Source organism: Mercenaria mercenaria, chromosome 2, assembly GCF_021730395.1.
Source record: "Mercenaria mercenaria strain notata chromosome 2, MADL_Memer_1, whole genome shotgun sequence".
Lineage (NCBI taxonomy): Eukaryota > Metazoa > Mollusca > Bivalvia > Venerida > Veneridae > Mercenaria > Mercenaria mercenaria.
Genome location: NC_069362.1, coordinates 74,776,304 through 75,056,359, shown reverse-complemented (window position 1 = coordinate 75,056,359; position 280,056 = coordinate 74,776,304). Strand labels below are relative to the sequence as shown.

At 36.0% G+C, this 280,056-nt stretch overlaps 8 protein-coding genes across 16 annotated transcripts; 3 read left to right on the top strand and 5 right to left on the bottom strand.

The window, feature by feature from the left end:
- Nucleotides 1-15,977: 15,977 nt before the first annotated feature.
- On the bottom strand, nucleotides 15,978-82,285 carry LOC123564337 (uncharacterized). Of its 3 annotated transcripts, XM_045357844.2 has the most exons (7): nucleotides 82,219-82,285; nucleotides 70,557-70,625; nucleotides 32,924-35,868; nucleotides 27,259-31,362; nucleotides 19,215-19,280; nucleotides 18,090-18,191; nucleotides 15,978-17,079 (listed from the first exon to the last, which is right to left on the bottom strand). In XM_045357844.2, the coding sequence occupies exons 3-7, from the start codon at nucleotides 35,772-35,774 to the stop codon at nucleotides 17,036-17,038; spliced, it is 7,167 nt and encodes a 2,388-aa protein (XP_045213779.2). In that variant the 5' UTR covers nucleotides 35,775-35,868; nucleotides 70,557-70,625; nucleotides 82,219-82,285; the 3' UTR covers nucleotides 15,978-17,035. The 3 variants fall into 3 exon arrangements, with proteins under 3 accessions (XP_045213779.2, XP_045213780.2, XP_045213778.2); XM_045357845.2 differs by lacking the exons at nucleotides 70,557-70,625; nucleotides 82,219-82,285 and adding an exon at nucleotides 63,052-63,179; XM_045357843.2 differs by lacking the exons at nucleotides 70,557-70,625; nucleotides 82,219-82,285 and adding an exon at nucleotides 62,683-62,995.
- LOC128555225 (uncharacterized) lies at nucleotides 73,671-77,043 on the top strand. Its single transcript, XM_053536959.1, has 2 exons — nucleotides 73,671-74,555; nucleotides 75,042-77,043. The coding sequence occupies exons 1-2, from the start codon at nucleotides 74,156-74,158 to the stop codon at nucleotides 76,685-76,687; spliced, it is 2,046 nt and encodes a 681-aa protein (XP_053392934.1). The 5' UTR covers nucleotides 73,671-74,155; the 3' UTR covers nucleotides 76,688-77,043.
- A 16,932-nt stretch (nucleotides 82,286-99,217) lies between the features above and the next one.
- LOC123564335 (CCR4-NOT transcription complex subunit 3-like) lies at nucleotides 99,218-169,053 on the bottom strand. Of its 5 annotated transcripts, none has more exons than XM_045357837.2 (18): nucleotides 168,866-169,053; nucleotides 153,308-153,375; nucleotides 148,737-148,901; nucleotides 145,391-145,519; nucleotides 144,762-144,857; nucleotides 138,105-138,218; nucleotides 137,096-137,201; nucleotides 136,677-136,807; nucleotides 134,644-134,682; nucleotides 133,135-133,229; nucleotides 131,652-131,776; nucleotides 116,316-116,441; nucleotides 113,811-114,220; nucleotides 111,182-111,299; nucleotides 108,552-108,783; nucleotides 106,288-106,420; nucleotides 105,271-105,396; nucleotides 99,218-103,965 (listed from the first exon to the last, which is right to left on the bottom strand). In XM_045357837.2, exons 1-18 carry the CDS (start codon nucleotides 168,888-168,890, stop codon nucleotides 103,867-103,869), a joined length of 2,337 nt encoding a protein of 778 aa, XP_045213772.1. In that variant the 5' UTR covers nucleotides 168,891-169,053; the 3' UTR covers nucleotides 99,218-103,866. The 5 variants fall into 5 exon arrangements, with proteins under 5 accessions (XP_045213772.1, XP_045213774.1, XP_045213773.1 ...); XM_045357839.2 differs by having other exon boundaries at nucleotides 131,652-131,752; XM_045357838.2 differs by having other exon boundaries at nucleotides 138,105-138,215.
- Nucleotides 140,683-142,084, top strand: LOC123564336 (uncharacterized). The gene is made up of 2 exons (XM_045357842.2): nucleotides 140,683-141,299; nucleotides 141,481-142,084. Exons 1-2 carry the CDS (start codon nucleotides 141,194-141,196, stop codon nucleotides 141,960-141,962), a joined length of 588 nt encoding a protein of 195 aa, XP_045213777.1. The 5' UTR covers nucleotides 140,683-141,193; the 3' UTR covers nucleotides 141,963-142,084.
- A 197-nt stretch (nucleotides 169,054-169,250) lies between the features above and the next one.
- Nucleotides 169,251-226,895, top strand: LOC123564333 (centrosomal protein of 131 kDa-like). Its single transcript, XM_053536957.1, has 21 exons — nucleotides 169,251-169,329; nucleotides 174,868-175,018; nucleotides 175,762-175,798; nucleotides 178,169-178,268; nucleotides 180,500-180,620; nucleotides 181,266-181,970; nucleotides 182,269-182,374; nucleotides 186,717-186,871; nucleotides 189,745-189,925; nucleotides 192,666-192,856; nucleotides 193,630-193,809; nucleotides 194,570-194,695; nucleotides 195,809-195,915; nucleotides 200,364-200,460; nucleotides 200,663-200,880; nucleotides 218,749-218,974; nucleotides 219,417-219,640; nucleotides 220,271-220,355; nucleotides 220,573-220,659; nucleotides 221,793-222,010; nucleotides 223,308-226,895. Exons 2-21 carry the CDS (start codon nucleotides 174,869-174,871, stop codon nucleotides 223,441-223,443), a joined length of 3,450 nt encoding a protein of 1,149 aa, XP_053392932.1. The 5' UTR covers nucleotides 169,251-169,329; nucleotide 174,868; the 3' UTR covers nucleotides 223,444-226,895.
- On the bottom strand, nucleotides 200,915-201,809 carry LOC123564332 (uncharacterized). Its single transcript, XM_045357835.2, has 2 exons — nucleotides 201,593-201,809; nucleotides 200,915-201,255 (listed from the first exon to the last, which is right to left on the bottom strand). The coding sequence occupies exons 1-2, from the start codon at nucleotides 201,785-201,787 to the stop codon at nucleotides 201,121-201,123; spliced, it is 330 nt and encodes a 109-aa protein (XP_045213770.2). The 5' UTR covers nucleotides 201,788-201,809; the 3' UTR covers nucleotides 200,915-201,120.
- On the bottom strand, nucleotides 210,693-212,761 carry LOC123564334 (uncharacterized). Its single transcript, XM_053536958.1, has 3 exons — nucleotides 212,153-212,761; nucleotides 211,779-211,918; nucleotides 210,693-210,978 (listed from the first exon to the last, which is right to left on the bottom strand). The coding sequence occupies exons 1-3, from the start codon at nucleotides 212,217-212,219 to the stop codon at nucleotides 210,829-210,831; spliced, it is 357 nt and encodes a 118-aa protein (XP_053392933.1). The 5' UTR covers nucleotides 212,220-212,761; the 3' UTR covers nucleotides 210,693-210,828.
- Nucleotides 226,896-232,186: 5,291 nt separating the features above from the next.
- LOC123564331 (mucin-5AC-like) lies at nucleotides 232,187-264,005 on the bottom strand. Of its 3 annotated transcripts, none has more exons than XM_045357832.2 (7): nucleotides 263,872-264,005; nucleotides 260,408-260,461; nucleotides 253,403-255,190; nucleotides 245,540-245,584; nucleotides 241,160-241,252; nucleotides 240,460-240,569; nucleotides 232,187-239,560 (listed from the first exon to the last, which is right to left on the bottom strand). In XM_045357832.2, the coding sequence occupies exons 1-7, from the start codon at nucleotides 263,942-263,944 to the stop codon at nucleotides 239,453-239,455; spliced, it is 2,271 nt and encodes a 756-aa protein (XP_045213767.2). In that variant the 5' UTR covers nucleotides 263,945-264,005; the 3' UTR covers nucleotides 232,187-239,452. The 3 variants fall into 3 exon arrangements, with proteins under 3 accessions (XP_045213767.2, XP_045213768.2, XP_045213769.2); XM_045357833.2 differs by having other exon boundaries at nucleotides 241,160-241,249; XM_045357834.2 differs by lacking the exon at nucleotides 260,408-260,461 and having other exon boundaries at nucleotides 263,872-264,003.
- Between the last annotated feature and the right edge of the window lie 16,051 nt (nucleotides 264,006-280,056).

Below are 280,056 nucleotides of genomic sequence, written 5' to 3'. Positions count from 1 at the left end.
AAGATAAAATGTGCGCTTAACATCGCACCGACACAGTTATAGGTCATATGGCGACTTTCCAGCTTTGATAGTGCTCCTCCGTGCATTATTTCATCACGAGCAGGCAACTGGGTAAAACCATCGACCTTCTGTAAGCCAGCTGGATGGCTTCCTCACATGATGAATACAACGCCCCGTGTAAGGCTCGAATGAGGGTCAAGTGACTGGAAGTCAGCGACCTTAACCACTCGGCCACGGAGGCCCTTATGAGTACAGGTACAGTTGGGGTTTAGGGTGTACTCACCATGAATGACACTATAAACATAAGGCCGAGAGTTTATGAAGTGTTGCAAGTCCAAACCACACAAAACAGGAAAACATTTGGCATACAGGTAATACTCTGCACCTACGTGATATAGCTTGTTCGCATCTGATCTCCAAACAACGCTTTTATTCAACAACAAATCACTGTTCGAGATATAATCAATATTTTCTTAATTATTGTCAAATGAAGTACTGAAGGACGTCAGGGAAAGAAAAAAATAGGCAAACACAATAAAATCTCAAATGTTTACTATTAGAGCACACTATTTCCTAACTGTGAAACAATTCTCACTGAATCAAACAAATACCATGAAAGACTGCCTACAGCATACATATAAAATGCATATGGTGCTTTATACTTGATAATAAACAGACAATCAGTTGGATATTTAGGTAACTATAATATAGTTATCCTCCTACAACATCACTGTTACATTGTAACATTGACTTTTAACACCATATTCTGACAATCTGATATTGCCAAGTTGCAGGTTTTGTCATGCACTTGCTCTTTATAGTAACATACGTGACAACAGCGTTAACACACAGTATTTATACCATTCAATGCTCGTTGTTTAACAATGAAACTTAACTGCAACACAAACAAGTTATTTACAATAAACAATCTTAACCTTGCAACAATAACAACTAACTTTAAAAAAAGCACCGTTTTTTGTTAAAAGTTGAACTACTACAACAATAAAAAGCAGCATCTTATTCATATTTAAAGCAAATTTCACAAAAGATGTAGAAGTTGAACACATCATGTGGCAATATCAGCAGTATGGACACCAAACACTTTCTACATGGAATTCACTTCTTTGGTTGACAAAAAAGTTTGTGATGGAACATATTGATCTTAATAACAAGACTGTAATAGTTTCCATTAACCCTTCGAAACACTAAAAATGTAAAATGACTGCATACTAAGGACTTTCAATATAAAAAGTACAAAAGTTAAACATCAAATAAGCCAGCTGGATGGCTTCCTCATACGAAAAATTCAACGTGTCATGGGATTTGACATTTGACAACATAAAGCCCACTGTAGAGCACAAGATTATGGAAGCATTTATATGTCGATCAATAGCGACACATCGCTAATATTTATTGATATGTAGATATACCGACTCTAAATGTATGTTTTATTCTGTATACATAAAAAACCTTCGTCAAAGTTCGCTTTAACATTTGGTTTACATTGAACTATTGTAGTTTTATGTTTGAATTGCAGATGGAAAACACTTCTACGAATGCCCAAGTAGAGCCTATCTCTACAAAGATATTGATACCGGTTCCTGGAAGTCTGTGAGTTCTTCTGAAAGTGTCGCAGACCGATGCAAATGTTTTAGAATGGATCAAAGACCTTTATGATAATGGAATCTCAATTGTATAGCATTAAGACTTTTGTAACTCAAGTCTTAAAAATAAAATAAACACGTAATTTCTAATTTCTACATTTTCATTATTTTTCAAGTACTTCGCATTGTTTTAAAATAACCATATAGGTTCGATCAAAAGTTAATTAACGTATCTGTCTCCAAAAACGAGAAAATCAAAGACTTAAATTAAATTCTAAAACTTGTGCATTTACATAAAACTGGAGAGTTCATTACAGATAAAAAATTAGGTAAAGATTAATTTATATATAAACTGTAGGTATTTTTTCAGGCTTAGTTAATTTCTGAATATTCTGCTCCCAAAAATTTGTGAAATTGTTGACTTTTATGCTGGTAATTCAAGAACTAAATATTTACACATGTTTATTTTAAAGATGACCCCTAAAATAAGTATACGACACCCCTACTACATGTTATAATTATTAACCTTTAGCCTGCTAAATTTTTAAAATGAACTGGTCCATCATTCAAATTGGGCAGTACTATTTATCATTTGAAGGGGTGTTCCCTGAAAATTTACTGACTGAATAGCGAACAGTGCAGAACATGATCAGCCTGCAGGAATGTGCAGGCTGATCTTGGTCTGCACTGTTCGCAAGGGCAGAAACATTTGCCGACAGCAGGCTAAAGGTTAATAGGCACCGGTTCCTTGTAGTCTGCGGGCTTCCTGAAATTGTCGCAGACAGGTGCATATGTGAGTCAGGGACCATTGAGAAGGTGTTTTCTCCCTTGGCACCGGTTACTGGGGAAAATTTAAAATCCTTCTGAAAGTGTCTCAGACCGATCTAAAAGTTCTAATGCCATTCAGACGCGGTTAATTACATTCTTGATGTCGTAAAATTCTCTCATTTGTCCCTTTGACAAGCAGGAAATGATACATTTTAGCTGTAATTTTCATCAGAAAATATGTGGTTAATGAGGCTAATTATAACGACACACCTGCGTGTTTAGGCTGAACACCACTAAATCCAGCTGTTCTTTATTTCATATAAAATCTACTCACTTTATAACGGTTTTTCGACATTTTCTAGCATATCAGATTTTCAGAGACTTATATTCCCATAAAGAACTAGATCGCCACTTTAGAAAAACAAAAAGAAAAGGGGGTGTTAACTTTTATATAAGAAAACTACAGTTCGTTAAATACAACCCACTGAATTTACTACTTTTCGCTTCTTTCAATTTCTCTTTTCGTGACATTAAATTCTTACGCCGCCATTTTTATTTAGCATGCGATAGAACATGCCGATTTCAGTAGAATGCAAAGTGATACATACTGAAACGCGGTAGGGTAAAAGTAAGCACGTTGCTGCCGAGAAAATGCACTAGAAAAGGAAAAAAGATTAGTACTATTTATATTTGGACTACTTGTGATAGACCTGCGGAGGCTTACATTCCATTTGGTAGTGATCAGCCTTTAATGACTAACGCATTATTGCGGTATTCAAAGCGGCATAAAGATTCCTGTGAAAGGCAGGAAATAGGGTATTTAAACTTGTCATTTCAATCAGATAAAAGTTGATGGGTGAGGCTAATTATCGACACACCTGCGTACGTGTTAACGCATTATTGTGGTTTTCAAAGCGGCATAATGTCCGAGAGATGCCTTTGAAATGCAGGAAATAGGGTATTTAAACTTGTCATTTCAATCAGATAAAAGTTGATGGGTGAGGCTAATTATCGACACACCTGCGTACGTGTTAACGCATTATTGTGGTTTTCAAAGCGGTATAATGTCCGAGAGATGCCTTTGAAATGCAGGAAATAGGGTATTTAAACTTGTCATTTTAATCAGATAAAAGTTGATGGCTGAGGCTTATTATCGACACACCTGCGTGTTAACGCATTATTGCGGTTTTCAAGGCGTCAAGATGTCCGAAAGATTTCTTTGAAAGGCAGGAAACAGAGTATTTAAACTCGTGATTTCAATCAGATAAAAGTTGATGCGTGAGGCTAGTTATCGACACACTTGCGTGTTAAGGCATTACTGTGGTTTTCAAAGCGGCATGATGTCCGAGAGATTCCTTTGAAAGGCAGGAAATAAGGTATTTAAACTTGTCATTTCCATCCGATAAAAGTTGATGGATGAGGTTAATTATCGACACACCTGCGTGTTAACGCATTATTACGGTTTTCAAGGCGTCAAGATGTCCGAAAGATTTCTTTGAAAGGCAGGAAATAGGGTATTTATGGTGGCATTAAACTGCCACCACTTAATTATCAGGTTTCATGAAAACTTTCACGAAAATAATTTAGGTTTTCACGAAAAGTAAAAAAAAAAATCACGAAAACAGATAAACATTAAATGAATGCAAGATAAATATTTTTATTGTGGCTTTCAAAGCGGCATAATGTCCGAGAGATTCCTTTGAAAGGCAGGAAACAGGGTATTTAAACTTGTCATTTCAATCAGATAAAAGTTGATGGATGAAGCTAATTATCGACACACCTGCGTGTTAACGCATTTTTGTGGTTTTTCTAATGAATAGCTTTGCGGTTCTTACGGCGACATTCGTTCCTACTCTTTTATGTCCGGGTGTCGACCATTAAACTGTCAACCGATATCATATAAAGAATGATTGATGACTCCGACACTGACACTTCGAAGGGACTCCGAACACGTGTTCGGGTCAAGGTCAAGAACAGTAATTTACTTAAAAGTCACGGAAAATGACACATCGACAGTTATAGTAAATAAGACTCAAGTCCTTGGCCAAAAGAACAATAACAACTAGACAGGAATTGAGGTTTTAAAGTTACAGTGCCTTTTAGAAAAAATCACACTTTAACAGTGAAAAGATCACACTTTAACCGCGTGTAAGCGTTTTATATAATGTTGGAAACTTGAAAAGATCATGTTACGACCTCATTTAACAATGAAACTTTACTGCAATACAAACAAGTTATTTTTTTACAATAAACAATCTTAACCTTGCAACAATAATAACTAACTTTGAAAAACGCGAAACTCCAGGTGCACAACTGCACATGCTGACCAACATTCCTTTTAACTTTGATGACTCTAGGTCAAATACTTTTGGAGCTACGCGCGACACAACAATAAAATGACCAATTATTAACTAAGTCAGGGGCATAACTCCTACACGACTGAATGAATCCGGACGCGAAACCTCAGGTGCGCAACTACACATGCTGACCAACAGTCCTGTTAAGTTTTGTGACTCTACATCAAATACTTTTGGAGCTAGGCGAGGTTTTTCCTAGGTCAGGGGCCATAACTCCTGCAATACTGAATAAATCCGGACGCAAACTCCATGGTGGTGCACAACTGCACATGCTGACCAACATTCCTGTAAGCTTTGGTGACTCTAGGTCAAATACTTTTGGAGCTACGCGCGACACAACAATAAAATGACCAATTTTTAACTAAGTCAGGGGCCATAACTCCTACACGACTGAATGAATCCGGACGCGAAACCCCAGGTGCACAACTGCACATGCTGACCAACATTTCTGTAAACTTTGGTGACTCTAGGTCAAATACTTTGGGAGCTACGCGCGACACAACATTAAAATGACCAATTTTTTACTAAGTCTGGGGCCATAACTCTTACACGACTGAATGAATCCGGACGCAATACTTGTGAAATTGTTGCCTTTTATGCTGGTAAGTCAAGAATTAAATATTTACACATGTTTATTTTAAAGATGACCCCTAAAATAAGTATACGACACCCCTACTATATGTTATAATTATTTACCTTTAGCCTGCTAAATTTTTAAAATGAACTGGTCCATCATTCAAATTGGGCAGTACTATTTATCATTTGAAGGGGTATTCACTGAACATTTACTGACTGAATAGCGAACAGTGCAGAACATGATCAGCCTGCATGAATGTGCAGGCTGATCTTTGTCAGCACAGTTCGCAAAGGCAGAAACATTTGCCGACAGCAGGCTAAAGGTTAATAGGCACCGGTTCCTTGAAGTCTGCAGGCTTCCTGAAATTGTCGCAGACAGGTGCATATGTGAGTCAGGGACCATTGAGAAGGTGTTTTCTCCCTTGGCACTGGTTCCTGGGGAAAATTTAAAATCCTTCTGAAAGTGTCGCAGACCGATCTAAAAGTTCTAAAATGGCACAAGGACCTTTGGGATAAAAAAATCTCAATAACTGGCACCAGTTCCTGTAAGTCTGCTATAATACCGGTAATAACACAGTAAAGAAGTCCAATCACTTTCCTTAGAGAAATAATTAACACTGTTACAAAAAATACGTTCAATGTATCCAGAGGTTGAAATCAAACTGAAAGCTTATTCGTATATGCCATTCAGACGCGGTTAATTTCATTCTTGATGTTGTAAAATTGTCTCAATTGTCCCTTTGACAAGCAGGAAATGATATATTTTAGCTGTAATTTCCATCAGAAAATATGTGGTTAATGAGGCTAATTAACGACACACCTGCGTGTTAAATGACTAACGCATTATTGCGGTATTCAAAGCGGCATAATGTCCGAAAGATTCCCTTGAAAGGCAGGAAATATGGTATTTAAACTTGTCATTTCAATCAGATAAAAGTTGATGGGTGAGGTTAATTATCGACACACCTGCGTACGTGTTAACGCATTATTGGGGTTTTCAAAGCGTCATAATGCCCGATAGATGCCTTTGAAAGGCAGGAAATAGGGTATTTAAACTTGTCATTTCAATCAGATAAAAGTCGATGGATGAGGCGTTTTTACCGACACACCTGCGTGTTAACGCATTATTGCGGTTATCAAGGCGTCAAGATGTCCGAAAGATTTCTTTGAAAGGCAGGAAACAGAGTATTTAAACTGGTCATTTCAATCAGATAAAAGTTGATGGGTTAGGCTAATTATCGACACACTTGCGTGTTAAGGCATTACTGTGGTTTTCAAAGCGGCATGATGTCCGACAGATTCCTTTGAAAGGCAGGAAATAGGGTATTTAAACTTGTCATTTCAATCAGATAAAAGTTGATGGGTGAGGCTAATTATCGACACTATTGCGTACGTGTTAACGCATTATTGTGGTTTTCAAAGCGGCATAATGTCCGATAGATGCCTTTGAAAGGCAGGAAATAGGGTATTTAAACTTGTCATTTCAATCAGATAAAAGTTGATGGATGAGTCTTATTACCGACATACCTGCGTGTTAACGCATTATTGCGGTTTTCAAGGCGTCAAGATGTCCGAAAGATTTCTTTGAAAGGCAGGAAATAGGGTATTTAAACTTGTCATTTCCATCCGATAAAAGTTGATGGATGAGGTTAATTATCGACACACCTGCGAGTTAACGCATTATTACGGTTTTCAAGGCGTCAAGATGTCCGAAAGATTTCTTTGAAAGGCAGGAAATAGGGTATTTATGGTGGCATAAAACTGCCACCACTTAATTATCAGGTTTCATGAAAACTTTCACGAAAATAATTTAGGTTTTTACGAAAAGTAAAAAAAAATCACGAAAACAGATAAACATTTCATGAATGCAAGATGAATATCTTAACATGAAAATTTGCTCATCACTGCTTCAAACTGCCAAAGCATAACAGTTGAAGTTAAACATTTTTTCCCCATAAATTCTGTATTTTTAGATATCTGGTTTTGTGAAAATTATCTGGTTTCGTGAAAAATTATCTGGTTTCATGAAAAATTATCTGGTTTCGTGAAAATTTATCTGGTTTCATGAACAGTTATCTGGTTTCGCGAAAAATTATCTGGTTTTGTGAAAAATTATCTGGTTTCGCAAAACTTTTCATGAAAACTTCTTTTGAAATGTTTTGTGGTTTCGTGAAAAATTATCTGGTTTCATGAAAAATTATCTGCTTTCGTGAAAAATTATCTGCTTTCGCGAAACTTTTTATGAAAGTGGTGTCAGTACAAAGCACTAACTAGCATAATTTCGTGTTAAGATATTTAAGTGGCCTTTGTGATAATTTACTGTTTTCATGAAATCATCCATTATTAACGTGAAAACCTAAATTATTTTCGTGAAAGTTTCCATGGAACCTGATAATTAGGTGGTGGCAGTTTTATGACACCATAGGTATTTAAACTTGTCATTTCAATCAGATAAAAGTTGATGGGTGAGGCAAATTATCGACACACCTGCGTGTTAACGCATTATTGTGGTTTTCAAAGCGGCATAATGTCCGAGGGCAGGAAACAGGGTATTTAAACTTGTCATTTCAATCAAATAAAAGTTGATGGATGAGGCTTATCATCGACACACCTGCGTGTTAACGCATTTTTGTGGTTTTTCTAATGAATAGCTTTGCGGTTCTTACGACGACATTAAGTCCGTTCCTACTCTTTGATGTCCGGGTGTCGACCATTAAACTGTCAACCGATATCATATAAAGAATGATTGATGACTCCGACACTGCAACTTCAAAGAGACTCCGAACACGTGTTCGGGTCAAGGTCAAGAACAGTAATTTACTTAAAAGTCACGGAAAATGACATATACCGACAGTTATAAGTAAACAAGACTCTAAAGTCCTTGGCCAAAAGAACAATTATATACAACTAGACAGGAATTGATCGATGTTTTAAAGTTACAGTGCATTTTTGAAAATATCACACTTTAACAGTGAAAAGATCACACTTTAACCTCGTGTAAGCGTTTTATATAATGTTGGAAACTTGAAAAGATCATGTTACGACCTCGTGTAAAAGTTTAATATAACTTTCTTGATACACAAATTTAACTATGACGTAATTTTTAAGCTAGACTGACAGCCTTTTTTATATGATCACGTCAAAATCTCATATACACAATATTTATATCATGTTAAGGAATAGTCAACGATCACGCTATGACCTCGTGTGTATGTTTTGTGTAACTTTCCATAAATGCTATGACCTCGTGACCTGGTCGTAAGTAAATGATATGGAAACCCAAACAGAAAATGTCATGTCATTTTCACCATATGACCTCTTGTTCACTTATAGTATCACGCCATGACCTTGAATATAATATCTGATGCGTTCAATATAAAAATTAAATGCCGAAAAGATCACGTTATAGCGTCGTGTACAAGTATTTAATATGCTGAAGTTTCAATAAAATCGAGTTATGTAAATATATCATTTTGTTCACTTTTTAAACCTATGTTAAACTTGCCGTTAAACTTAACCTTTAGTCAGTAGGTATGTACACTCAATTCATGCTTACATCCAATCATGGCGAACGAGTTATTGAAAATTATGATTGAAAATTAACTTAGGAAGTTATATATAGATCTCGTATGGGATACCACATAGGTAGGCCTATAGTGCCGTAACCAGACCCATCGAGAAAGGGTGGCTTATGTACAAACGTAAATTAAGAAGTCGACATTAATGCTGAACAATTTTCCGTAGATACCGTCAAGCTTTGATAGAGAATTATGGCAAATGTTAAAATATGTGATCAGGGTCTTCTACGAGACATATGGAAATTATACAGGGGAAAGCCATTTCAAATGAAGCAATCTGAACAATTCAAGTTAACATTAAACATACCCCATTAGTCATTGGAGTACAGGCAGAAGTCTGGAATTCTCCATAACTGAATGGTGCAATTTTAAACAATTAAGCATATACAATGTAGTTCTGAAATTTCTCAAGACAAAATGGTGCATTTTAAAGCCATTTCGGAAAAAAACAATTCTGATAAAAAAGGTTGACTTCTACACCCTTATATGTAGCCTGACTTATTAAAGTACATGTACGGATATGGGTTCAGGTTTCCGAGTTTTTTTTTATTCTACAAAACAAATGATGCATTTTGTGACACATTTCAAGCAAAATCCCCTGAACAAATTAGAATGTTAAGTACTCCCTACCACAAAGCGATTAATTTGAGTACAGGTAATGGTGGGAGTGCATGCGTCCTCTGGAGAAATTTTGAGCATCTACAAGACAATTGGTGTATTCTAAAATGAAATTTCAGACAATCTGAGCAAATCGGATTGACGATAATTGAACCAAAAGACCTCTCACACCTAAGGCAGACACTACCAAGTCGCTATAAAAGCCAGGTAGATAGTAAGGAAGTGTACCATTATACTCTGTCCTACTACACCTGGAAAATTGAAGTGCATGTATATAGGGATTCAGGTTTAGGGATACTCGCGAAGAACTTTTTGAAATTCTGCGAGACAAATGATACATACTAGTATTTAAGATAGAGTAATTCAAGTTTCTAACCTGAACAATGAAAAGTAGCTGTAGAAATAGAGTTCAGGGGTAATCCTGTAGACATTTCGAAATTTTACAAGATATAATGTGCGCTTAACATCGCACCGACACAATTATAGGTCATGTGGCGACTTTTCAGGTTTGATGGTGCTCCTCCGTGCATTATTTCATCAAGAGCGGGCACCTCGGTAAAACCATCGACCTTCTGTAAGCCAGCTGGATAGCTTCCTCACATGAAGAATTCAACGTCCCGTGTGAGGCTCGTACCAACATCGATGACGGGCAAGTGACTGAAAGTCAGCGACCTTAACCACTCGGCCACGGAGGTCACTTGAGTACAGGTACATTTGGGGTTTAGGGCGTTTTTTTGTTTGCTTTGGGTTTAACGCCGTTTTTTTCAACAGTATTTCAGTCATGTAACGGCGGGGAGTTAACCTAAGCAGTGTTCCTAGATTCTGTACCAGTACAAACCTGTTCTCCGCAAGTAACTGCCAACTTCCCCACATGAATCACAGGTGGAAGACTAATGATTTCAGACACAAAGTCGTTTATCAAAGAGTCACGGAGAACATATGCCCCGCCCGAGGATCGAACTCACGACCTCGCGATCCGTAGACCAACGCTCTACCCCAGCTAAGCGGGCGGGCTTGGGTTTAGGGTGTACTCACCATGAATGACACTATGAGCATATGACCGGGACTTTATGAAGGGTTGCAAGTCCAAACCACACAAAACAGGAAAACATTTGGCAGATAGGTAATACTCTGCACCTACGTGATATAGCTTATTCGCATCTGATCTCCAAACAATGCTTTTATTCAACAACAAATCACTGTTCGAGATATAATCAATATATTTCTTAATTATTGTCAAATGAAGTATTGAAGGACGCCAGGGAAAGAAAAAAGGCAAACACAATAAAATCTCAAATGTTTACTATTAGAGCACACAATTTCCTGTGAAACAATTCTCACTGAATCAAACAAATACCATGAAAGACTGCCTACAGCATACATATAAAATGCATATGGTACTTTATACTTGATAATAAACAGACAATCAGCTGGTTATTTAGGTAACTGTACTATAGTTATCTTCATACAACATCACTGTTACATCGTAACACTGATTTTCAACACCATATTCCGACAATCTGATATTGCCAAGTTGCAGGTTTTGTAATGCACTTGCTCTATAGTAACATACGTGACAACAGCGTTAACACACAGTATTTATACCATTCAATGCTCGTTGTTTAACAATGAAACTTTACTGCAATACAAACAAGTTATTTACAATAAACAATCTTAACCTTGCAACAATAACAACTAACTTTAAAAAAGCACCGTTTTTTGTTAAAAGTTGAACTATTACAACAATAAAAAGCAGCATTTTATTCATATTTAAAGCACATTTCACAAGAGATGTAGAAGTTGAACACATCAGGGTGGCAATATCAGCGGTATGGACACCAAACACTTTCTACATGGAATTCACTTCTTTGGTTGACAAAAAAGTTTGTGATGGAACATACTGATCTTAATAACAAGACTACAATAGTTTCCATTAACCCTTGCAATGGAAACACTAAAAATGTAAAATGATTGCATACTATGGACTTTCAATATAAAAAATACAAAAGTGAAACATCAAAACCTGTTTCATAGAACTGAGGTATATGCATTGTTTTTGTGATGATTGGAATGAGGGTATCTGGCATGTGTTTATATAATGATTGAACTTAAGGGACAGCAGCTCAGTTTTTGTACGACGCTCACCACTTTTACCGAAGACAAAAATTTTGATGATAAAGCTCAGCTCACTTTAAACAGCATTATAACTAACTCCTCTATGTGAAACAATTATGTATCAAAACTACTATTAAACTGTTCAAGGAAATCTATTTACAAAAGCAGCAGCTTAAAGACTGTTCAGAAACTATATCTAAAGTTACTTTGTATTCTTTCATTGTGTAACTTATAAAAGCTCTATGCCATTATAAACTGCAAAGGAGTATTTTACAAAGGCTGTAAAACTCCTAAAACTAAACTGATCGGTCTTTTCTACAAAGTTTTTTCTTAATATTTCTTTAAATGTAAGACAACACCATTGAGATCATTTTAAAGAATTCCAAGGAAGATAATAGAACATTTTTTAATTCTCAAAATATCTTGGTAATTCTGAATTTATAATTTTAAAACAGGTTTTGGTGGGACATTTTTCACTGGACACCAAAAATAAATGAATAATAATTTTGGCTTATTTGTAGATGGATTTTTATAAAACTTTCAGGGAATAAAAAAATTTTTTCATGCAATTTTTTCTCTCCGAAATTTTAAATTTGCCCAATTTTTGCACTGGGGAAAATACATTTGGCAAAAAAACGATATTTCAAAAACTGAAAAAGATTCTACTACCACCCTCAAAGACCTATATACCTGGATATTGCGGAATAAGACAGATAGTTTCTGAAAAAAAACTGATATGGATAAGGTTTATCAAACAGTAACAGAAAAACGCAGTATTATATATACAGAGAACACATGGAATTTGAACTTTGAAGAACACACGAAAAACATTGGATGCAATATATCCTATCTTAAACTGAAATGTATAACTGGTACCTCAAGATTGACTTACGTGTTCCTAAAAACTTGACATCTATGGGCATCCAAGTTTTCTGCTGCTGTACAAAACTACAATTATCATCTCACTTGACTGCAGGGATATAAATTAGCAGGGGCCCAGTAGCCCATGACCCCTAGATTTTGGGCTGGGCCCCTTAATTGTTAGAGAAAATGCCCATATACCTGATGTTAAACAAGAGGACCATGATGGTCCTGAATCGCTCACCTCTTCCCACATGATCCGGTTTTGAGTATGACGTCGTTTTTTCTATTATTTGACATAGTGACCTAGTTTTTGAGCTCATGTGACCCAGTTTTGAACTTGACCTAGATATTATCAAGATAAAAATTCTGACCAATTTTCATGAAGATCCATTGAAAAATATGGTCTCTAGAGAGGTCACAAGGTTTTTCTATTATTTGACCTATTGACCTAGTTTTTTAAGGCACGTGACCCAGTTTCAAACTTGACCTAGATATCATCAAGGTGAACATTCTGACCAATTTTCATGAAGATCAATTCAAGGGTATGGCCTCTAGAGAGGTCACAAGGTTTTTCTATTTCAAGACCTACTGACCTAGTTTTTGATCGCAGTTGACCCAGTTTCAAACTTGACCTAGATATCATCAAGGTGAACATTCAGACCAACTTTCATACAGATCCCATGAAAAATATGGCCTCTAGAGAGGTCACAATGTTTTTTCATTATTTGACCTACTGACCTACTTTTTGACGGCACTTGACCCACTTTCGAACTTGACCTAAATATCATCAAGATGAACATTCTGACCAATTTTTATGGAGATCCATTCACAAGTATGGCCTCTAGAGAGGTGACAAGGTTTTTCTATTTTTAGACCTACTGACCTAGTTTTTGACCGCACATGACCCTGTTTCGAACTTGACCTAGATATCATCAAGATGAACATTCAGACCAAACTTCATGAAGATCCATTGAAAAATATGGCCTCTAGAGAGGTCACAAGGTTTTTCTATTATTTGACCTACTGACCTAGTTTTTGATGGCACGTGACCCACTTTCGAACTTGACCTAGATATCATCAAGATGAACATTCAGACCAACTTTCATACAGATCCCATGGAAAATATGGCCTCTAGAGAGGTCACAAGGTTTTTCTATATTTTGACCTACTGACCTAGCTTTTGATGGCACGTGACCTACTTTCAAACTTGATTTAGATATCATCAAGGTGAACATTCTGACCAATTTTCATGAAGATTTCATGAAATATATGGCCTCTAGAGAGGTCACAAGGTTTTCCTATTTTTAGACCTACTGACCTAGCTTTTGACCGAACGTGACCCAGTTTCGAACTTGACCTAGATATCATCAAGATGAACATTCAGACCAACTTTCATACAGATCCCATGAAAAATATGGCCTTTAGAGAGGTCACAAGGTTTTTCTATTATTTGACCTACTGACCTAGTTTTTGATGGCACGTGACCCAGTTTCGAACTTGACCTAGATATCATCAAGGTGAACGTTCTGATTAATTTTCATGAAGATCTTGTGAAATATATGGCCTCTAGAAAGGTCACAAGGTTTTTCTATTTTTAGACCTACTGACCTAGTTTTTAAAGGCACGTGACCCACTTTCGAACCTGACCTAGATATCATCAAAGTGAACATTCTGACCCATTTTCATGAAGATCTCTTGAAATATATGGCCTCTAGAGAGGTCACAAGGTTTTTCTATTTTTAGACCTACTGACCTAGTTTTTGACCGCACGTGACCCAGTTTCGAACTTGACCTAGATATCATCAAGGTGAACATTCTGACCAATTTTCATGAAGCTCTTGTGAAATATATGGCCTCTAGAGAGGTCACAAGGTTTTTCTATTTTTAGACCTACTGACCTAGTTTTTGACGGCACGTGACCCAGTTTCGAACTTGACCTAGATATCATCAAGGTGAACATTCTGACCAACTTTCATAAAGATCCCATGAAAAATGTGACCTCTAGAGTGGTCACAAGCAAAAGTTTACGGACGCACGGACGACGGACGCCGCGCGATCACAAAAGCTCACCTTGTCACTTTGTGACAGGTGAGCTAAAAAAACATTTTTGACAGTCTGGGCCCCTAAATAAAAATAGCTAGTTTATATCTCTGCTTGGCTGTAAACACATCTGTTTTATCAAAGCAACTTTAACTTTAATATGATGTTTTAACAAGGTTATACTACATGTATCGGCTGAAATACTTGATGTTGAAAACAGTTTGTATACAAACTAAAAGCTGGGTACTCCTGCACATAAAATAACAGCTGGATACAATTGTGCATGAAATAACAGCTGGATACTCTTGCTCGTAAAATAACAGCTGGATACAATTGTGCATGAAATAACAGCTGGATACACCTGTGCATGAAAAAGCAGCTGGATACACTTGTACATGAAATAGCAGCTGGATACACCTGTGCATGAAAAAGCAGCTGGATACACTTATACATGAAATAACAGCTGGATACACCTGTGCATGAAAAAAGCAGCTGGATACACTTGTACATGAAATAGCAGCTGGATACACCTGTGCATGAAATAACAGCAGAAACCACTTGTACATGAAAAAACAGCTGGATACATTTATACATAAAAAGCAGCAGAATACACTTGTACATGAATAACATCTGTGCAAATGAAATAGCAGGTGGGCAACAACTTGTTCATGAAATAACAATTTGATACATTAACAGTTGGATACACTTGTACATGAAATAACAGCTGGACACACTTGTAGTTAAATAATATCTATTCATAAATTTATTTTGTTGAAATTTCAGTGCATTATTTATGATATGTTTTTAGTAGGTGTGTGAAAAATTTCATAAATGTACTACCTGTAATATGAAAGATATTGCAAAAAAAATAGAGCAAAGGTTTTAGAAGTTTTGGTAAGTTTACAGGAAGTAATAACTGGATACACGTGTACATGGAGAAATAGCAAAATACAGCAAGACTTTCTAATGCACTGAACAAAAGCAAATCCTATAGCTCTATATAAAACACAGCTAGAACACATGGGAAAAGAATAGAAAGATACACTTGTACATAAAGTATATATGATTGAACATGAAGAAGCAAAGAAATAAGAAGATAATCTTGTATATAAAACATAAGTAAGATACACTTGTAATACTGCTGAATATCAATTCTCTTCCTGAGATAAGACAATTTATACATCCAAACAGTCCATACAGTCTAAGCATCAGTACATACTCATTACCTCCTTTTCCCCTGGTACTGTGTACAGTAAACTAACTCCTTTTCCTTTATATGCTCATTGTGTCATAAGTACATATATATATATATATATATATATATATATATATATATATATATATATATATATATATATATATATATATATATATATATATATGCTCATTGTGTCATAAGTATATATATATATATATATATATACACAAAAGTTCCTTTGATTATGTGTATACTGATTATTTTTTCTTTCAATGTCATGAAACACTTCTGTAGTCAGTGTAGTTGTTTGTTTCCTGTCTAATTCAAGCAATACTAGGGCTGTCATTGATTGGGTCTTAGGCGTATCGACGATACCGATATATCAGAAGACAAATATCGACGATACATCGATATATTGATTATTAAGTTAGATTAACGACCTATTTGTTCATATAATACTATATACCTTCCTGTAAATGCTATTTTAAGTTTTATTGCCTACTTTCCATATTTCTGTTTGATTGTGTTGTATTTGTATTTATGAAATAAAAGAAATACATAAAAATTAATAACATCTTTCATTTTTATTTTGCCTTCACTCCTTTTTGCATTCATCCAAATTTACAACTTTGTGAACTTCAGTTGTTTTTTAGGGTCTGAGTGTTTATTTGGGTAGTTTTTTCTCCCTGTAAAATATCGATTTTTGAAAATGGGAATCGATAATCGATCGACAAAAAAAAATCGTTGATACATCGATATCGTTTCTATTGATGACAGCCCTAAGCAATACCCAGATTGATTCCTGATTATATTTTTGCAAACAGATCCATCCAGGATTTCCACTGCTGATGTTATACTTTTGTACCATATCTTTCTGATGTATGTACTTATTTTTTTGTTTATCTGTCCTATAAAGACTGATATTCACATTTTTGTTCAATGTGACATAAATACAGTCTATGTGGTCGCTTGTTTGCTGTCTAATTTCAGTAACACACAGCCTGATAACCCACACTATAGTTCTAGGACTTTTTTGTACTCATTTTTTTTTGCATTATATAGACCATGCTACCTTTTTTTCCTCAGTGTGTTCATCAATATATACACCTATATAGTCCATGTCGTTATTCTCTTAATAAGCATTCCTGAATTCCCCTGTAAACAGAAAAGTTCCACTGACAAAGTATCTACTCGTCTCTTCTGTTCTCAAAAACTGACATTTTTGAATACTAGTGTTCTTTTCTTGCTCTACACATACACCTTTCACTTTCTTCCACCTTCAAAGAAACTACTTGTACTGTATTTTCTTTATCATATTTACTGTTGGTACCTTTTCAACTGTCCCAAGTAATTGGCTCTCTCTGAAATGTAAATTTCATAACACTGATTTTTTTCTTCAAAAGAATGTATTACACATTTTGCATGTGCTTCTGGTACCCTAAAAGAAGTTGAGCCCAATGTCTACAATCAATTTACAGCTGACCTCCAATGTTTTTTTGTTTTTTGTTTTGCTGGATTTAATTAATGTCACATAGACACAATTACTGGTCATATGGCAACTTTCCAGGTTTGATGGTGGAGGAAGACCCCAGGTGCTCCTCCGTGCATTATTTCATCACGGTCGGGTACCTGGGTAGAACCACCAGCCTTCTTAAGCTGGATGGCTTCCTCACATGAAGAATTCAACGCCGCTAGTGAGGCTCCAACCCATATCAGTGAGGGGCAAGTTAATCCAAGTCAGCGACCTTAACCGCTCGGCCATGGAGGCGTCTCATAAAAGAAGATGAGCATAATGTCTACAGTCAATATATAGCAGAGCATTTAAGGTTAATAAACATACTGTCATCTAATTTGTTTGTTTTGGGTTTAACGCCATTTTTCAACAGTATTTCAGTCATGTAACAGCGGGCAGTTAACCTAACCAGTGTTCCTGGATTCTGTACCAGTACAAACCTGTTCTCCGCAAGTAACTGCCAACTTCCCCACATGAATTATCAGAGGTGGAAGACTAATGATTTCAGACACAATGTTGTTTATCAATTAGTCACGGAGAACATACGCCCCGCCCGAGGATCGAACTCGCGACCCTGCGATCCGTAGACCAACACTCTTACCTACTGAGCTAAGCGGGCGGGCTGACATCTAAACTTTTATTTTAATTTGTCATAAACAATACTGATATTATGATCAATCCTTATTATTTATTTACAAGAATTGTAAATTTACAACAAAATGACAAACAAAAGCCATGAAAATTTAGCATATTGGTATAAACAGTATGGTGTTTCACTGACAAAATGAGCAAAAAACTCCCAAGCGACAACCAATTTGCAACTCCAGCTATGAGAAATAAGAATTGAGATTAACCAACCTTCTATGCTGTGCTTTTTCCCATCTGGCTTCAATGTCGGTAGTTGTTGATGACCTTGCTGCAGGATAGTATCACATCTTTTCTCTGTTAAACTCAAAATATCTGAAATGCAGTATTAGATTGTAAAGTATGATCTTCAGGTAAAAAACAAGAAGCTGCGTTCAATAAACGCTTGATGCCCCCGGTGGCATCCTTGTTGATACAAAGCAACCAAAGTCCAAAACAAGGTCAAGTTCAAGGTCAAGGTCAAACTGAGGTAAGGTGATGTCTGAAGATGAGGAATGGTCACAGGTTACATCTGCATTAGTATCAAGTCATTCTAGTAAGGGGTATTGATGCTAGATGAAACGGTCCCATTTGGTTAACCTCATACGGACGGACGGACAAACGAACAAACGGACGGACAGGACAATCACTATATGCCTCCCGCATCAGTAGATGCCGGGGGCATAAAAAGCTCTAAGAGCAAGATTACAGTGAAATGTTCACCAGAGAAACCAATGTGATATACACCGAGGACATAAATTTTAAAGGATTAGCTTCCCCTTGGAGTCTTTGTCATAACAACAAACAGCAAAAACTTTAAAATGATTGATATCAGAGGGCTTGTAGTGATAATGAAATGAAGAACAATATTTGTCAAAACAATTTAGTTAATAAACAAAAATTCAGTATAATTCAGTTCCCATGATATTGCATTTCATTTGGCGGACAATGTCAACCAAATTGTCAACAAGTTCAAAAGGTTCAAATGTTTTACTTTGAGACACTTTAAATTCGACTTAAAACATGAAACTGTATTGTCATAGTCTTAGATATATATGAACATAATTATGAACATGTATATACAACACATTTTATGAACATTTGAGTATACCAGGCTAAATGGCACCCATTTTGTCATGGTTATAATTTTCTACTTTCATTTGTATAGGGTACCATTTTATTGAGACATAAAAACATATGACTACAACAGAACTTCAATTCCCTTCGCCACAACCAAAGTTGAATTTGACTTGAGAAAAGTAATAATTTTGATGGGACTTGAAAATTTCTTATGTATAACCAAAATTTTGAGATGCAATGAATTTCAACTGAATAAGTTATTTCAAAGAAGAACTGTACCTTTATCAATCAGTGTAATCCCTCTAAGGTAGCTTTTCTCAGCTAGCAGCATAATATCAAGCCCATCTGTAAAAGAAACATGAATAATAACTTAAACAGGATAAAATAAAAAATACAGAGCCTGCGCAACATGTTTAAATTTACTATTAGTGACATGCATGAAAGTTCAACAATATTAACTCATGAAATTGATTTTGCTTATTATTATGAAAGGCTTGAAATGCCTTTGTTAATAATGTGGCTGTCATGTTTTTTTTTATTATGAAAATAGAATATATTATTTTTTTGTTAAATCTGATTTTTTTTGTAAGTTTTTTTTCTGTTATAGTAATATCTGTCAAACTAATGCAGTAGAAAGTTTTATTGAATCCATTATTTCTGAATACCTCCCTTAATGGCTCTAAAAAAATTATAACTTCATGGACAGTATTAACTAGAGTTGTCACAGGAGTGAGGAATTATACCCCCACAATATGGCCTTGTCACAGAACTAAGCCAATGGCAAAGCCGAACTTGCTTGACCTTTGACATACAGACCTCAAAATCAATAGGGGTCATCTGCTGGTCATGATCAACCTCCCCATGAAATTTCATGATCCTCGGCCCAAGCATTCTGAAGTTATTGTCCAGAAAAGGTTTATATGTTCAAAGTCACTCTGACCTTTGACCTTTTGAACTCTAAATCAACAGGGGTCATCTGGTCATGAGCAACCTTCCTATTAAGTTTCGTGATCCTAGGCCCAAGCATTCTGAAGTTACTGTCCGAAAACTGTTTAAATGTTCCTGGTCACTGTGACCTTGACCTGTAACCTACTGACATCAAAATCATTAGGGGTCATCTGCTGGTCATGACCAACCTACATATCAATTTTCATGACCCTAGGCCCAAGTGTTCTCAACTTAACATTCAGAAACTGTTTAACTGTTTCCTGTCATTGTGACCTTGACCTTTAACCTATTTAACTCAAAGTCAAAGTTGACCTGTGTTTTATCATGTTTAACCTTTGTACAAAAATTTATGATCCTAGGCCCAAGTGTTCTCAAGTTATCATCCGGAAACCATTTAAATGTTCTGGGTCACTGTGACCTTAACCTTTGACCTACTGACCTCAGTCGAACTTGACCTGTATTCCATTATATTACATCTGTGTACCAAAATTTATGATCCTAGGCCCAAGCGTTCTCAAGTTATCATCCAGAAACCATTTAACTGTTCAGGGTCACTGTGATTTGAACTTTGACCTACTGACCTCAAAGTCAAACTTAACCTGTATTTCATGATGTTACACCTGTGTACCAAAATTTATGATCCTAGGCCCAAGCATTCTCAAGTTATCATCCGGAAACCATTTAACTGTTCAGGGTCAGTGACCTTGACCTACTGACCACAAAAGTCGAACTTGACCTGTATTTTCTGATGTTACACCTGTGTACCAAGAATTATTTAAATAATTATATTTTTTTCTTGATTTGGAACTATTAAAATATTTTAGAAACAAAAATTCATATTCTAATGTTCATAATATGACCAAACTTCAACTTGAAAGAAAGATTATTTTTTAGCCAAATCTGGAGGCATGCTGCTTTAAGCTGCATTCATAAGTCTACCTCATACAGTAACAGTTATGTACTGAAAAAACTTCCAGCTTTTTTAGTGGCAGTATGCATTTATACTGTGTTTAGCTATACAAGTATTATGACTAATCTAAACCTAATGCAAAGTATTGTAAATGTCAAATAAACGTGTTAAATTTTGTTAACATGAACTATATACAGTAAATGTTCACATTCTAAAACATAAAATTTGGGTCTAGTATACCTTTAAGCTGTTCATACTACTGGAAAGTTTGAGTGTTGTATAAAGTGCAAAGCTTACATATTACATTGTATTTTAACAAGAGGGCCAAGATGGCCCTAGGTCGCTCACCTAAGAAACACTCCATAACAGTGTAAAACATGTTTGACCTAGTGATTTCATGGAAACAAATATTCTGACCAATTTTCATTAAGATTGGACCAAAAAATTGGTCTCTTGCGATAAAACAAGCATTTTCTTAGATATGACCTAGTTTTTGACCCTAGATGACCCATGTTCAAACTCGACCTAGATTTTATCAAGGCAATCCTTCTGACCAAAATTCATGAAGATCAACTGAAAAATACAGACTCTATCACATACAGAAGTTTTTTCTTTGATTTGACCAAGTGACCTAGTTTTTGACCTCAGATGACCCATATTCAAATTCGACCTAGATTTCATTAAGGCAATCAACCTGACCAAATTTCATAAATATCAACTGAAAAAAACAGTCTCTATCGCATACACAAGATTTTTCTTTAATTTGACCTAGTGACCTAGTTTTTGACCTCAGATAACCCATATTCAAAACTGACCTAGTTTTCATCAAGGCAATCACTCTGACCAAATTTCATGAAGATCAATTGAAAAATACATCCTCTATTGCATACACAATGTTTTTCTTCCATTTGACCTAGTGACCTAGTTTTTGACCCCAGATGACCCATTTTCGAAATCAGCCTAGATTTTATCAAGGTAATCATTCTGGCTAAATTTCATGAAGATCAGTTGAAAAATACAGCCTCTATTGCATACACAAGGTTTTTCTTTGATTTGACCTAGTGACCTAGTTTTTGACCGCAGATGACCCATTTTCGAACTTGGTCTAAATTTCATCAAGGCAATCATTCTGACCAAAATTCATGAAGATCAATTGAAAAATACAGCCTCTATCGCATACAAAAGGTTTTTACGTGATATGACCTAGTGACCTAGTTTTTGACCTCAGATGACCCATATTCAAATTCGACCTAGATTTCATTAAGGCAATCAACCTGACCAAATTTCATAAATATCAACTGAAAAAAACAGTCTCTATCGCATACACAAGATTTTTCTTTAATTTGACCTAGTGACCTAGTTTTTGACCTCAGATAACCCATATTCAAAACTGACCTAGTTTTCATCAAGGCAATCACTCTGACCAAATTTCATGAAGATCAATTGAAAAATACATCCTCTATTGCATACACAATGTTTTTCTTCCATTTGACCTAGTGACCTAGTTTTTGACCCCAGATGACCCATTTTCGAAATCAGCCTAGATTTTATCAAGGTAATCATTCTGGCTAAATTTCATGAAGATCAGTTGAAAAATACAGCCTCTATTGCATACACAAGGTTTTTCTTTGATTTGACCTAGTGACCTAGTTTTTGACCCCAGATGACCCATTTTCGAACTTGGTCTAAATTTCATCAAAGCAATCATTCTGACCAAAATTCATGAAGATCAATTGAAAAATACAGCCTCTATCGCATACACAAGGTTTTACGTGATATGACCTAGTGACCTAGTTTTTGACCCCAGATGACCCATTTTCGAACTCTGCCTAGATTTCATCAAGGTAATCATTCTGACCAAAATTCATGAAGATCAATTGAAAAATACCGCCTCTATCGCATACACAAGGTTTTTCTTTGATTTGACCTAGTGACCTAGTTTTTGACCCGAGATGACCCATTTTCGAACTCGGCCTAGATTTCATCAAGGCAATCATTCTGACCAAAATTCATGAAGATCAATTGAAAAATACAGCCTCTATCGCATACACAAGGTTTTTCTTTGATTTGACCTAGTGACCTAGTTTTTGACCCGAGATGACCCATTTTCGAACTCGGCCTAGATTTCATCAAGGTTATCATTCATATATTCATGAAGAAGAATTGAAAAATACAGCCTCTATCGCATACACAAGGTTTTCCTTTGATTTGACCTAGTGACCTAGTTTTTGACCCCAGATGACCCATTTTCGAACTCGGCCTAGATTTCATCAAGGTTATCATTCTGACCAATATTCATGAAGAAGAATTGAAAAATACAGCCTCTATCGCATACACAAGGTTTTCCTTTGATTTGACCTAGTGACCTAGTTTTTGACCCGAGATGACCCATTTTCGAACTCGGCTTAGATTTTATCAAGGTTATCATTCTGACCAATATTCATGAAGATTAATTGAAAAATACAGCCTCTATCGCATACACAAGGTTTTTCTTTGATTTGACCTAGTGACCTAGTTTTTGATCCGAGATGACCCATTTTCGAACTCGGCTTAGATTTTATCAAGGTTATCATTCTGACCAATATTCATGAAGATTAATTGAACAAGAGATCACAGAGTGATCTTGGCGCCCACCAATGTGCCATTTTTGAGTGTTCCAAATTTCAAGACTTACTGACTAGCTCAAGGTCAAATTTCATTTCTGTACACAACACAAATCTATGCAAGTGGTCCAAATTTGAAGGCTGTAGCTTGAGAAATGTAAAAGTAGGTCACTAGGTCAAAATCCAGGTCAAATTTTACTTCGGAATACAAAACTATGCATGTGGTCCAAATTTGAAGCCTGTACCTTCAAAAATGTGAAAGTAGGTCACTAGGTCAATGTAAAGGTCAAAGTTTGTTTCGGTACACAAAACTATGCATGTGGTCCAAATCTGAAGGCTGTAGCTTGAGAAATGTAAAAGTAGGTCACTAGGTCAAAATCAAGGTCAAATTTTATTTCGGAATACAAAACTATGCATGTGGTCCAAATTTGAAGCCTGTACCTTAAAAATGTGAAAGTAGGTCACTAGGTCAATGTAAAGGTCAAAGGTCATTTCAGTACACAAAACTATGCAAGTGGTCCAAATTTGAAGGCTGTAGCTTGAGAAATGTAAAAGTAGGTCACTAGGTCAAAATCAAGGTCAAATTTTATTTCAGAATACAAAACTATGCATGTGGTCCAAATTTGAAGCCTGTACCTTCAAAAATGTGAAAGTAGGTCACTAAGTCAATGTCAAGGTCAAAGGTTTTTTCGGAATACAAAACTATGCATGTAGTCCAAATTTGAAGGCTGTAGCTTGAGAAATGTGAAAGTAGGTCACTAGGTCAAAATCAATGTCAAATTTCATTTTGAAACATGAAACTATGCATATGGTCCAAATTTGATGCCTGTACTTTCTAAAATGTGAAAGTAGGTCACTAGGTCAAAATAAAGGTCAAATTTTATTTCGGAATACAAAACTATGCATGTGGTCCAAATTTGAAGCCTGTACCTTAAAAATGTGAAAGTAGGTCACTAGGTCAATGTAAAGGTCAAAGGTCATTTCAGTACACAAAACTATGCAAGTGGTCCAAATTTGAAGGCTGTAGCTTGAGAAATGTAAAATAGGTCACTAGGTCAAAATCAAGGTCAAATTTTATTTCAGAATACAAAACTATGCATGTGGTCCAAATTTGAAGCCTGTACCTTCAAAAATTTGAAAGTAGGTCACTAAGTCAATGTCAAGGTCAAAGTTTTTTCGGTACACAAAACTATGCATGTAGTCAAAATTTGAAGGCTGTAGCTTGAGAAATGTGAAAGTAGGTCACTAGGTCAAAATCAATGTCAAATTTCATTTTGAAACACGAAACTATGCATATGGTCCAAATATGATGCCTGTACCTTCAAAAAATGTGAAAGTAGGTCACTAGGTCAAAATAAAGGTCAAAGTTTTTTCCAGTGCACAAATTATGCATGTGGTCCAAATTTGAAGGCTGTAGCTACAGAAATGTGAAAGTAGGTCACTAGGTCAAAATCAAGGTCAACATGTCAAGGTTCATCTTGCCACTCAAAAATATACATGTGGTCCAAGTTTGAATGTTGTAGTTACTGACAAGAACATTTAAAAGCTTTTCCCTATATAAGTCTATATGAACCATGTGACCCCCGGGCGGAGCCATATTTAACCCTAGGAGGATAATTTGAACAAACTTGGTAGAGAACCACTAGATGAGCTACATTACAAGTATCAAAGCCCTAGGCTTTGTGGTTTGGACAAGAAGATTTTTAAAGTTTTTCCCTATATAAGTCTATGTAAACCATATGACCCCCAGGGCGGGGCCATATTTGACCCTAGGGGTATAATTTGAACAATCTTAGTTGAAGACCACTAGATGATGTCACATACAAAATATCAAAGCCCTAGGCCATGTGGTTTTGGACAAGAGGTTATTCAAAATTTTTCCCTATATAAGTCTATATAAACCATGTGACCCCCAGGGCGGGGCCATATTTGACCCCAGAGAAATAATTTGAATCATCTTGGTAGAGAACCACTAGATGATGCTTCATACCAAATATCAAAGCCCTAGGCTCTGTGGTTTTGGACAAGAAGGTTTTCAAAGTTTTTCCCTATATAAATCTATATAAATTATAGAAATAAACAAAGGGCCATAACTCACTCAAAAATTGTTGAACCAGTCTGATTTTCAGGGGGACACAACTAGGGTACCAATACATCATTCTGACAAAGTTTGGTCAAAATCCCCCCAGTAGTTTCTGAGGAGATGCGATAACGAGAAATTGTTAACGGACGGACGGACGGAATGACGGACGGACGGACCACGGACGCAGAGTGATTTTAATAGCCCACCATCATCATGATGGTGGGCTAAAAATACAGCCTCTATCGCATACACAAGGTTTTTCTTTGATTTGACCTAGTGACCTAGTTTTTGACCCGAGATGACCCATTTTCGAACTCGGCCTAGATTTCATCAAAGTTATCATTCTGACCAATATTCATGAAGATTAAATGAAAAATACAGTCTCTATCGCATACACAAGGTTTTTCTTTGATTTGACCTAGTGACCTAGTTTTTGACCCGAGATGACCCATTTTCGAACTCGGCCTAGATTTCATCAAGGTTATCATTCTGACCAATATTCATGAAGATTAATTGAAAAATACAGCCTCTATCGCATACACAAGCTAAATGTTGACAGACGACGGACGACAGACGACAGACGCCAGACGACGGACGCCGGACATCGAGCGATCAGAAAAATCCACCTGAGCATTGCTCAGGTGAGCTAAAAAGGGCACAACATTCTCCAGATTTTGTGTAAATTCATTTTTTATGATTTAGAATGTACTTTCTGTAATTTCAAATGAAAAGTAAACATAGTGTAATTTAATGGGTTCTATGTCGTATGGAGCGATATAACCACTTGTGTTATAATGTGTAAATAATAAAAAAGCCACTTTCAAGTCAGGCAAGCAAAAACAAATATGCAAACAAGTGACCAAGTATTGCAGTTGCAATACAGAAGTCTCCTACCAGTGAAAAAACAATTTTACTTGACCTTCAATAATAACCTTGACCTGACAACCATGAATCATGTGCACAACACATAGTCTAATCATGGGGAACATTTCTGTCTAGTACTGAAAAATATCCATCAATGCAATTAAAAGTAATGGAGCAGAGACAAATTTTTACTTGACCTTGAATATTGACCTTGACCTTTAACTGACAAGCATAGGTCCTGCAAAGCAGCATTGACAAGTTGTCTCATCATGGGGAACATTTGTGTGCAGCACTAAGAAAAGCAATCAATGCATATAAACGTAATGGAGCAGAAAACATTTTCACTTGACCTTCAATAGCTACCTTGACCTTTGACCTACAAACATGTCATGTAAGGCATAATCTACATATTGCCCTCTATACACACACCAAGTTTTATGAACCTAGCTTTAATACTTTTTGAGTTATCGCAAGATCCAAATTTGCGGACAGACAGACGGACAGAGGGCATTTCTATAGCCCCTTAGTACGGAGCTTCATCTATATCAGTATTATATCAACTTTAGCACTGGTCTAAAATTTTTGAAATTTTATTAACCTTGCTCTTTTTTTTTCAAAATTTTGATACTGTGTTCATTATGTTCATTTTTGTTGGGTTTAATATCACATAAACACAATCATAGATCACACGGCAACATTCCAGATTTTCATGGTGAAGAAAGACCACAGGTGCCCCTTAGTGCATTATTTCATGCACCTCAGTAGAACCACAAACCTGCAAGCTAGCTGGATGACTTCAACACATAAAAGAAGCCAGGTTTCAAAACTGACAGAAGAGAGGGTCAAAATCAGCAACCTTTACCTATCAGCTTTGAAGCTCCCTTTTATTAGGCACTATAATATGGGATGACTTACCATCTCCAGAGTTAATGTTGTCCAGATCACATAGTTCTCTATACAGCTTTTTTCTCTTTTCTTCTACTGCTGCTTCTGTCATTAACTGTCCGGCTGTATCTGGTAAATGTTTAAAGAAGATTGCCCTAGGTGGACTGGTCTTCTGTCTTGAAGCTGGTTCCCTAGAATGTGTACTCTGATTTGGTCTTACTGGTTCCTGCACTCCTGGCATTTCAATGGGTGGCAGAGCCACAGTGTAGTTCAAATTTTGTGTTATCACATTACTGGTACTTGCTGATTGCCAAGAAGTCCCCACACAGTCAGCTAAAACAACAGGTATACCTTGTGACTGTGTCACAGAAAGGGGCACACCTGCATAATCACTTGTATTGACAAGTGATTTGGTTTGATACCTTGCATCAACTTGTCCCTGGTTCATTGATGCCGGAGTATTCTGGTTCATCAAGGGTGCCGTCAGTGGATTGAACATTGGTATATTTGCTACATTTTGGGAAGAAAATGGAACCTCCTGCATAACATTTTCAGTATTCAGGTGAGGGTTTTGGTGAACACTGGCAGAACTACAATCTAACTGGTTCATCACATAGTTGTAATTGACAGATTGTTGATAAGCCAGACTTTGCTCTGATGATTTGGCTTGCATAGCATAGTCTATCCCTAGCTGTCCTTGCCATAATGACTGTCTGTTGGGTCTCTCAGGAACTCTAGGCTGGAACTGCTGAGTGTGGTGCACCCCTTGGTTTATCAATGACTGCCTTCCTTGTTTGTTTTTGGTCTGAACACCTTGTGGTAGGAAATGCTCCATTGAATTTTGTAGTTGTGCAACTGGAGAAGTGTTTGTTTGCTTCTGATTAATAGGTTGGAAGTACTGAGCTGAAGTCTCATGTACTTCTTGAATTTTCTGCTGATGCTGGTTAAAATTGGTCGAAGTCGTTTGTGTCTGAGACTGTTGCACTGAATTAAGTTGTGTAACTTGGGCATTACTGATCTCAGTCTGATTCACTAGGGGAAACTGCTGTGCAGAAGTATGATGTAACTCCTTTTTTGATTTCGTTAAACTTGCAGGAACCTTCAAAGTACTTTTGGCCCTCTGTAACCATTCAGTAGTTTTTGTTGCAGACTTTTTTATTGTTTTTGTTGGTGTTAACTCAACTCCACTGGAAATCAATTCTGCATCATCATCATCATCATCATCACCACCATTATCACAACTGCATTTTGTTTCTATCTTTTTCTCATTTTTGTCTTGGTTAATTGGCATCTTTGCTTTTGTCCCTTCGCTATCTTTTAATCCTTCAATATCAACTTCCATCTTCTTTCCCAAGTTTTCTAACTGAGTAGTAAACCTTTTACGGGGTGTACTTTTTTTTGGTTTATCAGGTGACTTAAATGTGCTTTCTGTGTTCTTATTACTTTCTAAAATGTTTTCATTTAATTCAGCACATTCTCTACCAGTTTCTCTTCTAATGTCAACTTTGTTTTTACAGTTACTTGCAATCACAATGTCACTCATTTGACATTTAGAAACATCATATCTTTCCAAATTATTTTTAGTATCCTTTTCACTCAAAAGGTCTTCATTTGCAGCACCATTACAAACCCTTTTGTCAACTTCATTATCATGTTCAAAAACATCTTCAGTGTCTATGTTTCTGAATAATACATTGTCATCACAATAGTTGATTTTAAGGTCAGTTTCAATGTGTTCAACATCAACATGTGAGATCAAACTCTTTTCAGCAGGCTCTTCAATGTCAACATCATTCATAAAACAACAGCCAATCATTTCTATTGGTTCAATATCATCCATGTCAGATTCAGAGCCATCGTGTGTAATTTCCTCTCCTATACCTTTAATTTTATGACTGTCTGTCTCTTTAGCATTAACCGTCTCACTATGTGTAGTTTGGTCAAACTCATTTTCTATATCATTACCATTTTCAGATTTCTCAGCAAATGCACAACTGTAAGTTTTATCATCTTTTAACGTGTGTTGATTTACTTTTTCTTTAGTATCCTGGTCATCATTTTCTGCACCATCTGACATTTTCTCTGCTTTATTACTTGTAGCACAATTTATACCAACAAATTTTGTTATCTTATCAACTTTTCTTTTCTCAACTTTAGCTGTGTGCTTTTCAACTTTCATTTCTTTAACATCTTTTTTTTCATATTCTGTACTATCCAATTTTTCTGGAGATGAATAAATCATTGGAGATTTAATACCACATGACTTTGCATTCTTTTTATTGTTGTTTAGAATACTATCGTTGTTTATGCCTTTACCCACATGCACATTTTCAACAAAATAACTTTTTTCATTTTCACTTACACTATCTATATCACCTAATAATTTCTGAGTTGCGTCACTTGAAAAATCTTTCACCTTACCACCAACAGTTTTTTTCTCATTGTCAGACACTTTTTTACCAACTCTTATTTCTTTATTTGCATGTTTTTCATTCTGCAATATTGGCTTCTTTTTATCAACATGTTTCTGAACCTCATTCTTAAAAACTTCAAGTTTGACTCTGTCTTTCCTAACACTAGTCAACTCATTAATGCATGTGGTATCTTCTGTCCCACTCTTTATACAACCTTTTGGACATTTCACTTCTTCACTTTTCGCTTGATCAAATTCTGAAACATTTGATATATGATCTTTTAAATTTTGTGGTTCCTGTACATTATCAAACTTTTTAAATCCTTCTTCTTGTGTTTCTACACCTGCTAAGACTTTTTGGGTGTTGTCCCCACACAATTTCGTTACCTCAGTATGAATGGTTCTTTTTTCAACTTTTGACACTTTCTTATCAACACTTACTTCTTTATCTGCTTGTATACCTGTTTGTAGACAAGCCAATTTAGGTTTACTTCTTTCACTGTATTTCTTGATTTTTTTCTTAGTAACTTCAAAATGGTCTTTGTCTTTAACATCATATACAGAATTATCTGTTTCAGACCTTGTATGAGCCTCCAAACAACTCATATCTTGGCCATGTTTTGGCTTCTCAGATTTGGAAACATGTGATGCAGAATCTTTCAAAGTTTGCTGCTTGTCTAACTTGTCATCAGTCTTTGACTCAGGATTAGTTTTTTTAGAATTTGATCTATGTCTGTTCGATGTTGTTAATATATTTTTGTCATCTTCTTTAACACTGTTTCTTTCTATGCACTCTTTTAATTCCGACTTATTGTTCTTTGATTTCTTTTCTAAAGTATCTCTTCTAATCTGCTGTTCTTCTTTAACATTTTTGTACTCCTCTGTCCCTTCTGAGCTAACTACATTTTTGTGTTTTTTTATAGTACTTTCTGTTACATTTTCCTCATGTTTTCTCCTTTTTTCATTTGTATTCTTTAGCTTATCATCATGTGTTCTTTTCACAGCAGTTTTAGATTTGTCATCATAGGTTCTTTTTTCATCAGTTCTTTCAGTAGTTTCTTTCATTTTCTCAAAGATGTTATCAACTGGAGACAGCGTAACTTGTGCCTCAGCAAGTTTGGTCTCAGTATTTGGGCTATTATGTGAAATAACCCCTCCAGTATCCTTAGATGCAGCAGTTCTTTTCTCTGTGTTCACTTCCTTCTGCACCACAGGACTAACTTTAGAATATTTTCGCACTGGGGATTGTTTGAATAGGTGTTTAAGACGTTTTGGTGCAGGATTTTTCTGTGGTGAACGTTTTGATGCAGGACTTTTCTGAGGTGATGAATTAATTTTTGGCACTTTAAGTACTTGGCTTTTAACATCATTTTTATCCAGATTACAGAAATGTGAAATTCTTTTTTGGTTTTTGCCAAATAAGCTTCTCTTGGGTCCTGAAGAAGTGTTTTCTTCTGGTGGTACTTTCTCTGTAAGATCTTTGGTATCAATGTTTTCAAATTTATTTTTTGTTTCTGCAAATGAATTTATTTCTTTTTCTTTTACCGGCTCAGTTTCCACTTTGTCTATTTTGGGCATATCTCCTGTGTTAGAGCCAGGTGAAACATGAACTATGTGGCCTGCTGGGTTCCGGGATGGATTGGGTTGGGACAGTCTGCGCTTCTTTTCGGATGGTTTTCCAAGAGGGATAAACACATCACCGCTTGGCCTGTTCATTGTTCCTAAAATCAAGGAAGCCTTCAATATTTAGAAATAATACCATAATAATTTTCAAAGTAAGATGAACTTGACAAAAAATGACTTCTAAGTCGTTCAAATTATCAAGTGTTATACTGAGTGTACTTTTTGTTTACAGTAGGACAACATCTGCAAGGAATAAACACCTCTCAGCATTTTTTTCAACAATAAATGATTACTTTTTTGTAACTGACCAGCTGTCTAATGTCTGACCACTCTGCCTCATAGATAATGTGCTCTAGATGCGAAGGTTTTCAACAAACAAGCTTCAAAATGATAAACACAATAATGCTGAATAATTTCCCTTAAGATGTTGATGAAAATATCTTTCAAAATATCACTGTGACTAACAAGTTTTCTAATCTTTTTGATATTTCAGGGTGAAAATAACACTACTGAGGAATTCAACTTTTAAAGTTGGTGGCTCGAACGTCATAATGTTTCGCGATCTTCATTCTTGTATATTTCTCTAATCCTTACTGCATTTCAAAAACATTTTCTAATGTAACCTGTAATATTTCACAGATATGTACATATTGAACACATTTATCATGTTTATGTTCAGATTAAAATATTTTTCCATCACTTTATTTACATTTCATTAATGCATCTAAATTCTTGATATCATTTAATTCTTCCTGTTGAATTTTCTTATGTTAATTCATTCTGTATACAAACAGGTCCCTTTTTGTGGCTTTTAAACTGCAAGCTACAATGCGAGCTTTAATTCCAACATCATGACTACTTAATTTTAATGAACTTCCTAAATTTCAAATTCAAGGGGTAGATATTGGCATCTGACCAGTCATTGGTATTCAAGCAAGGTAAACATGGGTTTCATGCCCAGTTTGGGGATTCTGTGCAATTTCATTATCACACCACTTCTTTTTTAAATTATTGAGCATTAAGGTAGGCATTGATTACTGCTTGTCAGATATCAATGGTGCAGTTTACAATTATAAAAGGGAGATGAGATGACATAACTAGGCCATGAAGGTACCCTATCACTCATCTGACCTACTTCCTTACCCTAATGACCCCTATCAAATATCACACTGATTTTTTATTAAAAGATTTTTCTCTGTAAACTTTGAAGAAAAATGTAGAAAATGTGGCCTTAAACAGGTTAACCAGATTTCTATGATTTGACCTAGTGACCTAGTTTTTGATCTTGGATGCCCAAGTATCAAACTCACACAAAATTTTACAAATAAAATCTGTCAAAAGATCCTTTTAAAGCATAGAAATTCTGAATGCAACCAAGCAACATAGTAGCAGACTCAGGTTGGCAGAGTGAATTTCTAATGGAATGTGCAAGACCTGTAATGCCCCATAGCACCTGCTTAAGCAGAATTCTATTATAGCTAAAATGAATGTACTTCATAGCCACCATATGGCACTTAAAGACTGCTGTTAAAATAGTTAATAAAATCTGTGAAAGGCAACCATTACACATTCTCAGCTTTACCACGTCTAGGATGTTATAAAAGGAGACACTGCAGTTATAAATACGAAGAGATTATAGAGTGATTCATATTAACTTACCTTTTACAACAGCTGGTGAAGATGATTCACTACCATGGCGCTTTCTTGTGTTTGATTTACTACTTTCCACAACTCCAGAAAGTCTTCTTTCCCTCTGATTAATTGACAGGGGCTCTGTGGGGCTATTTTTCTGTGGAAAACTGCTTTTATCAAATCTTTCTAGCGAAACTAGTAATTTTTTATGTTCCTTATCTCTGAAAGGATCAACATTTTTAGAATTGTTTTTTGCAAACTGTTCATTGCTATCAAACTGTCGCATATCTTCACTTTTATTTTTTTCCTTTGATTTTATTCGTGCTTCAAAACATTTCTTTTTCTCATTTATACTTAAAGTATGGGACCTGGACTGATCTAAATCTGTAGGTGCAGGGCGAGAGCTTTCTTTTCCCTTTTTATCAGAAGACCTGCCTTGTGAACTACTAGATCCATCCAATTTTTTGTTATTTTTGTTTCCATATCTAGTATTTACTAGATCAAATTTTGGCACTTCATTCTGCTGTTCTTTAGCAGACAGACCACCACTGAAATAATAGCTTTTATTTTGTACACTTGATTGTGAGGTATATGGAGGAGGTGACTTTTTCAATTCAGGGCTGAATGCTTGATCCAATGTTTTTTCAATAACAGACTGTAATGTAAACTGTCCTTCATTATGTCTATGTTTTGGTATGTTTTGTTTAACTTCATCAGAACAAGCCTTTGATTGTGAATGATTTCTTTTGTCATGTAGTTTGCTAACACCTGGATTACTTTCTTTCAATGATTCCCTCTTTAAAACTTCTTTACTATTTTGGTCAATAGATTTTTCTACACTCTTACTTCCCGACATTGACTTTTCCTTCTGTTTTTGTTCCTTCATATTTTTGTCAAAAAATGTATCATCTATGAAAGTGTCATGATCAGTACTTTCATTGCTGGAGACTTGTCTTTTGTTTTCTGTCTTCTTCATCACTTCCTTGCCCATATTTGCAGTGTTTCTTTCTTGAAATAATTTAGTGCTTTCTCTATTCATCTGTTTACCTTCACGTGCAGATTTTGTATTTTGATTTTTCAATGCTGATTTTTCCACTTCTTTTTTGCCTTTTGGAATTTTTATTTTTCCATCAAACTTTGACTTTATTCCACTAACTTCATCTTTTGAGCACTTGTCATGTTTACCCTTCTTGCTTTCTGCTAAATTTTCATCCTTATTACTTTCTGTTGATTTTTCACTGGTTTTCCTTTCTTTTCTTCCTTTACACGGAGTTTTATTTATGTTAAGATCTGATTCATTGTGTTTAGATTTGCTTGCTACAAGTGATACAATCTTATCTATCATTTCATTGCCAATACTTTTTGTTTGGAGAAGTGTTTCTTTCAGCTCTTCAACTGTTCCTTTTTTCTTAAGTTCAACTTTTTCTGCCTTTTCATCCTCTGTTGTATTTTTATCATTATCAGTAACTTGAGCATTTAGAAGAGAATCTCTTACAGCTGATTTGTTGTTGCTAGGCATACATTTGGGCTGCTCTTCTTTCAACATTTTAATGGGTTTATTGCATATGTCATTGTTTTTTACATCTTTCATGATATTTGCACTTATAGATCCTTCATCCTTTCTTACTGAATTCATTTCATCTATAATACAACCAGTCTTAATCTGCTCTTCAGTATTTTTCCTAAGATTTGAATGTTCTTTAGTGTAATCTATGCAGCTATCTTTCCTATACGGCCTTCTTTCGCTTGTTGCATGTTTCAATTCTCCACTGGAAGACTTTCTCTTTACATTCCTTTTGGCCTCCTGTTTAGTTGCATCTTTTTGAGTTACATCTTTCACTTCTTGAGATTTATTTGTCATCTCGTCACCTAATGCATTCTTCTCGTGTTCATTTTTAGCTTCACATTCTGTTGTGGCAACAGTGTTTTCATTTGTAGCAATTTGATCACTTATTTCTTTTACTGGTTTTACTTCCTTTGTCTTTTTGCTTTCCATATTGTTGCCAGTTTTATTTTCACCCTCTACCTTGACATTACTGTTTGGTATGCTGATACCAGTTTCTTCCTTGTCCCCTTCACTCTCTGCCTCCTCACTTCGTTGACTGAAGTCATCACTTGATATTGGAGACATCGTCAGATCTCCAATTGTCATTTCAACCTTTGTTTCTGGTTTCTTCCATGTGTAACGACTTCTATCAAAATAACTGCGAGAAGTAGACTGAAAGAAATTTCTCCTGTAAACTGTTCTTTTACTTTTGTGTTCAGATACCCTTTCTGTAATTCTGTTTCTATGTTTTACTTTCCTGTTTTCAGGAGATATTTTCCGTCTGACTGAACCATCTGATGTTGCTGAGGTTACTGAGGTTGATCTTGATGAAGATGATGACTTTGACCTGCTTCTATCTTCCTTTTTCCTGCCTCTTGAAGGAGATCTAGAAGAATGAATTCTTGGACTTCTAGATCGGTAATGTCTTGAACTTCTAGTGTTTGTATAATCTCTTGGACTGTTAGAATGCTTTCTTTGAGAGGAACTCCTTCTGCGATACTCTTCTCTCCTTCTACTATCATGCCTTGACCTGCGCGGTGAACGAGAATGTCTTTGCTCATCTGAACTCCAAGAATCACGACGATCTGTTCCATCTTTTGATATCATGTAATAATCCAAATTATGAGGATCATTATTATTTTCTTTATTACTGTGGTAAGATCTTTGCCTTTGATTATGAGGCATAAAATTTCTATTCTGTCGAACTTGTTCATGCTGGTACTCAGCATATCGATTTCCCTGGTTTTGCTGATAATAGTAATTGTGACGGTGCTGATAACCTGATGGAGAATGATGTCCATTTGTTTGCTGCCTGTAGCTTTGATGATACATCTCATCTTTTTCTAACAGCTCAGTCTCTGCCAGGCCATCAATCCTTTCAACATCCTCCGGCCTTCCACTGAAACTTTTTCTTGCTGTTCTTGTCCTATAAAAATAAAAAATTTCAAATAATATAAACTATTTAAGGCATTGACTTTATACTTGGTAAAAAGGTAGCTGGTGATGATACCTTGTACAAAACACAATAATCGGGTTGGTAGGATTAAAGGTCATAGTCACAAATGGAGCTCAAAGGTCAAATTTGTCCTTCATATTTCGTGTCTGCAGCATAACTGAATACTATGAAATAATTTTAAAACCAGGCCAGCACTTTCTTACAAGAAGTTTTTAAAGTTTTCCTCTCTGCTGCTATGGCAACAAGTAAAGATGATATAGACTTGAAAAGACAGGAAAGAGGACCACCTAAGAAACATTCTTCAGGAGGTGAGGTTTTTTCCCAAAGAAACTGTGGGGGATGGATTACAAATTGACAGAAATGAGTACAACAGAAAAAGAGCTGTCTAATGACAGCATGCTCAACCATTTGAAGCCATTCCGCCTGATACTAGTTTTATACAAAAGCTTTAGCAAACTTTGAAAATGTTGAAAAAAGGGCCATAATTTTGACAAGATAAAAGCATTAGTTATGTGACTTGCCCCGTGATTTCATCTCAATATGCCAAAGAAGTGTGAAATTTGATTTACCATTTGGCCTAATAGTTTTTGAGAAACCTGCATAAAATGCAAAGCTTTAACAAAAATTTCTAATTCTAAAAGGTGCATAATTCTGACAAAATAAAAGTTAAGAGTTTTGTAACTTCCCCAATGAGGTAATCTCAATATGCTGAAGAGGTGTGAAATTTGAAAGCATTTGGTGTAAGGCGTAAAAAAAAATTGTATGTTTCCGGTATCCCAACCTACCCTGAATTTTTGGCCCAACCCTAAATGTTTTTATGGCCTTGGAGAATATTTTTTTCAACTTTTAAACAAAAAGATGCAAAACTGCACTTTTTATGCTTTAAACATAGCCAGTGATGTTAGTAATCAACTTACTGATGCTCTAAAAGCATAACCCCCTTATTTGTAATCATTTTTTGAAAGAAAAAAAAATTTCCGAAAAGTCTCCCTTAATAAAAAAAATTTCCAAAACAAGAGGACCATGATGGTTCTGAATCGCTCACCTATCCCCACAAGACCCAGTGTTGAACTGAGTATGACGTCGTTATTTCTATTATTTGACATAGTGACCTAGTTTTTGAGCACATGTGACCTAGATATCATCAAGATAAAAAATTTTGACCAATTTTCATGAAGATCCATTGAAAAATATGGCCTCTAGAGAGGTCACAAGCTTTTTCTATTATTTGACCTAATGACCTAGTTTTTGAAGGCACGTGACCCACTTTTAAACTTGACCTAGATATCATCAAGATGAACATTCTCACCAATTTTCAAGAAGATCTCGTGAAAAATATGGCCTCTAGAGAGGTCACAAGGTTTTTCTATTTTTCGACCTACTGACCTAGTTTTTGACCGCACATGACCCAGTTACGAACCTGACCTAGATATCATCAAGCTGAATATTCTCACCAGTTTTCATGAAGATCCATTGAGAAATATGGCCTCTAGAGAGGTCACAAGGTTTTTCTATTTTTAGACCTACTGACCTAGTTTTTGACCCCACGTGACCCAGTTTCGAACCTGACCTAGATATCATCAAGGTGAACATTCTGACCAATATTCATGAAGATCTCATGAAAAATATGGCCTCTAGAGAGGTCACAAGGTTTTTCTATTTTTAGATCTACTGACCTAGTTTTTAACCCCACGTGACCCAGTTTCGAACTTGATCTAGATATCATCAAGGTAAACATTCTGACCAATTTTCCTGAAGATCCATTGAAAAATATGGCCTCTAGAGAGGTCACAAGGTTTTTCTATTTTTAGACCTACTGACCTAGTTTTTGACCGCATGTGACCCAGTTTCGAACTTGACCTAGATATCATCAAGGTGAACATTCTGACCAATTTTCATGAAGATCCATTGAGAAATATGGCCTCTAGAGAGGTCACAAGGTTTTTCTATTTTTAGACCTACTGACCTAGTTTTTGATCCAACATGACCCAGTATTGAACTTGACCTAGATATCATTAAGGTGAACATTCTGACCAATATTCATGAAGATCTCATGAAAAATATGGCCTCTAGAGAGGTCACAAGGTTTTTCTATTTTTAGATCTACTGACCTAGTTTTTACCCCCACGTGACCCAGTTTCGAACTTGACCTAGATATCATCAAGGTGAACATTCTGACCAATTTTCATTAAGATCCATTGAGAAATATGGCCTCTAGAGAGGTCAAAAGGTTTTTCTATTTTTAGACCTAATGACCTAGTTTTTGACCCCACCTGACCCAGTTTCGAACTTGACCTAGATATCATCAAGGTGAACATTCTAAACAATATTCATGAAGATCTCATGAAAAATATGGCCTCTAGAGAGGTCACAAGGTTTTTTCTATTTTTAGACCTACTGACCTAGTTTTTGACCCCACGTGACCCAGTTTCGAACTTGACCTAGATATCATCAAGGTGAACATTCTGACCAATTTTCATGAAGATCTTGTGAAATATATGGCCTCTAGAGAGGTCACAAGGTTTTTCTATTTTTAGACCTACTGACCTAGTTTTTGACGGCACGTGACCCAGTTTCGAACTTGACCTAGATATCATCAAGGTGAACATTCTGACCAACTTTCATAAAGATCCCATGAAAAATGTGACCTCTAGAGTGGTCACAAGCAAAAGTTTACGGACGCACGGACGGACGACGGACGACGGACGCCGCGCGATCACAAAAGCTCACCTTGTCACTTTGTGACAGGTGAGCTAAAAACAATTTTCCGACCTACCTACCCTAATTTTTTTGAGCATGTTACCGGAAACAAAGAATTTTCTTTTTTAGGCCTAACAGTTTTTGACAAACCTGATTAAATGCAAAACTTTGACCAAAATTAGTTACACGTGTAAGGTGCACAATTTTGACTAAATAAAAGCAAGATTTTGTAACTTTCCCTGTAACGTCATCTGATGTTGAAGTTTGAAAGCATTTGACCTGGTTGTTAAAAAACCTGCTTATATGCACACCTTTTGTGATGTAGACACAACATCTATGAATAGGTGACAACAAAACACTACTCTTTGAAAAATTTTAAACAGTAGAGCTAAAAATGTTCAATTCTTTTTTAACCTTTTTTGTGAGTGTAATGGGTCGGGGAATGGTGTAAAATGGGCAATAACTCCAGTGTCACAAAGACAGCTGATTATCAAACCTAGCTGAAATAGTATGCCCACTAACATTTTTTACTAAGTTTTGTGATCTTTAGATAAGAACTACTCAAGTTAGAGAGTGGACATTATCATTAATATCACAGGGTTTGATCCCTGGCCGCGTCATACCAAAGACGTGAAAAATTGGTACTAGTAGCTTCCTCGCTTGGCACACAACAATAAGAGGGTAGTGCTAGGACTGGTCAGCCCAGAGTCAGTATATGTCAGTATAATGTGACTTGAAGGGATGTCATGTCATGTGTCTACGGCATAATATTCCAGTGAGGCATAAATCTGGCACGATTTCTTGTTTCTTGTTTCAATACGGGATTTGTTTCAGCTCAGAGATCCGTAACAACATATAAACTTCTCTGAGGCAGAAACTTTTTAGCTAAAATCTGACCAGCTGTTTAGGAGGAGATGTTGTATGATTTTTCTGTTATTATCTCTGGTGACCCGTATATGCAACAAAGCTGAACCATTTGAATAATTTCTGAAGAGGGCCTCCTTAGGAGCATCCAGGCCAAGTTTCATCAACTTCCACCAATTGGTTTCAGAGAAGATGTTGTGCACAGACGGACCGATGCCAGGTGAAGCCAGACAATGAGCAATTACAATAGCTCACCCAGAGCACTGTCAAATATATTTAGTAATAACACTGATAGATGTAAAATTTATCAACTAAAAATAGAAGCGACAAAATCCATGGAAAATTTCTGCAAGTGCATCACATGGCTAATAGTGCGGAACAACTAATAAGTTTGAAATAAACCTATTTAGTAATAATTAAGACAGAGTAAAGAGACACAACTTGAACCTGAAATTCCAAATAAAGTGTGTGTGTGTGTGTGTGCAGGGAGCATAATTCATAACAAATTGGTGTCAGAGCTATGGACTTCTAGTAATATGATGCTGGAGATGATGTGGAACAACCATTTCAAGTTTAAATCAAATCCATTTGGTATTAACAGAGATATGGTGAAATATCATCAAACTTTAACTAAAACTAGGGGTGCTTTTGAAAACAGCCATCTCCCACAACTGCCTAATCATCTGAATAGTAAGTCTGTCTTTATATACTGTTTACATGTTGGAGTAAGCAGCCTATTGGTAATTCACATATTGGAGTAACCGGCCTATCGGTAATTATGTTTAAGGGCCATAATTCCGAAGTGCCTGGGCCAATTTGGCTAGTTATCAAACTTGGCCGAGGACTTAAATTATTGGCAAACACATTCTGTTCAAGTTTGATGAAGATCGGATGAGAAATGTTAGAGTGCGGACAAGGTTTGGGACAAACAGACTGATAGACTGACACACACACACAGAGGAGTAAATCAATATGTCTCTCACACCACTGTGTGGTGGGAGACATAATTTTAAGTAAAAAGGGGACACAATTCATTAAATATTTGTACCTGAGTTATGGACCTTGTGCCATATGATGAGGACAGTGATGTGGAAGAACTATATTAAAACTGAATCAAATTCATTTCGTAAAACAAAGATATAGTGAAAATGCATCAAAATTAACCTGAAATTCTAAGTAAACAAGAGCTGTCTCCATAGGATGACACATGCCCCCGATGGCACTTTGAATGAATAGTTATGGCCAATGTTAGAGTTTAGGACCTTTGACCTACGGACCTGGGTCTTGCGCGTGACATGTCGTCTTACTGTGGTACACATCCATGCCCAATATTTTTAAAATCCAAGCATGAATGACAAAGATATGGACCGGACACGTCCATCAATGCACTATGCTGAAATATGACCTTTAACGTCTAAGTGTGACCTTGACCTTTGAGCTACGGACCTGGGTCTTGCGCACGACACGTCGTCTTACTGTGGTACACATTTATGCCAAGTTATTTAAAAATCCATCCATGGATGTGTAACCAGGCTATAAAATCAGCCAAATTCTTTCATAAAATTTTAATGATAAATTAAAATTTTATTATTTTAATTTCAAATCTTGTGAATTTAAGTAAAAATTATTCAAAATTGATTTTTCTATTTTGTAACATTATTTGCTTGGACATGTGTTACTTAACTTATTATTTTCCTGCTTAAACATGTCAGAAATTTTTACTTTATCACTTTCTAAACACTTTTGATTATAAAACAGATTTTGCTTTTAGCACTTTGCATTAGGTGCTTTTGTTAACAAACACCTTGGCTTCCTTGGCTGATTAAGTGTGAAGCCCAGGCATGTTCTTAAGTAAACTTCTAAATTCTTAAGTAAATGATTTCACCTTTTTGTTACAATAATTTTCATTGGTTTAAATATAAAATTACTTTTAAATTTTTTATTGGCTAATATGGTTACCCTGGAGATTGTCCTTGGAAACATAAAATTTGTTTTCCAACTAAAATCAGTCTTCTTTGTAATTTCGAACAAGCAACATCGCTAAACTAAATTGACAGTATAGAATACAATTTCGGTGCTTGTCTTGGATGTGTTTATCTTTAACTGTATTTTGAACATAGAACTTTGATAACATTTGGAATACTGGACTATACTAAAATATTGAAATAACATTACATAAACTACACATTGGTGTCCATCATAAAATAAAAGAATTAATTACTGAACTGAAACATGGAGTTTATCATTTGTGCAACCATACAGGGCAATGACCCCACTCCAAAATATCTGTTGACTGATCGGTCTTCGGTGGTCAGTTACCACTTGAGCATAATTTCCCCCCACAACTATTTGGAGCTGCCGAACCGACGGTCACAGATTTGTGGTGAGAGAATCCGAAGTACGATCATTACATATGAGAAATGGACTAACTTTGAAGAAGAATTACAACAACTTGTGAAAGTGCTATTGTGGACTTGAATGTCAAAATCAGAAGAAAACAAAAAGTGCTGAAAGTAAACTCGGGATCAAAATGCTAATAAAATAAACTGCAACAGACAACCCTAGAATTGTTAATGTAATTGAGGGATCAGAGCTAATTAAAGCAGATATTTCATAAACACTAAAAACAAACCACCATAACCTAAAATTAGGAACCTACTGAAGTCAGGGACTGACCGCATTTGAGCTGTTACTTGAAGAGAAGAGCCGTCATCCAGAAGAAGACCAGAAGAAGCCAGAAAACAACAGATATGATTGATAAACATCAAGACAATTGAAAATTCTTAAAGTGCTATATTTTGGTAAGTGAAATTTCAACATTTAGTGCTATATTGTTTCTCGTGTATTTGAAACAGTTGTTGTTAACCAATTGATTTGTTACTTTATTCTATTCAGAACAGCTTTTGCACAATTTCATCTACTTTTGTTGTATTTTCATGGTAGATAGTAGAAAATTTGAACACATTTAATCAAAGTTTTTCATTAAATTGTTGTTTCCAAGCTATATTCACAAATTTTCAGTAAATTTATTTAATAATCTCAACTTTGAGTACACATTTTTGCAAGTGCTGGAAAAATTCTATTATTTTGTACAGTTTCGAACTTGATTACAAGTTTTACAATTAAACTTAAATGTTTAAAGCAAACTTAACCTAAAGTTGAGTATTTTCACTTACCATTATTTCAACTAGTTTAACAATTATAACTTATTTCACTAGACTAAGTAAATTTTTGTAAAGATATATATTTTTTCCATTGTATTAGTATTTAGACTTTTAAGTGCTCTAGATAAAATGGCTTCTTATAAGGCTCCTTGGCAGTGCTCTAAACAACCTGTGCTAACATTACCAATGATTGTGAGGTCAAACCCACTATTTCTTTAGTTTCTTCTCTAGACCAAAACTGTAGGGCTTTTATTCAAATCCATTCAAAACGGTACCAAACACTCTTTGATTCCGTGCTGGTATTTCTTGTATTAGTGAACATATTGTCAAGAAATTTTCTAAAGACCCTCAGTATGACCCTGCCCAAATTGCTCATATTTATGGTGTATGTGGTGAGATCCATTCAGTGCTAGGAACTATCAATCTTTCTTTTCTTATTGATGGTTTCCCCCCTTTCAACACACTTTCCATGTCTTCTCGACACTTCATGAACCAGTCATTCTTGGAAGAGATTTTATGAAGAAAGAAGGATTCCAGCTGAATTTCCAATCTAACAGTATAACAATTAACAAGGAAAACACTAACCAAATCACTATCTCTTAATTTCACCAGATCTTGCTAAAACTGATTTTGGTAAAACCCTAACATCGCATGTTATACCTCCACACTCAGAATTTAAATCCTTCCCTTAAAGACTAACAAATTTAAGGATGGTGAGATTGTGCTGTGTGAGCCGCCACAGAATCTAGTAAAAGATGAACTGGCAGGAGGCAAATGTCTTTCTACAGTTGTGGATGGGAAAATACAGTACCGTCTCATGAATCCAACTGCTCTTCCCGTCTTTCTAAAATCTAATGCTAGAGTTTCTGTTCTTTCTGAAATTAACTGTGCTAATGTAACACAAGTTACTGATCTTCCTACTTCTGAAAATTCTGAAGCTCCCGCATCTGTCAATTCTATTCACACCGACACACTAACTGATGAGCACTATATTGAAATTGCAGAAGATCTTGGAATCAACCTTAATGACTCTGATCTCACCTCTGACCAGAAGAGAAGACTCTTAATATTCACTGGTAAAAACAGAAAGTCTTTTGCAAAGGACTTCTCTGAATTAGGTCTCACAAATCTATTCTCCCACAGAATTGAAACCGGAAATGCTAAGCCCATTAAGAAAGCTCCCTACAGACAAAGTCCTGATATGCGCCGTGAAACTGAGCGGCAGGTTTCAAAGAAATGCTTGACCATGGTTTCATTGAAGAGTCTGATTCGCCATGGAATAGCCCTGTGGTGCTTGTTAAGAAAAAGAATGGCGAATATCGCTTTACTATAGATTACCGCGATTTGAATAAGACCACGGAACCATTGTCTTTTCCAATTCCCCATATATCTGACGTCTTTGATACCATTGCTGATGCTAAGGCTGAAATTTTCTCTGTTCTTGACCTTAAGAGTGGTTTTTGGCAAGTACCACTTGATCCAGAAACTGCTCACAAGGCCGCTTTTGTCACTCATCAATCTGTTTACACTTGGACTCGTTTACCTTTTGGCTTAATGAACTCTCCTATCACCTTTCAAAATCTAAGTGCAAAGTTCTGAAACATCTTAACTGGAAAATTGCTCTTGTTTACATCGACGACATTCTTGTCTTTTCTCACAACTTTGAAGAACACCTCGATCACTTATCTCAAGTCTTTTCTAATCTAAGCTCAGCAAATCTTACTCTTCAGCCGGCAAAATGCAAATTTGCAACCGTGAGATTGAATATCTCGGGCATGTCATCTCAAAACATGGTATCAAAGTCAACCCAGATAAAACAAAAGCCATTGACGAGTACCCACCCCCCAAAAATGTGAAACAAGTCAAATCTTTTCTTGGTATGACTTCGTACTACAGGAAATTTATTAAATCATATGCCAAAATTGCAAATCCCCTATCAGCACTTCTTAAAAAGGACTCTAAATTCAAATGGACACCTGAATGTGAAAATGCATTTAAGACTTTAAAGAAAGCTCTTTCTTCTCCGCCTATTCTAGCCTTCCCTAGATTTGATAGACCATTTATTCTAGCAACAGACAGTTCTGATCATTCCATTGGTTACGTATTGTCACAATTGGATGATAATGGTCTTGAACATCCTATTTCATACGGCGGAAGAACACTACATGGCCATGAGTTAAGATGGCACATCACAGATAAGGAGGGGTTGGCACTGGTAGAAGCTGTGAAACATTTCAGACCCTACCTTGCCAACAACTTCTTTACAGTGTACACAGATAACGTTTCTGTGAAGTGGTTGAAGCACATTAAGAACTGCCAAGGACGTCTCGGTAGATGGGCTCTGACACTTCAGGGCTACAACTTCGAGATTGTTCACAAGGCTTCTAGTGCTAACGGAAATGCAGATGGACTCTCGCGTCGCCTCTACCATGAAGCAAATGAAAAAAGTGGCAAGGAACAAAGTGACCCAAGTGAACTGGTCTGTACGGTCTCCGACACCAAGTCTAGAGAACTAGCAGCTGTGACACTTGTTTACAGTCACGACAATGTTCCCACTCCATCTGTAGCTCCAGCCACTGCCTGCACTGAGACAGCACCAAACAAAGAAGACTCCCAAAAAGAACAGTACATGGAAGACCCTATTACACAAAACATGGACCTGATATTTCTACAAAGGGATGATGAATTTTACAGAAACATTTTCAATTATAAATTAAAACAGGAACTCCCAGACGAACCTAAGAAAGCAAAACAGGTAGTAGCTGAGGCAGAACAGTATGAACTTTCTGAACATGGTGTTTTACTACATTTATAACACCTAGGACCAAAGGCATCCCAAAGGACCAGAAACTTATGACACAGGTGTGTGTCCCATTTATTCTGCGTGATGATGTTTTGAAATCATATCACGACAGCCCTAGCCGGTGGCATGCACCAGGGATTTGAGCGCACATATGCTGCACTCAGACAAAAATATTATTGGCCCACCATGTTCAGTGACTGCCAAAAATATATACAGTCATGTAACCAATGTCAGCAGGTGAAGAGGGACATACATGGCAAACCACCACCCCTTCAACCTATGCCTGTTGTTGACCTTTTTCATAGATGGCACATTGACATTTTAGGAGGCCTTCCAACAACAAAGGACAAATACAAATATGTACTTCTTGTAGTGGATAGCTACTCTAAATGGTGCGAAGCTTTTCCACTTCGCACACAAGAGGCTACTGAAGTGGCAGCCATTCTCTTCAAAGAGGTCATATGCCGCTATGGAGCCCCTAATGTCCTTGTGTCTGACAGAGGTCAGCAGTTCCTTTCGCAGCTTGTCAAGGCACTCTGTGAACTTTTCCAAATTACACGGTTCTACACAAGTTCTTACAGACCATTACTTAATGGATCTGTGGAGCGAATGAACAGTGTAATCCTTCAGTCTCTTCGCCTTTACTGTAAGGGACAGCAGGATGATTGGCCAGAACTTCTCCTTCAATTATGATGGCATATCGCATGACTCCTGCTACCCAATCAACTCAACACTCTCCTTTCTTCTTACTTTTCGGCCGTGAGATGCGTCTGCCTATAGACACAGCCCTCACTCCCAAAACTACTCTTTCTGCTTCTTTCAAGACTCATCTTTCCCAGATTCTGCATAACCTTGACATTGCCAGGAAAATAGCTGCAGAAAACATTAAACTTGCACAGGACAAGTATAAGGAACAATATGACAAAAGGTCTCAAGAACCCAAATACAGGCCAGCTGACAGAGTATGGTTATTTTGCACAAAGGTTCCTCCAGGTATGGCCCCTAAATTGCATAAGAAATGGGTTGGACCATATTACATTGTGTTTAATGGTCCACACAATACATACAAGCTGAGGCGCTGTAGTGATAACAAGGAAGTCAAAGTGCTTGTTAACGCCACTCGCCTCAAGTCCTACCATGACCCTGAGTCCAGGCCAACAAATCCACCTGAAGGGTATGAACATCTGGAAGAACCTTTGAATGCTGAAGAACTACCTACGGATGATCACACACACACAGACACTAACACATCTAATGCACAGGACAAAGGTAAACGACCAGCAATCCTAAATCAAAAGCAAAGGTCAAACGGTCAAAATCATCAAACAGTCAAGTCACAAACGACACTAATCACAATCAGCAACAACTTGCACAAACACAGCAACAGTCACAACAACAGGAAACACTATCACAACCTCATGATTCCAGTCATACACAAGAAGATCCTCAGCAAACAACATCAAACATGCAAACTACTACAACACCACAAACAGCACAAACATCCACAACAGCACAAACACCAACACACAAATTTTCAGCAGAGGACATAGAAAAAATCATTACATCAAAACGCAGCAAGGATACTCTCTACTACAGAATCAAATGGAAGGCTCCAAACAAACCCAGCACCTGGGAATATGCATCTTCCATCCCTGATGTCTACATTAGAGAGTACCACATCAACAAAACTATGAGTGGAAAGAAACGAAAACGTCCTCTGTTGAAGCAACACAGATTCTTTGACAGACTGCCCACTCCAATACACCTTATTAAACCTGTAAAGAACACTGTTGTAGGATACTGTGAAACCTATGACTTATCCAACCAAGAAATCTATTCTATCTATGGCAACAATCAGCTTGCTCGTAGAGGTGTACCTTTCAGAATATCAGAACGAAAAGAATTACTTCAGCCATATCTAAACTCACTGTTTGACGGCCTACAAGAAACAGACCATGAATTGTGGCAGAGCAAAACAGCTTTGTTGGATGATGGAAAAACAGCCGAAGCCAAAATGATCAGAGCTGTCATGACGAATGATGAATCAGATCCCCTTGATTCAACATACTTCAAGGTCTATCTCTCTGACTCTCGTGAGCCAGTATGGCTTCCATTTTCTCAAGCCCCCATCAAGTGTGTTAGACAGTTTTTGTTTAGAATGGCAGCCAAGATCAAGCAGCCTGGTAAAATTTTTAAATCAAACAAAGGTTCTAAATAATAATTCAGGTTTTATGCATAGTAAATAATGTATATTTTTGTAAGTTGAACTGTACTCTACTGTCAAGGTATAGTTTTGATAGTTGTTTCCAACACAAAGTAAACTACGTCTAATTTTTGACAATAACAGTACTATTTTATGATAAGGGCAGATGTTTTTAGAAAAGTTAATGATATTTTCTCCAAGATATGTAAACATCTTAATAAATTAAAATTTTTACAATGTCTAATTTTACCATCTACCAAAAGGTAAATGAGCAATGCTGTTCTGATAGAACAAATAGGTTTCTCTGCAGTTAAAATTAAGTGCAACTGCTTCAATGTGCATGAGGCAATGTCCCACTAAATGTTCTAATTTCACTTTACCAAGATAGATATTATTAATATGGACAAAGAACACTATACCATGGGCTTCCAAATATTAAAGTGTCAATGAACACAAGTGAAAATATATAAAGCTGAAGGACAGTGAACAATACTTGAATCTTCATCTTCAGTTAGTGCAGGAGGACCAAAATTATGTTACAAATGGATACTGGAAGTCACTCACTGCCAATACACTACAAATATTTCAAACTATTATAATTATGTTATTTGAAGTAAAAATAACAAAATGTAATTACACTATACTTATTGTGAAGACAACTTTAAGTTTTATGTCATACTTGCTGTCTCTCACAAATCAAAATGTTCAATACTGAAATTGTATAATTATGCAGTCATGAATTTATAAGATATTACATAGTGAACTAAAAGATTCACTCATCTATACTAACTGTGGCTGAACAATTACTGTTCCATGACATACTTGCATCAGTCCACAACATGAAGTTACAAAACCAACATTATAATGCCATGTGCATACTACACAAAATTGAAACATTATATATGACTGCCAATGAGCAGATAACCATACTTCAGTGGTAGATTATTATTAATGTTTTATATTATACTTAGAATCTATCCACAACTAGACAAGTTGCAAAAGCAATCATACAACGTAACTGAATTAATGTTACAATGTTACTTTAGTGATTCCAAAATCACATGGCTATTCAGTGTCAAGTTTTATGCCATATTTGCGATAAGCCACTATCTATAGACAATTCTGTGTATATGGAGGCTACAATAAACATTATTGTTGTTTTACTTTTTAACTTCAATATTTTTGCATTTTACTGTTGTCCTTTCGACAATTGCAACATTTTCTATAATATATCACTAGTTATCACCATGATACAAGTCATTTTATAGAAAATTTGAAGTTAACTTGTTTTCCTTCATGTGCATACCATACTTACCTTCAATTAAAGAGCTCTATTTTATGATATTAATGCATGTAATCTAAAAAACAAAAAAAAACCAAAGAAAAACAAACACTTTATTTAAAAATAATATACATACAGATGAATGAATGTGCAAATTAAGACTGGCCAGTCGCTTGGTAAATCCTGAAGATACGTGTGTGTGTTGCCACTGTATAAATGAATTGTATGTTTATTATTGTCTTTATTCATATTTGTATGCAAATTTGTTACAGCATATAACATGCTATTTGTTATTGTTACATTTGTTATGTTGTAAGTTTTATGATTGAGGACAATCATTTTTTTCAAGAAGGGGTAATGTGTAACCAGGCTATAAATCAGCCAAATTCTTTCATAAAATTTAATGATAAATTAAATTTTATTATTTAATTTCAAATCTTGTGAATTTAAGTAAAAATTATTCAAAATTGATTTTTCTATTTTGTAACATTATTTGCTTGGACATGTGTTACTTAACTTATTATTTCCTGCTTAAACATGTCAGAAATTTTTACTTTATCACTTTCTAAACACTTTTGATTATAAAACAGATTTTGCTTTTAGCACTTGCATTAGGTGCTTTTGTTAACAAACACCTTGGCTTCCTTGGCTGATTAAGTGTGAAGCCCAGGCATGTTCTTAAGTAAACTTCTAAATTCTTAAGTAAATGATTTCCACCTTTTTGTTACAATAATTTTCATTGGTTAAATATAAAATTACTTTTAAATTTTTATTGGCTAATATGGTTACCCTGGAGATTGTCCTTGGAAACATATAATTGTTTTTCCAACTAAAAATCAGTCTTCTTTGTAATTTCGAACAAGCAACATCGCTAAACTAAATTGACAGTATAGAATACAATTTCGGTGCTTGTCTTGGATGTGTTTATCTTTAACTGTATTTTGAACATAGAACTTTGATAACATTTGGAATACTGGACTATACTAAAATATTGAAATAACATTACATAAACTACACATTGGTGTCCATCATAAAATAAAAGAATATATTACTGAACTGAAACATGGAGTTTATCATTTGTGCAACCATACAGGGCAATGACCCCACTCCAAAATATCTGTTGACTGATCGGTCTTCGGTGGTCAGTTACCACTTGAGCATAATTTCCCCCCACAACTATTTGGAGCTGCCGAACCGACGGTCACAGATGACAAAGATATGGACCGGACACGAATGCACTATCATGAAAAATGACCTTTAACGTCCGTAAGTGTGACCTTGACCTTTGAGCTACGGACCTGGGTCTTGCACGCGACACGTCGTCTTACTGTGGTACACATTCATGCCAAGTTATTTGAAAATCCATCCATGGATGACAAAGATATGGACCGGACACGCCCAACTATCATGAAAAATGACCTTTAACGTCTAAGTGTGACCTTGACCTTTGAGCTACGGACCTGGGTCTTTCGCGCGACACGTCGTCTTACTGTGGTACACATTCATGCCAAGTTATTTGAAAATCCATCCATCGATGACAAAGATATGGACCGGACACGAAAATTGCGGACAGACCGACAGACCGACAGACTGACAGACGGTTCAAAAACTATATGCCTCCCTTCGGGGGCATAAAAAATTCATAAAAGAGCAGTCCGTAAGACAGCAAATGCTTGACTACTCGAATTGTTGTACCAGAAGCAGGAATGTTACCCTAAATGGTAGAATATCGACAGAGTTTCAATCCAGTATCTGCATTAATTAAACTGGAGATAGTAACTTGCATGCAAAACTTTAACCAGAAGTTTTAAGTTAACAAGGGACATAATTTGGCCAAAATGCATGTCAGAGTTATGGGACTTGATGCTATAACCCCAGAGACACATGTAAAGTTACAATTAAATATCTGCATTTGAACTTTAACCAGGATTTTCTAAGACCAAAAGGAGGCATAATTTGCCCAAAATACATGTCAGAGTTATGGGACTTGACCCAGTGAGGTTGGTAATTGACCTAGAAAAGAAAGAGCTATATGCCTTAAAGTAATAGCAAAACCTTAACTATTATTTTCTAAGTCAAAAAGGGGGCATAATTTGGCCAAAATGCATGTGCGAGTTATGGCTCTTGATGCTATCACCAGGGTTTCAGAAATCCGCAAATTTATTGGTAGCCCATTGGGCTACCAAAATTTTAATCTGGTAGCCCGAACATTTAAGTTTATTTGGCAATGGCCATTTCGGTTTATTTTCTATACTACAGTGGATGGAATGATTAAATCATTAGAGGTTTCATAATTTTAGCCATGTGCACATTGTTATAAATTTTGTTGTCTTAAATAGCAATTATCATTACCCCCTTTTTCTCATTTTAAAAAATAAAACTACATGTATTTAAACTGAGAAATATATCAGGAGTACTCCAGATAGTTATTGCAACAAGGCAATACAAAATCAATTCTTATAAACTTGCAAATTCCTTACAGCTGTATGAATTGTAATTTATCTCAAAATTACTTAAAGTTGACTTAATAATTCTGTCTGAATCTATACATCTGTTAGTTTAATAAACGGACTAGAACCGCGTATATAACGTCTCTCAGTTTCTTGGCACTGTGTATTCACTTATCCGAATTTATGTTTGTCCAAAATTATGTATACTTTCTGATATTTTGCTAAATCATGGTCGATTTTTTTTTGCATGTTAGGCAAGTACTTAAATTGAAAAGCATAAACAATCAGTGTAAGCCCTAAACTGCCTCAAAATCAAATATCTGTTCTTTCTGATCACTCGATAAATATTGAGGTCAGCGAGTCCGAAAGTACACTTTGGCAGGTGGCGCTAAAATGACGTAATTTTAAGACTGGTTTGCATATTGTTTTAAACAAAACCGATCACCGACTTCAATGTTATTGGACCAGTCTAAAATGCACATGTTTTTGTAACATTTGCCTGCGAGTAACTGTTAATTGTTTGCCGATTGTGACAGTAGGTGGTAAGTAGGTGGTAAGATAATTAAAGCCTCGGGCGTGTATCTCTTGATAAACAAGGGGATTATAGACAACTATCAAAATTATATTTGAAATTATTGATTTCCGGGCTACTCGATACGTAGTTTCAAGGAAGCCCGGCGGGCACGCTCTGAAAAAATTTAGTAGCCCGACAGAATTTTCTGGTAGCCCCCGGGCTCCGGACATGGGATTTCTGAAACCCTGCTATCACCTAGTTTTATGACCCCAAGGACACATATTAAGTTTCAATTCAATATCTGCATTAGTTTTGGAGATAGTAACTTGCATGTAAAACTTTAACCAGGACTTTCTAAGTCCAAAAGGGGGAATAATTTGGCCAAAATACATGCCACAGTTATGGGACTTGATCCTGTGAGGTTGGTAACTGACCTAAAAAAGAAAAAATAAGTTTCAAAGCTATATGCCTTTAAATGATGGCCATATCTACTTTCATGCAAAACTGGTATGACGCCGACGCCGACACTGACACCAGGGTGAGAAGAATAGCATAATAACAGAGATACAGTGCAAGTGCACCAACACTTTAACCAGAAAAATTAAGTAAAATGGGGGGATGGGGGGATAAATAATTATTAATGCATAGGATAGCTCTCCATATACTTTGTATAACTGCACTAAAAAAAGTACCTCACCTGACATCTATCAATTATATAGTCTGCAGGCAATTAAAAGCTGAGGTGCTGATTGACTCTATTATATACAAAGAAGGATTTTTTATTTCCAATGGGCTTATGAAATATGCATAATCAGCAAGAATGCAAAACTGTCACAATACACACCTGTCACACCAAATTACTTTTGACTTTTAAAACACCTTAGATACCTATTGAGCAGACTGGTTGTCAATTTTCTCAATTACGACTAACTCAAGGGCAATAACTCTAGACAGAATGAGGATCCAACTGATTATCAAAACAAGAGGACCATGATGGTCCTGAATCGCTCACCTATCCCCACATGACCCAGTGCTGAACTGAGTATGACGTCGTTATTTCTATTATTTGACATTGTGACCTAGTTTTTGAGCACATGTGACCTAGATATCATCAAGATAAAAAATTCTGACCAATTTTCATGAAGATCCATTGAAAAATATGACCTCTAGAGAGGTCACAAGGTTTTTCTATTATTTGACCTAATGACCTAGTTTTTGAAGGCACATGACCCACTTTTGAACTTGACTTAGATATCATCAAGGTGAACATTCTCACCAATTTTCATGAAGATCTCATGAAAAATATGGCCTCTAGAGAGGTCACAAGGTTTTTCTATTTTTCGACCTACTGACCTAGTTTTTGACCGCACATGACCCAGTTAGGAATCTGACCTAGGTATCATCAAGCTGAACATTCTCACCAATTTTCATGAAGATCCATTGAGAAATATGGCCTCTAGAGACGTCACAAGGTTTTTCTATTTTTAGAACTACTGACCTAGTTTTTGACAGCACGTGACCCAGTTTCGAACTTGGCCTAGATATCATCAAGATGAACATTCTGACCAATTTTCATGAAGATCTCTTGAAAAATATGGCCTCTAGAGAGGTCACAAGGTTTTTCTATTTTTAGACTTAATGACCTAGTTTTTGAAGGCACGTGACCCACTTTTGAACTTGACTTAGATATCATCAAGGTGAACATTCTCACCAATTATCATGAAGATCTCATGAAAAATATGGCCTCTAGAGAGGTCACAAGGTTTTTCTATTTTTCAACCTACTGACCTAGTTTTTGACCGCACATGACCCAGTTACAAACTTGACCTAGGTATCATCAAGCTGAACATTCTCACCAATTTTCATGAAGATCCATTGAGAAATATGGCCTCTAGAGACGTCACAAGGTTTTTCTATTTTTAGACCTACTGACCTAGTTTTTGACCGCACTTGACCCAGTTTCGACCTTGACCTAGATATCATCAAGATGAACATTCTGACCAATTTTCATGAAGATCTCTTGAAAAATATGGCCTCTAGAGAGGTCACAAGGTTTTTCTATTTTTAGATCTACTGACCTAGTTATTGACCGCACGTGACCCAGTTTTGAACCTGACCTAGATATCATCAAGGTTAACATTCTGACCAATTTTCATAAAGATCCCATGAAAAATATGGCCTCTAGAGAGGTCACAAGGTTTTTCTATTTTCAAACCTACTGACCTAGTTTTTGACCGCACGTGACCCAGTTTCAAACTTGACCTATATATCATCAAGGTGAACATTCTGACTAATTTTCATGAAGATCTCTTGAGAAATATGGCCTCTAGAGAGGTCACAAGGTTTTTCTATTTTTAGATCTACTGACTTAGTTTTTGACCCCACGTGACCCAGTTTCGAACTTGACCTAGATATCATCAAGGTGAATATTCTGACCAATTTTCATGAAGATCCATTGAGAAATATGGCCTCTAGAGAGGTCACAAGGTTTTTCTATTTTTAGACCTACTGACCTAGTTTTTGACCCCACGTGACCCAGTTTTGAAGTTGACCTAGATATCATCAAGGTGAACATTCTGACCAATTTTCATGAAGATCTCATGAAAAATATGGCCTCTAGAGAGGTCACAAGGTTTTTCTATTTTTAGACCTACTGACCTAGTTTTTGACCGCACGTGACCCAGTTTCGAACTTGACCTAGATATCATCAAGATGAACATTCTGACCAACTTTCATAAAGATCCCATGAAAAATGTGACCTCTAGAGTGGTCACAAGCAAAAGTTTACGCACGGACGGACGGACGGACGGACGACGGACGCCACGCGATCACAAAAGCTCACCTTGTCACTTTGTGACAGGTGAGCTAACAAAAGAGATATGTCTATGAAATAATTTGGATTAGAAATGGCTAGTTTGTGGAAATTTAACTATTCATGATTAAATGACCAGCAATTTTGTTTGTTTATTGGGATATAATTTTGTGGTCTGATACAACCACATGATTTTACAGCATACCCATAAACATTTGGACCCACTGGCAGTCTGGTGAACACTGGATAAGTGCACCCGTAAGAGAGCAGACACCACTCACCATCACAGATGTTCCCATGAAAGAGCATTAAGGTGGTAACTTTTCTGTGCTACATGTCCCGTGACAACCTAATATTTGGATTAGTTTTATTTGGATATACAGCAATTAAGGTTTACAAGTATATCATTAAATCACAGAAATATCTGATAAACAAACAACATATTTACCAACATTCTACCACCTGACCATTACATTCCTGTACAATGGATACTTAAAATATTCTGAAAAAGTTGTCCCCCTTTGAAATTGAAAGCCATTTGTAAAGAAATGAAAATAAACAATTGCTGAAAACTATGTTCCACCTAGTTATGTGAAATTTCAACACCGGCACATTATTGCAAATGCATCAAAACGAACATGAAACAGTTTTTAGCTCGACTATTCATAGAATAGTAGAGCTATTGGACTCGCCCATGCGTCGGCGTCCGCGTCGGCGTCGGTGTCGGCGTCCGCGTCCCGATTTGGTTAAGTTTTGTATGTAAGCTGGTATCTCAGCAACCACATGTGGGAATGGATTGAAACTTCACACACTTATTCACTGTGATAAACTGACTTACATTGCACAGGTCCCATAATTCTATTCTGCTTTTTTACAAAATTATGCCCCTTTTTCGACTTAGAAATTTTTGGTTAAGGTTTTGTATGTAAGCTGGTATCTCAGTAACCACTTGTGGGAATGGATTGAAACTTCACACACTTATTCACTGTGATAAACTGACTTACACTGCACAGGTCCCATAACTCTATTTTGCTTTTTTACAAAATTATGCCCCTTTTTCGACTTAGAAATTTTTGGTTAAGGTTTTGTATGTAAGCTGGTATCTCAGTAACCACTTGTGGGAATGGATTGAAACTTTACACACTTATTCACTGTGATAAACTGACTTACATTGCACAGGTCCATAACTCTATTTTGCTTTTTTACAAAATTATGCCCCTTTTTCGACTTAGAATTTTTTTGGTTAAGGTTTTGTATGTAAGCTGGTATCTCAGTACTCACTAATTGGAATGGATTGAAACTTCACACACTTGTTCACTGTCATGATCTGACATGCACAAAGCAGGTTCCATAACTCTATTTTGCTTTTTTACAAAATTATGCCCCTTTTTCGACTTAGAATTTTTTGGTTAAGGTTTTGTATGTAAGCTGGTATCTCAGTATCCACTAATGGGAAAGGATTGAAACTTCACACACTTGTTCACTGTCATGATATGACATGCAGTGCAAAGGGGTCAATAACTCAACTTTGCATTTTACAAAATTATGCACCTTTTTAAACTTAGGAGTTTTGGGTTAAATTCTTATATGTAGGCTGGTATCTCAGTACCCTCTAATGGGAATGGATTGAAACTTCACACACTTGTCCACTGTCATGAGCTGATAAGCACTATGCAGGTTCCATAACCCTATTTTGCTTTTTTTAAATTATGCCCCTTTTTCGACTTTCGTATTCATTCAGTCGACAAGGCTGTTGAATAGTCGAGCGTTGCTGTCCTCCGACAGCTCTTGTTTGAAAATGGTGTCTTTAAAGGAGTTAAACTATCCGAAAGTGTGGCCCCTTTACAGGCCAATGTATATATCAGTATACTCAGTATACTGTGATATACATGTTTTACATGCTGTTAAATTTTCATGTGAAACAACTCTTTCTTTCTATGATTTGGTGTTGTTTGAATTTTTTTTCAAAACATAAGGCTAAGCGTTTAATCTTTTTTGTCTTTGGAAAAGCATTTTGAATAGCTTTTACACCTTTAAAAGATACTTTTTTCATTTTACAAAGGATAAACAGCATTATACTTGATTTTAACATTGCGAAAAAGTCAATGTGGCCAACCCAAATATATTTTTGGATTTTGGGTCTAAGACAGCAAACTGGGTGCTTTCCTCCACACAAAGTGTCTGCCATCAGTTCTTGGAATTTTTTTCAAACACTTCGCCCAACTGCATTTTCTTAGTTAATATAGTTATTGGAAAACAATGATCTCAGATTGGTTGGGAGGGCAAAGCAGCCACGGCAAAGTCTGCCTTTTGTCGCGTGTTGATTAAATCTATTATGTAAACAGTACTACCTTAATCGACCATGCAGTTATTGGAGAACAATGATCTCTGATTGGTTGAGAGCGCAAAGCAGCCACGGCAAACTCTGCCTTTTGACGCATGTTGATTAAATCTATTATGTAAACAGTACTACCTTAACTGACCATGCAGTTATTGGAGAACAGTGATCTCTAATTGGTTGAGAGCGCAAAGCAGCCACGGCAAACTCTGCCTTTGATTAACAAGTAATTACTTTGTGTACTCTGTAAGCTATGCGTCCGACAATTTTGTATGCATCCCATGGACTATTTGGAATATTTTGGCATCCTTTTCCAAAAAGTTTATGTGTACAAATATGCAGAATTAAGCGTTCCCAAGAACCCTGTCATATCACACATGCATACATTAAAACGTGACCAGTACCAGTAGTCATGTCTATCATAACTGAGTCCACTTGCTTATCAGTTTCTGATATCAATTAACACTTACTAATTCAATTACCATATCAAATTCTGCCTGGAATATCTTTTGAAGTAGTAGACAAAATCAAATGAACATTATGTTAAGCTATAATTATTTCTAGATAAGTAATAAACTGTATTAGAAAGGTATGGGCGCTTAGAGGAAATAATGACTTAATGTTATTTTAATGACTTTCATGATAAAATGATCTCAAATCTAGAACTGTGTCAAATTTGACCAGTTCCAGATTCTAGATATATATTTTTATTATGAAAATCTAAAACTGGTCACAATAACATTACACACTTTCGTGGTTGTGCCAACTGTTTGTACTGAGAACTGATGGCATATGCTTTGTCACAAAGTTTGTGCACTCACACATTTTGCTGTCTTTCACGCTCTTTCATTATCTTATGAAATTCCAAGTAACAAGTCATGTGAGTGGCCCACCCTGAATGTTGAAACAATTGAAGTATCCAACCAGAATAATTTGATTCTTCTGTGTTTCCAGTCCATGTCGGTGATTCCCACAAGTGACATATTTTCAATGAATGCTGTTATTGTCCTTCATCTTATAAACCACTGGGATGTTGCATTAAAAAAAATTTGATTTTAAGATATTTTGCATAATTGTTAATGGTTTTATAGTTAGTTCTATCTACATATAGCTATGGTTAGCTTTTTATAGCTGTATAGCTAATTTGTGGTTTTGCTTGGACCCATTAATGTATCTTTGTGGTCAGTCAAAATTGTTTGTTTTTAATTACCTAATTTAAGTTTACACCAGTTCTGTATTGAAGATAAATTTAACTGTTCTAGCTTTTTATAGCTGTATAGCTAATTTGTGGTTTTGCTGGGACCCGTTAATGTATCTTTGTGGTCAGTCAAAATTGTTTGTTTTTAATTACCTAATTTAAGTTTACACCAGTTCTGTACTGAAGACAAATTTAACTGTTCTAGCAAGCTAAAACTGCAACTGGTTATCAAGACTAAGAAGAAGTACAATTAAAAAAGATAATTTGTATATCTACAGATTTAACTATAATTTTTTTATTTTTTCAAGCTATAAATTTAATGGCTGAGTGTATGTGAACTGTTGTAATTACTTCCAGGTTTAAATGTATTGTTATACTTCTAGTATGCATTATGGCTAAAGGTTGGAGTGTAGGTCAGAGTTTGATCCCTGGCTACATCATTCCAAAGGCCTAATAAATGGTACTGGCATCTCCCTTGCTCGGCAAAAGTATGTAAATCAACTAACCAAATATTGCAGTGGCAATACAGAAGTACCCTACCTGTGGAAAACTTTCAAAAGTGACCTTGACCTTTAACTGACAAGCATAGGTCATGTGTTGACACATTGTCTCATCATGGGGAACATTTCTGTATAGCACTCAGATAATCCATCAATGCATATATAAGTTATGGATTAGAATCAATTTTTACTTGACCTTCATCAGTGACCTTTACCTTTGACCTACAAGCACAAGTCATGTGTGTGCATAATCTACATCTTGTTGTCTATTCACATACCAAGTTTTATGAACATAGCTGGAATACTTTTTGAGAAAATGCAGAATCCAGATTTGCGGACGGACAGACAGACAGATGTACAGATGGACGTTCCTACATATGGGTATTTTCTTCCTATTGTTCTTTAAGCCATGTAAAAGAAAAATAGCCACATAAAAATTTACAGAATGAATGACATCAAAGAACAAGAGAACCGCAATGTGGAGCAATATACGCCCAAAGGTATGAACTTTGACCCCTGTGTGACCTTGACCTTGAAGCGAGCTATCCGAAACATGAGCTCTGTACGTCATCTTGATGTGGTGAACATTTGTGCCAAGTTTCTTCTAAATCCTTCAAGGGGTTCAAGAGTTACAGAGCGGATACGAAATTGCTTTGACCCGTAAGTGTGACCTTGACCTTGAAGCGAGTCATCCGAATCATGCCCTCTGCATGTCATCTCGATGTGGTGAACATTTGTGCCAAGTTTCTTTAAAATCCTTCAAGCAGTTCAAGAGTTACAGAGCAGACACATAACAAAGTCAGATGACCTTTGACCCCTAAGTGTAAACTTGACCCTGAAGAGAGCCATCCAAAACATGTGCTCTGTATGTCATCTCGATGTGGTGAACAGTTGTGTCAAGTTTCTTTGAAATCCTTCAAGGGGTTCCATTGGTGGATCTTGCTAGTGGGGTCAGGGGCTCTGGACCCCCCTTAGAATTTTCAAAGTTATTGGTGAAAACACTTTTAAAGCTGCACTATCACAGTACAAGTCTTATTATAACGTACTGCGAACATCAGGAAACCTTTTACAACATACAGGAAAGCGCTCAGAAAAGATTCCTACCTTTTGTAACAAACTTTTTGAGATCAAATGGCAAACATCCATATGATAATAGCAATACATGATTTATATTATATTTTTAATACCCCTTAAGAAGTCGGCGAGTGTTTGGCAGGGGGCTTAAACTTAGTCAAGGCCAATAATGAATTTTTCATCCTTGTTCATCCGTACCCCCACTATTTCTGTTTTCACATCATGGGAAAATTTGTAAAATAATATTGCATTACTAATTTTCGAAGTGATGATTACATTTTTGATGGGATTCAGATTCTTGTTTTTCTTGCTCTAAAACACTTGAAATTCGCTCTCTGTTGACCCGGAGAAACAAAAATATGGAATGGCACTGTTGTTCAACAGTATATAAAGACTGTTGTCACTTAAGCTAAATATACATACATATATAAGTAGCAAAAGTATCATAAAACTGCAATGTTAACAATTATTCAGAACCTACTTCTTTGCGTTGGCTTTTACAAGTTTAATTAAGAGGCTGCTAGCCCTGTGAAACTCAAACTTTATTTTTGTACATGATTACATAAAACGATTTAATTCGTCCTGTGATCTATAGATGTGTGATAGCTGAAATTTCTGGTCCAGGTTTTTTTGAAGTATGTAATTGTAAAGGCCAGACTGTTAATTTAATATTTTAGACATTTGTATTTTCAATATTGTTGAATAATAATGTATTGTGGGTATTTTTACAAGATTTTCATTAAGACAGGAAATCCTTATTAAACAGTGATGTTTTCCTAACGGTCTAGACTTATATATAAATTATATCAATACAATATTTTTCTGATCAATGGAAATGTTATAAAACAACAGGGCCGTTGCCGGCTTCGAAAAAGTGGTCCGGCCATGGGACGTCGAAGGCGTCCCGCGAGTGCCGAAGGCAGGAGAGGGGGGAGAGCAGGAGAGGGTGGTTTCCCCCCTCTAGTAAGGGGGGTTTGGGGGGTCTCCCACGAGAAAAATTTAAGATTTGGAATGCCCATAAGTGCGTTTTCCTTGCATCTTGAAAGCATTTTCCATTAAGATTTTCAGTCAATTTTATAACAGTTTTCAAGGATAATTATCCGACATTTGTCAAATGAATGTTGATGTATTTCACTTCTGAGTGTCAGCCATTTCAAAAGAAAACAACTATTTCGACCCCTCTGTGAGTCTCATCATGCGGTGGCATTAAAGGCTTTATCAAGATTCGAACTTGACAACTTGCCGTCTATGTGAGCAACCATACACACATGACAATAAGCGAAGTCATTAGTTTCATTGTATGCAACCACGATCTATTGGCGAACCACGAAGGCTGAAAACTTCTATTCACTGGATTTTTCGGACCAAAGGTGCGTTTCAGAAATCTAAATGTCTTAGATTGATTTGGAATTTCAGGTATGTCCATTTTGCAGCAATACGTTAAGCGACAAGTTAGGCATACGGTTTCAGAATTTAGAGCAGATAGAAACAAAGTTTATATTATTTTATAGTTGAGATGTACGTCGGCATTTTATTTGATTTAAAGCAATCATTTAAGATTATTCAAAATAATTAGAAGAAATTAGCTTTCGGTTAGTTTTGTTTCATTATACCACGAAAAACACAATTGTTTCCATTTTTTTTAAACATACGACTATTTTTTTTTTCCATCAAAGCAATTATTATAGATTATTAAAAAATTCGCTCTTTAGATCATACTGGATTAAACATATATCAGATAAGCGTTTAATTATGATTAATCCAATCAAGCAGGGTCGTTACTTTTGACACGAAGTGTGCCAAAGTTTTTTAACACCCCGCGGGCAATCATGACAGATACCGCTCGTTGCCGATAATTAGCAAGGCAATATTTCGGCACTATTAATCTAAGCAAAAGCTGAAATTTTATGCAAAAAAAAAAAAAAAAAAGCTGGTACGGCTGATATCATGCTCGGGCCCGCAACCTTGAACAAGCAATTTATTTATTACTTTTAATTATTATTTTGAAATAAAATGGATTAATTATGAACGCTTAACTTACAGTGTTAATTTTTTCTAAAAGTTTTGAACACCACTACACCATTATTAAAATCATATGTCATTTAAAATGGTTATTTATTTTAAAAAGATATTTGAATAAGAAAATATGAACATCGTAAGCATTTCAAAACTTTTTGAATTTTTAAAATCCATAAATGAGTTATTAAAGATTAAAAATTCCAATCCCATACACAAATGATGTAAAAACATTTGTTTTGCCCACCACCAGGTAAACAGGTGTTAATGCGTGAGGTCACTGGATCTCTCCTATTATGTCATTGTCATGTGTAACCTTTTTGCATTCAACTTTCCCTAAATTATATAACGAACACTGAAACTTCCACAAAAAAAGCATGCCCAGATTTACCAGGTCTAAGAAAGTTGTATATTTACAGATTATCTGTAAATGTACAGAATAATGATATACAGATAATCTATAAATTTACAGATTTTTCAATCTATAAATTTAAAGATAGAGTGTTTGAAAACCACTGAAAATATATTTAGCCTCAAAACTGAAGCTTGAAATTAATTGTTTTACTTATTATGGTATGCAATAATAAAGGTCACTGATAAATTTCAGTCAATTCTGTTAACTTTGATTTTTCTGAAAATGCCAAAAATTCTAAGTCAACAAAAATGTCTGAAACTCACAAATGACCTTAATTCATGCATACTGTAAATAAAAAAAATATTTTCAAGTTGTGGTTTTGAAAACAAATGTTATTCCTGCAGTTTTCATACATAAAAAAAATATCTGTAAAATTTTATTTATAGATCAAAAGATCTGAGATGTAGATGTAAAAAGTAAGTATATTTTCTTAGACCTGTTTACTACTTACTTTTTAACAAATGATCTCATTGTCACAATACACATGTATATCTCCAAATATTATTTAATTGTCTCTATCAAACACCAGACATCCTAACACCAGCACTATGTTGATATAGAACCTCTGACCTCTACAAGCACCACATTAATTCTGTCTCTATCTCTCCCCCTTGGAATTTTATATCCCACACTGACAGACATATTTCTAATGCTTGTTCTGAAAGGTCAAACTGATACCTCTTGAGTAAATCTCAGAACCCACTTATAATCTAACAAATACATCATATATTATACTGATTCCTTTCAAGTCAATATTATATATAAGGTGAGAATTGTGTAACAAAAACTGTATAGTAAGTGACAATTAGTCCAAGCCTACCAGTACACAGATCCAACAATGTATGTTAGTCACACCTGCTGAGCTGTGGATTCCAGATAATAAATCTTCAATTCACATTCAATTAGCACAGAAATCTCTCCCCTCAGTGTAATCCAACACTACTGTGAGAAACTATTTCAGTCATGTACACAAATATTATCATGGCAAAATCACAAGAAACACATGTAAATCATGCAAGCATGAATTTTGAAGACAGAACAGGTTTTGTGTGTCCTAAAGGATAGGTAGAGGGCTTTCCAAATGTTATCAAACATAAAATTACTGCTGGCATAACATACTAATAAACTTTGATAATGTGGCAGTTGAGTCCAATAAGTCCAGGGGTGTTCAAAGATAATCTGTCATAGATCTATTGTAAAGCAAATATTGGATTTACCTGTATTGGAAAATAAACAGTGTCAATTGGATTTAGGTCAACTGCCACATTATCAAAGTTTGTTAGTAAATGGTGCTTGCTGGCAAAAACAGGTATTCAGTTCATGGACATTTAAAATTTTAAGGATGTACTATAATTATAATGATAATAAATATTTTATTGTTTTTGTTAGGGTACAAACTTCAGCTAAAGCACAGGCAATTAATTTTTTTTTTGTACAAGAAACCACTTTTGAACAAGAGCTCCGCAATAGTTATAACCAACAGGGTTATGGGACAGACTAATGGACAGGAAGATGGACAATGCAGAAACTATATCACTCTGCCTTTGGCAGAGTATAACAAACAACTCTGATCAATCATTTGAAATGCAACAGTAATCTGTATCTTCTTTTAGGGATAAAACAATTTCTTAATATACATGCCAGGAAACTTTTCTACAATGCTTACATCTTACCCCATATAGACTATTGCTGTTCAATATAGGGAAATCGCTCAAATGAACTTCTTGAGAGAAAGAAAATTTTTTAAAAAAGTGCAGCTCGCATTATTCTTGATAAAGAGGCAGATGCACCATCTGAACCTCTTTTCAAAGAATTAAAATGAATAAAACTTAACAACAGAGTTGAGTACAAAAAAGCTATTTTAATTCACAAATCATTAAATGAAGAAAACTCGCCATGCTACATGAAAGAAAAATTTCAATTTGCTTCAACTTTACATAACCAAAATCTCAGATCAACAAATAATCTTAATCTAATCTTCCTAAGCCTAATCTTGAGTTTTATCGAAAATCACTTTCTTATTCTGGAACTAAAATTTGGAATAATATACCTCTCTTTGTACATTGATGTATATACAGTAAATGGTAGATAAGCTTAATGTCGCTGAGTGGCTGCTTTTTAATTTCTGACTTTTGCAGTTTGACCGTCACAATATAAAACAAACTGTATACGTCGGATTAGTTCGACAAAGTAAATGGGTGCTGGATTTATTTTTGGGTCCTGGACTCTCTATAAAGGTTTTTATCCTATATTATCAAACAAATGCGCCAAATGCCTATGCTCTAACCATATAAGACTTTTAGACTTATTGCAATAAAATTAAAGTAAAGCATACCAATGAAACTGTCGGTCACAAATTATCAACGAAAAAAATACATACTGAAAGGCTTCATATTTTTATTTAGATATTAAAACAGTCTGTTTGTAAATTTGTAATGCTTTCTCAATACCTTATTGAAGTAATTTTTCTTGTAACACATATTTAATCTGTATATTTGGTAAAAAATATATTGACTCTTGTACTGTTCTTTCTTTTCTGTCTTGATATAGAAATTTAGGCACCATGAATGCTTTTCTTTTAATACTTGACTGAAACCTAATTATAATTTGAGAGCAAATGCAGATTTAAACAAAAAAAAATGTTTTACAAATTTCAAATTCTGACTTACCAATAATTATTTAACACCATAAATCCCATTTTTGCCAACACACAACCAATTAAGTTATAAATGCAACACTGGCAGGGAGTCTCACCTAATGGCAAATTAGGCTTAAAATAAAGTATTGTTTGTTTCCCTTCCTGCTAACTGCCAAAAAAATTGCCCCATCCAAAATATATTATCATAAATATGAAAGCATTATCATTTTAGGACATGTGGTTCTTTTGTAAATAAAACTTAAAAGAGAATAATTATTACTAAATTCCAAAATAACTTTAATAAATGACATCTTTAATTTTTTTTAATAGTTTGGAAACAGAATTATCATTAAACAATTAAAAATATATGATAAGTTCTGACTGATATGATGGTATGTTTAGGACATGCATTTATTATTTTTGAGATTAAATAATCTTGTGCGCACGACATCTTATATCTCGTGTGTATGACATATTATCTTGTGCACATGACATCTTATCTTGAGCGCACATCATCTGACCTTGAATGCATGACATCTTATCTCGAGCGCACAGCATCTTTTCTTGATCGCACCACATCCTATATCATGTGTACCACATATTATCTCATGCGCATGACATCATATCCCTAGCGCACAACATCCTATCTATATATGTATTAGGGCCCTTCGTGTGTATTGTGGTCATCAGTAAAATCATATGGATGAGTAGATAATTAGGGTTCCTAAATCACCCCCCCCCCCTCCCCGCCCCCCACCTATCCAGATGTTATTTTTATGAAATTCCTACAAGTACAAGTTTATCACATCATTGGGGAGAGCAGTGCACATAACTTCAAAATTAAACAAACATAATGATGCTTAGGCCTCCAAAAAAAAGTCTTTGTTTCCGGTAACATGCACAAAAAAATAAGGGTAGGTAGGTCGGAAAGTTTTTTTTGGGGGGGGGGGGGATTTTTTTTATTAGTGAGACTTTTCGGAAATTATTTTTATGTCAAACAAGAGCTGTCGGAGGACAGCAACGCTTGACTATTCAACAGCCTTGTCGACTGAATGAATACGAAAGTCGAAAAAGGGGCATAATTTAAAAAAAGCAAAATAGGGTTATGGAACCTGCATAGTGCTTATCAGCTCATGACAGTGGACAAGTGTGTGAAGTTTCAATCCATTCCCATTAGAGGGTACTGAGATACCAGCTTACATATAAGAATTTAACCCAAAACTCCTAAGTTTAACAAGAGCACCGCCTTGCGGGTGCTGACGCTCATCTGATTTTTTTTGTATAATAGAAATATTGTCCTACCCATGATTTTCTAAGTCTAAAAAGGGCCATCATTCTTGCAAAAAGCAGGATAGAGTTATGTTTCTTGATGTACAGTGTCCACTTATGATTGTGAAAAACTGTTGCAAGTTTTAAAGCAATAGCTTTGATAGTTTATGAGAAAAGTTGCCTTAAACATAATACTCAACCAAGAAAATGATTTTCTAAGTCCAAAAGGGGCAATAATTATTGCAAAAAGCAGGATGGAGTTATGTTGCTTGCTGTACAGGGTCAGCTTATGATGGTGAACAAGTGTTACAAGTTTCAAAGCAATAGCTTTGATAGTTTAAGAGAAAAAGTTGACCTAAACATAAAACTTAACCAAGAATTCTGATATTTTCTAAGTCCAAAAGGGGCCATAAATCTTGCAAAAAGCAGGATGGAGTTGTTTCTTGCTGTACAGGGTCAGCTTATGATGGTGAACAAGTGTTGCAAGTTTTAAAGCAATAGCTTTGATAGTTTAGGATAAAAGCTGACCTAAACATAAAACTTAACCAAGAAAACTGATTTTCTAAGTCCAAAAGGGGCAATAATTCTTGCAAAAAGCAAGATGGAGTTATGTTTCTTGATGTACAGGGTCTGCTAATGATGATGAACAAGTATTCCAAGTTTCAAAGCAATAGCTTTGATAGTTTAGGAGAAAAGTTAACCTAAACATAAAACTTAACCAAGAAATCTGATATTTTCTAAGTACAAAAGGGGCCATAAATCTTGCAAAAAGCAAGATGGAGTTATGTTTCTTGCTATACAGGGTCAGCTTATGATGGTGAACAAGTCTTCCAAGTTTCAAAGCAATAGCTTTGATAGTTTAGGAGAAAAGCTGACCTAAACATAAAACTTAACCAGGCAACGCAGACGCCGACGCCGACAACCGCTCAAGTGATGACAATAACTCATCATTTTTTTTCAAAAAATCAGATGAGCTAAAAAGGTGCATAATTTTGTAAAATGCAAAGTTTAGTTATTGACCCTTTGCACTGCATGTCATATCATGACAGTGAACAAGTGTGTGAAGTTTCAATCCTTTCCCATTAGTGGATACTGAGATACCAGCTTACATACAAAACCTTAACCAAAAAATTCTAAGTCGAAAAAGGGGCATAATTTTGTAAAAAAGCAAAATAGAGTTATGGAACCTGCTTTGTGCATGTCAGATCATGACAGTGAACAAGTGTGTGAAGTTTCAATCCATTCCAATTAGTGAGTACTGAGATACCAGCTTACATACAAAACCTTAACCAAAAAATTCTAAGTCGAAAAAGGGGCATAATTTTGTAAAAAAGCAAAATAGAGTTATGGAACCTGCTTTGTGCATGTCAGATCATGACAGTGAACAAGTGTGTGAAGTTTCAATCCATTCCAATTAGTGAGTACTGAGATACCAGCTTACATACAAAACCTTAACCAAAAAATTCTAAGTCGAAAAAGGGGCATAATTTTGTAAAAAAGCAAAATAGAGTTATGGGACCTGTGCAATGTAAGTCAGTTTATCACAGTGAATAAGTGTGTGAAGTTTCAATCCATTCCCACACGTGGTTGCTGAGATACCAGCTTACATACAAAACTTAACCAAATCGGGACGCAGACGCCGACGCATGGGCGAATGCAATAGCTCTACTATTCTATGAATAGTCGAGCTAAAAATGAATACAAATAAGAGGGTTATGCCTTTAAAGCAGCATGCCTCCGGATCGTTCGACAACAAAAAAATTTTTTTTTAAGATATCTTGAAATAAATGCTATATTTCTTAAGAAGGCTTTAAAACTTAATTACTGATGACAAACTTTATGTTACGGAAACACATGAGAATTTGCTGTTTTTACTACTTTTTGCGCGTTTGTCACGCTTTTACTCCAGGTAAACTGTCTCGATTATAAATATCTATATTTTGAAGACTTACTGGTTATGACGACGGGAAAATGTCTTTATTGCCGTGGTTGTCCGGGGTTCAATTCCCAGCGCGGTCATATTTTTTTTTTGATTTGGAACTTTTAAAATATTTTAGAAACAAAAATTCATATTCTAATGTTCATAATATGACCAAACTTCAATTTGAAAGAAAGATTATTTTTTTAGCCAAATCTGGAGGCATGCTGCTTTAAAGCATCAGTAAGTTGATTTTTAACATCACTGAGCATGTTTAAAGCATAAAAAGTGAAGTTATGCATCTTTTTGTTAAAAAGTTGAAAAAAATATTCTCCAAGGCCATAAAAACATCTAGGGTCGCGCCAAAAATTTAGGGTAGGTCGGGATACTGGAAACAAACAATTTTTTTTTACACCTTACTGCATGTTAGAATAGCAAAAAATCACAGTTCGACTGGTATTATCAATTCGCACATTGTCAGAAAAGTTTCCACAAAAAAAAAAAAAATAGGAAGAGGTGGAGGTAGAAGTGAAGGAGATGATGGATACTAAAACAACATATCAATATAATTATGAGATATAATTAAGTGTAAAACTAACATAAAGGTCTGGGGAGTGGGGGCAGAACAGAAATTAGAGGGTGGGTGGAGAAGGGGTCTATAAAACAATATAAAATATAAGTATATACAAGAGCTTGTAGAACACAAAATGCCCCCCTTGGTGCATTCAGTAATTACATAAGGAATAAAAATTATTTGGTCACTGTGCACAAAAGTTCTACTGGTTTTGGTCAAAGTGACCTTGACCTTTGACCTAATGACCTCAAAATCAATAGGAGTCATCTGCTGGTCATGATAAACCTCCATATTAAATTTCGTGATCCTAGGCCCAAGCATTCTCAAGATATCGTCCGGACATATTTTAACTGTTCCAGGTCACTGTGACCTTGACCTTTGACCTTATGATCTCAAAATCAATAGGAGTCATCTGCTGGTCATAAGCAACCTCCTTATCAAGTTTTGTGATCCTAGGCCAAAGCTTTCTCAAGTTATTGTCTGGGAACGGTTTTACTGTTCTGGGTCACTGTGTCCTTGACCTTTGGCCTACTGACCTCAAAATCAATAAGGGTCGTCTGCTGATCATGACCAACCTCCCTATTAACTTTCGTGATCCTAGGCCCAAGTGTTCTTCAGTTATCACCCATAAACCGTTTAACTGTTCATGGTCACTGTGACCTTGACCTTTGACCTTCTAACCTCAAAATCAATAGGGGTCATCTGCTGTCATGACCAATCTCCCTATCAACTTTCATGACCCTAGGCCCAAGTGTTCTTAAGTTATCATCCGGAAACTGTTTAACTGTTCTGGGTCACTGTGACCTTGACCATTGACCTACTGATCTCAAAACCAACAGGGGTCATCTGCTGGTCATGACCAACCACCCTACCACATTTTATGATCCTAGGCCCAAGCGTTCTTAAGTTATCATCCGGAAACTGTTTAACTGTTCTGGGTCACTGTGACCTTGACCTTTGACCTATTACTCTCAAAATCAATAGGGGTCATCTGCTGGTTATGACCAACCATCCTATCACTTTTCATGATCCTAGGCCCAAGCGTTCTTGAGTTATCATCTGGAAACGGATTGGTCTACATACCGACCGACAGACCAACCAACATCTGCAAAACAATATACCCCTCCTTCCTCGAAGGGGGGCATAATAAGTTATATAAGTTAAGTGTGAGAAGTTTTAAAAAAAACATGGGTCGGGACAGGGAGTGTAAAGGTGGGTGGTATAAGTGGCAGAATGGATTAGAACCGGTGGTATGAGGGATACCATGACTAAGAAACATTGTAAGTCATATGTCAAAATTGACAAATATGCCATAAAACTTTAACTAGAACTAATACAAAATCTGACCACAGTGACCCTGACCTTTGAGGTACCTGACCCTTTACCTTCAGTTTGATGACTGCAGGGACAGCAGTTAAGAATAAACAATGAAACTGAGGAGGTTGCAATATAACTTTATTGTACAAACGCTGCTTTTAATAATCCAGCACTATTGCAATATCTAACCCCAGTGACCTTGACCTTTAGGATAATTATTTACCTACCACTTTTCATTATCAGCCTTCAAGTGAAGTTTAACCATAAGAGTGGAAGTATTAGAAGATTTAGTGAGATTGAGAAGCTTGTCATAAAACATTAACCTAAATGCAATGGCAACACCTGGGCGAGTACAAGAGCCCTCCTCATTCTGCTTAAATGTCCAGAAAAAAGTGCTACTAAAGAGGATAAGAAGGCAATTTTGTCTAAGATTCAGATTTTCAACATTAATGAATATCATCCATGTAATGGATTAGGTTGATTGATCAGTAGTACTGCAAAGAATTCTAGAGCAAAAACAACACTACAAACTCCTAGCTTGAAAGTTTAGCAGTGTTTTAGTCTTGATATTTATTGAAACTTTTGCTGAAACAAAACATGTAAACGAACTTTCATGGCAGTCTGTCAGAAAATATCTTCAGTGCTCTGATCAGTTACTCTGCAGTGGACTGTTATGATCTGCAAAAGAAAATAATAAACACTGTAAAATTAACATTTCTCAAATAAATGCACCAGGAAATATACACACTCTGTTACATGAAATAGTCAAATTTCATGTAATAATGTTCTGACAGCTGATTAAAGTTTTGTTATTCATTTATTGGCATAATAAAGTGATTACTTACAATATTATTAAAATCATAAATGTTTAACCTTAGCAATCATTTTAGTGAAAGAAGTTAAGATATATTTCAGGAATTCCAGTCATTAAATCAAAATTTGTTTTCCTTTCCTAAATTACATTCAATGAAACAAAGGAAAATAGACTGTTAATGAGCTTTTGATGTGTGTTAGTTAGATAAAAATAGGTATATGGGTGGTTTTCAAAATAATGAAGCTTTTTCTTCTCTCTCACCTTACTTTAATTCAGTTTAGTTTTAGAATGTATTTTGGGGCAAATAATATCCAAATCAATGTAGTCAATAAATGTGTGCAATTTCAGCTTAATGACTCAAACAGTTTTAAAGTTATATTAAATTATATAGCTAATTTTGTCCCCTGTGCACCCAAAAAAGTGTGACATTTTACATGAACTATAGTTTTCAACTGCGGCTTACTTTTTAGAACCATGCTTTATTGGTACAGCTTTGGCTTTTTTGTGTAACTTAATCTCTGCACATTTAAATAAAATACTTCTTTTCATTACCTACATCTTATTGTTACCAATATTTCACATCTTGTGATGGAACCCCCTTCACAAAAAATAGTGAAAAAAATACTAAATTTAAATGTTGAACACTACAATTTCATAACCCTATTACTTTTCTAAAGTCTTAATGTTTTTCTAAGATCTTTATCCTTTCAGCTGTGAAGACATAGTATGATTTTTTTCTTTAATAAATCAACTTTTTCAGAAACTTGATGGATGTCTATACACCTAAAAATGTCCCCTGTGCACCTTTTCAGTTGTTAAGTGTCAGATTTCTTTTATTCTTTAAATAAAATGGGATTTTACTTTATTTTCCTTGAAAGGGAGTTACAACAGATACATAAGCAATGTTCTACTTCACATATTACTGACTGTTAAACATTCATAGGGCCAAAAGTGATGTCCCCTGTGCACCCTTTTTTTGACATATATCAATTATCATAGCATTACTGTAATTTGTGGTGGCAGTTCTATATTCTTAGCAATGTGAGTGCAAAATTTAGGCATTACTTGATAATTTAGCATTATATAAGAAGCCCTGGACAATTTAAAATTCATTGTTTGCATTTTTTTCTGAATGTGCCAATTTTCTAGTTTAAAAGTGGAAACATCAATTTTGTTGCTTCTTAAGCTCTTAAGTTTACCTAAATATGTAAATGTTCACTAGTAAATATTGTGTAGTTAAAAGAATTTTACTTACCATGAACATATTCTATGAATAAATATTTTGATACAATTTGTCCCCTGTGCACCCTTTTTAGTAACATTATAAAGTATGTATGAATATTACTATTCCATTTTATCATGCATGGTATTTTGTCATTTTTCTACCATGAATAAGCATTGCATGTAAACTAAAAGATTTCAATGTGTTAGTTATGTATAAAGTCACTTATTTTTTCATTTAAAGCATTACATTGTTGAATTTTGAATGTTTTTGTAGTGAAAATTTTCAATTTTGTATTTATTTTGTGGAATAAACTAATTTTTTAATAGTATTTGTCTAAAGTTGATTACCATTAGTCTTTTTATGAATAGAAAACTAATAATGGATGAATATTACACTGATCTTCAGTATGTGTCCCCTGTGCATCTGTAAAATAACTCAATTTTGAGTTGACAATTCTATAAATTAGAATTACTGGACATTCTTGAAATTTGGCTTGGGGTTATAAACATGCAAAGTGAGAGAAAAAAATAGGTTTTAAAATTACATGTTAGTTATTTTGCATTCAGCAACAACTTTTCTAGGTAAAGTTTTATTTTCATGTCAGATTTGTGCAGAAAGGGTGATTTTAAAAACCAATGTCCACAAACATATGATTAAAAAAGTTTCAAACCATACACATACACCCATTACTTATCATTTATGTTGAAAAAATTACTGTTATACATATTTCCTTGTCATAAAACGCTGCAACATTTATCACGCATCTTACGAAAAATTCACTGAACTTTCGAATTAAAGGCTGAAATATTTTCTTTTTGGCATTTCTCAACACTTTCCCAAAGTTATTTCCTTCAAATTTGAAGTATTTGCTATCATAAAAAATAGATGACCACCCTAAGAAATAAGTTTGAATTTTTAACCCCTATGTCACACTTTTGCTTCATTATTTTGAAAACCACCCATATATCACTGGGACACTGGTAATGTAGGTCACTGTAGGTAATTGCTATCTAATACCTTCAGCGTCATTTCTGATAATACTGCTTTTGTGGTATGTCTGTACAGTGTACAAGTCAAGTACCAATTATTAGCTCAACATTGTAAATAATATGGAAAGGTTTGGACATAATTTATCCAGGACAGGAAATCTCTGAGAAAAATTATTTGCTTCAAAAATTGGCTGCCTATGTCCCTGGTGACAAAGTCATGTTTTAGGTATAAATTATATAATTTATATATTTACATTAAAGGCACTCGCCCCCCAGATCGTTCGATAACAAAAAAATATTGTTTTTTAGATATCTGGCAATTAATTATATATATATATATATATAATTACTGAAAGACTATAAGTTATGGAAACTTATGAGAATTAGTGTTTTGCATTGAACACAAATCCTACATAGCACTACTGGTAACACCAGCGGAAACTTTTTTATTGCTGCGGCTGTCCGGGCTTGATTCCTGATGCGGTCATTTTTTTTCTTGATTTGGCTTTTTAAAACTACTTTAGAAACAAAAACTCATATTCTAATGTTCATAATATGACAAAACTTCAATTTGAAAGAGAGATCATTTTTAGCCAAAATCTGGAGGTCAGGCCCCGTGTTCACAAAACATTTTCAGTCTCAGCTGAGTTTGATAACGAAACTTTATTGGTCATTTATATCTAAGTAGAGCGCTTTCGTGTTTTACCGACCGTCGGCAGTTATCCGACCACATAATTACACGCCTTATTAATTGCAGTAACATCGTGTCAATCAAACTTTTTGACGTCATAAATGACATCATCCATTTTTCCCGGAACTGTTCGGTGCCATTTTGTCTTTTACGCAGTGTTTTTGAACGACAAGCCGGCTTCCTGTACAAACAAGGTACTATTTCTTTTCTTTAAAAATACGCTGATAACTAAGAGTATAAGGAGGGTAGGAAGTTTTTGCAACCATTTTGTCTTTGTATATCTTATTTGTTGAATATTTGTAGAAGCTGACACCACTTCATGATGTCACATCGCGAATTTATATGTCTACTTCACTCCACGTCTTATTTGACCTTGAAGAGGAGGGAGGTCGGTGACTACCGACACAATATGGTATGGTCGGTAGTTATCGACCGCCATTTTCTTTAAGGATTATTTTTAGTTAATTTCACTTTCTTTTCCAGAAAACGATGGCTTTGCGGCTCAAATACTCACCTTCGAAGATGAAACAAGCTATTGCAAGCGTCAAATCAGGCACACTATCAAGACGGAAAGCTGCTGAATTGTACGGCATTCCCAAAACAACCTTACTAGATAAGTTGTCAGGGCGAAGTCCTGAGGAAAGAGTCCGCCCGGGTCCAGCTACAGTACTTACAGAGGCAGAGGAGAATGTTCTCTGTGACTATATAAAATTAATGGCTTCGATAGGGTATCCTGTGACACGAGATGAACTCCTTACAGAGGTGAAGAAAGTCATTGATCTGGATGGTCGTAACACACCATTCAGAAACAACAAGCCTGGAAAGGATTGGTTTTATGCGTTCAGAAGACGCCATCCAGACCTATCTGAGCGTTCAGCAATGTGTCTAGGTAACACAGCTGCTACAGTAACCTTTTTTTATATAAACTTTTAACATAGCTTTCCATCATAATACAGTTACATGTACACACGTTTACGTTAACTTGAATATATACTCTGCTGTGCATCGGTATTTACAATAAGATTTAAAGCAAAATATCAAAAAATCTTATCTAAATTCAAACTGTTCATACTGATCTGACTTTAACTTTTTAGTTTTGAATATCTATTAGATCTACATAGCTATGTATACATTGTATATATAAACAGATTATTTTTAACAAAGAAACTGAATTTGACAGACCGCACTTGACGAATGACCATTAGTTAATGATTTTGCACAGAGGTATACAAGCTTACTACTGGTTTTAAAGTTATGTTATGCTAATTCTAAAATTTTCCTGTATTTTTTATCATAGGCTAGTGTTATAAATGTAAACATAATAGTAGATGTCTACAATGGAATTCTAATATACTATTTATTTTGTTTTACACAGGTCATCATCGCGCAGTTGTAAATATGGCGATGATCCAGGGATGGTTCGATGGTCTTGTAGAACACCTGCAATCTGAAGTACAAGATTATCAAAGTCTTCTAAAGGACCCTCGTAGACTATTCAATTGTGACGAGAGTGGCTTTCCATTGTGTCTTAAGACTGGGAAAGTTTTGGCTGAGAGAGGAGCTCGTCATGTGTACCATGTGTCGTCAAGCAACAAGCAGCAGATCACCGTCATGGTTTGTTTCAGCGCATTTGGCAACTACGTTCCACCACTTATTGTCTATCCCGGGGAACGGTTTAGAGACACTGGTATAGAAGCATTCCCTACAGCAATCTATGGGCATACCCATAACGGCTGGATGGACAGCGAACTATTTGTTGCCTTCCTTGAGCATTTTTCTTCGTATGTTGACCATGAAAACATCCCCAAGCCAGTGCTACTATTCGTAGATGGTCACAGCACTCACATGTCACGAGATGCTGCTACTTACTGTGCCAATAATGGAATCATTCTCTATTGCTTGCTTCCCAACGCAACACACATCCTCCAGCCCTGCGATGTTGGCTTTTTTTCACCCATGAAATCCGCCTGGAAAAAAAATCTCAAACATTGGCAGCTTGAGAATATTGGGGAAACATTAACAAAGCGTCAGTTTCCAGCTGTCTTCAAAAGTGCGTGGGAAACTGTTAGCACGCTGGAAAACGCGGCACATGGCTTCAGGCGTTCTGGTCTGTACCCATTAGATCCAAACGGTATAGATAAGACAAAGTTAGAACCATCTAAAATTGCCAATCCACCACGAATGTTATCAACATGTCAAGATACATCTTCTGTCTTAAAAGAGCAAGACACTAAAACCGCTGATGCAAACGATTTACCAGGGCCATCCGGAGATAGTTTGCCCATTAAAGATAGCCCATCTGATAGCGGGAATTCATTTGGCGGGTTAAAGCAAGTCTCAGACAGCACATGTGACATTAACAATACAAATTTTTCACAATGCACAGAGTCCATGACTGCATCAATCTCACCTTCACTGACGTCATCAAAAGGTCGCCAGTCATTAGTGTCTGAATCATTTAGGTCTCTCTCTGTTCCAGTACCAAAACAGAGACGCCAGTCTAGCACATTTTTTACCAAACTTCCAAAAGCACTCTCCGGCTCTGCAGCACTCAGAATGTTTGAAGAGAGAGAAGAAAAGAAGAAAGCAGATGTGTTAGCGAAACAAAAGAGACAAGAAGAGAGAGAACTGAAGAAAAAGATGAAACAAGAAATGCAAGAACAAAAGAGAAAGGAAAAAGCAGATAAAAAACAAAAACGAGAAGAAGAGAAAAAGCTTAAACTAGCACAAAAGGGTACATCAAAGCAGAAGAGGCGTAGAAACGATAGTTCTTCGTCTGAAAGCAATGATGAAAATAAAAACATAAAACTTCAGTATCAAGATTCTGACGACAGTTACAACGAAAAAGATCTTTGTCCCGGCTGCCTTACTGATGATGTGTATGAGGATGATGAAGAGTGGGTAAAGTGTGCCAAGTGCCCTCGTAGATGGCATGTCTCATGCACTGGAGACGCTGTTCTCTTGGATATTCCTGTCGGCCAGCTAAGCGACTACCCGTTTCATTGCGAGTACTGTGTTTAATTGTATAGACTTTGAGCTTGCATGACAAGAGTGTATATTGAAACAGTAGATTTAGTTGTCAGATGAAAATTGGAAGAAAATTTGGTTGTATTTCCTGATTTTTAAACTATGATTTATGTATTTTTTAAAAAGTCAAAAGGTGGTCGGTAATTGCCTCCTGCGGTCGCTTACTGACGACTTTACCAACCTTCATTTTTTTCGAAGCAATATATGACAAATATGCTTTTACATGCTGAAATATATCCTTATCATGTTAGGTAAGGTTCATATTACTGCTTGCTTGTATTTACAAAGCTTAAGGTGGTTTTAGCCATCGACGACAGTAAAGCGTACCTTAAGTGGTCGATAATACCCGAAATTGCTCTAGCATGTTTAAAATTAGATTTTAAGTTAATAACTATTTTCAAGAGACTAATTAGTACTGATGGTCAGTCTCATTTGGAATTTAAGGTTTCGATGGAGGCCTTGAGAAACAAAAATCAAACAACACCAAATCATAGAAAGAAAGAGTTGTTTGACATGAAAATTGAACAGCATGTAAAACATGTATATTACTTTACGAAACAAGTGTCAGTATACTGATATAAACATTGAATTCCGGAAAAGGGCTGCCAAAAGGGGCTCCACTTCCGGACAGTTAAACGCCTTTAAAAACTCACCATTTTCAAAGAACTGTTACACATGTTTGTTTTGATGCATTTGCAATAGCGTGCGAGTGGTGAAATTTCGCATAACAAGGTGGAACACAGTTTTCAGCAATTGTTTATCTTTATTTCTTTACAAATGGCATTCATTTTCAAAGGGAGGCAACTGTTTTCGATTATTTTAAGTACAAATGGCATTCATTTTCAAAGGGAAACAACTTTTTCCGATTATTTTAAGTAATCTTTGAGAAAAGTTGTCTCCCTTTGAAAATGAATGCCATTTGTAAAGAAAAAAAGATAAACAATTGCTGAAAACTGTGTTCCACCTTGTTACGTGAAATTTCACCACTCGCACGCTATTGCAAATGCATCAAAACAAACATGTGTAACAGTTCTTTGAAAATGGTGAGTTTTTAAAGGCGTTTAACTGTCCGGAAGTGGAGCCCCTTTTGGCAGCCCTTTTCCGGAATTCAATGTTTATATCAGTATACTGACACTTGTTTCGTAAAGTAATATACATGTTTTACATGCTGTTCAATTTTCATGTCAAACAACTCTTTCTTTCTATGATTTGGTGTTGTTTGATTTTTGTTTCTCAAGGCCTCCATCGAAACCTTAACCATGAAGTTTTAGTAAAACTGATACTAAAATTTCAAACTCAAACTCAGCTGAGACCGAAAAATGTTTTGTGAACACGGGGCCAGTGCATCAAAGTTTACAATCTGAAAAAGTAACAGAAGTATCTGTTTCTGATAAAGAGTTACAATGATCCTTGGTAAAATGGAGACAACTCTGCTAAGACTTTATTGTATGCTTACCTGGCTATATACTTTCCATACCTTCCAAAATATACCCCTCTAGGCATGAAAAAAACATGCATAATTACTGCAGACACTTATTTGTCAATGATCAGCAATTTCACAAGATACATATGTAAAGATCAAATCAAACAAGTGACCAAATATTGCAGTGGAAATACAGCAGTCCCCTACCGGTATAAAATTTTGTTAGTGTTTTCCCTTGTGGTTGTTGGCAACAGTGTTATGACTAAAAATGCTTCAAGGCATTTAGGAGCTAAGAAAAAAAAAACTATTTTTATTTAAATTTTATAATAGTGACCTTGACCTACAAGCATAGATCATAAGGGTGTAATGATACGCTAGTCTCACAATACAATATATATCGGGATACAAATGCAACGATATGGTATGCGATACAAATTGAGTAACATAAGGAAGCATTCATGTGACAAAATGAAACAAGAGGACCATGATGGTCCTGAATCGCTCACCTGTCCCCACATGCCCAGTTTTGAACCGAGTATGACGTCGTTTTTTTCTATTATTTGACACAGTGACCAAGTTTTTGAGCTCAAGTGACCCAGTTTTGAACTTGACCTAGATATCATCAAGGTGAACATTCTCACCAATTTTCCTGAAGATCTCATGAAAAATATGGCCTCCAGAGAGGTCACAAGGTTTTTCTATTTTTATACCTACTGACCTAGTTTTTGACCGCATGTGACCTAGTTTCGAAATTAAACTAGATATCATCAAGGTGAACATTCAGACCAATTTTCATGAAGATCAATTGAAAAATATGGCCTCTAGAGAGGTAAAAAGGTTTTTCTATTTTTAGACCTACTGACCTAGTTTTTGACTGCAGTTGTCCCAGTTTCGAACTTGATCTTGATATCATCAAGATGAACATTCAGACCAACTTTTATACAGATCCCATGAAAAATATGGCCTCTAGACAGGTCACAAGGTTCTTTTATTATTTGACCTACTGACCTAGTTTTTGATGGCACGTGACCCAGTTTCAAAACTGACCTAGATATCATCAAGGTGAACATTCTGATTAGTTTTCATGAAGATCCATTGAAAAGTATGGCCTCTAGAGAGGTCACAAGGTTTTTCTATTTTTAGACCTACTGACCTAGTTTTTGACCGCACATGACCTAGTTTCGATCTTGACCTAGATATCATCAAGATAAATATACAGACCAACTTTCATACAGATCCCATGAAAAATATGGCCTCTAGAGAGGTCACAAGGTTTTTTTTTATTATTTGACCTACTGACCTAGTTTTTTAAGGCACGTGACCCAGTTTCAAATTTGACCTAGATATCATGGTAAACATTCTGACCAACTTTCATGAAGATCCATTGAAAAGTATGGCCTCTAGAGAGGTCACAAGGTTTTTCTATTTTTAGACCTACTGACCTAGTTTTGGAAGCACGTGACCCAGTTTCGAACCTGACCTAGATATCTACAAGATGAACATTCTGACCAATTTTCATAAAGATCCCATGAAAAATGTGACCTCTAGAGTGGTCACAAGCAAAAGTTTACGCACGGATGGACGACGGACGCTGCGCGATCACAAAAGCTCACCTTGTCACTTTGTGACATGTGAGCTAAAAATAAATCGAATCCATGTTCCTACACTTGGAAAGTACTTGAAATTTGCAAAAGAACTGTTATAAATGATACATTTGTTTAGTTACTATCTTTAACACTGATTGTATGAAAGTTTTCATTCAATGTTTCTACTTTTCACTGTATCGTTTCTGTATCGTGAAACTGGCCTTTGATATGATAAACGTATTGCAGGACTAATGTATCATGATACAGTGAATTTCGATCTGTCGGAAACTAAACAAACGAATACGTTTAAACAAAAATGAAACGTATGGTACAAGAAAATATTATTTGTCTATAGTGTGTTATTTTTGCAATTTGTTTGGAGTTCATAATACTTCTTTCATAAAAGTGTCAGTATACATAAAAAGAAATCATTAAGATAGTTGTTTGAGTGACTGTTAAGTAAGGTCAAGCAGATTTTACTGGCTACTAGTCCTGCAGGGCAAGTGGTGGAAAAAGGTTTTATATCCCTGACTAACACCAATTTCTGTGAATTCTTTATTTGACCATGTTTAAATCTCCACAATACAAGAAACTGTGTGCATTGTTGTTTATATTTGATTTCTAATTTGACTAAAATATAGCACCTTGTTAATATTTCCTGTATTAAGGAACTGACCAGCCCTTTGAAGTTTAATTGTCTTTGTATTCCTCTCAGTTAGAAAAAGTATTTTGGCTAAACAGCATCTTAAATTATTACCAAAGGAATATATAGAAACAGATATAATATATAATCGTGTTATTTCATATTGCCATTGAAGCGAGACTCTAACACCATGCAACTTTCAAATGCTGGACAGGGTTCAAATTTAGACAAGCATACAAGCTAAATGCTAGTGGAATTTTAAAATAGCTAGTGGGTTTGAAATGTACTAGCTAATTTCAGCTAGTCAATAATATAACAAGCAAATGTCTTCAGAGCTTTAATAAACTTTAATTGTTTTGAATGTACATTTTTCTTCATGAAAGGAATATTATCACTTATGTTTATGATATTTTATTGTTCAACAAAAATGGCACAAGTTATTTTAAGCTAATAGAAAACATCAATTTTGTTTGTGACTGGCTACTGACAGAGATCAATCAGAAAGTTTTGGCCAGTAAAATATTAATAGAGTAATTAAATATTATTAACTTTAGCTGGTAGCTTTTCATTTTAGCTAGTGATCAAAAAGGGCACTTGCTAATTTCAGCTAGTACAAATTATTGTTAAATTTGACCCCTGGCTGGATAAGATAAGATCATATGAACAAGGCAGTCTGAAAGACAGCTATACCACCCCAACCCACTCTTATGGATAGTGAAAGGGTTGATGGTATTGTGCGGAAGCACTGACCTTGTTAAGTATAACTTATAGTCCATGTATGACAACATCAAAGGATCTGAAAATCCTTTAAGGTTTAGGAGATACGGAGCGGACCTTGAGTTGTGACCTTGACCTTGAACCAACATGGCTGACTAATGAGTTCTGCACATGGTCTTGATGAGGTGATCATTTGACTTAAGTTGGATGAAAATCCTTCAAGGGGTTTAGGAGATACAGAGTGGACACAAAATGGAAGGCTCAAACCTTTGATGACCCTAAGTGGTGACCTTGACCTTGAGCCAACATGGCTGACTCACGACTTCTGCACATTCTCTTGATGAGATGATCATTTGACCAAAGTTTCATGAAAATCCTTCAAGGGGTTTAGGAGATACAGAGCAGACACAAAATGGAAGGTTCAAACCTTTGCCATTGAGTTGTGACCTTGACCTTGAACCAATATGACCAACAAATCTGAGCCCTGCACACTGACTTGATGAGGTGATCATTTGACCCAAGTTTCTTGAAAATCCTTCAAGGGGTTTAAGAGATACAGAGCGGACACGATATAGAAGGTTCAAATCTTTGACAAGACGAGTTCAGCATATCATCTTGATGAGGTGATCATTTGACCAAAGTTTCATGAAAATCCTTCAAGGGGTTTAGGAGATACAGAGTGGACACACTCTCGTGGCAGGGGATTAAAAATTAATGAACGAAAACAGTAAAATATATTGAATATCTACATATTCAGGGTTAACCTATTTACTTTCAAATTTAAGAGTATAAAAACTAGAATTTCATCAGTCCAACAACTTTGATGTGATCCTAGGAAATATTGAGAGAAGTTGCTCATATTGGCAATATATCCCCTCTAATCAAACACTCCAGAGGAGGAAATTTCCGATGAAATTTTCATCACTGCCGGCGCTTTACATCCTACATGTTTAAATTATCAAATAATTTCCTTAATTACGAATTTTCTGGTGATTTAAAACTTGATATGAATTTGTTTTGCAGACAGCTTTTTCGCGAAAACAGATTACCTTACAAGACTGACTCAGTAAACGGATGCTTTGCATATTTAAATTCAAACATACATAATTTTATTGCAATTACAATCTATGTTCTTGGAAAAAATGCAGTATTTTACTTTTTGTTTTGTAGTTAGTTTGCTGTTCCACCTGTTGTGATTGTTGTTGTTGTAGTTGTTTTGCTGTGGTTGATTTATGGTATATAAATTTGTACAGTCAACGATTAATCGAATGAAGAAGTCATTAAGAATCCCCTTTTCTACCTCCTACCTGTCCCTCCCACTTTTTCTATATTTTGCATAAATTAATATGTACTAATTGTTGGATTTTTGAAGCAACCCATCTATAATGTTCTTCCGTAACAGATTCTTTTTGTTGTAAATGTGGGCCTACTTTGCAAATGCGTGGCGCTGAGGTCGAACTAATCCGACGCATACAGTTTGACGGTCTGCAAATGTCAGAAATTAAAAAGCAGCCACTTTGTCTAGTGTTTGTTCCGAGAAATCTACCCTTACCTATTATCTCTTTTACTCTTCCCTACAAGAAACTTTTGAATAAACTAGAAGATGCTTTTGTAAAAAAGCGCATGTCTCCCCCAATGCAAAATCGTATAGGCAAGAAGTCAAAAGGGGTCAGGAGCGAAAGTCAAAGAGACACTGATGGTTGGCTGCAATAGGGATCATCTACTTGGCATGTCCAGTCATCCCGCTAAGTTTCAACACTCTTGGCCTAGGGGTTCTCAAGTCACTGTTCAGGCTCTTGTGACCTTGACCTTTGATCAAGTGACCCCAAAATAAATAGAAGTCATCTACTCTGCATGTCCAATCATCCTGTTAAGTTTCAACATTGTAGGTCAAGTGGTTCTCAAGTTATTTTCCGGAAATGATTTTACATGACCAGGCCCCTGTGACCTTGACCTTTAATAGACTGACCCAAAAATCAATAGGGATCATCTACTCTGCATGTTCAATCATCCTATGAAGTTTCAACATTCTGGGTCAAGTGGTTCTCAAGTTATTGATCGGAAATTGTTTTCCATGTTTAGGCTCTTGTGACCTTGACCTTTAATAGAGTGACCCCAAAATCGATAGGGGTAATCTACTCTGCATGTTCAATCATCCTATGAAGTTTCAACATTCTGGATCAAGAAGTTCTCAAGTTATTGATCGGAAATGGTTATCAATGTTCAGGCCCCTGTGACCTTGACCTTTAACGCAGTGACCCCAAAAACAATAGGGGTCATTTACTCTGCATGACCAATCATCCTATGAAGTTTCAACTTTCTGGGTCGAGTGGTTCTCAAGTTACTGACAGGAAACGGTTTTCCATGTTCAGGCCCCTGTGACCTTGACCTTTAATAGAGTGACCCTAAAATTAATTGGGGTCATTTACTCTGCATGTCCAATTATCCTTTGAAGTTTTAACATTCTGGGTCAAGAGGTTCTCAAGTTATTGATCGAAACGGTTTTCCATGTTCAGGCCCCTGTGACCTTGACCTTTAACAGAGTGACCCCAAAATCGATAGGGGTCATCTACTCTGCATGACCAATCATCTTATTAAGTTTCAACATTCTGGGTCAAGTGGTTCTCAAGTTACTGACCGGAAATGGTTTTCAATGTTCAGGCCCCTGTGACCTTGACCTTTAGGGTAGAGACCACCAATTGTTTTCCTATAGACTTACATTATAACATTATGGCGTGTACGGCCTTCCATACATCGAAACATGTATATCTAACTACATATTTTTTCAAGAACTATCTTAGTTCTACCAAAATATCGGACGAAAAACATATGAATAGTGATACTTTATTTAAATAATTTTCGTGTGAATGAGATGACCCCCTGTTTACATTGTTGGCATGGCGGGAGAAATTCGTTTGATAAAATTTTTTTTCAATACACATAAAATGTAGCAAATTTTGTCAAAATGTATAATAAAATACTGTAAATGTAGTGAAAAAATATCAATTTTGAAAAAAAAATCACTTCCTGGGTTTGTTTACATGACTGACCAATCAGAACGCACAGACGTAACCTTATTCCCAGGTATACACTTACCTCATTCCCAGTAAGTTCCCTGTACTTTTTTGAATTGGTAGTCTCTGACCTATAACAGAGTGACCCCAAAATCAATAGGGGTCATCTACTTTGCATGTACAATCATCCTATGAAGTTTCAACATTCTGGGTCTAGTGGTACTCAAGTTATTAATCGGAAATGGTTTTCAATGTTCAGGCCCCTGTGACCTTGACCTTTAACGGAGTGAACCCAAAAACAATAGGGGTTATCTACTCTACATGACTAATCATCCTATGAAGTTTCAACATTCTGGGTCAAGTGGTTCTCTAGTTATTGATCGGAAATGGTTTTCAATGTTCAGGCCCCTGTGACCTTGACCTTTAACGGAGTGAACCCAAAAACAATAGGGGTTATCTACTCTACATGACTAATCATCCTATGAAGTTTCAACATTCTGGGTCAAGTGGTTCTCTAGTTATTGATCGGAAATGGTTTTCAATGTTCAGGCCCCTGTGACCTTGACCTTTGATGGAGTGACCCCAAAAACAATAGGGATCGTCTACTCTAGCAGCCCTACAACCCTGTGAAGTTTGAAGATTCTGGATCAAATGGTTCTCCAGTTATTGATCGGAAATGAAGTGTGATGGACGGACGGACGGACAAAAACAATATAACAATATGTCTCCCCCAGAAGTGGGGGGGGGGGGGGGGGGGGGGGAAGAGACATAATTACACGCTTATGGTATTAGAGGATTTTTTTTTTATTATGATGTTTTACTGTGGGACAGAGAGCTCTTTGGACAAACAGCAAGTTCATGTTGATAGTTATACACTAGCACCACACTAGTAAGAAAATGTCGTTATACTTGTTATACCCTCCTACTTTTCCCAGACATATTATATGTACAACAAAGCGGCGCGACAAATTCTATACTAAACTGAAAAGCAACACATCTGATCCAAAGTCTCTTTCCCATCTAAAAGCCCTTAAAGCGCCCATACGGGGGAAAACGCAACTCGTAGGCCTAATGGATATATTTAGACTCGGTTATCTTTGAAGGGGACTCTGAACCAGGCAGGCACAAAAAGTTTTACAAGTTTTATCAAACATTTCAAAACTGAAAGTTGTAGTGTGTCGCCACTAAAGAACAAATGGATTACACATATTAATTCTGAAAAAAAAAACTGATATCCCCATTAAGCAATTTGAATCGGTCTTCTCACGTCCCAAACCCTTTTAAAGCCTCAGCCATTTGGTGAATTCAACTGTTTCCATGCCTCCTTAGTGATCCCTGCCAAAACAAAAAAGCTTGAGGCTCAGACCAAATATCACCTCGTGTCTTGAAAGAACTTCACACTGAGGAGTGAAACCTTCACTTATCAATTCACACAGATATTTTTCTCTTAATTTGAAATGAGTAAAGTTCTAATGCCCCTGTCTTCAAGAAAGGTCCCAAGCTACCAATATCAACCAATATCTCTGATCTGCATTTCGTGAAAATTTATGAAGCACATATTAGGCTCATACTCGATGACTTTCTTTCATAGAAATGAAGTACTTACCCTCTTTAGCATAGATCCAAGTCAAAATCAAAGCACTGAAGTACTGAAGGAGCGATTTTCTTGTCGGTCTGAGGGAAATTTTAGGTTCGAACCCCGCTACCAACCGGACTTTTAATGTTTATGGTCTAGTCCTGTGCCGTCCCCAATACGATGGTTAGGAAAATTGACGGACCCGTAATAGTGTACCTCCTTTTTTGAAGAGTATTCAATTCCTACCATGAACCTACTTTAACCATTTTTCAGGAGGACGTAGGTTCAAGCTCCAATAGGACCAAACATGTTTTTTTTTTCATTATATTTCTTTTATATAGTAAGATAAACTGTTTTTTAAAGACTTATTGATTTGTTTTACAAAAGCGGAAATTTTTAATTTGATTAGCCATTTCTTGCTTTTTAAAGTGAATTTAACCTCTGATACAGAATGGTGAAGGTTTAGACATCTTTGAAAATACTGAGTTACATGTGGTGAAAGTTCTTTGTTTTGCATTTATTCTTTAATTTACATATTGTGGAAGAAATGTAGGTAGGTTTTACATCTGCCCTATGGTTATTTTTGAATGCAGAGAGCAATGCCATATTTTTTCAATGTTGGAGCTTAATTTCTGTCCGATTATATCCTTTTACTTGAGGCTCCCAAGTAGTTTTATTTTGCGTTTTATAATTGTTACGCAATACTTTGGGGTTTCTTTTATCAAATTTTTTGGTATAATGAATTCTCTGCGATTGTTTTGCGCAGTGGTTATCACTTTGAAATTTGTCTCTGTTTGAGCTTGAGGAAATAACATAAATTATACAAAATTAAAAAAAAACAACAACACTTCCCCCCCCCCCCCCCCCCTCCCCTCGAAAAAAACACAAAAGAAACGACACGGTAAAAGTTGTTTAAAAATGCATCACAGTGCAAAAACAATGTTAACTTCAAGACTTATCAAGTTAATGCAATTATTAAGCATTACCATTACGGTTCCACTATCTTAATATAACCTGAAATACAGTTGAAAACGGGTGTTTAAACAAAAATCACTTATATCTCCCCCCCCCCCCCCCCCCCCCCCCCCCCCCCCCCCCCCCCCCCCCCCTACCACCACCCCCTTTCAGCATTCGTCAGAATGTTTCTAAAACGAACTTGTTTAGTATAAAAACTGCCAAATAAACCCTTTAATCCCCGGTTAAAATGAGTGAATGTGGGATTCCTCCTCCTTGGGAGGAGATAAAACGACTGAATTAGGGATTCCTCCTCCCTAGAAAATGAGTAAAAATGAGTGATTGAGGGGTTCCTCCTCCATGGAAAGAGATAAAACGAGTGAATCAGGAATTCCTCCTCCTTGGAAATGAGTTAAAAGTATTCATCCACCATAGAAATGAGTTAATGATTTCCCTTCTTATGAAACAAAATAGAATTGACAGTGAATATTCTATTATGACTACCTCATACTGATACTAACTAGTATTTCGGATTCTTTTTTCAACTCGTAGTTGTTATTGAGCAGGAGGAAGAGGTGGAGGAGGAGGTGCAAGAGATTAAAATTGGCTAAAACCTACTTTCTTTGTCATTTAAAACTTGACAGGATGCTTTACACATGCACTTACTGCAATAGAGGCTTTGGGAGAAAAGATAATATAAAAGACACTTACAACATACTCATAACGACAATATATCTGAATGGAAACTCTTCAGATGGTTTACGTTCTAGTGTAACAATTACTGAATGCATAAAGGGAAGTTATTCCATTAATATGCAAATTTGTAAACCTGTCAGTTGTCATTTGAGTAAAATGACAGTATATAGGCGCAATAAATCACCTTTGGTGATGAGCCAGCTTTTCACCGACGGGATTTGTGTGTGTCTGTCCGTGTGGATGCCAGTACATGGCACTGAAACGTTACAAATGGTGGCAGCGGTGGGATGAAGTCAACTGCCGGACTGGAGTTGCCTTACCCATGCATTTCATAGGCCAAATATTTCTCGGAGGGGAAAGTAATGTAACAATTACTGAATGCATAAAGGGAAGTAATTCCATTAATATGCAAATTTGTATAAACCTGTCAATTGTCATTTGAGTAAAATGACAGTATATAGGCGCAATAAATCACCTTTGGTGATGAGCTAGCTTTTCACCGACGGGATTTGTGTGTGTCTGTCCGTGTGGATGCCAGTACATGGCTCTAAAACGTTACACTAGTGTAACTGTGATTAAGGAACGTAGTATTCCCTTTGTATATTCATCCTTGTTCTACTTTCCGCTTCAACCTCCTCCCCGCCCCCCTTCTATCCCTTACCCCTTCCTCCCCATCTATCTATATTTGGCATAAAAATGTGGGCCTACTTTGCAAATGCGTGGCTCTAAGGCTGTGTTTTTAGTGCTCTGTGCTTCCGAGAAATCTACCCTTACCTATTATCTTATGTACCTTCAAAAAATGCCTTGGATTATGAAATATAATATGGAATAAATTCATTTTTAAATCTTATTCCAAATCTTTATGTACCACATTCCATTAAAACATTATACAATATTCAGTCGTCATACAAACAATTTGACTTTGTTGATATATACAATGTAATCATTTTTGTACAATATGTATCTTTCTATAGACATTTACAACTTTTTGACTACAGTTTGAGCAAGGATTAGTGTAATGAACTTGAAATAAAAACTGTGAATTAGCCTTCCGCATTCCTATCGTTACAGTTATCATACACTAAAACTAATTACAGTTTTTCAATAGCCCATGAGTGCTAGAAGCTAGCTTGGTCATAGACAGTGTTTATCTATTGCATAAAGGATAAATTTGAAGGCTTTAAATTTATATGAAATCAAAAAGGAATTAAAGCTTTACAAATATTATAAAGAATGAAATCGTTTACCCGATATAGATGCAGCTAAATGTTTAATAAAGAAACAAACATGAAAAGGTAAACTTAATAGACTTAGATACTATTAAATTGTTTATTTCTTTCGAAATCTAGGTTCGTCAGTCTAGGCTGTAATACTGAGTAATTTACTGAGTATCTCCAGACACTGTTGCAGCATTGTTATCCAGAAACTTAGCTTAATTGGAAATAAAATCTTTCAACAACCAAGGTGTGGAGAAGATTTTTCCCACAAGGTATCTCCCATAGCTAAGTCATAAACTGTTTGCTATCAATTGAAATATTAAACAATAGAGAGTTTGAGATTTCAAACTTCGCCTTCCCCTTCGACGTCTCTCATATATATTTTGGGTAAAACGTCACCGATGTGCGTGTATTTTATTTATATCACACGTTGCTACTAAAGTTTTCCATGTAATATCACGTAAGCCTAAAACTTCTCTTTATTACTATGCGAAATAAAAAGCTTAGTTTCCAGGATTTCTGCTTATTAATTTATTTGATTATCCATATATATAATTAGACTAAATTTGATGCGAAACACTATCAATAGGTATAATAATAATGACGTTTTGTATGGCTAATGATTTTAACTAAATACATTGAATTGAACCTGGAAGTATGAAGTTATCAACTGATTTTGAGAAACTTTGAGATTTTGTTCAAACTTTAACTTCTACGGCATATTTGTGTTCCCAGGCGGTATCAATTATACCATATGGGCCTTTTTGTCGTATGAAGTGAAGTTTTGAACGTCCGAAGATGTGATATCACGAAAGTCGAAACTTCATTCTTTTTACATCTACTCTGTCCACATACTCGGGATCAAAGACTGAAATCTGGATGGAGGCACATGGCATGACAGTCATTTTACTTGAAAAATAAATAATTACGCGCGATTATCATTTGGTGGAACATTATATTTTCACATCAAAATAAAATCAATCTGTTTCTGTCGGACACTTAATACGACAATTGCGTTTTAATTATAAACATAAAATGGTACTAGTAAGACGGAAAATTCTTCTGAAGTATCAGACAATTTCAGATCTATGATATCATGATGAGAGACGTTTCCTGTTAGCCGTATGGGATAACTCCATTCTTTAAATGCACGGAACCAGAGCCTGGCAGAGGGACATTGTGGGTTAATTAGCCCTTTGATTCTTACATTTTACAAAGAAAGTCGGTCTTGAAACTCGGCGTGACCCTACCCTACCCCTCCCCCCCCCCCCCCCCCACTGAAATGGGTGACCCCCTCTTTAATGTTGGGTGTCCCTCTAACAAAAATTCCTGGATCCGCAGATGCTTTACTTATAAAATAGTATATTAAAATCATAGTGTGCTGTCTGAGAGTTTGGCATTAAACAGAGTCAGACAGAGTGTCATTATCACGTTGATATGATCATTATAGGTTATTAACTTTGTATGTGGATATATGCACGAGTTCTGCAGCGGTAATATTGCGCGACTTTAGTATATAAAATCATAGTGTGCTGTCTGAGAGTTTGGCATTAAACAGAGTCATACAGAGTGTCATTATCACGTTGATATGATCATTATAGGTTATTAACTTTGTATGTGGATATGTACACGAGTTCTGCAGCGTTAATATTGCGCGACTTTAGGAGCGCAATATTGTCCGCGAAAGAACGAGTGCATATATCCACATACAAAGTTGATAACCTTTTTATTACATATCCACTATCAAATGATTAATTTATATCTAAATTATCGTTCTGTCACGAAAGAGAGGAAAAAATACGGAACAAGAGCTGTCTCCATAGGATGACACATGCCCCCGATGGCACTTTGAATGAATAGTTATGGCCGATGTTAGAGTTTAGGACCTTTGACCTACGGACCTGGGTCTTGTGCGCGACACGTCGTCTTACTGTGCCACACATTCATGCGTAGTTATTTTAAAATCCATGCATGAATGACAAAGATATGGACCGGACATGCCCATCATTGCACTTTCATGAAATGTGACCTTGACTTTTGAGCTACGGACCTGGTTCTTGCGCGCGACACGTCGTCTTACTGTGGTACACATACATGCCCAATAATTTTAAAATCCATGCATGAATGACAAAGATATGGACCGGACACACCCATCAATGTACTATCATGAAATATGACCTTTAACGTCTAAGTGTGACCTTGACCTTTGAGCTACAGACCTGGGTCTTACGCGCGACATGTCATCTTACTGTGCCACACATTTTTGCGTAGTTACTTGAAAATCCATCCATGGATGACAAAGATATGGACCGGACACGCCCATCAATGCACTATCATGAAAAATTACCTTTAACGTCTAAGTGTGACCTTGACCTTTGAGCTACGGACCTTTGTCTTGCGCGCGACACGTCGTCTTACTGTGGTACACATTCTTGCCAAGTTATTTGAAAATCCATTCATGGATGACAAAGATATGGACCGGACACGAAAATTGCGGACAGACCGACAGACGGTTCAAAAACTACATGCCTCCCTTCGGGGGCATAGAAAAATTTTCCGAAAACGCAATAAACAAATCAAACTGACGCGCATTAATATCTTCCGCGAAAATGACGTCAACTTGTTGTCGCAACGTGCGCATGGACGCCATGGACGTCACGTGATTCTTTCCATTACAACGTTAAGAAAACATTCCACGTCCTATATTAGTCCAACTCTTGACGTAATTATAACTTTCATTTCATTTCAGTCTGATAAATTACTACGTGCCAGTATCTAATAGGTCAGATTAAGTGTAAAAGTAAACAAAATGTTGCATAAATTACAAATTAAACAAACACACAATAGCAACAAAATCTAAAGAAACGAGATCCGCAATGGACAGACCGTCAGGGGAGGTAACTAGTGTCACGGATTGGGACTAGTCCGATATGTAAGCGTTCAACGTCATGATATGGAAAAATATTGCACGATCGCGGTCCATTGAAACCCAATGGAAAATAATTTTAGGTATGTAATAATCATTTTTATTTCCTCTCATGTATGATTTACAATCGTGCATTGTATACTGACTATACTGACATAATTTTATATAAAACCTAAATGTTTGGAGCAACACTAACGAGTTTTTACATTGTTCACATTGTTTTATCGTTTTATTTTATTTTATTTTTTTTGGTAATCGCTCTAATATCCATGCGATGATTATATTAATTGAAATGTTTTTTTTATTTAATTTTCATTTTTTTTTCATTTTTAAAACATCTTGTAAAGTTCCTGCCCTTTCGGACAATTGGTATCAAAATGCACGAAAAAAAAAACGATCATAATTACGGATAAATTGAATGGGCGGATTAAAAGAAGTAAGGTTCATTCTAATGCTTGAAATCTCAAGGAATTTTAATCGAACTTCAACTTCATACGTTAACTTCGCAAGAGAAGTTGAAGGGGAAGGCGAAGGTTGAAATCTCAAACTCTCTATTATCACTGTACTGTCTTTATCTCGGAAATAGAAATAATGTCATATTTATTTATAATTAGATTCTGATAAATCTTTGAGACTGGCCATTTGTAATTATATTGTAAATGTATTTTACCTGTATGTACAAATGGATGAAACTTGGATACACTTTGAAACCTAACTGAAACACGTCTGGTATAATTGAACATGTTAGTTTTGTAAAATGAGCCGTGCCACGAAAAAACCAACATAGTGGGTTTGCGACCAGCATGGATCCAGACCAGCCTGCGCATCCGCACAGTCTGGTCAAGATCCATGCTGTTCGCTTTCAAAGCCTATAGTAATTAGAGAACCTGTTAGCGAACAGCATGGATCCTGACCAGACTGCGCGGATGCGCAGGCTGGTCTGGATCCATGCTGGTCGCAAAGCCACTATGTTGGTTTTCCCATGGCACGGCTCAAATGTACTTATGTAATGTGTAAAATAGTGTGCGATTCACGGGTCCTGGGAGCTACTTGTACTCTCTTCGTCTTCACTACTTTCATCCAGTTCCTTAGGTTCAGGCAATGGGTATTGATCCATCACATTCCATTCTCCATGAGATATTTCCTTTTTTTACAGCATACTGTATCGTTTCATCTCTTGAGAATTCGTCTTCTTCTCTTAACTGCTTTGCAATTCCCATAATTTTTTGATGTATCGGATTTGTACGAAGTGCATTCACTTTTCGGATCGGATGAAATCAGTATAGTTTTGTCGGAACTGTTTTTTATAAAATGAATGTATCGTCTCGAATTTCTTCAGGTGTGCTCTAAGAGTATTTTTACGATACTCCTTAGCCTTTTCATTTAGCATTTCATCCCCTGTATCGTATGCAAGATATACAAGTATTTCCATATGTCTTTCCTGTGCTTATAATTGCTAGATAAGAGTCTTTCTGGTTTTTCGTATTGATCAGTATCTGTATCATAACCAGAATCGTCTTCATCATCATCATCATCATCATCATCATCAGTATCATCATCAGCACCATCATTTCAGCTATTCCTATATCGGTCGAAAATAGTTTCGGAACTACTGTAGTTTGTTTCCACATGAAGAGTTTCAATTCTTTGAATCTTTTTCAGCTATATTGCCGTTATGAGTATGTTGTAAGTGTCTTTTTAAATTTACTTTTCTCCCAAGTCCATGTGTAAACCATGGGGTCAAGTTTTAAAATGACAAAGAAAATAGGTTTTAGCAAATTTTAAAAGACTATAGAAGTTCTTCCCGTACTAAGACTCAGTTCATTTTCACTTAAGCCTGTTCTAGGGAGCGCGTGGGTGGTTGCACATTTCATTACCCCTCGAGCACAAGCTCAATCAAACCGAGTCTACTATTTTTCGCTTAGTTGCGATCTAAGCTTCCAAAGGATATTATACCACATTCATAAAGCATAAAAGAGCATAAAGGTAGAGATATACCTGTACGAGCTAAGTACATTATTTAAGAAATATTAAAATTGGGAGACACTTATAATACAAATTGTAATTAGTGTAGAATGTGCTAATCTTTTCTGAAAAAAAACAAAACAAACAAAACAAAACATCAACACACACACAGGCACGCACGCACGCACACACATACAAACAAGTGAATAAAGAGATATATTCTAAAACTAATCGAAGAAGAGTTTACATTTATTTATTAAAAATTGCGCCCCGTTTAGGCGGGTTTGGCAAATTAGGACTTTCCCGAGGCTATACTTGAAGAATAAAACATTAAGAAACAAAGAAGAAACTGCTTTACAGTAACTTGATCTTACTTTCGTTTGCATATCAGTCTACCCGTCTTCAAATTTGCAAATACATAATTACAAAAAAATACGAACATGACGGAGTATAAAGCTTTGAGCTTGTTTATAACTCTTCCCTGAAGAGACAAGGGCATTATTTTTCAACTTTCATCATTTTGCAATGCATCTACGAGTCGGCAATCCGCAATACTGTGAAGTTTTACTGCCTCGAAGGCCAGGTTTTATTGCTAAAACTCACAAATTACCTAAAGGTACGTAATACAGACCGAATAACCTGAGCCCGTGCAATGCGTGAATACCTCGCCGCGAAGCGGCGAGGTGTTTACGTTTTGCACGGGCTCAGGTTAGTATCTTATAGCGATGCACACAGTACATATGCATAATATATAAGAGCAGTGGGAGGTTGTGGCATGTATGAGGTATGAAAATTATTATTCACAGTAATCAGTTTGATAAATTACAATATAATTTTGATGTGCATGCTGAATCTTTACCAAATGTAACTGCTCCTATTTCATATTTTTTCTAAAAATACAAACCTACACAGACATGTAATCAAAACTACATGTATATGAATGGTCGCTCACTTAGCTCAGTATGCTGACTACAAGAATTCGAAAAATAAGTCACAAGTTCGTTATCCCGGGCGTGACGTGTGTTCTCCTTGATTATTTGACATAAAACTATTGTTCTTGAAAATATTCGTCCTCCTTCTATCTATCATCTGGAGAAAATGTCAGCTGCATGCGAAGAACAAGTCAATACTGGTACAGAATCCATAAACATGTGTAAGGGTAACCGACCGCCGTATCATGACCATTACAAAGCCAGACCGCTTAGCTCAGTATGGAGAACACAGCTGTATGGATCGCAGGGTCGTAAGTTCGATCCTCGGGCGTATGTTCTCCGTGATGATTGTGACATTGTGTCTGTAATAATTCGTCCTTCACCCGTGAATTATGCTAGGAGGAAGTTGGCATTTATTTGCAAAGAACAGGTTACTATTGGTACATAATCCCGGAACACTGGTTAGATAAGCTGTCCGCCGTAACATAACTGAAATACTGTTGAATAACGACGCATAACTATGGCATGTCAGACGTTCCTAAATTATATAATATATTTTATTATTATTGTATGTTCAATGTCGTGCCATTCATATTCCAAGTCTTATCATTGTTACTGTATATGTCGTTATTCTTATTGTGTGTTCGATATTCTTACGGTAAAAGTCATTATTGTTATTCTATATTTCGTTATTGTTATTGTATATCTGATATTGTTGTTCAGTGTCGTGTCATATAATTATCTATTCAAACAAGAAGAAAAAGAAAACAGAGACAAATCTAATTTAACTCGTTTGGTTTAGAGTGACACCGACACAATTTGTCATATGAGCCATGCTACGACAAAACCAACATAGTGGGTTTGCGACCAGCATGGATCCAGACCAGCCTGCGCATCCGCGCAGTCTGGTCAGTATCCATGCTGTTCGCTTTCAAAGACTATTGCAATTAAAGAAACTGTTAGCGAACAGCATGGATCCTGACCAGACTGCGCAGATGCGCAGGCTGGTCTGGATCCATGCTGGTCGCAAAGCCACTATGTTGGTTTTCTCATGGCGCGGCTCATATGGCGATTTTTCCAGCTTTTGTCGGTGGAAGGAAACCCTAGGTGCCCTTGCAGGCATTGTTTCAGACGTAGGCGGGATTTACTTGGCAGAACCACCGACCCTTCCTAAGCTAGCTGGATGGCTTCCTACCATAGAGAATTCAAATTTCGACCCCATATCAGTGGGGACGAACGCTTGAAGTCAGAGACATTGACTATTGGACTACGGAAGCCCCTGCAGAAAACATAGCTGAAATATTCACAGTCCAAATTTTCAGAACTGTCGGTAGTCAGCATTAAGGAACGAGTTTATATCATGAAACCGTTTAAAGATAAAAAATCAAGGGGAAACTTTACTTTGATTCTGAAGAAGTAAAAAATGAAACATATGCAAACTTAAATTAGAGATCTAGTACAATCTGGTTACTGAATTTCGTAGATGTATCATGTTACAAGTAACAGATATCCAGGAAAGCAACAAGCATCTGACACATGAAGTTCGGTAGTCTCAATGTCATTGGTATTGGTATATCCAGGTTGTTGTTCGATCGAACACAGGAAGTCTTCTAAGTCAATAACCTTCAGAAGGTCGTCATTAGTCGGATGACTAGTCTTGTAGGTATCAAATTATGAACTAGAAAATGCTTTTGTAGAAAAGCGCATGCCTCGCCCACTGCATGGTCGTATAGGCAAGAAGTCAATAGGGGACACCTGTGACCTTGACCTTTAATAGAGTGGCCTCAAAATCAATAGGGGTCATCTACTCTGCATGACCAATTATCCTATTAAGTTTCAACATTCTGAGTCAAGTAGTTCTAAAGTTATTAATTGGAAAGAGTTTTCTATGACCTTGACCTTTGATGGAGTGACCCCAAAAGAATAGGGGTCATCTACTCCATAAGCCATGCCGTCCTTTGAAGGTTCTAGGTCAAATGGTTCTCAAGTTATTGACCAGAAATGAATTTCCATGTTCTGTCCACTGTGACCTTGACCTTTAACAGTGACCCCAAGATCAATAGGGGTAATTCACTCTGCATGTCCAATCATCCTATGAAGTTTTAACATTCTGAGTCAAGTGGTTCTCAAGTTTATGATCGGAAATGGTTTTCCATGTTCAGGCCCCAGAGACCTTGACCTTTAACAGAGTGACCCCAAAATCAATAGGGCTCATCTACTCTGCGTGTCCAATCATCCTAAGTAGTTTCAACACTCTGGGTCAAGTGGTTCTCAAGTTATTGATCAGAAATGGTTTTCCATGTTCAGGCCCAAAATCAATAGCGGTCATTTACGCCCGAAGTTATGACCTTTGACCCCAAGTATGACTTTGAAGCGCCATCCAGAACATGCGCTCTGCACGTCGTCTTGATGTGGTGAACATTTTTCAGTTTCTTCGAAAGCGGACACGAATTTGCTTACGGGCGGATTGGACACCGGCATCATAACATAATACGTCCCTATGGAGGTATAAAGAGTTATCTACCCTTGATAATGACATTTCCCCCCGAAAAAAAATGCTGTTTTCAAGGGCAGATAACTCTTTTTCAATACTGGTGACCTATGACTTTTATTGCATATCTTTGTTTCTTCCTTCAATATCATAAGTTTGGAGAAATGCTATTAGCCCATCTCATAATACAGAGACTAGCGTATGCCTTTAAAGCTGGAGACTTCTTCAGCTTCTTGATGAATGGCAAGTAGACTGTGAAAAGACAGGAGCCAAAACTATACTATAGAGATAGTACCAAACTTTTTCAAACCATAGGTTTGAAGTTAAAAAGCTTTGAAACGAAGACAAATGTCCATATGTTTCTCAAAAACAGAAATATAGACAATATTTTAACCAGAAGTTCGGAGTTATGAGCATTTAATATTTTCATGATAACGAAAATTTTGTGATCAAGAAAATGTAACTCTTCTTGAACATGGAGAGCATAAACATCAAAGGGACATAATATAGTCAATATTTTCTAATTAGGTGAATTTGATTTAACATTCAATTTTGATCTGGGTTGCTAAATAATGATCCATGATACTGTGTGCTGAAAATTTAGAACATCTGGAACAGTCTATTAACAGCAAAACTATGCTTTAGCAGAATCTAAATAGTTAAGCTCTAACTGGGACTCGAACCCAGGACCTCTCACACCTAAGGCAGACACTCTACCACTTCCCTATAACAGCAGTAGCTAATAGCAATGCAGTTTAATTGCTGTATTACATTGTGTGAACTGGAACAATAATCGGTGAACTCCGGATTATCGGCGTATTCGCTTTGTTACATAACGGCAATTTTTGTGTAAAGAAAAAATATAATCTAATGCTGCCAACGTCATAATCGGTCAAATCTGCCCAAATTTCTCTGACGTGTTGTTCAGAGTATGAACTTACTAACTGGTAGTACCAGTGAAATATTACTTACACTGAATCTTTTATATTTGCCCTTTTTGAAGCTGTCGAACGGCAAAGCCGGCGAGTTTCGTCCAAATATAAGTAATTATTTTACCAGTTTTGAGAGGATTTCAATTGATGGGAAATTACAGTTACAAACTAAATACCTTTCTGCAACACATGGAGTCATTAGCATTCACTGTCAATCAGTATTATGACTAAGATCGACTGTCATTCATTCATTTCAAAGTTTCATAGACAGAGTCCGTTGTTTACATTTTTATCGTAACCGGTGCACTTGTAAAAATCACTTAAGTTTGAAAAATCAAAGTATGCGAAGAGCTATGGTACGGTCTCTATATACTAGTACTAAAGGAAAACAACAAACTTTTCTCCAGTCTCATCAGGTAAACTTGTGCGTTGCTTTTGGTAAACGCTCGACTGTTGATAGATTTTCTAAACTTATTAATAACCAAACACTGGTTGTTATGCATTCAAGTCATTATGCGTTCCAGCTCATTTTCAAGTTATCCATCATCCATCCTACTACCTCTCGGAAATCCCTCGGTTTATTGCCTTTCATTTGTTATTTGTTGTCAATATACCAAGGTAGTCTCCTCATGGAATTTGGACGATTGCTTGTCAGTCCACCCTACACCTTGCCTCCAGGATTCCAACATTCTCACTGGTAGGTGGTCATAAGGCGTTCCATATATTACTGTGTAGGGTAAGTAGTTTTTCAAGTTGTGTGTTTGGACTGAAAATGTGGTCGATAAAACAAATCAATTACTCGATTTGTTAGCGACCCTCCGTGGAAATGTGCGCGGTACGTATGATAAATGGGAGATGTATCATACTGACCACATATTTCCACAAAGGGTCACTAACCTAACCCAATAATTAATATTGTCTTTTCTAGAGGTATGTCAGCTATGCTTCAAAAGTTGCCAAACTCTTGGTTATCATCCAGACTTCACTGAAAGATAAACAAGCCCAGAAGGAACAACATGGTTGCTCTTTAAAACAGATATCGTCAACCAGATGTCAATTATCCTGAAATACTTAGGATGATGGAGCAGTATGATAATCAGGTGGTTGCCATTCTGGTTTATTTCAACATAAAATCCGTGGCTTTACCTACAGCCTGGACCCTATATCTTTGGACTAGGGCTGCATCTGACAAAATCCCATCTGACTGGATTGGAAACCCTCTGAAGCCTTCTTCTACAGGGAAGCCTTAAGTTTGCCATCCCAATTTTGTGACCATTCTGCTAGGTGCAAGTACTTGCCCTTCCTTCTTTCATAAGCTATATCAAAGAAGTCACCTTGGCATCAATGGACAATTTTCAGGATAAAACTATACCGAAAACAGATTAGGCATGCCACTGCCTATATGTATCAAATAGAATGTTTGAAGTCATTAGAGAAAAGAGAACTACAGTATTGACAAATCATTTTTTTTATTTTTGTCTTTGTTTGCAGCATTGTCTGATCACCCTTGTGCTTTGGCCCCCAGTCATATATGTACAAGGTAATCAGCGTAATGGCAGAGCAGTCTACCTCAGCTCTCCCCCCATGCCAGAGGCGAACACCCGGGTATCACAAGTTATGCTGTACAAAAATAGGACAGTCACAATCGCATACACAATCATCTAATACAATCTGTATAGACTAAAAACCAACAGTTTCAGTTGAGCTAGCAGAACAAGGAAACACAACTCTTTCCATGACCAGCAAATTTGTGATCATGCAAGTGTTGCCCCCCTTAGTTCCATACATAAGCTCCAAAATGTCTTACAAAGTATTATCACAACTATAACAATGACAAGAGAGAACAAGATTGATTTCCCCTGAAATGTGATCTACTTCACACATGTCCAACGTTATGGCTGAATGCTCCATTATTATGTTGTAAGCTTAATACAAAAGAAAACTTTCTGTGAAAAAGACATTTTGTTTAAAAATGTTCAGATAATGTGAAGTTTGAAAAATATAATGAAGTCTGACAGAGTATTATAAAAAAATCCAGGGACCGTTTTGTTTGTCTGAAAATTGAATTAAAAAAAATCTATATTGTCATTTTTTGTGTATTTTACAAAAAGGATAAAAATTAAATTGGTGTGATAAAACGTTTAAGGAATAATTAAAAACCTAGTGAGTTTACAAAAACATTTCATATGATGTTAATATTTCGTATCTTTACAGGACAGCACTTTCTAACTGATAAAAATAAGTATTTGACAGTATCTCAAGCCGTGACATAAATACTCCAAACCATTCAGGAAGCATTGAATAAAAGCAACCAATTGTAAACATAGAAGCTCTTGTGTAACTGGTTGTCACATCTTGGAATGTTTCAACTATAATATGGAAGCCTTGAAATGCTCATTTAAATATCAGTACCATTTTTAACAGTAAAGCACTCATTGTTTTTACAATTCAAATAGTTTGCAATTATATCATTATACAAATACTCTACATCTGTACAAAATCTATCAAAACATTGATAATTTGCATTATTGCACATTGTATCAAATCACATGTTCATAAAGGCCATATTTGTTATACAGTGTTGATTATCCCTCATATACAGCTAATTGTTGATATAATGTTAACAGCAAAAGTACCTTAAAACTTCTAATCTTCCATCAACAGTAACTAAACAATCTTTCACAGAAAGATGTGTATAATTCTAGAATGGGAAATTGAAAACAAAAATTATATTTTTACTGTTCTTGGTGATAATTCTTTTCAGTACTAACAATGCACTGATATTTCAATTCATTAAGTGGAATTTATACAGGTCTTTTGCTCCAGTATCAATTATATTTGAACAACAGGGGCAAGATAAAAACAGAAAATCAGATCTTCACCAATCATTCGTTAATCTCTAACCAAAGAACCTTGGTTTATACAATAATACAGGTAGGTGTTATATATATAAAATCTAAAAATGTACAAAGTACACCCTTCCATATTATCATATAACACTTCTAGTTCTAAATGTTGAGCACCAATAATACCCACTCACACAATTACCTCCAAGAACCATGTTTTTCTATGCCTTCTCTTAAACCAGTTGAAGAAATATCAATTCAATACTTATTTCAATGAACTAGCAGCATATGTGTAACAGTATATAATGTTAAAAAAGAAGCTTGACCAATTCTCCCATCCAAAGCAATTTACATACCAAACAGCAAAATTGAGTCATTGGTGCAGTAAATCATTCAAAAATAAATTACACATGCCAAACATTTTTTTTTTATTTTTGAAGTCATAATGCTCCCCCCCACCAAATTTTGACCTCAGTAACATATATCAACTACTATTTTTGATCTTCTTTTTTTGTATTTTCAGCATTAACCAAATCTAATTTCATTACTAATCTCAGGAAGTAATCCTAGTAATATAAATAAAATTGTATTGTTTTGGTATGGGTATATTCTTTATGAAATACTTCCCTAATTATGGGTATATTCTTTATGAAATACTTCCCTAATTCAAGTCTTTTAACACATATTCTGTTCTTTCATTTCTGAAAGGGTTTCCAAATACAAACTAAGGGTTTTTGGCGTTAAAAAAAGCTTATGAAGAGGTTACTATACCTAGATAGAAACAAAATAAAACTTGTTTCCACAATACTAGGTCATGTATTAAATAAAAAAAGATTACATATGTCATGAAAGTTTTGACTTGGACTGCAAGCTGCAGCATACCCTGGAAAATCTTGTTTTAGGACAATACCTATGCATTGTAATGAATGTGATAGAGCTTGTATTCAAGGAGATAGTTTGCCTTTACTTACTACAATACCATCACAGCACAAATTGCATAGCCGAGTCCTTCACTGACACAATACGTCAACATTTGAGAAACAAAAACTAGCACACTGTAACAAGTTGATATAATTTTTCAGCACTGTTAACATATTAACATATAATGCCATCCCAAAGCTATAAACATTTGAAATTTCAACTCCTGTGATTCAGTTTTATGTAGCACTTACAAATGAATAGTTGTATTACTTTTTCTAGGAACACAACATCCAGATATTTCCCAGTTATTCTTGTGATTAAGATGTGTTGATGGGCGTTTATAGCAATGCTTATTGCACTTGGAATAAAAATGCATTTTCAAATGAAAAATAACTGGAAATATCTGAATATCAGGTTTTATAGAAAAGCAATTTTTCCATCACTTTTTTGTTGTTCAATATTCTACAAATTTTACTTTCATATCTTCAATATTACAAAATTTTGGTAAATCTATGTTTCACTGAATAAGCAGCACCATACTTGATAACATTTTTTGTTCTCTTAAACACAATACAAAATAAATGTTCCCAATCCCATTCCGACATCCTGATGTTCTTCAATCTCACATATAAATCTTTACAGTCTGTGATGTTCTCCTAGATCTTTTTTTCTCTAGCCTTTTCTAGCTAATAGGCACATAACTAAAAGGAATAATATTTTGAGAGAACCAAACAATTTGAATTAAATAAACAAAATATTAAAAGAATGACTGTTTTGACCAAAGTTAAGGTAGATGTAACAAGTCATCACCTTAGCACAAAAAGTGAGTAACTGCATTGATATTAAGCTCTTATCAAGTTCTTGCTCCGAGGTGATGGTCAGTATAAAAGCTGTGAATGACTAAAAACCATGATCAAAATGTAATTGTGAAATACAAGCACTACAGATGTGTTGTAGAAACTATTCTTTGGTCCTGCCTGATTACATTTAAACACATGTGCTGCATAACCTTAATCAGCAACAAAAATATTGCTGAAAAACTTAACAAGTTACTTTACAAGAGCAAGTTTTACCCTATCACAATCTCTAACCAGACATTACATGTGAACAGAACAAATGAACAGGTGGGTAGGGATAAAAAAAAAAAGAGAGTAGAGAATAGACAGCAGGACTAGATTTTGTAGCTAAGTACTGCTAAAATATGTATCAGATATATATATGAAGACAGTTTATGTTGTGGCAGCACTATAAAGTGACTTCACGTCCTAGAAGTTCCTCCTTGGTCACGGAAGCTGTCTCTATATATGTCATGTCAAGCATAAACCTTCATATATCAGCACACAATTATCCGTCACACTTCAACACTGTATAAAATACTGTTAGTAGATGAGTTGTCTTTGACCAGAGTTTCCTTTACTGAGATCATGCCAATCAAGGCACTACATCGTATGAATAAATGCTTTCCAGTTTAGCACAAATAAATCATAACCTACTTGTTTATAAAAACTGAGTTAACAGGGTATTTACTGTCAGTAGTTTATAGCTCTTTCCCGAAAACACAAATTCACACAATTTAATCCTTTATGGCAAAAGTAGCTCTGGTGTATATAAGACTAGCCACAATGTACAATGTGACCAACACAATGGGCATTTATGAAATAACAAGTGCATTGACAGCTTTTGAATAATGATAAAAATGTTTCTCGTGAACTTTTTGGCAATCTTTTGTGTTGAGAAACAGAGTGTCAAATAAAATAAGATCTAGAGTATTTCTGATTTGTTGTTACCAGTTTATCTAACGGAGCAACAGATTCTTGCTCAGTTTTTCCAACAGTGTAAATATGAGCAAGGCACTTGAGATTCAATGTTCATTACAAACTGCACAAACTGTGCATTCACAAAATGGAGCATCAAGTCAACGTTGATGACATGATTGTAACCAGTGCCCAATTACCATGATTTACTTGTGCTGGAAGTTCCCTGTTGCCAAATTGTTCCTAATATTTAAAATCCACAGAAGTTAAAATAAACCTTACACAGAACACCATGGTTTTGTAAAGGCTTCAATTCTAGCCATAATTAATTAAAAAGGTCAAGAATTCAAGCTTTTTCACAACTCAGATCACAGTATTATGTCAAGCACACTGATTGGTTGGGATGGATATTTCCCATGACAACAGAACAAATGTGAGCACGATCAGAATGCAGGTGTGTGTAGATCACTATGGTAACCATGTCTCCCTGCCGTCAATCACACCAAGTGTCACCCAGCAGTGATAACACTATTTATTTTTGTAGGTCAGCACTTATAGTGCTGGCTAGATCTTTTTTTAGTCAGTTCAAGTCCCGATCTTCCAAATACCGGTATTCAAATGTAAATCCTTCCTTTTTCCTTTGGCCCCATTTCTCGTAGTCAAAATAAATATATGTGCCCTGAAAAAGAATAAAAACATTTCAATCAATTCAAGTAAGTATGCACCTCAAAATTTTAATAAAACTAGAGCTGCTTTTGAGAAAAGCACATGTCTCCTACAACTGCCTAATCATCTGAATAGTAGTATATGAGTCAACCATGCCCCAAGACCTCAACTGCCTAATCATCTGACATAATTAGGTTTTGGGGCATAAATGACCTCCTATACTACTAATGATTAGTTGAGTCATTTATGTGCCCCAAGACCCGAGCATTTTTCGGTAATTTAAGGGCCATTATTCTGAAGTGCCTGGGCCGATTTGGCTAGTTATCAAACCTGGCCGGGGACTTATTGGCAAACACATTTTGTTCAAGTTTGGTGAAGATCGGATGAGAAATGTTCGACTTAGAGTGTGGACAAGATTTGTGACAGACGGACGGATGGACACACACAGGCAGACAGACAGAAGTAAATCAATATGTATCCCACCAGAGACACAACTTGTTGGGAGGACAGCAAGGCTCAACTCTCCAAAGTCTTGTCATTATAAAATTAAAATAATGAAGAAGTAGACATAAAACAAGTACAATCCATTCAATTCATTCCACTAGTGGAAACTGAGACATCAGCTTACATACTAAAGGCAAGTGCAACAGCTCTACAATTAAAAAAACTTGACAATTTCAAAAATGAAATTTATATACATATGATACTTCATTGTGTTGTTTATTCTCATAATTTAACAAACTAAGGTGCTTCACAATTCTAAACATTTGAAATATCTGTGGATTCTTGCATAAACCGCTTTTAAAAATATCAGGTATAATTCTTCACAATTTCAACAAGCAATTGTAGTAGGGTAGAGCATAAGGCTGCACTTGTATATCCTTGCTATCGAGCTAGCTTTTATAGCGACGTGGTAGAGTGTCCGCCTTAGGTGTGCGAGGTTCCAGGGTCGATTCCTGGTCAGGCCTGAAGTATTTTCAGTCTGGAACATTTGGTGCTCAACGTAAATAACTCATGGGAATGGACACCTTGGAACGTCCCACATAGGTTCAAACTCCTGGAATTCCAGGACAAATTCTAAAATGGAGAGGGTGTATGTAGTAGGGTAGAGTATAAGGGTGCACTTCTACTTCCTTGCTATTGAGCTAGCCTTTATAGCGTCACGGTAGAGTGTCCACCTTAGGTGTAAGAGGTCCCAGGTTCGATTCCCAGTCAGGCCTGAACTATTTTCAGTCTGTTACTCAATTAAATGTTACAAACATTGTGATATAGTTCCGTAAGTGAAACAGAAGGATGAATTGCTTGAAACCCAGCATACCTGTTCATAATCTTCATTTATTGTCTTTGGTTCTTCGTGTCGTTGAAACCACATCATATATTTAGTATGAAAACGCCATGACTGTTTTTTCAATGCTTTTGCTGCCAAATATTGAGCCTTGGTACCCTAAAAATGCATCAGACAAAAGTTACCAACTTTTTCCAAAAATGGTATTAGAAATTTCACGTGTTAACTGCTGTAAAATGAGGTCATATATTACTAGTTTAACTGCTAAATACCAGGATCGTTAAGAGAAGAAATTACATGTTTTCTTCAACTTACATTTGTTTTTTTTTCTGTATCCAAGTCCCTTTTCATGTTTTTTAGGGGTTTAGTCATTTGCAAGGAGTTTTTAAGGACAAGCATCAAATGCAGACATCTTTTAAATTGCCAAGTTTCAGCACAGACCATCTCCACATGAATGATGTTTTGACTAAAGGTTTGAAGTGATACGGACAACTATTTTAAGTTTTAGTACAAACAGAGGTAGAGTGAAAGAGCACCAAAACTTTAACCTGAAATTGCAATAAATGGGGAATAATTCATAAAATATTAGTGCAAGAGTTATGGCCCTTGTGTCAAATGATGGTGGTGTTGAAGACGAATAACTATTTTAAGTTTAGAGGAAATCATTCAAGTAATAACAGAGATAAAGTTTATTTATAAAATGAAAGTACATCAAAACTTTAACCAAGGTGTTGATGTGGAACGGACCCCTGACTCTGGGCCGAGTAGAATAACTCCATATACTTCTTAGTCTAGCTAACAATTAATTTACTAAATAATCTTTTGTCTGGATGTGTAAGGAAGTCATAAGATTTATACTAGGCGACTCTTTCCTGGCATATAGTTATTCCCAACATAAAGAACTATTTTCAGCAATCCTTTTGAGCAATCCTTTTGAATACCTCTTTCAATTTGCAAGAGATTTATAGTTACATTAAGGTTATGATGACACTATTATTTCTTTAATCAGTAACAAAACTTGGATATTACAACAATAACTGAAAGACTTACCTCCATATAATAAAAGATAAAAAACAGAGTTTCAGTGGATAATCTTTGAAAGAATTCTACTGAATCTGCATGTGGTGGAGGTAACTGAGGATAATACGGTGGTGTGGGACACGGGTTCCGAGGCAAGTAGTGCCTGAAATATAAACATCACACATAATTCAACAGTACATGTTTCTGTACAAACTAATTTGGTCTCTTACTCAAGATCTGCAACATTTGTTTGTTCTTCTATAAAAGCAGTGCCAAAGGTTAAATGCATAACATTTTGCATCTGAACACTGGTATATTCTTAACCTAATGAGGACTACTACTGACTAATAATAATATACTGTGTATTCTAATATGGCTAGCAATGCTTAAATCGTCACAACCGTATCATGCTGACATCATGCTGACATGATATTTAGCACCATGTACTCATCAAGAAAGAGTCCATTCAAATCTGATCAAATATTTTCCTTAAAAACATGTTTAAAATAAAACAAAATGTCACAAAGCACAACTGTCTTGATTAATTTACACTCACACACACACTGAGTGGGTTATTTGCTGTGCAGAATAGTTCGCCATCATATGCACCCTAATAGAACTACTCAGCAAGAAATATTACCATTTCCGGTACTGGCGTGTATTAACAATGGAGTGTGACAACCTGCCATTTGGCACCATACATGAGCTAAGAAACAGTTCTATCATATTTGATCTAAGTTTTACAATAAAAGAAATAATAGAATCAAAATAATTTATGGCAAAACCGTGTCCGAACACTTATTTATACACTCTGGCTGTTATATGTTGTACGAAATAATTGCACTCTGGCTTCTCTCTCATGAAATTATTACGCACGACGTATAATCGCCCATCGTGTATAAATAATGTTAAAACAAGGTTTTGCTGTAAATCATTTCTTTAACAAGAGGACCATGATGGTCCTGAATCGCTCACCTCTTCCCACATGATCCAGTTTTGAGTATGACGTCGTTTTTTCTATTATTTGACATAATGACCTAGTTTTTGAGCTCATGTGACCCAGTTTTGAACTTGACCTAGATATTATCAAGATAAAAATTTGACCAATTTTCATGAAGATCCATTGAAAAATATGGTCTTTAGAGAGGTCACAAGGTTTTTCTATTATTTGACCTATTGACCTAGTTTTTTCAGGCACATGACCCAGTTTCAAACTTGACCTAGATATCATCAAGGTGAACATTCTGACCAATTTTCATGAAGATCCATTCAAGGGTATGGCCTCTAGAGAGGTCACAAGGTTTTTCTATTTCAAGACCTACTGACCTAGTTTTTGATCGCAGTTGACCCAGTTTCAAACTTGACCTAGATATCATCAAGATGAACATTCAGACCAACATTCATGAAGATCCATTGAAAAATATGGCCTTTAGAGAGGTCACAAGGTTTTTCTATTATTTGACCTACTGACCTAGTTTTTGAAGGCACGTGACCCACTTTCGAACTTGACTTAGATATCATAAAAGTGAACATTCTGACAAATTTTCATGAAGATTTCATGAAATATATGGCCTCTAGAGAGGTCACAAGGTTTTTCTATTTTTAGACCTACTGACCTAGTTTTTGACCGCACGTGACCCATTTTTGAACTTGACCTAGATATCATCAAGATGAACATTCAGACCAACTTTCATACAGATCTCATGAAAAATATGGCCTTTAGAGAGGTCACAAGGCTTTTCTATTATTTGACCTATTGACCTAGTTTTTGACGGCACGTGACCCACTTTCGAACTTGACCTAGATATCATCAAGGTGAACGTTCTGGCCAACTTTCATGAAGATCTTGTGAATTATATGGCCTCTAGAGAGGTCACAAGGTTTTTCTATTTTTAGACCTACTGACCTAGTTTTTGACCGCACGTGACCCAGTTTCGAACTTGACCTAGATATCATCAAGATGAACATTCTGACCAATTTTCATGAAGATCCATTGAAAATTATGGCCTCTAGAGAGGTCACAAGGTTTTTCTATTTTTAGACCTACTGACCTAGTTTTTGATGGCACATGACCCAGTTTCGAACTTGACCTAGATATCATCAAGGTGAACATTCTGACCAACTTTCATAAAGATCCCATGAAAAATGTGACCTCTAGAGTGGTCACAAGCAAAAGTTTACGGACGCACGCACGCACGGACGGACGACGGACACCGCGCGATCACAAAAGCTCACCTTGTCACTTTGTGACAGGTGAGCTAATAAAAACACTTCAATCAAGTATACAAAATTACCGTAATCTTTCAGAATCTGACGGATGAGGCAGATGATGGAATGCTGCCTCTCCCATGGTAAGCTGGTATAAATGTTCTTTTACTAGAGGAACGGGCCCCAGTGGTGCCACTCCTAATAACCGATTGAGGTGTATTGTCGTGGTTTGTGGAACCTGTTGATTTGTTATACTTCCGTCCTGAGAACCGGGACTCGGTTGAGGTGACAACTGTGACACTGTACTGTTGAATGGCACTACAAGAAAAAAACATTTCTCTAACAAGCAATTCATAACATACTTTATGCATTGTTTCTTCCAACTGTTAAAGGCTCATAATGTCTTTGTTTAAAATGTGGCTGCTCTGTTATGAACATAAAATACATTAATTTCTTGTTAAATCCTATTTCTGATAATTATTTTCTTTAACATTTGTCACAGGTTTGAATATTGCTCCGTGTACTAGAATGTTTCATTGTTTTTTTATTATCTCCCTTTGGGGATCTAACTGTAACAGTTAATGTGCAATATTAAAAGTAGTGCTTGTCTAACCATGAAATTACGCATAACATCTATTTGGAAAACTGTTTCATCTGTTTTTCAGATAAAAACTAGAGGTGCTTTTGAGAAAAGAGCTTGTCTCCCACAACTGCCTAATCATCTAAATAGTAAGTCAGACTTTATATACTGTTTACTTAGAGCACATGTGCGTGCGCTTTTTTGACACAAAAAGGACTCCTATACTACTAAGTAGTATAGGTGCCGTTTTGTGGTCAAAAATGCGCAAGAAATCTGAGCGTTTTTTGGTTATTCAAGGGCCATAATTCCTAAGTGCCTGGGCCAATTTGGCTAGTTATCGAATCTGGCCGAGCACTTATTGGCAAACACATTTTGTTCAAGTCTGGTGAATATGGGATGAGAAATGTTTGACTTAAGAGTGCGGACAAGCTTTGTGACAGACACAGACTGGAGTAAACACACCACTGTGTGGTGGGAGACATAATTTAAAGCATTATGGACCTTTAATTATGAATAAAATAAAAAAATGCTTGATGCAACTAAGTTATGAAGTCCATTACTTTTTTTAGGACAGGTGAATTTTTATCTTTATAATGGTACTGGTCTTGGCAATTTTGCTAAGAAATTAAAAGCCTGAATGTAATGTCAGAGTTTAGTAAAAAGAAACTAAACAACATAATGGTAATTAGAAAATTCTACCCTGATGTTTGCTTGATTTTTTTGCTGGACTCATCTTGACAGCTTTAAACACTACATGCTTTTTTATAGATATTTGCCCATAATTAAATAGATCCCAAAATATCACGGCCATACAAGGAAAACTTGCCCCGCCCCTGGTGGCCACATTCTTTAACGAAACAGAATGATTTGAAGGAATTTGTTAGTGGTTCACCAAAGGAAAATTGCTGTCAATTTATACTGAAATCAGAATTATTCAGAAATTATTTTGAAATCAGACCAACAGTTTCAGGAGATTTTTGATGTTTTCCATATAGTCATGTAGGAACCCCCCCCCCCCACCCCCCTCACCGGCAGCGATGTTTTTAAGCAAAAAAAAAAATGATCTGAAAGAAACTGATAGTGATTGCTGTCAAATTCTTCTGAAATCAAGCCAGCCTTTTTGGACGAGGTGATTTTCAAAGCTTTCTTTATAGTCATACAGGGAAAACTATTTTGAAGTAATTTGGTGGAAGGTCACCCAAGGAACATTGCTGTTAAATCATTTTGAAATCAGACATGCCATTTCAGAGGAGATTTTCAAAGTTTTCCACTGTGTCTTATAAGGTTAACTAGCCCTGCCCCCAAGCAATGTTTTTTTAATGAAACTTTATGATTTGAATGAATTTGGAAGAGGGTCGCCCAAGGAACATTGCTGTGAAACTATTTCAACACTGGACCATCAATTACTGAGAAGACATGTTTTTCCCCTCTTTTCATTGCCATGGCAACCAGAATTCTGCATGGATGACCTAGATTTGAAGGCATTTGAAAGGGGACCACCCAAGGAACATTCCTGTGAAGTTTTGTTAAAATTGGGTTTGTGTTTTAGAAGGCGATATTCTTTAAAATTGTGGACGACTCACTGACAACGAACATTCAACGATCTTAAAAGCTAAACAAGAGCTGAAGTAGGGCAATATACACCTAAATTGTAGACAGAGAAGTAAAATTGAGAGAAATTTGTTTTCTAGGTGTGTGTATCGCAGGGGCAATGAAATGCTGCAGTCGGTTGGTGGGGGACTTGTGAGTAGGAATACTAAGGCACAAGAAACTTAAGTGATTTTTAATGGTGCATTTTATAACAATGTACGTTGTGTACCAAGATTACCCCTTCCTAATCTTCTTCTGTGGGGGTTTAATAATTGAACATGAATGTCTCAATATTATGCACATGTCCACTTTATGTTGATGAGGTGCACCAAGTTTCATTTCATTTGAATGAAAACTGTGAGAGGTGTCATGTAAACAAGAAAGTGTTAAGGAAAGATTGATGGACAAACAGGTCAAACACCGTCTGCCTCCAAGGTCTTCAACAGGGGGTGGGGCAGGGGGGCATAAAAATGACATTATGCGATGACCTCCAGTTTACTAAACATACAGACCATGTTTAAACATAGTCAAAATGGTGTATTTTACCTTTTGTGTCAGATGACGTTGTGTCTGTCGATGATGGTATCTGGTTTTCTAGACCTGCATTCATCACAGCCTGCTGTGCAATAGATTTTAAGGATGACATCTCTTCTGACAACACATCCTGAATATAAAATATACACACTCATCTCCTTGCATCTTGTGCTTTAATCAACCATACTAGAGCTTTTGTTTTGGGTTTAACGCCGTTTTTCAACATTATTTCAGTCATGTAACGGCGGGCAGTTAACCTAACCAGTGTTCCTGGATTCTGTACCAGTACAAACCTGTTCTCCGCAAGTAAATGCCAAATTCCCCACATGAATTATCAGAGGTGGAGGACGAATGATGTCAGACACAATGTCTTTTATTAAATCGTCACGGAGAACATACGCCCCGCCCGAGGATCGAACTCGTGACCCCGCGATCCCTACTGAGCTAAGCGGAGGGCTGCAATACTAGAGCTAAGATGGTTAATACCCCAAGATGCCGCTTTGATAAAGGAACAGTTAAATATTGTGATAGAGGTCTCTGACCTTCAAGAGTGACCTTGACCTTGAACCTAGTTGTACGCTATTCGTCATCTTGATGAGCTTAACAAATGACTTTGGTTTTATGAAAATACTGGCAGTGATTAAGAACACTGGCATCAGACCAGAAATGAAATGCCTTTGTACCCTACCCATAGGTATACTAAGAGAACCATGGTACACAATGGAAAAATATACTAGCCCATTTCAATTGTGCATTTATCACCTAAAACACACAGTTCTCCATTTGGGTACTATGCATATTGAACAACTGGTAACTTATCTTCTATCTTGCGCTAGTCACATGTTCTCAATATTTCTTATAGCAGACACTGTGTAGTTGATGTTTTCGTCAATGTTACAAAAAAAGTTAGATAACCTTCCCGATTGACCTTCCTGTCCAGATGACATCAGATATTCTGACTGGCTGATATGAATATGTATGTCAAGCATTGTTTTAACAACATGTGTAAGCTAAAATGTGTACAGAAAACATGAATGTGCAATGTGAACTTTTAAGGTCAAATAAACAAAATAAATGTGCATGATTTCACATTCAGAATCATTTCTAAAATATCCTTCATTTATCATTCTGAGTTCTATTGTATAACTGTGAATACTGCACATTCTGTTTTAGTCTCTTCATGTTTTGCCTACATTTGCACATGGCCGTGTCATCTGAACCAAAGGTCAAAATGGAAGGTTATCCAAGTTTTTTATATATCAACTATGCAGTGTCTCTGCAATAAGAAACATTCAGAAGATGTGACTCGTGCAAGATGGAAGGTTAATTATCAATTATTAAATACGTATAGTACACGTTTGATGAATTTCTTACTGTAGGTAAAAATACATGACTGACATGGACAAGCATATTTTCCAGTTGTTTACCATAGTTCTCATAGAATACTTAACTGTAGGGAAAACTTTCTGGTCTGGTGCCAATGGTAAGGGTGATATGGACCAGTTGTTTGATCTTTGTCCTGAAATTGTGACCTTGACCTAGGACCTAATGACCTGGGTGGTCCATTCTGCATGTTGTGTTGATGAGGTTAATAACTGCTAATTTTACCAAATTAATACTAAGAGTTAAGAAAGCATGGAGTGGCCATAATTTAAGCTATTTGATATTTAACCTCTGTGACCTTTACCTTGAACTAACCTGTCATGTGCTCTGCATGTCGTCTTCTTTAGAAAAACAACTGACCAAAGTTTTACAGAAATTTTTCAAGCAGTTTAGACAATGCAGATACAGAAGTTAAGCTATTTGACCTTGAAGTATGACCATGATTACTGGACCTAGTGACCCTGGTTGTGCACTCTGCATGTTGTTTTGATGAGGTAAACAACTGATGTTAGTTTTTTGACAACTTTCCAAGCAGTTTAGAAAATATGAACACTATTTGACTTTAAACCTCAACGTGTGACCTTGACCTTGCACCTAGTGATCTGGGTTGTAAACAACTGATGCCCGTTTTATGAAAATCTTTCAAGCTGTAAAGACAATATGATTAAGCATTTGACCTCTGACGTCAATTTAGAGCTTAATCTTAGACTGTACACTCTGCACATTGTCTTGATGAGGTTAACAACTGACGCTAGTTTCATCAAAATCTTGCCAGCGGTTAAGCAGATACGGAGTTGGCACGATGAGCAGACAGATCAACAGATGGACATGTATGACTCAAATACAGCCCCCACATACTTTGTATCTGGGGGTACAACTAGTAGTGCTTTAAACATCAAGTACAATTCATATACATTGCAATGTCCGTATTTTCTATAGGAAGATTTCTATAAAATGGAGCCAACAGGTTAGTCAGTGCATATCAGATTCCTGTTAAACAATTAGCCAATCACAGAGCAAAGTTGTCGTAAAGAGAGACTTCATATACCAACAATGAAAGGCTACTGTAAGCACTGAAGCAGCATAACAACATCTACAGAAAGCAACACTTACCTTTTTTCAAAACACATCCTACAAACACACTTATACATTAACTGCTGGCTAATTACCTGTCCTTTAATCCAAATCCAATCAAAAATGCAGGCCATTAGTATTGAACCTAATAAACACACTGTGCTGACTATAGAGAGAAGCCTACCTTATGTAATGCTCCTCCAGCATTTAAAGGTCCATTCATAACACCTGGCAATATCTCTGTTTTACTCGTACTCAAACTGTTCATTGCGTTTGCCTGAGATGAAGTTAGTGTCGATGATAACGATGATGATAATGAAGTGATTAAACTATTGTTGTTGCTGTTTACTGCACTAGACGATACTGGAGATGACAACATCGGAGGCGAAACCGATTCCTTGCCAAGCCCGTTGTTGAGCAATGGCAGCGCCCCATGAGGCGGGATGGAGGGATTTCCTACACTGTTAGGTGAGACAGAGTTCACTGAACTGTTTATAGATGATGTTATACTGTTCACTAACACACTGCTAGACACACTGCTTGAAAGTCCTGATACATGATTTGTTAATGAATTTGATTGGCTCTTTGTAGTATCTGAAATGCAAAATATAGTTACCAGTAACACAGGTCTATAAAATTATTTAAAAGACCTACAAAATACTAATAAACAATCATTCATATCTTCATAATGGCATCTATAACTAACATTTAATTAAACATTTGTTCACAAGAGGACTATTTATGCCCTACATAAACATACAACATAATAAGCATATAAGACATGCCTTCAGATGTACATCACAAAATGTTCAGAACAGATATCAAGATCTGTAAAACATCTAAAGTATAAATCAATATCATTCAAGTCAATACTTCAGTTCTGCTAATGCCAACTATTACAAAGTGCTTGAAATACAGGAGACACTTCTGTTTCACACTGACCCTCAATTTACATCTTTCAGCTGTGAAGCTCATGCTTTAGTTTTTCTAGACTGTTCAGACTAAATTAGTATAGTTTTAAATGATTTTTTTTTTCAGACTTCAGCAAGTATCTTTGCGCCAACTGTTTATTTATCACAGAGTATTATCAATAATCTATATTTTAAGGAACTTTATTATTCATGAGGGATGAAATAATTCCTTTGCATGCTCTCTTTCCACCTGATACAGTTTGTGTATTTTATATTATGTAGGTGGCATAGGGATGATTGAACCATCTGAAAAAACATGTGCCCTACTAACCAGGAAGTAAGAAATACATACAATACTATGAATACTTGTTATAAACAATTGTACTTTTACAGAGCTCTGATAGAGAGTATTTATATGTTATAAACATGTTGGGAAATAGAATAATGACATGTCATTAATTTGTATATGTATTATGTCTTCTCATAAAATGAAGTATTTGATTTAAACCTTCCGGAACTATACATGTATTATTGTAAGACTGTTAAAATGCTGAACTACATGCAAATTAATCCAGTGCACAGAAAGCCAGGTAATTATACAGAGAGAGAGGGTTATTAACTATGTACCTAACATCTGAAATTGAGACTATAAAAGACTATAAAGGTATCTTAATGGTAATAACAATGCTTAAATGTCAGTTGCTCTATATGTAAGTAATTGACTGGAGTTTTACCTAGCATCCACCTCTACTACACACTGGCAATCTTATCTACTGAATAGGTCAAAGGATAATATTATCTACTAATTGTGCATTTACGGCAGTTATAAGAATTTTTGGAAAAAAAAAAAAAAAAAAAAAAAAAAAAAAAAAAATGAAATTACATATATATTATACAACTATTAGTGCATACTTTTAACAGTTATATGATAAGTAGAACATGGGGGCCATGAAAGCCCTGAATTGCTTATTGACCTTCCTTCTTCAAACCTGATCTAGCTTTCAGAAAGACAATCTGACAAACTTTCAAAAAGACTAGGCAGAAAATGTTGCCTCTGGAGAGTTAACAACATTTATTTGACTGTCGTCTTTTTTTAACACAGATAACCAAGTTTCATTCTTGACCTAGACTTTATAAATACAAGTATCTGGAAAAGTTCCATGAAGATCAGTTAGAATTTGTGGCCTCTGGACTATTAAAGGCCTTTTTTATGATTTGGCATAGTGACCTAGTTCCCACCCCCCCTCAAGATGAACCAGTTTTTAACTTGTGAGATTTTGTCAAGGCAAACATTCTGACAAAGTTTTACGAAGATTGGGCCACAATGTGACCTGTTGTGTTAGCTGTGAAATTTTGACGAAAGACATACTTGTATGGTATCACAATAGCTCACTTCCTGCTCAGGGGAGCTAAAAACTTAATAGCATTATATCTGACAAATGCAAATGTATATACAAATGAGTAATTACCTATCAGTTGGTATACGTTAAACTACCATTTCATTTGATTTTGACATCAGTGAGTTAGCATCAATTTAGAATCAAGCTTTCTTTGTAATTCATTTCTTTATGCTAGCTTTTGCTGTGACAACAATGCACCATTTTACTTAAATGCAACAGAAAGTACCTGTGTATTTCCAAGGCATGCAATGTTTCAGAAAACAGAAAAAAATTTGAAATATTTTTCCAGTGTAGCATAGGCAGATGACAACAATAAACTACTGTATACATGATGTATGAGGATGGTGTAGGGAGTAAGTCATGCACTAGGTGTCTTACCGCTAGTCGGAGAGGATAATTCGCTAAAGTTAAGTTGCCTCATTGTCATAGCAGCTGTAGAAGAGGGGGTTCGCTGCCATACAGAGGGCGGCACATTATTTTGTATTCGTGAAGATATAGGGGAACCTAAAATATAACAGTAGATACATAGGTTGTACACCAGTTTCAAAGAGATGTTCCAAGCTGTAACAAGTACTACTTCATCTTCTTTATCCTTTCCAAATTACCATTTAGTATTTTATACATACATTTTTTATTTTCATTTTGCTTTTAAAATCTGTTCATTCCAAAGTGTAATTCAATCAAATCCTGCAGTAACATAATCTCTTTAAGACCACTTTAATCAATGTTTCCATTATCTAAATTATGAAACTCAAAGAAAAACAAATTTAAATTTGAAGGAAAGTACATCAACTTGGAATTACTCTTAAAAACATATATAGAAGTAGACAATATTCTGATTAAGTAACTAAGCATGCAAGTGAGTATGAACAGTTTCTCAGTAAAACATGTTAAATAATATCTGTGACAAAATCAAACTTCATATTAATTTATTTTAAACAGTCATTTATATTAATTCACTTGAACTTGTATCATTAAATAATAAAATTTTCAATAAAAACAAGAGGACCATGATGGTCCTGAATCGCTCACCTATCCCCACATGACCCAGTGTTGAACTGAGTATGACGTCGTTATTTCTATTATTTGACATAGTGACCTAGTTTTTGAGCACATGTGACCTAGATATCATCAAGATAAAAAATTCTGACCAATTTTCATGAAGATCCATTGAAAAATATGACCTCTAGAGAGGTCACAAGGTTTTTCTATTATTTGACCTAATGACCTAGTTTTTGAAGGCACGTGACGCACTTTTGACACTTGACTAGATATCATCAAGTGAACTTCTCACCAATTTTCATGAAATCTCATGAAAAATATGGCCTCTAGAGAGGTCACAAGGTTTTTTATTTTTCGACCTACTGACTAGTTTTTGATTGCACACGACCCAGTTATGAACTTGACCTAGATATCATCAAGCTGAACACTCTCACCAATTTTCATGAAGATCCATTGAGAAATATGGCCTCTAGAGACATCACAAGGTTTTTCTATTTTTAGACCTACTGACCTAGTTTTTGACCGCATGTGACCCAGTTTCGAACTTGACCTAGATATCATCAAGATGAACATTCTGATCAATTTTCACGAAGATCTCTTGAAAAATATGGCCTCTAGAGAGGTCACAAGGTTTTTCTATTTTTAGATCTACCGACCTAGTTATTGACCGCACGTGACCCAGTTTTGAACTTGACTTAGATATCATCAAGGTGAACATTCTGACTAATTTTCATAAAGATCACGTGAAAAATATGGCCTCTAGAGAGGTCACAAAGTTTTTCTATTTTCAGACCTACTGACCTAGTTTTTGATCCACGTGACCCAGTTTCAAATTTGACCTAGATATCATCAAGGTGAACATTCTGACCAATTTTCATGAAGATCCATTGAGAAATATGGCCTCTAGAGAGGTCACAGGTTTTTCTATTTTTAGACCTACTGACCTAGTTTTTGACCCCACGTAACCCAGTTTCAAACTTGACCTAGATATCATCAAGGTGAACATTCTGACCAATTTTCATGAAGATCCATTGAGAAATATGGCCTCTAGAGAGGTCACAAGGTTTTTCTATTTTTAGACCTACTGACCTAGTTTTTGACCCCACGTGACCCAGTTTCGAACTTGACCTAGATATCATCAAGGTGAACATTCTGACCAATTTTCATGAAGATCTCAAGAAAAATATGGCCTCTAGAGAGGTCACAAGGTTTTTCTATTTTTAGACCTACTGACCTAGTTTTTGACCGCACGTGACCCAGTTTCGAACTTGACCTAGATATCATCAAGATGAACATTCTGACCAACTTTCATAAAGATCCCATGAAAAATGTGACCTCTAGAGTGGTCACAAGCAAAAGTTTACGCACGCACGCACGGACGCACGCACGGACGACGGACGACGGACGCCACGCGATCACAAAAGCTCACCTTGTCACTTTGTGACAGGTGAGCTAATAAACCAATCAAGCCGTTAAATGATCATAAATCCCATGCCTTTTGTATCTACAAAACGAGAGCGTCTATAAATTAACATTCTAAAAAAGAAACTGAACAACACTTGAAACAGGCAGGTAAATAACACATCATGTGCATCTGTCATCTGTCAAAATTTTCGAGAAAGTTCTATTTCACTGATCACAGTTAAATCCATTTTAAACATTGTTGGTGACTCACTGTATCATGTGGTAATAATGATGAATTGATAAACAACTGAACAAATATTACTTCCTCAATCAGCAATCCAAGTAAAACGAGCAAATTCGATGAATTGGTATCCCCCGCTGAAAGGGCTTGAGGTGAGGAATGGTAAAAAAATATTTCTGGCAAAAAGTTAAGGATGTTATTGAGAAGCAAATAATTTCAACAGAAAATGAATGCTTTTTTTGTGTGTGTGTGTGTGTGGGGGGGGGGGGGGGGGGGGGGGGGGGGGGGGGGGGGGGGGGGAGGGGGGGAGAGTGTGTGACCAAGGCAAGGTGGTGCCCAGGTGTGGGTACAAAACTTCATATGTTTATACTAAATGTTCATGGAAAAGAATGAAAGAAGTTTAATGAAATTCTACCAATGGGTTGGTTTGTTATGTACAAATCTGTAGATTTTTAAACAATTAAAGGGCAATAACTCTAAGGAAAATAGACCAATTGAAAAAAAAAAAATGACCGGCATCATCAAAGTATGTTGGTTCATCAGGGGTCACACTGGGAATTTTTTTCTCTGAGCCACTGCTTTTTCCGAAGATAAAATTATGAGGCCAACAACGGCGAAGCGCATAGCATTGACGTTCTTGTAGGACTACATTATATGTACCAAAGTACTACTCAAGAAATTAATGTAGTTAATTATAACATATTTCTTAGTAACCCTTTAAAAAGCTATTTCGAAGTCAATTTGTGTTAATTTCTAAAATAATCATTTTTATAAACATCTGCAATGTAATAAAAAAATTCTGAAAATCACATTTAAAATAAAGATGTCAAAAAAAGAAAAAAAAAGTTGTTTAAAAAAACAGTGTCTTATTTTGCACATTGCCTATAAGTGGGTGGGGTTCGATGCCTTCGCATGTTTTATTCTCGAAAAATACTTCAAAATAAGAGCTCCTTTTGCAAACGTTGTCATATTTTCTTAAATGTAGACTTTTTATTGGCTTTTTATTAAGATTGCACTAAAATATTCGTCAGAAATGACAGTAATATCCGAAAATCACGGTCGCGAAAACAGGTGACAAATTCGGAAAACGTAAGTTGGAATTAAACATTTGATAAAATACCTATGTTTTATTGCTTTTCTATCATCATAACTATTCAATATTTACAATTTCTGCTTGTCTAAAGCATTTTTATTTGTTTTTGCCCAAACTAACCCTCGGCAATCATAGAAAATTTGTCTAACGGCCCCGACCTGCTCATAAAATCGTATCAAGTGCACAAAATGATGATTATAATTATCCAGTTTGTTATTCAATAATCTAATTATCGCCAATCAACTGCCTGATCAAATAAAAAAATTCAAATTGGCTCTCTCCCTTTCAATAACGGATGTTGTGTCTACACAGATTATCGATTTTTCACACCTTTTGGTTCGTAAAACTGGCAATATTCGTAGTTTTGCAGACAGATATAGCTTCGGGCCATTTTCGCTAATCAGAAAATTTCGGAGCCACATTTAATTTTTTGTCGCAAATGGCTCAAGTGGCGATCGACAGCGTGACCCCTGGTTCATATTTATTTCAAGTTTCATGAAGTTCTACCAGCTTGTTACTGAGAAATGGCTGTAGATGTAGATTTTTCATTAAATCAAGGGCAATAACTCTTTAAAGAAATTGACCAATTCGATGAAAAATTTGATGGGCATCATCGCAGTATGCTGGTGCATGTTTATGTCAAGTTTTATGAAATTCTACCTGACAGTTACTGAGAAATGGCTGCGGACGGACATTTTTCATTAAATCAAGGGCAATAAAGGAAATTGACCAATCCAAAAAAAAACTTGACAGGCATCATCGCAGTATGCTGGTTCATGTTTATTTCAAGTTTAATGAAATTCTACCTGCTAGTTACTGAGAAATGGCTGCGGACGGACTGACAACGCCATTTCAATACCCCCCTCCCGATTTCATCGGCGGGGGATAATTATTAAATCGCAAGCCATAAGTATCTCTGGAGATAACCAAATGGACTAGGAAAACATGAAAAGTTAATCGTTTTTAGCAAAAATGCATCACTGAATAACTTGGAAATCTCCTAAGCTCATTTCTGTCCAAGCTGTTTTTAAACAAGGCCCCAAAAGTCTCTCACGTGAGGACCTTGACCATTTGACCTTGCTTCTAGCCAAGTCTGGGGAACATTATTTAAGCAGACCATTAAAACCTGTAAAGAGCCTTTTCTGTTTTTGCTATTCTGGTCCTACCATTAGAGGTGCAAAAGCTTGGTCCATTAAGTTCATGAGAATAAGCTATTTTCAGTTCTGGCAGTAAACAGAAACATTTTAATAAAATTAAGAAAGGTACATCCAATAATGCTACAGACCAAGTTCAATAAAGATATTCCAAAGGTTTTATAAGGAGTTGTTTAAGATTTGTATAACTGAGTTCTAATAAATAGAACTATCTGAACGAAATAATGAGAGGTACATGCAAGGATGCTACAGAACAAGTCTGGAGAAGATCCATCAAGTAGTTCAGGAGAGCATGTCATTAATAATGGTTTTTTCCCAATTTTTAGCTTTGGTGGCCCCTAAAAGGCGTCAAACTGAACCACCTGAACAAATTTTTGAGAAGACCCTTCAAGAACACTACAGACCATGTTTGGAGATCTATCAAGTGCTTCACAGAAGTTCTTTAAGTGTTTCTCTATTTTTAGCTCTGGCGATACCTAACATTTGAACGAACTTAAAAGACTTCCATGCCAGGATATTTCTGTCCAAGTTTGGTGCAATTCTGAAAAGTTTCAGCTGTTTTTAGGTAAAAATGTTGATGCAGGATGATGAAAGAAAGACTACAGATGTGGAAACATGACCATTCATCTACTCTAAAGGCTCACCCTGAACAAACTAGAACTGTCACAAAAGTGACTCATACCCCCACCATACAGTCTTGTCACAGAAGAATGGCAACCATAAGTAACCTTAAAAATACTTAGAATAATATAACAAGAGGACCATGATGGTCCTGAATCGCTCACCTCTTCCCACATGATCCAGTTTTGAGTATGACGTCATTTTTTCTATTATTTGACATAGTGACCTAGTTTTTGAACTCATGTGACCCAGTTTTGAACTTGACCTAGATATTATCAAGATAAAAATTCTGACCAATTTTCATGAAGATCCATTGAAAAATATGGTCTCTAGAGAGGTCGCAAGGTTTTTCTATTGTTTGACCTATTGACCTAGTTTTTTAAGGCACGTGACCCAGTTTCAAACTTGACCTAGATATCATCAAGGTGAACATTCTGACAAATTTTCATGAAGATCCATTCAAGGGTATGGCCTCTAGAGAGGTCACAAGGTTTTTCTATTTCAAGACCTACTGACCTAGTTTTTGATCGCAGTTAACCCAGTTTCAAACTTGACCTAGATATCATCAAGATAAACATTCAGACCAACTTTCATACAGATCCCATGAAAAATATGGCCTCTAGAGAGGTCACAACGTTATTTGACCTACTGACCTAATTTTTGATGGCATGCGACCCAATTTCGAACTTGACCTAGATATAATCAAGGTGAACATTCTGACCAATTTTTATGGAGATCCATTCACAAGTATGGCCTCTAGAGAGGTCACAAGGTTTTTCTATTTTTAGACCTACTGACCTAGTTTTAGACCGCACATGACCCTGTTTCGAACTTGACCTAGATATCATCAAGATGAACATTCAGACCAACTTTCATACAGATCCCATGAAAAATATGGCTTTTAGAGAGGTCACAAGGTTTTTCTATTATTTGACCTACTGACCTAGTTTTTGATGGCACGTGACCCACTTTCAAACTTGACCTAGATATCATCAAGATGAACATTCAGACCAACTTTCATACAGATCCCATGGAAAATATGGCCTCTAGAGAGGTCACAAGGTTTTTCTATTATTTGACCTATTGACATAGTTTTTGACGGCACGTGACCCACTTTCGAACTTGACTTAGATATCATCAAGGTGAACATTCTGACAAATTTTCATGAAGATTTCATGAAATATATGGCCTCAAAAGAGGTCACAAGGTTTTTCTATTTTTAGACCTACTGACCTAGTTTTTGACCGCACGTGACCCAGTTTCGAACTTGACCTAGATATCATCAAGATGAACATTCAGACCAACTTTCATACAGATCCCATGAAAAATATGGCCTTTAAAGACGTCACAAGGTTTTTCTATTATTTGACCTACTGACCTACTTTTTGATGGCACGTGACCCAGTTTCGAATTTGACATAGATATCATCAAGGTGAACGTTCTGACCAATTTTCATGAAGATCTTGTGAAATATATGGCCTCTAGAAAGGTCACAAGGTTTTTCTATTTTAAGACCTACTGACCTAGTTTTTGACCGCACGTGACCCAGTTTCGAACTTGACCTAGATATCATCAAGATGAACATTCAGACCAACGTTCATGCAGATCCCATGAAAAATATTGCCTTTAGAGAGGTCACAAAGTTTTTCTATCAGATGACCTACTGACCTAGTTTTTGACAGCACGTGACCAAGTTTCGAAATTGACTAGATATCATCAGTGAACGTTCTGACCAATTTCATGAAGATCTTGTGAAATATATGGATTAGAGAGGTCACAAGTTTTTCTATTATTTGTCTACTGACCTAGTTTTTGATGGCACGTGCCAGTTTCGAACTTGACTAGATATATCAGGTGAACGTTCTGACCAATTTTCATGAAGATCTTGTGAAATATATGGCTCTAGAAAGGTCACAAGGTTTTTCTATTTTTAGTACCTACTGACCTAGTTTTTGATGGCACGTGACCCAGTTTCGAACTTGACCTAGATATCATCAAGTGTGAACATTCTGACCAATTTTCATAAGATCTTGTGAAATATATGGCCTCTAGAAATGGTCACAAGCTAAGACTATGATAGTTATTGAGCACGTGACGACAGTTGAACTTGCCTAGATACAAAGGGACATTCTACCTTTTTCAATTCTGAAAATGGTGACCTCTAGAGTGGTCAAAGAAAAGTTTACTGACGTACGAGATTACTCGCTTTAGAAGTCACTTTCTTTAATGCTCTGTGGTCTTTGGGTCTCATCCTGGGCTTCCATGTAAGTAATACTAGTATAATTATGTGCCCTGGATGAGGGCAGGGATCATCCTAGGTCAAAATTTTAGGGAGAAGTTACTTCTCTCTCTACAGAATTTAGGGAGAAGTTGAGGAATCTAAGGAGAAGAATCGGCATAGCATTCAGTTTCCTGCCTTTATATATCCACTTTCTATGGGTCTAGCTGTAACTTATAAACAGTAATTATTTAAGGAAACTGATTCTTGCATTACCATTTTCATGAATTTCTAAATAAAGTATAAACTTAGCTATGAAAAAGTCGCCTTTAAATTTTTATCGGAAATTTACATGTCCGAAACTCGTAAATTTAACAGGTGCACGATCAAAATGCCGTGAAAGTTTGCATTCATGTTTCGATTCTCGTGCTTTTATAATGCCTGATTTTTGCATCAACTTGTTCAGATTTATACATTTAATTTATTTATTTATTGATTTTTTCGAAAATAATACCAAACTCGTAGATAATGGCGATCTTTTTACAATATTTTGTACGGCAGTTCTGACGTCCGCGAAATAATTTTTTATCCACAGTACCCGAGCAATTCATTTACAGAAATTGACCGTAATCATGGTAATTGAAATAATTTTTGAAGTAATCTTTAATAAAATGAAAGAATAATACACAATTGTTGCATAAGATCATGCTCTCGTTAAGTTTATCGGCTTTTTACACGCCTATTGAAAATTTTCAAAATGGCGGCGGCTTACAATATTATTGACACTGTGGGATATTAACACTACGATTGGCTGAAGTTTGACAGGCGAGTAGGCGGGGTTGACTATGGATTTATCGATAATTTAATCTAGAATATGCATCAAGTTTTACAACTTTAAATAAACAGATAATAACTCGCTGAAAAACTATGCGATTCAGATTTCACCCGGAGGCGATAATTAGGCGAAGTGGCCGAGTTTAAAGCGACGATATCGCTCAAATCGCCTTGTAGGATGATCCCCGTGAGGGAAGAGGTAAATATAAACAAGAGATCACAGAGTGATCTTGGCGCCCACCAATGTGCCATTTTTGAGTGTTCCAAATTTCAAGACTTACTGACTAGCTCAAGGTCAAATTTCATTTCCGTACACAACACTGTGCATGTGGTCCAAATTCAAAAGCTGTAGCTTGAGAAATGTGAAAGTAGGTCACTAGATCAATTTCAAGGACAAAGTTCTTTGTACACAAAACTATGCATGTGCATCAAGTTTGAAGGCTGTAGTTTGAGAAATCTGAAAGTAGGTCACTAGGTCAATCTTAAGGTCACAGTTTATTTTGGTACAAAAAACTATGCAAGTGGTCCAAATTTGAAGGCTGTAGCTTGAGAAATGTGAAAGTAGGTCACTAGGTCAATGTCAAAGTTTGTTTCGGTACACAATCCTATGCATGTGGTCTAAATTTGAAGCCTGTAGCTACAGAAATGTGAAAGTAGGTCACTAGGTCAATCTTAAGATCAAAGTTCATTTTGGTACACAAAACTAAGCAAGTGGTCCAAATTTGAAGGCTGTAGCTCGAGAAATGTGAAAGTAGGTCACTAGGTCAAAATCAAGGTCAAATTTTATTTCAGAACACAGAACTATGCATGTGGTCCAAATTTGAAGCCTGTACCTTCAAAAATGTAAAAGTAGGTCACTAGGTCAATGTAAAGGTCAAAGTTTGTTCGGTACACAAAACTATGCAAGTGGTCCAAATTTGAAGGCTGTAGCTCGATAAATGTGAAAGTAGGTCACTAGGTCAAAATCAATGTCAAATTTTTTTCGGAACACAGAACTATGCATGTGGTCCAAATTTGAAGCCTGTACCTTCAAACATGTGAAAGTAGGTCACTAGGTCAATGTAAAGGTCATAGTTTGTTTCGGTACACAAAACTAAGCATGTGGTCCAAATTTGAAGGCTGTAGCTTGAGAAATGTTAAAGTAGGTCACTAGGTCAAAATCAAGGTCAAATTTCATTTCGGAACACAAAGGTCAACTCATGTCAAGGTTCATCTTGCCACTCAAAACCATACATGTGGTCCAAATTTGAATATTGTAGGTTACTGACAAGAAGATTTTAAAAGCTTTTCCCTATATAAGTCTATATGAACCATGTGACCCCCAGGGCGGGGCCATATTTGACCCTAGGGGGATAATTTGACCAAACTTGGTAGAGAACCACTAGATGATGCTACATAACAAATATCAAAGCCCTAGGTTTTGTGGTTTGGGCAAGAAGATATTCAAAGTTTTTCCCTATATAAGTCTATGTAAACCATGTGACCCCCGGGGCGGGGCCATATTTGACCCTAGGGGGATAATTTGAAAAATCTTAGTAGAGGACCACTAGATGATGTCACATACAAAATATCAAAGCCCTAGGCCCTATGGTTTTGAACAAGAGGTTTTTCAAAGTTTTTCCCTATATAAGTCTATATAAACCATGTGACCCCCTGGGCGGGGCCATATTAGACCCCGGGGAAATAATTTGAATCATCTTGGTAGAGGACCACTAGATGATGCTTCATACCAAATATCAAAGCCCACGGCTCTGTGGTTTTGGACAAGAAGATTTTCAAAGTTTTTCCCTATATAAATCTATGTAAATTATAGAAATAAACAAAGGGCCATAACTCACTAAAAAATTGTTGAACCAGTCTGATTTTCAGGGGGACAAAACTAGAGTACCAATACATCATTCTGACAAAGTTTGGTCAAAATGTCCCTGGTAGTTTCTGAGGAGATGCGATAACGAGAAATTGTTAATGGAAGGACGGACGGACGGACGGAAGGACGTCGGACCACGGACGCAGAGTGATTTGAATAGCCCACCATCTGATGATGGTGGGCTAAAAATCTCTATTAGAGATACACTAAAAGTGAATACAAAGAAGTGTCTTACTGACCCATGTTACCACAGAAAAATGTATTTACTTTTTACATAGGACTGATAATAAAAATGTTAGAAAAATACCAAAACTATTGAAAATCAAAAAACAGGGCCAAGATGGCCCTAGGTCGCTCACCTAAGAAACACTCCATAACAGTGTAAAACATGTTTGACCTAGTGATTTCATGGAAACAAATATTCTGACCAATTTTCATTAAGATTGGACCAAAAAATTGGTCTCTTGCGATAAAACAAGCATTTTCTTAGATATGACCTAGTTTTTGACCCTAGATGACCCATGTTCAAACTCGACCTAGATTTTATCAAGGCAATCATTCTGACCAAAATTCATGAAGATCAACTGAAAAATACAGCCTCTATCACATACAGAAGTTTTTTCTTTGATTTGACCAAGTGACCTAGTTTTTGACCTCAGATGACCCATATTCAAATTCGACCTAGATTTCATTAAGGCAATCAACCTGACCAAATTTCATAAATATCAACTGAAAAAAACAGTCTCTATCGCATACACAAGATTTTTCTTTAATTTGACCTAGTGACCTAGCTTTTGACCTCAGATAATCCATATTCAAAACCGACCTAGTTTTCATCAAGGCAATCACTCTGACCAAATTTCATGAAGATCAATTGAAAAATACATCCTCTATTGCATACACAATGTTTTTCTTCGATTTGACCTAGTGACCTAGTTTTTGACCCCAGATGACCCATTTTCGAAATCAGCCTAGATTTTATCAAGGTAATCATTCTGGCTAAATTTCATGAAGATCAGTTGACAAGAGATCACAGAGTGATCTTGGCGCCCACCAATGTGCCATTTTTGAGTGTTCCAAATTTCAAGACTTACTGACTAGCTCAAGGTCAAATTTCATTTCCGTACACAACACTGTGCATGTGGTCCAAATTCGAAAGCTGTAGCTTGAGAAATGTGAAAGTAGGTCACTAGATCAATCTTAAGGTCAAAGTTTAATTCGGTACACAAAACTATGCAAGTGGTCCAAATTTGAAGGCTGTAGCTTGAGAAATGTGAAAGTAGGTCACTAAGTCAAAATCAAGGTCAAATTTCACTTCAGAAACAAATCAATGCATGTAGTCAAAAATTGAAGCCTGTACCTTCAAAAATGTGAAAGTAGGTCACTAGGTCAATGTCAAGGTCAAAGTTTGTTTCGGTACACAATCCTATTCATGTGGTCTAAATTTGAAGCCTGTAGCTACAGAAATGTGAAAGTAGGTCACTAGGTCAATCTTAAGGTCAAAGTTCATTTCGGTACACAAAACTACGCAAGTGGTCCAAATTTGAAGGCTGTAGCTTGAGAAATGTGAAAGTAGGTCACTAGGTCAATGTAAAGGTCAAAGTTTGTTTCGGTACACAAAACCATGCATGTGGTCTAAATTTGAAGCCTGTAGCTACAGAAATGTGAAAGTAGGTCACTAGGTCAATCTTAAGGTCAAAGTTCATTTCGGTACACAAAACTACGCAAGTGGTCAAAATTTGAAGGCTGTAGCTTGAGAAATGTGAAAGTAGGTCACTAGGTCAAAATCAAGGTCAAATTTTATTTTGGAATACAGAACTATGCATGTGGTCCAAATCTGAAGCCTGTACCTTCAAAAATGTGAAAGTAGGTCACTAGGTCAATGTAACGGTTAAAGTTTGTTTCGGTACATAAAACCATGCATGTGGTCCAAATTTGAAGGCTGTAGCTTGAGAAATGTGGAAGTAGGTCACTGGGTCAAAATCAAGGTCAAATTTCATTTCGGAACACGAAATTATGCATGTGGTCCAAATTTGAAGCCTGTACCTTCAAAAATGTGAAAGTAGGTCCCTAGGTCAATGTCAAGGTCAAAGTTTATTTCAGTGCACAAAACTATGCATGTGGTCCAAATTTGAAGGTTGTAGCTACAGAAATATGAAAGTAGGTCACTAGGTCAAAATCAAGGTCAACTCATGTCAAGGTTCATCTTGCCACTCAAAACCATACATGTGGTCCAAATTTGAATGTTGTAGGTTATTGACAAGAAGTTTTTAAAAGCTTTTCCCTATATAAGTCTATATGAACCATGTGACCCCAGGGCGGGGCCATATTTGACCCTAGGGGGATAATTTTAACAAACTTGGTAGAGAACCACCAGGCGATGCTACATTACAATATCAAAGCCCTAGGCTTTGTGGTTTGGACAAGAAGATTTTCAAAGTTTTTCACTATATAAGTCTATGTAAACCATGTGACCCCCGGGGCGGGGCCATATTTGACATTAGGGGGATAATTTGAACAATCTTAGTAGAAGACCACTAGATGATGTCACATACAAAATATCAAAGCCCTAGGCCCTATGGTTTTGGACAAGAGGTTTTTCAAAGTTTTTCCCTATATAAGTCTATATAAACCATGTGACCCCCGGGGCGGGGCCATATTAGACCCCAGGGAAATAATTTGAATCATCTTGGTAGAGGACCACTAGATGATGCTTCATACCAAATATCAAAGCCCTAGGCTCTGTGGTTTTGGGCAAGAAGATTTTCAAAGTTTTTCCCTATATAAATCTATGTAAATTATAGAAATAAACAAAGGGCCATAACTTACTAAAAATTTGTTGAACCAGTCTGATTTTCAGGGGGACACAACTAGGGTACCAAGACATCATTCTGACAAAGTTTGGTCAAAATCCCCCTGGTAGTTTCTGAGGAGATGCGATAACGAGAAATTGTTAACGGAAGGACGGACGGACGGAAGGACGTCGGACCACGGACGCAGAGTGATTTGAATAGCCCACCATCTGATGATGGTGGGCTAAAAAATACAGCCTCTATTGCATACACAAGGTTTTTCTTTGATTTGACCTAGTGACCTAGTTTTTGAACCCAGATGACCCATTTTCGAACTTGGTCTAAATTTCATCAAGGCAATCATTCTGACCAAAATTCATGAAGATCAATTGAAAAATACCGCATCTATCGCATACACAAGGTTTTTCTTTGATTTGACCTAGTGACCTAGTTTTTGACCCAAGATGACCCATTTTCGAACTCGGCCTAGATTTCATCAAGGCAATCATTCTGACCAAAATTCATGAAGATCAATTAAAAAATACCGCCTCTATCGCATACACAAGGTTTTTCTTTGATTTGACCTAGTGACCTAGTTTTTGACCCGAGATGACCCTTTTTCGAACTCGGCCTAGATTTCATCAAGGCTATCATTCTGACCAATATTCATGAAGAAGAATTGAAAAATACAGCCTCTACTGCATACACAAGGTTTTTCTTTGATTTGACCTAGTGACCTAGTTTTTGACCCGAGATGACCCATTTTCGAACTCGGCTTAGATTTCATCAAGGTTATCATTCTGACCAAAATTCATGAAGTTTAATTGAAAAATACCACCTCTATCGCATACACAAGGTTTTTCTTTGATTTGACCTAGTGACCTAGATTTTGACCCGAGATGACCCATTTTCGAACTCGGCCTAGATTTCATCAAGGTTATCATTCTGATCAATATTCATGAAGAAGAATTGAAAAATACAGCCTCTATTGCATACACAAGGTTTTTCTTTGATTTGACCTAGTTACCTAGTTTTTGACCCGAGATGACCCATTTTCGAACTCGGCTTAGATTTCATCAAGGTTATCATTCTGACCAATATTCATGAAGATTAATTGAAAAATACCACCTCTATCGCATACACAAGGTTTTTCTTTGATTTGACCTAGTGACCTAGTTTTTGACCCGAGATGACCCATTTTCGAACTCGGCCTAGATTTCATCAAAGTTATCATTCTGACCAATATTCATGAAGATTAAATGAAAAATACAGCCTCTATCGCATACACAAGGTTTTTCTTTGATTTGACCTAGTGACCTAGTTTTTGACCCGAGATGACCCATTTTCGAACTCGGCCTAGATTTCATCAAGGTTATCATTCTGACCAATATTCATGAAGATTAAATGAAAAATACAGCCTCTATCGCATACACAAGCTAAATGTTGACAGACGACAGACGACAGACGCCGGACATCGAGCGATCAGAAAAACTCACCTGAGCATTGCTCAGGTGAGCTAAAAACAGGATTTCTAAAAATAGACTAATTCCTGGAATTTAAGGGGAAGAAACTCAGTACAAAAGTTAAAAAAAAAGGTTACTTCCCTTTGGCTCTAAGCCAATCAGAATGAGATATATTGAAAATACATCAAAATTAACCTTAAATTCTAAGTAAAAGGGGACATAATTAAAAAAAAATTGGTGTCAGAGTTATGCACCTTGTGTCACATGATGTGGGTGATGAGGTGGAACATCTATTTTAAGTTTAAATCAAATCCATTTAGCAGTAACTGAGATACAGTGAAAATACATCAAAATCAACCTTAAATTCTAAGTAAAAAGGGGCATAATTCATGAAAAATTGGTGCCAGAGTTAAGCACCTTATGTCACATGATGTGGGTGATGAGGTGGAACAACTGTTTTAAGTATGAATCAAATCCATTTAGTAATAACCGAGATATAGTGAAAATACAACAAAATTAACCTTAAATTCTAAGTAAAAAGGGGACATAATTCATGAAAACTTGGTGTCAGAGTTATGCACCTTGTGTCACATGATGTGGGTGATAAGGTGGAACATCTATTTTAAGTTTGAATCAAATCCATTTAGTAATAACTGAGATAATAGATTTCGGGACGGGACGGGACGCGACAAAACTGACTCCTATATACCCCCTCCAAACATGTTTGGTGGGGGTATAAAAATCAGGTGAGCTAAAAATGTAAACCTTCATGTTTCTAATTATTATGATGTAACAAACCAAGAGGTGCAACTGGAGAAAGTTCAGTGAAATTGCAACTCGTTGCTAACTGGCAAACTGTGGGTCAAGTTTTACATGCAGACTCTGTGTTCATTACCTGCCAAAGATCTAACAGTAAAGCAATAGCAGTCAGATACATGTCCATATATACTAGCGAGAGGACACCCAACACCAAGTTGTTACAAGTGTCTGTGCCGTGCTAACTGCAAACTTATTGCATCAAATACCTGAATTACTATTTTGTCCATCTAACCATCCATGTGTGGGCGGAGTTGTATTTGGCAAGTGATTACTATTGGTTTCTATACAGTTGATAGACTGCTGATTGCTGAAAATATAGTCATAGCTGTTGCTATGAAAATAGTGAAAAATAAAATTATTAGCAATATATACCTGCCACACAAAATATATCCGTGTTTGTTATAAAGAAAAACAGTTCTGAAAGACAAGCTGGATTTAATGTCATTCCGTTATCATCTGTAACATTTACATACTGTCTCAGAAAGGGAAACATTTCATTTAGTGTGTGCAATTCATAAATATTGATTACAGCCAGATAACTGTTGGCAAGAATACTAGCCACTGACTGTGATCTTACTTTATATAAATGCACTATTTGGAATGTCAAATCATGACTGCGGTCTTACTTTATAAATGCACTATGTGGAATGTCAAATCATGACTGCAATCTTTACTTTTTATAATTGCACTATGTGGAATGTCAAATCATGACTGCGATCTTACTTCATATAAATGCACTATGTGGAATGTCAAATCATGACTGCGATCTTACTTCTCATAAATGCTCTATGTGGAATGTCAAATCATGACTGCGATCTTACTTCATATAAATGCACTATGTGGAATGTCAAATCATGACTGCGATCTTACTTCTCATAAATGCTCTATGTGGAATGTCAAATCATGACTGCGATCTTACTTCATATAAATGCACTATGTGGAATGTCAAATCCAGATATACAACAACTTTTCATTAGCCTAGAGTTACTTTCAAATGTTCAGCAGCTTATAGCTTATATTACAATATTACATTATAACAGATTCATATGATAAACATGTTCAAAGGTGCTATACATTCAAGGGCAGTCACTCAGGATGCCAAATTCATCGACTACTAGTACAGACACAGAGCGATCTGACCAGAGTGACAGAGGGAGAGAAAGCCCTCAGAAGAGAAAGAAATACTTTAAAGGCCTGTGCTACTAACTTAGCATAGCTCTTTGCAATTAGTTTGGTTCTTCAATGTGCACAGTGATTATTCACACATGCAGAGGGGTCTTTCCTTGGAAAAACCAGTACTGACCTCTTACGTTTGGTGGGAGACAATCAAAAGCACCTAAGAAATTTCCAGTACTTGGACCGGGATTCGAACCCATGAACTGTAGATTAAAAGTCAAGCTAGACCATCCGTACACCCCTAGTAAAATGTTTAGTGTAAAACAGAATTACTATTACCAGTGCTCGCAACTACCTTTTTTTTTTTATTCTCAAAACTTTTCAAGTACAAGAAATTTGAATGGCAACAAGTGGAAAGCAGCAACTGGAAAACACTGTCCTGCATTTTTCATTTCCAATAGTGCAAATGCTATGGTTCCAGGAGTAATTATTCCAGAACAGACAAACCATGATTTTTTTTAACAAAATACTTCTACATTTTCAGCTTATATGAGCTATGCATCTTGTACTTACATTTTTGTAGGTGTATTTGGTAGTTTACTTGACGAACCGGCTGATGATGATGATGACGATGATGATGATGGTGTTGCACTGTTGTTTTTGTTTCTCTGTAAATAATATATTCATGAAAAACAATTTCAGAAGTTTCTAAAAATAGCTGGAGTAAAAATATTAATGCAGATAAGATTTATCAGACCATTTATGTAAAAAAAAAAAAGAGTTATATAGTAAAATTTAACAATGAATAAATTTGGCTTAAATTTTTTTTCTAAATTTCCCTACTTTTGTTTTTACAAAAACTATTAAAGACAATTTCTATATCACAGCTTCCTTTTGCATACTGATTAGCCACATATTTTCTTCATAGGATTATTTGGTAAAACTCACTTAGCCGAATAACTGGTTAGTAGACCGAAGATTTTCACAAATAAGAACAGAGACATTAGCGAATGATTTAGAAACTGTTTGGTCAAATTGCCGAGGACAACCTTTGCCACACTAGGGACTTAAATTGGAAGTACAAAGCTCTCCATTTAGAATAAGGAAGGAAGGACTTAACTGTTTGTGAAAAACATATCCTCCTCCCCCCCCCCCCCACCCCATGATGGCTGTCAGAGGAATGTGCGTAGTGGATCATCTAATGCATACAGAAAACAGTTTATTATTTCACAGAACAGTTTCAGTCTAAGTCACTGTGACCTAGACCTTTGAGCTACTGACCCCAAGAACAATTGCGGTCATCTACTAACCACAGGCAATCATCCTTTGAAGTATGAAGATTGTAGGCTGAAGCTTCCTTATTTATTCAGCAGAAACTATTTTCGGAATCAAGATAAATGTGACCTTGACCTTTGACTAACCTACCTTCAAAATAATACTTGTCATCTACTGACCACAGGAAATCAACCAATTAAGTTTAAACATTGATCTACAAAGTGTTTTTCAGTTACTGAGCAGAAACCATTTTCAGTTCCAAGATCACCTTGACCTTTGACCTACTGACCCCAAAAAACACCAATGGTCATTTATTGACCACAGGCGATCATCCAACGAAGGTTGTCTATTGTGAGACAAGGCATTCTCTAGTTAATAATTGGAAAGCAAATGGATTTACCGACAGATAAACCAACCAGCAATGAGCAAAACAATATTCCCATTTTTCTTCAAGGGTGTGGCAGCATAAATATATTTTTGTTTTTGTTGGGTTTAACGTCATATTGACACAACTATAGGCCATACAGCACCTTTACAGCTTTTGATGATAGAGAAGACCCCAGGTGCCCCTCGTGCATTATTCGTCATAAACGGGCACCTGGGTAGAACCATCAACACTCTGTAAGCCAGCTAGAAGGCTTCCTCCCCACATGAAAAATCCTATGCCAAAAGCGAGGCTCAAACACATCGGTGAGGGGCAAGTGATTCAAAGTTTGAGACCTTCCCCACTCTGCCATGGAGGACCGCATAAATATATTACAGATATATAAATCAACCTTGTATTCACGCACAAAATATCAAACTTACTATGTCTTCATTAGATTTATGCTTTTTTCTTTCATCATCCTACAATTAAAACAAAACTGCAGTTAGATACTGTAATGAAATACAATTATTACAAAAGCTGTCGCGAAGGTGAGCCGGTGGTAACACGCTTGATTGTCAATCCAGAGGTCTAGGGTTCAAATCCCGGTCCAGGCACTGGAAATTTCTGAGATGCTAGAGTGTCTCCCACCTAACTAAGAGGCCTATACTGGTTCTTCCCAGGAAAGACGGCTTCGCATGTATCGGTGCTATACACCGGGCATGTTAAAGTACCAGACTGTCTATTCGCAAAGAGATAGGCTAAGTTAGCCAGACAGGCCTGTATCTAAAAAGGATTTCTCTCTATCTGTTCTGGGGGCTTTATCTCACTCTGTCCCTCTGGTCAGATCGCTCTGTGTCTGTACTAGTAGAGGATGAATTTTGTGCCCTGTGTGGCTGCGTTGGCTATATGTAAAGCGCCTTTGAACATGTTTATCATGAAAAAAGGGCTATATAAATTGGGTATAATAATAATAATAAAATTAATAATAATTGAAGAGACAGCATGCTTGACTATTTTTATATTCGATATTGAAAAACGGCAAATATGAGGAAACTTGAGCAGATATAAAGTGCGTCAATTTCTAAGCGTAAAAGGAATATAATTCCTGGAATATTTAAGTTTAATTTATATGAATTTATTTTAGGCTGATTGTGAAGCAAGTTCTACCACTTATATTAATCACTCTTGACACCTCATTCCTGATTGAATCCATCACGAGGGTACAAGAGAAGAGAAGCCAGTTTCCCTTTTATTGCTGAGCGCAAAGCAAGGGAGCTAATGGTACAATTTTTCACGTCTTGGTATAACACAGTCGGAGATGATGTGGAACAACTATTCCAAGTTTGAATCAACTCAAATACAGGGCTCATACAGCCAGACTGACAAAAAATTCAAGGGGTTTTCAAGGAGTTTTCAAGGACTTTTATTACGTTTTCAAGGATAAGCAAAAAATTGAACAAGCACTTTTTACACACGAAATGACTGGCTTACAATTGGTGAACACTTCTTACATCCAAAATCACGTGATATAAGTTTTTCTATAAAGTTCCAATTTGCAATTGATCAACACTTTATCACACACAAAATGACTGGCAAACAATTGATCAACACTTCTTACATCAACAGCGACTTATCATGTCATATAAGATCAAGTTTTAGGTGCCTCTGGCTGCTGGGGGCGAAGGTGGAATAGTAAACACATCAAGAGTGGTCGTGGGTGACCTTCGATCAGGTACATTTTTCTTGTGCTTCTCAGACTTGACGTGCGATTTCAGCGCTGATTCACCCATTGAACTAATGTCAAGAACTTTGTTACAATATTTGCACATGGCTTTCTGTTTGTTTTCGTGCTCGAAAAGCCATGGATAGGATACAAGCCACTTTTTGTTGAAAATACACGACATTTTCTTCAATATCGGTAACGGAAATGGTGTCCGTAATTTTTACACGTTGTAATTTTCCTAGCCCCAGTTTGTTTAAAACTCATATCGTATGGTACACATAGGTTATGTAGACATAAAACATGGCGATGCGTACATATAACAAAGCGTCTTTTACCATCTATTTTTATTAAGCTGACCAAAATTTCTGAAGAAGGAAATTCAAGGACTTTTATCATAAAATCAAGCACTTTTCATACAGTTTTCAAGGCAAGAAACAAATTCAAGAAGTTTTAAGGAGGTTTTTGCAAATTCAAGCACTTTTCATCTAGCAGCTTGAAATTCAAGAGTTTTCAAGTCTGTGCGAACCCTGAATTAGTAATAACCGAGGCAGATTGAAAGTGCATCAAAACTTTTAACTAAAATTCTAAGTAAAAAGCAGGGTAATTCATGAAATTGATTTTCACACTAAAGTTGACACACTGACATACAGGAAACCATCGTACGAAGTTTAGCAGTCACATGCATAAACATTTTGCTGTTATTGACCAGAAACCTTATGACCAATCGGTATCTACAACTACATTACCAACCTTGGAATGATTTGTAATTCCTGGACTAGGTGATGGGGAACTCGAGTTTGTGGAAGTTGGCGTTGTTGACAATTTGTCTGAAAATCGATCTTCGTCATGAGGTGGTGACGTTGCTGAATGTAATGATGGATCTGCAAAAAAAACCAAAAGTATTCCTTACAAGGCAATGGTGAAGCTTTGCCCTGATCACATTTTACCCAATTACAATGATTTTTGAATTGTTAATCACTGGAAGTATATTTTCCAATTCAATACTGTCACACGACTACTAAAATATGTAAACTTTAGCTGTTTTAGTAATTCCCATTTTAAAGTACATTCAGTCTTAATATTACAAACATCATACTGTACATTATCCTTTGCTCTTACATGACAGTCATTAAAACTAACAAAGGTATCTTTAAATGACATTTACGTACCTAAATCATCTAGCTCTAATTCATCATAAACAAACTCATTTTCCTCGAAATCTGGGTCTTGATTAGAGTCAACATAGTATTCTATGTCTTCTCGGATTCCTTTGATCTGTAATTTACAAATTATCCAAAATTAATGCATGGTGACTTCATAATATATGGTTGTTTTGATGTTTGTTCTTTTTTCACTAAAATTTATGAGTGCAAATCATGAAACAAGAGGACCATGGTGACCATATATTGCTCACCTTACTCAAATGGGTACATTTTTTTTTTTAAAAGTCCATCGGGAAACTTATTTTATGCATCCCGAGTGTGCAATACTATGCAACATATGACCAGAATTGCATCATCTGTAACTCTTTCTCAATTTTTAGTAATTGTGACTTTATCATAGTAACACTGACCCTGACCCCCTCACACACACCAAATACATGAAATTATTTTAAAACTGGGGCAGAGGTATATGACTTTTTTTTTTAGCTTTTCTATGTATGTTTAAATAAAACAAATGGCCCACAGGATTTGCAAGTTTCGACTAAAAGGGTGTAAGAGCATTGCTAGACAACGCTAAATAACAAATATCTAAGGTCAGGGCAATACAGTTTTACATAGGACTAGAGGCTGTTTTTCACGTCTCCCTCTACTTACCATGCAGAAATTGTAAAATGCCACAAGTTAAGGGCCAAAGCTCAATGCCAGGATGTGTCTGGTCAAATTCGAAGAAACTGCATCAAGAGGTTCAAAACAAAAGTTGTTTGAAGCAATCTATGGAATATTGACTGGCATCCAGAACCATGCGTGACAGTTTGCCTTTAGCAACATGTATGAATTTTCTCATCTACTGTATTTAATATTTAGTGGACAACTGCATTCAACTGTTTACCAAAGATGTCGGAAAACCAGACAAGCTTAACAAAACTTGAAAATTACTTTTTTCTTCATCTTATTTTACTGGAATTCTTGATACATTCTTCTCTGAATAGAAATCCTGCAAAAGGAGCTTGCATACCTGTTCAAGAGGCAGAGCATCATTATCCACCATTCTCATTATTGTTTCCAGTTTCTGTATGTGATATGTGTGCTTGTCTTGGGCAGCTTTTAAATGTTCATATCGGTCACCCTTCTGAAACATCACATACTTTGTACATATTTATATTTCTTTCTACATTAACATTTCTTAAAGTGCATTGACATAAATTTGCAGAAAATGATTACATGTAATTAACTAGAATGTGTCTGTAGGACACAGGGTGTACCCCACTGGTACATTTGTCACAAATAAGGCGCAATAATACAAATGTTTGCAGTCTTAAAGGCCGACTTTGGTTGTCCAGGGAAACTTTTCGATGATTGGCACATATCATTAACACCTTGTGGGTTGAGGCAATAAAGTTAACAAATTTTCTTGGTATAAATTACAGGGATTGATAACATCTGTAGGAATTTCTGTGGTTAGCTCAGGTCATCTCAGGACATTAAAGCACTCTGGATTTTGCAATTAAAGATGAGAGATAGGAGGAAAGAATTTAGATAAAAAAATTATATCAGTACTGTAATTTTAATATAACAGATTATAATTGTACGATTCTTACAATCATCAGTTCCATTTTATTCAATTTCTTCAAATATTCACATATAGATATATTAATACTAGATATTTACATATTGATATATTAATACTAGATATTTACATTATTGATATATTAATACTAGATATTTACATATAGATATATTAATACTGATTACATATAACATTGTAATGCAACATTCAAATAAAAGATCAATATAGATCTTAGATATTAACAAAAATCAGTATCACTAAATCATAGCCTTTATTTTGCAAGTGACAAACCCCAATATAAAACTCAGTGAATATAATTCTAGTTCTGTAATCTGCTTGAAAAGAAAATGCTAACTTTCACTGAATACCATAACATATTCATTATGTCTAATTCAGAAATAAGATATACTTCATGCTTATAAATTATAATTGTTAGTCTTTCAGATAATAGATTGATTAATTTATGTAACTAAATTCACAAAGTTATTTTCTGACATCACGGTGGACACCAAACATTTATTTTATTTTATAATCATTTATATAAAGATAAGACGTATTCCTTTATTCATTGTCACTTTCTTCATCATAATGGTCTATCCCATTGAAATTCCTGTCGGCTGCACCAATACCATGGACATCTTGACCATCCCGTTTTATGTTTATAAGAAGTTGCCATATTTCAGAGACAAAACTGTATGTTTTCTTTTTATATTTCTTTTTACCAAGTGATCTCCTGTTATGTTCTATTTGTTCTCTATTGTATCTAGACGTAAACGGTCTGTCAACATGTTCATTCCAGCTAAGAACAGCAAGATTTATTCTCGTTTTGTACGATGTTTCTTTGTAGTGTATACGTTTATCGAGATAAACTAAACAACTATTGTTAAAACTTTCAACATAAAAGGTATCTTTAGAGAGGACATAATCTTGTGCGTATTTGTACAGTGTTAGTGAATGCAGGAATTCCATCAAAAGTCTGACTGCAACTGGGCTTCTGAGAATGATAAAATCTGGTATATAGCCATTCGTTTTACACTCAGACTCTCCTGGACAGTTGTCATGATTATTTTGAAAGTGCATCACACAGTTGTCTATAGAAGCACGAAGAGAATCTGGATTCCCTCCACACGTGTCAAGTGCATAATATAAATGATTTCGCACACGCGCGGCCTTGTCTGCCAATTCAGGATGCCCTGTAACACCAGCATTTTTCTGTGCACCTGAACAGATTTTTTTCATTCCTTGTGACACTGGTTTGGTCGCATGCCACCTTTCGTTGCAGTTTTGAACATTATTCTTATTGCGTATTGTTTTATTTACAGATAAGTTTCTATCATGTGTGTGAATATGTACATTTACATCATTTCTTTCAAAATCTCTATACATTTGTTCGCATCCAAGTGTTTCATGTTTCTGAGTTGAACGCTCTTGTTGTTTGGTAATATGTTGAATGTTTATCACTTTATGTGTATACAATCCAAGTGCAACATGATCAGTGTGATAACTGTTCTTTCTACAATGATGTCGAGCATCTGTCATGATAGTAATACCTTTTTCATTTTTGTCCTTTGCAATTTGCACTTCATCTAATAAAGCATACTGCACGGATTCTCGAGCTAACACACTTATGATAGCAGAAAATGTCAATGATGACTGTATCCTAAAATGGTCAGTCAAAACACCAATATCCCCAAATTCACAAAATCGTTCGTACTGAACAGTGGTCATTCCTGAACATAAATAAGCCATCATCACACGGTAATTAATCAGATAATTTTTTTCAAGTACAGAAGAAGAGTTCCAAATCAAAATGTGGCCGTCTGCACATTCCCATTTTAATTCAGCTACATGTCCTGTTTGAGCTAATCCTACTGGCAGTAAAGAATGTTCACATGTTATGTGATGAGTTGAAACTTCATCAACTAAGTCTAATAAGCACTTGTATTCACAAATAAACATCCCATGTTTTGAATTTCCTAATAAATTTGTTTCATGCTCTGTACGTGAAGCGGCAACTTTGCTTGATTTCATACTCTCGTTTGTTTTATTGTTTAATAAATATTGAAAAACATCTTTTGTCGTTTTCAAATTATTCTGTTGTTTCAAAGTGTTCAGTTTTTCTTCAAATTCAAGTTTTTCAGATTCATTTGTAAACACAATCTCAAATTGTTTCCTTGGTTTAGAATAGTGGTACTGTTTGATAGATCCATCACTTAGTCGTTTGCGTCTTGTTACGCCTTTGAAATCATTTTCATTTATACATACATTTGTAATATCCTTCAAACTCATACTTGCAGTATTTAATATTATCCAGTATAGGTAAAACTTCCAGAGAGCGATTGTCTAAGAATTAATACTTGTATTCATTTATTTATTTAGGAAAGAACTCAGTGCTAGACTTCTGTCAAACTAGAATTTCAAATTTCCTTCCAAATATTTTATCTGCAAGCCGATTGGTCAAAGTGTTATACATGTAGTTACATGTAACCACATTGACCAGGCTGAAAAGTTCATTTCGAAAAAGATCTTACTGCATAATGGCCACAAGATTTGTAACACTTGAACTGACCTCAGAACAAACTGATGCCATAAAAACATTATTTCTGCAAAATAACTGGAGTTACTGTGAAGTAAAATCTGAAGGTAAGAACCTATTTTATTGACATTTGATAATGATATATTACTGTTTATATTGATATTTCATAAAGTATAAAATGAAAGAAATAAAATAATGATTATATAATATAATATGTGTTTTGGAAGGTTGTAAATTTTATATAAAAAGTCATGCTTACTAAATGTATGCTTTATTTTTGTCCTGAAGGTAAAAACATAACCCGCAAAAGGAAAAAGACAATGTGTGCATCTACTGCAGAAGCATCAATTTCTTCCTATGGACAAGCTACAGATGACAAAGATCAAGGAGAACCGAATCATGACCCAGATCCAGAAGACCCAAATAATGACTCAGATCCTAGTGATGGCAATGATGATTCGAAATGCATTCACTGCTACATGAGCCCATGTGTCACAGTTTCACAGATTCATTTAGGCGGAGAAGGACAAGAACCCTCTGAATACAACCCTCCAATTCGGAAAAGTATTTACAAACGGTTTTGGAGAGTTATCGATAATTTAGGTGGATGGAAATTACTGCCTTATCAAAACAAAAAACGAGAACTTGCGCAGCGTCAGAATGTTGTTTACTGTAAACGTGAAGTAATGCCTGAATGTGTGTTATTATTTACAAGAGGATTATATCCGAACCCTGATGGACAACCATATATGGGCCATAAATGGGAGTGATGTGTGTCTGTCTGTATGTCTGTCATGAAACGATTGAGACTGCAATAATGTTGATATGTATTTTATAAAAATTGAATGCTTGGCAAACTTCTTTTTCAATATTGCTGGAATACATCGCAATACATCAGGAAGCACAAATGTGTAAAAAAACTGTCATTTGAACTGATCAATTAAACTACTAATATTCTTGTTTTTTTAATAAAGAATTCAAAACATAATTATTGCTTTTGCTTTGATGTATTTATTTCTGCAATTAAAAAAATAAATAAAAGACACAACGTATTTGTGCAAAAATAATCAGGTGCAAAGTGTATTTCTTGTTTTGATTAAAAGATTTTCAAAGAAATAGCCAGGCTATGTTTATCATACATTCAGTACATTCAGAGGAATCTAATTCCTTGAAACTTGGACATTTCACACCCTACTGGAGATAATACTTGTGGTCAGACTGCAGGGTCAGTGAGCTATTAGTTAGCAATAAACGTCAATCATCCAAAAGTTTCCCTGGACAACCAAAGTCGGCCTTTAAGGGGGTATAACCTCAACAAACATTTTATATAAAGGATTCATTATTCTAGGCGATATACTTTTTGAGCTTTGAGCATCACAAACAAAAAATCCACTATTTTGGCTATTTCAAGGGTAGTAACACTGTAATTAGCTCTAAAATCTCAAAAAGAGTGCCAATGTGCAAGGTCACATCATGATAAAGTCTCGTGCAAGGTTTCATGAATTTACATCAAGTTCTTTTTGAGCTAGGCATGTCATCAGGTGAAAATGTGCAAAATAGATGGTGCACAAGTTTATAACATGATAAAGACTCATGCAAGGTTTTATCAATATATATGAAATACTTTTTGCGCTAGGTGTGTCACAAGGAGAAAATGTGCAATTTTGACTATTTCAGGGGCCATAACTCTGTAAATAGGGGGTAGAGCCAGACAAAAATAGGTGCGCAAGTTCATATCATGATAAAAACTCATGCAAGGTTTCATCAATTTATATGAAATACTTTCTGAGCTGGGCACACCACAAGGTGAAAGAGTGCATTTTTGACTATTTCAGGGCCATAACTCTGGAAATAGGGGGCAAAGCCAGATGGAAACAAGAGCACCGCCTTGCGGGTGCTGACGCTCATCTGATTTTTTTTTGTGTAATAGAAATATTGTCCTACCCATGATTTTCTAAGTCTAAAAAGGGCCATCATTCTTGCAAAAAGCAGGGTAGAGTTATATTTCTTGATGTACAGTGTCCACTTATGATGGTGAAAAACTGTTGCAAGTTTTAAAGCAATAGCTTTGATAGTTTATGAGAAAAGTTGACTTAAACATAATACTCAACCAAGAAAATGATTTTCTAAGTCCAAAAGGGGCTATAATTATTGCAAAAAGCAGGATGGAGTTATGTTGCTTGCTGTACAGGGTCAGCTTATGATGGTAAACAAGTGTTGCAAGTTTCAAAGCAATAGCTTTGATAGTTTAAGAGAAAAAGTTGACCTAAACATAAAACTTAACCAAGAAATCTGATATTTTCTAAGTCCAAAAGGGGCCATAAATCTTGCAAAAAGCAGGACGGAGTTATGTTTCTTGCTATACAGGGTCAACTTATGATGGTGAACAAGTGTTGCAAGTTTTAAAGCAATAGCTTTGATAGTTTAGGATAAAAGCTGACCTAAACATAAAACTTAACCAAGAAAACTGATTTTCTAAGTCCAAAAGGGGCAATAAATCTTGCAAAAAGCAAGATGGAGTTATGTTTCTTGAAGTACAGGGTCTGCTTATGATGGTGAACAAGTATTCCAAGTTTCAAAGCAATAGCTTTGATAGTTGAGGAGAAAAGTTGACCTAAACATAAAACTTAACCAAGAAATCTGATATTTTTTAAGTACAAAAGGGGCCATAAATCTTGCAAAAAGCAAGATGGAGTTATGTTTCTTGCTATACAGGGTCAGCTTATGATGGTGAACAAGTATTCCAAGTTTCAAAGCAATAGCTTTGATAGTTTAGGAGAAAAGCTGACCTAAACATAAAACTTAACCAGGCAACGCCGACGCCGACAACCGCTCAAGTGATGACAATAACTCATCATTTTTTTTCAAAAAAATCAGATGAGCTAAAAATCAATTACAATCAAATTAGGATAAGAAAATAAATTGGCTTTACCTTTTTCTAAAAGTTTTTGAAATCGAAAGTAGGTTGCCAGAACGTCTGCTAGTCGTGTGAATTGCCGATATTTTATGATCATTTCTCTTATTTTATTATAATAAGAGGTAATGTCATGGTAAATTTTAATATCAGATACTGTCAAATGCTGTTAAATTGTCTTTGCATCACCACAATATGTCAAACATTTTCTTTAAACTCAAGAATTATGCAATGCTTATGAAAGTGTACCAGTATCCGGACATAAAATTTTGGATATCCAAATTTTGACCAATAAAAAATTTCGAGGCGGGGGTTTCAGTTAGGGGTGGGCAGGGATGAGAATCTAAAAACTAATTTTCTATTGCCTAAGCATGTCATAAACTTTTTTCGGACGCACAGATGTGCAGACAAGACCAAATCTATATGCCCCCACCACTCATGGGGGCACAATAAGTCCCTTGTCCATCATTTGTAATAAATACTGATCATTCTTGTGTACATTTCTACACACGTATATTCAGGATACATCAATTCAGATTTTAAGATGCAAATTGCGAAACAAGTCATTCATTGCTGTGTAACAAAAATCAAACAGAATGTTAAGTGTGAATTAAAACTGTGTGAAGTACGTCACCTGAAAATGTATAATTCTTACCTCCTTGTCCATTTTTTTCTTTTTATTGCCTGTAGAAAGTTGTTCGATTTCGCTCTCAAATTTGTCTGTCTGGATGTTAAGGCTGTCTATTTGTACCTAGAAATACAAAGACTAAGGCTCATCACAACTTTTCATTGTACACCTTTAACTACTAACCACAGCAGTCTTGTTTAAAGAACATTTTCATCAGATTCCTATATTTAATATAAAACTTGTCCTGTATCTACATTTAGTTAACTGTAATAGTCTCCAGTTTGTGTCTACTCAATGACAGATATAAAATGTACTACAACTTTAACTCCCAAACACAATGTCTCTTATCAAATGTGAAGTGTATGAAACAATTTTATTTGAAATTAATCTTTCATTATTAATCAGCCTGTTAAGTGTGTTTAACTAAGTTTGTGCATATGTGTGCACTATGATGTATGCAAAATGATATGAGCAGGAGAAACTTTTAAATCGTATTACACAAGAAGAGTGAGCTTTTTGCCAACTTTTGCTAGATTACAGCATATTAAAGTCTGTTGCTTTAAACTGTGAAATGGTCAGCATTTGTGAATTTAACCTTGTCACTGAGGTAACCTAACTACAGGTGAAAATTTATCAGCTTTTCTACAGATACATACTGAAATCCAGTTTGTGACTTCTTGTTTTTCTTTAGCAGCAGGATCAAGTTTTGATGCTGCTCCAAGCCCTTCTTTTGAATATGCCTTTGTTTTGGTTTCTCGTTCTACCACTTTAAACCTCTCCATTTGCTGAAAGCAAGCAAATCTCAACTCTGACATGTTGCAAAGCATTAAATAGCATTTAAGCCTACCTCATCAAACTTTCTGACGACATATTTAAAGTCCAAATGTGTTTCATTCAATGAAACTATATATACACAGAGACTGCATTTAAATTCCAAAAAAATCTACAGACCCAAGTCAGAATACAGTCATGGAATATCCCCTTGGACAGTCAGACCTGTTCAGCAAAAAATGGCTAGGTCTGACATGGAGGGCTGGGGTGTTGGACCGTATGTCTGATACAGTGCAGGTCGACGGCAGGGCTTTTTCCAGCCGTTCCATGGAGCCAAATATTGGCCTCATTCCCAATGCCATTTTTTCCAACTTGAAGCAAAAAATTCCCAATCCAATGAAAAAATTCCAAATTGAAATGTTTTTTTGATTATTCAAAGACAAGAGATCACAGAGTGATCTTGGCGCCCACCAATGTGCCATTTTTGAGTGTTCCAAATTTCAAGACTTACTGACTAGCTCAAGGTCAAATTTCATTTCCGTACACAACACTTTGCATGTGGTCCAAATTCGAAAGCTGTAGCTTGAGAAATGTGAAAGTAGGTCACTAGATCAATTTCAAGGACAAAATGTGAAAGTAGGTCACTAGGTCAAAATCAGGGTCAAATAACACTTCAGAACACAAATTTATGCATGTGGTCCAAATTTAAAGCCTGTACCTTCAAAAATGTGGAAGTAGGTCACAAGGTCAAAATCAAGGTCAAATTTTATTTCGGAACACAGAACTATGCATGTGTTCCAAATTTGAAGCCTGTACCTTCAAAAATGTGAAAGTAGGTCACTAGGTCAATGTAAAGGTCAAAGTTTGTTTCGGTACACAAAACTATGCATGTGGTCCAAATTTGAAGGCTGTAGCTTGAGAAATGTGAAAGTAGGTCAGTAGGTCAAAATCAAGGTCAAATTCCAATTCAGAACACAAAACTATGCATGTGGTCCAAATTTGAAGCCTGTACCTTCAAAAATGTGAAATTAGGTTACTAGGTCAAAGTCAAGGTCAAAGTTTTTTTCAGTGCACAAAACTATGCAAGTGGTCCAAATTTGAAGGCTGTAGCTACAGAAATGTGAAAGTAGGTCACTAGGTCAAAATCAAGGTCAACTCATGTCAAGGTTCATCTTGCCACTCAAAACCATACATGTGGTCCAAATTTGAATGTTGTAGGTTATTGACAAGAAGATTTTAAAATCTTTTCCCTATATAAGTCTATATGAACCATGTGACCCCCCAGGGCGGGGCCATATTTTACCCTAGGGGGATAATTTGAACGAACTTGGTAGAGAACCACTAGATGATGCTACATTACAAATGCCAAAGCCCTAGGCTTTGTGGTTTGGACAAGAAGATTTTCAACGTTTTTCCCTATGTAAGTCTATGTAAACCATGTGACCCCCGGGGCGGAGCCATATTTGACCCTAGGGGGATAATTTGAACAATCTTAGTAGAAGACCACTAGATGATGTCATATACAAAATATCAAAGCCCTAGGCCCTGTGGTTTTGAACAAGAGGTTTTTCAAATTTTTTCCCTATATAAGTCTATATAAACCATGTGACCCCCGGGGCGGGGCCATATTAGACCCCAAGGAAATATTTTGAATCATCTTGGTAGAGGACCACTAGATGATGCTTCATACCAAATATCAAAGCCCTAGGCTCTGTGGTTTTGGACAAAAAGATTTTCAAAGTTTTTCCCTATATAAATCTATGTAAATTATAGAAATAAACAAAGGGCCATAACTTACTAAAAAATTGTTGAACCAGTCTGATTTTCAGGGGGACACAACTAGGGTACCAATACATCATTCTGACAAAGTTTGGTCAAAATCCCCCAGGTAGTTTCTGAGGAGATGCGATAACGAGAAATTGTTAACGGACGGAAGGACGGACGGACTGACGGACGGACGGAAGGACGACAGACCACGGACGCAGAGTGATTTGAATAGCCCACCATCTGATGATGGTGGGCTAAAAATTCTTGCATACAAAGTTTTGTTCCTAAAGAAACCAAACAAATTGTTGGAAAAACCATCCTTTTACTATTTTTAATAACACGGCTGTCTGCGACTTGGCAAAAAATGAAATATATGATTATGCCAAAATATTGAATGTTTTGTAAGTAAAAACCTTTCTTAACACACAGATACATCATTATTTATTGAATAAAGTACCCAAAACATGTTTACAGATAGTTTTTACACCATTAAATTCAAATGTCACATATTTTTGCAACCTGACTTTTTCTCCTGAACAAACAAACACTCAACTTTCTGGACAATTCAATTGATAACTGTGTTTAAAACTTACTAAGTGTAAATAAAAGTTTAACATGACAAATGAAGAGTTATTCAATTTCTGCAAGGTCTGTCAAGAATCAAGAACTTAGAAAAAAATCTTGAAAAATAATTTCTCTAAATTTCACTGGGGATAGTTTTAATTTGAAATTCATTTGTCTACCAGTTAAACTTGAAAATAAAGTTTTAATAAACAAACAAGAGCTGTCACTAATGGTGACAAATGCCCCTACAGCGCCTTGACCTTGACCTTTGACCCCAAAGTCAGTACGAGTCGTGTTCTCAATAAGTACTATCAGCATGTGAAGTTTGAAGGTCTTGGGTGCAGTGGTTCGCGAGTTATGTGCCTTCATGCAAAAAGTTTACGTTGCATTCATGCAGAAAATTAACATTGTGACAAACGGACTGACAGCTGAAAACTAATATGCCTCCCTTTGGGGGCATAAAAATTATGATTAAATGTTAAAACTTGATTTCCCAATTTTGACAATAAATACTCAATTTGACCAGGGGCCTTCCCCACCCACCCCCAAAACACTAGATTTTTTAAAAGCCTTGGTCAGTTTTTAACTATTGCGGAAGTGTTTTCACAACAGTTTTCATTTTCCTCTATCTACTATCTGACTGCTTTTGTTTACTCTTCACAACATGTTTTCATCAGACGAATTTCCATTCCGTCAAGACGGATTATACTGGGTCGTCTGATTGGATGTCAGACAAGTCTTGAAACTCTTTCGCCATGAAAGGAGTACAGCAAATTCCCTTAACACTCACGGGTGTGTTACATGTTGTAAAATGGTGCTTTTTTTCTAGTACCCTAATTTTTTAAAGTATTTTTTCAGTAAATATAAACTATAAATCCAACTTCTAATGTAAAATCTTACTGTTTCTATCAACTTTCTGTTATCGACAAGAATTCGCTTGTCTTTGATGTCGCTACTTGACAGCCAGGTTTTAATCTGATCACGCTGGCGCTGCAACTTCTTAATCTCTTTCTTGAGGTCAGCTTCATATTTCTCTTTTTGGTTAGCATTGGCTGAATTGTACACCTGTAAAACATGTCAATAATACACATATATGATGTTATATAACGGTTAGGCTGTTACAAAGATGGTGACTGAATAAACTTAAATGAAGGGCCATATACTAAACTACTTGATTTTAAGGCTCTAATCTTTTTCTCCAAACAATACAAGATAGATAATTATATGAAACTTATTGGTCTATAAATTTTACTGCCACCCATACTGAGGTCAAGACTTTGTGTGATGTGCTGTCCCTTGCATCTATGTTTTTTTTTTTTAGCTCTTGTAGCCCCTAAAAGAGGCCAAGCCAAACCATTTGAACATCTTGAAAGTGAGGTCCAAACAAGGATGCTACAGATCAAGTTTGATAAAAATTCACCAAGAGGCTCATGAGAAGAAATTATTTAAAAGTTTTTCTATTTTTAGATCTATCAGCTCCCTAAAAGGGGCCAAGCAGAACAATCTGAACTAGAGCTGCTTTTGAGAAAAGCACATGTCTCCAGCAACTGCCTAATCATCTAGACTGGCATTTCTTCTCCATTTTGTATCTGTGTCAACCATGCACCATGACCTGTATCACTAGCATCAGTATTTTCATTAATTCAAGGGTCTTAATTTTGAAGTGCCTGGGCGGATTTGGCTAGTTACCAAACCTGGCCGAAGACTTATTGGCAAACACATTTTGATCAAGTTTGGTGAAGATCGTATGAGAACTGTTTGACTTAAGAGTGCAGACAAGATTTGTGACAGATGGACACACACACACACACAGAGACAGGAGTAAATCAATATGTCTCCTACCACATGAGACATAACAAGGCAGTATGAATGACAGCTATATCCCCGCTATTACGAATAGTGAAAGGGTTGATGGTATTGAGTGAAAGCATTGACGTTGTTAGTATATTTTATAGTCCATGTATGACAACATCAATGAATTTGTTTCTAAGCGATATGCTGAGATATCGCAGAAATAAGTTTAATACAAGAGCACCGCCTTGCGGGTGCTGACGCTCATCTGATTTTTTTTGTATAATAGAAATATTGTCCTACCCATGATTTTCTAAGTCTAAAAAGGGCCATCATTCTTGCAAAAAGCAGGATAGAGTTATGTTTCTTGATGTACAGTGTCCACTTATGATGGTGAAAAACTGTTGCAAGTTTTAAAGCAATAGCTTTGATAGTTTATGAGAAAAGTTGACTTAAACATAATATTCAACCAAGAAAATGATTTTTCTAAGTCCAAAAGGGGCAATAATTATTGCAAAAAGCAGGATGGAGTTATGTTGCTTGCTGTACAGGGTCAGCTTATGATGGTGAACAAGTGTTACAAGTTTCAAAGCAATAGCTTTGATAGTTTAAGAGAAAAAGTTTACCTAAACATAAAACTTAACCAAGAAATCTGATATTTTCTAAGTCCAAAAGGGGCCATAAATCTTGCAAAAAGCAGGATGGAGTTATGTTTCTTGCTGTACAGGGTCAGCCTATGATGGTGACCAAGTGTTGCAAGTTTTAAAGCAATAGCTTTGATAGTTTAGGATTAAAGCTGACCTAAACATAAAACTTAACCAAGAAAACTGATTTTCTAAGTCCAAAAGGGGCAATAATTCTTGCAAAAAGCAAGATGGAGTTATGTTTCTTGATGTACAGGGTCTGCTTATGATGGTGAACAAGTATTCCAAGTTTCAAAGCAATAGCTTTGATAGTTTAGGAGAAAAATTGACCTAAACATAAAACTTAACCAAGAAATCTGATATTTTCTAAGTACAAAAGGGGCCATAAATCTTGCAAAAAGCAAGATGGAGTTATGTTTCTTGCTATACAGGGTCAGCTTATGATGGTGAACAAGTATTCCAAGTTTCAAAGCAATAGCTTTGATAGTTTAGGAGAAAAGCTGACCTAAACATAAAACTTAACCAGGCAACGCCGACACAGACGCCGACGCCGACGCCGACAACCGCTCAAGTGATGACAATAACTCATCATTTTTTTTCAAAAAATCAGATGAGCTAATAAAAAGAATCATGGGTATACAATTCATCAATTCGGACACAAAATCACGGCTCAAACCTTTCACCTTGAGTTGTGACCATGACCTTGACCAGACATGGCTGACTCATGAGTTCTGCACATCATCTTAATGAGGTGATTATTTGATCCAAGTTTCATGAAAATGCTTCAAGGGGTTTAGGAGATACAGATCAGACACAAAATGGAAGATTGACACTGAGTTGTGACCTTGACCTTGAGTCAACATGTCTGACTAACGACTTTTGCACATCGTCTTCATGAGGTGATCATCTGACCAAAGTTTCATGAAAATGCTTCAAGGGGTTAAAGTTATATGGAGCGGACACAATTGTTACAGACAGACAGAGACCATTCCTACATCCCTCCCACAACTCATGGCAGGGGATTAACAAACATGAGAGAAGTCCATGCCAGGACAAAACATACAAAGTTTGATGTGATTCTGACAAGTAGTTTGAAAGAAGACGCAGGACAATGGATGTGCCACCGTGGGCACATTGCACCCCAAGTTTTATGAAATAATAAAATAATAAAAATAGTAAAACTATAAAATATAATAAAATTGAATAAACTTTGTAAATAATAATAGTTATATGATTAAGGTTGTATGTGAGTGTGAATGTCATTTAACTATATTATGTTTTCATTTAATATGTTGATTTTCAGATGTATTGTATTTTATTCAAAAAGATTGTTATAGAAGTTAATTTTGATTAACTGACAGCTTTGGCAGGAAACCCTTTTATTCTAAAGATCTTTTAACATAGAAGAATTAAGCCTTAAGCCAGATTGGCAATTTTACAGCTTGGACACTATCTTTGATGGTTGAATCTTTTTGATTATTTAATTGATAAGGTGTGAAGCCATAAGGCAATTTTACTGTCCAGCTTTCTTAAATAATTAGATTATGATGTGACATTTTTATTGGTCAGTTTTTATCTTGTAATTCTGAAATTTTATTGGTTACTATTCATTAGAAATTTCATTGGTTATAATATCAAATATTTCATTGGTTGTTATGCTTAAGCTAGAATTTTGCTAAGTAACATAACTTCAGTCTTGGTAAAACGTTTGACAAGAAAGCATTGAACATTTATTCTTTATCTTCACCAAACGGAGAACTTGGAAATAAAATAATTTTGAACGACTTAAGTTAAATTGGCAGAAACAGTAAAAGAACATTTGTGATTGTGATAATGCTAAAGGAACATTTTCTTTGTTAGAACTTACAATTTTGAGTTGGACATTTTACTATATTACAAAAATAAAAGGAATTTGAATCTAGAGACATTTCATGGTTGTCACTTCTAAGAGTTCGATTGTCTGCTTCCACACTCTACTCATTGGAAGTAGAGTGGACCCCGTGACCGGACAAGCTCTTTGGGCATAGAGACAATACAGGGACTTCCCCCAAGACCTCAGTTAATTCCCCAAGTAACTACTGGTACCGCCACAGCTCTACCTTAGGTCTTGGTCCCTACTGCAAGTGCTTAAGGGGTTACACCTGAGCCCCATCAGTGTCATATAAGTAAACAAAGTATAAGGGCACGCCGCCCCCCAGAGACCCAAGGAATGGCCCGGTCACAGATGCCTGACCATTCACCTATACTAGCAGCTCACCCTTAACTTTAATGGCCTCCCTAAGCAAAATTAAGGCGAGCTAAAACAACTTGTAAACTCCACTAGACACTCAACTGATTACAGTAATTATTTATTGGTATTTACATTCCTAAAGCACCATCTCATCATGATGCCAACCTCTCCAAGATTTCCCAGTTGTACTTTTATTACAGTTACTTGTCATAAAATCTTTTGTAACTGTCTATCGGTGCTAAGGGTGTCATTGATTTTCAATGTTTGGTGCACATTCCCACTTATCCTATGCTCCTTTGTGGCAACATCACCTCCATTACCTATTCTTGGGGACTGTTTTTAATGACTGTGCATTTTTAAAGTTTTCTTTATATAACAAAAGATTTCTATGTGTGTGTGTAGGGATAGCGGGGAGGGGGGGACAGAGAAACTTTCAAAACTGTTTTTTTTTCTCCATAAATTTCGCAAATATATTTCACAAAGGAAGTAATGTGGATTTAGGAGGATTAGGAAAACAAAAAATTTCTTCTGTTAAAGAATGGAAGTGTTGGTTTTAATAAAATGTTGTTTTTTTTAATCATGTACCTACTTCCCAATTTAGGGTCTCTTCCCAATTTCTAGATAGAAAGCCCTTGCAGACACAATATAAGCACGACATACGATAAATGCACATAGAAGTTAACTGAAACACGTATAAAAATTTTTTGAATTTGTCAAAACTAGAATGGTGTCCATATACATTTCACAATGTTTAATTTTCAGTCAATTAAAATTCCTCAGTTAACAAGAAACAAGAGACATCTTACCTTCTGCCAAATATCTTCAAAAGTATCAACTCCTTCTTGTACTTTTTTCAAGCATCTGTCAATTTCACCTGCAAAAAAAACAAACAGAAAAAAATAACTACTTTTGCAGCTATGTTTAGAAGTTCGTATATTACCATAACATACATTTTTTTGTTATTATGAAGGTTTCAAGTTCCTGTAAAAGGGGCAAATGTCCGGTTCCTTTGCTATACAAATTTCACTTCTGATCACAAAGCAGCAGTAAAAATATCACAATTTTATGCAGATTTCACATTTATAATCTGGCTTTAAATTCCCTTGAACCTGATTTTGGATAGATTTTGAATTACTCACATGATTCTGTTTTCCCACTGAACAGACTGCACCTGATTTTATATTAACTGCTACTTTTAGTATTTTACTATATATGGTAACGTTTGAGGTGAAAACACTGACTCCTTGTCAACAAGAGGACCATGATGGTCCTGAATCGCTCACCTCTTCCCACATGACCCAGTTTTGAGTATGACGTTGTTTTTTCTATTATTTGACATAGTGACCTAGTTTTTGAGCTCATGTGACCCAGTTTTGAACTTGACCTAGATATTATCAAGATAAAAATTCTGACCAATTTTCATGAAGATCCATTGAAAAATACGGTCTCTAGAGAGGTCACAAGGTTTTTCTATTATTTGACCTAGTTTTCTAAGGTACGTGACCCTGTTTTAAATTTTACCTAGATATCATCAAGGTGAACATTCTCACTAATTTTCATGAAGATCTCATGAAAAATATGGCCTTTAGAGAGGTCACAAGGTTTTTCTATTTTTATACCTACTGGCCTAGTTTTTTGACCGCACATGACCCAGTTTCGAAACTGACCTAGATATCATCAAGGTGAACATTCAGATCAACTTTCATGAAGATCCATTGAAAAATATGGCCTCTAGAGAGGTCAAAAGATTTTTCTGATTTTAGACCTACTGACCTATTTTTTGACCGCAGCTGACTCAGTTTCAAACTTGACCTAGATATCATCAAGATAAACATTCAGACCAACTTTCATACAGATCCCGTGAAAAGTCACAAGGCTTTTTTATTATTTGACCTACTGACCTAGTTTTTTAAGGCACATGACCCAGTTTCAAACTTGACCTAGATATCATCAAGGTGAACATTCTAACCAATTTTCATGAAGATCCATTCAAGGGTATGGCCTCTAGAGAGGTCACAAGGTTTTTCTATTTTTAGACCTACTGACCTAGTTTTTGACCGCACATGACTCTGTTTCGAACTTGACCTAGATATCATCAAGATAAGCATTCAGACCAATTTTCATACAGATCCCATGAAAAATATGGCCTTAAGAGAGGTCACAAGGTTTTTCTATTATTTGACCTACTGACCTAGTTTTTGAGGGCACATGACCCACTTTCGAACTTGACCTAAATATCATCAAGGTGAACATTCAGACCAACTTTCATACAGATCCCATGAAAAATATGGCCTCTAGAGAGGTCACAAGGTTTTTCTATTATTTGACCTACTGACCTAGTTTTTGAAGGCATGTGACCCACTTTCGAACATGACCTAGATATCATCAAGGTGAACATTCTGACCAATTTTCATGAAGATCTCATGAAATATATGGCCTCTAGAGAGGTCACAAGGTTTTTCTATTTTTAGACCTACTGACCTAGTTTTTGACCGCATGTGACCCAGTTTCAAACTTGACCTAGATATCATCAAGGTGAACATTCAGACCAACTTTCATACAGATCCCATGAAAAATATGGCCTTTAGAGAGGTCACAAGGTTTTTCTATTATTTGACCTACTGACCTAGTTTTTGCTGGCACGTGACCCAGTTTCGAACTTGACTTAGATATTATCAAGATGAACATTCAGACCAACTTTCATACAGATCCCATGAAAAATATGGCCTTTAGAGAGGTCACAAGGTTTTTTCTATTACTGTAAAATCATTTAATTTCGTGGGCATGAAATTTTGTGGTTTTGGTCAAAACGGCAATTTCGTGGGGATATGAATTCGTTGATTTCAACTTTTGAACATAAAATGAATGGGAATTTTACTTGTTCGTTGGGATTAAATTTCGTGGATTGACTCTACCACGAAATCCACGAAAATTAGTCACTCACGAATATTAATGATTTCACAGTATTTGACCTACTGACCTAGTTTTTGATGGCACGTTACCCAGTTTCGAACTTGACCTGTATATCATCAAGGTGAACGTTCTAACCAATTTTCATGAAGATCTTTTGAAATATATGGCATATAGAGAGGTCACAAGGTTTTTCTATTTATAGACCTACTGACCTAGTTTTTGATGGTACCTGACCCAGTTTCAAACTTGACCTAGATATCATCAAGGTGAACATTCTCACTAATTTTCATGAAGATCTTTTGAAATATATGGCCTCTAGAGAGGTCACAAGGTTTTTCTATTTTTAGACCTACTGACCTAGTTTTTGATGGCATGTGACCCAGTTTCGAACTTGACCTAGATATCATCAAGATGAACATTCTGACCAACTTTCATAAAGATCCCATGAAAAATGTGACCTCTAGAGTGGTCACAAGCAAAAGTTTACGGACTGACGCAAGCACGACGGACGCTGCGCGATCACAAAAGCTCACCTTGTCACTTTGTGACAGGTGAGCTAAAAACGTATTATCATCTGCATTAGTACAGAAAACAATGGACACACTGGTCGAGAGGGCTAAGAGGTGAAGGCCCTGGGTTCAATTCTCCCTTTGCTGCGTCCTTGGGCAAAGTACTTTATCATGATTGCCTCAGTCGACCCACCTGTAAATGGGTACCAGAAAATTGTTGGGGTAAGGTATAACTGGTTTTATCTGTTCTTGAAATAGGCTCACTTAAAAGTTCTACAAAGCTTATGTTCACAAAGGGATGGTAAATAAAATTTACCTTTACCTTTTAAACCTGAAGGGTTATCCATCTATAGTTAATGTACATGTGTATGTCTATAGTTAATATAGTATATGTGTACATTTCAATGTGATACCTATACCCTTGGGCTTGAGAATAATTTAACTTAAGCACCATTTGGTTGTTGTTGACATCACTTCTAGCACTGGTCAACACTGCTTTGCAGTGAAGAGCATTCATCAATTGATTGATCAATATGATTAATCACATCCATTAAATAAAAATCCTATGAGTATGACTTCATTTAACTGATAATGATAGAAGTAGTTTACAGATACATTACTGAAAGGAAATGGAACAAAATTGCCTTTATTCCTAAAGGTCAGGATCAAATGACAACATGATTCTTGCACTAAAGTCATTTTACATGTGATGTTGCATGAGTGAAAAGTGTAAATTGTTATTAATACATTAACCTATAGTTTATTACATCAATATGAAACTTCTGATTTTATGTTTGGACGCTACAGTAGCTTAAAGGAAAAACAGAAACAAGAGCTGTCCGTAAGACAGCCAATGCTCGACTATTATTGTCGAATTATTGTCACAGAAGCAGGAAAATATTACCCTAAATGTTAAATTATCTATGGAGTTTCAATCCAGTATCTGTATTAATTCTGGAGATAGTAACTTTCATGCAAAACTTTAACCAGAAGTTTTAAGTTCAAAAGGGGACATAATTTGACCAAAATGCATGTCAGAGTTATGGGACTTGATGCAATCAACTAGTTTTAAAACCCCAAAGGCACATGTGAAGTTTCAATTTAATATCTGCATTTGTTCTGCAGATAGTAACTTGCATGCAAAACTTCAACCAGAATTTTCTAACTCCAAAAGGGGGCATAATTTGCCCAGAATACATGTCAGAGTAATGGGACTTGACCCAGTGAGGTTGTTAATTGATCTAGAAAAAGAAAAAATAAGTTTCAAAGCTATGATATATATAAATGATAGCTATATGTACTTGCATGCAAAACTTTAACCAAGGTGTGAAGCCGACACCGACGCCAGGGGAGTAGAATAGCTAGACCATTCTTTGAATAGTCAAGCTAAAAATTAAAGGAATGATAGAAACAGACAGATTGATGAAATATCTGAAAACCTAAGAAAATTTTTATTACTCTCGTGAAGTGTATCAGATTTAAAGACTGTTGAGTGTGGTAGATTTTTTTTTGTGTGTTCTTACTTGAGCTTTGTTCGCTAGTCAAAACAATTCGACAGTAAGGTTGTTTTATAACATATGTGACAGGCAATTCTAACTGTTGAAACTTAGAAGGACCAAAATAATAAAGAATAAATCAAAGAACACTTGTCATGTAAAGTTACTGGTTTTATCGCTAGCACATTTTGCCGTGTAGACACGGTAAACATTAATCGTGTACAATACATACATAGGTGTTAAATCACTGGACAATTTGTAATTTTTAAAACTATTTGATAATTTTTACATAAATCAATGAGGAACTGAATCCCCTTTTGTTACAGTATTTTTATTTGAATTTATCTCATACTTAAATTGAACGATCTGCAGCTCGATACGTATGTAACAACTATGGTCAAACAAAGAGTGTCACTCAAATGCTTAAAGATCTCAACTGGCAATTCCTTGAACAATGCTGCATCAAAAATTCCCTTATCATATTTTTAAAAATAAAGTAAAGTCTTGTTGCAGTTGACCATAATTATCTCACAACTACAAGGAACCTGAATTACTTGATCCCACAATCTCATACGCAATACCACTCTAACTTGTTTTTTCCAAGAACAATTCAGGGTTTTCTCTAGACTTTACAAAATGGGGGACATATGTCCCCCTAAGGTTAGAATTTAGGGGTCATTTGAAATTTCAGGGGGACATAGAACATACAGGTAAAGTAGTCCATATGTGCTGTTGTATACTTTATCTATATAACTGGCTTGTTAGGAAGATTCTATGATTATCATTATACTAGTCATGCCTGATTTGATTTGACATTTCACATAACAAAATTATAAAGTATAAGTCTTGTCTAAGTTAGAGCAGGTACTGTAAGGTTGACACACTTAGTTATTTTACATTTTTTCTCTCTTTTCGAGTGGCATATTGTCTTGCAGCTGCTAAAAAGTCTAATTTTTTTATGCCCATTTAGACTGACCATCATCTCGCAACGTTAACATAAAGGCGAGAATTATTGAAGCAAACTGCCGGACAAAACAGTTTGAAAAAACGAACAGTTTTTAATAAAGTTCAAAAATATTTTTTGTCTATACAAATAATGATTACTTTGATGTTTTATTTTCAAGTTACTTTGCACCTAAAATCGGTACATCCTTTCACGAAAGGATTCGATTATTCTGTGACATGTTTGTGTATTTGCAATATCACACACAAGTATTGGCAGCAATAAAATCCGAATGTTATCGAACAATGCCGGTCAGCTGACCAATTCGCTACCTTTGATTGGTTTGCTAAAATAAGACTCTATTTTTAGTTACAAAAAAAAAACCCCTAAATTTTCTGAAAATGAAACTGGTCGAATATAAAAACTGCGTCATTGATGACACAAAGTAACAATTTTTTAGGGTCATTTCAGGCAAAAATGCGTCAAAACGCAAGATTTTGAGAGTCAGGGAAAACCCTGACAATCTGGAATGGTCTCCCAGCATACATACAGCCCATCCCAGTCTGATTCTATTCACCGACAGGCTGGCAACTGTAACAATCTAATCTATATCTATTTTTTTAAATTTTAGTTAAGTTAGTAATTGTAGTTTGTTTTAACTTTGCACCTAATGAGCTTGCTCATCTTTTAAAGGTGCTAAATAAACACAAATTTCCTTTCAGAGTTTTACAAAAGACTACACATTTTGAAATAAATTACTACTAAAACATTATGACAGCCCTGCAATACTCCCTTGAAGTCAAACATGTGCAGAGAAACAAGTGATTCTTTTTTTTATTTCCTTAGATTGACATGGGTGGTCTTTTTGTCCTACTTTTGTGTTTGTCGTGTTTCCATAATTGGACGCAAATTCTTCGGGATCGCGTGATTTTAGAATTCAGCTGTATGTACTGATCCACCAAGAACTTTTGACAGTGACGTCATTTTGTCAACAAACAATAAACAAGCATGGTATATTCCAATGGGTGCATACTTATAATAGACAAAAATATGTCCTTATCAATAGAGATATTCCAAGAAAGGTATGGCCCAGTGGATGCGTTGGTTGCTTGCCATGCAGGCGATGCTAGTTCGAAACTGGTGGTAGAGGAGGTATATCTATGTATTTTTTTTTTGTAGCAAAAATTATGATATAGTTGGAAAGACCATTTGCTTTCCTTTTTTTAGGAAAAATGTGTTTTTTTATATGTTTTTGTTTGCAAAATGAAACTGTTGAAAAAACTTATCGTGCAGGTAAAAAAGTTCCGCTGACCGGGTTCGAACTCTATAGGTAAAGAAACAATGATAATCTAGTACAATATAAGGCAAACATTGGAATGTAAATACAATATGACATCACTGTCAGGTACCACTGGTCGGATAGTCTACAATGTTGTTGATCTTTCACACTTCCGAAAAAATCCGAAGATGCGCGACGGGTCTGTAAGCAATCAGAATACATACTTTCGGTTTGAAATAGGCAAAAGGTATTTGTTTATTTGTTTGTCATTCTTGAACATATTCATGACTATTTGGTCAGATCCGATGCAGTGGGTCATATTTTCAGTAAATATGAAGTCACAGCTACAAACTCTGGTTTTCATACAATACTCGTTAAGACGCTAGTAGGGGTGCGTACCAGTTCTCGATATGTATCGAATACTGGTATACAGGGTTCGATCGATACATCGGATCGAACGTTCCTGTATCAACCAAAAACAAACTAACTACATGATAACTGGTCTCAGTAATAGTTCTCCTCCAGTTTGCTTACTCCAGAAATGCATTTTTACGACGTCACACCTGACAGCCAATCAGTGTTTAACAGCATCGGAAAAATGTAAGTATACAGTACCCGGAACAGAACTCTTCCTGTAAGAAGGTAATTTTGCGGTGATGACTTTTCGTCTGCAAATTCTAAGTGTACCAGCCCTTTTTTTATGGTTTTGGGGAAGGGTGGCGGGTCCTTTCAGAAGGGGAAATTTGCGTCGTAAAATACCAAATTGGGGAATTTTTTTTATATAAAAAAACAAAACAAGAGGGTCATGATGACCCTGGATCGCTCACCAGAGTAATATGTTTCAAATGTCAAACTGATGATTTTCAGAAATTTTTTGGAAAATTTTCCAATGTACAATCAAGTAACCCCTGGGGCGGGGCCAATTTTACCCCGGGGGTCATGATTTGAATAAAGTTTGTAGAAGTCGACTAGGCAATATTACACATCGAATATCTAAGATCTAGGCCTTCTGGTTTATTTTAAGCAAATTTATGAAGATTTCCCAATGTACAATAAAGTAAACCCTGGGGCTGGGTCAATTTGACCCTGGGGGGTCAAGATTTGAACAAATTTTTTAGAGGTCCACTAGGCAATGCTACATGTCGAATATCTAAGCTCTAGGCCTTCTGGTTTATTTTTAGAAAATATTGAAGATTTTGTTATGTACAATCAAGTAACCCCATGGGGCGGGGCCAATTTGACCCTGGGGGTCATGATTTGAAGAAATTTTGTAGAGGTCCACTAGGCAATGCTACATGTCAAATATCTAAGACCTAGGCCTTTTGGTTTATTTTTAGAAATTTTTTGAAGATTTTCCTATGTAAAATCAAGTGACCCCTGGGGCGGGGTCAATTTTGACCCTGGGGTCATGATTTGAATAAATGTTGTAGAGGTCCACTAGGCAATGCTACATGTGAAATATCTAAGCTCTAGGCCTTCTGGTTTATTTAAGAAAATTTTTGAAGATTTTCATATGTAAAATCAAGCGACCCCTAGGGCGGGGTCAATTTTGACCCCGGGGTCATGATTTGAACAACTTTAGTAGAGGTCCACTAGGCAATGCTACATGTCAAATATCTAAGCTCTTGGGCTTCTGCTTTTTGAGAAGAAGATTTTTTAAGGTTTTCCTATGTAAAATCAAGTGACCCCTGGGGCGGGGTCAATTTTGACCCCGGGGGTCTGATCTGAACAAATTTTGTAGAGGTCCACTAGGCAATGCTTCATGTGAAATATCTAAGACCTAGGCCTTCTGCTTTATTTTTAGAAATTTTTTGAAGATTTTCCTATGTAAAATCAAGTGACCCCTGGGGCGGGGTCAATTTTGACCCCGGGGTCATGATTTGAACAACTTTAGTAGAGGTCCATTAGGCAATGCTACATGTCAAATATCTAAGGTCTAGGGCTTCTGGTTTTCGAGAAGAAGATTTTTTAAGATTTTCTATGTAAAATCAAGTGACCCCTGGGGCGGGGTCAATTTTGACCCCGGGGTCATGATTTGAACAAACTTGGTAGAGGTCCACTAGGCAATGCTTCACACCAAATATCTAAGCTCTAGGGCTTCTGGTTTTTGAGAAGAAGATTTTTAAAGTTTTTCCTTTCGGTTGCCATGGCAACCAGAGTTCTGCATGGAATTCAATTCTTTGAACAATTTTTAGAGAAGACCATCCAAGGAACATCCCTGTGAAGTTTCATCAAAATTGGCCTGTTGGTGTAGGAGGAGATGTTGTTTAAAGGAAAGTGTGGACGGACGGACGGACGACGGACGCCGGACGGACGGACGGACGGACGCCGGACGGTGAGCGATCACAATAGCTCACCCTGAGCACTTTGTGCTCTGGTGAGCTAAAAACACAGATTGAGTAAGATCAATGCCTCCCCTGGCTGTTGCACACTTTTAGCCATGACTTAAGCTGATTGCAAAATCTTGGGACCATTTCATACCCTTAAGTGCCAGAATTAGAAGCCATTATTTTTTTAAAATCTCTATTTCATTTTATACTTTAACCAAGCAATTTGCCCTTGAACCATTTCATCCTAATATCACATTGAATCAAAGATAGTTTTTAATCTTGTCATTAAAATGTTTAAATCATTTTTCAAGAACAATTTCAAAGCTAAAGTAATTGCTCAATGTATGAAATTATTCCTTTAATAGTTTGCAATTTTTGAATTATCTCCCTTTAATGGGCATTTTTCACTACTTAGATGTTTATAAAGCATTAATATTTATTCTTTATTTTTGACTTTTGTATTTCAAACTTAGTATAAGGTAATTTATCAAAAATAGAGTTGTCCTTTTTTATTTTATGACTTTTAAAAAGCTTTTTAAATGCTTTTAATTGCATTATATATATCCCCACACAACCTATTTTCAACCGCCTAGGACTTTGTATGATAAAAATCTTTACAAGCCAAATTTATCAGTTGTGATTGTTTCACTGTTTACAGCAGAGACAGAACATGTTAGGAACCTATTCGCCTTCAGTTTTGGTACTTAAAAAATTATATAAATTCCATTTATGTAGCAGTACTATGTTTTCATGAGGTTTTTCTTATTACTAAAAAACCAGCATCTTTCCTTGTCTACTACCTATTCTTGCTTAAGCCAATATCAGTATTTATATATCTTTTGCACTAAATGTTTATTGCTTAACACATGCTTACTGCCAGAATTGTGAAGCATATTATTATTAAATTATTTTGACAGTGCAATCATGATGCCTGTCCTTGCAACATTTTTTTCATTTTCTAAGCAATTTGAAATATTTAGAGTGTCAAAAGCTTAGCGATTATATAATACATTGTCATATGTGACAGCTATCAGTGTAGCAGATGTGACACCCTGGTTCTCTTGAGTAATGGAACACATGATATAGTTCTTTAGATAATGCACTAACTTTTGGCTGCCATTTACTTTACCCTACCCCCTGTAATTTAGGTGCCAATTTAGGCAAGTGTACCTACAGTATATTGATCTGCAATGTTGGTTTTAGTGTTTGTTGCCAGACTTGAATTTTGGGTGTATTATGTTTGCCATGTTGTAATGAAACTACAGTAAAAGTTTAGTGCTGTTTCATTTTGCTGGAAGGAAAATACCACCTGTGGTTGAATTTAGGTTGTAAATATTCAGCATGACTTCCTATTGATGGCTTTCAAAATCATCCTGCCAGGGATTCGATCAGTTAGAAACTTGAAACTTAAATGGTATGTTTTATAGCACTTATGCTGATAGAAAGTGTTAGACAATAAACCAAAGATTTGGACTTGCATTTGTACAAAACTGCACAGAAAACTTGTTAAGCGGTTGAAAACTGGTTGTGCCGGGATAAATCCCAATTTACAATCTAGCCCATACATATTACTGTATAGCGAAAATACCCCCTAAAGGTGTGATTAGCACTTTGTTTTGAAGCACATGGGAGGTGCTTTAAAGAATTCATCCCCGTGTGTCAATGCTTTGCATTGGGCACGTGAAAGAACCAAATGAACTGCTTTAGTTCATTTGTATCTCACAATCTTTCTTCACTGAAATTAAACTAACACTAGTGAAATGTTGGGTGGTGAAATGTTTACGCGTAGACTGAAATGAACGCGATTGAAAGGAACGCGACCGCGACTGAAATCATTTCACGATCGCGCAAATTATTTGTGAGCCGTTCGACTTAACAATATTTCCAGAATTTTTCGTTCATTACTTCCGCGAATCGGCTTGTTATTAGATAAATATATCCGCAAATCAGATTGTTGTAGATAAATATATCCGCGAATCAGAAATTCTGGAAAGGCTTTTCTTTGGAAAGGGAAATTCCCGATGGCTGACGCTAATGGTAATATCTGAGATGTTCCGATTGCGGCATTTCTAGAAGCGGTGTTTAGAACGCACATACATTCAGACCTAAATCCATCGGCAGTGGAAATTTTCGCTGATAAAAACGACTTGCAATTGGGGAATTTTTTAGTGCAGTTGGGGATAAAAGTATATTATTTTGCCAGGGGAATGGGGCCGAATTTCAGCCCCAAAATCGGCGTAAAGGCCTGTGTACTGAACAAATTAAGAAAAAATCTCCATCATAAGCATGCCGCCACCAAAAAGTAAGTAATGAATATCGATCATTTTGTATCGATACAAATATCGTATCGATCATTTTGACAGATACGCACCCCTAGGCGTTAGTAGTGGAACTTTAACATCTGTCCCTGACAAGCGCCTCCCAGTTATAATCAGATTTGATCAGGTCTCAGAAATGTCACAAATTAGCTACATAGTTGAATTTAGCTATTTATGGCTAGAATTAGCTATAAAACCAATAACAATAATGTAAAATGGACATAATCGCGTCCCAATGTTTTATAAGATGAAAGACAATAAATGCAGGAATATTTTGTTATAAATCATTGAAGAATGCGTCACTTGTGAGAATCATCGTTGCATAAAACCAATTTTGTAGTGACTTATTGCAGAAAATTGCAACATGTATTGAAACCGAAACAGCATAGATCTCTGTTCTGTGTGATTGTCTTTTGTCTCATGAACCATTTGGATAGGATAGTAAGTGTTTTATACTTCATACTGACATTTACTGAACAATTGTTGTTGGTTTTATAGCTATTTCTAGCTATATAAAGATAAAAGATAGATTTAGCTATGTAGCTAATTTTTGACTTTTCTAGGACCTGCTGATTGTTGGACAGTACACCGTAGATGTAGATCATACTAAATGTAGATGTATTTGCAACAAAACCAGCATTTAAACCCAAATCGGCAGCGGTGAAAATTTCATCGGAAATTTCCCCCGCTATTTTGGTCTTTTGAGTCTTTCACTCGATGCTTAAGTGACCTCAGTATTAAACTGCTATTTTCGGCGGTCGATGTGACCGCGTTATATACACTTCCGAATTATTTTGGTACCAAAATAAACTTTTACAAGGCAGTCTGAAAGACAGCTAAATCCCCCGCCACTGCTATGGATAGTGAAAGGGTAAAACCTTTGATTTTAGCTGTGACCTTGACCTTGAACTGACATGGCTGACTCATAAGGTCTGCACATCGCCTTGATGAGGTGATCGTTTGACCCAAGTTTGATGAAAATCCTTCAAGGGGTTTAGGAGATATAGAGCGGACACAAAATGGAAGGTTCAAACCTTTGACCCTAAGTTGTGACCTTGACCTTGAGCCGGCATGACTGACTCATGGGTTCTGCACATCGTCTTGATGAGGTGATCATTTGACCCAAGTTTTATGAAATTCCTTCAAGGGGTTTAAGAGATATAGAGCGGACACAAAATGGAAGGCTCAAACCTTTGACTTTGAGTTGTGACCTTGACCTTGAGCCGGCATGGCCGACTCATGGATTCTGCACATCGTCTTGATGAGGTGATCATTTGACCCAAGTTTTATAAAATTCCTTCAAGGGGTTTAGGAGCTATAGAGCGGACACAAAATGGCAGGCTCAAACCTTTGACCTCGAGTTGTGACCTTGACCTTGAACCGACAAGGCTGACTCATGGGTTCTGCACATCGTCTTGATGAGGTGATCATTTGACCCAAGTTTCATGAAAATCCTTCGAGGGGTTTAGGAGATATGGACCGGACACGATTTTGTTACGGACGGAAGGACGGACGGACGGAGACCATTCCTATAATCCCTCCGCCACGGTGGGGGATTAAAAAGAGTCTGTATTATTGATTGGTACATGTTACATGTCTGAAAATTACTATCAACTTTTGGTTTCTTTTAAAATTTTAGGAGATTGGGAAGACGCTGGGCACTGGACAAAGGGGGAAAATCACGCGAAAGAGGCCAATTTGGAGAACATTCACAATGTTAGATACATCATGTAATACTGGTTTTACATGGTAAACTCCTGAAATTTGTAGTAATTTCTCCCAATTTTGAGACAAGTACATAGATTTTTTTAAACAATTCATATTTTAAGTTATCCTATTTTGCTTAAAAGTGGATGGGGTTTGGTGCCTTTTCATGTTTTATTTTTGAAAAATGCTTCAAAATGAGAGCTGCTTTTGCAACAGTTTCATATTTTTCTTAAATGCAGACTTTTTAATGACTATTTATTTAGATTGCACTAAAATTTACCGTATTTTCCCGAATTAGGGCCCCCCTCTAATTAACGCCCCCCCCCCACCCGTTTTGGAGGGGGAAAAAAGTCAACAAGAACGAAAAAAAATCACCTACCTCATTTTTAAAAGTCCACATAATAAGTAATTTACAGTAAGTATCCAATGTATTAAGAATTAAACACACTTTTAAACAGTACATGTACCGTAAATCCAAAACGTTTATACTAAGTATGGTACGTATCCAATCATCAAATAGAAAATTAAACGGTAAATCCATTTTTGATTTGTTTTTGCACCACCCGCGCACAAGCTTCCTGTCGACTTTAAACAAATTTGCGGAAAAGTGTTAACCTTTTCTTCGGCAGTTTTAATAACTTTTAATTTAAAAGCCGGCACATAAGCAGCGTGTCAAACCACTGACATTGTGTATTGCTACCCGCATGTACTAAGGAAAATATTATCGGAGTACACAGCTGTTTGGGTATGATGACGTAATGTGTAATGTCGCGAGCGTGTCACGGAATACATGAGGTACCGTATTTAAATGCATAATTTTAAGACACACTGCATTAAATTGGATGCCAAATAATTACGTTTTGGGGCAAAAACACAGAAACACTTTACAGTTGGTTTGAACGATGTTTTTAAGTTTTGTAAAAAAATTTATTTTTTATTTTTTTACCTCAAATGAACCTCTTTGGAAAATGTAACGCCCCCGGGGGCGTTTATTCGGGAAAATACGGTAGTAGAAAATCTCGTAAGGAATGACAGAAATGTCCGAAAATCAAGGCTGCGAAAACATGTGACAAATATGGAAAACGAAAGTAAGCACTAAATTCTTGATAAAATACCTGTTTAAAATTTCATTTCTTTCATCATATCTATTCAATATTTATAATTTCTGCTTTTTTAAAGCTGAATGATAATAAATTTGCTATAGATCACAACGGCTGACCGGCTGATATAATCGTATAAACTATAATGCACATAAAATAATGATTTGAATTATCCAATTTGTTGTTCAGTAATAATATAACATAAGTTTTATTTTAAGTCGACAGGACATGTAACAATACAATGTAAGCTGTAAGCTACACCGCTAATAAAGAAGTGGTACAAACACGATAATAGGCTGTTCTTCGCATTGTTTATCAATAAACTTTTACATTCTGATCAATAAACACCTAAAGTTGATAATGACAGGTGTTTTTTACTAAATACAAACCGCGAGATGACAACGTGTCAGTCGGCGCGTGGTGTGATTGACATCTGTCAGTAGCTAAATAGTATAAGAAGCTCCGCCTACTGTCATGCTTCCCCTTGTGGCGACGAACAATGTTGAAATTCTCTGGGATTTGATTTACATGTCACAACTTTCGCACTCTAGAAACTTCAAAATAAATTTCCGCAGGTCAAGCTGACGCGCAGGGCATTTTCTGTGCAGGTCAAATACGAATTTTTAAGGATTTTTGCGGGTCAAAACCCGGAACCTCGGGTCAACCGAAACACCCTGCATGTGCAATTGGTTCCCGTCGTCATATGTAGCGACTGTTAATGCTGGGACACACTGTCCGTGACGTTATAAAACTGCTATATTTAGTGTAATCACCTTCTTGACTAGTTGCCTACATCATTGCTGTACGTCAAACTATTAAGGATGCAATGATTTTTAAGATAAGTGGATCTAATATTACTAAAACATGAAAATTGGAGTTTTTTTCGCCTCCAGAATAGGGAAAATTGATTTTTTGGAGGAATATTTTCAGAGGGGAAGACGCAGACTATCAGCGTCACTTTCTTAGTAAAAAAAAACCTGTATCTTCACGCAGAAATAGCGTATGAACATGCAACAAGCTGTCATGTGTTCTGTAACCTTTTTTTCTGATTGGATATGTTAAGCTCATTAATATTCATAGCCAATAAAGCACTCGCTAAGTAATGTTTACAACTGGAAGCAGATTTCTGCATTTTTCAAGACTTATAGATCTGTAAAGCTGGGGTTGTTAGCAGATGTGGTAGTATATGTATTCACAACAAAATCAGTATTTAAACCCAAATTGGCAGCGATGACAATTCACTGAAAATTTCCTCCACTATTTTGGTCTTTTAAGTGTTTGATGTGAGTGGAGACATTGTCCATAAGAACAATAACTCAATATTTCCTAAGTAAGATCACGTCAAATCAGTTGGGGCTACACATTTGCTAGATTGCGATCACCCTGTGTTCTGTTCGTATTATCATGTGACCCTGGGTTTCGATAGTTCATTCCTGGTGTTTATTTTATATATAGGGTTTTTTCTGTTAGATAGACTTCTGGAGTCGTACTGACAGAATTTCAGACTCCTGTTCTCTGGCAAAGCAGCTGGCTTGACAAATTATCTCCCCTGACGTTTTATGAACAATAAATGTCTATTTTAAATGATTTAATGGTATACGTTAAAGATATAATCCAGTATCAATAAAAATAAAGATAATATGTTAACCGAAAAACATAACAAACGTATCTAAATGACTTCCATTTTGGCATAATTACATCCGATCAAGAGGACAAAAACAACCTGGCCACTGTGCAATGCGTATTGTAAATATGCATAAACAGCATACCTTGCAGCTTTCGATTCCCAGCCATTGCTATGAATACTGTGAGAAAAGTGGCAAATGCATGCTAGAAGAGCCCATAAAAGCTCGTAAGACAATACAGTGTCAGGAAAATGAGGGAAATCCTTTCAGTTTTTCTTGAACAAAAATCAAAATGGCTGCTTCTCGACCTAATAACTTTCACAAATGGAACTTGCTTTAAAAAACATAGTCCTATAAATGAATACATATTTGCTCTATATATCATAAAGTGTCTTAATTCTTAGGGGTGTAAAAGTGATTGCAACTATTTTCATTACAATTCTTTAAAGAATAGGATCTATATTATGTCAGTAGGAAACACTTCAAAAACTGTGTATTAATTAATTCTAATCTTATTCGTGCTATTTGCCGGAAGTTGATATTCGGACAAGTTTGTTTACGCATGTTTTGGAACTGTCATTTTATGTATTTTCAGATTTTCATAGAGTGTAAGTAATAAAATTACACGAATCCAAATTATCATTTTTTTGGTAAACTTCAATTAATACGTACCAGCTTGTGTGCAATTTTCCATGCAAATCAATGATGTTTGGTGGCAAATGTGAATGAGTTCTGTCAATAGCTTGCCATTCTTGGTAAAAAGATTCTGCTTCAGTCTCCAGAGATGTTTATATATTGTTACAGATGTCTGATATTTTAATTGACGGTTGCGAAAACAGCGTCAGTTAACTTATGGTAGCCAGAACCAGGTACTTTGCAAGATCATACTGCCATGGGTGAATAAAAATACATGCATACATATACGTGTGATAGAAAGTTGGTAAGTTCACATTGCAGTTAAAAAGAAAACAAGTTGTCTGTCCCATCTTAAGACCTTATGCGATGAGGCTGTGTTAACATCGGACTGTAGGCATATATACCAGACTCTTAGCCACTGCCTTGCTCCAGAATTGTATCGGCAGTATGTTTATAGGAAGTGTCTAGCGTCCGGTAACCGGACACCTAGGCTGCATTTTAGCTGTCGGGCAGGGCTTCCTTTAAGCGGCAAAAATTATGATCCATACGCCAGTACACAAAGTCAGAGGTGTACAAAGGACTTTTCGATATTTTCAAAGGACGACAAAATCAATACACCGTGACATAACTTCACTCGAATGATGTGATTAGCTCCGTAACTAATCAAAGTGTTTTAACTCTTGATGATTGACAGCTTCATTATAACTGTCGGCATTTCTTTACATGTCATGTTTGAAGCGCGAAATCGTCCTGTTTGATAGAGAGACCGTCTGTAAATGTAAACCGTCATCCAGATCAGTTGTCATGTTGAGAAGATGCTATTTGCCGATAATAAAAAAATACATGCATTTGGCTTGGATTAAGTTGGTAAAACAAGCTCTGAAGTAGGATGATAAAATAACTTACTGTGGAAGTTATATTGACAATTACAGCACAAAAAAAATTTTGTTTGCAAATTGGTGAGTAAATAGACTCTGGGATCGACACTAACTGTGGTCGGATGACCAGGGGACAGTGTATTTTCGGGTGGACCAGTGAATCCTGACAGCTAGCTGTTTCTCTGGACCACTAGAAATTCAGTAGTTTTTAATCTAAAATCAACACAATTTGCTTATATAAACATTATCTGAAAATAATTGCATCAAAAGTAGAAAATCAGTTTTCCAAAAATACCACGATGCAGGTCTTTTATTTTGAGACATAACGTTCTTGGATTGACCATGCCGTGACAACAACCGAAATGATTATCCGGGCAAACAATATCTTGTAACCTCAGCAAGTAACTATATTCTTCTAGAGCAAATGACATTTCACATCCAGTTTTAATTAAAACATTTTTTCCGATCGGTAATATATTTGCTACCTTTGGATTTTCGTAAATGATAAATCCTACTTTTATAGTATTTTTTAGAAAAAAAACCCCATTCAGTTTGCCTCCTATTAGGTTATACAACAGATATCTTACACATTTTAATGAATAGCCTGAAATAAACACCAGCACATGGCAGCTATAAACGTCTGCAAATTTTCCTTTATTGATTTTCTTTGATGTGGTCGGGTAACCGGATGGCTAGCATATCATCTGGGGATTTTCTAGTCATCTGTGTCTTTGTTTTACTGCTTAACAATTGTGAACGATTATGACTAGCAGGCGCGTTGTCAGGGATAGCTATTGAAAATAGTTAAAATGCAGAAATTATTTGCATCACAAAGATAGAATAAAAGACCTGTTTTTTACAGGCTAGATTAAAAGTTAAAGCAGAAAGTTTAATTAGAACAGCAGATGCCCAGCAAATATTTCTAAGCTGGGACTAGGTTGCAAAGACACAGGGAGACTGTTCCACAGACGTATACATCTGGGGAAAAAGGAATTTGCATGATAGTGCGTCTTTGAATACAGTATCAAATAGTTCAGGTTTCTGGTTGTTCTAAGGTCAACAATATCAAGGTGGTGTTGGATCTTATACAATATTGTTACTGCACTGATCTTACAGCATTGTTCTAAGGTTTGCCAGTTTAATTCATTCAACATTTTGGAAACACTAATGACCCAGTGTAGCTATACATATAGTCATTATAAACATATATCTTGCTGCTGATCTGCTGCTCTATTTGAGGATTAGATATTTTTGCCACGGGTGCCATATAAAGGAATGTACTTTAACTGGGGTCTAACAGAAGTTTTATATCATATAATATGCAACCTCTTTGACTCTTTTATTTGGGGTTTTGACATTTTGTTTAAAGAATCTTAGGGATTTTTTTGCTTTCGATGTTATGTTGTTGATATGATTGGTCCATGATAGGTCTTTGCTGATGGTTACACCTAGATATTTGGCAGAATCAGTTGATTTTATGCAGTGTATAGGGGAAGATTACCAGATTTCTTTTGCGACTGATTCTGGGGACTTCACACTTGTCTTTTTTGAGGCCATTCCAGTTTGCTTTCTTGTAGCATTTCATTTCTCTCACCCGTTGTCTAGGGCAGCCTTTTAACCTTTATCTCATGAAAGACAGTGTTGTGATCTGAAAAACCTAATGGTGGTAAAGTTGTGGTGTTATGGACTTGAGAGGGCATGTTTGTGAGAAAGAGGTCCAAGATGTTATTTCCTCTAGTGGGGATGGTGACCATTTGCTGAAGATTGAGGTTAACTATATTTTCACCCAAATTAAAAAACGAACACCGAGGTCGGGTGATTTATGTAGACTACGCGCTGCCTGTACCTACAGTTTTCAGTGATGGATTCTGATGTCAAGTCAACACCAGGCATATTAAAATCCCCAAGGACCCATATGGAGCTGTGTCTGGGGATTTTCTGGATGGTTGACCAAAGTTCAATTAAGGATGTTTCATCATCTTCCTTAGGTTTATTGTAGGAAGAGATGTATATATCTCTATTGAGGGACAGTTTGGCCCAGACAGAATTGCAGTTTTACCTGAGCTGAGGCTGTTCTGCACTAACAAGGGAACGCGAGATGGCCAGAAGGGTGCCACCACCTTTGCCCTCCATCCTACCATCTATAGATATTTGAAAATTAAAATGATCTGGGAGGATGCAAACAATCATAAGCAAATATGTAGTGTATTTGACTCTGTCTGGTATGTTAGAGATGTAGAGTGGTGGAATCTATGCTCGCGGTATTTTGTAAATATATTATCCTTTTAAGAAGCAAGAGAAGATTATTATTTCGATTTGCCTATGCAAAAACATAAAGTTATCCTCCTTTTATCGAAACATATTGTTGATGTGCGTCATCACATGACTTAGTCGTCTTGTGAGCTATCGACACGGCATACGTGAAAATGTGAAATTTCGCCCTGAAGGGAACCTATGGTGGCGGTATGATATATCTATCAAACTAAGAATGAAACAAAATTTCAGCAGGCTAAAAATGAACAATCAAGCATATGGGAGTAAAATATTTGGAATATTACTCATTTATTATGTGAAAAACAAAAGAAATGAGGATAAAATTTAGTATGTGCCGCTATGTGTATATTTCTCTTACAGAAATGGAATCACTATTAGAACAAAGCTTAAAAACGTATAATATTAAATAATAATGTAATATAAAAACAGAATGTTCAAGAATTAATGATTCAAACAACAACAGTGATTAACTCACTAATGTTTCCTACACTTCTTTGGTGTGTAGGATAATTACTCCTCCCTACATCTCAGCAAGAGCCATTTGGACTTCGTCAAAATACTATGATCAACATCGATCTTTTCATGGTTCGACAGGCACTCGTAGTGTAGCCAGGCGTCACATTATCACATATTGCTCTTAAATGTATCTTATATCTGAATTCAATACATGATTTCTAAAAGACTAACTTTAGCTGGGTGATTTTGACATATTTGTCTGAGATTTGTGCGACGAAAACAGATTGCGTAAAATGTATCGGTTGCTGTATACGTCACGTGAGCGGCACGCGTGGCAATCGCTACATTTGTTGTTAAGGCATTTCACAACTGGTTGGTGTTGAACTTAGTATGATGAAATATTTTATCTGTGCTTCTGCAGAGAGCGTATTTATCGAAATACCGCGAGCATAGGAATACCGCGAGCATAGGTTTCACCACTCTATATCAAAAACAGGAGGGGCCCTAGGACAGTTCCTTGAAAAACTGGTTTTGGAGATGATGACACTTTAGAGAAAGCCTAGTTAGATTACTAACTTTAATATGAAGAAGGCAAAAGGTGTTTTCCCTTTATATACACATACACTTTTTCAGTAAAAATTATGATCCAATGTAATTATGTAACAAAATGAAAGTTTTCTTTCTGAGCCTTTTCATACATTATTTGATCTTTAATACTTCTGTTTGAAGGTAGTGCTGATTAGAATGATGTTTACAAGTGGAATAGCATCTATTACAGTATAACACTTAACACAAATGTTAATCAGCATGTGAAGTTTTTTGCTTTCACCTGATATCAACAGAGTTACAGCCCTTGAATAAGTATTTTCAAACTTATGTCACACACTGATAAAATGTATATGACCTAGAGACACAAAACTTTGTAGATATGCTAATATGCACATGGATTTTAAGGTCAAGGACATCATGAAACTATGCCTGTATGTTACTATGTAGCTAATCAAAAGTTTGGATTGTATTTGGGGCCAGAAGTGTCAAGGTTAAAATTTTGCAGTATTCTTTTTTGTTAAAGGCATTGATCCATGGCACCTTTTGAAAGTACAAATTGTGAATGCTGGCAATTCAGTTCTGGATATTTTGTTTTAAAGGCACTGACCTCCAGATCATACAACATCAAAAAGAAAAAAATAATTTTTTTTTAGATATCAGAAAATTATTGCTATACTATATATATAAAAGAAGGCCTTGAAACTTAATTACTGACAGATTATAAGTCATGGAATAGTGAGCCCGCCCGCTTAGCTCAGTAGGTAAGAGCGTTGGTCTACGGATCGCGGGGTCGCGAGTTCGATCCTCGGGCGGGGCGTATGTTCTCCGTGACTATTTGATAAACGACATTGTGTCTGAAATCATTAGTCCTCCACCTCTGATTCATGTGGGGATGTTGGCAGTTACTTGCGGAGAACAGGTTTGTACTGGTACAGAATCCAGGAACACTGGTTAGGTTAACTGCCCGCCGTTACATGACTGAAATACTGTTGAAAAACGGCGTTAAACCCAAAACAAACAAACAAACAAACAAACATGGAATAGTTGTTTTTACTAATTTTCCCATTAACAACTGTTAAGTACTTATTCTTTTGTGGTGTATTTAACATGCAATAATAATGACATGATGCATATTGGCACTTTTAACATGAATGGGTCTGCTGCAGTGGTAATTTATTTGAAAAGTGTACTTTGTAACCTAATGTTATTTTTGTTTTAGATGATGGTATTCAGTGTAGCAAAGTATATTGTAGCAAGGTTTTCCAAATGATTTGCTGTGGCTTGCTATACTGTATGTTTTATTATAGTCAGCAAAATTGAAGTGGTAAGAAAAAGTTTTGATGATTATTTCAGGATGTCATCTCGGGGGCGACAGCCTGCTGATGACTTAAACCTGAGTCTGGCTGGTTCTGGTATACATTCAGCAACATCAACCAACAGGAGCAGGCCAGGATCAGCCAAACAGTTGAAGAGACCAAATTCTATGACAGATGTTTCGAAAGAGGTAATTTGTTAATTTTACAAAATTTAATGAATACATGCATAATATGTGTATATATATAAAATATGTAAAGGACAAAATAAATTTCGCTTTCAAAGAAACAACTTTGAATTCAAACAAGATATGGCGTGTATCATGCATACAAGGTAGCTGATGGTGCAGTACATTTGTAGTTAACAGGTTTGGCTGCAATCTAGTGGTCTAGGTATGATTCCTACCTCCCAGTTGTAACTGATAACCAAGCCAGTATTCAGACTTTGCTGTTTGTATAATTAAGTTACTTTGGTGTTTGTATAATTAAGTGCTGTTTCCAGCAGTATTTGCCTAGAATGAATGCTGGGTAGATAAATGAGCTTCCTTTTGAGAGCTACCATGAGAGTAAGCTTAAAAAAATTGTACTTTGACACAAGTCCTTCTGAAGTTAGTCTGTTTGTATTGATCTCCAGTTGTGATTAGTCTTGGCTGAATGCAGAGATAGAGATGCACCATTAAGCCTCTGTATCACTACCAAAAAATACAGAATAATCCATAGAAGTGGGATATGCCTTTCTTGCTCCACCGCTGTGTGTGAAGCATGTAATTTGTAAAAGACCTTTGGAGACACCCTGTATATACATGAAGTTTTTGCATTGTCAGTGTCCTTCATGTCAAATATGACAAGTGTCAATGAAATATGTCAATGATTAGGGAACAAAATTTCTTAGCAAAATATACAAGTGAATTGACACAACCTTTTCTTGTTTCAGGGTAAAACACAGTCTTCAAGGAAAAAGTCCAGTCAGGGTAATTATATCACATGTTGAGCATTATAGTAGACCAGAATATTCTACATACTCACCGTATTTGCCTGCCTGCTGAGTTCAGTAGGGAGACGGCAGATCTATGGATCATGGGGTTGTTAGTTAGATCCTTGGGCAAGATGCTTGTTCTTCGTGACAATTTGATAATAGACATTGTGTCTGAAAGCATTCGTCCTCCACCACTGATTCATGTGGGGGAGTTGACAGTTCCTTGCAGAGTACAGGTTTGTACTGGTACAGAATCCAGGGACACTGGTTGGGTTAACCGCCCACCATTACATAACTGAAATACTGTTGAAAAACGGGGGCCTCTGTGGCTGAGTGGTTGCTCAATTCAAATCACTTGCCTCTCCAAGATGTGGGTTCAGGCCTCACTCGGGGCATTGAATTCTTCATGATGTGAGGAAGCCATTTAGCCGGCTTATGGAAGGTTGGTGGTTCTACCAAAGTGCACGCTCATGATGAAATACATCGACACCAACTTTCAGTAAATTTTTTTCTTACATTCCATATTATACAAACATTTACAGCCATGTGTTTAGATAAGGCATGAGAAATGTACGTCCATAAACAGAATGCAATATGAACAACAACATAAAAGTTTCCTGTTTAGTTTCATTACTGTTAAAACATGAAGTTGTGTATTTCTCTTATTATAACCTTTTTACATACATGTGATACGTCCCGGATTGACCTGGAAATTACATACTCGTCCCGGTGTACCGGACAGTGTTGAAATGTCCCAGAAAAATAAAAATACAGAAACAAATAAAAATAATCCCCCCAAAACTTGTTTTTTGTCCATAAGTTGTTGAATTTTACACAATAAAGAGTCCCCCGTGTCACATTGTTTATTCCTAATTATCCTATATCAGTTTCATGCCCTCGAGCGGGACACGTGTTAAGCCCTCTTTGATCACTTGACGATCTTTTGATGACACTGATTAAGTTACAGTCAGTTATTATGATGACCCTGATTAAGAACTGACAGGATTATGCAATCAATAACTGTTTTATGATACTTAGATTAGGAACAATAGTCGAAAATCTCCTTGTTTTTAGCACGTTGGCGGTAGAGCTACATGTAGCCTTTATGGATGAGATTATTGAAAACGGTCAGTTAAACGATAATTATTTAAAAAGGTTGTAATCATTTAAGATCTAGATCGATTGTCACACATATTCTAAATTAGAATGTTGAATGCATTTGCCGACCCACCCATGAAAATTGACCCAACTCCAAATATTTTATATCGTCGATTTTATCTACAAGATTTTATATTTTATTCCTTTAAGGATTAAATTTAATTATTAGATAAACGTTTAAGCTTTAGAATGATACCATATTAGCTAGAATCTAAATCATGACGACCAGGTTGATTCTTTGTATATAGTAAGACAGTCTCCAAATTCTGTTCACCTAGGGAACGCAATAAATTCACGTGCCAAACTATAGATGTGTATAACCCATATTTACCTCCCTTAGAAAGCTGGACGAATTTGCAGCAAATTATGCTTGTAGTTACAAGCGAGTGAACAATGTGTATCTTAGGGAACTACATGTAATATTATGATATTTTTGCATAAAACAGACGAATACCAATGTCACGGTGTATGTCCCGGACAAAGAGTAAAAATCCCGGAAATTTTAACTCGGAATCCCGGAAATGTCCTAAAGAATTATGGCATGTATGCTTTTTATATCGAGAACTTTACCACAAGTATCAAGGTAGCTGATATTTATCCTGGTTTTCATAAAAAGTAAAAACTAAGACATAATTCTATTTTCATAGTTTGTTTTGATGTCATTTGCAGCTTGACTCATTGTACACCTTGGGGTAAGGGTTTCCCAGTAATGTTGAAAACGCTGGAATCTCCAGTCCAGTAAGCAAGAATGCCCTGTCTTTCTAAATATCAGTTTGAAATAGTCAAGGCATTTGCTTTCTATGTGACTTTTGACAGAAGACAATATATCTGAAGTCAATCATCCACCATACATGATTCATGATGGGAAGTTGTCAGTTACTTGGAAAAACCAGGCCTCATGATCACAAAACATTTTAAGTCTCAGCTGAGTTTGATTTTGAGAAACTTTTATTTGTCATTTATGTGTAAATTAAATATTTAAAATTAAATGTTATAGAAGTTAGAATTCAATATTGATGGTCAGTCTCAGTTGGAATTTAATCTCAAAGTGCTAGTAAAATTTGCTATTGAAATTTCAATCTCAGACTCTGGTGAGACCAAAAAATGTTTCGTGGATATAGGGCCATGAATACTGGTTTATCTTTCTTTACATGTGTTTTCATGTTTATTTTTATTAAGTTAGGGTTTCTCTGTGCGAATCTTTCAGGTGATGGAGGTGGCTTTAGTCACAGAAGTGGATTCTCTGATATTTCATCAGTGAGTACCAGTAAACGAGGGGCTGCTGCCAGGAAAGGAAAGTCTCCAAGGTAAGTTAAGTTAGGAGTGTTGTCTGAGGGGCTGCTGCCAGGAAAGGAAAGTCTCGAAGGAAAGGTTAAGTTAGGAGTGAGGGGCTGCTGCCAGGAAAGGAAAGTCTCCAAGGTAAGTTTAGTTTGGAATGAAGGGTTGATGCCAGGAAAGGAAAGTCTCCAAGGTAAGTTAAGTTAGGAGTGAGGGGCTGCTGCCAGGAAAGGAAAATCTCCAAGGTAAGTTTAGTAAGGAGTGAGGGGCTGCTGCCAGGAAAGGAAAGTCTCCAAGGTAAGTTTAGTAAGGAGTGAGGGGCTGCTGCCAGGAAAGGAAAGTCTCCAAGGTAAGTTTAGTTAGGAGTGAGGGGCTGCTGCCAGGAAAGGAAAGTCTCCAAGGTAAGTTTAGTTAGGAGTGAGGGGCTGCTGCCAGGAAAGGAAAGTCTCCAAGGTAAGTTCAGTTAGACGTGAGGGACTGCTGCCAGGAAAGGAAAATCTCCAAGGTAAGTTCAGTTAGGATTGAGGGGCTGCTGCCAGGAAAGGAAAGGCTCAAAGGTAAGTTCAGTTAGATGTGAGGGGCTGGTGCCAGGAAAGGAAAATCTCCAAGGTAAGTTTAGTTATGAGTGAGGGGCTGCTGCCAGGAAAGGAAAGGGTCCAAGGTAAGTTTAGTTAGGAGTGGGAGGCTGCTGCCATGAAAGGAAAGGCTCCAAGGTAAGTTTAGTTAGGAGTGAGGGGCTGCTGCCACGAAAGGAAAGGCTCCAAGGTAAGTTTAGTTAGGAGTGCGGGGCTGCTGCCAGGAAAGGAAAGTCTCCAAGGTAAGTTAAATTATGAGTGAGGGGCTGCTGCCACGAAAGGAAAGTCTCCAAGGTATGTTTAGTTAGGAGTGTGGGGCTGCTGCCAGGAAAGGAAAGTCTCCAAAGTAAGTTAAGTTAGGAGTGAGGGGCTGCTGCCACGAAAGGAAAGGCTCCAAAGTAAGTTAAGTTAGGAGTGAGGGGCTGCTGCCACGAAAGGAAAGTCTCCAAGGTATGTTTAGTTAGGAGTGCGGGGCTGCTGCCAGGAAAGGAAAGTCTCCAAAGTAAGTTCAGTTAGGAGTGAGGGGCTGCTGCCACGAAAGGAAAGTCTCTAAGGTATGTTTAGTTAGGAGTGTGGGGCTGCTGCCAGGAAAGGAAAGTCTCCAAAGTAAGTTAAGTTAGGAGTGAGGGGCTGCTGCCACGAAAGGAAAGTCTCCAAGGTATGTTTAGTTAGGAGTGTGGGGCTGCTGCCAGGAAAGGAAAGTCTCCAAAGTAAGTTCAGTTAGGAGTGAGGGGCTGCTGCCACGAAAGGAAAGTCTCCAAGGTATGTTTAGTTAGGAGTGTGGGGCTGCTGCCAGGAAAGGAAAGTCTCCAAAGTAAGTTAAGTTAGGAGTGAGGGGCTGCTGCCAGGAAAGGAAAATCTCCAAGGTAAGTTTAGTTATGAGTGAGGGGCTGCTGCCAGGGAAGGAAAATCTCCAAGGTAAATTTAGTTAGGAGTGAGGGGCTGCTGCCAGGAAAGGAAAATCTCCAAGGTAAGTTTATTTAGGAGTGAGGGGCTTCTGCCACAAAAGGAAAGACTCCAAGATATGTTTAGTTAGAAGTGAGGGGCTGCTGCCAGGAAAGGAAAGTCTCCAAGGTATGTTTAGTTAGGAGTGAGGGGCTTCTGCCACAAAAGGAAAGTCTCCAAGATATGTTAAGTTAGAAGTGAGGGGCTGCTGCCAGAAAAGGAAAATCTCCAAGGTAAGTTTAGTTAGGAGTGAGTGACTTCTGCCACAAAAGGAAAGTATCCAAGATATGTTTAGTTAGAAGTGAGGGGCTGCTGCCAGGAAAGGAAAATCTCCGAGGTAAGTTTAGTTATGAGTGAGGGGCTGCTGCCACGAAAGGAAAGTCTCCAAGATAAGTTTAGAAATGAGGGACTTTCGTCTTGAAAGAAAAGTCTCTTAAGTAAGTTAAGCTGGCATTGAAGGGCTGTTTGAAAGCATAAAGGCACATTGCACTATAATGACCTTTGAATGAACTCTTAAACAATGTTTCATAACATCACATAGTATATCCATGTGTGCTATGAATGAGAAGGCAACTGTCTTATGTTTTAGCAGTTATTTTAAAATTCTGAAGAGTTGAGAAACAAAATGACATCATGTGTTAGATATTTAAAGTCTCTGTATTATGTCATATTTCTGTATCTTGAGTTTTAAGACAGGGTTTATATTGGTTAAAGATAACAAATCTAGCTTTTGTTTCCAGTGATGACTTCTTGGCATTATTTGAGAGTACAGCTCAACCTAAAATCAAGACTGGAACCAGCAGCAGCAAAAAGCCCACTGGTAATGCTGTCAAAGTTCTGTGGGATGAACCAGGCAATAAGGTATGAATTTAGGGTCTGTCAATCTTCCTTTAATGTTGACTTGCACTTCACCAATGTGGATTTTAAACCTTACTTTTGGTGTAAAATTCTTCATGTGAGAAAGTCATCCAGCCAGTGTAAGGAAGGTCATTGGTTCTAACCATGTGTCGTCCACATCTGAAACAATGCCAGAATGGGCTTCTAGGGTCTTCTTCTACAATCATGCGACTCTAAACCCAACAATATTTAACCCCTTGCAATGACTTAGGAATTTGATATGCTCTGCCAAAAAGAGTGTTAAAAGGAAGAAAAGTAAAAAGAGGTTTATATATATTTAACAAAATTATTGTGCAGCAGAGTAGCACTGCATGGTGGTCATTGTGATCAACAGTTTTGTGACAAGATAGTGCAGATATTGAGGAATAGCTTTGTACTGATGTCTGTCATGACTGTATATTCACTGTAAACGCTTTGCATGAAGTTCCATAGCACATTATCATTTATCCTTATGTTGATATTTTTTTTATAGGAGTGGCTTATGGCGGCATGTCAGTACATGTGGTCCGCTGTTTAGACAGAGTGAAAGCTTTGACTATCTCATTTTATGATACACATGATATAATATATCGAGGTCTCCATGGTAACATTTTAATATTTAAATTTCAGGCCCTGAAAAGTAGATTTGTTCCAAAAGCAGTAAATTCAAAGAAAACTAAGCAGATATCTCCTAATATGGATGATGGGGAGGAATGGCTTACAAATGAATCCAACACTCACTCAATATTTCAACAGAAAAGTGCCAGAAGTAGTTCTGATGAGGAAGTATTCAGTTTTCATGAGAGACTTTCACAGTCACTGTCTCAAACACAGGAACATACTGACAGGGGAGATAAATCTGACAGAGGAGTAAGTCCAAGACATATAAATAATAATAATCCTAGAAGTTCTAGTCAGAGTGCTATAGCAAATAATATGACACTCCAGGGTATGTCAAAAGGTGTGAAAGTCGGTTTATCAGATCTAGAAAATTCTTACCAAAACATTAAACATAAAACTCCAGTGAATCAGACTAGGACATCACAAAGTGGGACTCATACAGGTGCTAATTCTTTAGTAGAGGACCATATAAAAAAGTTAAATTTTGCAGCATCAAAAATTCAGCGTTGGTACAAAAGGCATAGTGCAAGAAAAAAGGCCGGTGCGGCGGCAATACAGAGATTGCTGCAGTCAAAGAAACAAGTGTTTGAGGAACAAAGATTAAGAGAGTCACAAAATGATTTCTTTGCAAAAGAAATGGAAGAGAGGAAGCTTGAAGAGCGGAAAAGAAATCGTGAGGAAAAAGCAAAGATGGCAAGACAGGAAGCTATTAGGGTAAATCTTTATTATTTCATGAAGAAATTAATTATTTTGTTGTTTGGTTTTATCATTTGAACCATCTTTTTGGCTTAAATTTGAAGTGTTGGCTTTTTCTTCTGCTTTTAAAAGTTATCTGTGTATTTCAAAGAATCATTGTAAAATTTACTATTTTGTACAATGTCACCTCCCATTAAAGTAGTTATTGGAAGACATGTTTTATACATTCTGTCAGGCTGTTTGTCTAAATGTTTGTGGCAAGACCTACTTTGCATGCTATTTTAATGAAAGGAAAATTTCTGTCATTCTTTTTTAGGAGTTACAGAGAAAGAGAGAAGAGAAAAGGGATGAAGTGAAACAGATAGCAGAGCAGGAGATTGCCTTTCTGCAGGCAAATGGAAAAATAAAGAAAACTGGGCTTGGTAATTAATTGCTTAAACATTTAATTTTTTATACAAATCTGTATTTCTAGATTACATTTATCAGATTTAAAGAAATGTTTGGGTTGCAAGTGAACAAGTGCAGTTTATATAAAAGCTGAAAATTTCACAAATGAAAAGAAATTATTTCTTTTAACAGTCTATTCAAGAGATTTCTCTAAAGAAATGTCCGTCAATTATTTCACAGTTTAAGATGTTCTGGTTAACTCTGCTAGGATAATTATGTCTCCCACCACACAGTGGTGTGGGAGACATACTGATTTACTCCAGTCTGTGTGTGTGTGTGTGTCTGTCTGTCACAAAGCTTGTCCGCACTCTAAGTCGAATATTTCTCATCTGATCTTCACCAAACTTGAACAAAATCTGTTTGACCATGAGACCTCGGCCAAGTTCGATAACTAGCCAAATCCTCCCAGGCACTTTTGAATTATGGCCCTTGAATTACTGATTGGATCCACTCATCACAGCCATGGAGAGAAACTAGACATTTTTAGCTCGACTATTCGAAGAATAAGTAGAGCTATCCTACTCACCACGGCTTCGGTGTCGGCGTCGGCGTCACACCCTGGTTTAGTTTTTCGTACCAGTCCACTTTTTGACAAAGTCTTTTGAGATAAAGCTTTGAAACTTTCAACACTTGTTTACCATCACCTTGTCCAGTTGTAGGCAATAGTACATAACTCTGTCAAGCATTTTGACTGAATTATGGCCCCTTTTGACTTAGAAATCTTGGTTAAGTTTTTCGTACCAGTTCATATTTTGACAAAGTCTTTTGAGATAAAGCTTTGAAACTTTCAACACTTGTTTACCATCACCTTGTCCAGTTATAGGCAAGAGTATGTAACTTTGTCAAGCATTTTGACTGAATTATGGCCCCTTTTTGACTTAGAAATCTTGGTTAAGTTTTTCGTACCAGTCCACATTTTGACAAAGTCTTTTGAGATAAAGCTTTGAAACTTGCAGCACTTGTTAACCATTACCATGTTCAGTTATAGGCAAGAGTACATAACTCCATCAAGGATTTTGGCTGAATTATGACCCCTTTTGACTTAGAAATCTTGGTTAAGTTTTTCATACCAGTTCATATTTTGTGTAAAGTGTTTGACATATGGCTTTGAAACTTTTAAAACTTGTTCATTATAATAGTCTCTATCAGTAGACAGGAGTACATAACTCTGCCATCTATTTTGGCTGAGTTATGGCCCTTTTTGGATTTGGAAATTGGTTCTGTTTTCGTACATGTCCATGTTTTGTCAAAATTATTTGACATATGGCTTTTAAACTTTAAACACTTGTTTATCATCATGATTTCCATCTGTAGGCAAGAGTACATAACTCTGACAACTATTTTGGCTGAATTATGGCCCTTTTTGAACTTTGAAATTTGTTCAGGTTTTCTTACAAGTCAGCGTTTTGTCAAAACTATTTGAACTGTGGCTTTGAAACTTTTAACACTAGTTTATCAACATGATTTCCATCTGTAGGTGAGAGTACATAACTCTGTCAACTATTTTGACTGAATTATGGCCCTTTTTGGACTTGGAAATTTGTCAAATTTTTCATACAAGTCCATATTTTGTCTAACATATAACATAACATATTTGCCATCATGGTTACACATTGCCATTTAGTGCAAGACTAATCAAAATTCACAAGTACAGGAACATTTTTGTGTTTAATCCATTTTTTCTTTTTTCTGAAAATCGATGGTAATATTTTGACCCCATTCTTCAATCAATTTTCCGAATAGTCAAGCGCGCTGTCATCCGACAGCTCTTGTTCAAGCTTGTCCGCACTGTAAGTCGAACATTTCTCATCTGATCTTCACCAAACTTGAACAAAATGTGTTTGACCATGAGACCTCGGCCAAGTTCGATAACTAGCCAAATCCTCCCAGGCACTTTTGAATTATGGCCCTTGAATTACTGATTGGATCCATTCATCACCGTCATAGAGAAAAACTAGAAATTTTTCAATTGGGTCCATTCATCAAAGCCATCGAGAGAAACTAGACATTTTTCAATGTTGCAGTTGTGGGAGACATGAGCTTTTCTCAAAAGCATCTCTAGTTAAGATTAAAAGGTTTTTTTTTTTGTGTATTAATTTTTACCCTGCTAAATTTCTTAAATTATGAACTTTGAATTTAGACAGTACCATTAACTGTTAAAAGGGGTGCATACCAAGAAGATACTGACTGAATGACGGACAGTGCAGGTCATGATCAGACTGCATGGATGTGCAGGCTGACCATGATCTGCACTGGTTGCAAAGGCAGAATCAATCGTGTCCAGCATGATAAGGGTTAAGATGCTATGTGACAACACATAAAATGTAGTTGTGATCATACATTATAACTTGAAATACTTTGTTAACTATACCTGGTAAACTATACACTGTAAACAGTACTAAACCCTACATTTATCTGTATATGAGGAAAGTATTATTATATCACAGAGAATGTGCATAGTCTTTACTGGTTGGTCCACCTTTTCTGTAACAAAGTTTTTTCCTAAGACAACACCATTGAATTTATACAGCATTTAAAAGTACTCTGAGGGTGGAAATAGGAACATTTTTAATTTTCAGAATATCTTGATAATTGTAGAATTATAGTTTAAAAAATTCAGTTTGTCAGGATATTAAAATGTAGGCCTTTTGTAACTCCAGAAATTTTGAAATTTTGGCTTTATCTGTTAAATTGGTGAGAATGTTCACCTTGATGATATCTAGGTCAGTTCAAAACTGGGTCACATGCCTTCAAAAACTAGGTCATTAGGTCAAATAATAGAAAAACCTTGTGACCTTTCTAGAGGCCATATTTTTCAATGGATTTTCATGAAAATTGGTCAGAATTTTTATCTTGATGATATCTAGGTCAAGTTCAAAACTAGGTCACATGAGCTCAAAAACTAGGTCACTATGTCAAATGATAGAAAAAAACGAAGTCATAGTTCAAAACTGGGTCATTTGGGGACAGGTGAGCGATTCAGGACCATGATGGTCCTCTTGTTTATAAAACTTTCAGGATATCTTGATAAGCATAACAGCTATAAATCCATGTAAAAAATTCTAAAATTTCAAAAACAAATATTTTTTCAGAATTGCAATTTTTATGACTTTTACAATGGAAAAATACATTTTAGGCATTAAAATTGACAATATTGAACTTTTTTGAACAATTCAAAATTATCTTACAAACACCCTTAGAGATCTTTATAACAATGTATAGTTTATATCTAGACTTGGCAAAAAAAAAAATGTTATGAATTAGGATGACCAAACAGTAGAAGTAAACTTCACATTTAGTATTTTGCCAAATGGTTTTTAGCTCGATTATTCATAGAATAGTGAGCTATTGCACTCGCCCATGCGTCGGCGTCGGCGTCGGCGTCTGCGTCCGCGTCCGCGTCCCGATTTTGGTTAAGGTTTTGTATGTAAGCTGGTATCTCAGTAACCACTTGTGGGAATGGATTGAAACTTCACACACTTATTGACTGTGACAAACTGACTTACATTGCACAGGTTCCATAACTCTATTTTGCTTTTTTACAAAATTATGCCCCTTTTTCAACTTAGAAATTTTTGGTTAAGGTTTTGTATGTAAGCTGGTAACTCAGTAACCACTTGTGGGGATGGATTGAAACTTCACACACTTATTCACTGTGATGAACTGATCTACATTGCACAGGTTCCATAACTCTATTTTGCTTTTTTACAAAATTATGCCCCTTTTTCGACTTAGAAATTTTTGGTTAAGGTTTTGTATGTAAGCTGGTATCTCAGTAGTTACTAATGGGAATGGATTGAAACTTCACATACTTGTTCACTATCATGATTTGACATGCACTAAGCAAGTCCCATAACTCTACTCTCTTTTTTTTCAAAATTATGCCCTTTTTCGACTTAGCAGTTTTTGGTTAAATTTTTGTATGTAATCTGATATCTCAGTATCCACTAATTGGAATGGATTGAAACTTCACACACTTGTTCACTGTCATGATCTAACATGCACTGTGAAGGTCCCATAACTCTACTTGGCATTTTTACAAAATTATGCCCCTTTGACTTAGCACTTTTTTGTTAAGTTTTTGTATGTAAGCTGGTATCTCAGTATCCACAAATTGGAAAGGATTGAAACTTCACACACTTGTTCACTGTCATGATATGACATGCAGTACAGAGGTTCAATACCTCTACTTTGCATTTTACAAAATTATGCCCCTTTTTCAACTTGTATTCATTCAATTGACAAGGCTGTTGAATAGTCGAGCGTTGCTGTCCTCCGACAGCTCTTGTTTATTACAGATTTCTGTTGATTTTTCAGGTAAAAAGAAGGGCGGAAGCAAACCACCATCTAAGAAAGTGACAGGTGATAAGGACACGAACATTAATACGCATGATGAAAGTAGTCCAGAAAGAGATCACAAGGAAAGCAATAATGATAGAAGACATGATGACAGTATGGAAGAATACTATCAGGTGCTTACACAGTGGAAACATTGTATTTTAAACAAGGATTATTGTGTATAACACTAGTAGTCTTTATTAGCTCACCTGAGCACGAAGTGCTCAAGGTGAGCTTTTGTGATCGCCCTGTGTCCGTCGTCCGTCCGTTGTCTGTGATCAACAGTTTGACTGTTAACACTCTAGCGGTCACAATTTTGATCTAATCTTAATGAAACTTGGTCAGAATGTTACCCTCAATAAAATCTTGGACGAGTTCAATATCGGGTCATCTGGGGTCAAAAACTAGGTCACCAGGTCAAATCAAAGGAAAAGCTTCTTAACACTCTAGAGGTCACAATTTTGGCCCAATCATAATAAAACTTGGTCAGAATGTTACCCTCAATAAAATCTTGGACGAATTCGATATTGGGTCATCTTGGGTCAAAAACTAGGTCACCAGGTCAAATCAAAGGAAAAGCTTCTTAACACTCTAGAGGTCACAATTTTGACCTAATCTTAATGAAACTTGGTCAGAATGTTACCCTCAGTAAAATCTTGGACGAGTCTGATATTGGGTCATCTGGGGTCAAAAGCTAGGTCACCAGGTCAAATCAAAGGAAAAGCTTGTTAACACTCTAGAGGTCACAATTTTGACCTTATCTTAATGAAACTTGGTCAGAATGTTACCCTCAATAAAGTCTTGGACGAGTTTGATATTGGGTCATCAGGGGTCAAAAACTAGGTCACCAGGTCAAATCAAAGGAAAAGCTTGTTAACACTCTAGAGGTCACAATTTTGACCCAATCTTAATGAAACTTGGTCAGAATGTTACCCTCAATGAAATCTTGGACGAATTCGATATTGGGTCATCTGGGGTCAAAAACTAGGTCACCAGGTCAAATCAAAGGAAAAGCTTCTTAACACCCTGGAGGTCACAATTTTGGCCCAATCTTAATGAAACTTGGTCAGAATGTTACCCTCAGTAAAATCTTGGATGAGTTTGATATTGGGTCATCTGGGATCAAAAACTAGGTCACCAGGTCAAATCAAAGGTAAAGCTTGTTAACACTGTAGAGGTCACATTTAAGACTATACATGAAACTTGGTCAGAATGTTAACCTTGATGATCTCAAGGTCCATTTGAATCTGGGTCATGTAGGATCAAAAACTAGGTCACTAGGTCAAATCAAAGGAAAAGCTTGTTAACACTGTAGAGGTCACATTTAAGACTATATCTTCATGAAACTTATACAGAATGTTAATCTTGATGATCTCAAGGTCCATTTTGAATCTTGGTCATGTAGGTTCAAAAACTAGGTCACTAGGTTAAATCAAAGGAAAAGCTATTTAACACTGTAGAGGCCACATTTATGACCATATCTTAATGAAACTTGGTCAGAATGTTAATCTTGATGATCTATAGGTCAAGTTTAAATCTGGGTCAGGTGGGTTCAAAAACTAGGTCATTAGGTCAAATCAAAGGAAAGCTTGTTAACACTCTAGAGGCCACATTTATGACTGTATCTTCATGAAACTTAATCAGAATGTTAATCTTCATAATCTTTAGGTCAGGTTTGAATCTGGGTCATCCGGGGTCAAAAACTAGGTCATCTGGTCAAATCAAAGGAAAAGCTAGTTTACACTTTAGAGGCTACATTTATGACCATATCTTAATGAAACTTGGTCAGAATGTTGATCTTGATCTTTAGGTCAATAGGTCAGGTGAGCGATACAGGACCTTCATGGCCCTCTTGTTTTGACCTAAAAACTTATAGAATTGTGTTCATATAATTGAAATACATTTTCTTGTATTTTTCATCCTTTAATATTCTGTACAGCAGTTTTTTATGCCCCCGAAGGGAGGCATATAGTTTTTGAACCTTCTGTCTGCTGTCGGTCTGTCAGTCTGTCGGTGTGTCCGCAATTTTCGTGTCCGGTCCACATCTTTGTCATCGATGGATGGATTTTCAAATAACTTGGCATGAATGTGTACCACAGTAAGACGACGTGTCGGGCGAAAGACCCAGGTCCGTAGCTCAAAGGTCAAGGTCACACTTAGACGTTAAAGGTCATTTTTCATGATGTGCATTCGTGTCCGGTCCATATCTTTGTCATTGATGGATGGATTTTCAAATAACTAGGCATGAATGTGTACCACAGTAAGACGACGTGTCGTGCGAAATACCCAGGTCCGTAGCTCAAAGGTCAAGGTTACACTTAGACGTTAAAGGTCATTTTTCATGATGTGCATTCGTGTCCGGTCCATATCTTTGTCATCCCTGGATGGATTTTCAAATAACTTGGCATGAATGTGTACCACAGTAAGATGACGTGTCGCACGTAAGACCCAGGTCCATAGCTCAAAGGTCAAGGTCACACTTAGATGTTAAAGGTCATATTTCATGATAGTGCATTGATGGGCATGTCTGGTCCATATCTTTTTCATTCATGCATGGATTTTAAAATTACTGGGCATGAATGTGTACCACAGTAAGACGACGTGTCGCGCGCAAGACCCAGGTCCGTAGGTCAAAGGTCCTAAGCTCTAACATCGGCCATGACTGTTCATTAAAAGTGCCATCGGGGGCATGTGTCATCCTATGGAGACAGCTCTTGTTCACAGATGCTGCTCTACATATTTGCTGTCTAAATTTGAAGCTGTAAAGTTAAGTTAGTTCTGGGTTGAATTCTTTAGCTTCTAGTATTTTTTCATGCATTTGAAATCAATAGAGTTTGTTAAAATGTGCTTTTGTTTGAAACATTTTATCATCAAAGTTAAGCACTGTAGAAATATATCTGTCTATTGTTGCATTCAGTTGAAAAGATTGAAATTAACCAGTTAAAAACTGGAGCTGTTTTCGTGTTGAAATGGAAGACATGTTCAAGAAGTTAAAATATATTTTTAGAGCCATATGAAGGATATAGAATCCCATCAGGTATCAGCAAGGGACAATGATGGTGCAAGTAATGTGACTGCCAGTGATGCTGTAACCAAGACAACCCTGGATGATTTGTTTGAAACCCTGAAGAAACTAGAGGAAGAGGAGCAGTTAGCCAGTGCAAGGCCAGAGAGGAAAAATGCTTGGTGTAAGTCTATCTTAGGCACAAAGGCTCAGATATATGAATTACATGGTCAGTAACTAGCTGTATTAGGTTACTTGGTGAGGGTTAGAAAAACCTCGAAAGACCAGCTTTAGCAAGGCTTCTAATTTTTATGCCCCAAAAGGTGGGCATATTAAAATCGCACTGTCCGTCCGTCCGTGCCTCCATGCATGTGTCCGTGTAAATTCTTTTCCAGGCTGTAACTCTCCCATCCATTAAGAAATTTTGAAATAACTTGGCTTAAGTGTTCACCAAAATGAGACCATGTGTCATATGCAAGACCTAGACCCCTAGCTCCAAGGTCAAGGTCACAGAGGTCAACGGTTAAAACAGGGTCTGTTTCATTTCCAGTCCATAACTCTGCCATCCATGAAGGGATTTTGAAATAAATTGGCATAAATGTTCCCCATAATGAGATGACATGTCATGCGCAAGATCCAGACCCCTAGCTCCAAGGTCAAGGTCACACTTAGGTTAAATGTTAACATGGTCTATTTCTTTTCCGATCCATAACTCTGTCATCAATGAAGGAATTTAAAAATTACTTGGCATAAAAGATGGTTATAATGAGATGATGTGTCATGCACAAAACCCAGACACCTAGCTCCAAAGTCAAGATCACACAAGTCAAAGATTAACAAGGTCAAGGACACAGATAAGGATCCTAGCCTACAGACAAGGGCTTGCTACTTTGTGAGCATATGTCACTTGCTACAGTAACTGACATCTTGTGTTTCAATTTGTAATCTAAATATTCTGGTATAATAAAATACATATCACATATACATACATAAAGTTATACTTGAACCTATATATACTGCGAAATCATTTAATTTCGTGGTTTTGGCCAAAACAGCTGTTTCGTGGGGACTTAAATTCATGGATTTTCAATTTTTGGGGGGAAAAATCTACGCCACAGGAGATTAGCGAGTGATCATGTGCCAATTAACCGTTGACCGCGTTATCTATAATTATACAACCTTAATTTGCAAAACTTACTGAAATATTCAATTTTATAAGAAAATTCAACGCCAATAAAAAAGTGTCAAAACTGTAGCACCTGGGATATAGTCTTGCACAACTGGCATTCATAACTGAAACAAATATTAAGTTTATCACATTGATCATTTGATCGTGTTTCAAACAAGAACTAGTTTTTGTATTGCAAATTAAAAACAAACTATTATAGATTTACTGATTTTATGGTGCTAAAAATGTGTTTTTGCTCATGATTGATAAAATATAAATGGTTTAGAATCCGTACATGCCTGTTGCTGAATGCGCATCTGCATCTAAAATTACAAGCTGTTGAACTTGTGCAATTGTTATTTCCTATGAGAAACGTGTAATGTGAATTGGGTAATAATGCATTGGACACAAATCTAGCAGTTATTTTATAATGATTAATAGTCCTAAAGTAATAGTAGTTTACTACATGTCAGTAAATACAAAGTTTAACATTGCAGAGCGGGGCCGTAAAAATCAAATAACAGCCGCAGCATAGTGTGGTTGGCACGTGACGCAACGCCAAACTTCTATTTTTAGTATCTACTTTTACTTTAATGAGCATGTCATAAACAAACCACGGGTAAATGTCTTAATGAAATAGTCTTTTTTTTTCGATGCATACCTATGTTTAATTGTTTATGGAGCCTCCGTAAACTACACGAAAACTGCAGGTTAGTACTGTCGCATGCACACAACTATGGACCAGATCGGACGGCTATGATTTCTTTTTTTGGCGACATTGAGTACAGTTTACATTATCATCATTCATAGGCAGAATTTGTTCGTTAGGACTTAATTTCGTGGTTGAGCTGAACCCTGAAATCCACGAAAATTAATCCCCCACGAATAATAATGATTTCACAGTATGATACAACTCTCATGAAACGACGGATACAAATATAAAGGAATAACTGTTGTACATTAAACCTATGTAAGTATTTCATTATTTACAGACACTAGATCTAAGTATGGTTAAGTAGTTAAGAAGTGGCAACATCTGTGAAATAATCCTTTCTTAGCTGTGCGGTAAAATAGACGAATTATGCCTAATGTGTTATTATTTGATACGGTAATAATATTCAATATTCTAGTAAATCTGTTACCATCATATGCAAATGTCAGTAAAAAAAATTTCATATACCCAGTACATATATAAACGTCTGGATAGCTCCTCTTGCCAGTTTTAACCTTTGACCTGCTAAATTTCTAAAATGGACTGGTCCATCATTCAATTTGGGCAGTACCATTTATTATTTGTAGGGGTGTTGACTAAAAATTTACTGACTGAATAGCGAACCGTGCAGACCATGACCAAACAAACAGGATAATAAATGCACACAAGATTGAACGCTCACTCTAATAAACATACCCAATCCTATATACAAACAGAAATGATTTTTTTTAGAATTTTAAGTGAAATCTGAGAATGTTGTGAGGATATGTACTACAGTATACCCAGTACAAATAACTAACCCGATCCCTTTTACAAAAAATAAATGTCCCTTATCCTTTTAAATGAACTTTCCCATATTGCTAGGATGTACATGCACTACCATATACCCCAAAATAAAAGCACCCCTCCCCCTCCTTGTAAATGGTCCCCTTCTTTTACCTAAAAAATACATGACAAAAGTCCTTGACATATTGAGGGATACTGAGTTCTTGTTTGTTAACTGCATAATTTTCTAATAAAGCATTTCTGTTTTCAAACTAACAGTAGATGACCTTGAGAAGGGAGACAGTGATATTGACAGCCATAGTTTAAATGCTGAGAACCTTCAGAAGTTCAACAGTCAGAAATCTGGGTTACCAACCAAAGAAAGTATGTTGTCAGATGATAAGATGAAGAGTATCATGTCCTTCCTTGACGAGGTTCAGGTTTCTGAGAGACTCAGCACAGTAGATCAGGTATGTCTGAAGAGTATTTTATCTTTTCTTTATGAGGTTCATGTCTCTGACGGAGTGAGCACTCAGGTCTTGCTGAAGAGTGGCATGTCCGTCATTGATGTGATTCAGGTGTTGAGAGACTCGGCACCGTCTGAAAAGAGTCATTACTTTCATTGGCAAGGTTCAGTTCTAGAGAGACTCGGCACTGTAGATCAGGTATTTTTGAAGATTATCAATTCCTTCCTTGAAGAGGATCAGGTCCGCAAGAGACTCAGCACCTAACCATAAATGAGGCATGTCTGAAGAGTAGCATGTGTTTCGTTGATGAGGCTCAGGTCTTCAAGAGACACAGTATATCAGTTGTACCTTAAGAGTATCATGTTTTGCCTCGATGAGACTCAGCACTTTGATGAGGTAATATAAGGTGTTTAATACTGTAAAAAATGTAGGTTATCACTCTAATTGTAGAAAAGTGGATAAGGTGATATTGTTGTTAGGTTATTTCTTTGTAAGTAGTACACAGTGTTCCTTTATTGTGTTGTTAATGATAGTTGTTTGCTTACAGAATAGCAAGCTAATTCTTTATATTGTGGATAGGAATTGCAGTTAATTATAACATGTGTATAACTTCTCACTACATTTTATTGAGAATATTCTCTTTAATTGTATAGGGTCAACTTTCTGTTTGTGATTTGTCTGAAATGGACAAAAATTTTGGACATGGCTCTAATGGAGTAATGAAGTTTCAATGTCCTGTTTCAATGAAGCAACGTAAGTTTCTGTTTGTGTTCCAGGAAATTTCAAAGATCAATGCAGACTTGGAAAGATCTGGTGTGATAGGTCCGAGTGCAGAGGAGCTAGCCGAGTTGGACCAGGCTAATGAGATGGCTTCAGAGGTTACAAACACTGTGATCAGTCAGAGGCTTGAACTTGATGAGAAAAAGAGAACAGTATCCATGCTGCAGAAAGCTCTTGTAGGAATTGTTTTGTTATACTGTTAATCCTCTAGTAATTGCTGTAGAATTTATTGTAAAGGTAAATGACTTGAAGTCAGAATGTAACAAAAGTGGTCGAAAATGAGTTATGATGTCTGTTTCATATTCACAATGAAACAAAGTCAGTTGAAAATGAGTATGATATTGCCTGTCAAATAGTTAGTGAAACAAAGTCAATTGAAATGAGTGTGATATTGCCTGTCTAATAGTTAGTGAAACGAAGTCAGTAGAAATAAGTTTGATATTGCCTGTCTAATAGTTAGTGAAATGAAGTCGGTTGAAAATGAGTGTGATATTGCCTGTCTAATAGTTAGTGAAACGAAGTCAATTGAAATGAGTGTGATATTGCCTGTCTAATAGTTAGTGAAACAGAGTCAATTGAAATGAGTGTGATATTGCCTGTCTAATAGTTAATGAAATGAAGTCAGTTGAAATGAGTGTAATATTGCCTGTCTAATAGTCACAGTGAAATGAAGTCAGTTGAAAATGAGTGTGATATTGCCCGTCTATTATAATAGTCACAATGGAACGAAGTCAGTCAAAATGTCAAAATTGAGCAGTATCCCCATATTCCGGTTTGCCTTGAATTCAGTTACATGGTATCACAAAGTAGACTGAAATGATATGATTTATCAGCTGTTATTTGTAATATGTCAAACCCAGTATGACTTTTTTGTGTGTATTGCGATATTAAGAAGGCTTGTTTTAGACAAAGTTAAAATATGTTTTGATGCTTCAGAATCAGCAACGTGAATTAACTGTTCGACATGCAAGAGAGACAGACAAGGAAATGAAAAGACGAATAGAAATTCAGAAAGATGAATATGAAGAAACTATTAAGAGACATCTGTCATTCATTGATCAGGTAGTAGAACCGTTCTGTTACAATATGAGTTTATAACCACTGTTCTGCTGATAGCTTACTGGAGTTGCCGGGAAGTAGACTCAGTTACAACATAACTTCTGTTATTGGCACCTCTGGTAGCTAATGTGTGTTACTGAGAATTAGGATCTAGTCAAGTGTACAATATAGCCTCTGTAAATGACACCTCCAGTAGCTTACTGGTGTTAAAGGGAAATAGACGCTTCTCAAGTACAGTATAGTCAAGTATGGTAAAGCCTCTGTTAATGGCACCACCGGTAGCTTACTGATGTAAGAATGAAGTAGACTAGTCAAGTACGGTAAAGCCTCTGTTAATGGCACCACCGGTAGCTTACTGATGTAAGAATGAAGTAGATGCTAGTAAAGTACGGTAAAGCCTCTGTTAATGGCACCACCGGTAGCTTACTGATGTAAGAATGAAGTAGACTAGTCAAGTACGGTAAAGCCTCTGTTAATGGCACCACCGGTAGCTTACTGATGTAAGAATGAAGTAGACTAGTCAAGTACGGTAAAGCCTGTGTTAATGGCACCACCAGTAGCTTACTCATGTAGGAATGAAGTAGATGCTAGTAAAGTATAATATCACCTCTGTTACTGACATCTTGGTGAGCAAGTACCTCTGTACAAAGACAGATATTTTCATTCCTTTGAATTCTTAGTAAATTAACAATTCAGAGCAAAGTCTGTGTACAACAAATACATTTCCTTCCCCAAGGATGTTTGTTCTGGAGAGTTTACATTGTTATTATATACAGTCAAACTTCGTTAACTCGAACTCGGATAATTTGTACACCACCCTTCTCTCGTCAGGTCCCGGAAAAATCCCTGTGTAATGAATTTTGTTTGATAACCCAAACAAGCGATCACTTTAACAAATTATGCTGGTCCGGTCGAGTTCAACTTAACGAAGTTCGACTGTAGTATAATTGGAAGGGCTGACACATGGTGAGGTAAAAAAGATAGCATTTAGGTCATTAGGCAGTCTTTGCTTATAGAATATGGAAAGCACCCAGATAATAATGCCAGATTGAAGTCTCTATCTGCCTGCTGTAATTGATGTCTCTATTTACGTATTGTTTATTATGAAATTTTCAGTTGATTGATGACAAGAAGAATCTTAGTGAGAAATGTGAGAATCTGGTGAAGGAGTTAAAGCAGGTGGACAAGAAATATCAGGATCGTTTCAAGGCTATTACTGACAAGTGAGTCAATATATACATGCACCTAAGTCAGACTTTTATCAAAATATAAAGAGCTTGCTTTGTGGAGAGCACTGTTTATTTGTAGATTGTGTATATTGGCCGCTCAAAATGTTTTGTTGGATGGAGATGGCATTTATATCTACCCTTGTTTGTATGTCTGTCCATTTATCCATCCCAAAATTATTTGATTTTGAGTAATCAAACATTATAGGATTATTACTCAGCATGTGAAGTTGTGCACCTGAGGTTTTGTTTGAGATTTCATTCAGTATGATCAGAGGCATGGCCATTAACAGACAGAAATCTTCATACTTGGCCCTCTTCACCCAATTCAGGACATAGGGCCTTCACCATAGACCTCCATCTGGCCTAGTCTGTAGCTATGACTTTAGCGTCATCCCAGGACATACAAAAAATATACATAAAGGGTCTGAAAGTTTGTGCCACAGATATCTCAAAAGATATTTCACCTAGAGTCATTAAACATTATAGGATTTTTATATTCAGCATATGAAGTTGTGCAGCTGGGTTTTTGTTTCGGATTTCTCTCAGGCAGAACAAGGTTATGGCTCTTGAATATCAGATCAAAATATGCATAAAAGTCATTAAAGTTTTTCTGATATAACTTCATGAAACCTTAAAGGAATATTGTTCTACATTTAAAGTTGTGCATCTGGTGTTTTGTTTGGAACTTCAGTCAGCCAGACCAATGTTATGGCCCATGACTTTGCCAGAAATATGCATATTAGGCCTTAAAGGTGGATAATCAGATTTTGGCCATGTAATGGATTTGTTCGAAACTTTAGCATCTGATCATTTACACTCATTTATGTTCACTTAACACTTAATACAAATTAGATTTTCACTGGAGGTGTTTTTAAAATTTCATTTTCCTATCCTGGTTGCCCAACCAAGACAGAGTTATTTTATCATAAGTATAAATTTGATAAACATACTTTGCCTAAGGAAATGCATAAATATTAGACATATTGTAATATATTTGTAACATATTTGCATTAAAAATTATGTATTTAGATGGAATTCATTAGAAACGCAAGTTTGAAAAATTATTATTACCTCCTTTGCCTATCAAGATAGATTGGAAATAAATGAATTCAGAAGCTACACACAGCTTTAAAACTTGCATTTTGGTTCAGATTGTTCAATAGTTGATATGTCTATCAAACGCAAATGTAAAACTAGACATTGTATCGAAATAAAAAGAAATACCCAGCTTTTTATTTACTTTCATATTAAAGGGGAGTAATTACAAAATTTTATAAAAGTAATAAAATATACATTTCAAATAGGAATCTAACTCTATGTAATCGGTCTTTTTGTTCCTTAAATAATTCTCTACCAGAATATACAAAAAGTAAAAAATGTCATTAAATGTTGTTTAAAATTTAAATGTGATTGACCACCTTTAAAGTTTTTGTCACCTGTATCTCAAAAAGTGTTCGACTTAGAGTCATGAAATATGATAGAATTCTTATTAATAATGTTAAATTGTGCATGTGGAATTTGTTCGGGATTTCACTTGGCCAGACCAGAGGTATGGTTCTTCACTTAGTCAAACATATGCACTAAGGACCTAAAGTTTGTGTCACACATATCTCGAGAAGTGTTTTACCAGGAGTCATGAAACTTTATTGGAATGTTGTTTAGCAATATGAAGTTGTGCACCTGGAGTTTTTGGATATACCTCCTTTTCTGCTCCTACCTAACTGCCTTTCTCATTTCCTCATATGTAGGAGGCATATAGTGATTGTCCTGTCCGTTCGTTCGTCCGTCCGTACGAGGTTAACCAAATTGGACCGTTTGTGTCTAGCATCAATACCCCTTACTAGAATGACTTGAGATGTAACCTGTGACCATTCCTCATCTTCAGACATCACCTGACCTCAGTTTGACCTTGACCTTGACCTCGTTTTGGACTTAGGTTGCTGTGTATCGACAAGGATGCCACCGGGGGCATCAAGCGTTTATTGAACGCAGCTTCTTGTTAATCCCCCACCACAAATGGTGGGGGATTATAGGAATGGTCTCCGTCCGTCCTTCTGTCCGTCCTTCCATCTGTCCTTCCGTAACACTTTTGTGTCCGCTCCATATCTCCCAAACCCCTTGAAGGATTTTCATGACTTGTGTCAAATAATCACCTCATCAAGGCGATGTGCAGAACTTATGAGTCAGCCATGCCGGTTCAAGGTCAAGGTCACAACTGAGGGTCAAGGGTTTGAGCCTTCCATTTTGTGTCTGCTCTGTATGTCCTAGTTCCCTTGAAGGATTCATATGAAACTTAGGTCAAATGATCACCTCATCAAGGCGATGTGCAGAACTCATGAGTCAGCCATGCTGGCTCAAGGTCAAGGTCACAACTCAAGGTCAAAGGTTTTAGCCTTCCATTTTGTGTCCGCTCTATATCTCCTAACCCCTTGAAGGAATTTTATAAAACTTTGGTCAAATGATCATCTCATCAAGATGATGTGCAGAACCCATTAGTCAGCCATGCCAGCTCAAGTTCAAGGTCACAACTTAGGGTAAAAGGTTTGAGCCTTCCATTTCGTGTCCACTCTATAGCTCCTAAACCCCTTGAAGGATTTTCATCAAACTTGGGTCAAATAATCACCTCATCAAGGTGATGTGCAGAACTTATGAGTCAGCCATGCCGTTTCAAGGTCAAGGTCACAACTGAGGGTCAAAGGTTTGAGCCTTCCATTTTGTGTCTGCTCTGTATGTCCTAATTCATTTGAAGGATTCATATGAAACTTAAGTCAAATGATCACCTCATCAAGGCGATGTGCAGAACTCATGAGTCAGCCATGCTGGCTCAAGGTCAAGGTCACAACTCAAGGTCAAAGGTTTTAGCCTTCCATTTCATGTCCACTTTATATCTCCTTAACCCCTTGAAGGAATTTGATAAAACTTGGGTCAAATGATCACCTCATCAAAAGATGTGCAGAACTTATGCGTCAGCCATGCCGGCTCAAGTTCAAGGTCACAACTTAGGGTGAAAGGTTTGAGCCTTCCATTTCGTGTCCACTCTGTATCTCCTAAACCCCTTGAAGGATTTTGATCAAACTTGGGTCGAATGATCACCTCATCGAGAACTCATGAGTCAGCCATGTCAACTCAAGGTCAAAACTCAAGGTCAAAGGTTTGAGCTCTGTATCTCCTAAACCCCTTGAAGGATTTTCATAAAACTTGGTTCAAATGATCACCTCATCAAGACATTGTGCAGAATTCATGAGTCAGCCATGTCAGTTCAAGGTCAAGGTTACAGCTTAAGGTCAAAGGTTTACCCTTTCACTATCCATAGCAGTGGTGGGAGATTTAACTGTCTTTCAGACTGCCTTGTTACTTTATCAGTTTCTTTATCTTCTGTCTTTTTGTACCCCCCGACAACAAAGTTGTAAGGGGGGGTATACTGGTTTCAGGTTGTCTGTCTGTCTGCCTGTCCGTCTGTCCGTAGACGCAATCTTGTGCACACCATCTCTCCTTATCCCCTTGACACAATTTAATGACACTTCACACAAGTGATCAGTACCAACAGTAGTTGTGCATGGGGCATGTTAGGTTCTTTTCTTTAATTGCAGAGTTATGGGACTTTGTTTTTTTGTTACTATACTGTATACATAAACACAATCTTGTGCGCACCATCTCTCCTCATCCCCTTGACACAATTTAATGAAACTTCACACAAGTGATCAGTAACAACAGTAGTTGTGCATGGGGCATGTTAGGTTCTTTCAGAAAAAAATTTTGCAGAGTTATGGGATTTTGTTTTTTTGTTACTATACTATATACATAGACACAATCTTGTGCACACCATCTCTCCTCATCCCCTTGACACAATTTAATGAAACTTCACACAAGTGATCAGTAACAACAGTAGTTGTGCATGGGGCATGTTAGGTTCTTTCAGCGACAAAAATTGCAGAGTTATGGGACTTTGTTTCTTGTTAACATACTATGTACATACAATCTGCATATGCAATCTTGTGCGTGCCTAATCTACCAAACCCTTACACACAATTTAATGAAACTTCACACAAGTGATCAGTACCAACCCTAGTTGTGCATGGCGCATGTTACATTCTTTTAGATAAATATTCTGCATAGTTATGGGACTTTGTTTTTTGTTACTATACTGTATACATACAGTCTATATACATACAGTCCACATAATTATGCAATCTTGTGTGCATCAAATTGCAATGTACTGTGTCAGTGCATGCTGGGGGTACATTCATCACCTTTAGTGATAGCTCTAGTTTATGTTTGTGTCAGGTATTTCAAATTTTATAGGAATATTGTTCAGCATGTGAAGTTATGCACCAGGGGTTTTATTTTTGCATTTCACACTAAAATAATTTAAAAAATGAATTTGTAATTTCTGCACACTATTTCCAACTTAGCTGAAACATCTATATGCATTTACATTACAGACACAGTATAGAAATGCAGAAATTAAAAGATATGCATGAAGCTGCAGAAAAACTACGTAGAGAAAAATGGATTGAAGACAAAACAAAGAAAATCAAGGTTTGTTTACATGTGGTGTTGGTCTTTTAGTATTTTGAAGGAGCTGTTAGCAAAAGTCAGATTCCTCCATGATGTGTCAGTTCACATGCTTAATTAACTTTTAAGAATATACTAAGAATACAAGTTTTATGCACAACTATTCCCTCTGACTAGGTATTGCGTTATTTGATTGAACATTTAAAAGTTGCAACTGTTCTCACAGGAAATGACTGTGAAGGGTTTAGAGCCAGAGATTCAGCGCTTGATCGCCAAACATAAGTCGGAGTTAAAGAAGATCAAACAGATCCATGAGGCAGAGTTACTGGAGTCTGACGAGAGAGCAGCACAGAAATATGTCCGTATGACAGAGGAACTAAGAGACCAGCTAGCCAGTGAGAAAGAAGCTGCGTGTGCCAGAGAAAGGGAACTGGCTAAACAGAGGTAAGCTACTGGCATCTTCTTGAAAATGAACATGTGTGGTAAATAAGCGTCAAAAAACTGGATCAGATAATTGGGCAGCATAAAAGTTACATAAAATAAAAATGCGCATACATATATATTCATTTATTTCATATTCTTCAACAGTAACAGGAATATACATCATAGTTTTGTAGCACATCATTTTATGACACAGTGACGTTATATAAATAAATCTTTCACAGTATGTAGCACTAGCAGTTTCTAAGAGCCCCTGTAGAATTCACAATAAGCGCTTGTCCATATCCCAGCAGCCTTGTCTGTCTTGGTGTTACCTCTTGATCGAGGTGACAACTGCTCCATAATTGCATCTGCTTCATGTAGGGATTTCTCCAAAACCTGAAATATTAGAATAGTAAAATCATTTGCATTGTAGATGCTTCTATGACATTCAGTAGAGTAATCAGTATTTATTTCTACCTAAGATATGAACAAGTATTATTTAGTTGCAAATATCCATTTAAAACTTATGGAACGGAATGATGTGTACAAATATACCCTTTTATCATGCACTGTTTTCAACTTGTGGTTTGTAGTTTATCTAAAGTAATACAAAGTCCTGCCCACAAAATGTACAATTTAACAGAAACAATAGGCATTCTGTATACAGTCTCTCAGTTTGCTGTGAGTGGCTTGTTGTATAAAAAATGTAAAAAAAAATGCTGTGGTTATTTACCTGTTGTTTGGTTTTGTTGTGGAATTGTGTGTACATGTCCTGGACACCTTCGGTAACAGATAGTCGTAGAAGCAGACGTAGATTCTCAGACTGGTTTGGTGCTGAAAATATCTTCTGACTTAGACTGGTTACGCTGCCATCTGAAAATGAATGAACAAACATGTAAGCAAAACAAAGTTGGTTGTAGGAATACATAAAGCGTTATAGTCAAAAATAAGATTTGGTACCATTGGTACTACATTACTGTAAAGAAGAAGGTTAAAGAAATAGCATATAAAGCTCTTGTCAGGCCTGAGGTAGAATACTCCATCCTCTATCTGGTCACCCTACACTAAACAATAAGATAGAAATGGTACAAAGAAGAGCAGTCAGATGGATATACAACAACAATTCCACATTATGACTCAGATATGCAAAATTCTCTTTGTTTAAGATCTTTTGAGAACAGACAAACTGATGCAAAATTCCTAATGTTTTACAAAATTGTCCATTCCCTAGTAGCTATTCCTGTCCTAGCATATTTTGAGAGACCAAAGAGACAAATCCATACAGTTTTCAGTTATTACAAATTTTCTCCAAGTTCTCTGGTCTTATGGAACAACCTCCCATTTGAAATGTTCTCCTGCCCATGCTTGAATCTTTCAAGCAGGCAGTATGCCAACATACATGCAATTAGTTGTAGCAAAGTGTGTTTTTCAACCAGATTTTATTACTCTTGTCTGTATAACTAACATTTTTGAGTCGGCTAAAGGCTGAAAGCCTTTTGACGAGTCCTTGCTGTTCAGCGATTCTCTAAATGTACCGAATAACACATGAAGGGATGTAGTTCCATTAGATTTCTCAAACTTCAAACAGTTCACTGCATGAATGAAGTTAAGTTGTGTCAATTCCCTTTGCTATGACCAATATACGATGTAATCTGTCATATTTATGACTTGTAATTGTGCAATACTCGAATGTAACTCATCAAGCATAAATGTGCATTTTAAGAATTGCGCAGGCTTACAAAGCTTGGGTAACATCCAGCGAAAGACAAAAAATAGTTCCACAGGGCTCCAGATAAGATGCGTATTAGCGTAAATTACGCATAGAAATAATGCAAATACGCATGTCTAATAATTTCTAAGCGTATAAAAACGTATATAAAATTACAGAAACGCACACAATGCTTTTTTAAAAACAAAATCTGAATCGTCTGGATGCGTTAGGTAACATAGCCAATCAGCCTTAATTCTCCCACATTGAACGTAAACACGCATCGTATGATTTCTATAAACTTTGCGTGGGTTGAATTTTGCAGTCAGTAAACGGATAAATTATCGGAAGAAGAAGCTCTTACTGGTTTGTTTAGTTACTACTGATATTAAAATTGATTTTAATTTTTATTTTTCGAGAAATAAACAAATCGGCGAAACATTAAATTGTATTTTCTTGTAGTTTTTGAAATCGAAAGTAGATCGTCTATGTTTGGCTGCTTTCACGAAACGAAACAACTTTTTTATGAAAAGATTTAAATAAGAGGTAATTTAACCGTAAACTTCAATGTCAGATACTGCCAATTGCTGCTAAATGTCTTCGTATCATCACAATTTGTAAAATATATTGTTAAAACTGGAGAAAAGTGTAATGGTATCCGGATATAATATTTTGGGTAAATATCGAGCTGTGTTATGATATTTTAAGAAAAAAACTAAAAACAAACTGAAACTGGTAGACTATACTGTCAGTACATCAATCTTTAGCCGACTCAGGCCCTTCAGGCCTTTGATATATATTTAACTGTTTTCAGTGTCACTTTGACATCTCGCTGTCAATACTTCTGTAAAAATCTTTCCCTTGCACTGACTGTGCATCTGCTAATAATACCCGAAAGGGGAGTTAAGCAGTAAACGAAGATAGATAGATAGATAGATATACTTACCTAAAGCTGTTAGTTCTCTTTCTGTGTTGTCATGGACAGCAATAAGTTGAGTAAGTGATGAATCCATGGTAGAAAATGTATTCTAATGTAGGAGCTTGAACAAGTGTCTTTCAGTAAATATCAGAAAATGATGCTAGTTTTGTACTGACTTCAAAATTTATACCTTTCTGCATGCAATAATTAACAATTTATCCTGTTGTTTAAGTGATAATTGATTGAACACATGTAAACACACACTTTTATTGTAAGTGATTGTTTGTTTGAGATCAAAAGATCTTAAAGATAAGATTAAAGACATTCTTTTTCAATTAAAGGTGTTAATTGATCCAATTATCACTTAAATACTTAGTTGGATCACCATTAACTTTGTTATTCATGAAAGAATTCTGTTATAATTGATCTGATGATATGATTTAATAATGTGATAATTTGAAATTATTGAAAGTAATTATCTTTTGATCTTTCGAAGATCAGTGATTTTTTTTACAAAAATAGGCATGTTTTTTTTAATTTTTATCTTGTAAACTTTCCTTGAAGTAACACATATATATCAATTCGAATATGAATATAGCCATCTGACAGCCTGCAAATCACAACTAAAAAGGCTTGATGTAATACAAAGTAAGGCCCTAAGAGTAGTCATTGCAGCATATAAAACAACTAATAAAATGGCAGTACTAGTAGAAACGGCACAGCTACCATTAGATCTAACAAGAGAGGTCAATATGCTCAAATATTGGGCCAGATCAAGCCGTCTAGGTGAAAATCTGCCCATAAATAATACAATCAAAGCAGTGAAAGACTGCCCTAGTACCATCAAAAGGGTTAGAAACGGTCACACTGGTAGGAAAGAGCTTAGAACACAGCCGTACACTCGAGAGGTTAATAGGTTACTAGATAAATATCAGTTAGATGAAGTAAATGTACAAGAGCCGGTGTTTTCATATAATGCTGGGATCAAGGTCACAGTCCGAGACTTAAGCCTTAAATGCTTCATTAATAAAACAGAAGATACCACCCAGGCCAAAAATATAACAGAAATGCATATAATGAAGCATTATAGGTCACCTCACCATATTTATACAGACGGAAGCAAAAATCCCAGCGAAAATAAAGCTGGCACGGCCTTTGTTGTCTTTGACCCCTATGGCAAAGAAATCTGCTCATCGGCCCTTAAACTAGACCCTAGGGTCTCCATGTTCACGTGTGAGGCAATAGCCATCCAATCTGCACTGAAATGGATACCCGAAAACAGGCCCAGTACCATAGCTATATTTACAGATAGTTTGTCTGTGCTACAATCAATAAGTACAGGCAGGTCACAATCAAGATCTGATATAATAGTGACATTATTCATAAAATCAGCCATCTCAATAAAATAGGTATACATGTTTCCCTAATATGGGTCCTGAGTCATGTAGGCATTATGGGAAACGAAAGGGTCAATCAATTAGCAAAGCAAGGGTCCGAAAATGGAACCCCAAAAGAGGGTTGGTCTGTATTGACAGAAAAACACTCCTCTTCCCTCCAAAGGAAGTTGAGCAGCAGGTCGTAGCCTCCTAATACATTTCATCACCAAAATAGGTTATTTGAACAGAATATAATCAAAACATAAACATTACATAGGTGGGGCCTGACCAAACAATTAATTTTATAACTTTGGCCTTAATTTAATATCACAAAGTACCAAGGGGTTTGAATCTCTATATGCACCCTGTCTGGGGTACCATGTAAGGCTTAACGGCACTGGTACGGTCAATAGAGATAATATAACTCAGGGGAAACGTGTATACACATATTAAAATCATAAACTTCGATCAAAAGAGTTGGCGTCAATAATCAGGGGGGTTGAGCTTGTATATGCACCCCGTCTGGTGGTACCATGTAAGGCTTAACGGCACTGGTGCGTCAATACAAGCGATATATCCTCAGGGTGAAAGGCGCTATCTAATAAATTTTGTGTGGTCTGGCCGCAACTATGAATAGCAATTAAAAAATAACATAGTATCAGGAGCTGATTGTCTATGAAACATACCAAAGAAAAGCCAGAAAGAAGTTTAATTATTATAAATTTTATTATTTTACATTATAAATTTAGTCCAGTTCTATGTACATATACAAGGTTATTTTATAATATTTTATATTACATAATAAAAAGGCATAAAACTTTATTACCATTTTAAAAACTTTTAATTTTAAACATATACATAATTTTAAGCCATATTAAGGCTAATTTTAGACTGTGATTTTAAAAAACCAGGGGGCATATCCATGCACATCCTTTATATTTTTGGTAAGGATAGTCACCTGATTTTATCCAATTACATGTAGTTTTAATATAATTTTAAAGTAAAATTTTAAACCCTTTTGGCATAATAAAAATCAGAAACAAAAGTCTTTGTGTTTTCGTTTTTCGGCAAAGGCCGATTCTGATTTTACCAATTTTACCAATTTTATCAAACTTTTAACAAATTTTACCTATCTTAACCAAATTTTAAACAAGTCAAATTCATGGTTAATAATATTAGAAATAATAAAATATCAAATACATGTATTAAATTAAATTAAAGTTAGGCCAGCGGTGTACCTATGTGGTAGGGACCTATGGTGGCACAAACAATACCCAGACCGAGGAAATAGGTACCGGAAAGATGCCACCATAGGAATATCCAGTAGTAATGATGACCAGTAAACGTGCAGACGGAAACAGACAATGGTAAACAAACAACAGGTAAACAGGTAAATTTTAGGTAAAAATTCTAACGCATAATTTAGACGTCAGGTACACAGGATTCGCGTGTAAGACATTTATTAATCCATTATTGCTAAAGAACATATATAGCTAGAATACTAGGGCATTTTTAGAAAATGAAATAAAAATAAGCAAAATCACATAGAAACGGTCGAATTTTGATAAAATCAACTGTAAAATTTCATACAGCGCGATCGTAAATAACTCTTTTATACAATAAGTAAAGTAAATACCCCCCGGTAATACCGAAAGTATCATTAAATATAGACTCTAGACTAGAAAGTGCAAAAAACAGATCGGAAAAACATTAAAAAATGACAAAATGACAGCAATTTAAAAACATATAATAAAACAGTATCGCAAAAAGTACATTGAATGTTTAGCGCATATAGAGTAAGCATATTTATTGATATGACACAATTATGCAGTAGGCGTGGCGTGTAACCTATAAATAACCTGTGTACTGACAACAATCGGACGTTTATAAATGGTCTTTTTAAATGTGTTTTTAAAGTTTTAAAGTTTTTAAAGTTTTAATATTAATAAAATAAAGCTTAAGAGTATAGATATAGTTCATGGTTAGTGGCAGTTCTTCTCTGGCGTTTCATGAGTGTAAGAAAGGTAATCGCGGTCGTTACCCTGGATGATAATGCTTAATAAATTTAATTATATATCTCATAATCTATTCAATATTTTGACAATTTAAACACAATTCAGGGGATACAACAATTAAAACATTACAAAAACAATAAAATATTCCAGCCAAAACCCAGACATGTTCCAAAACTAACACCCGGGCCTTGAATTAAGGTCCCCTTTTTACTATATCATATGAATCTAATTCTTTGGAATCAATCCAGGCATCGATCTGTATTTGGGAACGGGTCTCAAAATTCAAATCTCGCTGGGCCTACGATTGATTAGTTTGACTGGAAACAGTCATAACTATGCAGCGCAGCGTAAACAAATAAAAATGAATAAAACAAAACAAACAATATAGCCATTTGAAATTGAAATACAGTGATAAAACTTGCACAAGAGCAAAGTATAAAATTAGCAAAATACATAGGCAGTTATTTACCAAACCAAATATATTCAAGTCTTCACAATATATTCAAAGGTAACATTTATTGAATTTAAGAAAACCTCAGTTCTTTCCATCATATGAAAAGTTATGATCAGCATCATATTCTTACAGCAGATTTGCTAATTTAAACAGGCTGGAATAACATTGACATAAAACTTTTATTATACCCCTAGATACAAAGTATGGGGGGCAGTTTTGGAGTCTACATGTCCTTCCATCTGTCTGTCTGTACGTATTTGTGTCTGCTCCAAAATTTCTTAATTCATAAAACTAGCATCACAACCATCGTTTTACACATCAAGATTACATGCAGAGTGCACAACCCAGGTCACTCAGTCAAAGGTCGAGGACAACTTGGAGGTCAATGTTAAATAGCTTAGCTCCATGTCATCTAACTGCATGGAAAATTTTCATAAAACTGGTATCAAAATTTTACTGTATCAGCACTCAATCCAGGTCACTTGATCAGTGGTCAAGGTCAAACTTTGAGGTCAAAGATCAAATAGCTCAAATTCATATCCGTTATATATTTTCGTAATCACTGGAAGGATTTTTATAGAAGTAGCATCAGTTGTTAACCCCATCCAGGCGACATGCAGAATGTCATAACGCATATCATCAGGGATCCGGACATTTGCCCCCCAGGACATTTGCCCCCCAATAAAAAAGTGGACTGTTGGACATTTGCCCCCCAGTTGAAATGGTAAATAGGACATTTGCCCCCCAGTGCTTATTTCTGAAACAGACATTTGCCCCCCAATATTTTTGTCCCCCAGTGATTTTTTAGGAACTTAGTAGAAGATAATTATCATACTGTAGATAACAATGTCTTTGTTTCTTACATCTTTCTAGTAGATAATTGCCAAATTAACAAGTCTGAGTGTTAAAAACATTGCACAAATTAAAAAATTATTACATTGTTATGAGCACTTTTATCACTCAATAATAGGCTATTATTTACCTTAACACCTGAATATAATTAACATATTCATCAAATTTTTATCAATAAAATACTTTTTTTTTACTGAAAATTGCCTTTTAGAGTAATTTTGATAATAAAACAACATAAAACACAGTATATCTACTGGCACATAGGACAAAAATATTGGGGGGCAAATGTCCATTCTAAAAATAAGAAGTGGGGGGCAAATGTCCTATCTGCCATTTCAACTGGGGGGCAAATGTCCGGTAGTACATTTTTTCATTGGGGGGCAAATGTCCTACAATCCATCAGGTTCAAAGTCAAGGTCACACTTGATGGTTAGAAGTCATGATCGCAACATTTTACTTCGGAAACCCCTGAATCAAAATGGCATCTGATGGATGTAGGGATTAATCCCCTTTAATGGTAGCTCTAGTTTTATATTTAATCAGATATGTTTTACGTTAAAATTATTAATGGTACCCATTCAGATTCTCTGTAAAGTGCTGACCAGTTAATAGACATGTACCAATAAGAAAAAAGAATAACAGTCTGTTCTGCTCCGATATAAAATACATGTAAAAGTTTAGAAAAAGATGGAAGATGGAAATGCAATATACATCTGCAAAATAACATCCTGAGCTATCATTTAGATAAAAAAAAACCTGATTTGTTATTACACAGTAGAATGGATGCTAAAGGAGTAAATAACATGGTGCTGTCTAAAGTGCATAATGGCAACATGCATACTTTAGTTTGGGGAAAAAATGCATATTTTTATATGACAGTATGACAAATGTAAACAATAGCAGCCAGTCAAGCTTTGTGACCTCAGGAATGCTCCAACTTTGGGAACACAACAATCGTTGGAATTTGTATGCATTAGCTGTATATAGCTACATCTAATTAAACACATTTTGACTGCATATTACATATTTATATACTAGTCACCCTATCTAAACTGACCAAAAACTTAAGGTACCAAAAGAAACTTTCTGCCCTAAATAAAACAAAGGGTAGTACTGTAGCTCCAGGAAGCAATGGACAAAGGTACTGCAGACAAACCTTCATACTATCAACCCAAGCACAGCCAGTGCTTTAAATAATACTGCTAAAGTACAGCAAACACTTGTACTTGAAATCTCTGCCAGCAGCAAAAAAAGAGATACTGCCTTGCCTTGACACACTAGGAAATGAAATTTTAAGGTGTAACTACTTCATGGCAAGCAAACCTAATATGATGGTCGAAAACAGTGCAAATAAAATAACTAAAACATCTCCTACTAATCTAAGCTTTAACAGTAGAGATAAAATATGAACTTTAACCTAACCATGTGACCTTGACCTTTAACCTACATAGCCAAAATTATGTTCTCCATAAAAATTATTGTCTTATCATGGGAATCATTTATGCAAAGTTTGAAATAACTGCTCATAGGGTTAAACATGTGGAGTGAGTATACATGTATTACTAATTACCTGCCCTTTAATCTCACTACCTTGACCTTGAACCAACATTTAAAAGTTGTGTCATTTCATTATGGAAAATATCTATGCCAAGTAAATATAAAATCTTTCAAAAGAGAAAGTCAGTATGAAGCTAACATGAAATTCTGATTACATGCCCTTTGATTTCTATACAATGTATACAGTATTGACCTTAAACCAAAAGTTGCATTCTACACAATGTCCATTTTGGCAATCACTTGTTTTAAGTTATTGATAATCCTTCAACAAGTTAAAGATATGGTCATCATAAAACATTGCCTGTTAACCTTTAATCCTATCAAACAATCTTGACCTTGAACTGAGACAGCAGAAAATTGCATTCTGCAGTTTGTCTCAGTATGGCAAACATTTGTGCCAAGTTATATGAAAATCCTCTATGCAGGTAGAAAGATGTGATACTGTGACATCACCGAGGACTCATGATTTTGTGGATTTTGTGTTTTTTTCATCGCTGAAATAAAATTTGTGTAACAGACAAACATTCTTATTGATTTGAACTGTAAGTATGTATAGCCGTACTCTACAGATAGTGTTTTGGTCAAGACCACAAAATTACATGCCCACAAGCTAAGTAATTTCACAGTAAATCTGTCTTGAAATTAGGGATGCCATGGTTATTGGAGATGTTGTTAGAACAGAAAAGATGTCAGACTCAGTGAAGCTGCTTGGTTGCATTTTATGCTTCCAAAGTATCTAAATGGTTTTATCACAAGAGCATTCTTTAAGTGCCAAGAGGCACCTGTAAGTCTCCTTGTAAGTAGACTCAGTATTGTTATATTTTCTGGTCCTGCTATTATTTTGCTTGGTTTTGTCCTTTGCCTCCAAAGGACCTTCTTATAGCTAATTTTGACATTTATGGAAGATCTGATAGAAATAAGAAACATGCATGAGTTTTATTTATTTATTTGGTATCCTTAACAATAACATAACAAAAACAGGCGTCATTTTCAACAAAGCACATCATATTTTAGTACATGTAACACATGTTGATATATCATATATATATAATTTGGTTAGGTCTGTGAGCAAGTAGCACTAATAGTCTCTAAGAGCCTCTGTAGAACTCACAATAAGCGCTAGTCCATATCCCAGCCGCCTTGTCTGTTTTGGTGTTACCTCCCCTAGATGGTGTTAGCATTGCTGTTGTGTGCTCCATTATTGTAATATCTGTTTCAAGTTGTGATTTCTCCAGAACCTGTAACAAACAAATGAAAATGATTATTTACTCAAAACTAATACTGGTTTGGAGTGACAGTATAACGTAGTGCAAAACATTTTCTTTGCATGTTTGATAAACAGGCAATTTCATAATATTGGAGCTTTTACAGCTGGAAGGAAGACTGTGTCTGTGAGCATTTCTCTCTCAGGCCAAAATGGAGTTTCTGCAGAGCCTTTGTATTATTCAGGTCAAGCTCCAGAGACAGGCTTTCAAGAGTAAATTTGATTGGATATTCCATAGAATGTTCCTGGGGTCAATCAAACAATTTTGTATTCAGTATTCATATCTTACAATTATTATTATTATACCAGATTTATGTAGCGCCCTTTTCATGATAAACACGTTCAAAGACACTTTACATATAGCAAACACAGCCACACAGCAAAATTCATCCTAGTACAGGCACAGAGCAATCTGACAAGAGGGACATAGTGAGATCAAGCCCCCACAACAGATAGAGAGAAATCGTGTTTAGATACAGGCCTGTTCGGCTAACTTAGCCTAGCTCTTTGCGAATAGACAGTCTGGTTCTTTAACATGCCCAGTGTATAGCACCAATACATGCGAAGTCGTCTTTCCTGGGAAGAACCAGTACAGGCCTCTTAGTTAGGTGGGAGTCATCTCAGAGCATCTCAGAAATTTCCAGTGTCTGGACCTCGATTCGAACCCTGGACCTCTGGATTGACAGTCAAGCACTAGACCACAGGCCCACCTACAAGTTCAAGCAAAGTTTCTATGATGGACATATAAAATTATGGTGTAACAAGGATGCTTACCTGTTGTTTGGTTTTGTTGTGGAATTGTGTGTACATGTCCTGGACACCTTCAGTAACAGAAAGCCGTAGAAGCAGGCGTAGATTCTCAGACTGGTTTGATGCTGAAAATATCTTCTGGCTTAGACTGGTTACACTGTCATCTGAAATATAATAAGCAGATATATAGCTATGACAAATATAAATATAAAAACAAATTAAAGGGTGTTTGAAATCTATGTTTTACAATTATAAAAAGAGGTATTCCAATTTAATGAGGTGGAACAATTCTAGGAATTCTTGGGAAATGTCAATGATCGAAATCTGTTTAATTTGTTCCAAAATCAAAGATTTTTTTCTTTGTGTGAAGATATTGAAAAAGTATGAAATATACTTACCAAACGTTATTAGTTCCCTCTCTGTGTTGTCATGAGCAGCAATAAGTTGACTAAGTGATGAATCCATGGTAGAAAATGTATTCTAATGTAGGAGCTTAAACAAATGTCTTTCAGTAATTATCGGTAAATGGTACTAGTTTTGTATTGACTTCATAATTTATACCTTTCTGCATGCAATAATTAACAATTTATCCTATTGTTTAAGTGATAATTGGGTGAACACATGTAAACACACACTTTTGTTGTAAGTGATTGTTTGTTTGAGAGCAAAAGATCTTAAAAGATAAGATTAAAGACATTCTTTTTCAATTAAAGGTGTTAATTGATCCAGTTATCATTTATGTTCTTGGTTGAATAGTTCCTAAGAAGAATTTGATAATTGAAGCAATAATTGATTTAATGAATTTAAAGTATGTAACTACGGTCTAATAATAGACTAATAATAGACTTTCATAAATATTCTTTTGATCTACTGGTATGAAAATGATATTAAACTTTATAAAGTTCAACATATATTTATAACATTCAATCAACAATATCAAAACATTTAAGCATGTTTATTAAAACCTTTTGGAAATTTGGCAAAATTAATGGGGAAATAGCATCTAAAAACAAGAGCACCGCCTTGCGGGTGCTGACGCTCATCTGATTTTTTTTAGTGTAATAGAAATATTGTCCTACCCATGATTTTCTAAGTCTAAAAAGGGCCATCATTCTTGCAAAAAGCAGGATAGAGTTATGTTTCTTGATGTACAGTGTCCACTTATGATGGTGAAAAACTGTTGCAAGTTTTAAAGCAATAGCTTTGATAGTTTATGAGAAAAGTTGACTTAAACATAATACTCAACCAAGAAAATGATTTTCTAAGTCCAAAAGGGGCAATATTATTGCAAAAAGCAGGATGGAGTTATGTTGCTTGCTGTACAGGGTCAGCTTATGATGGTGAACAAGTGTTGCAAGTTTCAAAGCAATAGCTTTGATAGTTTAAGAGAAAAAGTTGACCTAAACATAAAACTTAACCAAGAAATCTGATATTTTCTAAGTCCAAAAGGGGCCATAAATCTTGCAAAAAGCAGGACGGAGTTATGTTTCTTGCTGTACAGGGTCAACTTATGATGGTGAACAAGCGTTGCAAGTTTTAAAGCAATAGCTTTGATAGTTTAGGATTAAAGCTGACCTAAACATAAAACTTAACCAAGAAAACTGATTTTCTAAGTCCAAAAGGGGCAATAAATCTTGCAAAAAGCAAGATGGAGTTATGTTTCTTGATGTACAGGGTCAGCTTATGATGGTGAACAAGTATTCCAAGTTTCAAAGCAATAGCTTTGATAGTTTAGGAGAAAAGTTGACCTAAACATAAAACTTAACCAAGAAATCTGATATTTTCTAAGTACAAAAGGGGCCATAAATCTTGCAAAAAGCAAGATGGAGTTATGTTTCTTGCTATACAGGGTCAGCTTATGATGGTGAACAAGTATTCCAAGTTTCAAAGCAATAGCTTTGATAGTTTAGGAGAAAAGCTGACCTAAACATAAAACTTAACCAGGCAACGCCGACGCCGACGCCGACAACCGCTCAAGTGATGACAATAACTCATCATTTTTTTTCAAAAAATCAGATGAGCTAACAATCAAAACAACAAAAAATACCTCCATCAGTACCCAGACATGTTCTAAAAATAACATCCAGGCTTTGAATTAAGGCCTATTTTTCAATATAAATAAAAATAACTACAATTTGGAGGACACCCAGGCACAGACCTGAAATTGATAACAGGTATCAAAATTCAAATTTCGCTTGGTTGGCAATTGATTAGTTTGGCTGGAAACAGCTATAACTATTCAGCATAGTGTAAACAAATAAGACTGAATAAAACAAAACAAATTATAAAATTCAGAATTTTTTCTGAAGGCATAGTTGAGAGTGGTCACAGTTATCCAGTGTCATGACCAAGAAACCAAGGGTAGTGAGTCTGAGCCCTTACTCCTCCAACAAAAATTTACAAACATTGCGATAAGAGTCCTGTTTATGGGTGTTTTATACCTGGCATGCTAAAGAATCAGGGAATTTTCTGTAATAAGAGTCCCTTCTGCATCTTGCACTGGTCTCCTACTAAAATTATTTACACAGTCTTCTGGAGGAGTTGCCAATGTGAGTTACTGGCAACAACTATAAATAAGGCCACACCAAATTGAAAAGTTGTTCATCGGATTTTTTTCTGAAAAAATTGAGGCGGCGAGCAAAAAAATAATTTAAATATTTTTTTTTGTTTTTGAGAAAATCAGGAGTGAGTGAAGAGCGGAAAAATATATTTATCTTGATTTGGCTGTCAATTTACTAATAAAAACCTTAAAATAGAATGTACAACCCTTGTGCATTAAAAATAATTCACATGTGATTGAGAAAATTTGACCTGCAGATGCCCAACAAAGCAAACTCAAAAGGTAGTAAGTTATAACATTGGATTACAGTACAGTGTAATCAGATAATGTATGCTTTTGAAAATGCTGTTAGAAAATATGTAATATACAACAATGCATAGCCTTAAACCATAATCATGACATAGATATGTGACTTGAATATTTACTGCTATGAAAATGTAGCATTTTTAGCATGACTTTTCGATGTTTTTGATCAAATATCTCTATTACTATTAAAAGCTTTTGACTTGAAAGTTAAAATAGTTATTTACTATCAAAGTCTACACCAGGAGAAACAGTCCCCATAACTCTGAATTTTGACAGAGTTGTGCCCCTTTTTACCTTAGAATAGTTTTGTTTATGTTTATATAACGTCCAGTAGCTCTGTTACTTTCAAAGCTTTTGACTGTTATGCCCCTTTTACTGGCAAAGCTCTAATTCAGAGACAAGCACTTAGAAAAGTTGAGTGTTCTAAACAGATTTATTATTAAATTTGTTGAAACAAAATCTCAATTAAAGTCTGAAATGGATATTAATGTGGATTAACTTTATTCTACTTGAGGATTGGAAAATTTGAAAATCTAAACTGGTCTTAACACAACTCATAATGTACATTAATTACCCCACCCACTTTCGTATACAAATGCTGATTATTTGGACTGTCAGGAAAAACAGAAAACAGAAAAGTGGCATGCAACAGTATGTATTTACCCTTACCAAAATAATGTAGATTGATGTTATCAAATAAATTAGAAAGTTTTTCATCCGATTTTCAATGAAATAAATATGATTTTTTGTAGGAACACAATTTGGTAAACATTTGAAGAAAATGGCATAACTGCATCAAGGGGATATAACTTAAATGCAACTAAATATAAACATTATGATATATTATAGACCATGTGTGCATAGTATGTATTTATTGTGATTAAAGTCCATTTTAGAACAATGTGGGACTGGAATTATAAGCATTTGTACACTTGTTACGTCCTTAAAATGTAGCGCACCAACAAATTTTGGCTTGATTTTTTTTCAATGGGGCGAGCACAAGTCAAAAAAGAAAAAAGAAATTTTTTTTGTGTTTCTGAAAATATACAAGCGGCAAATCCAATGAACAACTTTTTAATTGTGTGAGGCCTAAGCATAAATACACACCGAGCTGATAACTGAAATTGATAAAAAAAGTGATGTGGTTAGATTCTTATGATCATTAATAATTCATACACCTATATTCATACATACTTACAAGTGTCAAGGCAAAATTTCATAATGGAAGTATGATGTAGACTTGCTTACATGATGAACATAATGTCATGGACTTGTCTTTAATATGATCCAATATTTCATTGTGTAGCTATAGTAAATAAAATCTATAAGAAAATCTCTTGGAAGCATAGAACGCATCCAAGCAAAATAATAGCAGACTCCGTTTGATTGAGTCTATTCATCAGAGGTAATGGAAAGTACAACACCCCTCATGCCCCCTAGTGCCAGCTTAAGCGAAATTCTATTACATACATATAGAATGGACTCCATGATCCCAGATGGCAAAAAAATATAACATCACTGAATCCAAATAAGGGGGGATTTTTTACAGCGGCTACAAAGCACTAAAGATTGCTGTTGTGATAGTTCATAAAATCTATAAGAAGATCCAACCAAGCAAATGCAACCAAGCAAAATAATAGCAGACTCGGTTTGACTTGGATATATCTTAGGCTAGCATTATTGGAGATGTTCTATAATTATGTAAGCCAGCTTCTTAAACAACCAACATACATTAAATGTTTAACATACATAAAAGAGAAGATAATTCGGGGAAAAAGACGCTGATTGAAATAAAAAGTGTTGTTGTTACTGGCCCAGCATGTGATAAAGTTTAGCTAGATGTCCACCTACTCTTACTGGGTTCATGACAAAACATTGACAGAAAAAAATCAACACAACAAAGCATTGACCCAACAAAATACTGAAAGATAAATGATCAAAATGTCCTGTTGACCAGCTGTAGCAGTCTGACTGACCTTGTTGAATGATAACCCAACCTCATTATTATCAGATCAACTTAAGCTTTTTTATTGGCAACACAAGGTATGCAAAAGAAACGGAACAGTTAAAACAAACCAAACTCATAAAATTTTGTTTTAAATAGGAGAAAAGGAGATTGAAAAAAACAATGGAATAAGTTATTAACTTCAATATCCGGTATCACTTCTGATATGTCTTGTATTAAACAGTGAAAGTCTTAAAAAATTACCATTTTGAACCCACAACAATCTAGTTCTTCATGAGGGAGGTGGGAGCATATGTCCTGATTGCAGATGTCCTGAGGGGATGGGGTTGAAAATGTCCTGAGGGGATGGGGTTGAAAATGTACTGAGGGGATGGGGTTGAAAATGTCCTGGAGAGGAGCAGATGTCCTGGGGGGTGCTTATGTCCTTTGGGGTAGATGTCCTAGGGCGAAGCGGATGGCCGAATCACAACTGTACTATAAAAGGATTTTATTAGAAACAAAGAACAACTTCTTTTATTGGTATATACTAGTAGCCTAAATCAAAGATTATTTAATAATTTTAGAGTAGTTCCCTTATATTGTTGATGTTTGTTGATACTTAAAATATTCTTCTAATGTTTGGTTTTATCAATCACGAATCTTGTCAGTCTTTTGTCAGTTTGACAATCTGTCTGTTGGTGCTTTTTCCCCTCTTATTTATCATGTTTAATGTACATTAACAAATATATTCCTATATCACAGCTGATGAAACTTACCCATTTTTAGCTCGACTATTCAAAGAATAGTCTAGCTATTCTACTCACCCTGGCGTCGGCGTCGGCGTCGGCGTCACACCTTGGTTAAGTTTTTGCATGCAAGTACATACAGCTATCATTTAAAGGCATATAGCTTTGAAACTTATTTATTCTTTTTCTAGGTCAATTACCAACCTCACTGGGTCAAGTTCCATAACTCTAACATGTATTTTGAGCAAATTATGCCCCCTTTTGGACTTAGAAAATTCTGGTTAAAGTTTTACATGCAAGTTACTATCTCCAAAACTAATGCAGATATTGAATTGAAACTTCACATGTGTCTTCGGGGTTATAAAACTAGTTGATAGCACCAAGTCCCATAACTCTGACCTTCATTTTGGCCAAATTATGCCCCCTTTTGGACTTAGAAAATTCTGGTTAAAGTTTTGCGTGCAAGTACATACAGCTATTACTAAAAGGCATATAGATTTGAAACTTATTTTTTCTTTTTCTAGATCAATTACCTACCTCACTGGGTCAAGTCCCATAACTCTGGCATGTATTTTGGCCAAATTATGCCCCCTTTTGGACTTAGAAAATTCTGGTTAAAGTTTTGCGTGCAAGTACATACAGCTATTACTAAAAGGCATATAGATTTGAAACTTATTTTTTCTTTTTCTAGATCAATTACCTACCTCACTGGGTCAAGTCCCATAACTCTGGCATGTATTTTGGCCAAATTATGCCCCCTTTTGGACTTAGAAAATTCTGGTTAAAGTTTTGCGTGCAAGTACATACAGCTATTACTAAAAGGCATATAGATTTGGAACTTATTTATTCTTTTTCTAGATCAATTACCTACCTCACTGGGTCAAGTTCCATAACTCTTAACATGTATTTTGAGCAAATTATGCCCCCTTTTGGACTTAGAAAATTCTGGTTAAAGTTTTACATGCAAGTTACTATCCCCAAAACTAATGCAGATATTGAATTGAAACTTAACATGTTTCTTCGGGGTTATAAAACTAGTTGATAGCATCAAGTCCCATAACTCTGATATGTCCCCTTTTGAACTTAAAACTCTTTTGATATTTAACATTTTGGGTAATAATTTCCAGCTTCTGTGACAATATTTCGAATAGTCAAGCTTGGCTGTCTTATGGACAGCTCTTGTCTTTAGTGGTATGATTTAACTTTTAGATTATCTCAGATTGTTTATGAGTATGCCTGTTCAATCATTACCATTTAGTCGGAAGGGTGAGTGATAACTACAGAATTCATGTTTTTACCTGCAAGATGCGTCCCTACCTCAACCCCTCACTCAGAACTGGAAATGTATTGTAGAAACTTCACATCATTACACAAGATAAAAGAAATTTAATTTTTGATTTATCAAGGAAATGGTATTAATGATGTTGACTATTTCAGGTACGAAAAACAGATACAGTCGGAGGAAGAGGCATACCAGGCGCAGCGACGTCGTCTGCTGACAGAGATACAGGAAGAGAAGGACCGTCTAGCACAGCAAGCATCGAGACAGAGATCTGACCTGGATAAGTTACAACAACAACTCCAGGATAAACACTCTTATGCTCTGGAAGCAATGAAAACAGAATTTGACCGAGCAAGGGAAGAGCAGGAAAATAGACATGCTGTAAGAAATTACTATTGTTTATTTATAGATTGAGTATAATATTGTGAAATCATTAACCCACATCATGCTGGACACGATTGATTCTCCCTTTGTGACCAGTGTAGATCACACCCATGCTGTCTGATCAAGATCTGCACTGTTCGCTATTCAGTCAGTATCATTTTGGTAAGTACCCCTTTTAACAGTTAATGGTACAGAAGGAAAAGTTAATTATAGAAATTTAGCAGGGTAAGGATTAATAATCATAATTTATATAATAATAATTTTCTGTAATAAAAGTATTTTCCTTTCCAAAATTGATTTGTGAAAAGAGGCTTTTTCTTTATAATGTATTGAATGTGCTGATTAAGACTTTCTCATATATGAAATTGTAATGTTTTTGTGTATATCCCGCCTTGGCTCATGTGTTACATTACTAACATCATAGTGCTTTAACTTTCAGACTGAGATTCGAGAGTTGAAAGAACGTATGGAGATTGAAAAACAAACTTGGGAAGAAAATTACCGTAAGAAGCAGGAGAACTACCTCATGCAGCGTGAAAGAGAACTTAAGGATGGAGTGAAGAAAGATCGTAACAAGGAAATAGAACTTGTTATACGACAGTTAGAGGAGGACGCAACATCACAGCGAGAAGATTGTGAGAGAGTTGCTGAAAACAGAATCAAGTAGGTTTCTGATCTTCACGTTAAATGAGACCATACTTCAGTTTTTTACAATCTTTATTTTTGCTTATTTTTTTTGCTATACAACTTTCTCTTTAAGACAGCATAGAGCTTAACTTGTATTTTGACTTTACCAGTATTTGAGTCAAACTTTTAGTTAATGTATATACTGGACATTACTGGTATAAAAAGTTGTTTCTCAAGAATGTGTTGAGAATGAATTAAATACTCTCCACTATGAATAGCGTTTAATACAGAATCATATACTTGCCTTTCAGTAAAACTATGATGATAAGTGGTGCTAAACTTGCACATTAAAAATTATGCTACACCAGTAAATTTAGTCGGGATTGTAATATATGGCTGTATGGAAATTTTAAAAATCCTATCAGAAATATTTTGCACTATTTCAAAGTGATTTCACAGCAACATTCTTTGTGTGACCCTCTACTAATATTGTTCAATCATCTGTTAAACTCAGGTGAGTGATCATTGTTTTGCTTTATTGAATACATTGTATAAATAGACAGCTTTATATGTTGCTTCAAATTATCATTTTAAAATAATTTGTATTCTTCATTTTTCAAGAGTATTAACTGAAAAGAGATTATACTACAATTATTTTGTTTGCAGGAGAATTCGAGAGAAGTATGAGTCAGAGATGAGGGAAGTTGAGCGATCAGAGAAACAAGCACTGGATAAATACAATGAAATGAAGGTATACATGGAAACATTTTTTTTTGTCACACTTTAGCACAAAATGCTTGGGGTGAGCTATTGTGATCACTTACATTATGTTCAGTCCATCTGTATGTCCATTTGGTGGACAGGCTATCATCAGTTCTTATTGTCTGTTTTGCTAGAAATAAAATCCTATGTGAAGAATTATGAAAATTAGACTGTTTCATTTCTGTTTTATGTTGATGTATTTTCAGGCTCGTCTTACAGAAGTAGATGGTGAAAATGAATGTTTTAAAGTTCAGTTGAGACAGAAAGAACAAGAGATAAAAGAATTACAGAAGGTACATTACTTTGCTTACACATAATGCCCTGCCTTCTGTTTTATACTTTTCTATTTGATATTCATCTATAATATTTTCAAAATCAGTTCTGTTCTCTTCTATAATATATTCATCTATAAATCTATGGTTTGCATGCTGTATTTAACATAACTGTGTCAATTTATAATTTATTTTTGGGAATGAATGTTTTCACCCTGCACACATAAATAACCAGCTGTAATTTTATGCTAGACATGGAGAGCACTTGAGTCAAGTAGACTTCTCAGATGTTTGCAACATATTCTTTTAAACAAAGCTAAAAAGTACTTTTAGAAGAACATGATTTTTTAGCTCGACTTTTCAAAGAAAATGTAGATCTATTGCACTCGCCCCGGCGTCAGCGTCGCCGTTGGTTAAAGTTTTTGATAAAGTCAAATATCTCTGTTACTATCAAAGCTATTGACTTGAAACTTAAAATAGGTATTTACTATCAAAGTCTACACCAGGAGAAACAATCCCCATAACTCTTATTTGAATTTTGGCAGAATTATGCCCCTTTTTAACTTAGAATTTTTGGTTAAAGTTTTTGATAAAGTCAAATATCTCTGTTACTGTCAAAGCTATTGACTTGAAATTTAAAATACTTATTTACCATCAAAATCTACACCAGAAGAAACAATCCCCACAACTCTGATTTGAATTTTGACAGAATTATGCCCCTTTTTAACTTAGAATTTTTTGTTAAAATTTTTGCTAAAGTCAAATATCTCTGTTACTATTAAAGCTTTTGACTTGAAACTCAAAATAATTATTTACTGTCAAAGTGTACACCAGGAGACACAATTCCCATAACTCTGATTTGAATTTTGACAGAATTATACCCCTTTTTAACTTAGAATTTTAAAAAAAAAAAATTTGATAAAGTCAAATATCTCTGTTACTATTAAAGCTTTTGACTTGTAACTCAAAATAGTTACTTTCTATCAAAGTCTACACCAGGAGACACAATTCCCATAACTCTGGTTTGAATTTTGACAGAATTATGTCTCTTTTTAACTTGGATTTTTTTTTACTGGCAAAGCTCTAATTCAGAGTCAAGCACTGAGAAAAGTCGAGCGCGCTGTCTTACGGACAGCTCTTGTTTTCTTGCTCAGTTGACAGACAAGATGCATAAAGAGCGTGACAGAGTATCTGACATAATTCGACAAGAGTTTGCCGATCGTCTTGTATTTACTGATGAGGAGAATAAACGTATAAAGACTGAGATCTCAGAACTGAAGGCACGGCAGAGAATTGAGCTTGATAAGGCAAAAGATGAAATCGAAGATATCAAACGTCAAAAGGATGAGGAAATGGATGAAGTTCACAAACGGTAAAATGATTCCCTTGAATTGCATAAACACTTTGGGTTAATATTTCAGGATATACTGTTAGGGTTTATAAATTGACGATATACTGTTAGGGGTTTTCATTTGATGATATACTGTTAGGGGTTTTCATTTGATGATATACTGTTAGGGGTTTTCATTTGATGATATACTGTTAGGGGTTTTCATTTGATGATATACTGTTAGGAGTTTTAACTTGAGGTAAACTGTTAGATGTCTTAACTTTAGGATATGCTGTTAAGGGTTTTAACTTGAGGATAAACTGTTAGGGGTTTTAACTTGAGGATAAACTGTTAGGGTTTGAAATTGAAGGTAAACTGTTAGGGCATTTTATTTGATGATATACAGTCAAACTTGTGCTAGCGACCACCCGTAAATAGCGGCCACCTGTCGACAATGACCGGTCTTTGGTCCCCCGTAGAAAAATGCTCATAAAAAGGCCGTGAATAGCGACCACCTGGCGACCGCGACCAGCGACCGGCCTTATTGATTTCCAAAAGACATATTTGCCCCCCAATAATGACCAAGCTGGACCGTTCCGGGATGAAAATATTTGAAATCCGCCGAATTTTCACGACTTTTGCATTATAGCAAACACAATAATTACTGCTTGACTGAAAATTTGCAAATTTGCACCGACCGAATTAATACATAGAACATAAAGAAAGCAAGAAGCTTTTTATCAGCATGATAATGGCTAACTGAGAAGTGACCCTTCCCCAAAAATGAAGACCAGCTGTGAACAAAGACCACTTTTGCTTGTTCCGAAGAGTGGTCTTTGTTCACAGGTTTGACTGTACTGTTAGGGCTTTTAACCTGTGGATAAACTGTTAGTGGCTTTAATTTGAGGATAAACTGTTAGTGGCTTTAATTTGAGGATAAACTGTTAAGAGTACTGTTTTGAGAATAGATGATGATGCCTTGGTAAAATGATTTTGTTAAAATGTCCGCTATTTTACATAAAGTATCTTACTTTTTATCTGGTTGTTATCTATACTTATAATCTGAATAACAACAAGGTTAGATCTGTATCCAGCTGACCAGTTTTCATTGTATTAGATTTTCATATTATTGGTATGATGAATATCTAGGTATTCCTATTTAAAAACAGGAAAATAAATGCTTATGATCATGCATCAACTTTGATAGAATTAGTATGGTAGTTTTTAGACTCAAATATTGTGTATTGTTTAATCTTCTGCCGACTTTACGTAACAGTTACTTATAACATTAACTAAAAAATATTTGTAGTGTAATAAATGGCATTTGAATTTATTACAGTGTGAAGCAGGCAATAGTGAAGAAGGAAGAAGTGGTGACCCAATTGAAACAACAATATCAAGCTGCGTTAAAGCGTGCTGATCATCTAGAAGGACTACTTCAGCAACAACGCAAACAATTGCTAGGCAATAAATAGAGATTTAGACCTTCCACCAAACAATCTGTAATTTTATAATCTAGAGAGAAATGTTTACAAACAATATTGTTTCAGTCAACTGGTAGCAAGGAAGATTGTTTCTGTTACTGCCATAGGTATTGAAAAATGCTTCCCACCTCACAGATACCACAGTTATTAGCTGTCAGATTTTTTCGATGATATTATGTTTATTGGGGAAGTCAGTATGGTACCATATGAGAATGTGCCCTTGGTTCACCCAAAGTGAAGACTTTGTCAGTGTCAACATGTTACTTGTGCAGGAGAAGGATAATGGATATTGATAATGAAACATACAACATACAATAGAGTTGTTAACAGTAGCTCAATCTTTAATTTTCTATTAGGCTTTTGTGGATTTTGCCAGACCAGTCAATGATTATGCAAGGTTTGAATCCCCCAAGTGTGATCCAGCCTTGCACAGTCTACAAGAGCTTAAGTCTTTGCAGTCATATGTCTCCACCTATTCTTTTTTTATCTTATACATTAATAATTATACAGTCCTTCAAATGAGAACTACTTATTTACTGGGTCATCAATATTAATCAAAGTAGTCCAGATACAGGCATGATATGAGTGAATTTCCACTTTGTGCAATATGGATGTTGATTTCTGTCGGTTCAAAATTACTGTGACATGTACAATGTATTATGTACAGAATATTTATAGGTATTTTGTAAATATACACCTTGCAAGTTACCATTGATTTATGAATGTCAAACCTGTGAATCAACGAAGACCATCAGTTTTACTCTCCACTGCTGTATACTACTGTATTATAGTTAAACGTTTATTTCAAGACTTTTACTGCGACAGACCACTTTTAGACACCTTAATATAGGTATTACATACAAGTTTAGTGATTTTTCATTTTCATTATATTTATTTCCATGCACTTCATCATTGAAATAGTTTTTATTTTTATTGTCATGATATTTGTTTTAGTCCGTCCTTAATTTCTGTAAAGATTAGTTGTGACATGAAAACAGCATTTGCTTTTATATTTGCTATTTATTTATACCTTTATATGTAGAAGCTGATATATGTTCAGCATTATGATAGTATTCTAGCCCATTCCATCATGGTTTGTATCATGTACATCATGGTTTGTATCATGTACATCATGGTTTGTATCATGTACATCATGGTTTGTATCATGTACATTGCTACTTACCATGCAGCTTCAAGTATTTGTAGTAAATATTGGGGTCATGCTTACATTCAGGTCTACAAGATTGTATCAAGATTGTCCCTAAAGTAACCAGGCCTAAAGGAATTCAAGCCTTATAGTAAGCTATGGAACTAGTTGAAATTTAATTTATTTAGTTTTTACTGATTTACCGGTATATAGGCTTGATTGTGAAGATGTTTGATACTTTCATCAAGTTAATGTAGAAAACATTACTAACAAGTTGAAATTGTAGAAAAGTTAGATTTAATTTAACTGCAAAGTAATGAATCAATCTAGAAGTCTTGAGGTCATGCTGTACCAGAACAAGTCCCTGTACATACATGCCATAATTTTTCCGGACCTTTCCGGGATTCTGAGTTAAAATTTCCGGGATTTTTACCCTTTGTCCGGGACATACACAGTGACATTAGTATTCGTCTGTTTCAGGCATAAATATCATAAAATTATATGCAGTTTCCGGAGATAAACATTGTTCCCTCGCTTAGGAATAATTTGTTGCAAATGTAGTCTAGCTTTCTAAGGGAGGTAAATAGGGTAATTTACGTCTATAGTTCGGCACGTGAATTGGTTGCGTTCCCGAGGTGAAATGAATTGGGAGACTTGCTATATACGAAGAATTAACCTAGTCATCGTGATTTAGAATCCAGCTTATTTGGTATCTTTTTAAAGCTTTAAAGTTTACCTAATCATTAATAAAATGGAATCCTCAAAGGAATGAAATAAATCTTGTAGATAAAATTGATATAAAATCAGGTTGGGTCAATTTTCAAGGATCGGCCGGCAAAGGCATTCAATAGTCAAAAGTTTAATTTAGAATATGTGTGACAATCAATCTACATTTTGAAAGATTACAACCTTTTAAAATAATTATCGTTTAATTGACCGTTATCAGCCATTTCTTCCAATCAAGGCTACATGTAGCTTCACCGCCTACGTGCTAACAACGAGATTTTCGGCTATTGTTCCTAATAATAAATTATCATAAAACTGTTACTGATTGCATAATTTTGTCAATTCATAATCTGGGTCATCAAAATAGCTGACTGTAAATTAATCTGGGTCATCAAAAGATCGCAGTGAGCAATATGAGTGGTGATCGGCGCTAGCTTAATCAACATGTGTCCCGCTCGAGGGCATGAAACTGATTATCGGATAATTTGGAATAAACAATGTGACACCAGTGACTGTTTATTGTGTTTTATTCATGTAAAATTCAACAATTTATAGGCCAAAAAAACTAGTTTTTTGGGGGGTTATTTTTGTTTTTCTGTATTTTTAATTTTCCGGGACATTTCAACACTGTCCGGGACACCGGGACGAGTATGTGATTTCCGGGACAATCCCGGACAATCCGGGACGTATGACATGTATGTCCCTGTAATAGGATTTACATCACTCACTAGAGGATGTATGCTTTTTATCTGTGTTTGACAAGAGATATGTAAACATAGACTAGTTGTACTAAAAGAGATCTACACAAATGAAAGTTTTCGTCTTTGCTATCTTTTTGCACCTAAAATGGTAATGCGTAAACAATGCTTTACTGATATGGTGAATGCTCATGCATCTAGTGCTTGATGTGCATTGTGAACCACAAATTAAAGCAATTAACTTGCTAGCAGTACATTTGATGAATGTCTTATTTGAACACCAATTATTTGGCAACAAATTACAGATGTATGAGGTTATTTTTGCTCTCTCAATAGACGTCAACTTTTTCAGAAATCATGTTTAAGAAATAATTTTGTTTTATACTACTGTGAAATCATTAATATTCGTGGGGGACTAATTTTCGTGGATTTCGTGGTTGAGCATATCCACGAAATTTAATCCCAACGAACAAGTAAAATTCCCATTCATTTTATGTTCAAAAGTTGAAATCCACGAAATCATATCCCCACGAAATTGCCGTTTTGACAAAAACCACGAAATTTCATGCCCACGAAATTAAATGATTTCACAGTATGTTTCGTAAAGTAGAATATATCCATATGGTTTTATTTTCACCAAATATTTACAACCAGTGCAAATTTTGATTATGAACAGTTGGATTAAATCAGAATACTGTTGGAATTTTATTTGCCATATTGCAGTTGTAAAGCCATGTATTTAGCAATGTTGCATTCATACTGTTGAATTTATACAATAGAGTTTTCTATATATTTATATGTGCTTTGTTTTGGTTGTTACATTTGTAGATTCTATTATGCTCTGAAAAATTAGATTTAAATTTCTAAACCAGCTTTTATTTGTTATTTTATGTATGAAATGAAACAGATGACAGACTATGCAGACAGTTTAATTAAGCTTGAAGTCCTAATATATTCATTCAGTGAGCTTAATGTACAAAAACATGTACAGTGTAAAACATACACTTTTAGTACCATGTAGATCTATAGTGTTTAATTCGGTGACCTTAATGTACAATTTTTATGCCCATAGCATTGCTGCTGTCTGTACGTCCATACGTACATCCTGAAATCTTGTGTGTCCAACTCCTCCCACACTTTTAGCCTGGTTTACTTTAAACTTTCACAGATGAACAAGCTTGATGTGCAGATGACCATAAAGGAAGGATTTTTTTGTTATACACCCGAAGGGACGTATTATGTTATATCCCCGGTGTCCATCTGTCTGTCCATCCATCTGTTAGCAATTTCATATCCGCTCTGTAACTCTTGAACCCCTTAAAGGATTTCAGAGATGTTTACCACATCGAGACGATGTGCAGAGCCCATGTTTCGGATGGCTTGCTTAAAGGTCAAGGTCACACTTGGGGGTCAAAGGTCATATGAGTTTGTTTCATGTCTGCTCTGTAACTCTTGAACTGTTAGAAGGATTTCAAAAAAACTTGGCACAAATGTACAACACATCGAGACGACGTGCAGAGTGCGTGTTACAGATGGCTTGCTTCAAGGTCAAGGTCACTCTTAGGGGTCAAATGTCATATGACTGTTTCGTGTGTATATTGCTCTGCATTGCGGTGTTCTTGTTTTTATTTGGCAGATCCCTTTTTTTGTTCACTTAGACTATTTTTTTTTTAATTACTTCCCTTTTATTTTACTATAAATAGCTTATTTTTTAACTTTTTTATTATTGGCCGTAGGGAAAAACCAAAACCACTTTTCTATGGTACAACATGGATGGTACCTCCAATTTCTAGGTGTATTCTGACATATTTGTACCTGATAAGGACTTTTTTGTGGACTTAGAGAAAATATTTTTGGAATTTCTTCCCTTTGTTGTTCCAGTCCTTTAGGCTTCAACAGTCAAGTTCTTTAAATTTTGCTCCCATCCTCTGATATAACCCTTAGGGTGTATATTGCCATGCTTTGCGGAGCTCTTGTTTGACTATTTTTATACCGCGTCAGCGTATACATCAGTTTAAGTACCATGTACAGTGTGTAACATACAGTTTTAGTACCAGCAAATAATTTGTACCAAGTTATTTGAATATCAATGCACATATAAATAGGTCATAGGAAGGACAAGAAAAATGACTTAAAATAATTTACCTCAAAGTTTTATCTTGAAATTTGAGCTTATGGTCAGAGACATGCACATGACATCTTGTCTTATTACAGCGGATGTTCTGCAGAGTTACTTAAATGTCAATATCTGTATACAAAAGTTTTAGAGATAACTACTGTCTTTGACTTGCTAACGTACCTTGACCTATGATGTAGGGGTCTAGATCTTACACTCGACATATAATCTGGTTATAGTGAATGTTTGTGCCAAGCTATTCAAATACTCATGCATTCATACACAGTTATAGACTAGACACCAAAACCTATGTAATGTCTTTTAGTGTTACCTTGACCTTTATGGTAGGGTTAAATGCTACACATCATTTTTTAATATCATAAAAGCAAAAAACCTTGCGAACATTAAACCTCATGTAAATATCAACCATTAGTATAATGCAAATCAGGCAAATCTGGTCATTACACAAACCTTCCAAAACATATCAACCGGAAGCAGTCATAGGTCATACACCAGTAAATATTTTTCCTTATATATTCTATATAAAACTGACATTTTTTAAAGAGCTACCAAACATAGCTAGACCCATTTCAGAGAACAACCTTACCTCATTTTAAAGAGTTATGATAAAACTGATATAAAATGAAGAGAAAAGTAGGGGTAATATATCTTCTAAGAGAGATTTCTCTTGCCGCATTTGCTTACTGTAAAATCATATCAAAATCACACTGCTGACCTGGAAGTACTACTCGTATTAAATTGAATTTCACTTCACCAAATACAATATTCTCCCATTTTTCCTACTAAAATGTCAAAAATACATCCACAATGAAATTTAAACAGAAACCAGCTTTAATTTAGACCTCTGTGGCCATGCCCAGTGAAAAATTAGTGTTCAAAAACCTGTCCGCCATTACGCAACTAGACCAGATGGCTCCCATGCTGGTTTCTTTACTATAGTTAGGCCTCATACAATTTAGTAGTGATCAATTTTTACAGCAGACAGTCTAATTTAAGGTAACGCTTCAGGATGTGTAACTTTATGTACACCCGACTTGATAAAAAGCCGAAACAAGCAGATTATTTTTTTTTACAATTTCGTGAATATACAACCTCACGAACATACTCATTGTTTCTAATTTGCGAAATTTTGACCCAGCAAAAATGTGCTTTTACAGTTAAATCCTACCTGTCATGTATACATGTCATAAATGTGAGTGATACTTTGGGTTGTAAAAGTATTTTACAAAAATATTTGAAGCAGCGCAGCAGGAGTAAATCATACGCGTACGAATATGCCATAAGAAAAAATTAAAACATTGATTCCGAAACTGTCAAGTACTTGCTTGAGACGAGTTGTTATTCTTTGAATATAGGGTCAACATACAGATATCAGTTTATTGGGTCCTTTTGAAGCTCTTTCCTCAACTGGTATGCCCTTTTATACACTGTAAGAAATGTATTGGCACAGGTTGTCTAACCATCTGTCTGTCCATCTGTTAGCTTTTCTTTTTCCGCTGAATAAGACTAGATACAAAAATTTTAAAGGGCAGTGGACCCCTATTTTGAGGTCAGTCAAAGGTCAAGGTCATAGGGACTGTTAACCCGTTCAGTATCTTGAGAACCCATTTACATCAGACCCTCAAACTTGACGAGGATGTTAGTCATGAGCACTGCATTACCTATATTGATTTTAAAGTCAATTGGTCAAAGTCTTTTTATGAAGCAAAATGACCCTTGGGGATTTTACACCTCCCCCCACCAAACCCAAATCTTGTTTTCTAAATGATGTTTTGTAGTATCTTTACACTACCCCACCCTAACGCCGAAATAATGACCGTACAGTGACAGTAAGTAGGAGCACCACTGTCTGGCGGACACACGTCAAGTTTTTATGTAAGAGGGGCAACCAAAAATCATTTCAGTAAAACTGTTTAAGTTTCTGACAAACGGAATGATTTGACGGACTTTGGAAAATGAGGGAAGATATTGCGACACCCTTCTAGTGGTATCTGGGAAGAATATTGTAAGTTCGGTTGTCATGGCAAACAGAATTCTGCATTGATGACCTAGCTTTGAAGGAATCTGAAACAGGAGCACCGAAGAAACGTTCCAGTGGAGTTTGGTTAATATTTGACTTTGTTGTTTAGATTGGGAGAAACTGTGGATGATGGACGGATGCCCAACACATATTACACACATGGAAGGTTCAAATACAGCTGCTACAACTCTGAGATAGGAATAGAACATCATTTTATCGCTTCTATGCACAAATTGCTGTGACCTATCTTGCATTATATTTAGTTCACATATATTGGTATATGCTTGGCTACAGAGATAAAGAAATAATTTGTGCAAGGAAATGTCGCCTTGTCTGCCCGAAATATTCTTCTACAGTTTTCAAGGGATTTGGCACAAACTTACAAAAAATTTTCACTATAGTGAGCTTGCGCAGATTTTCAGGATAGAAATGTACAAGTACCGTGCCCAGTTTCCAGGGGTAAATCATGGTTTCCATACAATAAAGAAAGAACACTTCGACTTAAAGTCGTCAAACTGCTTAGGACAATTGTCGGTAGTCTCTAAATGGTCCCTATCATTTGTGGGTTCAGCAGGTCAAAGGTCAAGGTCACAGTTGTCAAACTTCATTGGATGATTGCCTCTGGTCAGTAAATATTCCTGTCACAGGAGAGAGCGCGCTCGACTATTGTGGTGCTGCCTGATAGCGAAATATGGCACATCTGAGGAAGCTGGAGCTATCATTAGTGTTTAATAACTCCAATGCATCTGACTATATTGGACAATAGTTTAAGCTCGAGTCAAATGTATATAGTAATAACATTTATAGAGTGAAAGTGTATCAAAACATTAATTTTAGTACAAGGACATAATTCAAGGAATATTTCTGCAAGAGTAATGCACCACGTGTCATATAATGTGACTAATAATGTGGAACAACTATTTTAAGATTGAATAAAATCCATATAGTAATAAATGAGATAGAGAAGAAGAGCATCATAATTTTCACCTAAAATTGAAAGTAAGGTGGTCTTATGATACAAGTTCAATCTATATGAAATGCACTAAAGAGATACCTAAAATTAATGGGCTTATAACACATGTTTTCTTAATACATGTAGGTGGTTTCTTAAGCAGGTTTGACTGTACGTAGGATACTATAGATATGGCAATTTCTGCTTCATAACTTGTTGCCACATTTATGTCCCGAACTTGGTCAGAATGTTTATCTTTATGATTCCTACCGAGTCATATGGGGGCAAAAATTAGACTGCCCGGACAAATCAAATGAAAAGCTTATTAACACTTGAGGCCACATTTATGACCCCATCTTCATGAAACTAGATCAGAATCCTCTCATTTGCCAACTGTATGCCAAGTTTGAATCAATACTTTACATGGTTATTAAATTATGCTCCAGACACAAAAAAGGACAAATTTGACCTTTGAGCTTCATTTGTGACCTTGACCTTTGACCTAACAACCTGCTCTGTCTCAACACCAGCTCCATATATGCAAAATTTAAAGTCAATACCTTGAATAGTTAGTAAGTTATGCTTCAACAAAATATGAGGGTCAAATTCGGCCTTTGAGTTCTATCTGTGACCTTGACCTACCAATCTGTATCATCTGCATCAACCAATATGCCAAGTTTAAAATCAGTATCTGGAATGGTTATTAAGTTATGCTCCAGACACAAAATATGACGGACGGAAAACCATCATGTAATATGACCCGTTTTTTTTTCAAAACAGACATATAAAAAAGAATCTGCCTCTAGTGGTACTTAACCACTGTATTAAGTTTGGAAGCCATCTTTATCAGTCTCCAGGTCTCTGTGACATTGACCTTCTGATCCCTAAAAACAGGGACCTTTCTTAAATAGTGCTTAGTCATCCTGTAAAGGTTGATAGCTGTAGCTATTGTACTCGTTCACTAACAGTACAAAAACAGAAAACGTTGACAGACAGCACCATTCCATATGTCCTGTTTTCAAAAGTGGCGTGTAAAAAAAGGAAAACACCAATATAATTGTTTGTCCTTTTTATTCAAAATATCCCTCCTTTATGTATAAATATAAAAATGATAGAAGAAATCAAAGGTCTGCTCCATTCCAACATTTTTTCTTTTTTAAGTAACCAAAATCGGTATCAATAAAGCGAAAACAACAACTAGTCACAGACTATATGAACCAGCAGACCTTTTATTTCATACAAAGACAAAACAACTGTAAGTAGAGCAGTTATAGAAAAATATAACATTTCGTTGTACAACCATTATCACAGAGTATTCTGTATCTTCAGAACACTTTGGACAATTTTAATGTTTTTAACAAAAATAAGTTTGACAGGGAATTTGATTGTTACTTTAATCTCAACCAGAATCTTTAAAGACAATTATAATTGATGTGCCAGTGTATAATATGAAAACTACAAATAATTAGATAATAAATGCTATAAAATGTAATATGCATGTAAAAGAATTGTAGAGGAAACTTGAATCACAGACTAGGTTGTGGCCTAAAATATGGCGACCAGACAGCAGATGCCATATTTCTTGGTGAGAGATTAAAGTCAGCAGGCAAAATATTTAATTTGGTAGGAAACTTATACATTACATCTATATAAAAGGGAATGTAAACGTTTTCTAAAAAATAAATGGTAAATAAAAGAAAGCTGCAGCTAAAAAAGTTGTATTATTCTACAATAAAAAAACCAAGTTTGATAAGCACTTGGTGTAATTCCTGTATGCCGAAACATTTTCAAGGGTAATCTCTTAATTAAGTGAAGTATGAAATATTTTCAGATTAGGAACCTTTGTATTTCATTCTAACCAACAGCCAGGCCAAAACAATCAAATCTCAACTAACATTTTAGACTTCAAGAAACAAAGACAACTCGATGATGTATGAGCATTCCCTCTTTGCCACTAATTCAGATCCCCCTTGTTGCGAAAAAAAATTTGACCCTTATTTTGGCCTAAATTTGCCTTATTCTCATGTAAGATTCACAATGGGATAGGGGTCAGTAATTTCAAATATCTATTTAAGAAGAAAAGGTTTGGTTCTGATATTTTTCTAAATGATATACATTATGACAAGCTACAATTAAAATAAAAGTTTCTTAAAACATCAGTTTATGATATTTAGAAAGTATCAAACAAATAAAAAAGAACTAAAAATATCAGAATTCACCAGTTCGTACTGTTTTTTTTTTCTAAATATATTTCTTACATGTATGGTGACCACCACTTTTTTCTATTTCAAAGCATATTTATATGTCATTAAAGCAGCAAAATATTTTTAATATCTTAACTGTAGTATTTTCTTTTTTTGTAGATTTAAGTATGTTTTTTTCCCACTGGAAAAAAAGTGGGTGGGAAATTATGTAATTACGTAAAAATGGAAGACCTTTGTCAGTGACATTTATGTGTATATGAGCCGTGCCATGGGAAAACCAACATAGTGGGTATGCGACCAGCATGGATCCAGACCAGCCTGCGCATCAGCGCAGTCTGGTCAGGATCCATGCTGTTCACTAATAGTTTCTCCAATTCCAATAGGCTTTAAAAACGAACAGCATGGAGCCTGACCAGACTGCGTGGATGCGCAGGCTGGTCTGGATCCATGCTGGTCGCATACCCACTATGTTCGTTTTCTCACGGCATGGCTCATATAATACTGATATCACCATGTATTCATAGTAACCTGTAAGACTTGAAATCCCCATAACATTTAGTAGAATATTATGGGTTTTATTTATAAGTATCCACATTTTTCAATTTTAATCAATTTCAATAATGCTCAAACTGCGGGTGAAGAAAATGCCCAATAAAATAAAAACGAGTGCAGTAACCTGTGCTTTTTTTGGCTCTTATGTCTTAAAAACTATTAAATGTTCTTCAAGCTCACAGAGTATGAAAAAATCTTAAGGTTCGAAAAAACTTGAACACACATCCTCAACTATTCAAAACTTTGTCACTTACCCAAAATCAATCAGACAAAAACGTAAACTTAAAAACCAATGTAATAATTAAATCAAAGCTAAAATAAATGAGATTCAGTAAATGAGTATATAACTTTTCTACATACAGGTATAACCCTCAATTCTAATAAAAAATATAACAATAAAACTAAAGGAATATGGTAAGCACCAAGACCAAACAATATGGCTCTTTTTTTTCAAAAATCCAGGGTAAGTTACAGTGTTCAAAACCAGGTATAAAAATCAAACAGTATAATATTAAAAGTATATCATTTAAGGAAATATTTTTCCATGAATATGTCCAACAAATAAGAATTATGTCCAATGTTCGGGTGTTCAAAGACCATTTAGAAAAGTTTTTCTTGTTTCGTCATGATAAAAAAACTGTCTCCAACTAAATGTTTTGCTCTTTGATAATTGAATACATTAAAAATGTAACTGAAACATAAAATATTCAATAATATACAATTCCCACTTACGCTCAAATAAATGGTTCTGGACAGGTTCATAAAAATATGTTTATACGATTTAATTTTGCAAAAAAATATTTTCAATTTGCAAAAAGCGCAAACATTATGATGTTGCAAAATTAATTGTTTTTACAATATGAGTATGTATTCAGATATTCTTTTACTGCAATTGGTTATAGTATCCCTACATTTCTAATGGCAAGTGTATGAAAGATATTTATCTCATGTCAAGACAAAGACAAAAAAAACCAGTGTTATATTCCATATTTTCATCAACATTTAAAAGAGCAGTTAAAAAATTATCTGGACTTTTGTTTTAAAATTTGTGGGTATGTGTGCATTCATTTTCCAAATAGTCACTTGAAGTAATAGTGCAGTCAGTGATAGGTAGGAACAATTATACAAATTACATTCAAATTTCTGAGATAAGTCATCATAGAATTATTAGAGGCAACCTGAAATGCAGCTCTGTAAGTGTATGGTTTATACTGCTTTTGGAGTTTCTGAAAAGAACAGTTTCAATCTTTAATTTACTTTTTAACTTGTACATAAACCTTGTTTTATCTGCAATATTCCCTTGCAACACTGTTCAAAGCCACATATGTAACTTGTATATGATTATCTCCAGATTAAATATGATTTTCTAGGAATTTTGAAAATCTAGTGGTTTTCTCCCTTGTTTGGTTTGAAATCAACCAATTCTGGTGCGAAGCTTTGCTTAATTATGTATATAAAAAGTAATCATAAAACAACATTTCGGAATGAAACATTACGAAACTTCCAAATAACAAGTAATTATGTAACTTTGTTCATTAGTAGAAATATTTCTGCTGAAACGAAAGTCCACATATTTTTTATACAGCCTCATAACAACAACACTATCACAGAAAGACTGGCTGAAATACATGTATCTCAGTATCACTGATAAATCTCCTTTCAGTCTCTAGTACATTGTACATTAAAACTGAAACAAAATTCAGATAGAAACATCATTTTTAATAACATTAAACAATAAAATTTGAAATTAATTTCAAATTTAACACCTAAAGATAAGTAAATAGTGACAACCTTTTTTTATCCAAGTGAATCATTTAAGGAGGTAGGTTACCTTCATATTTGTATGTGCGCATGTCCAACCGGAAGCTAACGTGACGATTTACGACGACGTTTACGACAAACTAAATGTGTTTGTATATTCATTCTTCTGAAAACAAATCATGAACCTGTCTTCGATCTGATGCTTTGTGGTTTAATAATTCAGAAATAATGAATAAATTGCCGCAGAAACGCTTCAAAACAATGTTGCCTTAAAATGACGTCACTGACGTCATGACGTTACGTGTCAGTTACCGCGCAAAATTAATAGTTTTTGTTATGAAAGTACGTAATTCTGTGCATTTTTTTTATATTTTAACTATTTTCAAATAACCATTATTTGCTGAAATATTTTTATGAGTCTTTTGCTCTGAATAAAAATCAATATTTTGCTTCTTTTATGTAGTTATATTGAAATGTTATGCGGAATGTAAGAAAATGAATGATGGTAACCAATGTTATTTGGAATATAGTTGGGTGAAAGGTTACTTGTTACGGCCATTTTCAAATAAAAAATCTAGCAGTTTGATTTGTAATACCTATTTTTCAGGTTCCGTTGATAATTTGTTACTTATATACTAAAACTAAGATCTAAAATTGTTCAAATTTCGGTAGAAAAATGTGGTTTCTTGAATTGAATTGATGTTACCATGGAAACGAAGCCCGTGACCTATGTATCTAAATGTAAAATTCAAAAGCGTTGACACTGGTCTATTTAAGAAACACAGCTTCGGCTTTTTATTTTCATTTCAACAATATCCGTGAGAATAATAGCAGCATGCTGAACGATTTTTCCATGAAAAATGCCAGACGAGGGGTACTGCTGTAAGTATTCTAAGCTGTGAAATTTGTTTGAATAAATGCAAAAAACACGAAAATATAACTTACGTTAGAAATAATATGTTTTATAGCTACAATAACTAGAAAGATAATCTTATTCAATATTTTTTATAAGAAACTACGACAAAAAGCAAGATATAAGCTATTTTAAACATCTCTGTTGCCATGGTTACTTTACACGTTAAGAAAAATAGGGTACCATGTAAAGTGCTTGGTATTTTGCTAATAATATTACCCAAATATTCCATGTTGGTCATTAACAGAATGGCACTGAAGCCGTCGAAAACCCCTATTTTTATACATAGTTGTTTAAAAATGAGAGAAAATGCGTTACCATGGAAACACGAGCCCCGCGACATATACATTTTAAGCTTTTATTACAAAGATAACGTGAATACCAGTAAAATTATCAATTATGCAGACTTCTACGGATATCAATGAAACTAAAATACACTGAAAAGTGTTAAATATCTGTATTTTCCTTCTTCTTTCAATATGAAATACCTTTGGAGGGTCATGTTCTTCAAACCTGGATAAAAATTGAACTTGAAGGGACAGAGACAAACGAAATTGAGATTATAGCAGTTAAAACTTCATATTACACGAAATACAAAAATGTGCTGCGGTTCAACTAATCTGAATTTACCCTTGTAACAAGGTAACCTACCTCCTTAATGGCCAGTTTCATCAGATTAAAACACAAGAGCACCGCCTTGCGGGTGCTGACGCTCATCTGATTTTTTTTTGTGTAATAGAAATATTGTCCTACCCATGATTTTCTAAGTCTAAAATGGGCCATCATTCTTGCAAAAAGCAGGATAGAGTTATGTTTCTTGATGTACAGTGTCCACTTATGATGGTGAAAAACTGCTGCAAGTTTTAAAGCAATAGCTTTGATAGTTTATGAGAAAAGTTGACTTAAACATAATACTCAACCAAGAAAATGATTTTCTAAGTCCAAAAGGGGCAATAATTATTGCAAAAAGCAGGATGGAGTTATGTTGCTTGCTGTACAGGGTCAGCTTATGATGGTGAACAAGTGTTGCAAGTTTCAAAGCAATAGCTTTGATAGTTTAAGAGAAAAAGTTGACCTAAACATAAAACTTAACCAAGAAATCTGATATTTTCTAAGTCCAAAAGGGGCCATAAATCTTGCAAAAAGCAGGACGGAGTTATGTTTCTTGCTATACAGGGTCAACTTATGATGGTGAACAAGTGTTGCAAGTTTTAAAGCGATAGCTTTGATAGTTTAGGATAAAAGCTGACCTAAACATAAAACTTAACCAAGAAAACTGATTTTCTAAGTCCAAAAGGGGCAATAAATCTTGCAAAAAGCAAGATGGAGTTATGTTTCTTGATGTACAGGGTCTGCTTATGATGGTGAACAAGTATTCCAAGTTTCAAAGCAATAGCTTTGATAGTTTAGGAGAAAAGTTGACCTAAACATAAAACTTAACCAAGAAATCTGAAATTTTCTAAGTACAAAAGGGGCCATAAATCTTGCAAAAAGCAAGATGGAGTTATGTTTCTTGCTATACAGGGTCAGCTTATGATGGTGAACAAGTATTCCAAGTTTCAAAGCAATAGCTTTCATAGTTTAGGAGAAAAACTGACCTAAACATAAAACTTAACCAGGCAACGCCGACGCCGACGCCAACAACCGCTCAAGTGATGACAATAACTCATCATTTTTTTTCAAAAAATCAGATGAGCTAAAAACTATTTCAGTTCCAAATTATGTGAAAAGACATTGACAAAACAGCATGTAAAAACCACAAAACACAATACCATGATTAGGCCAGTATGTATATTGTGCGTTTCAATCGGCCTTGCGGGGGTGGGGTCTCACGACGGTCCACTGCATTATTGTGCAGGATATATAGTATATTCAGCAACTGTTTTCATATATTCAGTGGCCGTCTACCTTACATTGTAACCAATGTAGTGTTGAATTTTAGTCATTGGTTATGGAATTAAACAATTAAATTGCTCTACCTATTTTGCTTGCTTTTGACATTACCATTATTTGCTTAAATCAGAGATTAACTCCACCCCGCCAGGTTGAATAAAACGCAAGATAATACTCATCAAACCTGTAAAACAATTATATGCGTTTATCAAAAACATCACTCTGAAAACACAAATCAAATGAAATACTTAATAAATAATCAAAATAAAATATGGGACTTTGCATAGTAATTGTGTATATGACATTTAAGTCTTCTTTTCAAACTGTTGGAAGGAAAGATATTTCCTTAAAACAGCACCTTTGTATTAAAATGTATATGGCAATAGGCAATTATTTTGCTGAACAAGTAAATATGTGATCTCTGTATGTCAAGATTTCTTGCATATTTTGTCAACGCAAAAATGACACAAACTATTCACAGAATACCCTGTCCTCCTCAATTAATGGTGTATTCTGTATTACAACCACAAAGACAATTCAATTTAATAAATTTCACAAAAAAATGTAGCTCACAATTGTTCATGATTTCAATTCTAGCGCTCTAAGCATTGTAGAATCAGTCAAACTCGTTCCCTTGAACTCTGAAAATTCGATCACAACACTTTGCAAAACTCAGCGGCAGGTCCCAGCCAATTTCCTATACAATCTATATTATTTGATCGACGGTCCTGTTGAGTTCAAGATAACGAAGTTTGACTGTATATAACAAGTCACTATTCTACTAAATATAACTATATCAATATAGTGAACCATTTAAAATAACCCTCAATATAAGTATAATTTTACATAAAACATGACATTTTCGTTTACTAGTTACATTGCAGACATTAGATTTCAATAGACTGTAAATTTATCACATCAAATAAAGTATAAATGGTAGCTCAGTGTTTTCTGTATTTATGATGGCGTAGCAGGTAATTTAAGATGGCTTGTCAAGTTAGGCGTATTCGTTGTCAAGAAGGATTTTCTCCTCATCTCTGTTTAGAAGTCCTCTATTCTGGTTGCTAGTGGCAGGATGTCTCAGGCTAACAATATATTTCTCAACCTGAAATATTCATACTCATTTATCACACTGAAGTTTAGGCTGGTTAAACCTTTAACAAAGAAAAAAACTTTTTAAAACAAAATACACACTTGTTTCCCACTTGTATGTCGAAGAATTATATAATTATATAATTGAGCCATACCATGAGAAAACCAACATAGTGGGTTTGCAACCAGCATGGATCCAGACCAGCCTGCGCATCCGCGCTGTCTGGTCAGGATCCATGCTGTTCGCTTTTAAAGCCTATTGGAATTGGAGAAACTGTTAGCGAACAGCATGGATCCTGACCAGACTGCGTGGATGCGCAGGCTGGTCTGGATCCATGCTGGTCGCCAACCCACTGTTGGTTTTCTCATGGCACGGCTCAATTATCTTCAATTGTGGGGTTATTTGTTCTTTTATCTTACTCTTACAAGAAGAACTTTCTACTTTCTCAAACATATAATTTTTGCAAACAGAACCAACACCTGTCAACTTATAGTGATCTTTACTTAATGGAAAAGGACCCATCTGACTGACTCTTAAAGTGAAATCTTACAAAGACAAGAGATGTCGTAGGAAAGCAACGCTAGACTATTTGTCAGCCTTGTCAACTGAATGGATATTAAAGTCGAATTGTGTGAAGTTTCAATCCATTCCAACAACTGGTTACTGAGATACCAGCTTACATACAAAAAACTCAACCAAATCAGGATGCTGACGTGAATGCCTACGCAAGGTTAATCCAAAAGCTCTACCTATTCTTTGAATAGACCAGCTACAAAATGACATTCTCTGTTTTGGATTCTTTCAAAATTAATTCTGTGATCCTAGGAGCACTGATAAAGTACTTGTGTTGCAGATTATCTTGAAATTCTCTAGGCCAAGGACAGCATGCAAAAAAGATTTTCAGAATTTACCTTGTGTCTGTTCCAGAAGATAAAGAGGCCCACTATAACTATACAGACAGTGAGGAGTAAGGTCCAGCTGTATGCAAACCCATCATTCGGTCCTCTACTTTTACTAGATACTGAAAAAATATCAACAAAATATATGTACATACCATAGGTTTGTACTCACTGTACTGGTAAGACTTGGTTTATTATCAAGCATACTATTTTCAGTGTGGTAGAATAACACAGAGAATAGTGTAAACACAGAGAATAGTGTAAACAGAGTGTTCAGTCAAATCCAGAAACTGAGCTTGTCAAAGTACATGAATAATGCCACAGTATATTGAAGGAAGATAAGCTTCAAGATAAATTATAAAAATGATTTCTTTCAAAACTGTAATCTTTTCTATATTGACAAATAATGCTATTAGTTGTGCATATAACAAGTATATTTAGTTTCTTTTTTTTTGTCTGGCATGTCATGGCACCAAACATTCTCCATTTCTCCCTAAAATCATTACAAGTTCTTAGTACAAAAATGGCCATAACTCTGACAAAATGCAAGAGAGTGATAATGTTTTCACTTAACTTATTCACCTAATGATGATAAATTAGTGTGCAAAGTTTCAAAGATATAGCTCCTATAATTTTTGAGAAAAAATGCAAATGATAAAGTGACAAGTTTTTTCAGAAATCAGTTAAGCTAAAAAGAGATGATAATAAGCACCTTTAGCACCAGCGAATGGTCCAAAACTGCTGTCAAAATTATGTCCACTTGTCATCAGATCTTTCCCTGCTTCAACACTATCATCCATTTCTTCTGGTAATATATAAAGTATAAACACATAAAAGTACTAAAATCTACATTTCATTATCTTTAAATTAAACTCAATAAAATATGTAAGATGTTATCATATTGTCCTTAAAGGTAAATAATAATTAACATAGTGACCACTCGTCTACACTGGTATAATGTAAATAAAGCCATATGGTAACTCTGCAAACTGATTAAAACAAGAGGGTCATCATTGCTTTGAGTCACTCACCTTACCTTTGGACCTTGCTTCTATAAACAGGTTTGGTGAATTCAGAAAATCTAAGAAGTGATGAGAACCGGTTCTTTCAGGAATGTTTACATCTTGGCTCTGATAGATACTGGAACCAGCTAAACTTTAAGGTCTATGTAAGGATGTTTCTGACCAAGTTTGGCAAACATCTGTGAAGCGGTTCATGAGAATAAATTGTGTAAAGTTTTATTCTGCTTGAGCAGCCACTAATTCTAGCAGAAAGCTGCTGAACTTTTTTTTGTCATTTTCATTATTAACACAGGAGGAAATGTGTGTAAACAGAGAGATTCTCATGCTCAATGCCCTTTTCATATGCATATTTCCTAATAAAATGTTAACATATCACAGTCATAGAATGTATAACTAAAGTCAGATTGAAAGGAAATGACATCAACATCATCAAACAACTCTAATGTTTCCACTCCTTTTCACTAACATTCACTTCAATACTTACATTTTAGCTTGTTACAAGTTTAATTCTAGAATATCATTCGTGCATGTTTTATCTTTTCTAGCATCTGCAGAAACCCTCAGGATATGTTGGTATGCTTGTTCTTAGAGACACCGACACAAACAAATCAATCAGGATTTGCAGATATCATAACAGACAAAAACATGAGTTTATTATTGCAATTATGTGAAACATTTGAACAAACTTGTAAAAAGATCCATGCAAGAATGCTACAGACAAAGACTGACCAGTGCATTCATGAGTAGATTTTGATTGAAGTTCATCTATTTCTAGCTCTGACACCCTCTAGCCCCATGTGGTTCTGGGACGATCTGTGTATGAAAAGAATTGGAACCACTGCCTTACCCTTGCATGATCATAACAGGTGACTAATAGGGTCTTAACACTTGGTTTTGCAGTAACTCTGTGATTCCAGCAGGTAAGCAAATTTTGATTCCATACCTCATGTTTTTATTTCCATGTAAATGAGATGTGGAACCAAAATTTGTAGTCCTGTTTGGCTCCATATAACCTATACTGTGTTGGTGTGCCGTAAAACCCAAATAAATAAATAAACTGACACCCTCTAAGTGCATACAAGCTGAATCATTTGAGTTTGAGAAATGCTACTTATAAAGTTTGGTAAACACCATCAGTGCTTCATGTGATTTTGTATTTTTAGCTCTGGATGTATGGTGTACCATTTGGGTCGAAAGTCTGCTTTGCATGGGTGTACATTTCAAAATATACATGCACATATAAAAATATGTGTGTAAGCCTAAATATGTACATCTACCTGTATATTTTTGTACGTGCATGCGTAAATATGTAGATGTACACTTATGTGTATGTGCGTGTATATATACATGCACTTGCAATTATGCGTGAATGTATAAATTTACGAGTGCACGTCCATATATGCGTGCACGCGTATATAAATGTGCACCTATAATTACGCATGTAGGTCCATATATGTGTGTACGCATATATATACCAGCACCCAGGATTAAGAGTGCACACGCAAAAGTTTACGTCTACATATATATTTACGTGTACACTTGTAAATATAAAGGTACACGCGTGTATATACGAGCATCCAGAATTACTCATTCACGCACAGAATTATACATCAACATATATATTTACTCATTAATTTGTAAATATATAGCTGTACATGTATATTTAAGTGCGACTAGAATGTGCGTACACATGTAATTATACGTCAACGTTTATATTTTTATACATGCATGCATAAATCTGTAGATGCACACATATATGGATGTGCACGCATAAATCTATACATGCATGCGTAATAACAAGTGCATGTATATATACATGCGTACGTACAGATAAGCGTGCACTTACATATATACGTGTGCACCTATAAAAATATACAGGTAGACGTAAATATTTATGCGTGCATGATTATTTTTATATGAGCACGTACATTTTGAAAGGTGCGCGCACGCAAAGCAGACTTTCGACCCAAATGATACACCATACTGGATGTGCTTAAGTGCAGTCAAGCAGAACCATTTGAACTGACTAAAAAGTCCATACCAGATTTGGTAAACATCCATGAAGCAATTAAAAAGACTGTTTCAAGTTTTTTTCTAAGCTTAACTCACCAAGCGCCTGAGCAGTCAAGCTGAACAATCTGAACAAACTTGGTCTATCCAACGTTACATTGCAACAGACCAAGTTTGGTAAAGATCCATCAAGCAGTTTTGACTGCTAGTTATTTAAAAGTTTTTTGACAGTATAAGCACCACTTTTCAATCTTATTTAGGCTATTTAACCTGGTCAACAAAGCATTGAACCAGTCTGTAACCTGACAATAAGAGTTATTTTAACAGTAAATAGTGTATACTGTATTTATGAATGGGTGTATTGATGGACAGGTCTATCAGTATCTCATATGACTAATAAACTCCAGATTTTCAAAGCAAAAACAACACATTGAAACATGAACACAACCAAAGTTATAAATCTTCAGATTATAAACAGTTATGACTGAAAATGCTGAGATTTCCAAGTTTAAGGTGTAATTTGTTTTTTAAATGCGCAAAATTTACTTTTATCAATACAAATACATGTATTCACATCATGTGATAAAGAAACATCTGGTGTTTTCATGGTATAGATTTTTCGCAAAGAAAACTACAGAAAATTGACCAAGTTGACACACCTTCAAAATATGAAATATATCATTTTGCTGTCATCTTTTTATGTGAGCTTTCAGTTTTTTCTCTTAAGCTGAAACCAGAGATATCACTATCCTCACACATCTGCTTTTATACAGAGAATGTAAAATGCTGTGATTATAAACTTTGACCTTAAAGACTTAGTTTGACCTTGGTCTTGGACTTACTGACCTGGTTTGTACACTCCTGTTTTAGTAACAATGACCCTGACCTTAACTACAGTGACCCAAAATCAATGCCAGTCTTTCTCAATAAAAGCTGTACATGCACCAATGTTGGTGCTAATAGGTGCATCCAAACTGGAATCCACTTTCCTATTTTTAGTAGCACTGACCTTGACCCAAGCATACCCAAATGCAATCCCAACTATCATCTCTACCTTAAAGCATCTACCTGGTCAGAAACTGGACAACAGGGAAGCTGTATCATCAATCTTCTTATTATACTGGTTTTTCATGATAAAATATTTGCTACCATCCCTCTCCCCGCCACCCCATTTCAATCCTATCAAAGTCATAAACAAGTTGAAGTTGTAAAGCTGTAAAGTTCCTTATTTCTGCCAAACAAGTGTATCACACATGGTAAACAGTATTGTAAATAAGAAAATAAAGTTTATGTTGGTTCCAGCTCCTTGCACACTAGGTAAACATAAATCATTGGTTACTCAACCGAATAATACTTGCCAAATATATATAAATAAGCGCATACTTATTATATGGACATTATTCAAATTTATGTAAGGGTGTGTTTCCATGTTTAAAATACCATGTGAATTTATTCCATTGCTTTAAACCCATATTTAAACTGTTTCTATTTAATTGTAAGAAGTGTTTAAACAAGAGCTGTCCGTAAGACAGCGCTCGACTTTTCTCAGTGCTTGACTCTGAATTAGAGCTTTGCCAGTAAAAAAACATTCCAAGTTAAAAAGGGACATAACTTTGTCAAAATTCAATCAGAGTAATGGGGATTGTTTCTCCTGGTGTAGACTTTGATAGCAAATAACTGTTTTAAGTTTCAAGTCAAAAGCTTTAATAATAACGGACATATTTGACTTTATCAAAAACTTTAACCAAAAATTCTAAGTTAAAAAGGGGCATAATTCTGTCAAAATTCAAACCAGAGTTATGGGGATTGTTTCTCATCGTGTAGACTTTGATAGTAAATAAGTATTTTAAGTTTCAAGTCAATAGCTTTGATAGTAACAGAGATATTTGACTTTATCAAAGACTTTAACCAACGGCGATGCCGACACTTACACCGACACCGTGGCAAGCACAATAGCTCTACTTTTTCTTCAAAAAGTCGAGCTAAAAATGAAATATATTGCAAGCTGACTTTTAAATGCAGTTGATCAAAATCATGGTAAACACAGTATTATAACTTACCACTGTAATCTTTGTCATCTTCCTTGGAGGCCAAGTCATAGTCATCTGAATAATATAAACAGAAATGACTGAAAAATACCAGTAAAGGTACATAATGAGGACAAATACTAGTAAAAGTATTACATTTTGAGGCTACATAATGGCTGAAAAATACTGGTACAAATATAAAATTTTAAAGCTACATAATGACTGACACATACTAGTAAAAAAAATTACATGACAACTGATATCAAGAGGGCCATGAAGGCCCTGTATCGCTCACCTGACCTATTGACCTAAAATCATCAAGATTAACATTCTGACTAACATTCTTAACAAGCTTTTCCTTTGATTTGACCTAGCAACCTAGTTTTTGACCCCACCTGACCCAGATTTAGACTTGACCTAAAGATCATCAAGATAAACATTCTGACTAAGTTTCATTAAGATATTGTCATAAATGTGGCCTCTAAAGTGTTAACTAGCTTTTCCTTTGATTTGACCTGGTGACCTAGTTTTTTACCAGACATGACCCAGGTTCGAACTTGTCCTAAAGATCATCTAGTTTAACATTCTGACTAAGTTTCATGAAGATATAGTCATAGATATGGCCTCTAGAGTGTTAACAAGCTTTTCCTTTGATTTGACCTGGTGACCTAGTTTTTGACCCCACCTATATCAGGTTTGAACTTGACCTATAGATCATCAAGATTAACATTTTGACCAAGTTTCATTAAGATATGGTCATAAATGTGGCCTCTACAGTGTGATTTGACCTAGTGACCTAGTTTTTGATCCTACATGACCCAGATTCAAACTGGACCTTAAGATCATCAATATTAACATTCTAACCAAGTTTCATGAAGATACAGTCATAAATGCGGCCTCTACAGTGTTAACAAGCTTTTCCTTTGATTTGACCTGGTGACCTAGTTTTTGATCCCAGATGACCCAATATCAAACTCGTCCAAGATTTTATTGAGGGTAACATTCTGACCAAGTTTCATCAAGATTGGGCCAAAATTGTGACCTCTAGAGTGTTAACAAGCTTTCCCTTTGTTTTGACCTGGTGACCTAGTTTTTGACCCCAGATGACCTAATATCAAACTCGTCCAAGATTTTATTGAGGGTAACATTCTGACCAAGTTTCATTAAGATTGGGCCAAAAATGTAACCTCTAGAGTGTTAACAGTCAAATTGTTGACGACGGACGGACGACGATGGACACAGGGCGATCACAAAAGCTCCCCTTTGAGCACTTTGTGCTCAGGTGAGCTAAAAACTGGTACAAATATTACATTTTTAGGCTACATATTATGACTGATAAACACTGGTTTTGAAGCTACATAATGAGTGACACATACTGGTACAAAAATTACATAACAAGTGACTAAAACTTGTACAAATATTACATTACAAGCGACAAAAACTGGTACAAATATTACATTTTTGAGGTTACATAAAGACTGAAAACAAGCAGCTTTATTAAACTGTCATGGAGAACACACACCTCACCCAGGGTCAAATACTGGTAAAAGTAGTTCAGACTGAGGCTATATAATGACTGACAAAATACTGGTACAAATATAAAGTTTGAGACTATGTTAACGACTGACTGGTACAAACATTACAGACTGAGTCTACACAACAACTGACAAATACTACTACAAATATTACAGTTTGAGGCTACATACCGTCCATCTGCGCTTATAAGACTATTCACCTATAAGATGAGACCCTAACTTTGATCCAAAATAATCATGATTTTTGCTGACACTCGCATATAAGACGAGGTGTAAAATTGACGGAGATCGATGGTCAGCAGTTTGTTAATTCAGTGATTGATTTTTATCAGCTACATTGTAAAACTGACATGGATCGTTGATCGGCAGTTTGTTTCTGCTACAAATATTTTTTGATGATGTGGTAAAAGTGACAGGGTCGATCATTGGCAGTTTCATAATGCTATAAATGCTTTTTGATTATGTTGTTTGTAACATTGTAACTTAATAACTTACTGCATTAAATATTTCAGGTACCACAGTTCATTAAGTATGAATACAGCTCTGAAGTCATGGACGACTTTCTATAAGTACGATTATTAAATTTACCATATAATGCCATGTATTTCATGTCTTAATTGAATAAACTGTTTGTTCGTGTGTTTCATTTTCGATACTTGATCGACGAGACCCAAGATTACAGCAGACTTATAATAGGACAAAAATTGGAGTAACATTGTTACAGAAGATATACTTTTTGTGTATCTAAGAACTATACTATTTCTATTACAGACATTACACGAGTTATGATGACGGGCTGACAGACAGACGACAGATATAAATTTGAAGTAAACAATGAAGTTGATATCGACGGTGCTAAAAAGACAAAAACATGTAAAAGGTTATGGAAAACTGCTAAAAACTGTTTGGATTGATGTATAATTATACATGTTTGCACATTCTAACAACAGCATTATCCGCGCCTCGGGGTATTGATTGAATCTCAAACACCTAACAGGTAATAAATTGTGACAGGTGCCACTCTATCAATTGTAACGCGCTTAAAATTGTTAAATACAGTTAAAGTTATATTATACTAGTAATAAATAAAAAATAAAAAAGAGAAAGTGTAAAAAGAACTTTAACCAAGGTGGGGACGCGGAAGGACCCGACGCCGGGTTGAGTAGGATAGCTCTCCATATACTTCGTAAAGTCGAGCTAAAAATGCATTGAAGACAGGAAAACAATTGCTTTCTTCAGCACAAAACTTCTGTCAGACTTTAACAACGACAGATATCCAACAATCCTAAAAGCTCAACATGAACATTTCCTATTCAGGTGAGCTAAAATCTTAATGAGATGAAAAAAAAACAAGAGCTGTCAGAGGACAGCAACGCTCAACTATTCAACATCCTTAGCAACTGAATGAATACAGAAGTTGAAAAAGGGGCATAATTTTGTAAAAATGCAAAACAGGGTTGCGGAACCTGCTCAGTGCTTATCAGCTCATGACAGTAAGCAAGTGTGTGTAGTTTCAATCCATTCCCATTAGTGGGTACAGAGATACTACCTTACATATAAGAACTTAATTGAAAAGGGGCATAATTTTGTAAAAATGCAAATTAGAGTTATTGAAACTATGCACTGCATGTCAAATCATGGCAGTGAACAAGTGTGTGAAGTTTCAATCCGTTCCCATAACTGGATACTGAGATACCAGCTTACATACAAAACTTTAACCAACAAGAGATCACAGAGTGATCTTGGCGCCCACCAATGTGCCATTTTTGAGTGTTCCAAATTTCAAGACTTACTGACTAGCTTAAGGTCAAATTTCATTTCCGTACACAACACAAATCTATGCATGTGGTCCAAATTTGAAGCCTGTACCTTCAAAAATGTGAAAGTATGTCACTAGGTCAATGTGAAGGTCAAAGTTTGTTTCGGTATACAAAACTATGCATGTGGTCCTAAATTTGAAGCCTGTACCTTAAAAATGTGAAAGTAGGTCACTAGGTCAATGTAAAGGTCATTTCAGTACACAAAACTATGCAAGTGGTCCAAATTTGAAGGCTGTAGCTTGAGAAATGTAAAAGTAGGTCACTAGGTCAAAATCAAGGTCAAATTCTATTTCAGAATACGAAACTATGCAAGTGGTACAAATTTGAAGCCTGTACCTTCCAAAATGTGAAAGTATGTCACTAAGTCAATGTCAAGGTCAAAGTTTTTTTCGGTACACAAAACTATGCATGTAGTCCAAATTTGAAGGCTGTAGCTTGAGAAATGTGAAAGTAGGTCACTAGGTCAAAATCAATGTCAAATTTCATTTTGAAACACGAAACTATGCATAAGGTCCAAATTTGATGCCTGTACCTTCAAAAATGTGAAAGTAGGTCACTAGGTCAACATAAAGGTCAAAGTTTTTTCCAGTGCACAAAATTATGCATGTGGCCCAAATTTGAAGGCTGTAGCTACAGAAATGTGAAAGTAGGTCACTAGGTCAAAATCACGGTCAAATCATGTCAAGGTTCATCTTGCCACTCAAAAATATACATGTGGTCCAAGTTTGAATGTTGTAGTTACTGACAAGAACATTTTAAAAGCTTTTCCCTATATAAGTCTATATGAACCATGTGACCCCCGGGGCGGGGCCATATTTAACCCTAGGAGGATAATTTGAACAAACTTGGTAGAGAACCACTAGATGATGCTACATTACAAGTATCAAAACCCTAGGCTTTGTGGTTTGGACAAGAAGATTTTCAAAGTTTTTCCCTATATAAGTCTATGTAAACCATATGACCCCCAGGGCTGGGCCATACTTGACCCTAGGGGTATAATTTGAACAATCTTAGTTGAAGACCACTAGATGATGTCACATACAAAATATCAAAGCCCTAGACCCTGTGGTTTTGGACAAGAGGTTATTCAAAGTTTTTCCCTATATAAGTCTATATAAACCATGTGACCCCCAGGGCGGGGCCATATTTGACCCCAGAGAAATAATTTGAATCATCTTGGTAGAGGACCACTAGATGATGCTTCATACCAAATATCAAAGCCCTAGGCTCTGTGGTTTTGGACAAGAAGGTTTTCAAAGTTTTTCCCTATATAAATCTATATAAATTATAAAAATAAACAAAGGGCCATAACTCACTCATAAATTGTTGAACCAGTCTGATTTTCAGGGGGACACAACTAGGGTACGAATACATCATTCTGACAAAGTTTGGTCAAAATCCCCCCAGTAGTTTCTGAGGAGATGCGATAACGAGAAATTGTTAACGGACGGACGGACGGACGGAATGACGGATGGACGGACCACGGACGCAGAGTGATTTTAATAGCCCACTATCTGATGATGGTGGGCTAAAAACTGCCAAGTCGAAAAAGGGGCATAATTTTGAAAAAATGCAAAGTAGAGTTAAGGGACCTGCAAATTGCATGTCAGATCATGATAGTGAACAAGTGTGTGAAGTTTCAATCCATTCCTATCAGTGGGTACTGAGATATCAGCTTACATACAAAACCTTAACCAAAAATTTCTAAGTCGAAAAAGGGGCATAACTTTGTAAAAAGGCAAAACAGAGTTATGGAACCTGTGCAATTTAAGTCAGTTTATGACAGTGAATAAGTGTGTCAAGTTTCAATCAATTAAAACTGGTTACTGAGATACCAGCTTACATAAAAAACTTAACCAAATCGAGACGCCGACGCACGGGCGAGTCCAATAGCATTACTATTCTTAGAATTGTCGAGCTAAAAATCACTCTTAATATAGAGTTACCTTAATCTTTGTGCTAGGGATCTACATTATGCATCTGACACATCTAAATTTGGTTACTACTAGTACCAAGTTACTTGAATATCCATACATGCACAGAAAAGTTGAAGACTGAACAAAAATGACCTTATATCGTGGTCTTGACCCGCCGAGTTAGGGTTCTGTGTATGTGACATATCACCTTGTTATGGTGGAGACTTGTGTAAAGTTATTTGAGTACCAGTATCTGTGCATGCATAAAAATGAAATGCCCAACAGCACATAGTAAGCCTGTTCACAAGCAGAATGGGAGTATCAGTCAAAATGTTCAAACCTAGGCCTGTAATTATCTTAAATGTATATTAACCATTACCCTGCTAAATTTCTACAATGGACAGTTCCATCATTCAATCTGGGCAGTACCACTGATTGTTCGAGGGGGTGTTCACTGAAAACTAGAGATGCTTTTGAGAAAAGCGCATGTCTCCCGCAACTGCCCCTATGAAAAATGTTAGTTTCTCTAGATGTTTTAGACGAGTGGATCCAATTAGATGGTCCGGATGAGTGGATCCAATCAGTAATTCAAGGGCCATAAATCAAAAGTGCCTGGGCAGATTTGGCTAGTTATTGAGCTTGGGTAAGGTCTTATGGCCAAACACATTTTGTTCAAGTTTGGTGAAGATCGGATGAGAAATGTTCGACTTACATGTAGAGAGCGGACAAGAGTAAACAGACGGACTTTTTTCGGTAATTCAAGGGCCGTAACTCTAAAATGCCTGGACCGATTTGGCTAGTTATCGAACTTGGCTGAGGTCTCATGGTCAAACACATTTTGTTCAAGTTTGGTGAAGATCGGATGAGAAATGTTCGACTTAGAGTGCGGACAAGAGTAAAAAGGCCGATTTTTCGATAATTCAAGGGCCGTAACTCCAAAATGCCTGGACCGATTTGGCTAGTTATTGAACTTGGCTGAGGTCTCATGGTCAAACACATTTTTTTAAAGTTTGGTGAAGATCGGATGAGAAATGTTTGATTAAGAGTGTGGACATGAGTAAAAAGGCCAATTTTTTGATAATTCAAGGGCCGTAACTCCAAAATGCCTGGACCGATTTGGCTAGTTATCGAACTTGGCCGAGGTCTCATGGTCAAACACATTTTGTTTAAGTTTGGTGAAGATTGGATGAGAAATATTCGAATTAGAGTGCGGACAAGAGTAAAAAGACCGATTTTTGGTATTTCAAGGGCCATAACTCAAAAATGCCTGGACCGATTTGGCTAGTTATTGAACTTGGCCGAGGTCTTATGGTCAAACACATTTTGTTCAAGTCTGGTGAAAATCGGATGAGAAATGTTTGACTTAGAGTGCGGACAAGCTTTGTGACAGACACACATACAGACACACAGACTGGAGTAAATCAATATGTCTCCCACACCACTGTGTGGTGGGAGACATAATTAACCGGCTGAATAGCGAACAGTGCAGACCATGATCAGCCTGCATGTCCATGCAGGCTGATCTTGGTCTGCACTGGTCGCAAAGGCAGAATCACTTGCAGCCAGCAGGGTAAAGGTTAACAAAATAGCATTTCCTATCTTGTGAGATATGAAATATTTATTACTAACAAGAGGGCCAAGATGGCCCTAGGTCGCTCACCTGATAAACACACCATAACAGTGTAAACATGTTTGACATAGTGATTTCATGGAAACAAATATTCCGACCAATTTTCATTAAGATTGGATCAAAATTGTGGTCTCTTAAGTGTAAACAAGCATTTTCTTCAATTTGACCTAGTGACCTAGTTTTTGAGCTAAGATGACCTATATTCGAATTTGACCTAGATTTGATCAAGGCAATCATTCTGACTAAATTTCATCAACCTCGATTAAAAAATACAGCCTCTATCGCATACAAAACGTTTTTTTTTTATTTGACCTAGTGACCTTGTTCTTGACCCTGGGTGACCCATTTTTGAACTTGGCCTAGATTTCATCAAGGTAATCATTCTAACAAAATTTCATGAAGATTAATTGAAAAATACAGCCTCTATCGCATACACAAGGTTTTTCCTTGATTTGACCTAGTGACCTAGTTTTTGACCCCAGATGACCCATTTTCGAACTCGGCCTAGATTTCATCAAGGTAATCATTCTGACCAAAATTCATGAAGATAAAATGAAAAATACAGCCTCTATCGCATACACAAGGTTTTTCCTTGATTTGACCTAGTGACCTAGTTTTTGACCCCGGATGACCCATTTTCGAACTCGGCCTAGATTTCATCAAGGTAATCATTCTGACAAAATTTCATGAAGATCAAGACAATTGAAAAATACAGCCTCTATCGCATACACAAGGTTTTTCCTTGATTTGACCTAGTGACCTAGTTTTTGACCCAAGACGACCCATTTTCGAACTTGGCCTAGATTTCATCAAGGTAATCATTCTGACCAAAATTCATGAAGATCAGATGAAAAATACAGCCTCTATCGCATACACAAGCTAAATGTTGACGGACGACAGACAGACGCCGGACGTCGGACATTGAGCGATCAGAAAAACTCACCTGAGCATTGCTCAGGTGAGCTAAAAACATGCAAAAGACTTCATGAATTTACCTGCAGTTGTGCTGGTGTCCAACCAAGATTTTGTTGTTGTAGAAGTTTCCAAGTAATCCTCATTTGAATCAACATCATTACTGTAATCATCATCATCATCATCATCATCATCAAACCAGTCATCATCATTTAACCAGTCATCATCATCATTATTCTCATCCTCATAATAATCATTATCCCACCAATTCTCATCATAATCATCATCATAATCTTCTGAATTCTCAGATTCTCCCAAATCAGCATTCTTGTTTTCTGATGCTTTGTTACCTTTTGAATTTCCTTCCTTTAAATCAGTACCATCTCCAGTGACTGATCCAGTATTAACAATATTTTCTTGTTCTGCAGTATCAGTTTCTGCATTAATGGTTGTTTCTGTTATACCTGTTGGTGACAAGTAACTGGAAGCTACCAGCCCTTTACTGTTGGTTGCAACTATCTGACCTGAATTCGGCATTGCACTATTAATTGCTGGGACATCACTCACTGTTGAAGCAATGTGATCTGCAGAGACTGGTGTAGGAGCCATGCCACTGCCCATAGCAGTTGCTGCAGTATCCATTCCAGGCGCATAATTTGTTATAAGAGCCATGCCATTGCCTGTGGAGGGTGCTGAAGCATCCATTCCAGGGGCGCTATTTGGTGCAAGACCCATGCCACTGCCCAATGAGGGTGCTGAAGAAGCTGTTCCAGGATCATAATTTGGTTTAGGACCAATGCCACTACCCATACCCATGCCACTACCCATAGCGGTTGCTGCAGTATTCATTCCATGAGCAGTATTTAGTTTAGGACCCATGCCGCTGCCCATGCCCATACCCATGCCACTACTCTTAGCAGTTGCTGCAGTATTCATTCCAGGAGCATAATTTGGTTTAGGACCCATGCCACTACCCATGCCCATACCCATGCCACTACTCTTAGCAGTTGCTGCAGTATTCATTCCAGGAGCATAATTTGGTTTAGGACCCATGCCCATACCCATGCCGCTGCCCATAGCAGTTGCTGCAGTACCCATTCCAGGAGCAGTATTTGGTTTAGAACCCATGCTGCTGCCCATGCCCATACCCATGCCACTACTCTTAGCAGTTGCTGCAGTATTCATTCCAGGAGCATAATTTGGTTTAGGACCCATGCCCATACCCATGCCGCTGCCCATAGCGGTTGCTGCAGTACCCATTCCAGGAGCAGTATTTGGTTTAGAACCCATGCTGCTGCCCATGCCCATACCCATGCCACTACTCTTAGCAGTTGGTGCAGTATCCATTCCAGGAGCAGTATTTGGTGTAGGAGCAATGCCTCTGCCCAAGGAGGGTGCTGCAGCATCAATTCCAGGGGCGTTTTTCTGTGTAGTAGCCATGCCACTGCCTGCAGAGGTTGCTGCAGTATCCGTTCTAGGGATTTTATTTGGCACAGGAGTCATACCACTGCCCACGGCTGGTTTTGCATCATTTATTCCAGAAACAGGTGAAGGAGCCATGTTGTTGGCTGAAGCTACAGCTCCATTGTTTGTTGTGGAGGCATTATGTTCAGAAGCTTCCGCTGCATCACCAGTGGATTCATCTATATTCCCTGTATCCTCAATGCCAATCGCAGGACCTGGCAGTAAGATAGACTGAACAACCTTCTCCAAAGAGTCCACTTGTTTAGAATTTAAATCTGTCTCTGCATTTACTGGCTCAGATTGAACACTATTTGGGTCTAACCCTCCACGGTCTATAATTTGTCTCTGAGCTTCATTTTCAGTACTTGCTGCAAAATTATTATTTTCTGTGGACTGCATTCCAGTACCTAAAAAACAGATATGTACAATTTGTATGACAACCCTGTTTAGTGACTTCAGTCCTGATAAGTTAACTAATCACTCTGATTAGACCAATTGATACTGCTCAAAATGAAATTAAACCTATATTCTAGTATTTAAAATATGGCAAGACTGTCATCATGCCTACTACAGGCACTGAGAAATAGTACTACCATTTTTGATCTATTTTTTCATATTAAAGGCATTTCAGCCTTAAAACAAGAGATGTCGGAGGACAGCAACGCTGAACTATTCAACAGCCTTGAATTCAAGTCGAAAAAGGGGCATAATTTTTGTAAAAATGCAAAACAGAATTAAGGAACCTGTACAGTGCAAGTCAGTGTATTGCAATGGACCAGTGTGTGAAGATACCAGCTTAATATAAAAGAACCTAACCAAAAAAAAAATCGAAAAAGAGGCTTAATTTTCATGATTTTCAGGCCTCGACCTTAGCGGTGGACCGTTGGACCGACGCAACCAAAATATCGACAGGTCCACTAAGTATCAAAAGTTGCGTAGACCGACGGTCAACCAATTTTCAGCCACGGTCTGCAAATAAAATAAAACCCTTAAAAGTAAACAAATAGGGGGGAAAATCGTACCCATATCGGCGAATTCACAAAACGAAAGTTGATTTTGCCTTAAGTACGGCATTCTACCGTTATAAGCATTGGCGAGTTAAAGTCAGGAGAGTACGAATGGACTACTCCACCGATCGGGCGAGTGGTTTTTACGTGGTATTTTCCAAATTGAGAAATTACATCAGGCAAAATTACCTGGATTGACTGGAATTTACACGCGAATCGTAAAAATATCAAAACGTCATGCGGTAATTTTCCATTTTCACGTGCGCCCTATCGTAATGTCTAATTTACATCGCGGTTACTTTTGACAAAAAAAACGCGCGTAGTGCATTCATATTTTAATATAATCGCTTTAAATTTTCAACACCGCTTGAGAACTAATACTGTTTGAATTCTATAACAATTTTAATAAGATATCGACAGGAATGTAGGCAAAATTCTTTAAAAACGATCAAATTTTCATATAGTGTTTTGTAAAATTTCAAACAGCGCGATCTTGATTATTTATTTCTTTCTTAAAGTAAATAAACGGTACATACTATGGTAATAAAATTCAGACTTTTGACCAGAAAGTACAAAAAACACAATTAAAAAATCTTAAATAATGAAAAAGCGGCAGCAATTTAAATACATGGAGTAAAACGATTTTTGGCAAACAGATTTCTGTTAGCGCGGCAGAATAGGTTACGTGACCTAATGAACGTAAATAGAAATGTGGTTTTAAAATAAAGCAGTATGATGTCGTTGCGGTTTTTAATAAGTTTTAAATGATTCTTTGTACATGTATTTTTTGACACAACACTTTGTTAGATATTTTTCTCAAACAATAATGTAAATTTCTTGAGGGCAAATAGGTCACAGAGGTAGGACATCCACTATCATCGTTCACGGTTTGACACATTTACATGTCAGTTTATTCGGGATATTGCACATTCGCATTTAAAAAATTAAAGAAAAAACTTTTTTACTGATTTCTTCTCAACAATTAAAGGAATCGAGAAAGTACGATCCGACAGTGATGTGTCACATGGCGCGAAAACATGACGTAATGCCATGACAATCTCGGGGAAACTAGACCGCTTTGATCTCCGCTTCAGATGCCACGAATAACCGACACACTTCTTTTAGCTCTTTGAGAGGGTGTTAATTGAAGATTAAAACAAGGCCAATTACTTAGTTTATCATCAGAATAATTACCGATAATTAATTGTTGATGTTTTCTTTTTTCACTTTCAACACGGGTCGGGAGGATGATGATTATTGTGTCCATATTTTGGGACACTTTTCAAAATAATTATTTTTCGGGATAACAGATTGCTACAGTCTTCCATTTTTAATTATTTTAGAAATAAGTCCTGTTGCTTTGAGTCATATGAAGTTATGACGTCTACAACGTCACAATTTATGTGATAGAATTGGAGGTCCACTAAAGTCTGAGCAGGTCTACTAGATTTTAGCAGTTGGTGGACCTGCTGGCAACTGCTGAAAAAAGTTAAGGTCGAGGCCTGATTTTGTAAAAAAGCAAAATAGAAATGTGGAATCTGTGCAATGCATGTACGATTATCACAGTGAACAGGTGTGTTAAGATTCAATCCATTCTACTGACAAATAAGCTTACACCCAAAATTTGCAAGTCAAAAAAGGGCACAATTTTGTAAAAAAGCAAATCAGAGTTATGGAACCTGTGCAAGTAAGTCAGTTCATCACAGTGAATAATTGTGTGAAGTTTCAATCCATTCCTGAGTGTTTACTGAGATACCAGCTTACATATACAAAGTCACCTGAAGATGACCTTAACCATCTGACCATAAAAAAGGCCAAACACCCCAAACTGAACAAATTTATGGTTCGATGAAGATCCATAAAGCAGTTCATGAGTAGAAGTCTTTTAAAGTCATTTCCTTATGATAATGCCACAAACCAACTTTGATGAAGATCCTTCTAATGGTTCATGAAAAGAAGTTGTTTAAAGGTATTTCTAATTTTGACTCAAGCGGCCCATTTGAATAAAATTGGGAAAGGACCTTATAATGATGCTACAGATCAAATTTTATGAAGATCAATTAAGTGGGTCATGAGAAGAAGTCTTTTAAAGGCATTTATATGTTTAGTTCTAATGGCCCCTTAAAGGGGCCGAGTGCCCCCATACGAATAAATTTGGAAGAGGACCTTATAATAATGCTACAGACCAACTTTGATGAAGATCCAGTAGGTGATTCATGAGAAGAAGCCTTTTAAAGGCATTTCTATTCTTATTTCTAATGGCCCCTAAAAGAGGCCAACTGCCTCTATTTTAATTAAATTGGGAGAGGACCTTATAATGATGCTACAGACCAAGTTTGATGAAAATCCTTCAAGCGGTTCATGAGGAGTCTTTTAAAGGCATTATATCTTTAGTTCTAGTGGCACCTAAACGGGGCCAGGTGTCCCCATTTGAACAAACTTGGGAGAGGACCTTATAATGATGCTACAGGCCAACTTTGAAGAGAAGAAGCCTTTTAAAGGCATTTCTATTTTTAGCCCTAATGGCCCCTAAAAGGGGCCAACTGCCTCCAAATTAATAAAATTTGGAGAGGACCTTATACAATGATGCTACAGACTAAGATTGAAAATTCTTCAAGCGGTTCATAAAAAGTTAGTTAAAGGTATTTTTAATTTTGGCTCTAGCGACCGATAAAAGGGACCAAGTGCCCCCATTTGAACAAATTTGTGACAGGACCTTATAATGATGCTACAGACCAAGTTTGATGAAGATCTATCAAGCAGTCATGAGAAGAAGTTTTTTAAAGGGTTTTTTAACTTTAGCTCTGACAGCCACTAAAAGGGGCCAAGGTGAACCATTTGAACAAACTTGATAGAGGGCCATGCCTCTGGTTTAGGTGAGCTAAAAAACTTAACCACACTGGACGCTGACGCATTAGCAAGTCCAATAGCTTTACCTATTCTTCAAACAGTCAAGCTAATGATATAAAAGAATAGTGTAACAACTAGAAGATGCTTTTGTAGAAAAGTGCACATCTCCCCCAAACCATAGCAGTAATAGGCAAGAAGTCAATAGGGGACAGGAGTGAAAGTCAAAGAGACATTGATGGATGGCTTAGGGATAGGGATCATCTACTCGGCATGTCCAATCATCCCATGAATTATAGTAAACCTGTATACCAGTAATACCACACATCCCTAGTAAAAATCTATTACCAATATAAGGGTACAGTTTGGCAAAAGAGTCCAGCAAGTGATGGGGTTCATTCCTTTAAACAGTTCTCCGACTTTGAAGAAAAGAATTGTTAATTACATGTTGCAATGTTAAGTATAATCTAAGTTTTAGTAATCAATTTTGGAATGGGAAACAAAGTTCTCCCCTGGACAAAAAGTGCAATTTATAACCCTGTCTGACCGCACATGACCTGAAAATAGCAGCATGATTATTTTGCATCTAGGAACATAATGTCACAGTTTTTATTTTTCAGTGAATCACATACATTTCCTTCTATGCTTGCTGCACATATTGCAACACTTAACAATTTTATTAATTATAAAGAGAACACTAAGTTCTGGTCAGTTTCAAGCTAAATGATATTCTGTGTTAAAGGTAAATGACAAAAAATATGTAGCAGGTGATAAAAGGAGCCAATCTAAGAAATAATAGCAATGTGATTGTGCTCTAAAATGCATTCAAACACCAGCTTGACCTTACAATTCACTAGATCTATTTATTTCATGTACCAGTCAATAAGAAATTCTGTCACACAATAATACAATCTTTGTTCCTTACAGTGAGATATTATGGTAACATCTGGTTTGAAATAAGATAGAAAAACAACATTCTGGTGATTAGAATGCATTCAACATTGCAGATGATACTTGTCACGTAACTTGTGTGTTTCAAAATACCACAGAAAACCTAACTGCGGGCCTGGACAATCAACAGGATGTATTACAAACAAAAACTAGAGCTGCTTTTGAGAAAAGGACCATAACTCTGAAGTGCCTGGACCGATTTGGCTAGTTATCAAACCCGGCCGAGGACTTATGGTCAAACACATTTTGTCCGAGTTTGGTGAAGATCGGATGAGAAATGTTTGACTTAGAGTGCGGACAAGTGTAAAAAGGCTGACTTTCGGTAATTCAAGGGCCAGACAACCTAACTGCGGGCCTGGACAATCAAACTTAACTAAGGACTTATGGTCAAACACATTTTGTTCAAGTCTGGTGAAGATCAGATGAGAAATGTTCGACTTAAACAATTTCATATCATCAAAATTCTTTCTAATGTTAATCTCTTCTTCTATTAGTTGACCTATTGACCTTGATTCTATTCAAGCTGACCCAGTTCCACAACTGCCATTGACTTAAATAAAACAAAGGTAGAAAATGTGACCTCAAGTGTGACAGTAAATAAAGTCTGTGAAAAGATCCTTTGGAAGCATCAAATACAACCAAGCAATATGTTACTGGGCAGAAACCGTTCCCTGTACTGACAGACCAACCAACATATAGACTGACATGACAGATAGGCGCAAAGCAATATAGGCCCGCTTCTTAAAAGGGGTGTAGGGCATAATTAACTGGCAAATAAAAGATTCATTCAGGCTACCTGCCTGTCACAAGTATATTTACCTGGAGCAGCAATGGTTGTTTGTTCTTTTGTACCCATCCCTTCTCCATATATGCCTGAAACAAACAATTTTCAAATTCTGATCTCGATAAAGCATGGTACACATAGACATATCCATTTTATACGTTTAATCTAGTTTTTGAAATTTCAGCACTTGGACATTATTGCAAATGTATCAGAAAGAAGATAGGTATCGATAACATTTCTTTAAAAATTGTGTTTTTAAAGGCACTGAACTGTCCAGAAGTGTGACCTCTTAATGTGGTCCCTTTTCAGGAATTCAAGCATCCATCAGTAAATTATCAATCAGTTTTTAGAATAATGTATTTATTTTATAAGCTATGTGCAATTTTCACTTTCTTTCTATGATTCGAAATATCCTACTCTTTATGTTCAACAGGTCCCAGAAAAGTCACAAATTAGCTATATAGCTAAATCTAGCTATATATAGCTAGAAATAGCTATAAAACCAATAACAACTGTTCAATATATGTCAATATCAAATATAAAATAGTTATTATCCTATTCAAATGGTTTACGAGACAAATTAAGAGTAAGCCAATCAGGAGGAACAGAGATCCATGCAGTTTCAATACATGTTGAGAATTTCTGTGATAAGTCATTTCTAAATTTGTCTTATGCTACGATGATTTTCACACTCACCAATAATTCATCGCAAAATACTGCTGCATTTATTGAAAAAGTGACCGCAAAGATCTTAGTTTTGTGTTATTATCTTTCATCTTATAAACCATATGAATGCGATTATGACCATTTTGCATTTGATTTTGACATATTTTGCATTATTGTTATTGGTTTTATAGTTACTTTCAGCTATATATAGCTAGATTTATGTGCCTGTTTCTCATCGATCGGAGCCCTTGTGTTTTAGTTAAATTCATGCTCATGTAGCATGTTCTTCCATCAGAAACTGTGTCATTTACATTTTATAATGCCTTGGAAAATATTAGTCATGAAACCACTGAAAAATTGAGTATACCGTTCACTTGTATTGTCGCGGCACTTGACATTGGACGTATCGACATTAAACAAGAAACAGCACAACAGTGTATTTCTTGTCTTTACCACAATATTTCATGTCATATGCATCAATAACTGTGTGAAAATGAATAAGATATCATTCAAGAAACATCCATGTGTACTTTGAACAACAATAGTCAGCCATTGTCATCATGTGACGTCACATCACTAATGTCGCGGTATAGGTCAACAATTGTGGCAACCAAACTATCATAAGTTAAAAAACACTAAATATTATTCAAACATTGAAAAGCTATCTAAATCAAACTAACAGGAACACTCAAAAGTCATTAAACGCCAATTTAAAGGTTTTATTTTATCTGTTTACATTGGCACTATCGAAAATATTCTCCTCTGGGCACTGGGCATACCAGGTATTTTGCAAGTAAATCACAAGGTCGCGGGTGTGGTCATAATGTAACGGAGCCTAAGAATTGTACTATTGAATATTTTCTATCTGACAGTTATCTAACTCTGCTCAGTATCATGAGTGTATTTTGAGGAGATGGTTGCACGTCCCATCCCCTCCCCTCCTCCCCCTTAAAATCCGTCGAGTTAAGACGTTTTGCCTAATACTGATATTTCATTAATTTTTGTGTAGCTGGGAGATGTTACGTAAAATTGGTGTCCTCTAACTTATAGGCGGGACTTAATTTGCATAATTAATGAGGACAAATGCCGATCAGCTGGTAGAAAAACTTGTAAACATTGCAACTATTTGCTTAATTCATGGATTTTTTTTGATTTTTGCGATATGTTAAAAATACAATTTAATATTGACAGATAATTTAGCAATGTAACTGCAAGTAAGAACATTTTTCGCTTGCATGCATAAAATAGGTAACGAACTTGATATGTAAACACCACGTAGATGGCGCAACTCAAATAAGCACGGAAATAGTGATGACGCGAGATTAGTGATGTTACTTTGTATTATAATATTTAATTTGGTAAAAACATGGTTCTAATCTGTTAATGTGCATTATGTAAAAGTGTTGAATTAACCAGTATTGACCACCCAAGAATGACCAAAGTATTGAATCAACCAGTATTGACCGGTATTGACCGGTTTTAACCAGTATTGACCGCCGGCCCGGTCAATACTCATATTGACCGGCTTTTTGCCAACACTAAAATAGACAGGACTGCGCAGAGATGCACATTTTGGGCCATATATGGCCTGCCCCTTACGCGTTGTCTATAGGTCCGGTTACCGAACCCCTAGCCGCTGCCAACAAAAATTATTTAATTGAACAGGTTTACAAAAAGGCAGTGGCTAGAGAACCGGAATCGGTTCCCTAGACTGCAAACTTATTCGTCCGGAACCGGTTCTCTAAGCAAAATACCGTGCATAGGCTAGGGAACCGGAATTTTATTTCTATGCATAATACTGCCGAAATCCACTTTGTTTCTTTTAGTAAGTATCATGTGCATGTTCTTATCTTTAATTAGTTAATTAATTTTACCATTTCAGCAAGCTATGCCCTTTTATTTATTTGTGTTTATTGTGTCTCCAGAAGTGTACTCGCCGCATACTGTCCGGCATATTGGAATGATAAAATAAACTAGTACGAATGAATGCGAAATCATCGACACTGGAGCCGAAATAAACTTGAAATTTAAACTTAAAAGGTATAAGACAATAAAAGAAACGATTAAAACAAATTGTTATTTCAGTATTGATTACATATCTTTGAACGTGAAATGCCGAGGTGTTACAAACCAGTATTTAAAGTGATCAAAGAATATGTATGAAGTTTCAAGGGCAATTTTAAATTAGTTTATTCATCTATAAACATGTAATGATGCAAATACAAACCAATATTATTTGTTGTTGTTGTAGTATTATTTTATATTTAAATAATTTAAACATAATACAAGTTTAAAGCAAATAACATTTAAAAACTGCAAAGTAGTTTTCACGCATTTGTACTAGTTTATATCATTTGAATACGGCAGACACGGTATATATTCGGCGAGTACACTCTGGGAGACAGTAAACGCAGATAAATGCAAGGGCATGGTAAAATTAATTAAGATAATAATATGTATGACATTTACCAAGAAACAAAGTGACATGAAATATGCGCTTTATTGTTTGTTTTATAGCTTGATCGGGCTATTATAGCTCGAATGAGCTATTATAGCTTGTTTTGGAGTTCTCTCCAGCCTGAGTATTTTGCTTAGAGAACCAGTTCCTGACGAATAAGTTTGCAGTCTAGGGAACCGATTCCGGTTCTCTAGCCACTGCCTTTTACAAAAATATGCACACTCCTAAATGATTTAAGAGGCTCGAATCAAGGAGAAAACAGCATATAGCTAATACAGATCTATGCGACTTTTCTGTGGGACCTTTCAACACGTCAAATATCCATCGAATATTTAAAGCCATCCATGATAAAATTTTTGGTAAAAGTAAGCTTACTTGCTGAATATACTCCATTGAAAACGCTCAATAAAACGAAAACACTAAGAACTACGTCTTTCAGTGTACCCATTTTCCTGCGTAACGTTTTTTTTTTGTTTACATACAAATTGTTTTCGTGACTGCCAGTACGCATAAAGTGCGAAAAGAACTTTTAAATGCGAAAAGAAGAAAAGCGGAATTATCGATATGACTGTATAGCGAAATAAAATAAAATAAGCGAAATCAAATCATAAAATCTAAAGTAATGATTATTTTTTAAAATCTTTTAAAATCATTTGAAGCTTTTATTAAAAATATAATTCTACGTGTATATGACAATTTTCAAGAAAAATATTTATATTTAGTATGGTTTAGAAAAGAAAAACTTATACGGGTCTTGATTACAGTATGGTGAAAACGTACCCAAACCAAACAGTACCCAAAAATAAAAGTCAAAATGAACCCATAATTTTTCATAGAAGTCAAAATGTAATCATAATTTTACATAAAAGTCAAAATGTACCGATATAAATATTGATCATTTACTTTTAATTTATTATCAAAATAATTCATTTTAAAGGTTAACAACATATACATAACTGCATGAATTTTCTTTCATTCATTGTTAATTTACACCTAATAATTATGCCTATCAAACATGCTACCTACTTTGCAAGGTGTCAACAAGCCAATAACATCAAGGAGTCAACAAGCCAATAACATTGAGATAAGCCAATTATTGAAAGATTTCAACCTTCCAGATGAGTGTCTTCTTGTTAAGACGAGCAAACCGTCATCGCCAGAAGACGAGACCTCCAGAGCCACGTAGAGAAGACTTCCAGCTTGTACAGGAAGCCCTTCCAGACGGATATCTTCGCTGTGATTTGACAGTAGATGGAGCCAGGCACATCATTTTCGCAACCGACACACAACTGTATGTTCTCCAAAAGGCCAAGCGATGGTATGTTGATGGTTCGGTTAAGGTGCTGAGGAAAAGGGACACTTTTGGACAGCTTTACAACATTCACACCTTCCTGAAGAATGATGAAGGGGAAGCAAAACAAGTTTCATTGGTCTTCATCTTCACGAGTCGTAAGAGGAAGAAGGACTATAAGAAGGTGTTTAAGGTAATACCAAAAGATATTTGAAAATTTGAACATTATATCGTAGTATTATGTTAGCATAAAACTGAAACATAAAACTTGTTAGTGTGACATAAACTGTCATGTGTTTTATCTTTAAAAACATTTAAACATAACATTAAATTGTGAATGAACCTGCACAAACACTGTCTATATTTGTTTATATATTAAAGTATATTGTAAATTAATTTCTTACTGCATTTCTATAGTCTAATATTATAAAAGGTGTGAAAATTGGAACGAACAATCAGCACAGGATGGTTTTACTGAAAAATAACCATTCTTCATTTTAAGTTAAAATCATAAAATAAACTATTAAATTGAAATGTGTGCAATGGATGTTTATTTTCTAAATGCTGGGATATTTATTTCAGAAAGTGAAAGCTCTGACTACACCAAACAAAGTTGAGGGTTTGACTGGAGCCTACATGCAGGATGAAGGTACTCACTGGTTCATTAGGAAGATACTCGCCCTACCTCTTATGCTGCTGAGCCAGATTTCGAGTACATTCAACGAAAGGGAACACCGCCTCTAGAACCTCTTCTCGAGTACGTACAATCAACCTGGTTCAGTGGATTCTGGTCCCCAGAAGAATAGTCCGTCTATGGACAGTCCATTCGCCCCAACAATGACTGTGAAGTTATATAAATATATTCTGTTGCATCATAGTCATAATATTGAAAACCTGACACTTTAAATGAAACTAAATGGAACATATATTTCAGTTGATTAGAAATATTTTGCTTATTAGATTATGAACTACTGAATGAAAGCTTAATCTATGAATGATTAATTCAGTTAATGGTTTAAGAAAGTTATCTTCATAACTAGATTAGATGTCACTATGAAGTATGAATGATTAATCAGTTGATTGTTTTAAGATTTATTTGAATGTAGAGTGTCATAAATAATGATTAATTATGACTTTTTTATAGTTGTAGGATGGCACCGCAGACTGAATTAAATTACCAATTGACCGCCTCCCTTCTACATCTTAACTGATAAACTACATGAAGAATCACAGCGCTTTAATCTACAGATGAAGCTAGTGTCAGAAAGTAAGCTGAAAAAGCTCTGGGGAAACAAGTGAGGTGTATGCAGACAAAGATCTTTGATATGTGGGAGCAATATGAAGCAGACTCCTTGACAACATCTAAACTCTTAAAGAAACTTTCACGTGTTTATGCACCGGTGTATGAATAGTTTGATGAGACATTTCATGGATCAGTGTTCAGTTTCAGTGTCAAAACTAGTGCATCCAGTACCTGCAGCTCTAATATTATTTATTTTGTAAATGTATGTATATAAAATGTTTTACAATGTTTGAATAGTTTGATGAGACATTTTATGGATCAGTGTTCAGTTTAAGTGAAATACTGCATCCAGTACCTGCAGCTCTTATATTATTTATTTAGTATATGTGTATAAGATGTTTTACAGATATATATTATTGACGTGTGGCAATTGGTCTGCTGATGTGTCAAGTGTGGTGTGCTGTGTGTTGTGTGCTTGTCACCTTCCGCTTTCAGCCTCCACCGTTGGCTAGCCTTCTGGTGAAAAAGGAGCCGAGTGCCTAAGTCTTCCCTGCAAGTACATAGCCTCTCTGCAGACAAGACCTTTTGCAGTGCCTCCGAGTTGGCGTCACACGGTAACTGAGCGCCTTGCGGCCTCAGGCAGAACTGCAGGGGACTCGGAGGAGGTCTGCCCCCAGACATGTGGCATGCCAGGCCCACCGGTGTGTGGACACGCCCTGATGCCTATGAACAGACCCCCAGCTATGGGACAAATAGCTCCTGTGTTCCCAGGATAGGGTTTTAACTCGGAACTAAGGGTGAGGTAACCCCGAAAGAAACCTAGAGAGTTGAAGACAGAGGTGCTGGGCCATTGGCACTCTCTTAACGAACCACAGCATCAAGCAATATCGCTATGACTACACAGCCATTCGCGAACGATAAGAAGATGAAGAATATTATTGACCAGGATTCTGATAAGATAGCTGCATATGCATATTTATTAAACAAAATTAGGGAAAAAATAAAGTATTTAAAACAGACTTGTGTTATTGGTTTTTTAACAACAAATAAAATGATGGTACAAAACAATTACTCAGTAAATAAAGTAGAAGATTTTACAAACTCAAAGAAAGTCATTTTGATAATTAAATTAGGTGTCACTCCATTAACAATTTAATAAAGAAAGGATTAATAAATTTCACAACAGGTGTGAAACTACACTGCTCAGTTGCTGTTGATGACAAGACAAGACAAGACAATTTTTATTGCAAATCATTTAGGCTTAAAAGCCCATCATGACATCAATATGGCATAATACAAGACATACAGCAAACAGTGGTGCACATCACGATATAATAGTTACTATAAAGAGTTATATACCATAAAGACGAGCGGCAGAAAAGACAAATTCACAACCATAACACACACAAATAAACAAACAAAAACAAAAACGGAGAAGGTCATCTTTGGCAAGTTGTGCTACTTGCCATATATATATTCCAGTCGACAAATAGAATCATAATTAATGCTTAGATAAGTAGCTTCAAAACAGAAGCAATAAACCAAATAGACACTATTTATATGGACCGTTTAACAATACATTTAAATAAAACATATATAGAACAATCAGTTCAATCACAGCCTTGTCGAAACGAAATACAAGACCTGAAAGAACAGAAACGTTTAACTACAACCATAACACAAAACATGATAATATAGAGTATTATTACAAAGTAGACTGTCTCAGTTTAAATGCATTAAATATAAATATTCCTAAATTTTGTATTATTTTCTTATTTTCGGAGTTCAAAAGTTCTATGAATTTAAACATATTTGGTCTAATCCGATATTTTCTTGGTATATATTGTTTTCTTAAATCATTATACAAATCACATTCTATTATAAAATGGTATTCATCTTCTAATTTTTGACAGAAAATACATTTCCTTTCATCTAATGGTGTACTAACTGGTCTTACCCATCTTCCAGTTTCTACTTGTAATTTATGAGAAGATACCCTCAAACGAGTAACAGATATACAAAATTTATTTACATTAAAATATTCAAGATACGGCTGAAATCTCAAAATCGAAATTCTCTTATACAACAAAGCTCTAGAAGAATTATTTATTCTTGCATTCCAATTTTGTATAAACTGATCATTTAATCTTTGTTTAACCATATATAAAAACATATCAACGTTACCTACGCCTTGATGTAACCAAGCATCTACAAAACCCAGAGAGCAAAGTAAATCTTTAAGTAAAGAGCACCAGTTACGTCTACCATGAATTTCAAAGTCGTTTTTCAACAATGTGTATGTAACAAAAACATATTTGTTATGACCAAGTTGTAATATTTTTAACCAATATTTTACTATATTATACATGTGAATTGTTCTGTAAGATACTCGATCTAATTCGCCATAGATAAAGTTATTTTGCGTTACCTTTTTTACTCCTAAAAGTTTCTTGCAAAATTGCATGTGCACCCTCTCGACGGATAAATCATTTACAAATCCCCAAACTTCGCTTCAATAGTTTAAAATAGGTGACACAAGCTTATCAAATAATTCCAATTTATGTTTTGGTGATATATAAGTAAACTTATACAAATATTTATTTAATTTGAATATTGCTTTTTGTGCTTGCCCTGCTAAAGTATTTTGGGCTGTACTCAGTGACCCTCCACAAGTAAAAACTATACCTAAGTAACACAATTTATTGACAATTTCAATCCTAAACCCATCATATAAAAATTCTATGTTTCTTGGAATACTACCTCCTTTTTTAAAAGGCATTATTTTTGTTTTTGTAACTTTTACCTTAAGTTTCCAAAGCATGCAATAATTATGTAGCAGATTTATATTGTTTTTGTAATTCTTCAGCAGAATTTGCAAATATAACTATATCGTCTGCATACAACAATAAAAATACTTTAAACATATTTACATCTATTCCAGCTGCATCACTATTTATAAATACATCTTCCAAATCATTGATGAATATTGTGAATAAAAAAGGAGATAAACAGTCTCCCTGTCTGATCCCTAACATACAAGAGTACTCTTCGCTTAAGTTATTACAATATTTAACTCTAGACTTAACTGGTTCATAAATTGATTTTACAATATCTAAAATGTTACCTCTCAGTCTTAATTTTATTAATTTATACCATAGATTATCTCTTACCACATGATCGAAAACCTTCGTATAATCAACAAATAAAGTATACAGTTGCTTCCCTTGATTCAAAAAAATGCGATATTAAACCATTTAATACAAATACATTGTCAACAGTACTCAGTTTTGACCTGAACCCCGCTTGGGCCTCAACGTATGCATTGTAATTCTCAGCCCATAATTTTAACCTATTATTTATTATACGGGTGAATAATTTACCTATACAGCTTAATAACGTAATGCCACGATAATTTTCAATGTTATTTATGCTTCCTTTTTTGTGTAACGGAATAACATAATCTTCTGACCATCGCTCAGGAAAATAACCTATTTCAAATATTTTATTGAACAAAGAAAACAAAACAGGCACTAGAGTATGTTTACCGTATATAAAAAATTCATTAACAAGTAGATCAGGACCGGCAGATCTGTTATTTTTCAATTCTTTAATCGCAGAATTAATTTCATCCATGCTTATTTGACAATTTAACTCTTGGAACATTATTTTAAATTCTTCGTGTTCATAATGGTTAACAAAATTCAAAATGTCTTCATCCGGAATGAAAAATCTGTCTTGCGGGTTATTTACCGCCTTGAAATACTGTTCAAAAGTAGATAAGGGAATATTCGATTGTTTAATACCACTCGATTCCTTTAACATATTCCAGTATAGACGAGCATTCTTATATCGGGCTTTCAATAGCTCACTAGTTTTTTCTTTATCAAAATTATGTCTGCATTTTCTTAACAAAGATTTATAATCAGATCTTGCATTCACCATATATAATCTATTTGTATCATTGTGGATGTGAAAACTAGTCAATGATTTAGTAAAACACCGCTCGCTCGAGGTCGCAAGGGGATGAGCAAAATGCTCGAGTTATCCATGGTTTCGAGCGACCCAAACATTGACCAACATATAAAGAAAATTGAAATTTGTTATACTAATTGTCATCGGGACCATTTGCAGAGTAAACGGTGTTGCTTAATAAAAATATACTTGTGACATTTTCTAAAAACGTATTACAAGCGTTGTCTATGATAGACGTTTCAATATGTAATTTGTAAATGACACATGTGAAGAAACAACTAAGACTTTTTTTATTCATCAACAAGTGCATATCAAAATTATCGTCTCAATGTTATGAAAATGCTATATTATTTCCTTCATTTGCATGCAAACAAATGCTGATTAAAATACTAAGATCTCATAACTATCTTCTCAATCCCGCAGAAAAGATGTTTTAAGTAATCAGTAATTGTTCGATATCTGATTAATAAAACTTTTCTTCAACCTTTATCAATAATTAATCTCATTATCAGATCAAATATACCGACAACAAGCATTTAAGATAGACCAAGCAATTCTCACGGCGTGTGAAAATTTTTAATTAACCGATACATTCTGACCGCCGAAGGTGTGAAAAATTTTGACACCTCTGCTCGAGTTTTCCAGAAGCAATAAAGAGTAAATTAATACACAGGGACCAGGTGTCATGCTCGAGCGATCGAGTTATCGATGCTCGACCCAGCCATGGTAATTTCACATAGAAAATAGAAGGAAATCGGCCGGGACCACATGAATTGCTCGAGCGAGCCCAGGTGCTCGAGTCATCGGTGCTCGAGCGAGCGGTATTTCACTGTATCCTTAATACGGTCCTAAATGGGGTGCAATTCAAACGCCTATTAAATATTTTGTGATATTGAAAAAATATTTGAACTGCACCCAACAGAGGACCGTTCTAACAAAACTGAGCAAGATTTTTTAAAATCTTCACCAACCTAGATCATGTAATTGTTGATGACATCGATCTTCTGTCTTCAGATAATATCAAAACCATCATGGGAACGTAGACATTTGGCGCATCAAACCAAAAAGAATATTAATAGTCTGAAGTGTAAAATGATAGTTAAAAGAAAGGAAAATAGCTTGGTTAAACGTAAAAGTATAAAACCAGCTATCAAGCAGTTTAGAGTGAGATCGTCTCACACTCACTAATCTATGTTTTATACTTATTTTAATGGCTTTTGATACTGAGTCAAATCCCTGGGCAGATAGGCCTGATCATTGTGGCACTTGTAATCTAAAAGTAAAATGGCATCCAGACCGATGCATATTTTGTGAGAACTGTAATACTGTAAAATCAATTAATTTCGTGGGCATGAATTTTTGTGGTTTTGGTCAAAACGGCAATTTCGTGGGGATATGAATTCGTGGATTTCAACTTTTGACCATAAAATGAATGAGAATTTTACTTGTTCGTTGGGATTAAATTTCGTGGATTGACTTAACCACGAAATCCACGAAAATTAGTCCCACACGAATATTAATGATTTCACAGTAATTGATTTCACACCGATTACCAGGGTATGAGTACTATAATGTACCAGTTTCATTCTGATCATTCAAATGAATCATGGCATTGTAAAAATTGTGGTGTAACACATTTTAATTCTTCCTTTTTCGATTATTCAAAATCACAAGATGTGGATCAATCATTATCCTCCATCAGTATAGACAATTCGTCTATTCAGTCACCATGTGGAGTAAAACATTCTATAACATTACACTGTAGCACACCATTTCACCAAACGTTCAGATAACAGCAAAATGTCAGCCGAAACCATGGAATTGTAAATATCAGTATATACATTTGAAAACAGTTACTGTTGCCAATCTGCAAAGAAGAAAAAATTAGGATTTTATCTATTTTGTTTTGTTTGTTTTGGGTTTAACGCCGTTTTTCAACAGTATTTCAGTCATGTAACGGCGGGCAGTTAACCTAACCAGTATTCCTGGATTCTGAAACAATACAAACCTGTTCTCCGCAAGTAACTGCCAACTTCCCCACATGATGAATCAGAGGTGGAGGACTAATGATTTCAGACACAATGTCGTTTATCAAATAGTCACGGAGAACATACGCCCCGCCCGAGGATCGAACTCGCGAACCCGAGATCCGTAGACCAACGCTCTTACCTACTGAGCTAAGCCGGCGGGCGGATTTTATCTATGCTAGCTACAGTAAAACATGATGTAGCACTAAGCATGAATCTTGGCTAAAGCCAAAATAGAAAAAATCTGAAGTAGAACAGAGGTGTTGTTTTTATTTTAGTCTATAAAAAGTTCAAAAGTGCTTCACCTTCTGAACTTAAGTCTGACTCAGAAATAACATGGGTAAATATAAAACAGAAAGGAAAGAAAGATTTGCTTGTTTGTAGTGCATACAGGCCTGACAAGGATTTTAGATGCATAGATGAATTAGAACGTATAATTAGCCATACAGATCAACTAAACAGGCGGGAACTTGAATCTTGGTGATATAAACTGGCAATAAAAAAACTGTAAACACAGGTAGAAAACACACACATAGAAGATTGTAACACACTTTTAGATTTTGTTGATTCCTATTGTTTTACTCAGATGATAACTGAAACTACCAGAAATACTGATGCTACTAGTAATCTATATGACAGTCAAATCCTACTTTGGCAGAAACTGTAAAAGTTATTCCTGGTTACAGTGATCATTGCATTCCTTTTGTTGACATTCTTTCATCAGCTAGAATCAATCCAAAAGCAAAACACCGAATTCTACTGTTTGATAAGACAAACTGGTCCGAATACAAAATAGGTTTAAGAAACTTTGCCACTCAAAATTGTCTGCAAACTGAAAGTACAAGATTTATGGAACTCCTTTAAAATTAAGTTTGAAGAATTAGTTTCATGTCATATACCAAGTAAGGTTTCTGGTTAATGTAGTATATATCGTCATTGTAATATATATGTATTGATCTATTGAGATGGCTTATTGACACACAAACAGAACAAGACCCGAAAGATGGTTTATATATTTTATGTGTGTGTTGCATCCAAAGTATAAACTCACACTCTCTCTATAGAAATATGTATATCTTACATACAGCGGAGCTTAATCTATCTTGTAGACTTGCTTACTTCAGTAAACAACACCTTCCATGGCTGAATTTTGAAATTAAAAAGTTAATAAAGAAACTTGACAGGCTACACAGTAAAGATAAGAAAAGTGAAAATCCCACTCTGTTTTCTAAACTTAAAAAGATTCTTTGATTCAAATGAAAACCCGAAATGCTTACTAGGATTATATGAATAAGATTGTTTCTAGTCCTGGAGAACATAAACATGGCACAGCCAAACGATTCTGGGATTTTATAGAGAGTTTACAAAATGATCTTTGTGGCATTGCTCCATCAAGAGAAAATGGTGTTTTAAAATCTAGCGCCAAGGATGAAATAGAAAAAGTGGAAACTCCATAGGTCGCTCAACACGAGATAAATGAAAATGTTGCAGACTCGGTTTGATTGAGCCTGTTCATTAACGGTAGTGGAAATGCATGCTATCGTTCACGCCCTCTAGCCCCGGGTTGAGCAGAAGTCTGAAATCTTAAACAGACAATTTTCTTCTGTTTTCACAAATGATCCAGATTATAATCTACCAAACCTTGGACCTTGCCCTTTTGCCTGCATGTCTGAAATAAACGTAACAGAAAATGGTGTTAAGAAAGGTCTAGAAAACTTAAATCTGAACAAAGCAACAGGTCCAGATCGGATTAAACCAAAATTTTTAAAGGAATGTGCAAATGAGATATTACTGTCTTATTCAATAAATACCTTAATACTGGTTCTGTACCCTCAGATTGGGTTGAGGCCTATTTAACGCCTGTTTTTAAAGCAGGTGAACATTTTCAGGCTTCAAATTATAGGCCAGTGTCTTTAACCTATATAACTTGTACGAGCTTAGAGCACACAGTAGTTAGTAATATGTTAGATCATTCAGATAATTTTAATATCCTGGTGGACAATCAGCATGGTTTTCGAGCCTGTTTTGAGCCTGACGATCGTGCGAAACCCAGCTAGTGGTTTTTATTCATGATTTAGCTCAGTCAGTACCGAGAAGCCAGGTTGATGTTGCCATAATGGATTTTTCCAAAGGCTTTGATGTTGTCCATCATCGGAGACTGCTCTTAAAATTAGCCTATTACGGCATCATGGACTATACTCATTCTTGGATAAAAGCATTTCTGGGTAATCGAACTCAAAAAGTTGTGTTCCATGGGCAACATCCAGCTCGGATCCTGTTATATCAATCGTCCCTCAAGGGCCAGTCTTGGGATCTCTCCTATCCCTGCTTTACATAGATGGCCTACCTGCAACTGTGTCTGGAGTCCATTCAATAGATGAATAATACAGTTCCGCTTAAGCCGGTGCTAGGGGTTGAGAAAAACCGAGTCTGCAATTATTCTTCTTGGTTGCACTCTATGCTTCTATTTTACAGATTTTATTAAATGTCACAACAGCAATCTTTAAGTGCTGTGTGGCGGCAGTAAAATGTCTTCCCGTACTTGGATTCAATTTTGTTATATTTTCTGTTCTTATGCGATCATGGTGTCCATTCAATAGATGTGTAATATAGTTCCGCATAAGCCGTTGCTTGGGGGCTTGAGAGGTGTTGCACATCTCATTACCTCTCATGAACAGACTTAATAAAACCAAGTCTGCAATTATTCTTCGTTGTTACATTCTATGCTTCCAAAGGATCTTTTTACAGATTTTATTAACTATCACAACAGTAATCTTTAAGTGCCGTGTGGCAGCTGTAAAAAGTCTACTGGTACTTGGTTTCAGTGTTGTTATATTTATTTTCTGGTCCTTTGGAATCATGAATCCATTCAATAGATGCGTAATAGAGTTCCGCTTAAGCTGGTGCTAGGGGGCGTGAGCTGTGTTTCACAGTTTATTACCTCTCATGAACAGACTTAATCAACCCGAGTATGTTTTATGTATTACTATATGTTACATAAATAATATGAAGTATTTGTTCATATTTTGAACTTTTAAAACTATCTTAAATACACTTTGAGGGAAGTCAAGCACTAGGTTTTCCTCTTTTTCCTGAACTGGTAACTTGATGCTAAATATAGCAACTTGCTTCCTGTTATCCTCTTTTGTCTTGTTTCATTCGAAAGGCCCTGTGCATAAGAATATGCATGATATCATTAAATGAAATACACCATTGTAAACTTGAGATATATATCTAAATTTACACCGTCCAAATATTTTCTTTTAAATATCCTAGTAAAAGATCTATTCAACATTGAATTACCTTTTTTTTTTACCTTTTTTTCACAATTTCCCGAATTTGAATTCCCGATCGGGAAGCTCTTTATATAGATTTATATTGAAATACTTATCTTTCATTGAGTACTTAAGTTACACAAATAATACTAATTGAACACTTTTTAACATTGGCCTGCTTGATAAAACAAAAAATAATATTTCGAATTGCTGTAAACACTTTTTTTCTCACAGAAACATTGTTTATACTCTTACACATGCAGTTCTTGTTTTGGCCCAAAATGGTTAATAGTTTGCTTATGAAAATCTTTCATACGGTCCTGAACAAAAAAAAAGATTGGAATATGTTTCATAATTATATCTGAATACAATGTGTTTCCCAACTAAAGCTTAATTAAGAAATATAAAAGTTAAATAAAAAATTTTAAAACAGCAAAAAAGTCTTTAAGACTAAGACATCAAACAAAATCTGAACAGTAGACATTTAGATAAAGTATCTAAGTGTAAACTGGCATAATTCATTTATTGACACGGAACGGTCAGTGGCAAAACCACCATTCAGGAGCTGAAACCGGTTTATGGTACACCTAACCGCACGCCTATCCCCACCATGTTCCAAAGTCACAAGACAGTGTAAACATGTCTCATGGTGGCGAACATTTGTGCCAAGTAATATTAAAATCTCTTTAAGGATTGTTGAGTTACAGACTGGACAGGGAAAAAAACCCTTTCGACTACAAGAGGTTTACCATAGCTGTATTAGTGGACCAAAATTATGCCCCATTCTTCCTTCCTAAAAGAGCGTCATTTGACAACAATTATGACATTTAAAAGAATTGCGAAAGTCTGTGATTATGTAAGTTCCGGTATCTATCTACTACAGTTTTGAGTTAATAAGTTCCCGGTCACCTTCTATGACCTCTCCTCAAATCTAGATCTATCCAGGTACCCAATCTTGGTCAGACTCATTACTACATGTTCATGTAGGGTATGTCTATATTTCCTTGCCATATGGGCTCAAAGTAGGTCGAAAACCTTCCAGACTTAAACATGGTTTAAATAATGATATTTTTTATGAGCAAACGCTGCCCGGTCATCTTAATTATATGACCCTGTAGGGCTACCCGATTGGTACACCGGGTACCTAATCTTGGCCAGGACGTATACATCAACGTAAACTTTTGTAGTTAGTAACTCGAAATTTGTAGATATGGTAAATTTTGACTTAATAACTCGACATTTCGACTTAGTAACTCGAAATTTCGAGTTAATAAATAGCATACACCTGGCCATAATGCTCTTCCGTATATTGCCATTACGATAACACAACTTCCTTAAATTTTTATGGGGCACTGCTGATTTATCAAGAGAGCTCTGTCATTTAGACAGCACATAATTTCATACTGGTTTCCTATTAATTGTGATGTCCATTTTCTCTTTAAAATGATAAGTTTTAAAAGAAAATTCTAAGTTTGCTATTAAGCATGAATACTGTCATGTCTGACTTGATTGCACCGACATCATCCAAATACGCCAATGCCATGAGGTTGAGCGTGACGTTACTCAGGCTTAATGTGCAAATTGTTGTGTTTTTGCTGTTGGTAGCACATGAAATGAAAAGAAACTTTGCATTCCCGGATTCAGAAATTTGTATTAGAGAAACGAATTGACAGCAAAGGCACGGTCGTCGAGGCGCATAGCATATCCCGGCCCTGATACTATCTACCCATGTGGAAGCTGTGACCTCCAGGTTCTGGACGCGGATCAAGCACTGGAATGTGACGAATGCCAAAGGTGGCACCACATTGCCTGCCAAGGTGTAGGGGACCACTTGTACAACAGATTCCTAAATCTTGACGTCTCATTCTCATGGTTGTGCGCACACATTTTTTACTCAGTAAACATATCAAGCCTCTCGAGTCCTTGCACGTACCCCACCAGAAATCACAATTTCTTTTCACCTCTTCACATAGAAGCCCAGAGTCAGGCCCCACCAGGTCAACCTCCAAAGTTAAAAATACCCCAACACCACATGCTAATTTCAAGGTTATGTATCTGAACTGCCAATCTATAGTCAACAAAAAACATGAATTCCATGTCCTACTTGACACTCAAAATCCAGACATTGTCATAGGAACCGAATCTTGGCTTACCAAAGACCACCTCACAAGTGAGATATTCCCCTCTTCATTAGGTTACACCCCATTTCGCAAAGATAGGCTTTCAGGTAAAGGAGATGGATTCTTCATTCTGGTCAAAAACAATAATATTTCGTCAGTACAGCAACAACTCAGTAACAGTGCAAACTGCTATGGGTCAAAATTAACATGAATGCGTCTCAGCCTGTATATGTTGCTGCCTACTACAGACCAAAGGAAAACGATCTCATGAGTCTAATTGAGTTCGAAAGGTCACTGGAACTTTCAAGACCCCTTAAGGGCACCAAATGGATTTTTGGTGATTTTAACACCCCCCAACCTCACCTGGGACTGACCACATACCCATAATGAAGCCAAACAGTACAAACACCAAATCCTATAATAAATTCCTTGAAATTATTGATGACTTTAACTTTACACAAATGGTTAACACTCCCACACGGAATGAAAACATATTGGACCTATTCCTTACAACAAACCCAACATTAGTCACCACAGTATCTGTCCTAGCAGGCATCTCAAACCACAACATAGTCATTACCTAGGCCCGACTTAAACCATATATAAACAAGCAAGTCCCCAGAAACATTTCATTATTCAAGAAAGCTAAATGGGATGATTTCAAACAATTTATAAACAGTTCTAAGGTCAATCTCTTAAAATATGCAGAGGCTATTTCAGTCGAAGACCTCTGGATCAGGTTTAAACTCCTAATACAAGAAGGCATATCTAAGTTTGTCCCAGTCAAAAAAATATGCACAAAGCAGCTCCTCCCATGGGTCACCAAAGATATAAAACGACTAATCAGAAAAAGGGACAAACTCTGTCAAAAGGTCAAGTTGCACAGAGGTCAAAATTAGTTTTATAGGCAATTCAAAACCTCCAAACACCTCATCCAACAAAAAATTAGGTTATCTTATGAAACATACATCGAGAACATTCTCGACATCCAACATAACAGACAACTCACACTCTTCTAAATTCATCACTAAGAAACTTTATTCACTCATAAAAAATGCCAGACAGAACAAGGTATTACCCCGTTAAAAGATCAGACAACTGGTAAAATTAACTCAGAATACATTGGCAAAGCAAACATCTTGAATAAACAGTTACAGTCTCTTTTTTTCAGACGTTTCTGCACTCTCACTGACCCAACTATGTAAGAATGCATTTGGAAAAACCAAATACCCAGTTATGGTCGATATCGTCATTGACCCAAGAGGCGTCCTGAAACTTCTCCAAAACCTAAAGGTGGTTAGGGCTTCTGGCCCAGATTTGATTAAGTCCATTGTCCTGAAGGAGCTCCGATATGAGATCCTTAACATAGTATCACTGATTTTCCAAAGATCTCTAAACACTTGTCAACTCCCATCGGAATGGACGAAGGCAAATGTTGCCCCACAGTTTAAAAAAGGTGATACTAGTGACCCCGCAAACTATAGGCACATATCTTTAACATGTGTTCTATTTAAACTCTTAGAACATATTATTGCTTCTAGCCTATCCGCACACTTATCAAAACACAACATTTTATATGGGCTGCAACACGGGTTCCGGGAAAGACCGTCCTGTGAGACCCAGCTAATAGAACTTGTTGATGAAATATCAAGGAATCTTTCCTCAGGTAAACAAACCGACCTTATCCTATTAGATTTCAGTAAAGCCTTCGATAAAGTCAACTACCTTAAATTATGATTCAAGCTCCAAGAACATGGTGTCCCCAAACAAATCGTGTCTTGGATCAGATCCTTCCTAATAGGCAGATCCCAGTCTGTCGTGGTCAACGGTCATATGTCTGATCAAGTCCCTGTCACATCGGGGGTCCCCCAGGGCTCTGTCCTAGGGCCCCTGCTCTTCCTACTGTACATTAACGATCTCCCTGATACAGTCACCTCCCAGGTACGGCTATTTGCAGATGACACAGTCGTGTACCTTACAGTTTCCTCACACACAGATTGCCAAAGATTACAAAATGATCTCCTAAACTTAGAAACTTGGGAAAAAAATGTAGGACATGGAATTTAACTCCAGCAAGTGCAAGGTCCTTCACATCACACGTAGCAGAGAGCCCACCCAGTTCCCCTATAAGCTACATAGTCAAACACTGTCCCCAGTTAAGGATGCAAAATACCTTGGTGTCGACATCAGCCCCGACCTCAACTGGAACACACATATCAACAGAATAACAACAAATGCAAACAGAACACTAGGTTTCCTTAAACGCAACATCAAAACAAATCACGAAAACGTCAAAGCACTACCATACAAAACACTGGTCAGACAACAATTAGAATACGCCTCATCTGTATACCACTCCCCCCCACCCACACACAGGTTAACATACATAAGCTGGGAATTGTCCAGCGATGCACAGTCAGATGGGTTAAAAACGATTATTCACGATACATTTGCGTAACGGACCTACAGAACACCTTAGGCTGGGACACACTTGAGAAGAGACGCCTATACTCCAAACTGGTCATATTCTACGAGATTTATCACCATGTTGTTGCCATCCCGCTTCCAACTTACTTAGAGGTCCCTACCAGGTTAACCAGACAGATGCACTCCCTCAGTCTCCGCCAAATTC

Excerpts from the sequence above, each read along its gene's own strand:
- LOC123564337 (XM_045357843.2), bottom strand. The coding sequence starts at position 62,717 with ATGTGTATTGTGACAATGAGATCATTTGTTAAAAA. Across the intron at positions 35,869-62,682 it reads ATGAGATCATTTGTTAAAAA|GACAAGAACAGCAAGAAAAA; the intron begins GTAAGTAGTAAA and ends TTATTTTTATAG. Across the intron at positions 17,080-18,089 it reads GAAAAAGCACAGCATAGAAG|AGAGAGCCAATTACTTGGGA; the intron begins GTTGGTTAATCT and ends TTTACATTTCAG.
- LOC128555225 (XM_053536959.1), top strand. The coding sequence starts at position 74,156 with ATGGCTTTGCGGCTCAAATACTCACCTTCGAAGATGAAACAAGCTATT. Across the intron at positions 74,556-75,041 it reads GCGTTCAGCAATGTGTCTAG|GTCATCATCGCGCAGTTGTA; the intron begins GTAACACAGCTG and ends TGTTTTACACAG.
- LOC123564336 (XM_045357842.2), top strand. The coding sequence starts at position 141,194 with ATGGCCACAAGATTTGTAACACTTGAACTGACCTCAGAACAAACTGAT. Across the intron at positions 141,300-141,480 it reads CTGTGAAGTAAAATCTGAAG|GTAAAAACATAACCCGCAAA; the intron begins GTAAGAACCTAT and ends TTTGTCCTGAAG.
- LOC123564335 (XM_045357837.2), bottom strand. The coding sequence starts at position 168,890 with ATGGCTGGGAATCGAAAGCTGCAAG. Across the intron at positions 148,902-153,307 it reads TTGAAGATATTTGGCAGAAG|GTGTACAATTCAGCCAATGC; the intron begins GTAAGATGTCTC and ends CATGTTTTACAG. Across the intron at positions 133,230-134,643 it reads ATAAATCTAATGAAGACATA|AGAAACAAAAACAACAGTGC; the intron begins GTAAGTTTGATA and ends TATTATTTACAG.
- LOC123564333 (XM_053536957.1), top strand. The coding sequence starts at position 174,869 with ATGTCATCTCGGGGGCGACAGCCTGCTGATGACTTAAACCTGAGTCTG. Across the intron at positions 178,269-180,499 it reads AGGAAAGGAAAGTCTCCAAG|TGATGACTTCTTGGCATTAT; the intron begins GTAAGTTAAGTT and ends TTTTGTTTCCAG. Across the intron at positions 181,971-182,268 it reads CAAGACAGGAAGCTATTAGG|GAGTTACAGAGAAAGAGAGA; the intron begins GTAAATCTTTAT and ends ATTCTTTTTTAG.
- LOC123564332 (XM_045357835.2), bottom strand. The coding sequence starts at position 201,787 with ATGTATTCCTACAACCAACTTTGTTTTGCTTACATGTTTGTTCATTCA. Across the intron at positions 201,256-201,592 it reads ACAACAAAACCAAACAACAG|GTTTTGGAGAAATCCCTACA; the intron begins GTAAATAACCAC and ends CTAATATTTCAG.
- LOC123564334 (XM_053536958.1), bottom strand. The coding sequence starts at position 212,219 with ATGGATTCATCACTTAGTCAACTTATTGCTGCTCATGACAACACAGAG. Across the intron at positions 211,919-212,152 it reads GAGGGAACTAATAACGTTTG|ATGACAGTGTAACCAGTCTA; the intron begins GTAAGTATATTT and ends ATTATATTTCAG. Across the intron at positions 210,979-211,778 it reads ACAACAAAACCAAACAACAG|GTTCTGGAGAAATCACAACT; the intron begins GTAAGCATCCTT and ends TGTTTGTTACAG.
- LOC123564331 (XM_045357832.2), bottom strand. The coding sequence starts at position 263,944 with ATGGGTACACTGAAAGACGTAGTTCTTAGTGTTTTCGTTTTATTGAGC. Across the intron at positions 240,570-241,159 it reads ACCATTCGCTGGTGCTAAAG|TATCTAGTAAAAGTAGAGGA; the intron begins GTGCTTATTATC and ends ATATTTTTTCAG. Across the intron at positions 239,561-240,459 it reads TCTTCTGGAACAGACACAAG|GTTGAGAAATATATTGTTAG; the intron begins GTAAATTCTGAA and ends TGAATATTTCAG.